The sequence below is a fragment of the Cydia pomonella genome, chromosome 1 (assembly GCF_033807575.1).
Source record: "Cydia pomonella isolate Wapato2018A chromosome 1, ilCydPomo1, whole genome shotgun sequence".
Taxonomy (NCBI): domain Eukaryota; kingdom Metazoa; phylum Arthropoda; class Insecta; order Lepidoptera; family Tortricidae; genus Cydia; species Cydia pomonella.
The window spans coordinates 43,827,000-44,115,357 of NC_084703.1; the positions used below are offsets into that span (position 1 = coordinate 43,827,000).

The following is a 288,358-nucleotide window of genomic DNA, read 5'->3' on the forward strand; positions in this document are numbered from 1 at the left end:
AAATAAAACAACACTCACGGGGGAATGCAATCCCTCACAGTGCGACCAGTAGTGACAGTCCCCTATCCGCTATCATTCGTAGGATGCTGTTAGACTTACCACGCAAGCAGCATCTTAAAAAATCGTTGAATAGATTGTGGTTTTGGTCCAAGTTAAGAGGCTGTCAATACCTAAAGCGCGCACACTGTCTATTTGTATCGGATTAAATGAGATAGCACTGTCGCATGTTACTGGGCCTGGGCAAGGGAATAATAAGAAAAATATTTAAATAAAAAAAAGTGGATTATTAGTGTAATATTTTACTCAACCACGGTTTAGATATAAATGTTTTGAAATTGTGATTTTAATTGCAGACCCATAAGTCAAAACAATAAAGACATAAAACCATTTAATTGTGATTTTAAGACCAATCATTGCAATTATTTTCTATCGAGCCGATTTCGTTCAATCGTGTATCGAGTACAACCACGGTCTTTGAAATATAATTAATATGAACATATATTTTTCTTACTTGACTAAAACAAATAGTCTTTCTTAAAAAACTGTTTAAGTAACATCAATTTCAAGGACATTGGGTGTTGACAGCCTCTTAATGCTATAATTTTTCTATAACTTAATCTGACAATTATTTGTACGCATTTCCTCAAAGTGACGATCACAATTTCGACGCCCGGTGTTCACAATGTAACCGTCACATTATGAAAATACATAGAATTATCAGATATATTAATAGCACAATTAGAGCATTCATTTGTACTAAAATGACCAAATCCATCTGATCAACATACGGCTAAAAGTGGTTAAGATAGACTCCACGGGGTAGCAAGATATTACTCGTATCTTAATTTGACGCGCTCGAGTAAATACAAAAATCCCCTCTTGGGCTCCCCAACCATAGTGTTTAAACTTCTTTGCTTCTTGCAAATATGATAACTGCTGTTCTTCTGATTTACAATAAAACACCAAGTTAGACCCAAACTTGTTTAATAAATAACTAGGCTTACAGTAATTCCTTCGGCTCGCACCCATGGTATCGAGACATATGTTACAAACATCAATTGATTTATCCTTTAATTAATATTTAGGTATCTAACATACACGGTGTAACATGAGGAAACCGAAAATTTTTAACAGTATTCCTGATCATATTTAGAGACTAAATAGTCATATAAACTTTTCTGGATTCCACCTAGTTTCAGAGTTACAATCAATTTAAAAAAAAACATCTTATTATTGTAACTTGGTAGAAAACGACTTTTTATGCCATGATTGGGAGTAGTCTAAATGCAAGTTATCTTTGCATAAACTAGGTTTTACTAAAAAAAAACGTATTCAGTGCCAGTTTTACCATAACATAACATTAACAAACATTAAAAAATTCGAAAAAATAAAACAAAAAAATATTTTCTTGGCGAAATTTACTTTAATTTTTTTTTTTCCTTCTTTCGACTTCAGAAGTGCGTGGTTAAAAATTTTCGGGCCCCTCGTGTTTTTTGATGGAAACTTAATACATAGAGATTTGGCTGCTTTTTCTACACTCCTTACTAATATGTTTCGAGAAATGGGCCCCAGGGCCAGACAGATATGTTATTTGAATTTTTATGTCTAATTCCATGTTACATCATAATGTCGTTTTAAAATGAGAGCGTAACCTCGATTGTATGGCGGGGGCTAGATTCGTGTGACTCTTAACCTTTTTTACGCCAATGACGCATATATCCGTACCGTAGGTACAACGCCGAAAACGGATTAATCCGTCACTGACCACAGAGCAACATAGACCTACGTGCATATGCATAAAGTTCAATTTCAGTTTTGACACTTCGGTGACGTGGCGTCCGAGTGACAGCTTTTGTGTTTGACCCGGCGTCGAAAAGATTAAGTAAAGATTATGGAAGGTAGAGGTAAGAATAGAACCTCCACCTACCAAAAAGTGTCCGTCAAAAAACTTTACATAGGTGGCGCTACAATACCTAGAATACTTGAAAAAAAAAACAAATCAAGACAGCGCTCTTCACTCCGTGAATAACGCCTACGTTCTTAGCTACTTTAGCGCTACTCTGGAGAGATTTGGAACTATTATTTATAGCTGACAGCTGGACACTTTTGCAACAGTTCTGCCTATGGAGATTGTATTCCTTACCTCTATCTTCCATAAAAGATAAACATAAACTCCCAACAGTCTGTGATAAGCAGCAATTTTATATTTTGTTACTACACAATCTAAGGCGCTGTACAAGGTTATCAAGTCTATTAAAACATTTTACAGTACATACGGCGCTACTTTACCACACTAGTGCGATAATTAGCACATTACGTAACCATGTCGAAAAAAAGGTATGCAGCCATATGTACTGTAATACATTGTACGATACATGTGCGAAAAGGCAACTCGTGTCGATTTAAAACACTCGCTGCGAACTTCCCATTTCTCGCACTTGTATCGTAAATTCGTAAAGTACTATTATTCGACTACGTACGTATCATTTTCTACTTTACATACTAATTCGTTAACTATCATACATACCCATATATTTAACATTTGACACCAGCTACCATCAACATTATTATATTAAAGTTACAACAGAAAGGACACATTCGTGTAAATATGGCATAGTAGCGGCAAAAAAACATATTTTTTTGTTTTTTTTTTGCGGCCCTAAAAAGGGCCATTCATTACAATTGCAAATAATAATAATAAATTTTAATATAATTCATTTAAATATCGATTTTATACATTAACCAAAATGGGCCAAATGGGCATAATAAGTATAATAACTATCGGGCTGCTCGAGTTGCTCTTTTAGTTCCGGAGTGCTTTCGCCCCATACAACAATGATTGCATTCCTAGGAAGCCAGGAAGGAGTAGTTTTGTGGTCATTCGTATTTCGTTCTGGCTTAACGGAGCCTTCGTTCCGCGAATTAGTTTTCCAGCTTCACAGGCAATTTTTTCTATAATAACATTGACAAAATAGTTCATAATTAAAATGCTTTTGCTTGAAATTCCGACGTTATTTCCTGTACGTGATTTTAATACTCTGATGAGGTATATTGAGAAACTATTGCAGTTCTTTCTTGACATCTTATTGCCGTCTTTCTTCTTTTTGCAGACCAGGCCACCTTCATTGGCTTGAATGCTTTCTTCATAAATTTGTAGGGAGGCATTTTTGATTTTATATTTGTATTTGTTTATAATTTACAATCTACGATTACGACTAGTGTATAATTTTGAGTATTAACGCGTAAGTACTATTTTGTCAAATACCGTTACATATTTTTATTATAGTAATTTCTGAAAAACGGCGTTAGCGATTTCGATAGAATTTAAAATATAGGGACGTTTTAAAATGACAATTCGATCAACCTAGGGTACACTTTTAAAATAGTTTGCCCGGTTAAGTTGTAAAGTAATGATTTCATTTAATTTTCAAACCAGAGGCCAACGATGGCGAAACATCGATCCTGGTCGTGATGATGATACAATCATTGTTTATATGATATAAAGTCTTAGATGTGTCTCATATCACGAATTTTCGAATGAATGCCTGCATAAAAATAGCAATGTGATATTTTTTTGCCGCTACTGTATATTATGCTCAGAAGATGTTATTATGTTCCTACAAAGAGAATTTGAAATAGAGGTGGATTGTCAAACAACATTTTGTAGCCACAGCAAATTTACTGCCATCTTTCGACACAAGCTATTAGAACGCCATTTGACTTTTATCCTTATTCTTTCACTGATTGACATGTGTTAAAGTAGTCAAATATCACAAAGTGGCGCCATCTAGTAGATCAAAGGCCAAAGGTATGGCGGCATCGATTAGAGCGATGGCGCCACAACCTTTAGCCTATGCCCGGAAGATAGCGCCACTTTTTGGTTATTAACAAATTTAACACATATCGTCAGTGAAAGAATAAGGATCAAAGTCAAATAGTGTTCTAAAAGTTTTAATCGTGTGTCGAAAGATGGTAGTAAATTTACTGTGGCTACCAATTTTCTTTGACAATACACCTCTATTTCAAATTCTCTTTGGTTCCTCCTAACTAATCTAATGGAATAAGAATAATGGAACTAAATATAATGAAATGAAGATATTATAATTATTTCATATTATGGCTTATTCTCGTTTCTTTTTAAAATCGTTTCAAATAGTAAAAGTTAGCACATGCAAAATCCTCGTATGATTCCAAAGTATGATTAAATGAAAGTTCCCTAGCGCAATATTCGTTGTGAAATATTACCGAAGCGGTACTATATAACATGAGCGATACAAACTATTTAAATTTTCACCTAATCCACCATAAGCTTAAAGATGACAATATCGACGCGAATTGCATTCATCTTCTGAACGCTAAGAACACCTAAAGGCGTCGTTACTAGTCGTGCCCGCAGCGCCAAGGACAACTATAGGTGTTATGGGGGACGCTGTCAAAGTAACCTTCACACTTTCAAGTAAAGTTTACATTAGCTCGCTTGCACCCGGGAGCTTGGCGTGGTACTAAATTTTTGTTTACGACGTATAGCGGTTAAAAGGTTAATTTGGCGCAAAATAAATGTATCTTTTATTGTTTTCTACGCTTTTAACAAAGCCGTTAATAATAATATGCACTTTTAAAAATATTTGGCCATTCTCATATGATTTATTACACAGCACTATTTTATTTATTTTAATATACGTCTTTAAAAACATCTGAATGCGTTATTTGATAACGTACAGGGTTGAAACTATGTAAGAGGCCCTGAGCGGTAATAAACTTATATCGCTTATTTTTATTTTTTTTATTTATCTTATTATTCCTAACAATAGTATTCAAGTTTAATTTTTGACGCTACCAAAGAGAATTAAAAAGACCAAGAGTGCTCACTTCATACAGCGGTTTTGTTACCAAAAATACTATTATTTTCGTAGTCTACATCTAGCGTCAAGTAGCGGAACTCTCAGTACTGCTACTACACAATACATTACGCGGCAAACAAAAAGCCTAATGCCTAACGATTATTATGACTATAATAACCGGTACTCGGAAATTTATAACTCCTACGCTTACTCTGGTTAGAATATTAGCTGAAAATCTTTGAGCTTTACACTTTTTGTTTGCCGCGACATCCATGGTCGAGAAGCAGTACTGAGAGTTCCGCTACCATCCACCAGACACCATCAACATTATTATATTAAAGTTACAACAGAAAGGACACATTCGTGTAAATATGGCATAGTAGCGGCAAAAAAACATATTTGTTAGTTTTTTTGCGGCCCTAAAAAGGGCTATTGATTACATTTGCAAATAAAAATAATAAATTTTAATATAATTAATTTAAATGGGCCAAATGGGTATAATAACTATCGGACTGCTCGAGTTGTTCTTGTAGTTCCGGAGCGCTTTCGCGCCATTCAACAATGATTGCATTCCTAGGAAGCCAGGAAAGAGTAGTTTTGTGGCCATTCGTATTTCGTTCTCACTTAACGGAGCCTTCGTTCCGCGTATTCGTTTTTCAGCTTCACAGGCGATTTTTTCTATAATAACATTGACAAAATAGTTCATTAAAATGTTTTTGCTTGAAATTCCGACGTTATTTCCTGTACGTGATTTTAATACTCTGATGAGGTATATTGAGAAACCGTTGTAGTTCTTTTTTGACATCTTGTTGCCGTCTTTCTTCTTTTTGCAGACCAGGCCGCCGCCGGGCTTCATTGACTTGAACGCTTTCTTCATAAATTTGTAGGGAGGCATTTTTGATTTTATATTTGTATTTGTGTATAATTTACAATCTACGATTACGACTAGTGTAGTATTCATAATAATTTCGATAATTAAACCGTACGATTTTGTCAAATACCGTTTCATATTTTTATTTTAGTAATTTCTCAAAAACGGCGTTAGCGATTTCGATGGAACTTAGAATATAGGGACGTTTGAAAATGACAATTCGATCAACCTAGGGTACACTTTTAAAATAGTTTGCCCGGTTGAGTTGTAAAGTAATGATTTCATTTAATTTTCAATCCAGAGGCTAACGATGGCGAAACATCGATCCTGGTCGTGATGATGATACAATCATTGTTTATATGATATAAAGTCTCAGTCTCAAGTCTATGATATAAAGTGTCAGATGTGTCTCATATCACGAATTTTCGAATGAATGCCTGCATAAAAATAGCAATGTGATATTTTTTTGCCGCTACTGTATATTATGCTCAGAAGATGTTATTATGTTCCTACAAAGAGAATTTGAAATAGAGGTGGATTGTCAAACAACATTTTGTAGCCACAGCAAATTTACTGCCATCTTTCGACACAAGCTATTAGAACGCCATTTGACTTTTATCCTTATTCTTTCACTGATTGACATGTGTTAAATTAGTCAAATATCACAAAGTGGCGCCATCTAGTAGATCAAAAGCCTAAGGTATGGCGGCATCGATTAGAGCGATGGCGCCACAACCTTTAGCCTATGCCCGGTAAGATAGCGCCACTTTTTGGTTATTAACAAATTTAACACATATTGTCAGTGAAAGAATAAGGATCAAAGTCAAATGGTGTTCTAAAAGTTTTATTCATGTGTCGAAAGATGGTAGTAAATTTACTGTGGCTACCAAATTTTCTTTGAAAATACACCTCTATTTCAAATTCTCTTTGGTTCCTACTAACTAAGCTAATGGATTAAGAATAATGGCACTAAATATAACCAAATTAAGATATTATAATTATTTCATATCATGGCTTATTTTCGTTTCTTTTTACAATCGTTTCAAATAGTAAAAGTTAGCACATGCAAAAACTTCGTTATTTTTTTTCTCCCTGAAAGTTCCCTAGCGCAATATTCGTTGTGAAATATTACCGAAGCGGTACTATAACATGAGCGATACAAACTATTTAAATTCCCACTAATCCACCATAAGCTTAATGAAGACAATATCGACGCGAATTGCATTAACCTTCTGAACGTCAAGAACACCTAACGGCGTCGTTACTAGTCGAGCCCGTAGCGCCAAGGACAACTATAGGTGTTATAGCGGACGCTGTCAAAGTAACCTTCACACTTTCAAGTAAAGTTTACATTAGCTCGCTTGCGCCCGGGAGCTTGGCGTGGTACTAAAGTTTTTGTTTATGACGTAAAGCGTTCAAAAGGTCAATTTGGCGCAAAATAAATGTATCTTTTATTGTTTTCTACACTTTTAACAAAGCTGTTAAAAATAATATGCACTTTTAAAAATATTTGGCCATTCTCATATGATTTATTACACAACACTATTTTATTTATTTTAATATACGTCTCAAAACATCTGAATGCGTTATCTGATAATGTACAGGGATGAAACTATTTGAGGCCCTGAGCGGTAATAATCTTATATCGTTTATTTTTCTTAAAGGCTATCATCTTATTATTCCTAACAATAGTATTCAAGTTTAATTTTTGACGCTACCAAAGAGAATTAAAAAGACCAAGAGTGCTCACTTCATACAACGGTTTTGTTACCAAAAATACTATTATTTTCATAGTCTACATCTAGCGTCAAGTAGCGGAACTCTCAGTACTGCTACTAGACAATACATTACGCGGCAAACAAAAAGTCTAATGCCCAACGATTATTACAACTAGAATAACCGGAACTCGGAAATTTATAACTCCTACGCTTACTCTGATTAGAATATTAGCTGAAAATCTTTGAGCATTACACTTTTTGTTTGCCGCTGCATCTATGGTCGAGTAGCAGTACTGAGAGTTCCGCTACCATCCACCAGTCACCAGCTACCATCAACATTATTATATTAAAATTAAAACAGAAAGGACACATTCGTGTAAATATAGCATAGTAGCGGCAAAAAATCATATTAGTTAGTTTTTTTTGCGGGCCTAAACAGGGCTATTCATTACAATTGCAAATAAAAATAATAAGTTTGAATACAATTAATTTAAATATCGATTTTATACATTAACCAAAATGGGCCAAATGGGCATAACTATCGGACTGCTCTAGTTGCTCTTGTAGTTCCGGAGCGCTTTCGCCCCATTCAACAATGATTGCATACCTAGGAAGCCAGGAAGGAGTAGTTTTGTGGCCATTCGTATTTCGATCTCGCTTAACGGAGCCTTCGTTCCGGGTATTCGTTTTCCAGCTTCACAGGCGATTTTTTCTATAATAACACTGACAAAATAGTTCATAATTAAATTGCTTTTGCTTGAAATTCCGACGTTATTTCCTGTACGTGATTTTAATACTCTGATGAGGTATATTGAGAAACTATTGCAGTTCTTTCTTGACATCTTATTGCCGTCTTTCTTCTTTTTGCAGACCAGGCCACCGCCGGGCTTCATTGACTTGAACGCTTTCTTCATAAATTTGTAGGGAGGCATTTTTGATTTAATATTTGTATTTGTGTATAATTTACAATCTACGATTACGACTAGTGTATAATTTTGAGTATTAAATCGTACTATTTTGTCAAATACCGTTTCATATTTTTATTTTAGTAAATTCACAAAAACGGCGTTAGCGATTTCGATGGAATTTAGAATATAGGGACGTTTTAAAATGACAATTCCTTGACAATACACCTCTATTTCAAATTCTCTTTGGTTCCTACTAAGCTAATGGAATAAGAATAATGGCACTAATTATAACGAAATGAAGATATTATAATTATTTCAAATTATGGCTTATTATCGTTTCTTTTTACTATCGTTTCAAATAGTAAAAGTTAGGATATTAGAGCACATGCAAAAACCTCGTTATTTTTTTATTCTCCTTTCAAAAGCAAAGTATGATTAAATGAAAGTTCCCTAGCGCAATATTCGTTGTGAAATATTACCGAAGCGGTACTATAACCTGAGCGATACAAACTATTTATATTTCCACTAATCCACCATAAGCTTAATGAAGACAATATCGACGCGAATTGCATTAACCTTCTGAACGCTAAGAACACCTAAAAGCCTTGTTACTAGTCGTGCCCGCAGCGCCAAGGACAACTATAGGTGTTATGGCGGACGCTGTCAAAGTAACCTTCACACTTTCAAGTAAAGTTTACATTAGCTCGCTTGCGCCCGGGAGCTTGGCGTGGTACTAAAGTTTTTGTTTATGACGTAAAGCGTTCAATTAAAAAAGGTTAATTTGGCGCAAAATAAATGTATCTTTTATTGTTTTCTACGCTTTTTACAAAGCCGATAGAAATAAATAATAAATTTTAATATAATTAATTTTAATATCGATTTTATATATTAACCAAAATGGGCCAAATGGGCAAAATGGGGCATAATAACTATCGGGCTGCTCGAGTTCCTCTTGTAGTTCCGGAGCGCTTTCGCCCCATTCAACAATGATTGCATTCCTAGGAAACCAGGAAGGAGTAGTTTTGTGGCCATTCGTATTTCGTTCTCGCTCAACGGAGCCTTCGTTCCGCGTATTAGTTTTCCAGCCTCACAGGCGATTTTTTCTATAATAACATTGACAAAATAGTTCATAATTAAAATGCTTTTGCTTGAAATTCCGACGTTATTTCCTGTACGTGATTTTAATACTCTGATGAGGTACATTGAGAAACTGTTGTAGTTCTTTCTTGACATCTTGTTGCAGTCTTTCTTCTTTTTGCAGACCAGGCCGCCGCCGGGCTTCATTGACTTGAACGCTTTCTTGATAAATTTGTAGGGAGGCAGTATTTTTGATTTTATATTTGTATTTGTGTATAATTTACAATCTACGATTACGACTAGTGTAATTCATAATAATTTCGAGTAATAAACCGTACTATTTTGTCAAATACCGTTTCATATTTTTATTTTACTAATTTCTCAAAAACGGCGTTAGCGATTTCGATGGAATTTAGAATATAGGGACGTTTGAAAATGACAATTTGACAGTTTGCCCGGTTAAGTTGTAAAGTAATGATTTCATTTAATTTTCGAACCAGAGGCCAACGATGGCAAAACATCGATCCTGGTCGTGATGATGATACAATAATTGTTTTTATGATATAAAGTCTCAGACGTGTCTCATATCACGAATTTTCGAATCAATGCCTGCATAAAAATAGCAATGTGATATTTTTTTGCCGCTACTATATATTATGCTCAGAAGGTGTTATTATGTTCCTACAAAGAGAATTTGAAATAGAGGTGGATTGTCAAACAACATTTTGTAGCCACAGCAAATTTACTGCCATCTTTCGACACAAGCTATTAGAACGCCATTTGACTTTTATCCTTATTCTTTCACTGATTGACATGTGTTAAAGTAGTCAAATATCACAAAGTGGCGCCATCTAGTAGATCAAAGGCCAAAGGTATGGCGGCATCGATTAGAGCGATGGCGCCACAACCTTTAGCCTATGCCCGGTAAGATAGCGCCACTTGTTGGTTATTAACAAATTTAACACATATTGTCAGTGAAAGAATAAGGATCAAAGTCAAATGGTGTTCTAAAAGTTTTAATCATGTGTCGAAAGATGGTAGTAAAAATAATAAATTTTAATATCGATTTTATACATTAACCAAAATGGACTAAATGGGCAAAATGGGGCATAATAACTATCTGACTGCTCGAGTTACTCTTTTAGTTCCGGAGCGCTTTCGCCCCATTCAACAATGATTGCATTCCTAGGAAACCAGGAAGGAGTAGTTTTATGGCCATTCGTATTTCGTTCTCGCTTAACGGAGCCTTCGTTCCGCGTATTAGTTTTCCAGCTTCACAGGCGATTGTTTCTATAATAACATTGACAAAATAGTTCATAATTAAAATGCTTTTGCTTGAAATTCCGACGTTATTTCCTGTACGTGATTTTAATACTCTGATGAGGTATATTGAGAAACTGTTGTAGTTCTTTCTTGACATCTTGTTGCCGTCTTTCTTCTTTTTGCAGACCAGGCCGCCGCCGGGCCTCATTGACTTGAACGCTTTCTTCATAAATTTGTAGGGAGGCAGCATTTTTGATTTTATATTTGTATTTGTGTATAATTTACAATCTACGATTACGACTAGTGTAGTATTCATAATGATTTCGAGTATTAAACCGTACTATTTTGTCAAATACCGTTTCATATTTTTATTTTACTAATTTCTCAAAAACGGCGTTAGCGATTTCGATGGAATTTAGAAACTAGGGACGTTTGAAAATGACGATTTGACAGTTTGCCCGGTTAAGTTGTAAAGTAATGATTTCATTTAATTTTCAAACCAGAGGCCAACGATGGCGAAACATCGATCCTGGTCGTGATGATGATACAATCATTGTTTATATGATTAAAGTATCAGACGTGTCTCATATCACGAATTTACGAATCAATGCCTGCATAAAAATAGCAATGTGATATTTTTTTGCCGCTACTGTATATTATGCTCAGAAGATGTTATTGTTCCTACAAAGAGAATTTGAAATAGAGGTGGATTGTCAAACAACATTTTGTAGCCACAGCAAATTTACTGCCATCTTTCGACACAAGCTATTAGAACGCCATTTGACTTTTATCCTTATTCTTTCACTGATTGACATGTGTTAAAGTAGTCAAATATCACAAAGTGGCGCCATCTAGTAGATCAAAGGCCAAAGGTATGGCGGCATCGATTAGAGCGATGGCGCCACAACCTTTAGCCTATGCCCGGTAAGATAGCGCCACTTGTTGGTTATTAACGAATTTAACACATATTGTCAGTTTTTATAATTCTATGGCGACTGACTGACTTTTTTCCTAATTTTTCAAATTCTCTAACTATTTATGCTAATGTCTTAATTTCAATTATATTATTTTTCAATGCTTAGATTTGACACATTATATTTGCACGCTTGCTTGCAAGCAAAATACACATTGTACCTGAATAGTCCTAACACCTTATGTTACTGTATTTTTGCAAATAAATAAATGATTGATTGATGATTGAAAGAATAAGGATCAAAGTCAAATGGTGTTCTAAAAGTTTTAATCATGTGTCGAAAGATGGTAGTCAAAATAATAAATTTTAATATCGGTTTTATACATTAACCAAAATGGACTAAATGGGCAAAATGGGGCATAATAACTATCTGACTGCTCGAGTTGCTCTTGTAGTTCCGGAGCGCTTTCGCCCCATTCAACAATGATTACATTCCTAGGAAACCAGGAAGGAGTAGTTTTGTGGCCATTCGTAATTCGTTCTCGCTTAACGGAGCCTTCGTTCCGCGTATTAGTTTTCCAGCTTCACAGGCGATTTTTTCTATAATAACATTGACAATATAGTTCATAATTAAAATGCTTTTGCTTGAAATTCCGACGTTATGTCCTGTACGTGATTTTAATACTCTGATGAGGTATATTGAGAAACTGTTGTAGTTCTTTCTTGACATCCTGTTGCCGTCTTTCTTCTTTTTGCAGACCGGGCCGCTGCCGGGCTTCATAGACTTGAGCGCTTTCTTCATAAATTTGTACGGAGGCATTTTTGATTTTATATTTGTATCTATGTATAATTTACAGACTGCGATTACGACTAGTGTAGTATTCATAATAATTTCGAGTATTAAACCGTACTATTTTGTCAAGTACCGTTTCAAATTTTTATTTTAGTAATTTCTCAAAAACGGCTTTAGCGAATAGAAAAATCTTTGAGCATTAGACTTTTTGTTTGCCGCGACATCTATGGTCGAGTAGCAGTATTTTTGGTAATAAAACCGTTGTATGGAGTGAGCACTCTTGTTCTTCTTAATTCTCTTTGGACGCTACCTAACATCAATGATACATTGATTGAGTAAGATGTGTGAAATCGAAGACAATTTTGTGCTTCGAATTTGACAGGTAAACGAGATGGCGCTGTACAGCTCCATACATTGTGCAGTAACTCTTGATTGTCAAAAGTTGACGTTTGACAATTCAGTGAGTGCAAAACACATGGCGCAAAACAGCGCCATCTGTTATGGATATCAAACTAACCCGTGAGTAGTCGGATTAAAAATGCGGTAAACTGGCGGCCCACCACTCACTGGTCGATACGAAAACCAGTAATCTGTCGGCCACCAGTGAGTGGTTAGTGAGGTGCTGCAGTATTTAGCGGTGAAATTGAACGGTTTTAAGTATAGTTACGCTCTTCTAGGGCCCAAAATCAGGGAGCAAGCTAGACAAGGATAACATACAGACGAAGAAAAACAACACTTGGTATAAAATTTGTCGGGGAGCGACCGCCTAGTCAGAGTTAAGTCTTGATTTTTATTAATCATTATTTTTGTCAAGGAAACCGGAAAACCGTCACTCTTCCGGAGTTAATTCAACTCTATAATCTATCTGCCGGTCATGGTATCGGTATCGGTATGGCCAAATGTATAAACATTGAAATCATTTGTTATATTTAAATAGCCTATGTACGCTGATTCCAACAATATATGATTTAATATATACTTTTATACGAAGATAAGCTGAAATCGTCAATATTGTAAAATCTTAATCCGCGCTGACCACCCATCGGGGCCCCGCCACTTGACCGCTTTTGCGCAAATCCGCGGCGCCACTTGACTGCTTATTGCGTTTTCGCTGGCACCACTTGAAGGGCTAAGGGACACTTTTTTCTTAAACTTTACCTCTCTATTACAATCTCTTTGCTAACATTAACAATAACAACAAGGACATAAATATGCAATAGGTATTGTGCTAGATGTTTCCTGATTACTAAACTAAACAGATTCTCTAAGGGATTTACACCATGACACCAACACTAAAAACTAACCTCCAAAAATAACAAAAACAAATGTATTTGTGGTTCGGAATATTATCCTTTTCAAAATACGTCATAAAAATGGGATTAAATTTTGACACATTTTTACTAAATATCTTTGGTTAAGTTTTCGGATTTTATACACAATGATTTAGCGGTGGCAGCATGGTTCCATTTTTATCACTTGTCACTATGCCCGTCACTTTCGCGCTTGCAAACTTGTTAGAACGTGACAGGCATGGTGACAAATGATAAAAAGCCGACCATCTTAGCCCTACAGTTCTACTTATATCAATCAACATTATTCCTCACAAATTGACTAAACAACCACTTGAGAGTGGGCCTTGCGGGCAATAAGAATCTGGCCCCATTCTTACTTACAGCGGTGTCACGCACACGAATTCGAGCCAATCGTGCAGTCTAACGCCACAACGCGATTGGTGGATGAGTTTGCATCACGCGTGCGATTGGTCGCAACTAATTGCGTTAGACTAACCGATTGGCTCGAATTCGTGAGTGACACTGAACTAGCAACATTCTTAGTGCCCGTAGGCTCGTCCTTAGATATATGTAAATGTACCAGTATCTACAAAAGGATTACATTAGAGACTTTACCTCATTACATTAGTTCTTTTTCGAAGTGGATTGCCCCGGTGCCTGCCGTTTCGGCCGACTCGGGCCGGCTTGAGTCTTCCGTTCCTGCCGCTGCCGGGACTCAGACTTCTCCTGCCACGGCTTAGGCCTCTCAGGCTTCCGGGTCTCTTTAGGCTTCTCTGGACGCTTAAGTTTGACGGGAGGAGGTGGTCGTATGTTCAAGTCTTGCGGGCGTTGTGCGGTTTGAGTGGGTGTTTGCGACTCCGTGATTGGATGAGTGTGAGGCCGCGAGGGTGTTTGGTCTCACAAGGGCCTCCTGGCCTTGACCATGTCCTCGGTGGCCTGCCACAGTTTGGTCTCGACCTCCTTGTCGAAGGGATATTTGGAGGTGTATTCGACGCAGTCGCGATAGAATTTGCCAGTTTTGCCCTCGATGCTGTAGTCAGTGGCACAGAATACGACCGTCTCTGAACCCTGGAGATGAATATTATTATTTATTTTGAAGTTAGGAGACAACAAATAATGGGTAAGGGGTAGTGACCCTGCTTATGATGCCGATAGCCCTGGGTTCGAATCCCGGTAAGGGCATTTATTTGTGTGATGAGCGCAGAATGTTCCTGAGTCATGGATGTTTTCTATGTATTTAAGTATTTGTATATTATATGTATTGTTGTCTGAGTACCAACAACACAAGCCTTCTTGGCTTACCGTGGGACATAGTCAATTTGTGTAAGAATGTCCCTATAATATTTATTAATTATTTTATTATTATAATAAAAAGGTCAAGTCTAATAAAATAACGTGCGCCTTAGTTTATGCCCACTGTTGATGTTTTGTGCTCACTAAAATTTCAGAAGTCAACTTGTGACAACCAAAGTACGAAATTTGATTTACCAGCGATACTAAACCTACGACCCGCCTGGCTGATTTAGGTGGCCCGCCATGTGATCCTGGTATAGGTAGGCAGACCAAGCTAAGTTGGCAGCGATTTTAATAGCACAGACTGTGCAGGTGTTATTTTAACGTCAAACTTCCATGAAATTATGAATAAACAAGGAAGAAACTCTTATGATAGCGATACGGCTATTTGTTTAAAAACTGGATCGACAAAAAAAATCTGTTTAATCATAGAATATGGCCACAAATTTCACGAGAATCGCGTTCGAAAACACTTCGGTCAATAGACTGTTACAGTTTGGCGATAATATTGTTTGTAAGCATGTATCTATTATAAGAATAAAAAACTTGCCTGCTGAGATGACCTCATGAACAGCAAAGCGATCGGCGCCATCAGAATGAAGTGATACCATCTCAAAAAATCTCTGGAACAAATGATATAAAATAAGTGTAGAAAACTTAATCAAATTAAACTTTATTTTAATTAATAATTAACTAGGTGTTAGATCAAGATATGTCCGCAACGATTTTGTTAGCTCTGTGCAACTGTTATTTATACGTCAGAATTTCATAAACGTTTGACGTTTAAAATAACACTGCTATAGAAACCGCTGCAGACTAGTCTTGGATTTGACTTTAGCATTCTTCTAGTACTCTTGAGCCCAGTTTTAGTTTTTAAGTTTGGGTGCCCTGAAAACCAGTGCCGCGTCTAAAAAACACGGCTTATGCTGAGCGGCATCCTATTTGGTGTACGTGTAGGTAATTATTTACTTTGTTTTTGTTTGATTTTATGCCAAATAAATATTTTCTATTCTATTCGATTCTTTTCAAACGGTCATTCGCGGATGGTCTAGAACAAAAAATAACTACTGTAATATTTTGTCTATATCGCTATTAGTCTACATCGCAAACGGTCTAGAACGCAAAACGACCACAACTTTTTATATAGGTAGGTTAGGTTCGTTAGGTATCTTAAAATGGCCGAAGGCCAAACAGTACAGAATAGGAGCCCAGAGGAAGCGGGGCTCCGTCGACATCGCTATAAAGTTAAGATAAAACGGAAAAAATTATGTAGGCATTTTGCGTTCTAGTCCGTAGACTATAACCGATGTAGGTAAAATATTACACTAGTCATTTTGCGTTCTAGACCGTCCGCGAATAACCCTTTTCCACACTGACTGCGTAAAGTCAAGCTTTTAAAAAAAATAATCGAAGACCTGATTTTCACAGATCCTGATGTTTTTGGATTCTTTCAACTCATAAGTACTCAATCGGAGATGCTAGAAAAGATGTCCCAAAAATTTGTAGTTTCCACTACGTCACACACATACAAGTGAAGAATTGCTTATCACTTATATGTGACGTAATGGAACGGACATTTTGGGACATCTTTCTTTAATATTCTGCTGCCGGTGTAGCTTTATTTGACGTTCACAGGCGCATTGTAATATGCCTACTTGAATAATAAGCTATCTTAACTTATCTTTATCTTTAATCGTAGGATGGAGAATGCTGTCGATTCTGAGTAGAATAAGCCCAATTATATTCAGATTTGTAAGAAACTCCCTAGCCTTCTTTTTACGAACAGTGCTTATTTTCCCCTGGCTGACGGGACAGAAAAACAACAAATAGTAGTTGAGCACGTGTCTTCGTGAATGACACGATCAAGTAGTGTTCAATTTATACGTAATTCACAGACTAGCGATAAAAAGGTCGTTTTTTATCAGTTGAACTTAGATACTGTGGCATTATGTTTTATCACAGTAACATAGTACTTATTTACTTATTAGTACATGATTTTTACAAATACTGGTTCTTGCAAAATGAACTAAAAGCAGTTTGAAAAATTAGTTTTAATTGTAGATTACATAGTCCAAAATAAAAGTAGCTTTGATTAATAATAGGTATATGTTATTAATTAATTATAACATAAATAGGGTTGCCATAATTAGTAGAACCCTGGACACACGGTGTGCACGTCCACTCCTGAGTCCTTAAGCTTGTCAGCCAAGGCGCCGCCAAAGTACGCGCTCATGAGCTTGGAGCAATAGCCGCGATTGCTCCAATCTTTGAGCTCACCCTGGAAGTCGGATACTCTAGTTACACCTCACCTGAACAGATTAGTATAGCAGAACCCTGGACACACGGTGTGCACGTCCACTCCTGATTCCTTAAGCTTGTCAGCCAAAGCGCGGCCAAAGTAAGCGCTCATGAGCTTGGAGCAATAGCCGTGATTGCTCTAATGTTTGAGCTCACCCTGGAAGTCGGATACTCTAGTTACACCTCACCTGCACAGATTAGTATAAGAGAACCCTGGACACACGGTGTGCACGTCAACTTCTGAATCCTTAAGCTTGTCAGCCAAGGCGCGGCCAAAGTACGCGTTCATGAGCTTGGAGCAATAGCCGCGATTGCTCCAATCTTTGATCTCGCCCTGGAAGTCGGATACTCAAGTTACACCTCACCTGAACAGATTAGTATAGCAGAACCCTGGACACACGGTGTGCACGTCCACTCCTGAATCATAAAGCTTGTCAGCCAAGGCGCGGCCAAAGTACGCGTTCATGAGCTTGGAGCAATAGCCGCGATTGCTCCAATCTTTGAGCTCACCCTGGAAGTCGGATACTCTAGTTACACCTCACCTGAACAGATTAGTATAGCAGAACCCTGGACACACAGTGTGCACGTCAACTCCTGAATCCTTAAGCTTGTCAGCTAAGGCGCGGCCAAAGTACGCGTTCATGAGCTTCGAATTGCAGTAACCAGGATTGTATCGGCCTTTCACCTTGCCCTGGAAGAGTAACGTACATAGAAAACGCACTAAGTCAGGAAAACGATACTCGCAAGGTATTTATCGTAAAGCTTGCTGTCCCATTTGTACCCATAACTTTCTTAGGCCGCGAAATACAAATCTGCTCGGTGTCTCGTGTCAAAGCGCTTAACGCCTTAACCTCATTTCTGCCATGGGTACCAAATAATGATTTGTTGTGCAAGTCAGTGAACGGATGTGTGTCGTATGTGCTTGAGGTACTGTGACGTGATGGATGGTAGTTGAATATTATTTATTATCTTGTGAAATTGTACAGTGCTTTAGTTTATAACTGTTATGCTGTATAACTATTGTAATCATAAATATACAAAGCCGTGAAGATTGTCCGATCCGATATCGGTTGTTAGGCTTAGAACGCATTGCAATTAATTTATTGCGGTTTCAGAACCGCAATAATTAAAACGTACTTTACGTACCCTCTTAGAGTATATAAAAACACTTCATTCTATAATCCAATTACAAGACTGTGCCGCCAATATAATGATTTAATAGCCGGCGATCATTGCGATAGAGGCATTGATATTTTTGATCCCACATTGCTAGGTTTTAGAAGTGCTCGGCTAACATCCTTTTCTCCTATCGCAATGACCGATGACATCTGCTTCAACTCTCTAAGTTTGTCTCATTTCTGAGCTTTAGTTTTTATAATGTAAAGTTACTCTCTTATATTATAATGTTGAGATAGTTATTTGTTTCTGATGTTTTTCACTGTAGCTATGATATGTTGTTTAATTGATTTGTTAAATTTGCGCTTACTGATAAAGCATGCTGTGTACACTTGTTTTGGATCTCGTGCTAGTTTTTAAGCCATAATGTGCAATAGTATGTTTCTCGACAATATCTGTTTAGTGTGCCTAATAAAGTGAAATAAATAAAAATAAGTACTGCATGCTTAATAAGTGCACGCACTTGCAAGACTGAATCCGCATGAAATTAATCACAGTGCATGCTAAGCCTAAAGTCCTACATCTGCGTAGTGGGGCCAAGGGGGCGCCGTCTTTAGCGATCATGCACAATACAACAAACATTATGGCTACACACTACACATACGCACACAAACAAATATTATCAATCCGACAGCTGACGGGGGGCTCCGACATACCTAGTTGAAATTATCGGAAGCGCCTTTACGTGGGATGTCGGAAGATGCTTATGAGAAAAACAGCTGCAGAGGAGTGCCATATGGCATCAAATTGTTAGCGTTATTTATCGTTTTTAATAATAAAGATTTATTAAAAGAAAAACAAACACAGAAAAACACATATTTAACTTCCATCCGATATCGGATCGGGCATGTGAAAACGCTGTACAGCGGGAAGGTATGAGAATGCGATGCAGTTGAGTATATAGATAAATAAAATCATTTAATTCGAGTAACTTGTATGCACTTATAGCTATGTTACAGATTTATCACTAAATAATTACTAAGGCAGCTATGTTTCTAGAAGTACCTAAATAGTGGTTAGACATAATAAGTACTTCTAGAAACATGCATATTATCACAATGCCTCAAATATGGGCAGTCAATCCTCTCGGCAATCGAACGCAGGATTAGGTTGGGGCTGCCCGCACCCGGCGCACCAGCGTACCGCGAAAACCGAAATTCGCATATTGCGGCGATCTTTCTCTTTTACTCTCATTAAGTCGTAATTAGAGTGACAGAGAAAAAGGTCCGCAATTGACAAACTTCGATTTTCGCAGTTTGCCCAGGGTTATAGAGGGGGCGCGGTGGGCAAACGGGTATTTTGCTTAATTCTACCTCGTGTTCGAACTACGCGGTTTACAATATGCTTACCTGGACTGCCAATTCAGACTCCTGCTTTAAATTTAAATCATTAAAGTTGATATTCCCTTTCTCGTGAAGCGTGGAAGACACGATCACGATTCTGAAATAAAATGTACATATAGATATCTTACGAAGCAAGTGAATTTAGCTAAATTAGACCTTAAACTGATGGAAATAAGAACTAGATTACGCTTCTGTTAATTGCAATAACTGTATTAATAAAAATATGCTTCACACATTACAAAAAGAGAAAGTAATTGTAACAATGTTAAAAATATCATATATAAGTTTTCTTCGCCTTGCATGCTAAATATGTGACGATTTTAAACGACAGGGTGACATTATAATGGAAGCACCATATAAAGTTTGGCTTGAAAACAGCACTTATTTGCAGTTAAGTTGATATACTATATATTATCTTCTATTATACTTAATTGCAATTGCAAGCATTGGCCATGACACGTCTAGACTGGCCGTTTTGTGCGTGAGGAAATTAAAAAAAAAATTATAATAATAATGGGCCAAGCAAACTACCGAGTGGACACCAAACATAGTGCGGCGTCACGGCAGACCTCGAAGGAGATGGCGGCACGATATTGACGTCTTTCAGAAAGATTGGCCTAATATTGCCATAGACCGAGACGCGTGGAAGAAAGAAAGGCCTTTGCCCAACAGTGGGACACAACAGGCTAACAAATTAAAAAAAATACAAATAGTTACTAGTATTTCAAGCTCGCATATATTGCCGTAAGCAGACCGTGCACGTCTTTTTAAGATTTGAAAAGTCCTGCATTGTCAATCATGCGTTTACTGGATAAAAAGCATCTGTTATAGCATATAAACAAGTAAACTAAGGTTAATATTTCACTGAGAAGGCTGAAATAAAGAAATGTGGAGGACTTTGGACATTATTATACTAATCGTAAATTTAACAGTAAACAAGGTAATTAAGTATCAATCAATACCGATGTCGCTTTTGGTTTTGTGCGAGTTCTTTGATGAAAAAATCTATTAAATACCGTCGCCGAACAGCTTAAACAAATATATTTAAGCTACTTATGGACTAGTTGGGAGATTTTAGATGGTTTCATGCTAGCAGATGAAACTAATTTATTTGGTGCAACGAAACACAAGTGGGTAAAAAAAGAACAATAACAAACTTAAATAAAAAAAATGCCCTTAGTTGTGATCACGTGGTAGCCCAGAAGCTGGCCGCATTTCCCCTCTGAATAGCAATGCTGATGTCGAACGAAATGGCCTTACCTCTGGGCTCCTACCGGGAAAATCGAAGTTCGTCAATTGCGGACATTTTTCTCTGTCACTCTAATTACGTCTTAGTAAGAGTAAAAGAGAAAGATCCCCGCAATTTGCGAATTTCGGTTTTCGCGGTAAGCCCCCTGGTCACCCAAAGCCGGTTTGCTAACTCCTTAAAGCTGGCCATACACACTAGGGTATGCCTGCGCAGTTTTGCCATCTGTACAGGTAAAACGGAGCATGTGTGGCATTAAACTGTGCAGTATCCGATACAGCTTTACCTGTGTAGTTGAACTGTAGTGAAGTGTGTATGGCAAGCTTTATAGTACAGTCACGTCTGAAAATATCGATACGAAAAATGTACCAAAAATATGTATACATATGGGCAATATAGTACACTACCTTAATATATGGGCAATAAAGTTGTGTAATATTTTTGGCACTTTTTTCGTATCAATATTTTCAGACGTGACTGTAGATTCGTTTCAATAACAAACGTACCTGCTTGGAGCTGCCCGTTTCAAATGATCCAACAGCAGATTAGTAAGATAGAAGTGGCCAATATGGTTAACACCGATGTTGATTTCGAAGCCCTCCTTGGTCTTCAGACCGAGGTCCAATGGAGTTGCGACACCTGCATTGTTGATCAGCACGTCAATCTTGTAGAAGCCGGCTTTCACTACTTGCACGAAGTTCTCAATGGATTCGAAGGATGCGAGATCCAACTGCATGGGAATCTGTTTAGAAATTATAATAAATGAAGTCTAATGTTTAGTGTCTCAGGTGAAAAATGGTGCTTAATTGTTTTTTGTTACTCAGAACATCTCTTCTTCATCCTCACATTGTCTTGGCATTTTGTCAAGACTCATGGGAGCCAGGGGTCGGCTTGGCAACTAATCCAAAAAGCGGCCAGCAAAACGTCCCCCTTTGTCGCTTGCCATAAGGACACCTTGTCAGGTTTAAAATAGTACATTACGATACAAGTGCGAAAAATAGGAAATTCGAAACGAGTGGCGATAAATTAAAACACGACCGAAGGGAGTGTTTTAAATCGACACGAGTTGCGAATTACATATTCGCACATGTATCGTACAACGTTTTACAGTACATATGGCCCTTTAAATGTTCGACACAGTAACGTAATATGCTACTTCTCGCACTAGTGCTATAAAGTAGCCCCATATGTACTGTAAAGATTATTATTATTGTATCTCCTTGGATTTCACGGGCCTATAAATCCCGGTCTTTTGATAGGCTTGCGTGGGGATATAGATCCAACACGTAGAGGCCCCTTGGAGAGTTTTAATGTGATGTAGAACGCAGAGATAGATTATTATTATATAATTATAGGAGAGCAGCTATTTAGCTGATGAACCTATGTCACACAGTGTCCTGTATTATACAGTTCAAAGTTTGTAAAGTCGTATCACATCACTAAGTAACATCAGTCTAACTTATTGTTTAAAAGCCATTTGTCCAATCTGTTTTTAAAAACATTGACCGATGGAGCAGTTACAACACTATCCGGTAAACGGTTCCAAGCCGCCACAACACGGTTGGACAAAGAATGATATGCAGCTTTTCTTAGGCTGTGACCTCGGGTCTCGTGGCTGATAGTTCTCTTGTTGATTATATCGTGAATGTCGGGGAGGTTGTAACAGTGGGTAACAATCTTAAAACACTCGATAAGGTCTCCTCTCGCTCTCCTGGCTTTGAGTGTGGGCAGCTTCAGTACCTTTAGCCTTTCTTCATAAGGTAGGCGTTTGAGCTTAAATGGAATCTTGGTGGCTCTTCGCTGCGCACTTTCTAAAAGGTCATCGCCAGCAATAATGAGTGTTGTTTTCTGACGCCAAACGCAGATTTTCAAGTAACTTGGAGTCCCGCGTCAGCTAGTCGGATTCATTGTCCGAGCGATACACACCAACTACAAGGAAGTGGTACGAGTCAAACCTAATATCCAAGTAGAGAGCTTCAGCCTCATCACACATGTAGTTCAGGTTTTTCCGAGCTATAATTGGAATGCCATTCAAAGAGTCTTTGACGTAGATAGCGACCCCACCACCTCGCGTTTTGCCGCCCAGCAACCTCGGGCGCCTTAGCCTATCCCGCCTATACAGACTATAATTAGGAATGGCAAAGGTGCAATTTCTATCTCCACCATGAAGCCAAGTCTCTGATACGATTATGATAGCTGGATTGTTCCTGTTTACTTGCAGCAGGAATAAATCAAATTTAGAAGGAAGAGAGGATAAGTTGGTATACATAAAGGTCAGGTCGTTGTATGGGTTGCGATTGGCTAGTTTTTTAAATTAATGATTTTGTGCACTCTGCTAACATACTTAATAGTAAGGTTAGCCTCACCTCGCTCTGTCCGTTCCTTAAGCTTTTGCCGCAGGTCCGCAAGCTCTGCCCGGTGCAGGGGTGTTTTGTCATCGTATATTCTCACCTGCGGTCTGGCCTTCGATTTGTTCTTGAGTACCTTGACCGCATCCTGACGAGACTTCAGGATGACTTTGATCGGACGATTCTTATTACTTTCACGACATCCTAGACGAACTGCCTTAACAAAAGCACCCTCACTGGTTGCCTCACTCAGAATCTCCCGCACAATAGAGTTGTCGCTTGATACCGCTATGTTGTTATCATCTGAATCCGACTCAGTGACGCCTACTATAATTACATTGCACGATCTGCGTTCCCGGTCCATCATTTCAGCAATTATGTCGTTTGTTCCTTGGTTCTGCCCTTCAGTGGCAGCAGCTGCACTCGGAGCTGAAGATAACTGCTTCCTGATATCGGACAACTCCTCACGCACCACTTCATACGACTTTATAAGCTGAGGTACTTGGAACAAAGCCTCCCGACATGGAACACACAGAAAAAGCAGGGTTCGCTTAGCCTTTAGACCCATCACTCTAGCCTCACTACTCGTCAGATTGCTGCATGCTGAGCAAACATTCCGTTTACACCCATCGCATTGTATCGCGCTATCATCATTGCTACAGTCCCCACTGCATTGAAAACACTTCATTTTAAATTGTAAGCTACAAGGAAACAAAGAAATAACTGCCCCAAGGCGATTATTTAAAGTCTCGAAAAACTCGCGACACTACACCAAACCCAGTGTTAATACATCAAAAGACGGCTTTTGGAAGGGTTTAAGTCACTGAAAATTGAGATTTAATCACTTTAACTATATTTAAACATTAAATATGATACGACGCATATTTCGACACTGTTCACTTATTTGAGGGTAGATGAGAAAAAGATACAAGCAAATACTTACTACACTACACTACACCAAACCCAGTGTTAATATATCAAAAGACGGCTTTTGGAAGGGTTTAAGTCACTGATAATTGAGATTTAATCACTTTAACTATATTTAAACATTAAATATGATATGACGCATATTTCGACACTGTTCACGTATTTGAGGGTAGATGAGAAAAAGATACAAGCAAATACTATTAGAATAGAAGTATTAGAACATCTTAAATTATTTTCAGAAAATATTTTAATTTGTTTTTATTTCAAGTAGAAACACTACTATATAAATTATAAACTGAAATAAATGTCATATACTAAGAAAAAGTGACCAAGGCCTCCAGTCCCCCAGGCTGGAATCGAACCAGCGTCCTCTGCTATCGCGGCAGGTGCCTGAGCCACTTGGCCACCAAATTCAATTCGACCAATGCTGCCGTGACCCCGAGGGCCGAGTGGCTCAGGCACCTGTCGCAATAGCAGAGGACGCTGGTTCGATTCCAGCCTGGGGCACTGGAGGCCTTGGTCACTTTTTCTTAGTATATGACATTTATTTCAGTTTATACAAGCAATTCTAGTAAAAAGCGACAATGTGGGATTGCCAGCCATGGTTAAAATTTTTCACATAAAAAATATAAAATGAAATACGAAATGTGTACTCCAAATACCATTTATCAACTGATTTAATGATGATGATTAAAAAAAATCAATAAAATAATGTTCCATTTATCTTCAAAGAAAGTAATTTACACAAATGTGTCTAAAATGCATTTTCACCATAATAGACTAAGCAGATTTATTTTTAATTTTTAACAAGCAGAAATGTCTGTGAAAAAAGTGCTATTAAGCTTATAATAAATTTAAAGGTGAAAAAAAAAAGCAGATAAATTACTGCCTTGGGTGAGACTTGATCTCATGGATGGACTATAATATAACTCACAGTTTAGGGGTCCAAACACATGTACTGCTCCAGGTTCGCGTTCACAGACTGTTTTTCATAGCTACCTCACTTTGTACACAAATGTCGAACCCTACCCTCATTGTCTATACTTAACAGACTAAATGGACTTTTGAACTTAGATTGTAAGCTTGAGAGATAAGTTTTCTTTCATGAAATACGTATGTTCATCGTGACATGTACACACAAATCAAACAAGTAAAAAACTTGTAAGCGTTGTGTAAAAAAAGTTACTTACCAGTTCGCCGCCGGTCGGCTGCGCCTTCCTGATTTGCGTGATCGCTTCCTTGGCCTTCGCGATGTCCCTGCACGCGAAGATCACCCTAGCCTTCCGCCTCACGAGCGCCTTTGCCGTCTCGAACCCTATTCCGCTGTTCGCACCCGTAATTAGAAACGTTTTGCCCCTCAAACAAGTATTACTTAAGCACTTCCCCCATTTTCTGGACCTCCATTTGCGTATCAGTCCTATAGCCAAAACCACACCCACGGGCACCGCTGCCACGTATGCCATTTGCTGCGAAACCATCGCGGGAATACTTAGTTCGTTTCTGTTTAAATACCTTCTTATTTCGGTTATCTCAAGCAGCGCAATGGAGATACAGCTCTTGAGAAAAATATAAATGTCAAAAGTGACATTCGGCCAAAGGTTAAAGACTTTTCGTTCGGGAAGCGCGGTAACGTCGGATGGGTTGGCGGTATTTTTAAACATTAATTAAATTTAAAGGCGCTATTCAGGCTTTTTCTATAGCTACATCTGTAAATAAGTTTGTAAATATAAGTAATAGTGTAAATAAATATTGAAGAATAAATATAAAGTGTAAATAAATATGGGGAAGAACTCTAAAAAACGAAAAAAGAAAAATGCTGAACATGGTGACATCGACGTAGCCTCAGGAGATGAAAGTACCTTCGAGCAACACTGGGAAGGGAGTCGCTATTTGCACTGTTTCCCCTCTGCCGAAGTACAAGATCAAAATGATTTAGCGCGGGTAATAAAACTAGTTGAGCGCGGATTTTTAACTAGACCGAGGCCAGTCGCGCGCGTGAACACCGCAGCAGAAAAAATGCTGTAGCTCGGTTTTCTGCTGTAAAAAGAGGTCGGTGACATCAAATTTACAAAAAGGTGGCGTAACATTTCACATGTCAATATTCATTTTACATATTATTAAGTTTAATTACATTGAAACACCAAATTATTATATTTTAGTCTCACGTAATTGCTGGATTTATCGATTTGCGCCCTCCAGCTAATCCAGTACAAATTTCAGATCGGTCGAGCAACAAATCCGACTTCCCATCGCGATAGTGATGTTACCTCTACAAAATAACGTGTGTCGATAAATTTGAATGTAGGTCGTCTACTTGTAATGATTCGGGTTAGACAAATGTCTATTATGGTTTTTATGTGAAATTATATATTTCATTAGTAAAACATCAAATAGATAAATTTTTACTCATTCTTCAGTTATAGGCGATGAAGGTGTTTAAACCTGTATGTTATTATAACGTATTTATAGTATATTTCGTTATAGAAGTGGTTACGAACCAAAGTTACGAACCCTCCACTGAGCCAAGGAGCTATGAGCTCCCATTGGGAGCCTACCAATTTGTTTTTGGACTGCTATTTTTCAATTTTCTTACACTTACAGACTGATGAAAACATTGTGATTTTCAAGATGTGGCTATTCCCACTTTTCCTCTTTACAGCTCTCCCAAAAATCCTAAATTAAACTTAACAATAATAAGTGAATCTGGGATCCCAAATGGACTAGCACAGTTTGTTCAATTCACTTCGAAACATCAGATTTTCAAAATAAATTTCGGTCGATGTATTCGTGAACAGCATTGGCGAAAGAGCGTCTCCTTGTTGTAGACCAGTGACTAGTTCAAAATCGGCTGTTGTTCTCCACGAGCTTTTGACACTCATATTGCTTACTTTAGTGGCGACAACTATTATTTTTTAGCAAGTTATATCGGATCTAAATTACTACCAGGTGGAATTGACGTACTGTCCTGCCCTTTTCAACTGGTGCTAATAATTCTCTTCGTTGTTTGTTATCCCTTGTATACATAGTTTTCCATCACATTCGTTTGCGATATGAAGGAAAGAGATCCAACACGAGTTGCGGTATCAGAGGTGTTGAAAGAGGCACAGCAGGACCGGTCAGTGGCTAAAATAACTGAACTAGAACGATTTCAATCTGTGCAACGTCTGTGCATTATTTTAAACAAGTTAGTTTATTAGAGTCAGTGTTTGATAGCACAGACAGAGTGCACTCTAGTACAGAATACATAATAGTTCTACTGCGGAGGGTAGAGGTAAGAACAATCTAATATGTGTACGAAAAGTGTCCATCAAAAAACCTTAAACAAACCACAAACGAACATACATCGCGAACAATTGACTTGCATAAAAAAAACACTGACAGACATCCATATCATGTCCTTGTGCTACCCTAGCGCCACCGGAGAGATTTTGAACGATGCCGAACTGTGCCGTCTCTCATAAGGATCGGGGCTATAACCGCGAAAATTGAAGTTGCGTCAATTGCGAACATTTTTGTCTGTCGCTCTAATTACCTCGTAGTGTGAGTAAAAGAGAAAGATCCCTGAAATTTGCGAATTACGGTTTTCGCGGTAGGCCCCCTGAGCTTGACTGCCGGTGTGCACAGCCCGTCGCTTTATATTGTAGGAAGGTAAAATGAAACACAAAATCTAGCTGGGGCCGTATAATTTAAGTACATATAAGGACAACTAGATAAAAAATCTTTATTCCAGATTACGAAAAACAATTTGATATGGCAACATTACGAATAAGTACAATACAATGACCTTTCCATATTATAATGATGCGTCCATGAGTATATTAATATCATTAAGAGAAAGATTACTTTAAAAATGACAAATTATATTAGATTACAATACAATGTTAGGAAATGTCAAGTACATTAAATTCAATAGATATATAATCGTCTCGTTTTGTGTTGTTGCGAGATAAATGACACTGACTGACGTTACGCAGGTATTGCAGTCCCTTTCTGAAGGGTTCTCTTGACAGCAACTGAGAAATTGTATTCAACAGACCATCTCTAGTAGTCTGTGTTGTATTCGTTTGAAAACAACTTTTGAGCTACTGTCAAGAGATCTGCATCTATTTCAGTAGGTGATGCTGGCGATCGATGGTGATAAAAAATTTCCTTCTGAAAGAGATGCAAAAACAAGTGTGTATTGCATCTATTTCAGTAGGTGATGAGTATCACTTGCTAAAAGAATTGCAATAACAAGTGTGTATTGCATCTATTTCAGTAGGTGATGCTGGCGATCGATGGTGATTAAAATTATCCTTCTGGAAGTGATGCAAAAACAAGTGTGTATTGCATCTATTTCAGTAGTTGATGAGAATCACTTGCTAAAAGAGATGCAAAAACAAGTGTGTATTTCATCTCTTTCAGTAGGTGATGCTCATGAAAGTAGATCAATGTTATGCGACGTCATATTTTGTGTTTCAACGAGACAAGACAAGGATAAATCCATTGGAAATAATATTCTTAGACAATATCAATGAGCGGACCCTTATATTTAATCACTTAGGTTCAGTTTCATGCACAAATAAGCATAAACTCGAGTTTCCGCCATCTTGAAAGGGACATATAGCGCCATCTTCCGCTAAGGCGCTTATTACATCAACACGAGCGACCGTGTATATAGATGTAAAGCCCGAACAGAAATATACGATCATTGTCAAGAGGGCGCTGTTATTTTCATGTATAGGGTGACAGTTCAGTTTAGTATGAAAAATACGGAAGGTGGAGGTAAGGAAATAAATCTCCATGTACCAAAAAGTGTCATCAAAAAACCTTAAATAGGTGGCGCTACAATACCTAGAATACTTGAACAAAAAAATCAAATCATAGACAGCGCACTTCACTCCGTCAATAGAGCCTAGGTTCTTAGCTACTCTAGCGCTACTCTGGAGAGATTTGGAACTATTATTTATAGCTGACAGCTGGACACTTTTGCAACAGTTCTACCATAAGAGATGTCACTCCTCTTAATTCCACACTCCATAATGAAAAATTTACTTCCAATGAAATTTCGCAATATGGCGCGTGACCATATATTACTGGTCAGGCTTTAATAAGCGCCGAAACTTAACTGCTACGATATTTTGCACCACATTACATGTTTTGGTGTTTCTTGTCTATAACTGCGAACGTAAGAAATGAAATAAAATATCTCCACAAAATTTGAAGTCCACAAGAAGCCCCAAATTAGTCATGGTCTTGTGAGTATAAATTGCAGCGCATCTACCGCGAAATTCGAAACTCAACATCGGCGTCTCCATAATAGCGCTTATTACATCTACACGGTCGTTGGGCACTTTTTATAGGAAAGCTGGTCGGCCTCCCTAAAAAAAGTGCCCGACGATCGTGTAGATGTAATAAGCGCTTATCGTTCTTATATATTCGAGCGGTCGAAAATTAAATTTAGATTTTCGATATTCGCAGTAGGCCCTAGGCCCTCAGGACAATGTCCACTATGTAATTGAGAATTTTTTTACAAGATAAATATTTTTTCCTTAAACTATACAAATATCTTGGATAAAAAAGCAGGGCACTTCAGTGTGTAAGACTAATCATATTATTAAACTATAGAACAGCAAGATAAAATATACTAGTAATAAAGCGCCATTTTTTGGTAAAGCGAATGCGTTACATGGCAACACCTTTTGTTCCTCGTACATGAGCCACATATATACAGGGGTTATTCATGTAGGTATCCCATTCAGGACATTATCTGCTGTAAAGGACCAAGATATCTCTCTCTCTCTCTCTCTGTGTGTGTTTATTAGCTGTATAATAGCAGAAAACTTCCTGTGAAATTATACATGTAATAACCCCTAGAAGTAGAACATGTATTTTGCCACTATTTGCGACAGTATTTCGGAAGTTTCAAACAGAATTACATAGAAAAATTTAATAAATAAAAAATTATTATTTTCTTTCTCTCGATTTACTAATTAAATAATGAACGTATTTATTTTATGGGTGATAAAATGGATTATTAGATTTATCCGGTCGCCGGATAATTTCTGGTGAGAGGCACAGAGAAAAGCGTCTAGAGTCAGACCAAGATAAGTTGGCAGCGATTTTGATAGACCAGACAGTGAGTGTTATTTTAAACGTCAAACAGCTATGAAATTATGACGTTTACTGAACACTTGCATAGGCTGGCCTATCAAAATCGCTGCTAACTTAGCTTGGTTTGACTATACACAGCATCTACAAATGGCAAGGCATTTTTTTGTAGGAAATTCGGTCTACCTTCGTCCAAAAAGGGCCCGACAACCATGTAGATGTAATAAGCGCTAAACCCTGTCGGTCTTAGCAGCATGATAATTGATATCATTCATTCATTCAAACGTCTTCGGCGATCGGATGGATCTAAAATCCCCTTAACAATTCCTTTTAACTGTTTTTTTTTAATATTTATTTTAACGCTTGGCACTATACACCGGGTATTCAAAAACGGTGTTAACATTTTGTGCTGTTTAAAAATTTGAATTGTACGACTTAAATATTACTTTAACGGGACACCTTATTTCTATAGAGTTTCGAAAATTATAACGCAGAACTTTAAATATTTAAAAAAAGGAACAGGTAGTTATATTAGGTAAGAAGAAGGCTGCAATTACATTATGATATAAATGATTTCTTTATCATGCCTAGGTATTTATAGTTATACGTTAAATAAAGAAATACTTTGGTTGATTGTATTTCTTATAATTTTTTTCTTGCGGAAATGCAAGTAAAAAAAATAATAAATATTATAGTCTGGCCAGCCATGATGTCATTAGAAAAGAACGAAAAATTTAGATAAATGTTATAATTATAAGCGCTTACATCTACTTACACGATCGCCGGCAGCGTTCGAAATTATCCAGATAATTATAGTCTTTGATAATTATCCCAGATATGGATGGTGCTATAATTATTTAACGCAACTATCAACTTTCCAATTCACGCGCGATTTGTTTTTAAACATACCGCATTTTATACATTTTAGGTTATTATCAAATCGATAAATATCAGGCATAAAAATAACGATAATTATCATTGATATTTATCCTTTCGAACCCTGATCGCCGGGCAGTTTTTCTAAGGAGGCTGACCGGCTTTCCTACAAGAAGTTCCCGGCGACCGTGTCAATGTAATAACTAATAAGCGCTACAGTATAAAACCCATTAACATATATCTAAGGACGGGCCTTAAGAATGGTGCTAGTTCAGTGGTGTCACCCACGAATTCAAACCAATCGTGCAGTCTATCGCAACTAGTTGCGACCAATCGCCCGCGTGATGCGAACTCATCAACCAATCGCGTTGTAGCGTTAGACTGCACGATTGGCTCGAATTCGTGTGCGTGACACCGATGTACTGACCCCATTCCTATTGCTCCTAAGGCCCGACCATAGATATATGTCAATGAAACCTCTAAGTTTATTTTTTTTTATTTCCCCTCTAATTCTAATAACGGTCATGACTGGTTCTCGTAATTGGCAATGGATCTACTAATCTGTAAGACACAGTACTGTGACATTACCTATACAAATGGTTTAACAATATTTTTATAATCTGGCCAGCCACCGTGTCACGTAAAAAGGCGATATATCAGAAAAAATAATAATGACGTTGGAGTTGAGATTTAACGCTTAAGCGCCAATTACATTATTTTATGTTTATTTCCTTTTGTCTGTTACCTTCCGTGATTATTTCGCACTCGATGGTCTCATCAGAAGATCAGCGCTGGAAGTCGCCAGCAACATGCTGAGATGAGGCCATTTCGTGACACTTTACTCTCACTAGATTCTCTTTTATGTGTTTGTTACTGTTTGTGTGTTTATGAATAAAACAAATTCTATTCTATTTTATTCTACATCAACACTTCCCGATATCAGGCCCGAAATCAGTCCCGATTCGGGGCCTGATACTCATATTCCGTTTCACGGAATATCGTCACATCGTTAACAATATTTGAAATGTAAAAAATATTTTGTAATTGCCAAAAATGTTCAATGTTTGATATTTTTGGATATGAACCATATTTTTTTCATTTAAAATATTGTAAACGATGTGCTGATATTTGGTGAAACGGATTAATACTATTTCTCGGGCCCGAAATGGGGTCTGATATCAGACCTGACAAAAAATGTAATTGGCTCTATATTACAGTTGCGAGTTCCCTTACAATAAGTGCCGAGCGACCGTGTTGAGACACTAAAAAAAACCTAACAGCAAATTTGTTTGTTTTTGCAATCTGTGATGAAATGGTTGGCCAGATTATAAATCTCCTGATGAATTTCAATAGAAAACATTCACATTATAGCTTGAATATTTCCGTGGAATCTAAGTACAAAGTTTATGTTAGGTTAGAAACATTTAGTTAGACTTTAGATTTAGATACTTAGTTAAAACAGTTTGTTTTGTTACTTATGTTTAACAACATTAAGTATATCTTTAAATCCGATTCCGCCTAAGGCAAGTTTAAGGCTCCTCTACACGATGGCCCATCGTCCGCCAGTCTAAGGGACGCAGCTATGCAGTGGAATGAGATAGCAATATAACTTGCTCCCTTTAACGCATAAATGCGTCCCTTGGACTGGCCTACGCTGGGCCATCGTGTAGAGGAGCCACAGACTTAGCAATCTGACTTTAGCGTTTATTACATCTACAAGGTCGCCGGGCGCTTTCTGTATTGCCGATCGGCTTTTCTACAAAAAGTGTCTGGCGACCGTGAAGATGTAATAAGCGCTTATAATGGTGGTGCCCCCACACTGTCACTTCCCAAGTCGATGCAGACCTGACGTAGTTGGATTTTATCAAGATCCGAATTCCATATTAAAAATAATTTATATCGTCTATCTAAAGATAGGGTGGAGAAATATTGAAACTTATTTTAGTCCCATTTCAGTTCACAAAAATTGAAATGCTATTTTTGTATTAATATTTAATAATAATATATGAAATAATGTTATGCGCACCTACATACCACCATGGGCAATGAAATAGTAATTTTAAAACTATTGTCACTTTTCTTATTATTAACATAAAATCCTAATAAACAGTATAACTTCACGTGTTTAGTAATTTAAAATGTACTTAACACACAATACAACATTGTATAATAATTCTCTAAAATTAAACTATCTATCAAGTAATTTTAGTGCATCATACATTTATATTTTACACAAAACGACGCAAAACAACTAAAGGTGGTTTAGAAATATGCCAAATAAATGCTTCAACCCTTTTCCTATGGAGGAAAAGAAGGGCCAAAGCATCAGCTTCGTAGATTATAAACCATTATAGCACGCTCTTTAACCCTTTGAACGCCATGAATAGTAACGACGCCTTAGGGGTTAAGGCGTCGTTACTAGTTGTCCTTGGCGCTGTGGGCACATAGGAGTCATGATCATGACGTACGCTGTCAAAGTAACCTTCACACCTTCACGTAAAGTTTACATTAGCTCGCTTGCGCCCGGGAGCTTTGAGTGATGTTTGTGTATATGACATGAAGCGTTCAAAAAGTTAAATAACTTCCACATGTTTTGAGACAATCTCATTTAGAATTTTCTCTTATTTTATTGGTGTTGTTTAAATTATTATTTGACGCAACATTGAATACAAGCATAAAAGTCACTCTGTTGTTGCCATTTTATAAGCTAGAGTCAGACCGAGACAAGTCTGCAACAATTTTGATAGCACACACAGTGCAAGTGTTATTTTAAACGCCTTCTATGAACTTCTATGAAATTATGATGAATAAATAACACTGGCACTGCGTGTACTGTCAAAATCGTTAAAGACTTGTCTTGGTTTGACCTTATTACATCTACACGGTCGCCGTGTACTTTTTGTATGGAGGCAAAAAGTTTTCTACAAAAAGTGCCCAGCGACCGTGTAGATGTAAGAAGCGCTATACATCTTACATGACTTGTACCTTGATAAAGTGAGCGTATGACATGACTCTTTTAATTAAGTCCATAATCCTGAAAGTCAAGTAACTTGTCATCTGTATTCACAAGCATTTTAATAACAAGTAATTACTTAAAGAAGACTTATTTCTTGTACAATCATATAAGGCGACATCGATAAATCGGTAATTTTTTCAAAACAAGGAAAACATTAATTGCCAAGTTTGCTTTTTCCACGTCTCAAAATAGCTGGTTATACCATTAAAGTAAATAATCGTTTATTTCAGGCATTTACAGCCCGTATGTGTGTTAGTAACATAAAAAGTAAAAAATAAAAGTTAATGTTAAGACTTACAGCTATTACTTAACACCACGACACATTGACATATATTTAAGGACGTGCCTTAATGGTGCTAGTTCAGTGGGCACTAACGAATTCGAGCCAATCGTGCAGTCTAACGCAACTAGCTGCGACCAATCGCGCGCGTGATGCGAACTCGTCAACCAATCGCGTTTTGGCGTTAGACAGCGCGATTGGCTCGAATTCGTGTGCGTGACACCGCTGTACTGGTCCCATTCTTATTGCCCGTAAAGCCCGTTCTCAGATATACGAGTATGTCAATGCCATAACATAACGTCAGCATCTATGCGTCGAGAGATTACACGGATCTTTAATTAAGAAATTAACCATAGCCATTCAAAATCTTAGTTCCCGTAAGGGATAGCTCACCGTAAACGCGACGAAATTCGAGACAGAAACGTGACGGAAATTAGTCAAACGAAATTCACACCTTTGTGCGCTTTCGGCGTGGTTGCGAGAAACGGTTATAACTGTGTTGCCGTCTCTGAAGATTATCTTGAAATTAGCTTGAACGTTGTATACTACAGCTGTTGTGTTTGAGTTACTTTTAAGAGAATCACCGCAGAGATGTAAAACGGGTGTGACGTCTTTAAAGGTATCTAGCGGCTCCACAGACTTAGGCTGTCAATTAAATTTGGCTTAAAGGCCAATTACATCCGCACCCGCTATGGCCCCGAGCAAGAGTATTTTTCGTTTCACCAAATCTCTTGTACAATATTTGACATTTAAAAAAATACTTTGTCTCTAATTGCCAAAAATGTTCAATATTTTTGCGTAAGAACCATTTTTTTACATTTCAAATATTGTAAAAAATTTGCTAGTATCCCGGGAAACGGTTATCAGGCCCGACATCGGGGCTGATTTCGGGCCTGATATCGGGAAGTGTGGATGTAATTGGCCCTTTATACGGGTCATCCATCTTAAGTTAAAGGTCCTCGTTACGGCTATAAGGGTCATACACATTTTATTGTAGGTATGTTTAACTCGTTCGCGTTTTTCGTGGTCAAACGCTTGCCTATCGTTATAAAAAAAAAAGACATCGCGCAAACTAAAGATAATAAAAATCTAGTTTTTGAACTGTACCCTTACAGACGGGATACTTTTCTTCAGTAAGTATTTGAGACTCATTTAAGAAAAACGTGACTATACGTGTATATGTATCCGGGTCGTTTACTTTTGATGTTTTATTTACAGAAGAGACCTTTTCTGAAATTTGTTTAACCCTATAAACGCTACTAAGTATTTTGAACAATATACATAATTATGTACCTTATTAATTATTATTGAAATTCAGACGCACTGTTCAGTTTCGGAAATCTCGTTATCTTTAGATAGAGATGGTTGTTGTGTATAACCGATGAATGGAAGAAAATATTGATTGCTGTATTTTTGGGCGTCTTGTGCGACCACATCACATACATTTTAGGTGGCATTTAAACCTTTGTCAAGCATACGAAATGACACAAACATTCTACATTTCTACGCCAGATGCCAATAGATATTCAAATTTCCTTATTCCTAAAGCCAAAAGGCGATAGAGTTCGTCTACCTACACTAAAAGCACTAACAGACGGGCGTACCGGGCCACGATCTTGGTACGGGTCCGAGGCCTGCGAGTGGAAGTTGGTTAACCGTACATCCGTTAAAGTACGCAACTATAATTGAAACTTAGAAGGAGATAAGGATATAGCTGACCGCACCAATGTCGCGGTCCGGTACGCCCGTTTGTTACCACTATAAGTTTGCACATCCTTGGCAGTAACAATGTATGACGTGTAAACAGTGTAGATGGACTCTAATTTCGCTCTGGCCTCTTTTTTACCAAGCTGACAATTGTCATCTGACACTCAAGCTGCCTACAATTGACTAAGCTGCTTGAAAAATACTAAAAATAAATGTGAATAAATCAGATGAGTACAAGGGGTCACGCTGGTCGCGATGCGAAGTAAGACAAACTTGTTAATAGAGGTATGTGAGCGTCGGATGGCTATTGACAAATTTGTAAATGATAAAATACATGAGTGATCGTTACTAATGTATTTTACATATAATACCACATGATATTAAAAGGCACGAGCGAAACCAAGTATCAATTTCGACACAGGCGTCGTTCTGCGGAATCGTTATATTTAATCCTAATACGATTTGAAAAATACACTTCTAATTTCCGACGAGTTCTTTCGAGTTTTGTGTTCCGGCTTAATAAATGCAACCTCTATCCAAGAGTAGGTAATAACATGGACTCTTTTTGAATGTATGTTTATGAACGTCTTACGTTAACAGTTTTCGAAAGCAATGGATCTGCACCAATCCACTTTCTGTATGGTAAATCCACCGATCGATCCGATATATTCACACCACATCTTATTCCATACCTAACTCAAGTCACAAATAAAACACATCTACATTCTGATTTTTTTCTAAACATCTTGTAATGTGTTTTATGTACTCATTAGCTGAATGGCTTTCTCTTGACACCGCAAGTGGCTTAGCAGCACTAGCTGAGGCACGTAGCAAATTCATGAAATTTCAAAAATAATGAGTTCGTGCCGTGCCCACGTCCTCGGACTGTGAGGTCCTCTGGGCCGCCGGCCGTGGGCGGTTCTGACATCACTTTCATCACTGATAAAGCTTCCATCACAGTTTATGAATAAAGGTTATGTTAAGGTCGCACAATCGCACGTTTAAATCAGGAATTGGGATATGTAAAGGTTTATTTAATTATTTTGGCAGCTAATCCTTAACTAATATGGATAGGAGCTAATGAGAAACCTTTGTGTATTAAAATTGGCCGAATGTCCACAACTTCCATCCATGTTCACAACTTGTGGACATCGCTTTACATAGGCGTTGAAAGCTGGTGCTTTGAACGGTCGATCCCGACGTCGACAGTTGTCACTTTCCCGTCGACCGGCGTAGTGGCTTCTACATCAGTGTCCGGCATGACTATGCACATAAACGTCTTCCCACTCGTAGCGTCTCTAGGGTAAAAAGTCATCGGTATGAACCGATCGCTCGTGCCGTCAACGTACGCCGCTAACCTCGAATACACTTCAGGGAAGTGCTTCTTCAAAGTCACTCCACGTTTTTCTAATTCTAGAAGAATATTATTGAAACAGATCTCTCGGAATTTGTGGGCGGTAGCCGCGTTCTTCTCCCCGGCAACTTCTAATTTCGACGTCAGGATGAGAGTCTCTCTGTCCTCCGGCGCGGTCTTGCTGTCCCTCCTGTACCGCCGGCGATTCTGTTCTTGGATAGAGGCGGTGACGGACTTGCTGAGACGGAGCTTCGCGCAACGCGACACCATCTGCCGTTCCCATTTGACGGCGCCTTTAGTAGGTACCTCGCTAATAATGCAAACGGCCACGTATAATATCACCCTGGTTTCGGGGTTGTACGCTTTGCATAACCTCCCTACTTCCGTGTATAGTTCGACGCCCATCTCGTTCGGCTGCAGTGACGACCATTTCACGAATTCCGGCTCGGTCAAGTATTGGTAGCCGTGGGTGACGAACTTCTCGGCGGCGTCGGTGCTCGTGAAGAACACTTTGACGACGCCGCGTCCCTGGGCTAGGTATCCTTTATGACCAGCATTGCTTATTTGGTTGCGGGAGTCCTCGTCCTCCTTCGCCGCTGATATGATCTGCCTGCACAGCGCACTCGCCCGCGAGTGTAGACACAGTTTTCTATGCTTCTCCCAATGCGCTCTCCGGCATTCTTTAGAGCAGTACATGGTAGAGCAGTTGTGACAAGTTTTGTAGTGTCGTTTCGCGTCTGCTAAAGGTGCTTTTGAGCCGCATTTGGGGTATTTGCACTTGACGACGGGTTCTTCCACGCTGTTCTCTGTGAGTATAGAGGCGAGCGAGGCGCGGGACTCGTGGTGCGTGGACTGCAGATCCACTGCTGCGGGCCGGAGAGCGTCGAGGCTGGTGCGGCGGTCGAGGGACGCGCTGGGGCACGCGAAGGGCTCACTCCTGCGGCGAGGCTCGCCCATCGCCGAACGCGAACGCACATGCATCGCTGCGGGGGTATCAACTGAATTCTTGCCTGAAATCACATGCCACACATAAGTCGACATTTACGTTTTGTTAAAAATTAAATCTCATGAGATGGTCGTGATCTTTGGACTCAGAACCATTTAAATAGTAACATGTACCGGACATCGGCATACTAAACGTTTCGTGCGGTGAATGCACAACCGTTTTTTCTGCGCTTTTCTTTATGCTCTCTTTCAAGTTACTGAGCTCTAAAAGCGGTTAAGCATTCCCCTCTGGCATAAAGTGAGGTCATACTTGTTTTGTACTATACCTGAGTAAAAACTGTCTGCCCAATCAGGTTTTAAAGAAAAAAAAAATGTCACGATACGGCACGAATACGAAGAACCGCTTCAAAGAACATGATTTAGACACCGCAATAAACTTTCGAGAGTACCTCAATTTACACCACGTCAGTACGCCAATAGAAACACAAACACTAACTACGGGGCATAGAAGCCAGGGTACAGTCACATGCGGCGGTCCAGGTAAATAAACTATAAATGAGTGTGGATGAAATAAGTAAGAATTGGAACGGCGGGACTTACATATCGTTCCTACCTGGTCGCTCGGGATCGGGGCTGGGGTCGGTGAAGGAGCTGGGCTCCTCGCTGGGGGTGCTGAGAAAGCGGGAGGCGGGGGAGGCACTGCTGTGCCCGCTGCTCGCTAGCTGCTCGTAACGGGGGCTCTGAAATGTTGGAACCGCCATGAAACCTTAAGACATTAATAGAAGAGTTAAGAAAAATTCGCCAAAGGCTCCTTTTGCAGGCTAATTCAAATTCACTCAATGTATTTGTAGACGTCATTAAAGCATAGCATTTGAGTACAGAGGCCTACTGATTACCAGTTCACCGGACGATATCGGCCTGTCAGTTATTCGCAAAAGCTGGCAATTGCGAATGACTGACAGGCCGATATCGTCCGGTGAACTGGTAATCAGAGGGCCCCTTTAGAAACGAATACCTTCAGTAGGAGGTAAATTATTTATTTCAGTTCGCGTATCAATTAATTACAATATTTTTCATAAATCGATACCCTAGTTCACACTCAAACTAATTACACAAAAAAATGTTGCTTTTTTTTACTTCGGCACTATGGTATTAACTACAACAAAAAAAAAATCCACTATTAGTACCTATGAGTGTGAAATAGGATACCGAAATTTAAGCTTCACCTCGGCCTTATCAGCAGTAAATCTGTACATAATATTTCTGTATCTCCAAAGGCTATTAGTATAAAAGCATATTATACCTTCCTTGCATTCTCAATGTAAGGCGAGTCTAAGCGAATCGAATGAGGGCTACCGTGTTTGTGTTCACCAGATGGCGCCACTGTAGATGGTAATCCAAAAAATACGTTATATTTGCAGTTTTTTAAACCTATTGAATTTTGCATTTATTTTAGTTGGCATATTTACAACCACTAATATTATTAAACTATATCTGTTTACCAAGAATAATCAAAAATAGAAAAAAAATACCACAGTTATGAATAAGAAGTGAAAATTTATGAGCTCTATTAGATTTCTATAATTATTCTAGTTCGTTGTGCAAATTGCAATATCTGGAAGACTACAGTCGCAGAAGAAATGCTAATTACATTACACTTTGATGTCACCTTCCTTGGATTCCCAATGTTACGCGAGTGCTCGCGAATCGAATTATTCGCCAGACTAGTGTAAGGTAATATCCAGGGCCCGTACATTTCATACCGTTGACGTAAAAATTACGTAATTTCACATACAGGCAGTTTTCTTATAACACTACAAATTTTGATAGCTCACATATTGACGCGTAAAGAAAATACTTGTTACACTATTAAAATCAAAAATATTTATTATTTAATAAACTAACAATCTATATCAGCTAACTAAAGAGGTTGGCAAATGATTAATTATTGCGAAAAGACTAATTGGAATCATTATCTATGTAGCGTGACGTCATTTTTCCGTTAGCGGCATGAAATGTACGGGCCCTGGTAATATCGAGACGACGGAACAATCAAATTGGCAATTTGATTAGAAATGAAATTGGCGTCAATCTCATCTAGCGTTTACACGTACAAAATTTTAGATTTATGGTGACGCTCGAAAAAAAAACGTAATTTTCTCTTAAATGCGTCATGATTGATGCCATTTCCGTAGTATTATAAATATGTATTGTGCCAGGCTTTAATAAGCGACTAGATTTGATCCATACTAGAAAGAAAAGCTCTGATGTGTACTGGCAGTTTATCGTGGAATTGGAGGGGATCTAACCTGGCTGGGGGGATTGTCGTTGAGTTGAGATTCAAGATGGCGAAGACGTTTATAGTTTTTTTTTGTGTTTTGCTTATTAGTGTTGTTTAAAGTGTAATACTGATAGCTTATTATGCAGTGAATTATTTTGGAAGTGTGCAGCTACTGAAAAACCAATCTTGAAACGCGTTTAACTATGTTTTAATCAACACCCGGCAATCCATCGTGGCTTTTAGTAAAGTCCAACCATCTCTTTACAACTACCAAAGAACGTCATGCTCTACGAGCACACTTAAAAGTTACCACTGAATAACGACACTTGACATTGGCAAAATCATCATAGATTTGATGGAGGCCATATTTTAAAAGAAGAAGAACCTGGCTGGGCACAATCTCTGAGGGACTATTTGTTGGGTTCTGTTTATTTATTCTGGGTCTGAGTGACTGGCGTACAGGTGTACTTGCGGAAGTTAGAAAAGTTCTTTCATGAAATAATCACAATAAATACAATGCAAATTTTGGAAATTGATCGTTTCATTTCCCACGGAAACTTATGAGAAATTTCCCAAATTATTCCGTAGTTCTGGAAACTTTTAGTAGACTGACGTCCTCAGTAGGCGAATGGAAGAACATCAAAGGCAGCTGTTTGCAACGTTACTTCACTTTTGTTTTAGTTTCTGCTCGAAGAAACTTTAATTAAGTGCTTTCTGAAGAACGCACACAGCGTACACTTTAAAACAGTAGGGAAACCCATAAACACACATGTACATGTACTCATGTGGCGCCTTACAGTGTACAAATTGAAAGACTTCCACTTGAAAAAATTTCGGAAACGTCTCAAATTTTTTATAGGAACAGAAATTTTTCAGAATTTACTGAGAACTTTTCCAACATTTTGCAAACTTTCCGCAACTTTCACATCTGTGAACACAAGTATACAGACTATGTGCGTGAATCGCGACGCGACTTCGCAGTGAACGTCGCGATATGTAATATGTTACGTTGACATATGACTCCAGTCTCGCAAAATTTAACGGCGTTTTCGCAAGTTCGCGCCAAGATTTTGATGTAAAACCTGAAAATATTGCCGTTTAATATAAGGAGTGTGCATAAACTGTAGGGTAAGTGGATAAGCGCGAGTTGTAAATGTGAAGTTTATGATTCCAATGTAGCCCACAAGATGGCAGAACAAATGAAGAATGTACAAGATACTGTAGGAAAACGGTAGATAGCAGCACTGGCTTTGGCGTGAAGAGTCAATGTAATGTGTATGTTTCCGATTCAGACCACAAGATGGCAGACTCTCCAACGCGCACGGTAAACCGGTAATGACGTCTCACCGGCAGACTAGATGGCGTTGATCGCCGCCCTTCGCAAAGCCGCGTTCAGTTTTATGCCGTGTCGTACAGCTGCGTTCGTGACCCACAAATGGTCTCGCCGGAAGATCAGCGCTGACTTTTGAGTTAACATTTATGCTGAGGCCATTTCGTGGTAAACTATTTATTTATTCTATGTTTCTTTATTTGTTATATTGTTATACTTTTGTATGCCATAGTTTATCACGAATAAATGCAATGATTTTTGATTTCCGAAAATTTTGGTTAAATTATTAATTGAAAGCACAGTGAACTGCAAAATTGCATAGAGAAATTATGAATGAATTCATAATTCAGTCGCCAAAAAAGCGCTGGTGGCCTAACGATAAGAGCGTGCGACTTGCAATCCGGAGGTCACGGGTTCAAATCCCGGCTCGTACCAATGAGTTTTTCGGAACTCATGTACGAAATATCATTTAATATTTACGAGTCGCTTTTCGGTGAAGGAAAGCATCGTGAGGAAACCGGACTAATCCCAACAAGGCCTAGTTTACCCTCTCGGTTGGAAGGTAAGACGGCAGTCGCTTTCGTAAAAACTAGTGCCTACGTCAAATCTTGGGATTATTTGTCAAGCCCCAGGCTCCCATGAGCCGTGGCAAAATGCCGGGACAACGCGAGGAAGAAGAGAAGACAAAGTCGCCATGCACTTTTGCGGCTGATGGTACACTTCAAGATATACTACTGATTTTTATACTTAGCCGTGTTTTTTTAATGCACATGTAAATACATCCTCCTCCTCCTCCTCCTCCCTCCTCCCTCCTCCTTCCTCCTATCCTCCTCCTATATTCCCCGTATTCGAAATGAAAAGTAGAGTGTTTAATTCGAATGAACAGGGCCGGATTTAGGGGAGGGCAACCGGGGCTACTGCCCCGGCCCTCCACAAAAGAGGGGCACCCACAATAGAGAATTCGGAAAATTTAGCATTTTATTTGGAAAACATTTGGGGCCAGGGGGCCTCCACTCCTTTATTGCCCGAGGCCTCCAGACCTCTAAATCCGGCATTGCGAATGAAAGGCACCATTTCAGTCTCATTGCGTTCATGCGCCATACTACCTCGACAGTAATGGGTATCTTTCATCCCTTGGTTGACAATCTACTATTTACTCAGTTGACCTGTTCGCTAAAAAGGCCTCCAATTCCATTGCATTTTGGAATCATTATATTAGAAAAACAGCATTGCATTTTTCTTGGCACGTTTTGATTCGTGGGCGGCTAGAGGTAGGGTTGCCATCCGTATTATAATATATATTTTAGTCAATTGTACTATATATTATACAAAAACAATACAGTACGAAAAATACTATATTTTCGGCACTAAAGAAAGGGTTATGCGACTTGGATTTTTAAGCGCCGCAATTCGCCTCAAATCGATTTCTAACATTTATTTGAATTTTCCCAGTAAATAGGTACATCCTTATTTTTTCAATATTTTGTCAAAAATCATTAATATATATTTAAATCATCATAATCATCTTCTAATCCCATTTATTTGGGGTTGGCCTTCGCTGTATTTTCCTCCATTCAGCACGGTTCTGTGCTAGATTTGCGTCTAGCTGTAGTTCTTGCAGGCTTTTATTCACCCTTGTCGACCAGGTGTCTGGTGGACTCCCGCGTCCCCGCGTCGTTGATGGGATCGCCAATGCTATTTTGACCATGTCATGTGAAGGTCGCCTTTGTACGTGTCCGAACCACCGCAGGCGTTTCTCGACCAGCTTGTCTGTGATCGGTGCGACTTTGAAACTGCCCTTGATGTACTGGTTCCTGATCTTGTCTAGAAGGGTTACGCCCGCTGAGCAGCGTAGCATGTGCATCTCTGTAGTGTATAGCTTGTTTAGATGACATTTATTTGTAGCCCAGCACTCAAAACCGTACAGGATTGCGGGTTTTATGGCGGTTTTATATCTTTTGCCTTTTACTTTTAGAGTTGTATTGATATAGGTATATTTAAATATATTCTTAGGACGGGCCTTACAGGCGATAAGTATGGGGCCAGTAGAACGGTGTCACGCACACGAATTCGAGCCAATCGTGCAGTCTAACGCGACAACGCGATTGGTTGATGAGTTCGCATTACTCGCGCGATTGGTCACAACTAGTTGCGTTAGACTGCACGATTGGCTCGAATTAGTGAGTGACACCACTGAACTAGCAGCATTAAGGCCCGTAAGGCCCGTCCTTAGATATATGTCAATGTCAAAAATACTATTTTTCTGTAGAAAAAAGGTGACAACCCTAGCTAGAGGTTATCTTCTCGTATATCGTCCCACGGTCCTAATAATAGTACAAATGACCTCGAATGAAATTGAAATCATTATTAAATACTTAGAACTGAGTTGCTTTTGTTATGTTTCATTGGATTTTAAAACGAAACAAATTCGTTTCTACTTTCTTAATGTGAGAGTCAGAATGGCGGGTGTACCTAAATAAAATCAAATGAAAAGCATAAGCATAGCATAGGTTTTCATTTAATTTTATTTAGGTACACCCGCCATTCTGACTCTCACTTCTTAATACTATTGATTCATTGACTGCTAATATTTCTTGTAATGTGGGCGGTTAAAGAAAAAACATCCTAATCGCTTGAGAAACAAGGGAATCCTAAGGCAAACAAATAAATAAATCATAGCAAAATAATAGGAAACTCACTGTCATCACTTAATTTAACCAAACAATATGAAAACTGACATATCAATGTCATGTCATTTAGTGTTTATCGGCGAATAATGCACTCACTTTCAATACACTTATTGTACCTTACTATCTATAGGTAGTACATATAAATAAATAAACACGTTGTCATTAGTTAGTTACGAATATTAACATAGATTTTAGGTTTTACCTTTAATAATACTTACTAACAAATATTTGGATCTTGTTGTTTGAATAAATAAACGTAATAATAATAAAGAATTATAAACATATTATTAACATGCAAGCTATCAATGCCATCATGTGGGTACTTATTATCTATTAAGTTTATGTTTTATATTTTTATCTAAGAGTATCCCTTCAATAAAAATACAAAACGTTTTGTGTGAACTATTGCATTGTAATAATATTAGGAGCTTTAAATACGACTTAAATTGTACGGTTAGTACAAGACAGTGAGCGGTGATTTTTTTAGCTCTTGTAAAGCGATAGCTGGTCTTTACAAGTAGCACGTGGACTACCGGCCGTTGACTCCAAAATGGTGGTTAAACTCGTTTCAAGATTAATTCTCCATTGCACACTACCACATTAGTTTACTGTATAATAAGCTATCGATATTACACTTTAAACAATATTAATGAGCTATATTGATGTTCGTGTGCCTATTTTTACATGTAATGCTCATAAATGACATGTTCTAGTTTTAATTATAGTTATTATAATTTGTTAATTACCTGCATGCTCATTCATATTTTATGTGTTATCTTGTATTTTCTCTATTTAAGTGAAATGTTAAATTTCTTTTGAGAAAATAAATTTCTTTAACCACAAAAACAAAGGAATTAATCACGAGGCGTGACTATCAAGATGGCGCTCGAACTCCAACAGTAAGAGTTCTTCAACTAGAAATGTCACTATTGACAGGTGACAGATCATATCCATAATCGTTGGGTAATAAGAAATTACTTCTCATTGACCTCAGTTGTAAGGTGTATTCGGAGAATTCCGAATTTTTCTGAAGATGGACTTCAAACCGATGGGAGTTATTGGTGATTTTCGGACTTACCCGACATTATGAAACATTCAAAATTACCCCAATACACCTTACACATTTCTTTTCCATCTTTGGGAAATATTTATGCTATTTCTGCTCAGAATTACGAACTCTTCCTATCCGAATAGGAGAATAACAGTCTAAACCATCAACGACAACGAAACCATAACGAAATGGAAATAACAATCTTAAGCCACTTAATTTTTCTTGTATCTTTTTACTGAGGTATGCCAATAAAGTGTATTCTGTCTATTCTTCTATAGGTATCATAGACTTTTGTACCTATATAACGGTAACAAAAAAAATATGGGAATTCTGGGACACTTTTTTTCCCATTAGTATCGAAAGTGCTCGAGATTCTGAATAGATTAAACATGAAAACATAAAAAAAGTGTAGTTTACTTTAACCTTTTGAATTTTGAACGCCACGCCTATCGTACGCGGCGCGTAATCATGAACCTTGTCGGTACGCATGAAGCTTGATATTGGGCTGTAGCCGCGCGCGTCATATGAAGTCTTTGGCGGTCAAAAGGTTAAGTAAAATGACCCATTTACGCCACTGACAGTAATTCTAATTACCACCATCGCACAGCACAATTCGCAAACAGCGCGTTCGACAAACAAGTATAATTAAAACCGCACGTATCAAAGGCACAGAATACCATCCCAACCTACTCGTATTAAATATCCCATACACAAACTAAATAAAACAACTCAAATAATGCAGTATCGTTATCTCGTGACATCAAAGGCTACTTTTATTGTTAGGAATTTCTATGAATTCGCAGAGCAAATTATAGTCTTGAAACTTCGCATTGCATTTTGTTGTGGAGCTGAAATAGATTTTCATTTTATGCGTTCTCTAAAAATGTCAGCAGTCTAATTTGCACAGCTTTATATAAAATATGAAGAGAAAGAGAATGCAAAATTTAAATTAATGATATAAGTACCTGTATCAGTATGGCTAAGATGGTCGGCTCTTTATCATTTGTCACCATGCCTGTCACGTTCTAACAAGTATATAAGAGCGAAAGTGACGGGCATAGTGACAGGTGATAAAAATGGAACCATGCTGCCACCGCAGGAGAAGGTATCTATAGGTATATTTAATTCAAAATTGCAACTACTCTTGCACGCATTTATATGGTGTCGAGGAAATGACATAGATGAAAACATATTTTTTTATAAATGGCTAATATAATCCACAAGACGCACAGAAAAATTATAATTTTTAAAAGAAAGAACAGTCGCTCAGCGTAGCCATAGCTTCTTAATATTAACTTATTTATTAGCTATATTTGCGGCACAACGCAAAATTCAAAACTATAATTACTTGGCCTCTTTTCATTTATAGCAAAGAGAAATGATTGTAATAGAAAGGTAAAGTCTTAGAAAAAAACGTGTGTCTCTAAGTTTGACATCCAAAATAGATGGCGGTGTACTGCGCCATATGTATCGGTCACTGAATTGCCAAACATCACCTTTTGAAAATCAGAGCTACCGCAAAATGTATGGAGCTGTACAGCGCCATCTCGTTTACCTGTCAAATTCGAAGCACGAAATTGTCTTACATTCTATGCATCTTACTCGATCAATGTATCTTTGCTTATAGATATGACATTAATCACCTAAAATGCAAATCGTCTACAATTGTAGGTAAAATGGTACAGCTAATATTGTCAGCATTACCATGTGATAATTGTCAAGACAAGAAAATATGTTTACGTTCATTAGAACGTCAACATATTTTCTTGGTATTGGTAATTATTATACCACGACGTCATATATAATGAGTCCAAAGTGTGGTAATAACACGCAATAGCAGACATATTCTCCAAGTCCAAAACTAGACAAAACATATGTGACTTCAAAGTTTTTAGTATTAGTTTAATAGATAGTGTCTCACAACAGTTCGGATACCAAGTTGTTTATGGCCCGATTGTCATTTTATTGTCGATTTTTTTTCGTTACCTACTTTAATTGTCAAAAGTTGACGTTTGACAATTCAGCGACCGTAAAACATATGGCGCAGCACAGCGCCATTTGTTTTGGATGTCAAACTAAAGAGCACGTTTTTTTCTCAGACTACTTATCTATTACAATAATTATTATGTATTGTACAGAATAGGGAATCGTATAATCTAACCATGAATTTATATCGAAAACTGACGATAAAAAACCGACAAAATATAAATCGGCCCCAGTACGTACACACTTACTACGGTGGCAAACTTCAATTGATGAGCCATTAAAGGTTTGTTAATACGGTTGTTCAATACCTACGCTATGGAAAATATACTTAAAACAAACTGTAAAAGGATCAAGAATTAAAGTCCACGCGAAACTATTTGTTGCTTACCTTTCCACCCATCAAGTAATACGGGCTATTGGCCTTCCTCGGACTCGGCTGCGGGGTGGGTATCCTCGTCGGCTGCGACGGCAAGCCCAGCAGGCTGTCGAGCACGTCCTCCAGCGTGGTCGACCCTGGCGAGGGCCGCCCGATGGCCACGAGGGACCTTTGCGAGTCCTGCCAGTCTGCAAGGCAGGCAAGGTGTTAAAGAAAAGGAGGGACAGGTGGAGATACCAGGATCTTTGGCCGAATCGGTTTGGCTTTATGATTTTTTATTTTGATTATTTTGATTGAAATTGCGAGTGGGATCGATAATTTTCTGGAATTTTTTGTTGTCTAATTTACAGGATATTGTTCGATATCAAAATGGCGGAGTTCGTGAGGTCTACAGTTGAGGTACTAGTTTTTAAATAAAGACAAATGACCAGACATATCGGATTACAAGGGGAAAAATTTACTGACAGGTAAGTTTAATTGAAAATTTCAACCGCACTTGCACACATTTATACAGTGTCGAGAGAATGACGTAAATGAAAACATATTTTTTTGTAAATAGCCAAAATAATGCAGAATATAATTTTTAAACAAAAGAGTAGTCGCTCACCGTAGCCGTAGCTTCTAATATTAACTTATTTTGTAAGCTATATTTGCGGCACAAGGCACAAATCAGAATTATAATTTATTTTATTGAAATATTCTGTAATGAAATGTCATCTGACATCGAGCATTATTGACCTTGGCCTCTTCATTAGTTTTACACGGAAACTTTATTTATTTGTTTAAATTACATTTAAAATATTGTATCATTTACAAATTATGATATGAAAGTCGCTAAAATAAGATAAAATAATTTTGATGGTAATATTTTATTATTCCATATATTATTTAAAACTTGGTTTGAAACCATTTTCCTATCTGGAATGGAGTTTAGCTGCCTGGACTCGCCTAGACCCAAATTCTTGAATTTGTGATAATTTGATAATGCTGAATTTGAATTTGAAACATTGGACTTGTACAGCGCCATCTAGTTTACCTATCATATTCGAAGCACGAAAATGTCTTAGATTTTATGCATCTTACTTAATCACTGTATCTTTGCTACAATCAAGAACATAAGACGAAAAGTAATTGCGTGAACAATATGTACCCGTTTTCAATACCCTTGAGTCTACATAAATGTCTATTTGCAACTAGGTACTAATGTTAACAATCTAATAAAAGCCAAAATTGTCTAAAATTTTGAAAAGATCTGGTATAAAGCGAAATGAAAGGAAGTTAGTAAGAGTTATAAGAAATTTAGAAATAGTAAGAAACAATTAAGTGGTCGCTGAAAGAAAAGCGTTCCATGTCATGTGGTCAATTTAATATGGAGATCGATTCTAATATTCTAATTTAATAATTTGTCATGGTCTTGAACTGGTTTTGACACTACCCTGACGATGGTTCTGATTAGCAGAAAGTGTCCCAAATTTCCCATCCATTTTTCGTTCGTTCCATTCCGTTACCGCCAAATAAAATGTCTATGAAAAATGGGAATGGAAATAAAAATCTTAGGACACTTTTTTCCCTATCAGTATCGAAAGCTCGTGTTCTGTGTAGAAATGACATAAATAATCCCAAATCTAAAAAAAGTGTAGCGTACAAGTTTAAACAATCCCCAGTTAGAAATCTTTAAGCAATGCCCAGTTAGGTAACCTGCTGTCCGCTCGAACCAATTTATATAAAGACATACATATATATATATATATATATATAAGGACAGGCCTTACGGGCACTAACAATGGTGCTACTTCAGCGGTGTCACTCACGAATTAGAGCCAATTGTGCAGTCTAACGGAACTAGTTGTGACCAATCGCGCGCGTGTTGCGAACTTAGATATATATGTCAATGCATAAAGATATTTCGCTGTCGGCGTTACCATGGGCTTACAGCCGTATCAATCCTAGTTACTAGCTAGAAATATGGCAATTCACACACATTTCAGCTTATACAAGCATACAATAACCAGCTTATATCTGCGCATGTCGACTGAAAGCGTTCAAAGGGACGGAATTTCCTGGGAGCACGGTTTACTCGATGCAAAGAAACTTTAAATCAATTTCTGTTCGCAGATAAAATACACTAGAACTTTCCATTCACGGCCTTTCTCAGAAAATATTTATGCGGATGCCTCTAATTGCCACAACCCTTTTTTTATACATTTTATATGAAGTCATGAATTCATGATACTTAGACCGTAGACATTTCTAATTGGTCGTACGGCGCCACTACGTCATTAGATACCACAGATATCTATATATTTAATTGTTTGATATAACCTATAATTTGCAAAGTATTTTTGTATTTCTACATTGGTGACCGCAACGCCATCTTTCAACGACCAATGTTAATCATAGTAGTTAAAAGATATTGTAAAAGTTAATAGCGATATGTAATGGACTTACCCAACAACTGCTACCACTCGACTCTTCAAGTTAATGAGTACAATGTGTTGTGCTAAACAACAAAAACAACTCAACAGAACAAAATAAATAAAACGAAAACAATAAAATAAAAACGAATATATTTATTGATAATTATAATTATAATATATCTTACTAACATTAGCTACTACGAATTCATATTGCGAATACACTATTATTAATCGTGATTCTAACAATTCTAACATATAAGGTACCGAGATTCTATAATAAAGGCATAGACAAATTACCTACAAATAAATGAACGAAGTAAATAATATATCGTTATTATATTTCAGCGTCTGGACTAGATGGCGCTGCATGACGCTTTTCATTTTAGTATTACCGCAAAAAGAAAGACGTCGTACAGCGACATCTAGTTCTCTGGTCAAAACTAATTCATGAAATATCGTTCAGCCGCGTACATCTACAATAGATCGTTAGTCAGAGATAAAAGTAGCCGGATCTACGTATTTTGGTCATATATATTAAGTTAAGACAACTATGTAACTATACTGAAGTTTAGAGAGCTATACACTGACACGAATACGAAACGGTTTAAATATCAATTCTTTTCAAATGTCATACATATGTTAAAGTTCGTTTATTCGATTGAGCGCGTCACGCGCTCTCGGCTCATATCGGGTGTAAAAAGGTTTTTCTCACACAATCAGAACCTGTGTAATTTACTCAGAGACTTATGCACAGTCTCAACATAAATTACGAGGTGATTTAAGTAGAAGAAACTTGAATGAGAGTCTTGACTAACCACCATCAAAATGGTTCTGAAAAACCGGTTTTGTAATCGGACATCAACATACAATATTTTGTGACCTTTCCAGAAATAATTTGAAGACAAACCAAAGTAAAAAATAGCACCTTAAACAAAATTATAGCAACATAATAATTATTTACAAAACTATTCGCTAGCAATTAACTAATAACTAAAATAATTATTTTGGGTTAAACAAATGAAAAAATAAATACTCTGTACAATTGGATGAGATACTTCTAAGAAAACTGGTTACCGTGATACTGAAATTACATTATGGCATTACTCTATAACAAAATGTATAATAACTATTGACTAAAACATAAGTGTGTATCAATGTTTAACCACTAATATGTTTCTGAAACCTTTCAACAAATTAACCTAGGGGCGGCTATAAGATAAGATTTTATAAAAAATGCTTCAAAATTGCATAAATGTAGATAACAATAAAATATAGTTAAAATATTATTTCATAAAACAAATAAACCATTACAGACGTACGCAGTTGAATAAGTGGCGGAGTGGTTTCGATAGAACCAGATGGCGCTCCCATTGCTCTGTATTTTATGGTAACCATATTATCAAGTCTGGCAAACCAGAGGGCCTACCGCGAACACAGAAGACCGCAAGTTTCGAGCACCTTTCTCTTTTACTCCAACTAAGCCGTACTTAGAGTGGCAGAGATAGTTGCTCGAAATGTGCGAAGTAAAATTTTTGCGGTTATAGCCCAGTCACTACGCTACATGCCGCTATGGAGCGCCATCTAGTGCCCATGTCAAAACAACTCTAAGATAGATATTTCATCTCGGTACGTCTATTATAGTTCATCTGTGATACAAGTATAACGTCACGTGTCGGCTTCGCACCGGAAACCGGATGCCATTCGTAAAGTTTGTACTGGCAACATCTCAAAATGGTGTCGAACGAACCGTTCGTTAAATAACTAACAGCAACAAAAAGGTGCGTAATAAGAAATTGGTCCGTAAGAATAACAAAAGAATAATGTTAATATATTAACGATTGTCAATTATCCCAAATATCCCGTAACTTTCATGTGTTTGAACCTAAATAAAAATCATAAGTTGGTCAGAGAAAAGTATACAGACAGTAAGGTTTCATTTGACAACCCTAGACGCATACAATGGAGCGGACGGTATGTCCCTATGCGGTATGCCTCTGCGACCCTGAGCGCGCTCGCCACTGCAGTGGCGCTGCTATACTTTGTTATCCTTACGGCCACAAAATAAGACTAAATACTACAAGCTCGTGTTCTTGAAATTCACAATACATAAGACACTCGTACAACACATACAGAAATATGATGCCAAAGTGCACTGTCACAACAAAAATAACACATAAAAATGGTCCTGAGTCACAGTCTAAAGCCGAAAATACAATTTATGTAGCCAGAGTGGCATGTCTAATATGAACGCACAGATGAAATTAAAACTAAAATAAAACTGCAGGTTTAGATTTGCGCGTAACATAAATGCATTGTTTGTCAATGTGCGTTCTACATGGCGGGTTCCCGTTCGGAATGTGTGTCGTGGTTTGTATCTAAGCCTGCAGTGGATAGTGTGTTGTGATCACGCTCGCTCACCAGGCGCGGCGCGGTGGTCGAGGCGGAGGGACGAGGGCGGGCGGGGGTGCGGCGGGGGCAGTGCTTCGGACACTACCAGCGGTGTCTGAGGGGAGTCCAGAGGCTTCGTACCTGAAGAAAAATAATTGAATTAGGTACTTCAAAATAGTCAATAGAAATATGTGGTTTAAAAAAAGGCAGCGCACTTCAAAGTTAAATAAATCAAAAATGTACACGCAGCTGATCCGTTCATAAAAAAAGAAAACCTGGAATTGGAATACATATATTCTAATTCAGTCACTTGGAACCGTTTCACTGCAGCGTCATCTCAGTTGAGCTTTGTTCGTGTAACCTCATTACATCTATTCTGCGAGTGAGTGGCGGATTCAGGATTTTTGTTTGGGAGGGGATTGAATCCCCTATTTTACTAACTTCTGGCCGAAGGGTGTGGTATTTCGGCGGTCGCGCGGGAATCTGCCAACTCTTACCGCAACAGGAGACTCCACAGAAAACTGCGTTAAGATTTTTATTATTGTATGTATGTTAGCTTGTGTCTATGATGATATATGTTTGTTTAATATTTTCATGGTACTCAGATACATGTTGTGGACGTCGAGGCCCTTAGCTCCCTCCTTAAATGCGCTACGTTGCGAGTGTGCCAGGCGCCTACTAAATTGCTTTACACTAAAACCTTCGTAGACTCTTTGATGAGTCAATCAGGCATTCCCGCTGAGAATTGATATCGTCTGGCCCTGAATAATCTATGCCCAAGGGAGATAATTGTATTATAAACACCATCTACTCTACTATACAATGTTTACTTTCTGCCCTTGTTCTAATTAACTATAGTAAAATAAGATATTTTCTAAATCATGGCTTTATCTGTATTATGTAGGCAAAACCCTTGAAGTGTTCTCAAATATCAACTATGATTTTCTTTTGAATTGTAAAACGTTAAGTGCTAATGACATTAAATTATTGTAAACAATCTTTGAGCATTTACGAGTAGAGATAAAATTTCCAAAAAGTCTTTAACGTTTAAGACATCGACAAACGCCAAAACGAAAAGTTTTTAGCTAAAATTTAATTTTTCGTACAAGCTTATATCGTTTACTGTACTTATTTTTCCACAGGCAACTAACACTCATCGACACAATTCTAAAAACCCCTAAAGATAGTTCCTACGGCCACCTCCTATCTCCACATCAGATCAGCTCGATGGTACCATAATATTACATTGTCACCCGACTTACATATGTATGCAAATTATTAGCTTCATTGGAAACCGGGAAGTGGGTAAATTTAACTTGCAAGATTTGACCCGTACGAACATACATAGTTACATAGCAAGTTAATATAGGACAGGATGACAGATGCTACAAGTCACGTGACTTATTTCGATACCACATGTATTTTTTTAATTTCGATTAGAGTTTTATATCAAGATTTTCATTTTGGCTGAGCAATTTAATTGAAAATGCGTCGCTCGTTCGCGGACGTAACATAAGATTGTGCAGTCTGCACAACCCGGAGGACAAAACGCAGCCCGGGGCCTAAGGGAATTGTTTATGTGTTGCACAATGGATCAGCCCGATTTGCCGTGTCTACAGTGAATCTAAACATATAAAACAGTTGCGTTATATATACATATAATGATCAAGTAAATTATGATTGTCACGAGCCATTTTGTTCACATATGGCATCCCAATACATTTTTTCTTTTAATTTGGCGTCTATCGATGTACGATTGTCATCTTGGGGAGTGATTCTGACAAATTATGTTTTTTGAAAAACTAATTATATTCAAAGTGAAACTAATGCAGTATGATACCTTTGGAAATGATGCTTTACGCACACTAGCGTCTCCTTCCCTCCCCCTGACGCAACCCCCACTTTTAGCATGGATTTTCAAGCTGGATATAATTTATTTGACTTCCCCATACATTAGAACATACTCGTAACTTAACCGAATCATAGGCCCCCTGGTACCTACTTACCTATTTAGTAAAACCTACCTTTTCTACAATACAAGACGTCTAATGTTCCACCAATATTGGTCTATCGCGTGTTTTTGTCAGCCACATTTCCAGCGGAGATAAATCCACATCATCCGCGTTCAAAGGAAATGGAACGGGGCCTTTGAGCGATTCTAAACAGCATTTGATTATTTATTCATCCAGAAAGTATCGTCACAATACCCCACAATTGAAAAGGTAGGTATTAATAATCATAAAATGCTTATCATCTATTCTCGTATATTATATTTCTCGTATTGATAATACCAACAAAGTAGTCCTCAAGCCAGAACAGCTTCTTGGCCGGCTCCAGGCCCGACACGTAGTGGACAATGGCCGAGGTCACCTCCTTGATGGACGACTGGTTCTCCTCCGAAGCCATGTTAGATAGTTACATATAGCAAAACTAGTACCGCAGACACTGCGTTGTAATAATTTAGTACTTACCAACAAAGGAGCTCTCAAGCCAGAACAGCTTCTGGCTGGATCGCGGGGACTTGTCCGCGTCGCCGTTGGCCGGCTCCAGGCCCGACACGTAGTGGACAATGGCCGAGGTCACCTCCTTGATGGATGTCTGGATCTCTTCCGAGGCCTTGGTGGCCGCGGCTTGCTGAAGGAGCGAGGACGCTAGCCTGGGGAAGAGTAAACAAGGTTAGACTTTTGTGGATCTTAACCGGAGCTATTTTATTTATTTATTATTTGGACAATTATTTGTTGTTAAAATTTGGTAGATTTGAAAAGCTCCTTACTCTCGTCGAAATAAACACGAAATCTCAATTTGGGACAAGAAAAAATTTAATTTTCGTATCTCAGTAGAAGATTTTGTAAGACAAACGTTCTAATTGTAGTTGTTGTTCGGAATAGGGAACTCTATCAATCCATCAAATTTTATACAAAATTGTCAAATATTTCTAAAGCAGGCACAGGCAGTTGTAATAACTGATAATGCATGTATCCAGAATCGTCTTAATAAAGTTTTCAGTGTTAAGTAGAATTTTTATTGCGCTTGCCTAATTTATTCTTAAATTCACTGACACTTCGGACCAGTACTATATCCTCAGGGAGTTTGTTCCAGGCTTTAATAAAGTAGCCATGTTGCATAAACCGTCTCAATAACAAACAGAATCACATTGTAATAAAAAAAATCGGGCAGCATCCTTTAAGGTAAGGTAGTTGACTATGTAACTAAATGATATGAAATGATAGGCTACCAAACAAGAAATTAAATGTAATGCGAAGTAAGTTTCCTAAGTATTGCTAGCGTTTCAAGACATGAGACGCAAAATCAATATACGGTGATATATAAATAAATATAAATGGTAACTTCAACACGAGCCACGAAAAGCTTTCTATTTTTTCATTCCGCCGTCAGCTTTGCCGTTGGTGGGCCGAAAACTTTTAATTATCAAACTTGCCAAGAAAAATGCAATTTTGATTTCAATATTTTTTTTAGCCTGATTTAGTCTCCCACTGCTGACAAAAAGGCCTCCCCTCGTTTACTCCACTCAACCCTGTCTTTTGTAGTTTCCCGCCATCCGAATAATATACGTCTAAGTCGTCCCATCATCTCCTTTGCCTGTCTGCACCCCGGCCAGCACCATCTATGATGTTCCGTGGGTCCCACTCGGTAACCATTTTGGCCCACCTTTCACGGTGCATACGGCAAACATGTCCAGCCCAGTCCCACTTAAGCTTAGCAGACTTGCCTCCTACATCTACAACTCTAGTTCTGGAGCACAGTTCCGTGTTTCTGATTCTAACAGTTCCGCGAACACCTGGTATACTGCGCTCCATCGCTCGCCTGCAAACCTTGAGTTTGGACTTTCATTTCAAAATAAACATTAAAATTACAGTAGAATCGAATACCGCTTTTTTTAGCGGTGGTAGGTGGAGTGGGGTGGGTGGCTGGAGGATCAGACTGGGAATTCGAAACCACGGCAACGGGCGAAGTTGAAAGCACTGATCTAGATCAAACACTCACACGAGACTTGACGTAATCTCCTTGGAATCATATACGTTGTATCGCTAGACTTCAATAGGATTCTAAGCCGGCGGTTCCCAGGGTAACCGACGGATTCTTGTTTTGTACGTTCCTACTGGCAAATAATGTAGGTATATTTCCTTTGTATGTTGAATATCTCAAAAACGTGTTCTATACATATAACTAGATCTCGGTATAGAATCTATAAGATTTACCACATATATTGCGCGACGGTGAAAATATTTCTAGGAGCGTTTCAGAGGTTATATAAGCATAATATGATATTTCATTTCATTTCATTTATTCATTGTGAAGTCATGTACATTTCAATTAAGATGTTATACATATGAACAAGTCAGAACATGACACCCCGTAGGGGCATACAATATTACTTAAAGCTAATAACAGTACCTACATAATTAACTAACAAAATAATTACAAGAACGAGAAACTTATACTGTAGGTCAATTATTACATGTCATATAATATCTTTTTTTATAGGCTATAAATTATTATCATTTAAAAAAATCTTTAACAGAGTAGTAACATTTGTCAATAAGGAATAAGGAATTTGTCAATATTGAATTAGCCGCTACATTAGATGTTACTTAACAAGAAGATATTAATTGTTATTGTGCTTATTATAGATTTATGATTATGAAATCATGATTAATTAAGTAATGAATTATCTAACACCTTTTGCTAGCGAAGATATGAATGTAATTGATTTACTTATAAGTGATTTTTTATTATTATTGACTTACAAACGAAAGGAAAAAGAACATATTGTAAAAACGATTTATTTATAAGTAACTAATTCACACGCAAACATTTGCCATCACAACTTGCATTTAAATTTTAACTGCACGTTTCTCATAAACAAAGAATAAAAAGACTAAAGCCGGGTCCAGACGGGTGTAACGTGTAATGTGATCCATCGTGTAATGTAACAAGAATTCAGCGTGTGGACGGCTCTACGAGCGATACTTTTAACGCTCGTGCCCGTTCCATCTGCTGTCGTTTTTTAGTGCAAACACAAAGGCGCTCGCAGTGCCGTCTACACATTGACGCTATATTAGACGTAATCTTACATAACACTTTACATTGGTCGGGCTTTAAAACAACGGCAAATATCTGCACTTATTGTTTAGAGCCATTTGCAACAAGCGAGCGCCGCAGGCTTATGCTAAAGCATGTAAAATAAACGATAGCCGGATCCACGGAGTTCTCGCTGCGCAATGAATTATAGAAAGACGTTGCCTGTAGAAACAACAAACCATAGAAGCGGAGGGTGAATCTCGCGACCAAAAGTTAGTGTTGGTTAAGACTCAAGTCCTTTGAGTCCTCTGCTTTGAAACTCGACTCAGTTTTTCACTCACATATTAAGTCTAAACTCGAGTTCTTTTCAACTTGTTAGAGATTCGAGTCTTTTGTAGGGACTTGAGTCCTTTTCAGAGAACTCTCAATTTTTTTTTTACAAAATTTCGAAATGCTTTGTCTTTAAGTCATAAGTTAGGCATAGCACACAAATAATACAATAACGTCAAATTTCTATACTTTTATTTAGGTTATACCTATTAAATTGTTGGAGTCTTTATTCGGAGGCACGAGTCCTTTTGAGCTCACCAAAAAAATACTCAATAAATGACTCGCCTCGGGACTTAAAAGACTCGTAAATTTTTTAAGCGCGAGCTCAGACTCAAAAGACTCGAGTTCCTAGGAACACTACCTAAACGCGTAAGCGCCACTAATTTTACGGCGCTTACGAATGTTTGGTCGCGTGGTACAGGTTGTGATTGCAATAATTTCATTGTTTGGTATAAGTTTTCTGTATTAATAACTCAATGATAAGTATAAGTTCAAATACAGGCGTTAACCAACAACATTAATGCTATTGGCGTATCCTTGATAAGTTGTGGCTGGTGTTGCCGGCTTAGACTTGTGAAACTTTATAAAATCGGGCGGACGATTTGAAAAACAGCAAGCCATGTAACGCGATAAGGAGTTTACACCCATCAAATATTAATTAAATCCGCCATTTCTTTGTAAATAAACATGATTAATTATAATAGTGGCTCTGTGAGCTATAGTATAGACCTCGCGTTAAGATTCATAAGCAAAAAAAATGTTAAAACAAGAAATACTTCTTTCAGTCATTATCACAGCGTACTCGCAATGGTCTTACTTAAGTGCCATAGACGCTAATGGCACTTAAGTCTTTTATGCCGATTATGACCATTTTGAACATTTCCTAAAAAAACTGAACCTGTTCACCAAATTTCACAAGAATCGGTTAAGAATTGCGACCTGTAGAGGAGAACATCTGGACACATGAAAGGAGTTTGCCCGAGTCAAAACGGACTACGCTGACGCGTCACTAATGATAGTAATGATGTGCTTACTATTTACTCATATACCAAACATTTCATCAAGTTCATGATGCGTTTTCGCTAACAAAGTGCAAGGAAATTATACTTATACTTGCATATGCACATGCGATACTACACAAAGACGGGTGGGTATTCATAAGTTCACATGATCTGCGGACTTACGTAGTATAAACGTATCACATTTTTTCCCGCCCGTTTAATTCGAGCGCAACATTTTATCGAATGGTTTAGAAATTCACTGGAAACTGGAAAATAAAGCTTGGATTTAAAACCGAGCATGTCCTGAGGGGAATCCAATGGAAAGCTGGGAGTATTTCAGGATTTGTCTTTGTTTTTCTGTGGAAATTCTACCAGTTTCAAATGAAACTGGCTAGATTAATTGTTTGTTCTACGATTACACTATTGATTGAATGTTTTTTTTTTTTTATTAGGCGTCGTTGTAGGCAAAGAAATTAAATAAAGTATCATAACAATTGTAGCTACAAGCTTCGCGTACTATTTGTAATTTATAGAAATCTTTATGAAATGTAATGAAAATACTTATCTCAGACACCAGGTATATATAAAAGCTTATATAGATAGAATTAGTACTTTGACGTCGGTGACCTTTTACCTATTTAATTAATTATGGACTATAGAGACTACACATCTCTGTTATATTGTAATAGTATAGTATATAGTAATAATTTAATTTTATGATTATTACAATGTAATGCTTGCCCAGTTATTGTCTGTTGTATTTATAAATGTTGCTATGTATTTTTCATGTCACTGTATGAGAATAATCTTCATGATTACTGTAAATGTATTAACTTGTAAAACACCCCTTGAGCCCTACTTGCAGAAACATTTTTTGAATGCTGAATTTTATTATTTCAGATTTTTGACGTGGACTTAGTTTCATATTCTAGTTTGGGAGTAATTCCTTTCCTAACACAACTTACGTAAGTCTTCTTTTAATTGTTAATCACTATCATGTACACGTTAGTCACAATACTGCGCGGGTGCGTTTGTTAGTCCAATGGTATCCCGTTGAGCTCATAAAGACCAAATGCAGTCATGAATCCGTTCACTGTACTAGAGCAGTGTTTGGTCTCCTTCTACCAAGGTATGGTTGGCGACCGTTGATATTCGCCGCCACCGGCGAATAATTACCTTAACCAATAGCGAAAGTATGCTATGCGACAGGGAAAACTGTCGATTTATTTAGTCCAAACGGCATCCCGTTGAACTCATAAAAACCCAACGCGGTCGTGAAAGAATGCCTACCTCTCGTGCGGGGTACGTGGGGTGTTCAGTCGCTCCTGGCTTCTCCAGCCAAGGTACGGTTGTCGCGCGCTGAACGATGAGCGAGTAGACGGCGAGCACAGCGGACTGGTGCCACGGATACTACTGCGGGTTGACGAACACGGAGACGTCTGGAGAAGAAACGGAACATTTTAAAAATAGATCAATAAACCTATTTATATTTAGCCAGAACTTTGTTGCATAGTAAATTGGATGAATTTCATGTTTGAGAAAACAATAGAAAAAAAGCTATTTTATTTTGTTTACGAAAGGTTGTAATCAAATACTCAAGGCCTTACTGGGCTATACGTTTGTAAATAAGAATATATGCATATAATAAATTAAGATGAAAATAAACGAGGCTTAGATCTCTTTAAGACTATTATACGGTGCCGAATGCGTTCATATTATTGAGAATTTTGTAATTTATAATTTGACTTTGCTCATGAACGCTCCTCTGTATTATTCTAAAATTGTGGATACTAAATAAAATAGTAGTACGTAGCGGTATAAAAATAAATGAAAAATGAATGTATTTCACTTTACTACCGCCTAATGATGGTTCAGTTCTTTGCGGAAATGACTTCAATGTAAAAGGGACTCTGCTATAAATACCCAGGGTTTATTTTGAAGTTTATCACAGAATTTAAACGATTCACCATTTGTTTACTCACTGCTGGTACTCGTAGCTTTTGTGACTTTTATTAATTTATAAAAGCCCGTGTATTTTGGACTTTCGTAATATTGAAATAAGGTAATAAAACTGCACCCTCGGCTGTACAGTGTAAACTAAAGAGGCTTAAATTGTTGATAGTTTATTTAACTGCTGGTCAGCAAAACCTTTGCCGCGTTATTTGCTGAAATTATGACGTCAAAACTATTGACTGATCAGTAAGTAGCATATTTACTTACATTTTGTGATGTGATATTTCAGTATGTGCACCTTTGTTCTAGAAGTATCAGTTCACTATTCTAATAACAAGCTTTTATGAACGTTTTAAGGCTACATTTTTTTATACTACGTCGGTGGCAAACAAGCATACGGCCTGCCTGATGGTAAGCAGTCTCCGTAGCCTATGTACGCCAGCAACTCCGGAGGAGTTACATGCGCGTTGCCGACCCTAACCCCACCCCCCTCGTTGAGCTCTGGCAACGGTACTCACCGGCAGGAACACAACATTATGAGTAGGGTCAAGTGTTATTTGGCTGCGGTTTTCTGTAAGGTGGAGGTACTTCCCCAGTTGGGCTCTGCTCTGGATCTGGAATGACATCCGCTGTGCTGTGCCCTACCACACAAGGCGAGATGACATTCACAATGCCCATACCTCTCTTTTGGACGTAGTTTAAGGACATACCCGAGTCCAAAAGGGTACATTTATTGTTCTCTTCTAAGAAAGTAGAAATTCAATTACTATTCCGTTTGAACATGATAAATGGCATGCGATGCACTTGAGACTACACATTTCAGATTCCGCATTACTCGCGGATACTGACACATATGGAGAAGGGGGCCCTGGTTAATTTAGGGGGGGCTCTAAATCTGGGCCTGATCGGCACTCCTTGCCTAGAGCCCTATAAAGGCATGCCTGATCTAGTGATACTCGTAAGTGATCTGTAACCCGTTTCGCAGCGGCTACAATCAACACTAACGAAGGATGAACTGCGAAACGCGTAGATTCAATTATGTCGTACGCGACAGCATTGGAATATTTTATGTCCCGCTATTTCGTTACATGCTCGTACGTCAATATTATGCATATCGCTGGTGCGAGCCTAACCAAGATGACAATCGGACCATCAGGTTCAAATTTGCATGGACAATTTATGAATGATTCCATTCATACCTTGTCAATTCAATTTTGATCCCTACTGTACATCGACAAACGCCAAACAAAAGAAAAATGTATCAGGATGACAGATGCTACGATAAGTCACGTGAATATTTCATCATCACGTGTATTAAGCCGCAGTGGAATAATTGCCACGAATTTTGCCATGAGTCGAGTACGTTAGTACTATCCGGACATACACTGTCAAATAACTATTGTAATACGTAATGTTGACCTTCTTGAACGCATGTAACATGCATGTTCTCTCTCTTGCCCTTTCTTGTGTTTAAAGTACTGCTCGGAGCAGTGACGGCATAAGCTGCGCACGTACAAAAATGTAGTGTTACCACTGATTTTGTACGCTACAGTGAGTGGAAATAGCGGCCCTTCTGTAGACCGGCCTTCGGCCTCAAACGAGAGCGCGCGGTGCGCACCTTCGGCTTTAACTGGATTAGGCGGCCTCTCTTGGTGTTATTGTTGCTTTTGCGCGCTACAATAGATATCTCGGCAATTCCGTAGTCTGGCCTTCGGCCTCAAACGGGAGCGCACTAGTGTTTTCGGAACCGGTATTCTTTTTGAGAACCGGGAATTTCGGTACTTTTGTATTACGGAACCGGGATTTCCCGGTTTTTTCGGTATTTTCGGTTCTTGCTAGTTTTTGTCATAGAAAACAAGGGTTATGCTTCAAAAGTAAACTAAAATTCCCCTTCGGCCGCGTACGCAACCAGAGCTTCGTAACCAGATGCGATCGAAAACTATTTCTGCCTTGTACGAAACCGTTTGCGATCAAAAACTAATTTCGTCTTACCCGTAACCAGTTACGATCGAACACTTCTCGTTCTTATACGAAACCAATATCTGGGCCATCTAGCTATAGGTTTTTTTCAAATATTTTGTCATGATACTCATGATAATTTCTTATCCTGAATGTCAGTGCTCCATGTCTCTTAAGCCAGTGTCTTTTAAGGAACGAGGTTACATTGTATTTGCCAACAAAATATTTGAATATTATCAACTGGTACAATTTTTGTGTTCTGATTTTTGACTAGATATATAACGTGTACAGTACTTATACTGTATAACAAGGTGTATAAATATAATCTTAGCTGACTTTATCAACGGTCGAAAGGTTTCGTACAACAAAGAAAAGTGTTCGATCGTAACTGATAACTAGTAAGACGGAATTAGTTTTTGATCGCAACCGGTTTCGTACAAGGCAGAAATAGTTTTCGATCGCATCTGGTTACGAAGCTCTGGTTGCGTACGCGGCCGAAGGGTAAAATTCTGTATTCAAGTAACTTTAATTCGAAATTTTTTCTTCTATTTTCTGTTCTCATACCTAGTAGTAGGTAATTATATATAAATCAGACTATAATTAATCATAGTGTTATGTTATTGTTAGGTACTAAAGTAAGTATTTACTGTCAATTAAAGGGTAAAAATAAGGCAGTCATCTTAGATTCCTTAACATTTAGAATTATCTTAAACATTTTTAAAGAAAACAAAATTAAACTATTTTCTATTGTCATACCTAGTAGTAAGTAATTATATATAAATCAGACTATTGTCAATCACAGTGTTATTCTTAGGATCTTAAGTATTTACTGTCAATAAAATTAAACTTTTTTACCAAAAAATATTTAAAAATAATATCTCTTTCCGAGTACCTACCTATTCATAAAATATGGCGTAACCAAAGTTTAGCTTTTTAAGAGCTTTTAGCTCTCTCTTCTCTATAATAGGACCTTAAAAACAACAGTGCATCTAGACTTTTGTCACTCAAACGAGATCTTATTTTGTTGCATAACAAACCTGCCGAAGAGAAAACTCTTTCTGGCTCAACACTGGTTGGCGGAATCGTTAATAGATGGTCATATGCCTGAGACAAGTAACGCCCACGATCTCCTCCATTCTCAAAGAGAGCCATTTCAATCCTAACATTCGTAAAGAGATCTTCATGAGCAGAAGATCTAACGCGTTTTTCACTAACAGCCTTTGCAAGCTCAGCATTTAACTCATCGCCTTTTGTCAAAGCAATGTTTTGAACTTCAAGCACATCAGAGTCAAATTCACGTTCATTCGCCTGTTCACCTTGTGAGGTTTGTAGGGGTTCAGCTTGAGATACCGGAGTTGTTGAGGATTTGGTGCGACTTAGCAATGACACTATTGCGTTGCACATTTCATCGCTGCTTGGCCGCGAAAAAACTAATGAATCTTCATCATTTTGTTGGAGGAAATAACTTTCTGGATTTTGCAAGTAATTCAGAGTCGCAGCTGCAACATTGAGACGCCGTAGCAACAGCGAGCGAGTGTAGGTAGTTATTGGTAATATCGAGCGCACCATTAATTTCGCGCGTTATTTATTTTAACGCTGAATTATTCACGTTAGTTTTGAATGTTTGAATAGTAGAAAGTGTGGAAAATTAAAGTAAGAGTAAATAAGTAAATAGTAGTGTGAATTGCTTAATAAAAATAAAATTCCCGAAAGTACCGAAAGAACCGGGAATCAAATTTGGTTTCCCGGTTCCATTTTACTGACAAAAGAACCGGGAATTCCCGGTACTTTCGAGACCGGGATTTCCCGGTTCTGAACCCTAGAGCGCACCGTCCACGGACGCTCCGGACTTCCGGCCTTACTTGCTTTAAGTGGCCTCTATAGTTACAGAGATTTTTCAAGTGATTCCTCACTGGCTGAAATACCTCTAACGTTAAATAAGTCTAAATTAAACAAATATTTATAATAAACACACCTTAAAAACCAATAAATGCCCTTACCATGACTCGAACCTGGGTACTCCTGCTCCGACTAGGACACCGTCAAAACACATTGAAATGACTGTGAATGAAATTTACCTCACACCTCAATCACGCACTACTTTTGCAAGGCATGTCTGTTTGTCGCATAAAAGTGGACATTAAAGAGCCTCGTTAGTTGAAGGGGCCATTAGAGCGGAAACGGGCGGCAGTAGTTGGCACGTTGAGGACTCACAACAACGCGCCGTGCCCGACATGAGTTCGGCACGTGGACACCATTGAATTATAATTACTGCGTATAGAACCGGCACAGAGAACCAGTATTTTGCGCCACGAGTTGTTGTTTTGACAACAAACCATCGAAGCGGAGCGTGAATCTCGCGACTTAAACGCGTAAGCGCCATGAATTTTACAGCGCTTATGAACGTTTGGCCGCGTGGTACAGGTTGCAATTACGACAATTTCATTATTTGATATGGGTTCTCTATAGTAATAATAACTCAATGGCAGACACCTGAGGGCCTACCGCGAACCACGTTCGACGTGTTGCCTCTTTGTCGCACTTGTAAATTCGTAAGTAAGTGTAACAGGGAGGCAACACGTCGAACGTGGTTCGCGGTAGGCCCTCTGTACTGGAAAAATACATTAAAAAAAAAAGGTTGTGCAACGGTAGAGGAAAGTTAATCTTTCTGCACGTACAAATATTGAGCCTCGAGCAAGAAAACGAGAGTTAGAGTTTTAAATTATTATTTTGTGCGTAGCGAGAAACTAAAAGACTCAACGTGAATATTAATTTTGGTTTTGTGTGGCATAACATTTTTTTCTTTCCAAGCAATTATAATATCTTATCCTATGTTACTTGTACAAAGGACACAAATTTAATGAGTTACCCCATACATCGTAATAAACCAGCAAGTGGGTTGTAGGAAGTGCCAAAGAATTAGACATTTTGCAAAATAAAAACAAAACAAGTAAACATAAATACACAGTTAAGTATAACGGGTTAGCACTATCTTACATCTTTTCGCGGATTAGCAAAGTAATATTTTGTGCTTTTAATTAAATATACAAAACCTCTATCAAAAGTAATAGCCATAGAAAAAGACTTATGAGCAATAAGCTGTCAATTTGTCATTGTTAAATTCCTGCCAATATGCCATGTTTGACGTACACCTACTTGCCTTCATCCAACTTCGACATTGGCAGAATCATCAACATCTTGATGGAGCCATAACACGAAAAATTTATTGAAGTAGGGTATCCACTCCATGTATCCAGTGGTTATTATTATTAATTTTCACTATATCAGTAACTGTACTTAATTATATGGTAAAATAAATTTCATGAGATCTCGCGTATTGAATTCTATTTAGGTTGGCAATTAATATTTTGAAGTGAAAACTTCTTTAGCGGCGCTGTGCACTTTTTGTGATGGGGAAAACATGTTAAACTCGCGACAGGTCACGTGACCGACAGATTCGTCAGATTGAAAATTCGTAAGACGGGCACGTGACCTGATCGAAAAACTGTTATAATATCATTGAAGCCAGCAGACCGCCGCGCGGTAGAAAGAGAGGGAGATACTTCCTCTCCTACGCTGCGCCGGGTACAACGGGTTGCATTTCGAGAGTGCCGATGCCGGCAGAATATTGTATTTGACCACATAAATGATAGTACTTTTATACTGATAATTAAAGCAATTCGTGCAAAATTATTCTATAACCATTCCAAAATATCAAAAATGCACAACGTTAATATTCAAGTTTTATCAAGTTTTAACTTTTACCGGTTCTCCCGGAGTGCAACTTGTTTTTTTTTTCAACTCCTGATCACCGATTAAATTTTGCCATGTATAAATACTTATATACATAGAATAAATGCTTATACCAAGATTCGAACCCGGAACCTTCTGCTTCGTAGACAGGGTCCGACTATCAGATACGGTTGAAAATTACCCTTATCCATTAATCTAGTAATCAATCTACATTAAGTTGCACTGACAGTTTGGACAGTTATACCAGTATAAACAATACATAAATGCAAAACAAAAGGCCATTCTGAATTGGATTTCATTGTGGTTTCCATCAACGGAAATATGATTCGGATTTCAAAGGATTTATTTGAAAGAGATTTACCACAAACATGTCAGTATGTTTACTATATTTTATTGTCTATTGTTGTGGAAAAATTGAGACATGAAATTCGTTCCTGTCTCAATTGTCAAACGGCAGTTTCATGTCAAGAATATTTTTCTTAAAAAACCTTTAACAAAATGACAATGGTTTCATGATATGCCTAGGAATTACCTGATCTGATGGATTTATAATAAAATTCCTAAACATAACGGGAAATGATCGGACCAAACTGTGTTATAGTTAACATACACATTCATAATAGTTTTCAATGCAGTCTCAGTCACCAAACAATGGTCTAGCCACCGTCTACATCTATGAGCATCGCTTATGACGGTATATGTCTCCGACGACAAGTCCAAAATATCTGTATCCGCTATAGTGCACTCCCACTCACTACAGAAATCCGACAACTCGGTAAAAAACAAACCGCTATGATCAGCCGAAGACACGGTGTCTCCTGAGCTTAAATTTAGTAACTTTATGAAAGACACCGGTATCGTAATCAAGTCCATTTCAGAGATAATCAATAAATTATTTTTATCTGATAAGGCCCTTACGAACGTGTACACTTGTCTTGGGCCTGTTGACCTCACCTGTGTAGTTCAAGAATCGAAGTATTAACATATAAACTCCTGAGGTATTCATATTTTGACGTCCTGTCTGGCCTAATGGGTAGACCCTGCCTATGAAACCGATGGTCCCGGGTTCAAATCCTGGTAAGGGCATTTATTCGTGTGATGAGCATGGATATTTGTTCCTGAGTCATGGGTGTTTTCTATGTATTTAAGTATTTATAAATATTTGTATATTATATATATCGTTGTCTAAGTACCCTCAATACAAGCCTTATTGAGCTTACTGTAGGACTTAGTAAATTTGTGTAATAATGTCCTATAATATTTATTTATTATTATTATTATTTATTGATTTATTTTTAAAAGGACAGTTTTCACAATTTGTGTCTTCAATTCGGTATAGAATTAGCTTAGACGAGAATTAGCTTTACAACCTTTTATTTAACTTGCAACGATTGTTTGTAATGTTTATTCGGGTCACATCTTGCATGCTTATTTAGACCCACTCTCCATTATTGGATAGAACTGAAACTTTACACGCATATGTAAATTGGGTAACAATCCAATATTATTGTACCATCGAGCTGATCTGAGGATGGAAACAGGAGGTGGCCATAGAAATTAATGATTAAACAACGCGAGAGAATGGTGTTTCGGTTTGTTAGAAAAAAAAACAGTCTGCGATAAAATCTCGTCTCAAATTTTTTTTTTTTGAGAAAATCTTATTTATTCTTTTTTTAAACTGTACATTTTTTATTTTTGGGATGAGTCCCAATACCAAATATCAATCGAAATAATATACATTTATTTAAATAACAATTAAAATACATCCAATCAATGACAGTTATTTTACGCAATGAAATCAAATACTGAAATTTAAATTCATTTTGCGAAATCGAAGGCGAATAATCCAATTTATGCCACAAATCAACATTTCTCTGAAATGGACATTGTAATACGAATAATGTGTTTCATTAAATTGCGTTTTGAGAGTGAAAAGTATGCGTAATCTGGGTTTGACAGATTATCGACTAATCGACGATGTAACAATTTTATTGTTATTTTGGTACAGGTAAAAGCGATTAATAACTTATTCGAATCCTGGTAAGGACATTTATTGGTGTGTTTATCGTAAATATATGTTCCATATTTATGGTTGTTTTCTATGTACATATACTATCTATCTACTCTCTGCCAATAGCTGGCATAGTTATACAGGTTCTTATTTATTTACGTTACAGATTGTTTTTTTATTCCCCTGCAAAATTTACGGGGTGTATACATAGGTAGGACATACTGAGTAACTTTTACTATGAGACCAACATCGATATCGTTATCCCGATTCCATTTTTAACCAAGGAACAAGGGCATAAAACTTACTTGGTTAGAGTTGAGTCTGCTAGTCGACCACCTGCCGAAGCTGGTGGTGTGCGGGGACAGCTGCGGGGGCGGAGGGGCGGAGGCCCCAAGACTGCCCAAAGAAGTGGTCTTCGAGCTGAGGCCGCTCCAGCGCGCGCTGGACGCGTCAGACAGCCGCTTGCGCAGCAGGAAGCCCTCGCGGGGCGCCGGGGCATTCTTGTACCTGGAAATAGTTTTGAGTTAAGATTTTCTTCAGGGCCGTAGGAGGGTCTTCTTCTGATGTATAGCCAGCTGCATAATTGCATAGACACATTATAAATTAACAGACACAACATATTTAACCATACAGACATCCAATTTTGCGACCGGGGCGACAGTTTTAGAGATTGAAAGAAACTACTTATTTTAATTAGGTTATGAAACTTATGAATTTTACGGACTAAGCTTTTTTTTTCAAAAATTCCATTTTTGATGCAAAATTTAGTTTTATTCTAAATTTTTTACTTTACTTCTATATTTGTAAGATTTTGTCTTCGATAAGTAGTAGTAGTAGTAGTAGAAAAACTTTTTTTTTGTACAAATAGAAACATAAACCAGGAAAGGACGCAAAGGCGAACTTATCCCTTTCAGGGATCTCTTCCAGTTAACCTTTGAGCAATTGAGGAAGAATTGGAGTAAGACTTTTAGTTACTTTGTTTTGTCTCAGTTCCAATGGCTTCCTTGGTCTTCATCAACTAAATATCACCACAATATTCTATTCAACCCGGTCTAACATAAGTGTGCCAAATTTCAATTCAATCAGATACCAAAAGTGGTCAAAAATAATAAGTGGTAATAATAATTAATGCAAGTCAATAGCTATGTCTAATTGAAGTCACATAGTGGCCGCGACGCAGCCAAAAAGGCGTTTTGCATTAAGTTATTATATAGAAAAGTTCATAAGAATTGGCAATATCTCTAAAACAATACCGATTTCAGAAAATTTAGTTGGTCATTTTAGTCTATAAATGCGGTCAATAATACTTTACGGGTCGGCTCACCAATTTGTCTGGTTCTACAAGCCCATGGTGTACAAGCTTGTGAAAAACTAACAAAAATTTAATTCTATCGCTCAAAATTGTTGTTAGCATTCTTATATGATTATAATTGCCTTCATTTCGCTACACAAAAAATATACTAGTTCACTTTTAAAGAGCTACGTTTAATTTGAAATAGTAAATTGTCCTGATACAGGTATTATTAGATTGCAACGCCCATTTCGATAATTCCACTAGACTAGACCGTAATGGATGGTTGCAGTTAGTTAGTAAAATACTCGATGCATCGGCGAAACAATGCATTTCTACAATAGACATGCAAAAAGGGCGATGACCCTTTTTAAAGGATTTCGCATTGCATGCAACCATCAGCGTAAGGCCTGAGTGGACGCTCGAAGCGGAGCGTTTGTCGAGGCGTGCAGCGTGGCGTCGGGCTCACAAGAGATTCGAGCAGCGTGCACTAAAGCCGCTCCTATACGTTTGCATTTGTTTAACATGCACGCCGCACGCCCGGCCCGCTGCACGCCCAACTAGAGCGTCCACTCAGGCCTTACACTTATTGTTGCGCTTATCGCGCGAGACATGATACAGCGTACGTCACTTTCAGACACCGCGGTTTAAGGTGTCGTAGCAGAGAGCGGAGTTTTTGAAAAATCGTACCGCTTTTTTAGATCCTTGACGATTTTCTCTAGGGACTTCAGCGATTCGGATCCTGATTATTTGAGTTTCACTCGATAGAAAAAAACACGAACATAGGTCTAAAACGCACTTTAAATATTTATACACAAAAGCTAAATATATGAAAATTGCTTCTAAATTTGCGCAATTTTATTTTTGAGGGATATAGTGATCGCTGCACTTTTTTCTTTTTTTTTTAAACTTATAATACTACAACAAATTAAAATTCAAAAAAATGTTATCCGCGATCCCGACCATCTTGCTCACGCTTACACTCAACGAGAGTGAGACAGATTATAGAGAGCTAACAATAACTCAGTGTATGTAGCTGTACATAATTCGGCATTAAAATAATTGTGTGATCTTTTTACGAAACTCGCTTTCATCTCGTTTTTAAGCCCACTCGTATTTTAATGCTTTTCATTATATATCAGTCACATAAACTGCTTGTCACATTTATTCTGGCCCGTTGAACATCGATTCTGTTAGCGAATAAAATGCCCAGGATAGTGTGAATGCACACCGCCTTTGTAATAGGATTAAGAGGTTCGCAATTATTGTTATCTATGTCCATTGTGTTGTACACGGTTATATATAGACGGTCAAACAATTTCGTCAGTAGAAAAAGGCGCGAAATTCAAATTTTTCAATCATTTACATTATTTTGCTTTCATAAGCAACAGTTATAAATTTACGAGTATATAAGCGTTTTTCAATAAAAAGATATGACAAGCTTTTTTACCTTTATTGGTTCCGAGTTAGTGCCGCTACAAGTAATTGAGTTATTATTACTATAGAGAAGCCATACCAAACAATGAAATTGTCGCAATCGTAAGCTGTACCACGCGACCAAAACACCGTAAGCGCCGTAAAATTCATGGCGCTTACGCGTTTAGGTCGCGAGATTCACGCTTCACGCGGAGCGTGCATCTCGCGACCTAAACGCGTAAGCGCCATGAATTTTCAACGTTTCGTTCATGAATTTTAACGTTTTGGTCGCATGGTATAGGTTGCTTTTGCGCTTGGTATGGCTTCTCTATAGTAATAATAACTGAATGTAAATGACCTAACTTAAGACCTAGACGACAAATTAAGAAGATAGGTAAGAAACTTGCAATTTGCATGCACCAATTACCTAAATATATATAACTTATATAAGGTAAAAACTTTGTAATAAAGGAAACCGGGTAAGAGGATATCGGAAATCTGCTCGAGGTAATATCGAGTTTTCATCTCTAGACTGAAAATCCCTAGCCTCGATCTAATTCAAGCCCTGCCGCGCAATATCCAGGGGTTTATTAATATCTAGATTCACTTGCATTGGGTGTAATTTGATATTTATTCGATTCTATAAATCTAGGTAAATGTACTGCGAGAAGGTATTAATTTGGGGGACTTTAGAAAACACTGTGATAGTTTTAAGGACATTTCGGTTATTACATATTTTTTTAGCATTATAAAGAACTTTACAGAAATAACTAACTATTGTGGCGCAGTGATCAAAAGAGGGTCTTGACCTCCAAAACGAGAGAACGCCACCTGTCCCGATCCTGTGCCACTTCCTGCCAGTTATCGGCTTTGAGTTGGCACAGATCCGCCTGTACACTGTCGCTCCAGCGGTATCTGGGCCGACCCACTGGACGGCGACCAGTCGGTCGTCCCAAATAAAGCTCTCTTAACACCCCGATCCTCACCCATCCTCAGTAAATACAGATATAAGCATTATTATTTTCATGGGGCACTTCATGAGGTATATTAATTAATAACAAAATATAACAGTCCGTTAGCAATAGAAAGAAGGCAAGCGATTATAACGCGTCTTTTTATTGATATGATAACCACTTTTGAAAAATAAGTCACGGCAAATATGTAACAATTATAAATCATATACGATCATTTACATTCGTTTGCTTTCATAAGTAATAGTTACTGATTTTTCAATAGCGTTTTTCAATAAAAAGACATGTAAAGATTGTTTACCCTAATGCTTAAAAAACGTACGGTACTCATTATTTATATAAGAAAAAAATTACCGCATAAGGTGCTTGCTATTAAATCTCATTCTCACTTCAGCATAGTTTTTTCTTATCCAAAAAAACATAGTTACGGCTATGAGCAGCTGGGTAGGTAAACATTATGCGTGTTTGCAGTTTAGTACGATTAACACTAATTAACGACCCTAACCTTAATTAACCTTAACCTATATTTTACCTACGTAAGGTTAAAGTATAAAATAAAATTATTAAAAAAAAAGGTAATAAAAGCAACATTATTAGTATTACTAGCTAGAAATATACCAATAAAAACATGCCGCGTTTACACTGTGATATGTATATATTTTCACAGGAAAAATAAAGAAACTTTAATTCTTGAAATGAAAAGTTTATAAAATGAGTTCGATGCAGTATTACCCAGAAAAAATAGACTGCAAGAATTTCTTACTAAGTAGAAATGTGGTAAGGTAAAAACCAAGAAAAGTCCTGAATAAGCTACTTGCCACTTATCTGACGAATAAAATCATCGTCGACGTTTCACAATCTTCAAATAAGCTTAACTGGTAGATAAGTAAATACTTTTACGACTTAAGTTATTTGTATTACTTTTATTTTATATAACGTCGGGTCTGGCCTAGTGGTTACTTGGCTAGTGACCCTGCCTACGGAGCCGATGGTCCTGAGTTCGAATCCCGGTAAGGGCACGTATTTGTGTGATGAGCACAGATATTTGTTCCTGAGTCATAGATGTTTTCTATGTATTTAAGTATTTATATATTATAAATACATATAGTTGTCTGAGTACCCAAAATACAAGCCTTCTTGAGACCGTGGGACTTAGTCAATTCGTGTAAAAATGTCCCTATATATTTTTTTTTATCTGGCAATTAATTTATTGGTTAATCAGCTATCCAATACTTTCCTCATACTTTGTGAAACAGGCACTAAATAAAAAATCTTCACTAGATCTAAATATAACAATAAATCTGGTCCTTCGACCCGGATACACATCTAATCCCATATCCATACCACAGGGCCGACCGTGAACCACGTTCGACATGCTGCTTCCGTCACACTTATGTACGAAATTACGAGTGTGACAAAGAGGCAACACGTCGAACGTGGTTCGTGGTAGGCCCTCAGCTTCTCACGACTCAATTGATATTAAGTGGAGTAATTGCATCGGCCAGCGATGCAACCTCACCAATTGACCTGCTGATACAACGTCGACCTTGTGTCAAAGACAGAAAGTATAGTTTAGAGCGGCCGTGGTCGCTTTGAACGGGCCACAATGTACATGAATGGGATAGGGGTTTGCAGACATATATCTTGGTAGTAATCGTAACGGTTGACCATCGGTGGACCTTAAGGATTCAGGAGCTGAGATTTAAATATTTCAGGTGAATATATCTGTTTCGCTAACGGAATCGGCTCCTCAAACTAGTGCGAAAAGGACAATGCCAGGTTAGGCAAACAATCCTGCATAAAAATCTCAAAAAACGATGTTTCATACTCGAGTGTTTCCTCCTCCAAAACTTAACCAAATGTAACGACATTTTGAGATCTAAATGGCAATGATCTGAGTCGGACTGTTTTGATTTTTATGACAGTTATGAATACCATGCTTCTCTGCGGCCTAGTAAATTAGGCCGTTATTACGAATATTTGAAGTGCACTAGCGCCTTAAGAACCAAATATATCAAAAAAGAAGGATAACAGTCCGACACAGATCTTAATAATAATAAACTGTGTTGAAAAAATCATTGATCTAGCTTCAAAAACTACGGGGGAAACAGTCGAGTACATGTGTATGGAGAAAAGACCACTCGTGTTGCCTCTTAATGTCACAGAAATAAGGATTAAGTACAAATTGTTTAGTTTAAGTGTGGACGAAGGTACTAACACTGTGAAATAACTGATAATGGTACAAACATTGAGTATGTATTAGCTATTGCTAGTCTTTTTATTTAAGGAATACGATTTTGGATTAATACTAATTACTCATTAAGCTTAATTATTAAAATGAGTTTTAAAGGCATGCAAGGTGAGTAATGGAAGAATGGTTCAGTGCAGGAAATAAGAGTATTTTTTATATACGGTGTTTTTTAAACTCCGTGAACTTCGGAGTATGGCTACGTACTTTTTATAAAAGTAAATGGCATAGATTTTTTTAATTTTTCGCAAAAAGTAATTTATGTACACAGTTACAATAGTGACATAATCAAGCTTTTCAATCTCGTATCTTACCTAGGCAACTCAGCAAGCTTCAACTCTTAGACACGGTACTCGACTGAAAAGACCCTGACTGACTGACCCTTTATTATATCACGATAGTATATTATTTTACTACTCGTCGACTGTAATGGTTGTATTAAGATTTCGTATACCAAACTATACTTACGTACTTTTGTATGTATGGGCTCCTAACTCAACTTTAAGATTCACTTCAATACGCTGTAGACAACTCTAAAAAAAAATACCAATCACGTGCCGCCGCGCTCCCATAGAAAAGACTAAACAGGTGCGGGGCGCCGGGCTCGGGGTCGTTTATGAATAAAATACCATCAGGAACTTGACCGTCCCTATGTAATGACACTAATAATGATGCGTGGACTACACAACGCATATATCTGTGGGCTGTGAAATATTTAAAGGATAATAGCAGGTTACCCATGCAGCCATTAGAGGGCGTTAGTGACGTGACGTTACTTTAAAACGCTAGTAGGTGTGAATTCATTTGATTGTTGTTGACACGCTTTTATCCCACTAATAAAGTTACATTAAGGGCCTGTTTCACAATGTCCAAGTAAAGCCCTGAATAAGCTAAATGCCACTTATCTGACGAATAAATTCATCGTTGGCTTTCACGATCTTCAAATAAGCTTAACTGGTAGATAAAGTGCTAAGTTTTATTTTATAGTTCATTTCTGTGGCCCTAGTGAAAAAGGGTACAAGTCTCTGGCAGTTTAGGTGTATAAGGGCATAAGTGTTACGTGGAACTTACACCCCTTTACACCTGCGCTGCCAGAGACTTGTACCCTTTTTCACTAGGGCCACAGATTTATTTCTTAACAAAGATGTGCTGAAGCGTCACATGCTGAGATGTGACATTGAACCATCGCACTGGGAAACTTCGGCACGAGATCGGCCGAAGTGGAGGCATACAGTGAGTACAAATTAAAAGTGCAAGCCTTTGAAGAGCAGAGGCGAGTGGAACTCGATGCGAAGCGTGACGAGTTAAAGGCCCGACCACCTGCGGTCATAAGCTACAATGAGGGGTGCTGACTTGCGGTGAGTGTGGCCGTACATTTACTGCGAAAATAGGCTACGTCAGCCACCTGAGAGCTCATGATCGTCGCTCTCACTAGCCAGTACAAAATCAGTCGCCGAATCCGAAACCGGCTAGGACGGATGATGATGATGATCCAATACTTTATTTGGATATTGTGAATCAGGCCGTTAAACAAATTTTTCTCAAACTTGCAATGGAATGTTGACATTAAACTTACTTCAAATTAGGTCCGGAAATGGGTTTAGGACGGAATGGGTTAGGTTTTTAGCTGTATAAACCTACGAATAAAACAAATTAACTACATCTATTATTTAATTGCAAGTATGAGAAAAGCACTATACAAATTTCGGCGAGAAACGGGGTTGCCGGCTGCGCATCCCTACCAGCCTCGCTAAGCTCGGCCGCCTATATCTACTTGGCCTGTAACCCTTGGTTTCCCGGCCTCTATAATATTGTACTATTACGCTTTAACTCACGTCATTTCGGAGAACCCAGGTCTCCATTTTCTAGCATTAAAAACCCACTGATTATTACATCAATATTCGTCCGCCGGATGGTATCGGCCCTTCGAGCAACACCGGCTTCCGACACGTCGGAAGGGAGGAGCCCAAGCGATATCTCACCGTATAAACCGTTCTGCCATTTTTTGCGGAGGGAAACGTGCACACAGTCTCACTTCTCACTCACTACATACAAAATCCAATATGTAATGACGACACAAATACATAGAAAATGACACACGTCAAAGACAAATCTTGCACACCTCGATGTCTTTTTGTATACGGGCGAGTCACAACATGCACCGCCATAGGTACAGTCGTACCTATACTTCGGCAGAGGGGAGGGGCGTTGCTCGAAGTATCGGCCAGTCAGCTAGAACAAAACTTGACAGTTCCGAACAACTGACAGGCCCATACCGTCCGGCAGTCCGCCGTACAATTAATCAGTTAATTTTACACACATGCTTCTGCACATGCTAAATTCGACGCAGAGTTAGTTTAGATGGACTTGAATAGCATAGCACAAAGCGGCGGCAAAAATAGCAAGTCGCATTGCATTTACATATATAGTATACAGTGTGTTTTTGATCGAATACAATAACTTCAAGAAAACGGAAATGTGGTCGCCCTAACTTGGCGCCGTTCCGTGGAGCAAGAGTTGGATGTTTGGGGATGGGGTGGGAGGAGGTTACCCAAGCTGCCCAGGACCGGAGTCAGTGGAAGAAAATGGTTCGAGCCCTACACCCCAGCAGGGGGTAACAGGATGGAAAGAAGAAGACAATAACTTCAGACTAATTTGTTTTTAAACTTGCCATTTTTTAAGATAAGGCGTCTTCCAAATTTTTGTCCTTTTAATATTAAAAGAAAATGTAGAAAAATTCATCATTGCCGGCAAGACTCGAACTTACGACCATTCGGAACACCAGTACGATCGCTAGTACCAACTGGCATCGTGGTACAGAATAAGTAATACTATTATCATACTCATGGTAACGATATAGGCGTCGGTGAAATATCAAAAATACTCATTTTTAGGGTTCCGTACCCAAAGGGTAAAACGGGACCCTATTACTAAGACTCCGCTGTCCGTCCGTCTGTCCATCTGGCATCAGGGCTGTCTCATGAACCGTGATAGCTAGACAGTTGAAATTTTCACAGTCATTTTCACATTGTATATCTGTTGCCACTATGACAACAAATACTAAAAAGTACGGTCGCAGTTGTCTGGTTTTTTTTCATTAATGTTTTATAATGGGCGCCGTTAATATAGGTTATAATAGTACAATAGCGTTGCATATAATGATATAACTGCACTGTTATGTGATACTCAACGCATCCTTGTGCGGTGAGCTCGGTGGCGACGTAATTCGATTATACACCGTGCGCCTGGGCGCCCGACACGTTTATGTATATTCCTGACTAGCTATATGCTAATGGAGTTATTCATAAACGCCTTTCAAGTCTAACAAGCACTTGATAATCGTTCATTTTGAAATTTGTGTGGGTTTTGGACCCGGGTACGTCCTTAAACTACGTCCAAAAGAGAGGTAAGGGTATTGTGAATATCATCTCGCTTTGTGTGGCAGGGCACAGCACAGTCAATGTCATTCCAGATCTAGAGCAAAACCCAACTGGGGAAGTACGTCCGCCTTACAGAAAACCGCAGCCAAATAACACTAGACCCTACTCATAGTGTTGTGTTCTTGCCGGTGAGTAAGGTTGCCAGAATTACCGACTGACGTAGTATCAAAAAAAAGTGTTAGAAAGGGACAAAATTTGAGAGATTTGCTTTTTTAGGGTTCCGTATCCAAAGGGTCCAACGGGACCCTATTACTGAGACTTCGCTGTCCGTCCGTCCGTCCGTCTGTCACCAGGCTGTATCTCAAGAACCGTGATAGCTAGACAGTTAAAATTTTCACAGATGATGTATTTCTGTTGCCGCTATAGGTACCAACAAATACTAAAAACGGAATAAAATAAATATTTAAGGGGACTCCAATACAACAAACATAATTTTTTTGCCTTTTTTATAAATAATGGTACGGAACCCTTCGTGCGCGAGCCCGACTCGCACTTGCCCGGTTTCATAAATAAAGGGGATAGTGTGTTGTGGGATGGATTCAAAAGCGACAATTATGTTAGTTTATGGCAAAAATTATCACTTTCTCGGGACATCATCATATTAAACATATCAATAGTGAAATTATCAATGTGTTCCATAGGGTACAATACCATAATCTATCACGTTTGTATTATTTTTAGGCCTTGTTTCAAAATGTCCAAGTAATGTCCTGAATAAGCTACTTGTCACTTATCTGACGAATAAAGTCATCGTTGGCGTTTCACAATCTTTAAATAAGCTTCACTGATAAATAAAGTGCTAAGTTTTGTAGAAAATTTATCTCTCAGTTAATTTATTTGTCAATTAGCGTTCCAATACTTTAAGAGAGAGGTTTCGAAACGATGCCGTGATACCTTTGGTCTTTGATCTATTAGATGGCGCCACTTTTTGATATTCAACAAATTCAACACATATCAGTGATAATAAGGATCAAAGTCAAATGGCGTTCTAAAAGTTTTAATCATGTGTCGAAAGATGGCAGTAAATTTACTGTGGCTACAAAGTTTCCTTTGACAATCCATCTCTATTTAAAATTCTCTGTCTGTACCGACAACTTCTAGACTCGGCTGAAGGAAGTTAAATTAGAGACGGGATATGGAAATCGCCGGATACCTAGGAACGCTACGAAGTGCAAACGGACAGCCTAGATCCTAAAGTGTTCAAGGATAACATCTGCAAAATCCGGGATGTGTAAATAACGGACATAGTTTAGCACAGGAATCGGGATCCATCCGGATCCTTAAAACTGTCGTTGGAACATGCAAGGTGGCCCATTTAGATCGGTCAATATGAGAAACTCTGAAACTATAGTAACATATCTACGATCTGTTCCTGGGAACCATGTCATCGATTTTAATAACAAGAAAAACTGCATTCGTACATTAAGAAAAAACCTGTACTGTAGCTCGGGAATCGAACCCGGACGTTTTGAAAACGAAAACTATTTCTATTTAGATATGGATTGTGTATGTCTTAAGCAGTAAATTTTACTATGAAACATATCTAAAACGAATAAAATGCATTGTTTTCATATTCTTTAGCTTTTGTGCATAAATTGTTACAATTTTTTAAAGTGCGTTTTAGTCCTTAGGGTTTTTTCTAGGAGCGAGTCAGAAAATCAGTATTCGATTCGATGAAGCCCCTAGAGAAAGGCTTAAGATGCTAACATTTTTGGCAACTGTATTGTGATGTGCAGCCGAAAAAGCGGTATGATTTTTCAAAAACATTACACCTTAAGAAGGAAGAATAGCTTTGCGATCCTAGCTATTCTATGAAATTCCATTTCGGGAGAAAATGTTTTCCACTGACTAAATCTTAACAAATCACTTTGATTTTGATGTCGATCGCTTCAGCATAATATATTTTAGGTTAAAAGGTTTCACTTTAAATATATATGTATATTATTGTTTTGCTAATTTGAAATAAAAAAAGGAAAACCTATAATATATTGAATTGAATTGTTAAACCTAGTTTTCCATTGTGTCAATAACATTAAAAAATCATGGAGAAAAGAAAATATTTAGAAATGGAAAAACTTTTCTCTTTTTGTAAGGACGAGGTATGTGAATTATCTTAATTCGCGTATTTTAGTCTCTTCTTACTTTCTATGCATATATGCATCTCTCTCGTACTCGCATATAAGTGCGAGCGAGATGTATAGAAAGTAAATTACGTTTTCGATAGCGTATATGTCAGTTTTGACACAGTAACTAATGGTACGAGTATATGTCAGTTTTGACACAGTGACTCATGGTACGAGTATATGTCAGTTTTGACACAGTGACTCATGGTACGAGTATATGTCAGTTTTGATACAGTGACTCATGGTACGAGTATATGTCAGTTTTGACACAGTGACTCATGGTACGAGTATATGTCAGTTTTGACACTGACTCATGGTACAAGTATATGTCAGTTTTGACAGAGTGACTCATGATACGAGTATATGTCAGTTTTGACACAGTGACAAATGGTACGAGTATATGTCAGTTTTGACACAGTTACTCGTGGTACGAGTATATGTCAGTTTTGACACAGTGACTCATGGTACGAGTATATGTCAGTTTTGACACAGTGACTCATGGTACGAGTATATGTCAGTTTTGACACAATGACTCATGGAACGAGTATAGGCCTCTATTGTCAAGCACAAACAGTGTATGAATAGGGGAATGGGGGGGAATGTTTTACAATGTCCAAGTAAAGTCCTGAATAAGCTACTTGCCACTTATCTGACGAATAAAGTCATCATTGACGTTTCACAATCTTCAAATACGCTTAACTGATAGATCAAGTGCTAAGTTTTATCTGACAGTTAATTTATTTGTTAAATAGCTATCCGATACGTTACTTGGACATTGTGAAACAGGTTTTTTATGAGAAAATTTTGTAGGATTAATTGTATTTTACTCCGTGAGAGTTCTTGGCGTTTAAAGCTATGCAATCACTGAATGAAATCCGATACATGTACATATAATTCGCTGAGGCATTATGATAGGAGTTCCACACCCGTGCGGCGTTCTGAGGATTTAAGGGGTCGTTATTATTTTAATAGTTATTTGTTTTACAAGGTAGCAAATTTGTTGTTTAACTGCTCGTGCTAATATTAATACCCGAGCGAGCGAAAGATCCCAAAATTGAACCACAAGCGTAGCGGAATCTTGAGCGTTGCGAGGGTTTCAAGGGTTAAACAAATTTTGCCCCCGAGTGAAACACAATTTTTTTCACCACACCAACCGACTTTTTAACAGTAAGATATCAAATAAAATCTCATTCAAATGAGAGTCATTAAACATTAAAAGTCAATACTACCAGTAAAGGAAACAACTCAAAATTTGCATCAGATTACTTTGTGAATAAAATGCAACTTACTCATCAGTTTTTGAACAATCAAAAGAGCCTTTACCAGCTGGTGTGGTGAGAAATATATTACAGTATTGCTTATTTTATATCGCAGCCACTAAAAGAAAACGGGTGCAAGATTTTTTTAAAATTAATGGCACAAAAGCAGGAACCCCTGTAAAATAAACGACAGCGTCAGATTTCCGATTTGAAAAAAAGAAATCTGATTACGGAATCATAGAGATTTGAAGTCGATATTCTGCCGCTGGACAATCTGAACAGTGCGTCTAAGACATATATCAAAGATATTATTAATGATAAAATTTGCTGAGTCATGTATAGTACTTTATTCATTGGAAACAAGAAGACAAATGCACAATAACAGAATGTAAAAAATAACATAAATACATAAATCAACAATAGAATTCAAAAATATAAAAAAGTATAAAATGTAAACAATTTCCAAAAAGGTGTGTCGCCCACAGATATATATAACTCCGTATAAGATATTTAAAAAAAAATATATGATTTTTTTTTCTAAATATGAACAAAAATTCATGTTCGAAAAGATAGCGATATACCTTTGGCCTATTCTCGAGTAGATGGCGACATCGTTTGATATTTAACAGATATCAGTGAAAGAACATGGGTCAAATAGCCATATCTTCTTCTTCCTCGCGTTGTCCCGGCATTTGCCACGGCTCATGGGAGCCTGGGGTCCGCGTGACAACTAATCCCAAGATTTGGCGTAGGCACTAGTTTTTGCGAAAGCGACTGCCATCTGACCTTCCAACCCAGAGGGTAAACTAGGCCTTGTTGGGATTAGTCCGGTTTCCTCACGATGTTTTCCTTCACCGAAAAGCGACTGGTAAATATCAAATGATATTTCGTACATAAGTTCCGAAAAACTCATCGGTACGAGCCGGGGTTTGAACCCGCGACCTCCGGATTGCAAGTCGCACGTTCTTACCGCTAGGCCACCAGCGCTTAGTCAAATAGCCAAGGGTCAAATACCCATATTATGTCATTATAAAAGTTTTAGTCCTGTGTCGAAAGATGCCAGTAAAAGTTAACTAGAAAATTTACTTTAACAATACGCCTCTATACTAATTTCTCATTATTTATATACTCACCATTCTGGCACATTGAGCTTCTGCAGCGACCTCTGGACTCGCAGTTCGTGCTCCGATAGAACGCGGTCCGAATTCTTCTGCAGTTCGTTCTCTGGGGGCTGCAACAAGGACGGAATATTTTAGATTATGTATCTGTACATCTCTTAATATCATTTATTTAATAGTAGTATTGTTATTTTAAATACAGCGTAAACAGTCAGCTATAATTTCTTAAGCGAAGAATTAAGAAAGAAGAATTTCGCACTTAAGGTGGTTCTATACAAAAAAACAATTGCGTTACATTAAGTCATTACGCATTTTTTTCGTGTCAAATTCGAACCACCTTAAGAAAATAATTTACAACTTTGCAAAGATATTTATTTTTTATTGTATGCTACATTTACTTTTGCTGTTTTTATTTTTATTTGGACATTTTAATATTATTTCTACACAGAATCAAGATCGACTTTTAAAAGGAGTAAAAAAAGTGTCGCTAGTATTTTATTTCCATTCCGTTACCATTTTTCATAGGTTTTGTATGACGGTAAAGGATTATAAAGATCCAAATATGTATGGAAATTTTGGGACAATTACGTATCGAAAGCTAGTGATTCTGACTAGGAATAATATAAATATTGCCAAAAAAAAAAAGTAATGTACACTAAATAAAATGTTCCAAAAATATATATCGTACGCTCTCGTAGCTCAACAAATATGGTTGTAGATATATTTGCGCACTCAGGTCCGTAAGATATTATTGTAGCTGACTGTAATTATATACACCGTGGGCCAGTTAAACCTGACATATTTTAACCACGCATTCCTGAGGTCATAAGGAGCAAAATAAGTTATATGAGTTTTGTCCAAATTCGCCTAATATTTTTTTTTGCTGAATAATAACAATAATTCAGCCTATATACGTCCCACTGCTGGGCACAGGTCTCCTCTCATGCGCGAGAGGGCTCGGGCTATAGCCCTCACGCTAGCTGAATAAAAGTTTTTTTTTGCGTTTTATGCACACGCCCGTTTTTATTTTTACTTCTTGGTGAAAAAAAAAACATTATAGCGTATAAGTACTTATTGTTTTCATTTACAGATAAAAGTTGCGAGTTTAGTTTAAATCTTTAATGTTTGTCAGTAGGTATGTCCAAACCAAGTCATATAGTGACAGCGTCACAGCTAAAAAGGTGTTTTACTCAGTCAAAACAGATACAAATTTAAAAAAAAATGACATTACCTTTAAAACAAAATCGATTTCAGGAAACTTTGTATGATATTTTAGTATCTAAATACAGTCAAGAATATACCTTTAAAATCTGTCGGGTTTAATTGGTCCACGGTGTATATAGGGTAACTTTTTAATGGTACACATTATGAGTATTTGCGATTCGATTAAATAATATATAATAACGAAAACCTCAAATCATAAGCCTATGACTATGGGACTGTAAATAACCTCCTCTTTAGTTAGGTTTTTTACCTAAGTATATACTTTTCAGGGCCACCATAATTACCTGTACACATTCATCTCACAAATTTACATTTGTTTAATACTCGTAGTGTTAGTAAAACGAATTAACAAAAAAGTATTTAAAACCGACACAATGGCGATATCAAAATACTACAAAATAAATAATTGTCCAATGCAATTCGTAAAAACGCCCGAGGGTTTTGCCAGTTTCGCCTATTGACATATTCCAAATTTTTTTTTTTATTTTCAGTCTGTGGCTCCAGGGAACACAAACATTTTCTGACGGCTGAATATTACCATTTTAATGGCGATCGCTTTCCATTTCTCTTTGTGGTTTTGAGTTGGTGCGGCTCGATTGAGTTCCATTTTTAGTCGTTCGATTTGAAGCTTTTTTGCAGGTAGTAGCACGTGCGGTTTGACTTTTAACAATAGACAAAGGATTAGCCTCTCGGGGCGAGCTACAAATCTAACGACCAATGTAAAAAAACTGAGTATCTTAACCGATTAATCATTTATTAACGATATAGATAAATCATATTTATTATTTATTTTTATCTAATCTTTATTGCACATTGGAAAACACTATGTACAAGGACTTAATGACATAAGGCATTCTCTACCAGTTAACCCTTAGGCAAAGCAGATAAGTTGTAGGCGGTGCGAAAATAAGGGGTATAGATGATACAATCAGGTACGTAGATCATAAGAAATATACAAACATACATATATATAAATAGTTTTTTTAATTTATTTAATTCTAAGAAGAATACAGAAGTAATCATAAGCACTTATTAGACAAACTAATTATATGGAATAACTCTGGTGAAAATTAGTTCATTATATTAAATATATCGTTATTATGTGTGTGCGCCTTAGCTTTTAGTTTTTACTAGTACAATATTGCATATCCTCGAGAAATTTCAACTGATGTCGCCGTACACCGGGAGGTTTAGTGGTGTGCAGTACCTCTAGTGTAAATTTAGTCGATAGAGAAACGTGACGTACGCGTTTGCGTTAAGTCTCATTTTGTATGGGTTTTTGAACAGCGCGCCAAGCGGGACGTTTTGGAAAGTCAAAAATCTCATACAAAATGACACTTAACGCAAACGCGTACGTCACGTTTCGCTGTCGAAAATATTTACACTAGGGGTACAGAAGACGCTGTTTTGATCCCAGCACTATTCGATCACTATTTTTCTTTTTATAGGACACCTATATCAGTTTATGATATGGATGAATACGTGCGGGAAACAAAAAAATAGCATTGGTTGTGATCCAGCGGAGCGGAGAAGAGACGTGGAGTGTGTTATTATTACTATATAGAAGCCATACCAAACAATGAAATTGTTGCAATCGCAACCTGTACCACGCGACCGAAACGTCGTAAGCGCCGTTAAATTCATGGCGCTTACGCGTTTAGGTCGCGAGATTCACGCTCCGCTTCTATGGTTCACAACCACTCATGGCGCAAAATACTGGTTCAATTTTGTAGTCAACAAAATGTACTGCCATCTTTCGACATAGGACTAAAACTCTTAGAATCGCCATCTTCTCAAGTATAGGCCAAAGGTATCGCCTTCTATTCGAGCATACATTTTTCTTGATTTGTCGAGGCACGTTTTTTTCTTAAACTATTATACGGAGCATTTTTGGTAGTAATAGTTCATTAATTATTTACAACCAATATTAAGTTGATTCCCGCACGTCTCTCATCTCCGCTTCAGTGTAAAGGCGGCCTAAGATTATCGGAAAACTGTTTTTGTGTCAACTGAAGTTGGGAAACTGTTACCGAAAAAGTTTAAAAAACTGCTGGATAGACGTAATATTGACGAGGGTGTATCTACGAAGTTTAACGAGGCGATTAACGTCAAAAATGTCAACAACGCTTTATAGAATAAAACACGTCAGACGATGTCTATAATGAATGACTATAGTACACGAGCCTTTATATTTATATTTTAGAATTCCCCACATTGACCCGTTTTTCTTCGCATTCTGTATGTGTTTACGGTGCGCCAAGACTTCTACTTTAAGACTTAAAAGGGGGGCGTAAAGGCTGGATATTAGAAGGAAACAAAAGATTTAGGGGCACCACGCGAATCTTACGACGGACGATATGGCCGTAGCGCGGGTTTTTATCTTTTAACTTACCTACCACAAACAAGACGTAGGTTTTGAAGCTATCTATGACACGATAATTCCCGAATATGAAAAAAGTATACAACTAAATAAAATTGCCGGTATTTGCTATGGATAAATCCCAAAGCGAAGAAACGATATCATTTTAAACCGGACGGTATTTTTGATAACTAGAACTTTCTATAAAACACTATAGTCAATAAAAGCTTCTAGATAACATTCTAAACATTGAAATAGGCAGTATATATAAATAAATTAACGCATTGTCCTAGCTGAAGCGACATCTATACGTGACGATGCAACTAGAGTTAGTAAGAACGAGTCTTTTAACCCCTTACCGCATATAATAAAAATATTTGTTGAAACTTTAATAGTTGTCAATAGAGTTGAATATTATATCCGCCATATTTGGCTTCGTATGCGATAAAAGGTGTCTAAATTTGAAGAATTCCAGTAGTTATTATGCGATTTTGCGCCTTTCTTGATTTTTTAAGTGCAACTTACAAGGAGTCGAATCTTCGAATAAAGACTTCGTCAAAAAGTTTTTAGGTTTTATCTACGTCACACAAAGGAAAATTGACATTTTCTAATGATTTCTGCGTAACCCATGAATCTAATGTGTAGACAATGTCTTTTAGAAAACTTTTGTACATAACTTGAGAGTTCTCTTTAAAGGGCTTTACAAAAAGACAAAAGACTTGATAAGTACTCAAGTTTTGACTTGATGACTAGAGTCTGAAAAACTGAGTAGAGTCTTAAAACAGACTCCAAGGACTTGAGTTAACTAACACTAAATGCAACTGCAACCAGCTTAGGTACGTCAGGGGTAAAATGCAACATGTGACATCGCTTCCTGGATTTCATCTTATGATATGACCATTAAACTTACTTAAAAATGAACATTTGCTGGACAACCCATTATATTCAATAAGTGAATATTTTGACCTAACTGTATAATGTATTTTTGCATTTTTGACATCGTTTTTGTTTCTTATTGGTTTTATTTTCATTTCTATTTTATTTTTGGAGTTCTATAAATTCTGGCTTGACGATACTTTTGAGAACCCCTAGTGTAAATTTATTCGATAGCGTGACGTGACGTAGGTACGCGTTTGCGTTAAGTCTCATTTTGTATGGGATTTAGAAACAGCGCGCCAATCGGGACGTATTGGAAATTCAAAATCTCATACATAATTAGACTGAAAGCAAACGCGATCGTCACGTCGCGCTATCGAATAAATTCACACTAGGGGTACAGGTGAAAATTATATTTTATGATTATTGCAATGAAGCTACCTGGATTATGATGTTATTTTTAGTCATATTTAGAATTTATTTTTAACGATCACAATAAAGATTCATATAAATTGATATGAATATAATTTGTAGTGCAATCTTAGTTATGAAATAAATAAATCTGAATCATACGGTCGTCATAACGCTTATATTTCTGGGGGCCAGTGGAAAAGGAAATATATATCGGGATGACAGGTACTACGAAATTCGCATTACTATTTCCATACATTATTTAAGAGGATAGGTAGTCCCCATTTTCCTCTCTGGATTGACATTGTGGAAAATGTTTTTACGTATTTCGATTTCATACATATTTGTTTAAATGCTTGTAAATTTTATAATAATGATAGATTAAAAAAAAACAAACAGAGGCTTAGCTATGATTGATATGCAACAAACAAATATTTTCAATACTTATAATGTTAACGTCCAGAGAGGATAATAAGATAAGGCTATTTCGCGCGGGTTCCACTTCCGACTTAAGCCTCAAAATTTCACGTGGTCGCGTCAGTCAGGACAATGGGTAGGATATTGCAATGAAAATAATCATTCAAAGAAAGCAGTGCTTTATTAACACCTAAAACAGGGAATCCTAGGCGAGGGAAGAACGTTGTACAATCACCATCAAACATATAACCGGCGAAGGTACTCAAAAATATCTGAACATGCATTTTAATGTATGCACTGTTCAGATATTTGCGAGCAGCTTGGGTGCTCCGATACATCTGATGGCCACTGTACGCGACGGTTGCGTGACGCTACGGTACGGAAATATCAAAAGGTTGGTTACCTATAAAGGGCGGCCTTCGCTTTAGGAACTTTCATTTGATATTCATTTGATGATAAGTACTTGAATGAGTAAGAAATAGGTAATTTTATTATGCAAGCTAACCCTTTTATGTTACAAGGCATGAATTACTTCGCATTTGTCGTCTTTAATAACTTTTTCATCACACTTACAATGGTCCTTATTCTATATAAGATTACAGGTATCGATTGTAATTAACATGTATATTATATGGGCTCCAAAATGTATTAATTTCCTAGCAAGCGTGATGAAAAACATCGTGTGTAACACGGGCGATATTAGTAAAATTTGAAATACGACTACAAGTTTAGTTTCATTCGCCATTCCTGCACTTCGTTTTTTTCAGCATTAGAAGGGTAAACATCTAGACGTGCCTCTTTATTGAAAAACACTTTTATAAAATAAGCCACAGGAAATGTGTAACAAATTATACACGGTGCTCACGAGGAACCCGAAAGATTTTGACAGTGTATTACTGATTACATTTAGAGACTAAAATGTCATATAAACTTTTCTGGATTTCGCCTAGTTTCAGAGTTAATACCAATGTAAAAAAAACTTAGTGCAAAAAGCCTTTTTGATCGCGATGATGCCGTTATGGGGCGTAGTCTAAATATCCTTATTGATAGATGTCAAAAAGTGACGAGTAACCTTTGCAAGAACTAGTTTTTACAAAAAAAAACGTAAAAAAATATTTTCAGTGCCAATTTTACCATAATATTAAATTTTATGTACAAATACGTTCAAAATTAAAAAAATATATATATAAAAATATTTTTTTTTGGCGAAATTTACTGAAACTCATATTACATTTTTTCCTTCTTTTGGCCTCAGAAGTACGTGGTTAAAATCTTTCGGGTTCCTCGTGAGCACCGTGTATAGCATATATGATCATTTAAATACTTTTGGTTTCATAAGTAACACTCACTATTTTTTAAAGCGTTTTTCAATTAAAGGACACATCAAAATTGTTTAGCCTTTTTCTAAAGCTAAAAACACGAAGTTATAGGACATATTCTAAGCCAAATTTACCGATTCATCTATAGCCGCTAGTCTGTAAACCGACTTATTAAACGACATCTCCACACAAGCGCTTTCTTCTACACTCAAATCTTTCATCGGCGATGAATCAGGCATTCCCTCGTCGATGTTCATCGTCTGGTGCATTTTATATATCACGAATTTCGTATAACCTAACTCTTCGTCTTCTTCCAAAGACACGTCGAATGGTTTATCCCCAGCGTGATGCGAGTAGCTCAGCAATTCTTCAGTAGAATACAAAGAGTCTTTGCTCCGACGTAAAGACGAGCTGATTCCACACGCGCTCACGAGCTCGGACCACGACAGGCGACTACAATCGCCTTCAGATTGATTCGTCCGATAGGATTCTTGCTTAACAGTCTCATTGTACGATCCGGACCTATTCATAAGCTGCGACACCCCGTATATAGTTTCATACCACGACTCGCAGTCCTCAAACTCGGTTTTAAATGAGTTCGTGTTGAAACTGACTCGGCGTTTTGGCCTTTTGAGAGTGGAGGTCGGCGCGCGGTGGTCGTCGCTTTGCATGACGTCGTTTTCGAAATCGGCGTAGTCGGGTATTTCTATGTCGGTGAAGTTATCTAATGTCGAGATGGAGTTGTAGATGGTGTTTCTGGTGGTTATTTCATCTTGTAAGGAAGGTGGCGGCACGCTTTGGAGTAATCGATCCAGAAAATTGCGGACACGGTCTTCGTTCTTAACAGTGCGATCTAGAGAGTAGGTCGAGGGCTTGCGATGTGTCAGCGAGGCTGACCGCCTCAGATTACATCTCGTATCCGATCGGGAACTAGTGTTCAACTGATCCAAGCTTTTCCGACGAGCGTTCAACTTTTTGATGCATATCTTCGATTTCCACTCATAATGTTTACTTTGAAATCCACTTATCGACAAAGAGTTCTCGTCGTCGGACTCACTCCGCGGTATTTCCGGGTATTTCGCGTAATAATAGTCCCTGGACAGCGGTTTCGCGAAAAGGTGTTCGGGTTTGACCTCCTCGAAAGGCTCCATCTCCTCGGTGACCCAGAGGGAGTCCAGGCAGTACCAGAAGCCATTTCTCTGCAGCACCTCTTCGGTGGTCAGTAGCACTATCGACACCATGCTCGGCGAGCCTCGCGCTCCTAGTCTGCGACGCGACTGTTCTCAAAACTGTCATTAGATGCTTGTTTACTAGTAAATTTACAAGCGGTTCCCGGAACGCACATTAGTTAATGTCACTATTGCCGTAATCGTTTTGTTTAATAAACAAGTGACCGGTCGCAAGTAGCTTTTTAAAAGGGATTTTGGATTCACGGTTCGACGGGTCGGAAACTCGCGGAAGTTGAAGGGAAGTTTGAAAGGGTTCGGGGCCTCGTGGTTAGTTCACTCACCCTTGCCTCAGAGGAAGCGAGGAGCGCGCACGGCCCGAGCAGCCCTACGCTCTCCCAGCAAGTCATGTCACTGCCGTTACACAACACGATCCGCGACTATCGCATAGCGATGCACTCGGCCGTTACGTAAGTTCTCATGACACAACAAAAAAGCGTCTACACATAAACCTAAGACGGACAGGAAAGAGCAAGCGAGAATTTGGAAGCGAAAGCGTTCGCCAATCAAATCAGCATTTGGTTATTGAACGACAAATCTAATTACGAGACTGAATCGCAGGAGGCGGGGGGCTTCGGTGCTTAGGGTGGCTCTGCGGGCCACGGGCTGGGCCGGGGCCTCCGGGTCCGGCATGCGGTGGACACACTTACGCTGCCACTGCGGCAACACGCATCGTGGGGCATGGAGCCTGGGACTGGCGGCCGCGACGGTGCTCCGCGGTTGACTGAGGCGCGGCGTGTGTCCTTGGGTGCCTTCTGGCCGCGCATGCGCCCCGGCCGTGCCCTTACTACAGTTTCTAGCGCACAATAAGGACACGTTATCTCTCTAGAACTCATTGATATGACATTAAAAAAGCGAGTAGGCATTTTATTCTATTCGATTTTGAGGACGGGACGCGGAATATGGGCACGCGAGGCTTAAGTGTCGGGGCAGGCTTGACCTAGAAATGTTACCCCTTCGCTTTGTAATACTAGCTAAGTAGGGCGTTCATCCTATTAATATTATAAGTGTAGGTTTAACTTCTACGTTTGTTACTCAAAACCGACAGCATCACTTTAAATAAAGTTACTCGAGTGGTGTAGTTTGTACGTGGACGAGGTATTTAACAAATATTAACCATATTTTTGAAAACACGTGTTCGTTTTAAGGTGGTTCGCTTTCCATACAAAAAACAATTGCGTTTTATGAAGTCATTGTCATTACACACTATTACTATATAAATATGTGCGCATCTATCTACTTTAGAAATTTAATATTCATTTGCGCTAAATTGATAGAAAAACTATGTTTCATACAGAAACCACGCAAAAAACGTTATTTTGGTGTTACTTTGATAGAAAAATATAACGTTTTTTGCGTGAATTATGTATGAAACATAGTTTTTCTATCAATTTTTTGCGAAACCTGATTTTTTGACTTTTGATAGCAAAAAACCACAAACATAGGTCTAAAACGCACTTATTTTTTAACACTTAATGCACTAAAGCAGTAATATAATATATATACGTAAATTGCTTAAAAAAATGCGTAATTTTATTTTTGAGGGTACGGTCACGTCTGAAAATATCTATACGGACAAAGTCACAAAAATATGTATACACTGCCTTAATATCCTTATTGCCCATGCAATAAGGTCGTGTGTACATATTTTTGGCACTATTTCCGTATCGATATTTTCAGACGTGACATGTACCCAGCGATAAAGTACTTTTTTCTTTTTATTTTATTACTTACAACTAATTAAAATTCAAAAACATATCCGCGGTCCAGGTCCCGCTCGTTAACCCTCGATGAGAAAGAGAGAAGCACACGAATCTACGGGGCCTTAAGACGAAAGGGGAAGACCGCCCCAAAACCGCCTTTCCATACAAACGTAGTCCCCATTTTGCTCTCTGGATATTAACATCATAGAAAATATTTTTACACAATTTGATGTATTTTAATCATAGCTATGTCCGACCGTATGATTTTTTCGTTCTTTTTTCATTAAGTATTACAAAACTTAGAAGCATTTAAAAACTTGAATGAAACCTGTTTTTCGCTCCCAATTTTTTTTATAATTAAAAAAAAACGCCTCGACCGTTACGTACCATAGCTACGACTAAAATACATAAAATTCTGTAAAAATATTTTCCATAATTTCAATATCCAGGGAGGAAAATGAGGACTTTTTTTTTTAATACTACGTCGGTGGCAAACAAGCATACGGCCCGCCTGATGGTAAGCAGTCTCCGTAGCCTATGTACGCCTGCAACTCCAGAGGAGTTACATTTGACTACATTTGTATGGAGATACGACCGTCCCCTTACCCCTTAAATATATTCTTTACTATTGGAATCCCGTACGATGTCAAGGCGCAATCAGTCTCCAGGGATTCATCTAATCAAATAAGATATCACATCACATACAAGGTGTCCCATAATCTAACCAAATAACTGATAGTGAAATCCGCTCGAACTTTTTTCTATTAAAGTTTGTAGTTGCGTGAGCCCCAAGGATATCTTTCTTATTGGTTATGTCTTGTTTTTTAGGGTTCCGTACCCAAAGGGTCAAACGGGACCCTATTACTGAGACTTCACTGTCCGTCCGTCCGTCTGTCACCAGGCTGTATCTCATGAACCGTGATAGTTAGCCCGTTGAAATTTCTACGGATTATGTATTTCTGTTGCCGCTATAACAACAAATACTAAAAACAGAATAAAATAAATATTTCTTTCCAATCTCGAGGTTCTCATCCAATCACCGAAGTTAAGCAACGTCGGGCGGGGTCAGTACTTGGATGGGTGACCGTTTTTGTAGATAATGGTACGGAACCCTTCCTGTGCGAGTCCGACTCGCATTTAGCCGATTTATATTTACTATGTAAATATCTGGCAGACTTGCTCGGAAACATAAAAATACAATAATACGCGTTTTCACAGAGATAACACCTAGCTAGATCGATTTTTCAGCCCCGAAGACCCCCATATACCAAATTTCATCGAAATACGTTAGAGCCGTTTCCGAGATTCCGTATACTGTTGCGTAACTGATAATCAGTGGGCCCCTTTAGGGTGCGGTTAAAACTAGCTTGAGATTCCCTTAAGTTTGCGATGTCTACAGGAAAGATGCGAACGAGTTATGTAAATTATATTCTATTTTTTGTGTAGGTAAATGTTAATTATCCCTTAATTAAGCATTCATTCATTAGTAAATTCTTCTGGATTATATTTTTCTATCAAAGTAACACCAAAATAACGTTTTTTGCGTGGATTCTGTATGAAACATAGTTTTTCTATCAATTTATCGCAAACTAATATTCGAAAGTAGATAGATGCGCACATATTTATATACTAATAGTGTGTAATGACTTCATAAAACTCAATCGTTTTTTGTACGGAAATTGAACCACCGTACCCAATTGCAGCAAATCGTAAGGGCCACGTAATGCAAGTGACAGCCGAGGTGCATTTCCCGCCGCGCTTTGAACTTGATGTATCGCATTCCGTACCTAACTTATCGGACGTAGTTTATAGTTTATAGTAGATTGACGCGACTAACGGGTAACTAACTAGGACTGCATTTTACCATTAAATCAATAATTTTATTGCAAGCACATAGTTAAAAATTACGCTCAGAGTGGCGTTTACGGACTAGGAGGGCGTTGTTGGCGTTTACCGACCCGAAGAGACATGGGAAAGAGGCTCAGAAGAAGAACATAATGAAATAAGATAAGGTGATATTATGACATTAAAATACGTTTTTGGCAAAAAAATAATTTTTGGTACAAGCTTTTGTCGCTGACTGTACTTTTTTTTCCACAGGCAACTAATACAATTCTAAAAACCCCGAACACAATTAGGTGGTTTTATCACAGAGTTCCTATGGCTACCTCCTGTCTCCATCATCAGATCAGCTTGATGGTACCATAATATTGCATTGTCACCCGACTTACAATATGTATGCAAATTTTCAGTTCATAGAAAACCGGGAAGTGGGTCAAATTTAACTTGCAAGATTTGTCCCATACGTACCAACTGGGCAAGATAAATAAAAGCTTGTAAAAACGTGTCTTATGTAGTAAAGGACAGTCGTGTCTTGTGTTAAGGACAATGTAAAGGTTTAAAAAATGGCTGTTTCATACATTTTGGCTAGCCTGACGTTGAGATTTTGTATGGGTGTGTCAATATTTTTTCCCGATTTCGGGGTTGTTCCCATAGTAAAAGTTGCTCAGTATGACCTTTATATTCACCCCGTAAATTATTGCGGGTGACTAAAAAAACACTGTATATTTTAAAGCTAATTCGTGACCAGTTTAAATGTTTGCCTCAACACAAACAAAAATAAAGTAAATAATTATTGAAAACACTAATTAGATGGTATTGATTTATTCACTTAATTAAAATGAGTGCTATTTTTTTAATTACCTTAAGATGGTGTGGGTCTTACAGCGAAAATAATACCTAATATAATTGCTAAGGCAATTAGTAACTATTATTAAGTGGATTAATAAAAAAAACATTAAAAAGTATTCTTTCGTTATTTTATATAAGTGGGTGTCATGATATTGTTAATTTTAATACAGTCTATAAACATTGGGATCCAACTGGAGATTTAAGGAGTTCTTGCAGGGCCCACTTATACAGGTGTTTATTTAGTCACCTGCAATAATTTACGGGCTGAATATATAGGTCATACTGAGCAACTTTTACTATGAGACCGACCCTGAAATTTCCGACCGACCGCGAATTCAGGGTTGATCCCATAGTAAAAGTTGCTCATTATGACCTATATATTCTACCCGTAAATATTGCAGGTGACTAAATAAATAACCAAATAATTACCAAATACAATCAAAGGAAGGAAGGATTTTGGACCCGGGTACTTCCTTAAACTACGTCGAAAAGAGAGGTATGGGCATTGTGAATGTCATCTCGCTTTGTGTGGTAGGGCACAGCCAGCAGATGTCATTCCAGATCTACAGCAGAGCCCAACTGGGGAAGTACCTCCACCTTACAGTGTCGTGTCCCTGCCGGTGAGTAAGGTTGCCAGAGCTCAACGAGGGGGGGGGGGGGGCTAGGGTCGACAACGCGCATGTTAGTTCTCTGGAGTTGCAGGCGTACATAGGCTACGGAGACCGCTTACCATCAGGCAGGCCGTATGCTTGTTTGCCACCGACGAAGTATAAAAAAAAAAGCATAGAGAAACAAGAAATAACTTAATAGTTCGCCTGAAGCCATAAAACGTGAATTAAATCGCTGTTAATAAACGTTGCAGTAATTAATTAGCTACAATAAGTTATTTAAGTTACATAACACGAGACTGATGACCCCGCAGTCAAACTCATTATATTTAAGAATACCGATGTATCTTAAAGTTATTATAGTACATTGTGCAACGAGGGAGTTTACATTATTTTCATCAAACTTGCGAAGAAAAAACTAAATTTTAAGCGATGTATAATTCTTAAATACGGTGACTATGGAAGGTGGAGGTAAGGAATGGAATCTCCATGTACCAAAAAGTATCATCAAAAAACCTTAAATAGGTCTTTTTCGAGCAAGTGTGATGAAAAATACATAATAAAATAAATGGCCGGTCGGACATTGCTGCCAGGAAGGAATACTTCCAGATTGACTCGTCTGGTTTCCGTCCAGTAATTTGTTGTTTAATTGGTACATAACATACTCGTATAAAAATTATTAGTACATGTCTAAGATTTTCCCATAATACATATTAACCGTACTTGTCCCATGATATAACCTTTACACACGCAATTTTGCATACACAGAGTACTTTTTGTATTTCAAATACGACGTTAAAAACTTCGCAGTCAGTGAACAGTTTAGAAAACTTATCATCTACTCAAGTTCCCAACTTTTCTTGACTGCGTCACAATTGTGATTTTAACCAAGAAAACTTGAGAAATACGTCTAAGTCTAAAATCGTATACTGGTAATTTTCTTTTCAACTAAAATGAGCTTGCTCGAGGCACCTTTTATGTTAGATAAACTTTTTACTCAACTTTTTAATTAAAGATTGTCGTCCTTTTCATAGCGGTGTCAGTTTCTTTTTGTTTCTGAAGTTTACTAATGGATAAGTACTCGCTCCATATTGTAGTTTATTTAATCGTATGTAAACAAGATTCGAGTCGCTTAAAATATTAAAAATAATAAATTAAAGCTAATTTTATGGGGCTCTTTGGCGCCAATGACCTTCGATCTGAATCCCTTAGTTTTGTAATGTTTTTTGTAGCTTACAATATTAACGGCAACTGTTTTAAGTAATAATGCATCCCATATTTACTTCATAAATCATTGTCTGAGAAATTTGGCATCCAAGTTTAGGCCAAAAATCTGGTTTTCTGGCCATAACTTTTTTGTTAATTTGTTTAAATTTAAAATCTCTAACCAGTTTTTAAAGTTATCACATCAAAGACGAACCCAAATATGTAGATTTCGTATCTGTAAGATCTTTTACAGCAATCGAGTAACGAAAAAGTGTTTTATTAGACAATGTTTAAAAATATCATAAAAAATTTCTTTCAAAATCCGGCAGACCAGGATGGAGATTAAACATTGAAGAACCGATAGATAGCGGTTTATCTTATAATTCTGTCTATTGTGCCAAAGTAGGAGTAACGATTCAAACAAAACTTGTCCAAAATCGATGGAAACCGCGGGGAGCCCCTTAAACATTAGTCTTGGCCCAAAGGGCTGCATCTTCACTAGACGCGAGCAGGTCTGGTTGCCATTAAACTTAGGACAGTCGTGTATTATGTGGTAGACACCCTGCTTTGGGGCTCCGCAGTCACACTCTGGCGAATATCGCCACCCACACGTGAACACATAGTCGGCACAAAAATGAAATGTTTTGCCAGAAACTTATTACTCCACCTTTTTCATACTCGATCCGCAGAATATTCTCAACAATTCAATTCAAGCAAACTATACATAACGTATCTAAAATATGACAAAGTTACATCATAAAGGGCTTGCTCTCGGTAATATTTAATATACCCTGCAATACGTTGAAATTTAAGCAAGTTTCCCGCGAAACTATTTTGACGCCGTCGCGTTCTGTAACCGAGAGTGGGGTTCTTGCAATCTCGAGGGACTTTATTGAGTTTGGCTGGTAAAATGAGCAAACGAGGTTTGCGGCATTTTTAGCGGGAGATTTAGAAATATTTTGCTGTTTACGTGCGTCCCGAATTTGCAATACGTCTGTACATACCACAGGTCAAGAATGTACAAGATTGTCGAAGATTGGAACGATGTCAAATGAAGTGAGGATGTTATATTTTTTCGCTTCAAACCTATGGTGTGGGGTGTTGTTGGATACGTCTTTCAAAACGAGGGGTCTTGATTTTGAACGAAGTTTTTTGATAAAGAGAATATTTTCAGAAATAATCAAACTTTTGATCCACTGGTCCAAAAATAGTGAAAATAGGGCTTCATAAAGACAATGAAAACTACAGCGGACATGATCCGTTAAGACGTTTGTGCGTAATTGCAAAAATCTTCCCTTCATAGTAAAAAGACGTACTGTGAAGGTAGTATGATGCTTACCATTACCAATAGCACCCATGTAAGGTCTATTATGAAGGAAGGCTAACTACAGTAACTACGGAGCCCTACACTGAGCATAGCCCGACAGGCTCTTGGTCAGCTTTTTACAGATTACGTCATAAAGCCACCATCTAAATGAACATCTTGTGACCAAAATTAACGGTAACATTATACTTAAAGTACCACTTTTTACGTAAATCGCCCGTTTCCATTTGAACACAAGTGCGGTAAAGTGCCCCGAAGGACCTTGTTTCCCTCAAACACTTGATTTTATAATTGAGTGTCAATTCAAGGCTCTTTGAGGTGTTAATTCTACCAGACACCGTTACATCAAGAGACTGAAATCTTCCAATTTGAGTTTTATACTGATATACATAAAGGTTATATTCGAGGTAAGCTGAGCAAGTGAAGTTTTCGATTCGATTTTGTATTCGCTATGTGCACGACTATCACGCAACCTAGCGTCCGCAAGTCTAGGGGAAAACGTCAATGCACTACATCTTATAAAACTACTCCAAAACTAAAAACTATTAAACGGATTTTCATGCGACTTTGATCTATCAATAGAGTGATTCTTGAGGAAAGTTTAGGTATATAACTTGTTAAGGTTTTGTGTAAATTGGTTAAATATAACAATGTTGTCGGAAAAAATCACGCTGGATAGGAGCTTTAATCGAAAACGCTGCCTAATCCGTTTGAGCTATAACAACACAATGTATCGTGGGGTTTTTTCTCTTTCATGGGTTTACAAAAAAGTCCGCGATGTTGAATGTCTATCTTTTAAGGATAACTTACTATACCCATCCTTAACTTCTAGAAAAAGATCACATAGTATGTGCCATTTGCAAAGCTCTTTACACGGACAGTATACATACAGTATTAATAATTATCAAATTAAATACGTTAGTTATATTAAGCATTTCATACAGATTACAATGGTCCCTTACACCATACAATTTAAATGAATATTTCAGGAGTAATCCTAAATTAAATTTTCATTTCAATCCATATAACTTGTACGAAATGTTAAAAACGCTAACCGCAGTTAGTTCTAATTTTTACCACCTTATGCGCTGGGATCGCTTTACTTACCTCCACCATGCACTTCGCACGGTCCCAATATTACTGCATATACTTACAATTAGAATACATTAGCCTTCGCTTTGACGTTTAATTGACGTACCTGAAAACAAAAGAAAAATAATATTAATATTTTACTTAATGGTATTATTGACTAACAAAACCGAAAGCCGATGGATCCGGCGCGAGCGTTACATGTAATTGTATTTCGTGTGTGTATTGTGTCAAACAAATAAACGTATTATCTATTTATTTATGAAAAACATTGTGTGTAACTCCGGGGGTAAGAATATTGCAAACTCGGGTCTTTAATTTTCGTTTCCAAACACAATGAAGGGGTAAGTGAAATTCATCTATTTCTACCGGCTTTTGCCGAATCTGCGTCGATACACTGAAATAAATGTTTGCATAACTGTAACAAAATTTTGGTTAACTGTTTACACAAAAATTGGGACTTGCGAACTATGTGTTATATGTTACAAAACCGTGTTTGGCTATCAGTGTTCAGGTACTGGGTATACACTACAAAATAAATTTGTAAATTTATGCAAAGTTTATTTTCTTATAACCGTAGTTTAGTTATTTAGTAAAGTTACAAAACCAGTTCGGCTATCTATTTTTTTCAGTGTATATGTAGGGAGACCCTTACATTACACGTTATACCCGTATGGACCAGCTGGGACTCCGAGCAGGGCTATAATCGTTCGTCAATTGCGGGCATTTTTCTCTGTCACTCTAATTACGTCTTAGTGAGAGTAAAAGAGAAAGATCCCCGCAATTTGCGAATTTCGTTTTCACAGTAGGCCAGAGCCCATTCCGCTCGTAGTGGAAGGTAGGCATTAGTACTGCTCATATGTCGCAATCATATGTTAAATGGAAGTAATTATAGTTCTCAGTTTCAGACAGCTATTAGCCTCCTTAGCACAGTTAGATAGATTCTCTACTAAGAAGTCTAATTCTGAGTTGCATCAACTATAGTGTAAACTACCCTGTCGACACCACCTAGAGGATGTCACCTTAATAAAAATAATCTCAATTGTATTTCTTCCTATTTAATGCATGATAATAGGTAATATTACGCGAACCTCTGCGTAGGGGGCGCCACTACTACAATCCTTCAAAATCGGGTCTACCGCGAAACAAGAAAATCAAAATTTCGTTATCTAGCCTCTCTATCACTCTCGCATATTCGAGCGATAAAAACGCAGATAACTAAATTTCGATTTTCGTGTTTCCCGGTAGGCCCTTTGTGAACAAACCGCCTTGATGTATCAATGTCATATTGAATGTCAACTTGTCAAAAACAGTATAAGGCACAGTATGTATAAGTTACTCTATGGTTTACTAAGGTGCTAGTGCTGCACTCTGGCGGCAGAACCCTGCAGTAATACTCCCTATTATAAGATGTAACGTTTTGAAAAGATGTATCCCGCCGAATTTCTTTGGCGGTCCATATTGGGATACCCTCCTACAGTTGAGGGGGGATTTAAATCTTCTCGGGTCAGAGGTGTAGGGTTAGAGCCGGTGTAGCTATATTTGACGTTCATAAGCGCATTGTAATATGCCTACTTGAATAATAAACTATATTTATCTTAAAACTTATTTTTTAGGCACTTTTTTTTGTATATAAACTGGGAGGAGGAAAGTGGAGGCTAGTGATTGGTATTTTTCAGAAATGTTAATGTTACTTAAGAGTTGTTACCTGACCTGTGTAGTTCAAGAATCGAAGTATTAACATATAAACTCCTGAGGTATTCATATTTTGACGACCTGTCTGGCCTAATGGGAGGACCCTGCCTATGAAACCGATGGTCCCGGGTTCAAATCCTGGTTAGGGCATTTATTTGTGTGATGAATATTTGTTCCCGAGACATGGGTGTTTTCTATGTATTTAAATATTTATATATCATATTTGTGGTTGTCTAAGTACCCACAACACAAGCCTTATTGGGCTTACTGTGGGACTTAGTCAATTTGTGTAATAATGTCACACGTTTTTCTTTTTTTAGCTGGTTTTACTGCACGAAATTTTCGCAGTTCTCTGATTTCGTAATTAAGTACAGTCGCCATCATATATCGGAGTGGCCAAAACGCTCACAAATATCTGAACACCCCTCTATCGTCAAGGTGAGTGCGAGTTCAGATGTTTTTTAACACATCGGCCGCTCCGAAATATCTGATGGCGACTGTACTTAATTACGCAATCAGAGATCTGCTAAAATTTCTCCGATACGCGAACAGCAACATTACTTAAGCACTCAAAGTATTATCGATGAAATAATGGCGATTTAACAATATGCTTTTAACCGAATTAAAGGACTCCATTAGCCTTACCACGAGTTTGACACTGACGTATTGGCTAACGTCTGCGTAACTTACTTTCTATACATCTCGCTCGCACATATGCCAGTACAATCACGTCTTAACATTTCGATGCGGTATGATGTAAAGGAATTTCATACAGCCTTACACACCTAGGCATGTAAGGCAACCTTCTTTTGTTTTTAAACGTCAAATTGTGACAACGCTTGGCATTCAACCATCAAAATAAACAGTACCTATTCGTAATTTGTTTTAAGCCAATTGACTGCATTTTTTATTTAATTGAAAGTTTGAGAAAACCCATAGCACTATACAAATCTCGGCGAGGAAAAGGATTGCCGGCCGTGTATCCTTATCTGTGCCTATATCTACTCGGCCTGCAACCCTTCGTTTACTGGCCTCTACAGTAATTAATGCACTATTACACAGCATTGAAAAAGCCGGTAATCAAACGAGTAGGTTCTAAAGCAAACATCAACAGTCAACAGAGAGAACCTACTGGTATTCATTAACTATTCTGTGATTTTAGTCCACTAGACTAGAGCAACGACACGGCGCGGCGAGCTGTGTACACATAAAGTACATAGACTATCATCAACAGATTCCGCATTATAATATTCTTCACATTGCTTTTTATTTACATTGCTTACGTACGGTGACAGTTGTCATATCCGAACAATTTATAACCTGCTTAAAAGGCAATCGTATTTAGATGACAGCTGTCACCGTACCAAGCTATGTGAAAATATTTTTCAACGCGTTTATAAAAAGAACGAGGTCATCGCACTATTTTCCGGTCGTCCTTACTTCTAGTTCTAGAAGCTATCGTTTCCATTTTGAATCCAGGACCTTTTAAACTCCTGACGCAGACAGAGAGGTGTTATATGTTTGACACTAATGTCTGTCTGTCTGTGGCATTGTAGCTCTCGGATGGACCGATTTCGAGGCTGTTTGATAAAAATCTAAGCTATGTTTGATAAAAATGCGATCCGGCAGTTTCAAGACTATGAGCTTTTTTCCAAAGTTATGTAAGGCAGTTTTGGCATTTAATTTGCTTTTTTTTTTTCAAAAGTTATATTAATCAATAGGTAAATGTGCTCCACAATTTTGCACAATAAATTGTATGGATATGATAGCTGTCGCAATACCCAAGCTAAGTGAGAAATATTATAGCTAGCACGCGTCCCTACCCAATTATTCTGCTAAAGATTCGAGCGCACGCCACTTAAATACCTAGGTTGTAAAAAAAACATGGGACTACATGTATAGGTACTTGCTGTAGCACTGTTGCGAGTCCCACTCCACAAGGCCGTGCAAGTGCGAAAGAGATGCCATGATTCCGATGATTTATTGCCTAGCGGCAAGTATGGCAGGTGAAGTGATCCGTGTGTACTGTACTAATAAAGCCATAAACGCAGGTTTTGCGAATATCATTAGTGGTATGCGGTTTTAAAATTAGAACGTACGTAACGTTAGTAAGGGCTGCAGTGTGTTAAATATTTGAAGAGTTGAGGGAAAATGTTTTCATGTTACAATATTCATCTTCCTCTCAGCCCTTATCGCCCACTGCTGAGGACAGGACAGGCCTCTATTCTAGTACGCTACTTGTCCAGGTCCTGAGCTAATCTCATACAGAACTTCCCGAAGTGATCAATCTTCTGAATGTCGTCCACCCCACGAGCCAACGGACGCCAGGGGATTATACTGTGCCAGTTGCTTGTTTCATCCGAAAGCGGCCACCATTCCGTTGATAGTTTAGTCCACCTGCCATCACTCCGCCTAGCATCATGTCCCGCCCAACTCCATTTTACTTTGGAAATGACGCAGCCCACGTCATGCACCTTGGTGCGGTGACGGATCTCGACTTTCCTTACTCGATATTGAAGCTTGATACAATATTATGAGTTAATTATTTTTTAGGGTTCCGTAGCCAAATGACAAAAAACGGAACCCTTATAGATTCGTCTGTCTGTCCGTTTATGTCACAGACACTTTTTTCCGAAACTATAAGAACTATACTGTTCAAACTTGGTAAGTAGATGTATTCTATGAACCGAATTAAGATTTTCACACAAAAATAGAAAAAAAAAACAATAAATTTTGGGGGTTCCCCATACTTAGAACTGAAACTCAATTTTTTTTTTCATCAAACCCATACGTGTGGAGTATCTATGGATAGGTCTTCAAAGCGAGAGACACTTCCAAAGTGATAAAATGTGTCCCCCCCCCCCTGTAACTTCTAAAATAACAGAATGATAAAACTAAAAAATATATATGATATACATTACCATGCAAACTTCCACCGAAAATTGGTTTGAACGAGATCTAATAAGTAGTTTTTTTTAATACGTCATAAATGGTACGGAACCCTTCATGGGCGATTCCGATTCGCACTTGGCCGCTTTTTTCCATTACAATTGCCATACTACGGCCTAGTGAGTGTTAAACCACGCATAATTATAATTAATAAATATTACAACTATTATAAGACATTATTACACAAATTGACTAAGTCCTACAGTAAGCTCAATAAAGCTTGTGTTGTAGGTACCTAGACAACGATAATAATATATAATTTTAATACTTAAATACATAGAAAACACCCATGACTCAGAAACAAATATCCGTGTTCATCACACAAATATATGCTCTTACCAGGATTTGAACCCGGGACCATCAGCTTCATAGGCAGGGTTACTACCCACTAGGCCAGACCGGTCGTCGAACAATGGAAGATGTACCTTCATACATACAATACAAAGCCATACAATCTAAAGGGCGTATCTTTACGACACTGAAGACGTCTCAATCGATCATATTCGAAATAATTTTCGTGGAATCTATTTATTAAGCTTTATTTGCGCGCCCAGTAGTAAGAGTCAAACACGATATGTTTAACTTATGGAGCTCATTTCTAAAGTATTCACTGAATCAAAAATCCTCTTAGCAATAATGGATGGATGTCCTTCGATACCTCCCTAGAGGGAGGTATGAGTGGCCGTATTTGGGTTACGGCGGCTGTTACCGGTCGCTCCCCACCGATGTGGTCAGCCTTCGTAATTTTGGTCAGTTTTCGTAATTAAAAACCAAGGTTTAGTTCCATTGAGTACTACTAATTTTTTAATTTCCTTTACTTTTCTGGTTCGAATTCATATCTATTTATATTACTTTATATTTACGTTATGTTTATATATGCCACAGACTTCGCTGGTTCGGCCATTTACTGAGGATGGGTGAGGATCGAGGTGTTAAGAGAGCTTATTTGGGACAACCGACTGGTAGCCGTCCAGTGGGTCGGCCCAGATACCGCTGGAGCGACAGTGTACAGGCGGATCTGTGCCAACTCAAAGCCGATAACTGGCAGGAAGTGGCACAGGATCGGGACAGGTGGCGTTCTCTCGTTTTGGAGGCCAAGACCCTCTTTGGATCACTGCGCCACAATAGTTAGTTTTTTAGTTTTTATATATGTATGCATTATTTTATGGTTATTTTTCTATATATGTATATTTGTACTCACTAGTACCAGATCTATTATCATCACTAAATATTACAACATTCTCCAGGAATATCCGACATTTTATTAGGCGGCGAGCCAGCCCCAAAAAATGATATATTAGTGTGACAGAGACAGTTGCGTTTCGTTCGCTACGGAGTATTAACGATTGGCATCTTGTTTACGCACTCCGGGCGCCCAGCCAAGATGAAAATCATTCGCAACGAAACGAAAAGCTGTCTCTATCGTACTAATATAGAAGAGTGATAGAGACAATAGCGTTTCATTTCGTTTTCTGCAAATGGTTGTCATTTTAATGGACTAAAATGATAGGCACTGGTTTTCTTTGAGAAACAAAATTTTATCTGACCAATAGTAAAAATAGACAAAAACAGCATAAAAACCATAGACAAAAATACGTAAAAAAAGGTAAAATTATATAAAAGGTTTAGTCTTGCAGGCCTCCAGCGCGCAGCTTGATAGGGGGTTAGATAATAAATATTTTAGGACATTCTTACACAAATAAGACCTGATATAGAACTAACTGGTCTATTACATAACATCAAACTTGTCTTAAAGGGCCTCTGCGCTATTGGCTCCCACGCACGCCTCCCAAAGGTCCGGAACCCCATAATCCCGTAATATGGAAAGATATACCATTAACTGGAGCTAGCTCTTAGTCTATATTCCACTTCGTATACAACAAAGGTCAATCCATCTAGCACTAAATTGGATTAAATTGGGCGATTGACCAATTCGAGTATTCCGAGCAGCTTAAGGATGAGTGACAGTACCAGGGCCTTAGCGCCTCTTCACAAGTTTCACCAGAGACCAGTGGATATAAAGACTGTTAGTTACATTGAATTTGTATGAAACTACATGAGCACTACCTTAATACATGGGCAATAAGCTCGAGAATACATGTTTTTGGTACTGTTTTCGTATAGTAATTTTCAGACGTGACTGTACCATACTTAAGAGGGTCACTTTTTTTTTTATATCGATTGACTCCCTTAATGTTTTGTTTGGAGCCTGTAAATATAATCTTGATTCCGTGTGACTTTTAAGGGTTCCGTACCTAAAGGGTAAAACGAAACGAAAAAAACTGTGTCTGTCTGTCCGTCAGTCACCAGGCTGTATCTCACATTTCACAGATGATGTACTTCTGTTGCCGCTATAACAACAAATACTAAGAAGTACGGAACCCTCGGAAGCGAGTCCGACTCGCACTAATCCGCTTTTTTTATGGCATTTGCCCTTAATTAAAACTTATAAAATTCAATATTAAAACTAAAATCTTAATACGTGTAAAGTCAAACCAAGTTTGCAGAAATTTTGACAGCCCAGACTGTGCACGGGTTATTTTAAACGACATACTTCTATGAAATTACGACGTTTACTTGACACTTGCACCGTCTGGGCTATCAAAATCGCTGCCAACTTATCTTGGTCCGACTCTATGATCTTTTCACAAATACAACATGTAGACCAAAATACAAGTGACGGTGTTTACTGTTTACATACTACATGTACAGTCACGTCTGAAGATATCGGTACGAAAAAAGTGCCAAAAATATGTATACACATAATATATGAGCAATAAAGTCGTGTATACATATTTTTGGCACTTTTTTGTATCGATATTTTACCTTACCTACTTAAGAGTCCCCGGAAAGCTCGGTCGAATTTCACCTTCCCATACAAACGGAGTTTCGTTCTCATTTTAAAACTACGTGTTGGATTGTAATGAAACTTTGCACATATAATTACATGAGGTATATATAGGGCTGAAATTAGTTTCTATAGCTCCAGCTTATAAAACAAACGAAATAGAGCAAAAACAAGTGTCGTATGAAAATCTTAATATTAAGGCTACTGTACCCCTAGTGTAAATAATTTCGATTTCGAAACGTGACGTACGCGTTTGCGTTTAGTCTCATTTTGTATAGGATTTCGAAAGAGCGCGCCAAGCGGGACGTTTAGGAAACTCAAAATCCTATACAAAATGAGACTTAACGCAAACGCGTTCGTCACTTTATGATGTCGCTCAAAGTTACACTAGGGGTACAGGTCAGTGTCAAACTCGTGGTAAAGGCTACTGATTAACTTAACCCTTCAAGTGGCGCCAGTGGACACGAGAAAAGTAGTCAAGTGGCGCCGCGGATTTACGTAAAAGCAGTCAAGTGGCGGGGACCCGATGGGTGGTCAGCGCGGACTAAGTCCTTTTGTAAGTACTTTACAAAACCGTCGATTTAAGCTTATCTTTGAATAAAAGTGTATATTAAATCATATGTAAGAATTAAATGATCCTAATGTTTATATGTAATTGAAATAGCGGTGGTAGCCGAGTGATTATGACGTCCGGCTTTCAATACGGAGGTAGCGGGTTCAAATCCTGTCTCGTACGAATGAGTTTTTCGGAACTTATGTACGAAATGTCATTTGATATTTACCACCAGCTTTTCGGTGAAGGAAAACATCGTGAGGAAACCTTCAAACCGAAAAAATTCAAAGGTGTATGTGAAGTCCCCAATCCGCATTGGGCTAGCGTGAAAACTATAGCCCCAGCCCTCTCACGCATGAGAGGAGGCCTGTGCCCAGCAGTGGGACGTGTATAGGCTGAATTATTATATTATAATATTATATTAATGTTTATACATTTGGCCAGACCTAATCCAACCAATCCAGTCAAAATGAATTGCCAATTTAGAATTTATATGAAATCTGCAATAGTAGTGTGAAATCTCTGTGACATAACTAATTTTAAATACAGGAAACATGCCTATTGTGATTTTTAAACAAGAATAAAATGTCTTCAATAAAGATTTAATAAAATCCTGCTCCTCAGTGTCCCTTCGCGAACTTTCCACTCGTCCTACTTCGGTCCTTCGCCACCATTCACTCTTTGAACGATGCACTTCCATTCACTCGTTCGCTTTCAGCCCACTGCATTCATGCGGCAGTCGGTGAGGCGGACGTAGATTTGCACACTCCATCGATTATCGCAATGGGACTACTTTAAGTCTGGTTTTTGAAGCGAAAACTTAACCCTTTTCCAGGCCACGCCAATGTACACGGTTTTCCAAAATAATCCAAATCTATTCCAATTAATCCAGCTTAGATACATACTTCCCGAAAGTGCGATTTAATTTGAACCTTAAATGAGAATGCTTAAGTCGATTTTCATTTGGCGCGAATCGTACTATTCTTGGAATAAATTCATTTAAAACTATTGGAATTAGTACCAATCTGAAAGAAGAAGCAGTCATTGCTTGAAATTCTTCTAACCATAAGCTTCCTGCACTAATGATTTAATTAAAATTTTGTATCCAATAAGATCTTGCAGTATCGGACATGTCTTTATCATTTATTTGTATGAACATTAAACTAAAACTAATTTCAAATCCGGTTGAATATCTCAATTAATCTCATGATACAATTCATAGTGGAATTATTAATTTAATTAATTTATTTATTTAAGAAACAAACAGTCTTTTATAGTTATATATAACACTGGAACTTTTCTTAAAACTAGACTTACAGTTTCCTTAATGAAAATATTTTAACATCATGCTTATTGGATTGGTAATAGTTTCTACATAGTAAAACAGAGCTAATTGTGCGTGCAAAAACAAATCAGAAAAAAAAGAAAAGAAAAATGATGGGAATAAAAATATAAGAGCATTATAACAACCTTATGGTATTGTTACTAATTATTTACAAACTGAATTCTCAGGATTTGTTATCTATTTATAAAGAAATTATAAAAAGCAGTAACATCTGATACTGAGATTATTTCTTTATAGCGCCAATCTAAACATTTGGGTTATTAATTATTACACTGCATAGATAGTGTTTTAAATCTATTAAGTTTCTCACAGAAAATATCAAGGCTCAGAAATTTTAAAAAAAAATATGTTTAATAAGTTTAAGGCTCCACTGAAAATCAGCAACACTGCACTATGTGTGCCGACACATGCAGAGTGATATGTTCTCATATTAAATATCTGTTAATTTTAAGATTCGTGTGTTGTTTCTAGGGAATGCAATAACCGGGCGTTTTTCATTACCGGTAATTTACCGACGCGAGGTCCCACTAACCGGTTAACCGGTAAATTACCGGTTATACGTTTATGAAATAAAAAACATTGATTTTGCATTATTATTGATTGTGTCCTTATTTTCGTCAGTAACCTTTAAAAGTAATCAACAGCACGTTATAGAAACATCGACAAAACAAAATAATGATAATAAACTATAACAAGATATATTTACTAATCATATTAAATATCATTTAAACAAGATATATTTACTAATCATATTAAATAAAAAATCAAACATGTATCATTTCAAAGCGAAATCACCTCCAAAATCCGCAGCTCTTACCATTTATATGCAGATGATTTGCAACTTTACGCCCATGCTTCTGTGGAAAAGGTAAATTCTGCTGTTTACCAAATCAATGACGATCTAGTTCACATAGCTGAATGGTCCAATAGCTTTGGCATCAGTGTCAATCCGGCAAAATGTCAGGCTATTATTCTGGGTAGCCATCATCAACAAGTAAAGCTTGGTGCGGTTTCTATCGCGCCGATTTTGTTTGATGGCACTGTTATTCCAGTAACTAAACAAGTGAAAGATCTCGGCCTTGTATTAGATTCTAGCCTTACCTGGAATGACCAAGTCTCTAAAATAAGTCGGAAAGTTTCAGGAACATTGCGTTATCTCTATAAATTTAAGAATTTTCTCCCAGTAGGTACTAAGAAATTACTTGTGCAGACTCTAATTTTGCCAGTTATTGACTATGCGGACGGGTGCACGACTAATATCTCTCAGGAGTACCTCAATAAGCTAGACCGTCTTATGAATAATGGCATACGTTTCATTTTCGGACTTCGCAAATACGACCATGTTTCTTTTTATCGCCGTCAGCTAAATTGGCTCTCCATCCGTCGTCGTAGGTCCCTTAGAATCCTGAGTATTTTATTCTCCATTTTGTTCGAGCCTTCCTCCCCTGGTTATCTTAAACGTAAATTCACTTTCATCACCCCCCGTCCAGGATGTGAACTCCGTTCCTCCCGTTCTCTCAAACTCTCGATTCCTTCTCACCGTACTGGTTTTATTTATTTATTTATTTTATTTATTTATACAAGGAATTCCAACAGCTTTAAAAAATACATTAAACTTTTTTGGTAGTAGTACAGAGCCAATTACAGGAACTCACAAATAGAAACTGTATATATAATTACAAAGTACACACTAGATACAAAAGCACATGTGACACAAGATATTACAATATGAAATATATCAAGGTTACAATGAATAAAAAGAGAGACCAAGAAATAGATATGAGCAATAAGTAAGAACACTTATAACTTATGAAATTACACTAAGATAAACAACTTATATTCGCATTTAGATGAACAACATGGACCGGGCTCAAATACATTAAAGTTACAGATCACACTCCATAGCATATCACTACCTGCAACATGTTATTTAGAAGCATTGATTGACTAGATTGCGCCTTACACTAGGGATTGAGCAATTAAAAACGTCAATATCTAGATCCTTCGACAAATTATTCAAGTTACGAGCTGCGCGACACAGGAAACTATTTTGCCTATAATTAGATAAAGTGCGTTTAACTGAAAGGGGGGGATAAAATCTTTTAGACCGAGTGGGCGTATTGAACGAAAGTTTAGAAAGAAGTTGTGGACAATCAATATTGCCAGTGGTGATATTAAGTATATAAGTTATATCAGCGATTTCGCGACGTTTTTGTAAAGGAATTAGATGGTGTTTTTTGCAAGTGCTTAGGTAGTTATTAGATTGATACGGACTTTTAAGCTTAAAACTTAAGTATTTCAGAAACTTTTTCTGAATGCGTTCAATCCTGTCAATGTACGTATTATAACAAGGATTCCAAATTTGGGAAGCATATTCAAGTTTACTTCTAACTAAAGCACAATATAAAACTTTAAGAGTCTTAGCTTGGGTGAAGTGAGCGGAGTTTCGCATTAAGAATCCTAGAGCTCTCAAAGCGTTGCTTACTATGCCATCAATATGTTTATCAAACAAAAGTTTGGAGTCATGAACCACACCCAAGTCTCTCACTGAACTAGCCGTGCTCAGGGGTTGTCCCTTAAGTGAATAAGTAAAGGGGACGATATTTCGTTGGCGCGAGAATGTAATTGAAATACATTTGGATGGGTTGAGATCTAATTTATTAGTGCGGCAGTATTCATCTAGACGCACGAGGTCTGATTGAATGAGTAATGAATCCTGAATCGATTTAACATTTTTGAAAATCTTCATATCATCTGCGAAGCAGAGAAGTTCAGAGTGAACGAAGCATTTACTGATATCGTTAATAAATATATTAAACAGCAATGGCCCGAGCAGCGACCCCTGGGGGACGCCACTGGAAACTTTAACCCACCCTGACATATAATTATTAACGACAACAGCCTGACACCTGTTATCTATGTAAGAGGAAAACCACCTGAGCAAGTCCCCATGAATACCTATTTCGTATAATTTTGATAGCAATGTGGCATGATTAATTCTGTCAAAACATTTACTGTAATCAGTATATATCACGTCTACTTGATGACCCTTGTCCATTGCGTCGGTGACATATTCATTTAAGAGAACCAGGTTGGACACTGTGGATCGGCGCTGAAGGAAGCCGTGCTGGTTCTGGCTAAAACAATTTTTTAGGGCTGCGTAAACTTGATTATAGACAACTTTTTCAAGAATTTTTGATAGAATGCATAATTTAGAAATAGGGCGGTAATTAACTATATCTGTTTTAGGTCCTTTTTTATGAACTGGAGTAATAAATGCAGATTTCCAAATAGACGGTACATAACACTCGGAGAAGGAGCGCTTGAATAATAACGTAATAGGGGTAATTAAACTTTCAGCGCAATTAATTAAAAATAATGCAGGCAGGTCATCGGGGCCGGCAGACTTGGATGGGTCGAGTTTAAGTAAGATATTAGTGAGCTCGGTAGGTTTTACTTCTATATTAGATAGGGTCGCACTTGGTGCTGATGGTGAGCTAGAACTTGTAGGTATTAAATTACTATTGTTTGGTGCTAAAAAGCTTGTCGAGAAGTAATCCGAGAAGGCGTTACATATATCCGTACCCGAGTTAAATAATTTACCGTTATATTTTAAACTACTAGGTAAACCGCGAGAATTAGACCGAGATTTAATAAATGACCAAAACTGCTTTGGGTTTTTGGCTATATTGATCTCTACACGATTTATGTAGGTATTATAACATTCACGCTCCATTCTCTTTACTCTGTCTCTTAGAATGTTAAACGAAACTAAGTCTGATTTATTATTGTATTTTTTATATTTATTTAGATATTTATGTTTTTCTTTGATAGCTTTAATTAGCGGTAGTGAAAACCAGGCAGGATATGAATTGGATTTAATTTCTTTACTCGGAACAAATTTATTTCTTAATTTTTTAAAATTTTTTTATGTCTAACTCTTTCGCCGTTGAGGCAATCCGTCTCTGGAATTCCCTCCCTCTCTTTATTCGACAAGCCCCAAGCAAACCCGTTTTCAAACGACTACTTCGCAAGCATCTTCTGTCAGAAGAACTTAAATAAGGTTCACCATCATGTATATGTACATAATTATATGTATTAGTCTATCTTTTATACATTATATAAGTAGTAGTATTTAACTATTTATATATTTTTAATATTATTTGACTTCACGTTTAATTTTTTCCTTATTATTTGTTATTATTTTTTCCTGCACCAACACACACAAATGTCTCTGTTTGACCCAATGGTTGACTGGTAGAGAATGCCTTTTGGCATTAAGTTCGCCATGTGTACATTTTTCTTTGTGTGCAATAAAGTTTAAATAAATAAATAAATAGATGGGCTAATTCAACAGGTTGTTACATTTTTATTTGCCTATACAACGTTCGGTAAATTCCCGGTTACGGCTGGAAATTACCGGTATTTTACCGACTGTAATATTGGTCAAATTACCGGGTAACCGGTTAACCGGTTAACCGGTTAGCATTCCCTAGTTGTTTCTAATAAATTATTGTCATTTCATTTTATTCATTTCATTAATGCACTAAAGGCGATTTAGGATACTTATGTAATTTTGCTAACCCTTATTGTTTTCATATCTGTTTTAACTATCATAAAATGCATTCTTGAAGATTGACATGCCTGCAATTTATAATGTAATCTGTATTATGAAATAAATAATAAATGGGTTTTGCTAATAACTGAATGAATAGTCCATATTAGTCTAATCAAGTAGGGAATGGCGTGCCGGTCTCTCGCACTACTGGGTTTAATAACGGCGAGCGTCATTATGGTGATTTCCTGCAGAATAGCAAAAGTTGAATCGAAACGTTACATACCCAGCGTGGCATCCACATCTATGCAGCATGATTACTTAAACAAAACTTCTTTTATTTTATAAAAAAAAGTCACAAGATTGAATTTGAATAGCTAAAGCAACCGAAGGTTTTTTTAGCCATGCGTTAAGTTGAAATGTATTTTAAGAATACCCCTAGTGTAAATTTATTCGATAGCGTGACGTGACGTACGCGTTTGCGTTAAGTCTCATATGGGATTTTGAGTTTCCAAAAGGTCCCGCTTGGCGCGCTGTTTCTAAATACTGTACAAAATGAGACTTAACGCAAACGCGTACGTCATCGATCGATAAATTTACACTACAGTTTAAATAAGGGCTAACTCGTTTAATTTCACCGCTAGGGGCGCTAGTGTAGACGGAGGTCTTTCAAAATGTCAATTGCATGGTATTTTTGGGTATGGAAGGTAGAGACAAGGAACAGAATCTCCTTAGGCAGAACTGTTGCAAATGTGTGCAGCTGTCAGCTATAAATAATAGTTCCAAATTTCTCCAGAGTAGCGCTAGAGTAGATAAGAACCTAGGCGTTATTGACGGAGTGAAGTACGCTGTCTATGATTAGATTTTTACTCAAGTATTCTAAGTATTGTAGCGCCACCTATTTATGTTTTTTGCCGGACACTGTTTGGTATATGGAGATTCTGTTCCTTGCCTCTACCTTCCATATTTTTGGGGGTTACGAGCTTTTTTATCGCGAATTTTCACTCCTTATTATAAATCTTTTTTCTATTTTTGATTATTCGTGGTAAACATTAGATATAGTTCACTAAATGTTAGTGGTTTAAAAAAAGTGCCAACTATATGCAACATAAATAGGTTTCAAAACGGCAAATTGAGACCTTTAAATACTTTTGTGTATATTAGAACGATTTTTTTTAACTATGCGTAGCAAAATTTTTAGATCTGTTTTCCTGGACCACAATCTACAGTGGCGCCAACTGGTGAACACAAAAACGGTCATTACTAAAGCCTATAAAAATACCTTCCACTCATGTGTATATTGAATCATTATTTTAACAAACCGAACTTGCATTTTACGTCATAGTTTCAATAAAAACAAGAAACCTACTAGTCAAAAATACAAGAAAAAGCTTGAACATAAGAAATAGGTAAATCATCCAATCAAAACACAACCTTGTATTCTTTGTATTAAGGTCTATTCTACAATGGCTGCATCCTGCACATCTCTAAGCAGTGTGCACCTGAGAAGAGTTTACAGGCAATTTACTCGTTCTCGCGTTGCCTATTTTTTTCTGCAGGCGCTGAGACTTAATTGAGAGTAAGGCCCAACGGGTTGTCTGTTAGTACAAAATTTGATACTCGAGCCATAGATAGCCACTTAGGTAGTGGGCAAGCTGTGTATGTCTGCGTTTTAGGGATGTGGACTTGTCGATTTTAATCATGTTATATATCGATAATCTCTACACAGCGGAACGGAATAGCGATTAATTGAAGCTTCGATATCATTACATTAACATCCTAGAAATGTTAATGGATAATGAATACTTTATGATATGTAGGTTTTGGCCAGTGTACCATGGATTTCCGCCGTTGTTTATTGTAATATGGAACTCACAAAATCATACACAGTAAAATTAAAATTGTTAAATATGCCGATAGTTTATCGACATGGCCCACAGCATTTGGTGGGTGTGTGTGTGTGTGTGTGTGTGTGTGTGTGTGTGTGTGTGTGTGTGTGTGTGTGCGTGTGCGTGCGTGCGTGCGTGCGTGCGTGCGTGCGTGCGTGCGTGCGTGCGTGCGTGCGTGTGTGTGTGTGTGTGTGTGTGTGTGTGTGTGTGTGTGTGTGTGTGAGTGACTATGGTGACAGCTGGCTTAGACTACATCTTTAGGATTATTATATCTATGACCGAGACAATAAAGAGATAAGATAGTGAAATTAGGGTTCAGAACCGGGAAATCCCGGTCTCGAAAGTACCGGGAATTCCCGGTTCTTTTGTCAGTAAAATGGAACCGGGAAACCAAATTTGATTCCCGGTTCTTTCGGTACTTTCGGGAATTTTATTTTTATTAAGCAATTCACACTACTATTTACTTATTTACTCTTACTTTAATTTTCCACACTTTCTACTATTCAAACATTCAAAACTAACGTGAATAATTCAGCGTTAAAATAAATAACGCGCGAAATTAATGGTGCGCTCGATATTACCAATAACTACCTACACTCGCTCGCTGTTGCTACGGCGTCTCAATGTTGCAGCTGCGACTCTGAATTACTTGCAAAATCCAGAAAGTTATTTCCTCCAACAAAATGATGAAGATTCATTAGTTTTTTCGCGGCCAAGCAGCGATGAAATGTGCAACGCAATAGTGTCATTGCTAAGTCGCACCAAATCCTCAACAACTCCGGTATCTCAAGCTGAACCCCTACAAACCTCACAAGGTGAACAGGCGAATGAACGTGAATTTGACTCTGATGTGCTTGAAGTTCAAAACATTGCTTTGACAAAAGGCGATGAGTTAAATGCTGAGCTTGCAAAGGCTGTTAGTGAAAAACGCGTTAGATCTTCTGCTCATGAAGATCTCTTTACGAATGTTAGGATTGAAATGGCTCTCTTTGAGAATGGAGGAGATCGTGGGCGTTACTTGTCTCAGGCATATGACCATCTATTAACGATTCCGCCAACCAGTGTTGAGCCAGAAAGAGTTTTCTCTTCGGCAGGTTTGTTATGCAACAAAATAAGATCTCGTTTGAGTGACAAAAGTCTAGATGCACTGTTGTTTTTAAGGTCCTATTATAGAGAAGAGAGAGCTAAAAGCTCTTAAAAAGCTAAACTTTGGTTACGCCATATTTTATGAATAGGTAGGTACTCGGAAAGAGATATTATTTTTAAATATTTTTTGGTAAAAAAGTTTAATTTTATTGACAGTAAATACTTAAGATCCTAAGAATAACACTGTGATTGACAATAGTCTGATTTATATATAATTACTTACTACTAGGTATGACAATAGAAAATAGTTTAATTTTGTTTTCTTTAAAAATGTTTAAGATAATTCTAAATGTTAAGGAATCTAAGATGACTGCCTTATTTTTACCCTTTAATTGACAGTAAATACTTACTTTAGTACCTAACAATAACATAACACTATGATTAATTATAGTCTGATTTATATATAATTACCTACTACTAGGTATGAGAACAGAAAATAGAAGAAAAAATTTCGAATTAAAGTTACTTGAATACAGAATTTTACCCTTCGGCCGCGTACGCAACCAGAGCTTCGTAACCAGATGCGATCGAAAACTATTTCTGCCTTGTACGAAACCGGTTGCGATCAAAAACTAATTCCGTCTTACTAGTTATCAGTTACGATCGAACACTTTTCTTTGTTGTACGAAACCTTTCGACCGTTGATAAAGTCAGCTAAGATTATATTTATACACCTTGTTATACAGTATAAGTACTGTACACGTTATATATCTAGTCAAAAATCAGAACACAAAAATTGTACCAGTTGATAATATTCAAATATTTTGTTGGCAAATACAATGTAACCTCGTTCCTTAAAAGACACTGGCTTAAGAGACATGGAGCACTGACATTCAGGATAAGAAATTATCATGAGTATCATGACAAAATATTTGAAAAAAACCTATAGCTAGATGGCCCAGATATTGGTTTCGTATAAGAACGAGAAGTGTTCGATCGTAACTGGTTACGGGTAAGACGAAATTAGTTTTTGATCGCAAACGGTTTCGTACAAGGCAGAAATAGTTTTCGATCGCATCTGGTTACGAAGCTCTGGTTGCGTACGCGGCCGAAGGGGAATTTTAGTTTACTTTTGAAGCATAACCCTTGTTTTCTATGACAAAAACTAGCAAGAACCGAAAATACCGAAAAAACCGGGAAATCCCGGTTCCGTAATACAAAAGTACCGAAATTCCCGGTTCTCAAAAAGAATACCGGTTCCGAAAACACTAAGTGAAATCATACCTGCTAGCATGAGTTGTGTTCTCGCGCGCCATACATCAAGCGGAACTTGAAGTATGGAGTCGCGCGCGGGAACGCAACTCATGCTAGCCGGTCATGTGATTATAATGTACATAAGAAGACAATATGGTTTAATATTATTACTAAAATAGCCGTTGGCATGTTAATTAAAAGGAAAACTTCGTGAATACTATAGTCGCACACGAACCTTCCGCGAAAAAGCCGCCCATACATATCTAATATCTATGGGCCACTTCTTCAGTTAGTCCTCAATCCTGAGGATCGTGACATCATGTCCTATTGAAGACCAGGGTCCCATTTCTCGAACGGTATTAGACTAATATTATTAATGCACGAACTGTCAACGGGTTACCATGGCAACACACTAATAATATTACACTAATACCGTTCGAGAAATGGACCCCAGGTTCCTCCTTAGGGTTCTGTTCCATAGGAACAGTAATTTGAGCACACCATCTATAACCATAAAAAACCAGTTCACCAAACAATCTTCTTCTTCCTCGCGTTGTCCCGGCATTTTGCCACGGCTCATGGGAGCCTGGGGTCCGCTTGACAACTAATCCCAAGATTTGGCGTAGGCACTAGTTTTTACGAAAGCGACTGCCATCTGACCTTCCAACCCAGAGGGGTAAACTAGGCCTTGTTGGGATTAGTTCCGGTTTCCTCGCGATGTTTTCCTTCACCGAAAACCGACTGGTAAATATCAAATGATATTTCGTACGTAAGTTCCGAAAAACTCATTGGTACGAGCCAGGGTTTGAACCCGCGACCTCCAGATTTCAAGTCGCACGCTCTTACCGCTAGGCCACGAGCGCTTTTTTTTTTCACCAAACAATACTTTCATGAATTTTGTAATTGTTGAGATAAATCGAGATACCAGACGCCAAAATTTACAATGCCTCGTCTTAAACAGGAAGTATGTTTACATTTCCTCTTAAAAAGCGATGAGTAGCAAATTCAAAGGATTGATGACAGCCGCAAATGAGCTGTATTAAGGTGGATTAGGTCATAGTCGTGCTCAGTTAAATTTTGCATGTCAGGCCGCCTACGTGAAAATTAGGGAGTCATTGTCCCGATGTAGGTACAGACAGCTTCAATAGTAGCGGATCCAAATAGGCATCAAAAGTATCTACTGTGGTATTCTAAATATTCTAATCATCAGAGCCCGTACTTTTCATGCCGTTGACAGAAAAATGACGTCACGCTACATAGAGTATGATTCCAATTAATATTTTCGTAATAATTAATCATTTATCAATCTCTTTACGTAAGTTATACATATACTTGACAATCAGTACAGAAACGTCTAACTGACTTTCATCTTATTGTCACTCAAATAAATAATAGATTATTAATTTATTATATAATACATATTTTTGATTTTTAACAGCGTAACAAGCTTTTATTCTCGTAACAGGTATTTATTTTGATACCCATCAATAAGTAAGTTATCTAAATTTGTAGTATTGTAAAACAACTCCCTGTATGTTAAATTACGTCATTTTTGCGTCAACGGCATGAAAAGTACGGGCCCTGCTAATCATGGTATCTAAAAAGAGATGTGTCTCTGTATGCTGAACAAATAAGACTGTAACAGACTCTTTTGAACGCGAACGGGAGCCCATTTCTCGTACCATGGGCCCATTTTTCGAACGGTATTAGACTAATAATATTAGTCCACGAACTGTCAAGTCGTATGGGTTACCATGGCAACACACTAATAATATTAGACTCTGGGGCTTATTTCTCGAACAGTGTTAGTCTTAATATTATTACTGTGTTGCCATGGTAACCCATACGACTTGAAAGATCGTGGACTAATAATAATAGACTAATACCGTTCGAAAAATGGGCCCTCGATTAGGCTAATATTATTAGTGTGTGGTCATGGAAACCCATACGATTAGACAGTTTATGGACTAATAATAATAAACTAATACCGTTCGAAAAATGGGCCCTCGATTAGTCTAATATTATTACTGTGTTGCCATGGTAACCCATACGACTTGACAGTCCGTGGACTAATAATAATAAACTAATACCGTTCGAAAAATGGGCCCTTGATTAGGCTAATATTATTAGTGTGTAATCATGGAAACCCATACGATTTGACAGTTTGTGGACTAATAATATTATTCTAATACCGTTCGAGAAACGGGCCCCTGTAGAGATATATACAATCACTATTTGGGAAAGTATTCGAGGGTGGCAGGTACTTGAGGCGGGTTGTTTTATAGTTCGTGTCATCCATGATGCCGCGCAAATTTGTCAAATCTAACCTATAATAACATGAAAATAAGATTCAAGGCACACGTCCTCGTGAATGACACGATCTATAACCGCTACTTTTGATGCTGACTGTAGTTATTACACAGATCACCTCACTATTTATTAGATGGAGCATACGATGCGAACGAATTTAATCGAACGTATCAAACGCCCCAATGTAACGCAAATCGAATGCAATTATGGTCATATGTATTGTAAAACGTTGTACGATACATGTGCGAATAGGTAATTTGCAACTCGTGTCGATTAAAAAAACTCCCTTCGGCCGTGTCTTAATTTATCGCCACTCGTTACGAAAGTTCTATTTTTCGTGCTTGTATCGTAAAAAACTATATTTAGCTTTCCAGTACTTTACTGACTTTACTCAGACTTTGTGAAACAGACCCTTAAACTGAATTCGAACATTTCGAACGGATAACAACACATTCACTTCAAGACGCTGTTTAACAAATATTTCATACATGGGCGCTTTCATACACATTTTATACAAACATACGCAATCGAATTGCAACCTAAACCCATGTATTTATGGTTCAAAATCATTCAGTCGCAATTCCATCGCCCTCAAAGTTTGAATTTCGCAGAAACCATAATTCTCGCAAATATCACTGCGTAAGAGAATTAGGACTCTAACCTTAAGACTTAAAGTGTAGATTTGTGTGTTATTCAAACGCCATATGGTGTGCTTAATAATGACAGAATTTGCAATGCTGTCGTAGGCTGAACGGGTCCGAGCCATAGACGTGCAAATAATAGATGATGCAAGTGCTCAAACTTGATTTATGTAAGACTAGTGCCCCGCCCCGGCTTCGCAAGGGTTACAAAAAACCTTAACAAGTTAAACACCTCAACCTTCCTCAAGAATCACTCTATTGATAGATGAAAACCGCATGAAAATCCGTTAAGTAGTTTTGAGTTTATCGCGAACATACAAACAGATAAACTACGTCCAAAAGAGAGGTATGGGCATTGTGAATGTCATCTCGCTTAGTGTGGTAGGGCACAGCGCAGCGGATGTCATTCCAGATCTAGAGCGGAGCCCAACTGGGGAAGTACCTCCACCTTACAGAAAACCGCAGCCAAATAACACTAGACCCTACTCATAGTGTTGTGGTCCTGCCGGTGAGTAAAAGGTTGCCAGAGCTCAACGAGAGGGGGAATGCTAGGGTCGGCAACGTGCATGTGACTCCTCTGGAGTTGCAGGCGTACATAGGCTACGGAGACTGCTTACCATCAGGCGGACCGTATGCTTGTTTGCCACCGACGTAGTATAAAAAAAAAGATATACGCGCGTGGGACTTTGTTTAATAAAGAGTAGTGATGTTTTTGCGCCCAATAAGTTCATCATTAATATTAGGTGAACCAGTAATTTGCATGTAGAAATATTATACTAAGAGCCTGTTTCACAATGTCCAAGTAAAGTCCTGAATAAGCTACTTGCCACTTATCTGACGAATAATGTCATCGTTGGCGTTTCACAATCTTCAAATAAGCTTCACTGATAGATCAAGTGCTAAGTTTTGTAGGCAGTTTTATCTGGCAGTTCATTTATTTGTTAATTAACTATACAATACTTTACTCAGACATACTAATGATAACCTGCTAATAATTATACATACAATGGATAATTAAAACGTAGGTACTTAATTTTAATAACAAAACTTCCGTGAGACACAGATATTATATTTACTATTAGGTATTATGTTTGCTAATTTATTGTTAGTAACTACAAGCTGTATTTTAATATAACCGACATAAGGGCCTACGCTAGCTGACGCGGACGCCCGCCGCGTGCGCACGCACGCGGGTGCTATTTGTAGGTGAAATCCGCCGCACGCGTCCGCTTCAGTTAGCGTCGCTCATACTATTTTTCGTTAACCCGCTCGTCCGCTCCGTGCACCCGCGCCAGCTAGCGGAGGCCCTAAGTCTTTAAAATTAAACGATTAGCAATTTTTGTTGAGATTAAATAAAATCGAAGACTAAATAACAATATCATATTCCATCCACATCCAACGACGCTCCAGAATAATTACTTATGAAACACCGTGCTAAATACTAAAATATAATTCCTATTCTCAGTGTGCAGTAAATGTGTCTCGAAATTTAAATTCAGTTAGCATGTAGTAAATTTTGGCGACCGGAACATTGTTCCAAATTCCTGCAAATGAAACTGTAATGTACTTGTATTTCGCAAGTCCCGAAAATACAGACAATGCCACTGAACTCGTGTTGTCTACAGGAATTATTTTTAACAACCAATTATTTAGAACAACCGCTGCCACATTTGCCAAATGCATGCCACATTTGAGAGGAAATAGAGGATCGGAATGTAATAGTATAGACACATATCAACAATAATAAAATAAATTTTCGTAACTGAACCTGTTGAATTTTCATAGGAACTTAGTCTTTAGTGGACAGAATTGATCAAACTTCGAAGTAAATTAAATAATAGGTCTGTGAACCTAAAACAAGACGGACACTATCTAAACAGAGATGGGCAAAACGCTTCACTGAGTTGAAATATCTTTCGTTCGCGGAGACATATATCACTCAATAGATCTGTATACTATATTGGTCACGAGTGAGTAGAGTCAGATGTAGAGTAGATGTCAGTCAATCATACGATGCGATGAGATACGATCCCGCCATGTTTTCCGGACACCTTCCAAATTCGTCCGAACCGCTCCAAAATCGTCGTTTCGCATATTTGCATCCTCTTACTTGTCTGGCTCGGCCGGCATGATCAAATCATGAGTGGGAAAGAGCGAGCAAGTAACACTGAAATAGATGAGTTAGTGCGCGAGTTAAATCTTCAGTGAGTTGAAGAGTGACTGATTTCAATCAAAATATATCGTTCATTTAAATCACTCACTCGTGAACGACACATGTCTATAGCTAAGTTTTTTACCTGTTATTGTAATTCAGAAAGTATTCAGTTTATTGAAGCGAGAATATGTAAAATTCCTTAGTTTTCTGTCTTTTTTTACAATTTATGAGGCAAATAAGCAGATGTATCGCATTAAGGTAAGCAATTAAATTGGGCTACGTTCCATGGGCTCCTGCAGCACGAGAGGATATGCAAGTATGTCGCCGGCATTTTGAAATGGGAATACGCTCTTTTATTGAAAGTCCCGTAGTCGGATCGGTCCGGAACTACCGCGGGCAGTTCGTTCCACAGTTTGTGGCTTCTATTCGGTGCGAGTCTGTGGCCAACCATTCAGCTTAGGGCTATCACTCGTAGGTACTTGTACACGTACAGAGTTGCGGTGATAGTTCGGGTAGAATGTCGGAACATTCTCCTTTTTGTTGTACATAACATACACTTTTTCGTAAAATGCATATTGTAGAATATTTGACCATTACTTTCATTCTCTGTTTTGTGATGGTGTAAGAAGCTTAATTAGGCTATCAATCCCGATAGCTTTGTTCAATAAATAGCTACTGTAAATATCCTTAATCACAGTAACTCAGTGGTCCTTGATTGTCTCCTGATTTCACACTAGAAAATAAGGCATTTACCACTGCGTTACCACCTTTTTCCATCAATCAGTATTAATGTAACATCAATCACTTAAAATGAACAAACTGTAGCAGTTGCAATTAATATAATTATTACTTACACAAATGTAATTCGCTAGCTGCCCTCTTGGATAAAAAATGTACGTACCTGTAAACAAAAAAGTGTAACATTAGTTGAAGACCGGTTTGGCCTAGTGGGTAGTGACCCTGCCTACGAAGCTGATGGTCCCGGGTTCAAATCCTGGTAAGGGCATTTATTCGTGTGATGAGCATGGATATTTGTTCCTGAGTCATGGGTGTTTTCTATGTATTTAAGTATTTATAAATATTTATATATTATATATATCGTTGTCTAAGTACCCTCAACACAAGCCTTATTGAGCTTACTGTGGGACTTAGTCAATTTGTGTAATAATGTCCTATAATATTTATTTATTTAATTATTGTTGTAGGAAAAGCTTTCACAGTATATCAGGAATCAAGTTACGTGATAGTATGATGATTGATAGGCAGTGCAATTTATGCATGTGTCTGTCACAGCCATTTAGTTAAATTAGTCAGCTAATTAGACGTTAAGGCCGCTCATTAATCGCTGGCATAAAATTTGTTGCCTAGGCCTAAAGTTCAACTATAATCACTTACCGTTTAACAAATTGGCGTATTAATAGTCAGCCCTTAAAAATTACTGAATCACCCAGCCTAGTCATTCAAATTTGAATCTAAAAAAAATTATATAACGTTCAGCCATGTAGTTAAACGTTGCGCTCAATGACTTGGCTGGTTGTTATTCAGTTAGTTATTAGATGGTGGCGTTTAATGAATGATCTAGGCGACTAATAAACGTTTAACCAATTGGCTTCGATATATCCATACATACACCAACAGGAAGACATTGCACAAGTGCATCACCATCACAAAATTGCTTTCGCCGTAATGTCTAATCCTTTTGTCATCTGACACCGTCTGGCCGTCTATGAGTGCGCGGGATAAATGTATACTGTCCTATGTGTGAGCAGGACGCAAAGCGCATACCACAAAACTGATGCGCAAGAGCATATGTAGGTTCGAGGTTTCGTAGATTACGTACAATAGACTGTGCATTATCTTTGTTTTATAATAAAATAGAATAATTATTTATTTCTACTTACATAATTGTACGCGTACATGAAGATAAATCAGAAATAAACAGGGTTTTCTAAAACTAAACAAGTAAATAACAGACAGTATGAAGGTACAGTGTAGATTAGCAGCCACAGCGCAGGTTTTCAGGGTGCGTAGACGAGATGCCAATCGTTCACGCTCCGTAGCGTACGGTAGCTATCTCTATCTAACACTCTTCCATATTAGTGCCACAGAGACAGTTGCATTTAGCTCGCTACGGAGTGTTAACGATTACCATTTTGTCTACGCACCCTGTTCACCGCCAACGGCTATTGGAGATCGACTAATCAGATAAGCGACTGTTCAAATTACAATTAACTTAGTATGGTTAGGGTATTAAACATGAAGAAAATAATATATTAGAAGAAAAAACACTACTAGCTGGGGCAAGATATGAAAATCACTTACTCAATTACTTAGGAAAAAGCTATGGCCTATTTGAGGTATGTATATTCAATTTGGTTTAGTACCAAAATAATTTTAAGAATATTACCGAGGTCGAAGAACTGGATTTTGCTTCTTCTGGACCCAGGAATGTCGTATGGTGTGAGTATTAAGTTCGTATCATACACGATGACGCGCAGTTTTGTCAAATCTAACCTTTAATAACATGGCAATACGAGTCAAGGCAGTACTTCGAGTTCGATATTTTTGCTCTCTGTATTTTTTATGATAATCTTGATCTTTTATGACATAGAAGGCAAACCAGCAGACGAATCGCTTGACTGTAACCAAATACCATCGCCCATGGACACCTGCTTTAAAACGGGATTACGCTCTTTTCTTGAAGGTTTGAAAGTCGTATCGGTCCGGATATACCGCGGGTGACTGTTCATTCCACAGTTTAGCTATGTGAGAAGTTTATTGAGAAACAAAAGTTTGAGAGTGCCTTTCGAACAGAGATGTGCTATACTTGCTATGCTATGTTTTCATACATTTCAAACGCAGCTCCAGCTACAACTACGTTTCAAATGTATGAAAACATAGCATAGCACATCTCTGGTGGAAAGGCACCCTGAGGCCCGCCAAGCATAACCTCTATGCATAACTTAGTAAGTCTTCACACGCTCCATCTATGAATAAGTGATCTGCTATTATTTCACGCACTACACAAAGGCGACAATGTACCTTATTATTATATTGGCAAAGTTGAGTTTCGGTAACTTTCATGGTATGTCGGATGTTTTAAAACTAAAGCTATGGATTGTGCAAGTTTATCTAATCTGCCAGGACCCCCCACAACGTTATCGAGGTTATCAGATAATCCTTATATTAATAATTTGTAGTTAGATCTACCGTTTAACTAATTGTAAGCCGGTTGGCAAGAACTTATGCTCAGCGACAGACTGATCTGAGTCACCCCGCACTAGTGTTTTGAGCGTCGGTGTCTAGTCAGCGCTATGGAAAATGGCGTCGCTGCGCTGTTGCGCCAACGTTGCGTTGAGCAGCAGCCACACAGTTGACTAGACGCCGACGCTCGGGAGACGCTAGTATGGGGTGGTACTAAGGGCCACCACACACTAGCGCCCATTGAGCGTCGGTGTCTAGTCAGCGCTATGGAAAATGGCGTCGCTGCGCAGTTGCGCCAACGTTGCGTCGAGCAGCAGCCATACAGTTGACTAAACGCGGACGCTCGAAAACATGTCTAATTTTCATTTATTTTATGTTGTACATCTTACAATAGACAAATAATTACTTTCCTTACTTAATAATAATAAGTTGCATGGGAGTTACGGTAAAACGTATTACATTACATGTTAATAAGTTTAAAACTCGCTTAAAACTGAATACTTATTAAGCTCAAATCTTATTCCAATATGTTATCACAAAGCGCCCTTATTATTTATTATAGATTGATTTTATTTATGTATGGATTGAATACTCTAAGCTAACTTATTTCTCGATCAACATACGTAGTAAGTAGTTTTCTTTTTCTCTGTCCCCAGAGAGTAGCCGGCGACCGGATAGATGTAATAACCCCTTAACTCATGCATTGTAGAACATGTGAGACGTGGTTTCGACATAGTGAATGAGTTCGTGTATCGTACTATATTTAGCCAATCACCGACCACCGCATTCCACAGGAGGTTGCATGTGGCATATTACATTATTGCTATGGGATTGATATCGTGAGCATTCTACTTATAAAATGCTATGCCGACTACAGATCGTGTCATTCAAGAAGACGCGTGTCTTGACTCATATTGTCATGTTATTAAAGGTTAGATTTGACTATTCTGCGCGTCATCGTGGATGACACGAAGTATCACAACTTTTAGCTACACAATTTTTAGTGAGTAAAAAGGAGGTTATCAATTCGACTGGGTTTTTATAGTAGAACAATCCATGTTCAACCCTTGTTTTTATCGTATACTGCAGTGTAGTCACCTGCGATAATATGTTACACAACGAAGGCCGCAAAAATATCTGATACGATCTTATTCGTAGAGCCATAAGAGCGTGTCACATATTTTTGCGGCCTTCGAAGAGTAACATATTATTGCAGATAACTATACAGGTCATAAATGTAGACAACTGAAATACAGAGGCAGACCAAGATAACTTGGCAGCGATTTTGATAGCCTAGTCTGTGCAAGTGTTAAGTAAACGTCATTCATTTCATAGAAGTTTGACGTTTAAAATAACACGTGCACCGTCTGGGCTGTCAAAATAGCTGCCAACGTATCTTGGTCTGGCTTCTAGCAGCGCGTGAGTGACCACACGATCTCATACTAAATTGTTGTTACTATTTTAGTCTGTGCAAATAAACAAAAATTAATGCCCTTGCCAGGATTGGAACGAGAGACCTCCTGCTTCGCAGGCAGGGTCAGTACATACTAGGAGATGTGAGTTCGAACGTGAAAGTAAAATTCTTATTTTATCGTAGTTTATGTGTCTGCTACATAAATCATAATAAGGCATTATTAAAATAAGAGTGTGGGTTTAAGAAACGAACGAAGTGAGTTTCTTAAAGGGATCACACGAGTGTTTTAATGCTTAATTATGTACAGTTGCATACACTATTCTATCTACACATATTATATTATAAACTTTTTATAATATATTCACTAACTCAAATTACAGCCAACGTTGGGGCATCGCTGCTCACTTGGCGGAACTCGCGGATATGTGGTGGCGTCACCGATATATTTATATAGCTCATTTTACACGAAACTTTTGCGATAGTTGCTTTAAAAACTACAAAATATATTAATTTTATACTTAAAACTAATTAAAAGATAAACTGTACGTCAAATGGCGGTAAATGTAAACTTTTTTCGCGCATGTCACGCATTCGTAGTTTTTTTTTAATTCAGAGACAAACTAGAGTCTGGGGCCTATTTCCGTATCATTCGATACAAACTAACATGCGAGATATGTCAAAAATGTATGTAATTGACATTTCATTACGAACAAAAAGGCATCTCGAAAGTCAAAGTCTCGAGGTCAAATCGAATTGCTTTTTTTTTCAGAGATGTTCCAAATATGAATGTCATAAGCAAATCGATTTTGATGTAGTTATGAAGCAATTACAACATCATCACAGATAAGAAATTTATTCAAACAAAACAGTTTATCGTAATGTTGGCCATTATTTACGGATTTTGAAGGCATAATCATAGAGGGTTTATGATATGTGTGTAGATAAAATACTTAACGCAAAGCTCAAGTTAATTATGTAACGCCGAATGTGAAAGTAAAATTCTATACTAACTAAAACCTATTCACACAAATAAGCGTTTTAAAGCAGATTTTAAAGTGATAGTAATATGACCGTAAAATGGATGAAAAACGTGACAGTTAATACTTTAGAAGAAATAATGGTAATGGAATAAAATGATAAAATTGGCATATTACATATTTATGGCAACTTTCATTGCAGTTAGCAGTATTTTATCGAGAGTACAAAAAGTGTTAATGGAATCGAACGGGCTTATAGACTCAGGGAGCCTACCGCGAACCACGTTCGACGTGTTGCCTCCCTTTCACGCTTACGTACGAATTTACTAGTGCGACAGAAAGGCAACACGTCGAACGTGGTTCGCGGTAGGCCCTCAGGGCCGATTTTTTAATCCCCAGTAGCAGATAGGTTTTATTCTATAGACAGCTATAGAATAAAACCTATCTGATACTGGGGATTCAAAAATCGGCCCGCAGTCTATAAGCCCGTTCGATTCCATATGTACCTATGTAACATACGTCACGTAAACGTTGACCCCTAAGAGGAAACATTTGTTGCCTTTTTTTCCATACAAACGTTCTCGAGATTTTCCTGTCTGGATGTTGACCCTAGATAGCGTTCTAAAAGTTTAAATCATGTATCGAAAGATGGCAGTAAATTTAGTGTGGCTACAAATACTTTGACAATCCACCTCTATTTCAAATTCTCTTTGGAAATAGTAACCACATCAGTCACATCACAGGTACGGAGCGCTTCGAACATAAAACCCAAAACACATTAAGTGTGCTCGGAATAATAACTCGTTAAGGTTATTTCGAAAAGATTGCTCCAGCCGGAAGCCGCGGATCAGTGCTATAAATACGGACAGACAGACGCACAGTGTGTACGTGTGCGGCACGTGCTACCAGACTGTGGCAAAGTTAAAAGGGTTATGTTGTATGTGCAGTGGTATGTGGTATATGCTGAAAAAAAGCAGAAAATATTTGTCCTCAAAAAATGCAAAAAAAAAAATCGGTTCGGTCGATGGTGACCGAAAGGGAAGTGAAACTAGAGGATCGCATCTCGTTTTGATTTTTGTTTCTATGGCTGACGAATTTCTAACAGTTTCGTGAAAAAGGGACATAAAATAAATTATCACTCGCATTATTCTTGTCGTAACCAAAAGACGTTCTCATTCAAAACATCTCCCAGGAGCTTTATTATCATGACCCCAATTGTGAACCCTCTCACGCGAACGCACTCTTAATAAATTCGTCGGATAAGCTAATCGCATCCATTTAACTTTATTAAAAAAATACTCTTTCGAGCGTTTCGAGCCACGGTGCAGAGGCCCTAACGCGAAAAACGAGATTGTGTTTCTTTATCGCTCCAATATGCAAGAGTGACAGAGAGGCAGATACTTAACGTTTTTCGATGTCACGATGTTAACGGTAGGCCTTCTGTATAGATTCCGAAGTGAGAACTGAGACTATGGAAGGTGGATGTAAGGAATAGAATCTCCATGTACCAAAACGTGTGATCAAAAAACCTTAAATAGGTGGCGCTACAATAACTAGAATACTTGAAAAAAAAAATTATAGACAGCGCACTTCTCTCCGTTAATAACGCCTAGGTTCTTAACTACTCTAGCGCTACTTGGAGGGATTTGGAACTATTATTTATAGCTGACAGCTGGACACTTTTGCGACAGTTCTACCATAAGAAATTTCACTCCTTTTAATTCCACACTCCATAACTGAGACCTTCGGCGAAAGTGTCCTCCGTGACTGTGTGACAGAAAGAGAAGTTAAACTAGAGGGTTGCATTTCGTTTTGACTTAAGGGAGAAATGGCGTCATTATTATGCCGAAATAACGATAATTCAATATGTCAATTTATGGCAGTATTATACGTCTCGCGTCGAATGATAGTGAGAAGTATAGTGCGAGTGAGACACAATCCTCTGGGTTGATTCTCTCTTTCGGACGGTTATCTTGAATCTCATTTGATCAACTATCTGGCTCGGTGATAAGGGTGAAATTTGTGTAGCATAAAAAATGACGGTATTATTCGCCTCTATGTTCAACAGTGCTCCAATTTCGACCCCACTTCAAAACACAAGGGGAGAAATATATCCATCCTTTTCTAACTCACGGTGTTTACACTTACGTGATCGTTGTAATATTTGAAGTCATTAAGTAATCAAGCTGCACCCGTATTGTCATGATTGAGTCATCGAGATGACGCTAAAGTTATATAAGAACAAGTACGAATAACAAATGCGTTGTTTGTATGGAAATCACGATTTAATATGAGGATATAGCTAGTTTTAGTTGTGTATCTTGATCGTGTTTAGTTTTTACTATGGTACAACTATTGATCAAATCTAATACAGTGATCTAATGTGCAATGATTGTATATAACTTACATTTTATAACATTTATTTAACCTCCCGATAACACCATTATGTATCCAGTTATTCTGTCTCCAAATGCATTTATTCTATAAACTATAAATAATATCTGAGTTTTTTTTTATTGGAATGTATGAAATTTCCAAACGTTTATATCCAAAAAAGCTCGTTTCTAACCATACAACCAATTTCCTTGCAACTGCATAAAGAAAACATTCAAAAATAGAATACCGAGTTAAAAAAATAAACCGTAACTGCAGCCACGCCATTTCGAAAATATAAACATTCCTGCACTCATAACTCAGTATTCCGATGCCAAAACAAATCTATAACTGATTCGAATCAATATTCAAATTGCTCGCCGAGCCTTTACCTCAATATAACTAGTATAACCTTGAGCTCTGGATATCTAGGTCTAAGCGTAATATTTATACTGGTCGATGGAAACTGCACGGTGAGTGCGTGATGTTGGAATAGTGCGTTCGATTTTCAAATCGAATCGAACGGAATTAGAAGCACACTCACGATCAAGGTGGCCATTTCTGGATGAAGGCCGGAGCTTTATAGCCAGCACGTTCGATATTTGAAATATTAGGCAATGATTTCAATTAGGAGAAAGCATTTAAGTCTGCAAATAAGTGTCAACAAAAAAAAATGTATGCATGTATTTGTGCTCGAACGATCGCTTTTCCTGGCAGCAATGCTTGGTCAGATTATTCTTTAGAACAAAAACAAAGAAAAAGAAATCCTGCTTTGTGAAAGAAACTTGAAGACCTCAGTCTCATCCTTTACTGAGAGCAAAATTAGAAAGCTATTTGTGCGTACCCCGAGATGTAGTTATTAATTTATTAGCCTGTTGTGTTTTGTTTCACTGCTGGGCATTAAGCAAAGGTCCTCCTCTCTTTCTTCCACGAATATATGTCATAAGGTAATAGTACATTACGATACAAGTGCGAAAAATAGGAAATTCGAAACGAGTGGCGATAAATTAAAACACGACCGAAGGGAGTGTTTTAAATCGACACGAGTTGCGAATTACCTATTCGCACATGTATCGTACAACGTTTTACAGTACATATGGCCCTTTAAATGTTCGACACAGTAACGTAATATGCTACTTCTCGCACTAGTGCTATAAAGTAGCCCCATATGTACTGTAAAAGTTTTTTTTAAACATAATCTCTTGTTGCCCAGAGTCTTATTAGTAGGAGATACAATTTAGGGAATATCTTGTCTCATCTTTTATTTGTAATAAGAGATTAATTATAGATAATATTCACATTGACACATTGCAAATAGGTTGCCTAGTTAAATTTCGTACGGACAGGAATTTTTTGTTTTGTTTTTTAATCGTATATTATCTGGTAAGGTTGCCTGGAAGAGATCGCTCTTTAGCGATAAGACCGCCTGTTGTCTGTCTCTATCACTAATCAATTGTTTTTCTTTAAGCTGTATCTTTTACTGAGGTGTGCCAATAAAGAGTATTCTATTCTATACCAAATAAAAGCTTATTTTATATACCTCTAATTATAATCTGTTTGCCTTGTTAAAAAGTTGGCCCAGTCTATGGGTGCCTAGATTAACCGATTTTAACTGAACAGATGGGGGCAGATATTCCTTATAACGTATCATAGACCTTATAAAAAGGTCTCCCGTTCCATTTTATTAACCCTGCACGCCAAAGAGTGATGTTATATGTTTGACAATAATGTCTATCTGTCTGTGGCATCGTAGCTCTCAAAAGGATGGACCGATTACAGTAGGCCCTCTGGGGGCCTACCGCACAAATTGCGGGGATCTTTCTCTTTTACTCTCACAACACGTAATTAGAGTGATAGAAAAAAATATCCGCAATTGACGAACTTCGCATCCGCCTGGCACTTTTGGGGGCCTACCGCGAACCACGTTCAAGGTGTTGCCTATCTGTCGCACTTGTGAATTCGTCGAACGGGAGGCAACACGTCGAACGTGGTTCGCGGTAGGCCCTCAGTTTCTGTGCGATCGCTGGCAGCCGCACCCAAACAATGTTGCATCCGCATTTAGAACGCTAAAACGCGTTCTGTGAATGTAAGCTGCGTGAAATTTAAATCATGCTAAATTTAGGCACAATGTAAAATGAGAGGGGATTAAAAAAACATGTAAAACAATACCGTGGGGCGACACTCCTCCTTTCGGGCATTCTCGGCTCAGCATTGCTCCGAGCAATTATTAGGGTTGGCACAACTTAACGTCCCTATGCACGACCACAGATAAGATATAATAATAATAATTCAGCCTATATACGTCCCACTGCTGGGCACAGGCCTCCTCTCATGCGCGAGAGGGCTCGGGCTATAGTCCCCACGCTAGCCCAATGCGGATTGGGGACTTCGCAGATGTATGCAGGTTTCCTCACGATGTTTTCCTTCACCGAAAAGCTAGTGGTAAATATCAAATGATATTTCGTACATAAGTTCCGAAAAACTCATTGGTAAATCCTGGTTGGATTTGAACCCACGACCTCCGGATTGAAAGTCGGACGTCATATCCACTCGGCCAACACCGTTTACAGATAAGATAACGACTTGAATTTTGACAACCCTAAATAGCCGAAAGAGATTAGAACCCAGGGCCATCGGCATCGGTAATTAGGGTCCGTGCAATTAAGGTCCGTGTAGCCGTTTGTCCGGATCCACGAACATAAATTACACACGGGTCCGGCCCGTTCTCGACGTAGTGACGATACTCACTACAGTACCCCTAGTGTAAATAAATTCGATTTCGAAACGTGACGTACGCGTTTGCGTTTAGTCTCATTTTGTATGTGATTTAGAAAGAGCGCGCCAAGCGGGACGTTTTGGAAACTCAAAATCCTATACAAAATGACACTTAACGCAAACGCGTTCGTCACGTTATGATGTCGATAAAACTTACACTAGGGGTACTTGGCCAGACTGGACGGTCGTTTTTTTTTTATACTACGTGGTGTCAAACAAGCATACGGCTCGCCTGATGGTAAGCAGTCTCCTTAGCCTATGTACGCCTGCAACTCCAGAGGATTTACATGCCCGTTGCCGACCCTAACACTCCGCACCCTCGTTGAGCTCTGGCAACCTTACTCACCGGCAGGAACACAGCACTATGAGTAGGGTCTAGTGTTATTTGGCTGCGGTTTTCTGTAAGGTGGAGGCACTACCCCAGTTGGGGTTTGCTCTAAATCTGGAATGACATCCACTGGCTGTGCCCTACCACACAAAGCGAGATGACATTCACAGTGCCTATACTTCTCTTTTGGACGTAGTTTAAGGACATACCCGAGTCCGGGTCGGTGTCATTTGAGCTTGAACACTGCATTATTTCATTTTGTATCCGTTCTCTAAATGGCTGTATCTTGTACCATCGCCCACAACTATTCATCGGTGGACCTTATTACAACAGGCATAAGGTCCACCGATGGACAGTGAAGAGTGTTTATATATCGCGGCTTCGGAGAAAGCTCGCGCATGCGTAAAGCCTTTGAAGTCGGCGCGCGAACGCTGCGCCTTTGATAATGGATATATCCGATTCGATGTGGCTTTGGCATATTTTGCCTTAGTAGGTGTTGAGATATTGAGGACATTTCTTGTTTGAATCTTTCTAAAAATGTGTTTATTTTATATTTTATTTTATTATGGCAACAAACAGTCATTACATCAAAAGATACAATAAATGGACTACGGAGAAGACAAAGTGTGCCGAAACATTTTTCAAGTTATATTGTGGAAACATTATAGGAGTTGATACTGAGTGGTAAATAGATTCATCGTGCAACACAACAGACAGGTTTACAGCATTTAAACTGATCTATTACTTTGTATACACATATATGTATAATGTTTATGTTTGTAAGGGTTATAAGTGCTTACAAAAGGCTTATAAGCAGATATAGAAGTTTTTGTGGCAATAACGAGTGCTTGAGAAAATGAAACATCGACAGATATGTTATCGATAAGTCAGTCATACATTAATAATTAAACGATGTAACTTCTACTTGCTGTAAATTACCAAGAAATTTCAGGAATGCAAATCAATTCCAAATCGGACCGTAATTTCTTGATTACATATATTTAGTACTTACTATATGATATATGGATAAAAACGTTAACTGTAGAATACAGTGTCAAAAAATAAGAAAACTACCAGTGGATGTATCAAAGAAGATATGGAACGTGTTGTGTATTTCGCGGTAGCTATCTTTTTATACTATGTTAAAAATATATATAACCATAAGGTAACATCGATAGTAGGCATGTCGATATTTGATTTTGTCAATCACTTTATTTTGCAACAAAAACTTCTATGTCTGCTTATAAGCGAAAGTAGGCCATTTATCTGAGGGTTTTGAGTGAGAAAGTCTATAATAGGTCAGGGGCCCATTTCTCTAACGATATTACGCTCATACAAGATGTTTATTTAGTCACCTGCAATAATAAGTCTAAAATGAAAATGGTTAATGTCTTAAGAGCAATTCCTAGCTGAGCAACTTTTCAAATCTCGAATTTTTGAAGCTATGTTTCTGTCGCGCTGCGGTGGGCGGGAGCGGGAGCTATCTAAGTGTGAGTGCGCGCACACAGACGCAAGACGCGAGTGCTCGCTCATTGCGCGCCGCCGTTCCGTCGACATCGCCCGCGAGCCGAACGGAATTTATCCTGCACTGCCGACAGTGCCGACGCAAGTTGTTTTTGTTGTTATCACATAATATTATTTTTCATTTTTATATTATACTGTATCTATTAATTACCATATAGGTAAAAAATGATGTCCCTGCTTCGGTCGTCGTCGTACAGTCAAGTGCAAAAATATGTATCGAAAGAATCGTCTCATAAATATGGTACTACGCTCTTATTACACTGGAATAAGATGCTATGGGACATATTTTCGAGTAAGATGTGTACACCCATATTTTTACACTTGACTGTACCTATCGGTTTTTGTAGGTAGGTATAAATACATATATGGTTAAACTACAATCTATTTAACTTGTAGTATGATGGGGCTAAATTTGGGACGCCTTATTGAAGAACGTATCGCAATGACAATCTGGGTAAAGTATGTTGGGGTAATGCCGGACAATTTTGGGACCAATTGAGAGAACTCGTGAGAAAATGTTTTTTCGAGATCTCAGCACGTGACAGATTCTTGAAGTACGGAGCGAATCGTTAAATAATAACCGTAGATTCGGCCTGAATTTTGGTTATCTTCAATATAGAACGGTTTCAGTTTTGTACCTGTGTAAAGATAAGACATACATTTTTTTAGAGTAACGAATGTTTTACCATCAAGGGAGAACATCGGATGGTGAAAAAAAGTTGCTTCTAATGAAAAGAGAATAAGGTATCACAAAGAAATAGGTCCGGTGTCTACCCTTCTCCAATGTATATAAATTACATTACAGCCACCAATAATTACAAACTTAAAAGTTGTCAACGAAAGTTTTTTTTTCGTATTTTTGTATCCGATCTTAGCCCTGATACAAAAATTGGTAAAATTGTGGCTCTCAAACTTTGATACCTATGTCATAAGTCAATTTGATAAGTAAACAATGTGCTAAGAAACCTCTTATTGTAAGGTTTACCCGAAGTAATAAAGTAAGAAAAATCACTAAAATAATAGATAGCTTTCGAAGTTTTGACAATTTAAGATCTCGTGAACTGTACAGGTTTAGTGAAAGTGTAAATGTATTGTTTATTGAAAGGAATGTACTGGAGGATATTAAGTACTTAAGTAGGAGGGACAAAAATCAAAATAAAAAATAATCGTACCCAGTCATTTTTAATGAAGGTCGCCAAAAAAATAGGAATAAAACTTAGAAATCAAAAAGATTAAGTAGTTCTTTAAAAAGGTCAAGGTTTTTTTTTTATACTACGTCGGTGGCAAACAAGCATAGGGCCCGCCTGATGGTAAGCAGTATCCATAGCCTATGTACGCCTGCAACTCCAGAGGAGTTACATGCGCGTTGCCGACCCTAACCCTCTGAGAGCTCACTGAGAGCCCATCTTGAAGTATGGAAAATAAGTAAAATTGCGATTTTGTTGGTATAATGTTGCAATTATGTATCTTTTTTTATAAAATGTAAGGATCGTATGTAAAGAGTAAAGTAAATATATAGGAAAAGAGAGCCCTCTTGAAGCATTTTAAGGAAACTAATTTCGAAGCCCTATCTCTATTTTGTATCCTAAACTAGCTATGTATGTATGCGAGCACATCTACATATGCATCCGTATGTGTAGGTACTTTATTGCGAAAAATTGCTCATTTGCTATCTATTTTACTCGATTTTGTAATACAATTCAACATGTATCATCATCCCTATACAATATAAATACTCTTTATTGCACACCTCAATAAAAGAAAACAATACAAAAGAAAACAGAAACATAAGCACAGGTAAACAACATGCGGTCTTATCGCTAAAAAGCGATCTCTTCCAGGCAACCTTTGGGTTGCGGAAATTAAAAAAATTACATTGTCAGTAAGTAGGTGTACATACACATACAATATACAAACATACAAAATAGACTCTCTCCAAAATCTCTTCCTTTTGATTGATCGTCGCGCGTGAGTACCACTACCAGGTACTGGATAAAAATAATGGTACGAAAGTGTGATCAAGAAAACAATAAATGTGATAATTAAGTAGGTCAGTAGGTAAATTGAAGAAAATTTAAAGTTTGACAATCACTGCTGTTTTTGAAATAGGTAAAGATCGGATTGTTTCTTCCGATCTTTACCTGGAAAGCAGTGCTAGGTCTGTTAACACAATTACAAAAACAAACACAGTTTCATCACAATACGCAAAATAAATTACAGGTCGAAGATCGGATAGAAGAAAGAATTCGCGAAATTTACCTTGCTCTCTGTGATTGCGTATAGCACAAGCCCGACTCCCTGAGCGACGCGGGAACACTGGCAGTCGAGGCGCAATGAAATGGCGTCTCACACAATGTTGCCAACATTAAAAAGAAATGAATGTCCTACGTTCTTCACCCGCATCCGGTATTTACCCAACATACCTTAATCGTTGAACCGCCGCATTTCAAAATGGCCCTTATTTTGATATCGGCTAGCCGTAATGTAATACGGCGGATTATATAATACGACTGCGATACTTATATGTATATAAATCCCCTTGGCAAACATCAATATAGTTATCTTTTACTTGTGACGCACAAGTGTGAGCAATGTAAAATACTATATTTCTAAAAAAAATTGACTTGTTTATTGTGACTATACGTAGTAAAAGAAAATGTTATTATTAAATTATAATACGAAAGGTGGTCAAATCGCAAAACGCTGTCGTTTTATTTAAAATAATGAAATAATTAGACCAGTTCCGAAAGTACCGGGAAATCCCGGTTCTTTAAAACAGTACCGGTTCTGCAATCCCTAATAAAGATGTTATGCCCATCACTAATCCTTCTGTGTACGTATATTTAGAAACTGTCTCCGCCTCCAATTCGTGCGATAAGGACAACTGCAGCTCGGACCGAAATTCACACGCAAAAAACTCAAAAATCGAGGTTTCGCTCTCGACTGTTTCCTCCTCCAAAACGCAACCAATCATTATGAAATTTTAGAAATTGCAAGACGAAGAAATAATCTATGCCGCTATGTTTTGATTTTTTGGATATTTGTTGTCATATTTGTATACTGCGCCTTTTTTTTATAGCCAATTCAATTGAGCCGTTTTTGCGATTTTCGAGGCGCTGTAATTTTCTTCAAAATAAAATAATCCAAAAAAGCAAAACATAGCGGCACAGATATTGATGATATTGATCTTATTTGAAAAAATCATTGCTCTAGGTTAAAAATCCAGGGAGGAAACAGTCGAGAGCGTTTGTATGGAAAAATTACAACTAGGAATTCCTCTTAAGACGCCATGATTCCTGATTTTAATCAGTAAAATATAGGTTCCTTAAACTTAAACCTTGTCTAATCAGAGGGCTTACCGCGAACACCGAAGTTCGCAAATTGCGGGCATCTTTCTCTGGCACTCTAATTACGGTGGTAAAGAGAAAGATGTCCCCAATTTACGAACTTCAGTATTCACGGTAGTCCCCTCAGTAATGGTGAAAGGCCACGCCACGTTTAAACTTCGAACGGCCGATGATTCCGCCAAACGCACGCCCGAAACACGGAAACATCCAGAAATAGTGGCTCGTGCCGCATTCCTGGCGTATTCTCATAGCGCACCGAGCGCAGAATTTAACTCTCAACCGAACCAGTGGGGAGAACCGTTACAACTAACGCGATGTTCAGTGTAAAAAATCCCCATACGAGTGTTCCGTACGGCGTTATAGAAGGATCATGAGTATGCATGTCAGATAAGTGTTTACTGAAGTTAAAAAATTTACTAAGTGGTTCGTCTATATATATATATATATATATATATATATATATATATATATATATATATATATATATATATACTGTGAGTAATTTATTTATTTTATAAGTTATAACATTTGCATGTCGGGCACAATAAAAATAAACTAACTTATCTATTAAATAAAACTAAATTAAAACTAAAAACTAATACTAAATAAAATTAAAATGTCTAAAAAATTTGGCCCCTTTGGCATGGTGCCGAGGATGCTGGCAGCATTTCCCCGCTGTATAGCGATGCTAATACGTTGTGCGAGAAAGCTGCCAGCTCTTCGGTCACCTGTGAAGTCGACAATATATATATATATGTACATAAATTCCATCGATATATCATGTCGGATCGTATCGCACGCGATAATGTTACAATTTACTATGAATAAATATTCCGTCGCTCAGCAGCCATCGGTACTGAGATTCAATACAACGTAGCGTGATACAATAACACCAATATATTAACACCAAACCATTGTACACTCTATTCGCTTGCAATAAGGCCAGCAAACTGTGTAGAGATTCCATTGTGGGACCAGACGATGTTAATTGACAAACACCCTGTATCCGGTCCAGTCTGTATCAATCGGCTTTCTAGAAGGACTGGGGTTTATTTACAACGTTAACTGACGTCGGTATGACCAAAGACAATTTGAAATGGAGGTGTATTTTACAAGAAAACTTTGTAGCAACGTAAATTTACTGTCATGTGCGTATGTAAAACAAAACTAAAATAAATTAGAATTATTATTGGAAATTGTAAAAAATAACGTCACAGAGAGTATAACGTAGACGTCTAATTTGTTAGTGAGGAGACAACGTTAAATTGCTTCACAATAGGTCATATGCTTGGCCAAGGGAAAACTTAATGAAATGCAGATTGACCTGTTAAGCTAGCCCCACACAAGTGTTGTGGTACGGAAAACGGAGAGTATTTAAAAAAACGTATATAAAATAGACCTTTCTTGGAAATTGTGAAAAATAACGTCACACCGAGTATAACGTAGAAGTGCATTATGTTAGTGAACGATTAATTACTTCACAATAGCCCGTGGCGAACCCAATACAAATGCAGATTGACTCGTAACGGAATACGGAGCGTAAGTAAAAAAAACTTATATAAATAAGAACTTTTCTTGGAAAATGTGAAAAATAACGTCACACCAAGTATAACGTAGAAATGCATTATAGTGAACGATTAATTACTTCACAATAGCCCGTGGCGAACCCAATACAAATGCAGATTAACACGTAACGGAAAACGGAGCGTATGTAAAAAAACTTATGAAGCGCTGGTGGCCTAGCGGTAAGAGCGTGCGACTTGCAATCCGGAGGTCGCGGGTTCAAACCCCGGCTCGTACCAATGAGTTTTTCGGAACTTATGTACGAAATATCATTTGATATTTACCAGTTGCTTTTCGGTGAAGGAAAAACATCGTGAGGAAACCGGACTAATCCCAACAAGGCCTAGTTTACCCTCTGGGTTGGAAGGTCAGATGGCAGTCGCTTCCGTAAAAATTAGTGCCTACGCCAAATCTTGGGATTAGTTGTCAAGCGGACCCCAGGCTCCCATGAGCCGTGGCAAAATGCCGGGACAACGCGAGGAAGAAGAAGGAGGAGATGTAAAAAAACTTATATAAATAAGAACTTTTCTTGGAAGATGTGAAAAATAATGTCACACCAAGTATAACGTAGAAGTGCATTATGTTAGTGAACGATTAATTATTTCACAATAGCCCGTAGCGAACCCAATACAAATGCAGATTGACTCGTAATGGAAAACGGAGCGTATGTAAAAAAACTTATATAAATAAGAACTTTTCTTGGAAAATGTGAAAAATAACGTCACACAGAGTATAACGTCGAAGTTTATTATGTTAGTGAACGTAAAATTGCTTCACAATAGGGCATGCTTGGCCGTGACAAACTTAATAAAAATGCAGATTGACTTGAAAAGCGGAAAACGGAGCGTGTGTAAAAGAAAACTTATATAAATTAGAACTTTTCTTGGAACTTTTCGTAGAAATAAACTTCTACGTCACACAGAGTATAACTAAGAAGTTTATTTATGACATAAATTGCTTCACAATGGCCGTGGTGAACTTAATAAAAATGCAGATTGACTTGTAACGCTAGCTCCACACTAGAGTGAACTACAGCGCAGAGTACATTTTTTTTAGAGGTTTACAAGAAAATTAACATCATTTTTTATATAGGAGGGCAAACGAGCAGACTAATTGTCTGATGGTAAGCAATTACCATTGCACATGGACATCTACAACAAGAGAAGAGTTGGAAGTCCGTTTCCGGTATGTAAGATGGGAGTAGGTACGCTCTTTACTTGAAAGTTTGAAGGTCGTATCGGTCTGAAAATACGCACAGACTCATGAGACTTCTTATAAAAACTAGTGGCTCTGTGAGCTATATACTTCGCGTTAAGCTCAGAAAATGTAAATGTGATAAATACTTAGTTCGTTGAGTCGTAATAGAGTGAACTCACTATGGCCTTCCATAGATGCTATTGGCGCTTAAGCCTTTATGCCTATTTCCGCATTGTAAAATTTTCTAAAAACTGACTCGACAAAAAAACAATTAGAATCTGATTACAAAATTTCACGAGAATCGGTTAAGAATTGCGACCTGTAAATTTATTCGACAGTGAAACGTGACGTACGCGTTTGCGTTAAGTCTCATTTTGTATGGGATTTTCAGTTTCCGAAACATCCCGCTTGGCGCGCTGTTTCTAAATCCCATACAAAAATGAGACTTAACGCAAACGCGTACGTCACGTTACGCTGTCGAATAAATGTACACTAGTGGTACAGTACAGGAGAATATCCGGACATACGAAATCAAAATGCCCGAGTTAAAACGGAGCGCTTCGGTCTATAAAAAATAATTCAGACAAGCTTCACTGCCTGCTAAAACGGTTGGAGAAGCGTAAATTTAAGCACGAAAAGCGCTGGTGTGGCCATGCCTTAACGCATATAAGCTGTTCTACTCTCTAGTAATTCGCTTAGCTTCGCTAATGCACCTTTCAAAGGAAGACTCTGCCTTTACGGGGTATATTAGAAATATACATTAAATTTAATACGCTTACTCGATTTGCTCGCTATTACTTTATGCCGAGGAATATGGGAAATTCGCTTACTTTCACGATAGATTTAACCTACACCTTGATCAGAATAATCTACTTATCCGACGGGACGTTAGATACTGGCTGGGTCATATCAAAGATAAATATATATATATAACTTCGTATAAGATAAAAAAAAATCTAAGAAAAAAAAGCGGCCATGGGCGAGTCCGACTCCTACTTCAATCGGACTCGCCCATGAAGGGTTCCGTACCATTTATGACGTATTGAAAAATAAAAAAACTACTTACTAGATCTTGTTCAAACCAATTACCGGTGGAAGTTTGCATGGTAATCATATATTTTTTTGTTTTATCATTCTCTTATTTTAGAAGTTACAGGGGGGGAAACAAACATTTTACCACTTTGGAAGTGTCTCTCGCGCAAACTATTCAACCTCATCATAACCTCAATATCATTTTTGAAGACCTATCCATAGATACCCCACACGTATTGGGTTTGATGAAAAAAAAAAATATTTTGAGTTTCAGTTGTAAGTATGGGGAACCCCCCAAATTTGTTGTTTTTTTTTTTCTATTTTTGTGTGAAAATCTTAATGCGGTTCACAGAATACATCTACTTACCAAGTTTCAACAGCATAGTTCTTATAGTTTCGGAAAAAAGTGGCTGTGACATACGGACGGACAGACAGACAGACATGACGAATCCATAAGGAATCCGTTTTTTGCCATTTGGCTACGGAACAAACGGAAAAATTCATACTCGTATAAATGGCGATATAACTTTGGCCTATACTCGAGTAGATGGCGACACCGTTTGATATTTAACACATATCAGTGAAATAACATGGGTCAAATAGTTATATGTCAATCTAAGAGTTTTAGCCGTTAACTATTGTCCAAAGTATCCTTCCATTTTAATATAATATCTCTGTACGACGTACGACCCAAATACAAAAGTTTTAATACGCTTTTCACTAATTTGATATGTTCTAAACAAAACGACGGATATATGTCAAATTAGGTTACCGAAAAATAAATTCAACAATAACTCTTTTATTAAAATTAAATCTTACGATTTAGACAATAAGATCGTTATTTCAACGCGCACCGTACACCTCAATTTGCAGAAATTCGGTGCATTAATTGTGTTTAAGTTAATTGGTCATTTATGTGTCTAAAATTGTGAGACATACGTCTTATTGCTTCTAGGTAAATACCATACGGCATAGTCAGTTTAATTGATACGAATTGTATGGGCTCCATTCTCGCACTGCCAAAATATAATTAAAATACATAGATAATAATTTTATTGGAAACGCTTTCGACACCCGTTCACATTTAAACAACTTTTTCAAAGAAATCGTCGGCTGGGAATAGGTTTGTGCCCTAACCATTATTGAGCAAAATAGTTTATTAAACATTCCTAAAATAAAATTGATATAATTTGACAGTAATCGGTTTAAATATATATATATATATATATATATACTACCCCTTCGGGAAATAGGCGTGATTATATGTATGTATGTATGTGTATAATATATATATATATTTCTGAAATGCGCCATATCCGCATTTTACTATAGGATAATACACTCTGTTAACAGAAATTTATTATGTGTCATATCATACATTGTACGTTTTACATAATCTGAAACCTAACGCTATAATTTCCATACATTATTTACATCTGTCTTAGGGCCCCACACACTAGCGTCTCTTGAGCGTCAGCGTCTAGTCAGCGCTATGGTAAAACGGCGTCGCTGCGCAAATGCACCAACGTTGCGTCGAGCAGCAGCCATAGTTGACTAGACGCCGACGCTCAGACGCTAGTGTGCGGTGGCTCTTAGCGTTTCGTTTTAGCTACGCCCCTGGTCTAAAAAATAAATTGAATGTGAATTGAATTATTTTACGCACAACAGAGGCCCTCGTTATACGCTTTAATATGGAGAACTCTCCCCTTGAACGATAATTTAAATATAATTATGGAAACGCTAATGTCGCTAGCTTCGCGACATTTAGATAGCATATTAATGTGGAAATTCACGTTACTCTTGTTACTTATAAGTAATAGGAAAGGTGTACGGTACGGTGTATTTTTTACGTCTGAAAATATCGATACGTAAAAAGTGCCAAAAATATGTATACAGCACTTTATTGCCCATATATTAAGGTAGTGTATACATATATTATACTCAAATAATAATTAAGGAACATAGTTTTAAGAATAGTATAAGTGTAAGGCCTGAGTGGACGCTCGAAGCGGAGCGTTCGGCGAGGCGTGCAGCGTGGCGTCGGGCTCACAAGGGATTTGTGAAGCGTGCACTAAGGCCGCTCCTATACACTTGCATTTGTTTAACATGCACGCCGCACGCCCCGCCCCGCTGCACGCCCAACTTGAGCGTCTACTCAGGCCTTACACTAATACAGACTGTACTTAGCTATGGAAGAGCGGTGCCTCCTAGCACAGGTTATTTTGTAAATAACTTACAAGGAGACACCAGCCATTGTAATATTTGTCATGGTTTTTTGAAATAAACAAAAACAAAACAAGAATATTCTGTACGAAGCGATCGACATCAAAATTAAAGTGATTTGTTAAGATTTAGTTAGTGAAAAACGTTTTCTCCCGAAATGGATTTTCATAGAAAAGATACCGCTATTTCGCTAGGAACGCAAAGCTATTCTTCCCTCTTAACATACTTGCCTACACGACAATTTCTAATATCTTCCCACACAAATTGTATCATACAAAATCTACTATTAATTTCAATCGAATTATAGAATTTGTGGGGCTCTTATTCACCCCAGCCGTTCCTATTCACCCCAGCTGTTCCTATTCACCTCGTTTGACGGTACCTACAGTTTAAACTAGGTAGCAAAGTTATTATTATTATGGATGTGTATGTTAAAACATAGAATTCTGAGCATAGTGAGGGATTTGAAGTGTATTGCGCCCAAGATGGAAATAATTTCGCTATCATGTAACACATACAGCTTTCCACATCACATCACCTATGAGGAAATTGTGAGGTTTAAAAATAATACTTAAGGAAAAAAATATAAAAAATTCTGTTTTATTCTAGAACAGAAAGTGTTACTTTGATCCGTTTCAGCAGTCAAGAAAAAGCCCTTTTTCGAATAGGTGATGTGAAAACCATCCTCCTAACATATTGTCATCAAATTTTGTCCACCGAAAAAGGAATCATGTTTGAATTTTTATTACCAATCACCGGTCGCGTTCCGAATTCAAATTAAACAACCATCCGGTTAACGCTGCAGGCCTTCCATTCCTTGAGGCGGTGGTACAGTAGCCATCAGATATATCGGGGCGGCCAAGGCGCTCACAAATATCTGAACACGCCTCTATTGTCAAGGCGTTAGTGTGCGTGTTTAGATATTTTTGAGTACCTCGGCCGCTCCGATATATCTGATAGCGACTGTAATAAATGTGAAATTTGGGTACGTTGCTAACTTCTTGCAAGCCATTCTCTAACTTAAGGTAACGGTAATAAGAGTGATAGGTGCGCGCCGGCTTCCGCGGTCGGATATGGTGTCCAAACTTCCCGTTACAAGAATGAGGAAGCGTTAATCGTCCACGTGCCGTTCTAGAATACGCATTTTTAAATTAGTCCTTTGTTTACTAGGTTCAAAACGATTACAACACAACAAAGTAGATTGTTAACCAAGAGATGAAAGGCACTCATATCTGTAGTTAGTTTGGCATTCGAATGCAGTGAGTGCCAATAGTCCGAGGCGGCATGAAATGCCTTTCATTCGAGTTAAAAACTCTACTTTTCATTTCGAATACGAGGAAAGTAAAATACATGTGTTTTTTTAAAAACATGAGTAAGTATAATGTTTCATATCATTCCCTGAGGGTACTTTCAATTAACCACATAGGTAGGTAAAAGTATCGTTATTTATGGAATAGGGAGTTAAATATCAGAATGGAAATTGTGTAACAAATTCATTTAAAACCAAATCTCAATTGCTTATCGTAAGAAAAGGAAAACAAAAATGTACTTGAAAAGTAAAATGCTCTAGTGCAGAAACTTATCACTTTCTGCACACTTTTCATAACAACAATTACCCTCTTTCAGAACATGAGAAATGAAAACAAATGGGTGTAATCCGCGAAAGTGCGTCCGCTACAGCGTTTTCCTTTATAATTCGAATTATAGTTCGTGTCACCCACGATGACGCGTAGATTTGTCAAATCTAACCCTTAGTAACATGGCAATACGAGTTAAGGCATGCGTCGTGAATGACACGATCTATAAGTACCTAGGTACGGTCATACTTTCAGTACCATTTAGTACCTTGTCACAGTGATATTAGTATGAGGTCCATAGGGACTTTCATATTGATTGTCATTGTGACAAGGTCCCAAATGGTACGGAAATTGAATTATTTGACTGTACAGGTACCTGTACCTATTTTTTCATTTAAACATGTGTGCTATGCGTTTACGTAGGTTGATGTGACGGTTCATACAAATTGGTCACAGAATTGACAACAAACATAAAGACTTTACTTTTCTTTTATGGGGTTATTAAAAAGGGGTGAGTAGGGACAAAACTGATATTCAAACCTCGATAAAACTTTATTTTTACATTTGGCAAACTGATTTTTATACATAATAAATGTTCCGGTCGTTTGAATTTTAGTTTTTTTTTTATGACGTTGTGTAGTACCATTTCATTATTTTAAAGATAAATGCGAAATAGTACAAAATGCCAACTCACCCCGTGAGGAGAGATTTCCTACTAAGGTGAGTTTTGAAAATTGTTGGATCGACACTTTGGGATTATGAACATTATTATAGCTTGATTTGTTCTTAGAATATGTAATTTACGTAGCAGTAGCCTGTAAAAACCAACTCACCCCTCTGTCATCCCTCCTCACCCCATTCATAACCCAACTGCCCTCGTAGACCCTACTCCTACCTACCTACCTACTAGTTTCTTGGGCTTTCTCTGAATTTTAATAAGTTTTATTACTACTTCACAAATTTAGTGTCTCAGCCATTATAATGAAACATACTATAGTATTTATTTAGAAATTTTATTTCGCTCAAAAGTTACGGTTTTTTTTGTTTAATTCTCACTGCACCCACCTTGAAGTTTTTCTGTTTTGCCTTATGGTTGGCTGGTAGAGAATGCCTATTGGCATTAAGTCCGTCTGTTGTACCATTTTAATGTGCAATAAAGTTTAAATAAATAAATAAATTATACCGTCACGGCGGCTGGCAACGAGGCGTCGCTTGACGAGTCGATGTGCGACATCCGGCATCCGGCGATCGATTATCGATGCAGCCGAACGCGGTGAGAATGTTTGAACAGTGCATCTGTACCCCTAGTGTACATTTTATCGACATCATAACGTGACGAACGCGTTTGCGTTAAATCTCATTTTGTATAGGATTTTGAGTTTCCAAAACGTCCCGCTTGGCGCGCTCTTTCTAAATCCAATACAAAATGAGACTAAACGCAAACGCGTACGTCACGTTTCAAAATCGAATTTATTTACACTAGGGGTACTGTACCCCTAGTGTAAATTTAGTCGATAGCGAAACGTGACGCGCGTTTGCGTTAAGTCTCATTTTGTATGGGTTTTTGAACAGCGCGCCAAGCGGGACGTTTTGGAAAGTCAAAAATCTCATACAAAATGACACTTAACGCAAACGCGTACGTCACGTTTCGCTGTCGAAAATAAAATATTTACACTAGGGGTACAGATTGTTATTGCATGTCTAAGCAATAGGTTAAAAACTGTTTAACTAGTAAATCTGTATTACCCATACTTGTAGTCATAATATAATATATATATGTTCTACTTGTAAATCTAGGGAAGAGCGGTGCGGTGCGGATAGTTCATGTGTTCGCCGTGTGGTAAAAGTTTCATGGATTTTGTAATTTATAATAGTTTGAGTCCTTGAGAAGTACATATGATAGTTTTTCTCAACATTCTTATTGAGTTTACCGTGTGACTAATAGGTCGATTTATGTAGATATGTCCTTATTCTACGCAGACAAGATCACGGGCAGCTAGTAGTACAGTAAAACCAGCTTTATTTATCACGTTTAATACGATTTTCCACCTAAAACGCCAAATTACACTAGTCCTTGTTTCATGGTTTATACGATTTCCTACTCATAATGCGTAGTACCTACAAACTCGTCTTAAAAGGGTATTGCTGTATTAATAAACGACTCGCCCGTTGTGCAGGCGACCACAGCCTATTTTCTCGCTCAACTGAATGTTTTTTCGTTCGAGCGATGATCGGCCGTCCCAAGCCCGATATAGATGGCCCGGTTAAGAAAAAAATAGGTCCTGAGGACCGAAGGAAACAAGAAAAACGATATACTTGATTGTGTATGGGTTTTTTTTCGTAAAAAAACAATTTTTTAAAGTTGTATATCTTACTACTAGCTTTTCGGTGAGAGAAAACATCGTAAGGAAAGCTGCATGCAGCCATTCGCGAATAAATAACAGTTTTTGGCAAAAAAATCATTTTTAGTACAAGCTTTTGTCACTGACTGTACTTTTCTTACCACGTGCAACTAATACTCATCGAGACAATTCTAAAAACCCCAAACACAATTATGTTGCGTTGTTTTATCACAGAGCTGTCACCATCATCAGATCAGCTCGATGGTGCCATAATATTGCATTGTCATCCGAACTGACATATGTATGCAAATTTTCAGCTCAATCGGAAATCGGGAAGTAGGTCAAATTTAGCTTTCAAGATTTGACCTACGCTAACAAACTTAGTGCTAACAGGGAAAGTTAAAAAATTGAAAAAAATACATAAAGGTGTATGCGAAGTCCGCAACCCGCAATGGGCCAGCGTGGGGACTATAGCCTAAGCCAGCGGTAGTCAACCTTTTTTATGAGGGCCACAAAGACGGTTTTTCCTTGTCGGGCCGCAAAATTAATTTTGCAAAGTTATAGCTATGTTACCAGGATGACCTGTGCCCAGCATGCCATATACATTTTAACCACCGTTCATACTCTACGTATTGACTTTAAAGGTCATACTGAACAACTATAGTATCGGGCCAATGTCGAAATCGCGAAACAAAATTCGCGCTGTTTCATACATTCTGGCTGATGTGATACCGAATCGCTAAAGAAATTTTTTTTTTCGATTCGATTTCGGCATTGGCCATAACAATACTTGTTCAGTATGAGTGACCTTTAAAGTCACTACGTAGAGTATGAACGTTGGTTAAAATTTCACATATGTAGGATAAATTATTATGAATTATAACGAGTAATTAATTTAATTAGTTGCCCGCACGGATATTGGAAAGTTTCGATACTCGTATGTAACTTACACCTTGTATGAGCTTAGAGTTACCTAAGTGGCTCTAAACTTCTATAGCGCTTGGTGTAATGTTAAACGGACAAACTATCAAACAAGGATATATATAAGGTGTTTCCTGTAATACGAGCAAATAATTAAACCATATATTGTACTCTTAAAACGATATAACTTTTGATTAACAACTTTTAAAAATTATGAAATCTTTAGTTTTTAACTTTTTCATACAAATTTAATATTATTTTCAATGTACGCTGACATCAGTATGTGTCACGCTTTAAACATAACAAAATTCGCAATCCCTTGCGTCTTAGAATAAACTTCAATGTGTAATAAAAATCAAAACATAAGTTATTTTTCAAAGTTGCTGAACAAATGTTCAGCCTACAGTTTAATTTATTGCTCCTGTTACAGAAATGATATTTTGATGTTCGGGAAATTCGGAATATCATTGACCTGGTTCCGAGGGCTCTTCGGTAAATGATACGAATCAGGGTGCTTAGCCAACATGCCGTTAACGCTCCGTGGCGTAGCGTAGTCACATATCTCTCTATCAACCCAAGCGTAAACCATTGGCATGTTGGCTACGCAAACTGAGCGGAAAAAGCATTGTTGCCATTCCATTCTGCACGTTTACTTATATAGATAGTTTATTTCAAGTACCGACAGATGTGGGAGATGCGGAGTTTCCAAATAAAATGGAAAAGTTTTTGGAAAATTTTCATCTTATAAATGGGAAGTTTCGATTCCCATGCAAATATATGAGAAGCTTCCTAAATTTTTCGGTGAGTTTCCGACAGTACATCAGTGATATCAGACAATGAGCCCGTTAATATGCTAAAGTCAGACCAAGCTAAGTTGTTTGATTTTAATATACCTTATCCGTTTCATACCAAAATCGTGTCTAAATATAAAAAACAAGCGCCCGTTGTATCCCACCGCAATCCAATTTAAAATTAACCCTTTCAACGCTAACCATCTGCGGCGCGGTGATATCGTTATCGGCATTAACCGGGCATGACCGCGGTAATACCCATTATCGGGACAGGCAATACACGGTTACACGTAATTGTACGGATACGAAACTTTAAAATATATCGATATATTAGCAAGCTGATTTTTTTTTAATAGTCAATTTTGTGTCCCACTGCTGGGTAAAGGCCTCCCCTTTCTTCCGCCACTCATCACGGTTTGGAGCATGTTCCCGCCAGTCGCTGCAAAAAGGGTCGAGGTCATCCCGCCATCTCTTTTTTGGTCTGCCTCTGCCCCGGCTAATCTGCGTCCATTCGGTAACCAATTTGGCCCACCGATCCTGGTGCATACGGCAGACGTGACCCGCCCAACCCCACTTAAGCTTAGCGGCCTTAACACCCACATCTGCTATACCAGTTCTGGAGCTCAGTTCGGTGTTCCTAACCCGATCGGATCTCCGAATTTTTTTTTTTTTTTTTACCTTCGCTAACAGGTCTCGTTTTGACTCTGGCAAATTGGTTTCGTATGTCTGGATATAGGCATCTACGGGTCGCAATTCTCAACCGATTCTCGTGAAATTTTGTCTGCAGGTTCATTAGTTAGATAGATTTTTTTGTCGTTTCATTTTTTGGAAAATGTACAAAATGGTAGAAATTGGCAAGGACTTAAGTTCCATCTATGACTTTTAAAACCATTGTGAGTACGCTGTGAGATTGACTTAACGAAGTATTTTTTGTTTTTACAGTTTTTAGCTTATAAATTTTCTCGCGAGGTTTACAGCTTAGAGTCACAAGTCTTAATCGACCGAGCTTTAGCGAAGCTGTCCGTTTTAGCTTTAGCAAAAATGCTTTCGCATGTCCGGATGTTCTGCTCTGCAGTTTTGAACGGGTTCGGTGTTTTTATTTTTGTCGATTCACTTTTTGGAGATTTTCGAAATGGCAGAACCTTATTATTTATTGAGCCACTAGTATAACAATTTTAAGCAACAAAAACGGGTACTAAAATGCATATATGGCACAGAAATGTTCATACCAAGTACAAAGCAAGTCGTTTTAAAATGAGATCATAAAAGCATCTTGGCAGCGGGTCCGCCCAAAAACCCTGATAATTTGTATATAGTTCTCCGATCCGAGTAGACACAACACAACAGGCCTATCGGTATCGATCCACGTCAGTAGGGAACAGCGGACAGGCTTAAGGCGAGGTGAACCCAGGCGCAAATATTCGAAATTCACCCAGACCTAGTCAAAATGACATTCGTACACCGAAAACGTCGAAAAAACATATACATGTATCCGGATGACAGATGCTATGAAAAGTCAAGTGACAATTTCCATAATTATCACTATTATCAGTGATCGGCAAGGACGGCGCCACACCGCGGGATTCCGAGTAGAAATCTTTCAAGTAGAGTTCTACTCGGAATCCCGCGGTCTTGCACCGCCCGCGCCGATCAGTGATAATTATAAATATGTATATTGCGGCATAAATTCACCCTTCAGCTTGGAAGGTCAGTTGGCAGTCGCTAATGTAAAAACTAGTTGCGAATGGTGGCATAAAAACCGTGACAACGTGGGAAATAAGAGTCTTCTGAGACTTATATACACAGCTTTCGGAAACGCTATGGCCGGCCGCTCAGCGCTTCTCGTTCGCCATCGTTAATACGTAAACACGGGGCCCGAAAGGCCATTACCTATAGTCAGCGCCTTATAGCGGAACCCAATTTTCTGACGCCCAAAACAGGCGTCCCTAAGGCTCAGAGCTGTAATACCCCCGCTAGTCTCAGGCGAAAAACTAAACTACAGTACTACTAGGTATATGTAGACCAAGTTCCACTTGCAAGATTTATCTTGTTCTTAGTACAAAACATAAATTATTAATTCGTAAACTCGAGGGCTTCAAGGCCATTGCCCATAGACAGCGCCTTACAGCAAGACCCAATTTCCCGACGCCCGAAACAGGCGTCCCTAAGGCCCAGAGCTCCCCCCCCCCCCCCCCCCGGCCGCTAAGCTCAGGCGGCGGGAAACTAAACAGTGCTACCGTCTACTAGCTGTATCTATAGAACTTTAAGCGGACCGATTTCAGGGGGCAAATTTTAATGACAGCTAGGGAAGGTCTGTATTGGTAAACTCTTTTATCGATGCTTTTCCCATTTACCAAAACGAATTAATTTCTTAAAAAATCGATTTCGTAACAAATGGAAAATGATGACTTAACAACATCCTTATCATACTCTGACAAGAGGTAAAATCATGAAACAAATGAAATTTTGTCCATTTGGACGCGTGGTTAAAGTTAGTAGGGTATTTTGGGCCCCGAGGGCCTACTGCAAACTTCGTTATGCAAAAGCGATGGCGAGACAAATAACTAACGGCCCGATCCGAAGAATGAGATACGATAACGATAAGTTCTGGTATAGATAAGTTCTCATTTAGATATCGTTTGTATGTCGTATAATTGACAGAAGCAGCTTGATTCGGGCAACCAATGTCACTTTGACGTTAGAAATATCCAAGATCTTAAACGTGTCTTAATCATTTTGCGAATCGGGCCGTACATTTCAATTTGCGGTAAGCCCTCTGTATGCGCTAAGTGTACACCTATTGATTTAAACGCGTGAAACGGAACGCAATGTGTAACCGTAACTCGTGTTCCAAATCCAAATACCGAACGGCTCATGATTGATTCACGCCAGGTCTGCTTTGCAAGCTGTTTCAATTATTGCAATACACCTGAGGCTTAGGCCCGATGCATAACAGCCGTAATAACTATTCGGTCAACTCAATCCAATTCCCAACATACATTACTATTTCCTATAGATATGCGCACTAAAATTAAATTAAATTATCCATTTTATGTTTATTTCGTGTATTTTAACTATGGATATCAGACAGTTTTTTAAGGACTTTATATTCTTATGCGTACATATTGTGAAGCTACTGTGAGAATATCTATTTCCTTCAATCGTTCTCTCAGTGAGTCACGAGATGCCATGTTGTAAATTGATCTGATTTCTCCCTTCTGAAGAACGAAGATGGTTTCTATGTCAGCTGCTTTGCTCCACGCCAGTATGCCATAAGACATAATACTGTGGAAGTAACTGAAGTAAACTAGGCGAGCTGTCTTCACGTTAGAGAACTGCCTGATTCTTCTTACTGCATACGCGACAGCTCGAGAGAGTAGCTCGTGAGATGGCAATCAAGGCGTTCAGCCAACGTCCTTAGGAGGCTGTTGCTACTGCCGCGCACGCGTGTCAGCCGAGACGGTATTCTTTTGCGCCTAATGGCATAAAAGTCATCCGTTCGCGCCTCCGCGAACTTTCCGGATGCCTGTGTTGAGCAAAAAGTAGTTGGATTACAGATTCACGATTATGATTACAAAATGTAGTTGTAACTACAAATTACAATTGCTAGAGTGAGTCCCATGGAAAACCCTGTTCAGTATGACATCGGGCTCACGACCCTATAATCACAGTATATTAGGTACTTATGGTTGCTAGGTATGTATCATACCATAGTTTAATATAGGAAGACTGAAATACTTTAAAACATTGACATATATCTAAGGACGGGCCTTACGGGCACTAAGACTGTTGCTAGTTTAGTGTCACTCACGAATTCGAGCTAATCGTGCAGTTTAACGCAACTAGTTGCGGCCAATCGCGCGCGTGATGCGAACTCCAAATCGCGTTGTGGCGTTAGACTGCACGATTGGCTTGAATTCGTGCGCGTGACACTGCTGTACTGGCCCCATTCTTATTGCCTTTAAGGCCCGTCGTCAGGTATGTGCTTTACAACTGATGAATACCAGAGCAATGCCGCGTTTTCAGAAGTTAAACAAAACTGGCCGGTACTAGCTTTGATACGTACAAACAAACTCGCTTTAAAAAAAAATACGTCGTAATTTCGGCGTTCTCGACCCCTCGTTTTTAATTAACAGGAAATCGACCGAAAGGGGAACGCTTCAGGGTGTAAAAACGTACATATTTACGTACAATACATGGCTTTATTAAATTCACGGATAGAAGAACACAGCGTTCATGTTAAATATATTGTTTTTACCTGAAAAACGGAGGCTTAAAATAGGTTTTTTATTCGCATGGCTTTGCTATACATTGAAAATGAAAGCAACTTCGCCTGGCAGCATAAACATATATTAAACATAACAATGATCATAATAGCTGGAAAAAATGTTTTGGCAAAAAATCATTTTTGGTACAAGCTGTTATTACTGTACTTTTCTTACCACAGGCAACTAATACTCATCGAGACATTCCTAACAACTTCAAACAGTTCAAACACAGTTAGTTTGTGTTGTTTTATCAGACAGCTTCCATGGCTACCTTCTGTCCCCATCATCAGATCAGCTCCATGTCATCATAATATTGCATTGTCATCCGGTTTACATATGTATGCAAAATTTCAGCTCAATCGGAAATCGGAAAGTGGATCAAATTTAGCTTCCAAGATTTGACCCACTGTAACAAAATAACATACATACTAACAAGGCAAGTAAAATAAAAGCTTGTTAAAAATACCTATAAAATATGGTATACTAAACATTGAAGGACGCTAAAAATGTTAGTAATAATATCACAATTAGTATAACTCGTAATAAACCATACTTTGCATGAGGTCATTCGACTCCCTAGTGTTCATTTCATATTGATATATTCAACAGATTAAAAACAAACATGAAAAATTATAATACGTCTCTGTATTAAAAAATTGAATGTTTGCAACAGATTATGGAAAATATTCTAAGTATTGTTATTGATACATAATTATAAAATTTATAAATGAAATAAAACCCGTATAAAACTCAGCGTATTATATTGCAAAAACCACAAATTAATCAGATGATTCCTATCGTAAGATTTGCGTTGTTTTTGGCGTAAGTCCTAACAAGAAATTAGACTCGCGTTTCGAGTCGAGAACTTTTTTTTAAATTTTCGTCAGTGTAGGAAACTAGTGATGCCGGGACGGACTTGGCACCTTCCCTCTAACTGGCGGGCTACTCCCATACGTGGATGGATCGCCACGTCAGGATTTCTCGGGACATGTCAGGATTTTCGTTCCCTTTGTCAGGATTGCGGGGGGACTTGGTAAGTATCAGGGTTTTAGAAGCCACTACAAGTTATCTAAAGTTTGGAGTTGCTACCACACATGGTAGCGAGTTAAGGGGCTAGCTAGAAGCCCACTGGGTCATTTTTGGAGATATAACCGTACAGGAAATGTCAAGATTTTTAGGGTGATTCGTACTTTTATCAGGATATTCCATTTTTTCATATAACAACCCTAAGTGGGAAACTGGACTGGATATGGATACGTGGAAGAGTAAGGGAGACTTTCGTCCAGCAATGGGACATCATGAGTAAATAAATAAACAAAAATAAAACTGGTGACCTTGTCTCCGTCATTAGTCCGCATGCGCACATTGTGCAGAGATTACGAATCTAATGATAATTACAACATGGCCGGTGCCGGCAAAATGGCGTGTGAATCGGGATGACAGACGCGGTGATTAAACGTAGACGGAAGGCTCACAATAGACGGACTAACGAATCAAGCGGTTGGAAGTAGGGAGTGCTCCCGGTACTGGGGGGGCCTCTTCGAAAACCGAACTTCGCAAATTGCGGGGATCTTTCTCTTTTACTCTCACTAAGACGTAATTAGAGTGACAGAAAATTGCCCAAAATTTACAAACTTCGATTTTCGTGGTTATAGCCCTGGTTTCCTATACGAGGTACGAGCAAAATTCTGCATCAAATTTCTATAAGAAAGTACCTACTGTATGTACTCGTCTTCTTTTAACCGTATCTATTAGAAAGGGAAGGTTAGTTAATACTTGTCTTTGTATTCGTGCTAAGCCTACTACCGTGCTAAGAGTTCAGTAGGCGACTACTGTCGGCAAATAAAGTACAAAGTTAGGATTGTGTGCACTAGCCTACGCATACGTGAACTGTGTCAAGTGTATGCAAAACGCAAGGCCGGTTTAGACCGACTGGTTGGAATGGTCGGATGAGTAATGTTTAGTTGGGTGAGTAGGGTGCCCACATTGAAACTTGACGCAGTGGTTACCCGATTAAAAAATCGTATTTAATATATTTATTTATGCAACTATGCAGTTGTTCTTCCGAAAACATGATGTAGGTAATCTTGTAAAAAAAATTAACTTGCAAGATTCTGAATATAGCTGACTTTTATAGTAAACATTACGATACGGTATATGTACGGTAAAGTTGATAATAACATTAATAACTACATAGTAAACTGGTAGTTTTATGTAAGGTAAGGTGGGGTAACACGGACATTTATTTTGCTACGGACAAGACTTGTTAGTCTTGTCCGAAGCAAAATTAGTATGAGGATTCCCTAAAAGTGCATGTCTTTCCCTAAAAGCAATACAATACAAATTCTCATTATTGCAGACCCATTGACATATATCTAAGGACGGGCCTTACGGGCCAGTACAGTGGTGTCACGCACACGAATTCGAGCCAATCGTGCAGTCTAACGCCACTACGCGATTGGTTGATGAGTTCGCAACGCCAGCTAAGCTACCGGTCGCCTTCACTGCGGCCCCGAAACCTGGCCCCGCTCAAACGGTATCACCAAGCTAACAGAAACACAAGCATAGGTAAACACCAGGCGGTCTATTACTAGGCGGTTATTTAGTTAGTTCTTCTGGGTATTTTCCGCAAATCTCAACCATTGTGCCTATTTTGTGTGAAACGAGGTAGCGCTACTCTAACCACCCCATTAGACTAGCGCTACCTCGTTTTAAGCAATAAAGAGTATTTGTATTGTATTGTAAATAACTAAATGTTAGTCTTACCCCGGTAACAGTCTTATCCCACCTGTTTTCTATAAGATGATCATTACCCAATTATAATAACCGTTAAAATATCAAGTATTCAATTTATTTCCACGTTTTATTATAATGTTTAAGTCAATATCTACTCGATAGCTTCCCTAAGTGCAACTAACGGTCAAAGTGGTACTTATTGCTTTGTACAGTTCGGTTTTACGAGTTCTAGACTAGACACACTAGGTAATACAGGATAGGACACTGAAACCTGTACTTAGTACAGTCAGCGTCAAATACTTTGTAGCAACCAAAGTAGCCAAATAGTTCGGTACACCATATATTTAGTATGGTGTACCGAACTATTTGGCCACTTTGACTGCTACCAAGTATTTGACGCTGACTGTACAATATACGCAGCTATAGTGCAGTAGCCATCTGATATATCGGAGCGGCCACGTGCTCACTAATATCTGAACACGTGTCTTTTGTCAAGGCACTAGACGTGCGTGTTCAGTTATTTTTGAGCACCTCGGCTGCTCCGATATATCTGATGGGGATTGTACAGTGGGAGCTAGTTAATCCGTCTGCTCGTTTGCCTCCTCTACCATAAAAAAAAATCCGGACGGAACAAAAACCAGATGTCAACGTATTAACGAGGTATTCCGATTTTCCGCAAATATCTCATGGAATAATAATGGCTAAATTAACAAAAAGTTCAAAATTTCATGTATGTATTTACATAGTACAGTCTGTCAAACAACGTTGTCAGTAGAAAAAGACGTGAAATTCAATTATCTCCTACATTTTTTTGTTATTTGCCGTTTCTTCATATTGACGGAAATGGCTTGACAGACTACATAATTCTAGCAGTACAGACTATATAATACTAAATAAATTACTAGCACTATTATACAAAAAAAAAGGAAAAATTTACTTTTCTGTGTTACATTTTCGCACTTTATTTCGAAGAAACTATAAGTCTGAGCAAAAATTTCAAACATATTTTACTGCATAATTAGCTATCAATGACTTTAATAAACATTAATGACCAAAAAAAGACTCCTCGGGACTTAAAAGACTCAGAAGCGTTTAAGCGCCGAGTCTCGTAAAAACGAGTCGAGTTAATTCAGACTCAATAGACTCGAGTTCCTAAGAGCAGCAATGAGTCGTGACCGAGCGCGCCATCCACGGTGTTACTCACATACACATATATATCTAAGAACGGGCCCGTAAGGCACTAAGAACGGTGCTAGTTCAGCGGTGTCACTCATGCACGAATTCGAGCCGCCTAACGCAACTAGTTGTGACCAATCGCGCGCGTAGTGCGAACTCATCAACCAATCGCGTTGTGGTATTGGACTGCACGATTGGCTCGAATTCGTGTGCGTGACACCGCTGTACTGGCCCCATTCTTATTGTCCGTAAGGCCCGTCCTTAGATATATATGTCAATATTCCCATACAAAATAAGTAAATAGCAAGTTGCACAACGATATCGAGAGGCCAATCATTATGGTCAAGGGCGGGTTGGGAAATCTGGCGACTTGGAACTAATGAACCGATATAGTTATTGTTAGCTGCAAAATTATTTCTCTCAAACTTGCAATGAAATGTTGACATGACGTACTTCAAATTAGGTCCGGAAATACTACGTATCCGGTGCGATGAGTGAAGATGATATGTAAAGGAATTTCATACAGCCTCACACAGCTGGGCCTGTAAAGTTCTTTTGTTTTTTTAAACGTCAAATTGTGACAACGTCTCGCCATTCGGCCATCGAATAGTAGTAGATTCATATTTTGTTTTTAGCTGTGTTAATCTACGAATAAAACATATTGACTACATTTTTTTAAATTAAATTGCAATTTTGAGAATAGCAATATCCATCTCGGCCTGGATTGCCGGCCACTACGTTCGGCCGTTTATATCTACTTGGCCTGCAACCCATACTTCCCGGCCTCGTAGTAATGTAATAAATTAATCAAAAATTTAATGGATCAAAATCCCAGAAGAACAAATGATTTTCTTCGTATTATTTCGTACCACATACATAGTACTTATTTAGTTTCATTTCAATAAATATTTACAAGGATCGTTTACTATTTTTACAGTACATATTGCGATACTTTACCGCACTAATGCAATAATTATCACATTACGTAAGTATGTCGAAAATTCAAAGGGCCATGCAAATTTCCTATTTTTCGCAATTGTATCGTAATGTACTAATTACGAAATCAAAGAGCTTAAAGATAATGAAACCTTTTTCGAGAACTAATAAAGTAATATGAGATCGATAGTGTGTATGTACTTAATTACTTATAGGGTTTCTAATTCGATCAATAGAATAGTACTCTTACTTTTTTAAACTAAATTACCTAATTCGAAATACATTTCATGTGTGATTTCATATCCCTTTCAAACAAGAAAATAAAATATAAAAATGTTCTTCATCTTTAACATTTAAATTTTCTGGACCAGTGGTTCCCAAAGTTGAATGAGTTCCGGCCCACCTAACAAAAACTGCCAAATACGGCACCCACCCGTCCACCACCCATCATAAAAAGTTGACAAAAATATTATGGATAACGCTCAGATTCCCTAGTTATAGTAGCGAGGAACCTAAGTCTCAGATCACATGTAATTGTAGGACGAGGCGAAGCAGAGGGGGTACAAACATGTGATCTGGAATTCCTTATTTACTGCCCTAGATTTGTATGCTATTTTTCTGTAAATATCTATACAGGACTCATGGCATTTAAGCAACGCAATGGCAAGGAATGAGAGTAAAAGTCTGACGCACGCACTCGACGATTGAAACACCTCTAAAATGGGAAAAAAAATCCCAGTAGTTACCACCAACTTAGCTTGGTGGGATTTTTTTTTCCCAATAGTTACCAGTGGTAAAAGGTGGGAAAAAAATTCCCAGTAGTTACCAAATGGTAACAACTTGGTGATAACTCGTGGGAATAACCCACAAAATTATATTGTAATATGACGTCACATTACATTACTCTGTCCTAAATGTAAGATCAAGAAAATTGCTATTTTGACCCTGAAATATTGCGTTTAGGTATATAGTTGTCACACGATTTATTGTGTAATAAAATAAGGAATCAAATAGTGCCATTTTCCTTTTAAAAATAAATAAAAAATATATTGTTAAAAACTCAATGTCTTTTGTGAATTTACCACTTTTTTATAATGTATGGCTCATTTTCTATCCATTTAGCTAAATTTTGTTATGATATTCAACATGTGTGAAGTACACAATAGATACTCGTATGTGTGTATGGCGGTGGCTAGGTTCTAGTGACTCAGTGAGACAAGGTTACATAAGCGCCCGAGGTTGATTACATCGTCAATTGACATCACAATCACACCGTGGGAACGCTAATAGGACTAAACTTCGTCCAACGAGACGGTATACAAGACGAAACTTTCTGTACATTTTTGACTTCGGGAGACTCCAATTCCGTGGAAGGAAAGGTTGCTTGACGAGGCGATACTTTACTCCGGGGCAGACTGCTGCTATATAAATCGCAAGTCAGACCCCTCATGGAGTATTGATGTCACCTTTGGGGAGGAGCACCTGCATGCCAGCTTGGACCATTCGACTCAGTCCAAAGTCGTTGTACGAATCATCGACGATCCCAAACTCACAAGCGGTATTGAACCTTTAAGTCTAAGGAGAGACTTTGCCTCCTTGTGTGTGTTCTACTGCTTGTACAATGGGCTGTGCTCTGAAGAATTGTTCGATATGATGCCAACGGCCGCTCTATCACCGCATCGCTCGCAGTCGGCAGGGTGTTCATCCTCACACCCTAGAACCCAAATGGTCGCGTACTGTGCGGTTGAAGAAGAATTTCCACCCGCGGACGCTTCGGCTGTGGAATGAGCTTCCTGCCGAGGTTTTCCCGAGGTGCTACAGTACGGGGTTCTTCAAAAAAGGTGTGTACAAGTTTTGAAAGGGTCGGGAACGCGCATGTAATATCTCTGGTGTTGCAGGCGTCCATAGGCTACGGTGACTGCTTACCATCAGGCGGGCCGTATGCATATATGCCACCAACGTGGTATAAAAAAAAGATCCTAGTTAGTAAGTCTACTAGTTAGTCAGTGCTTCTGGGCATTTTCCGCGCTACTCTAACCATTTTGAGATAAACAAATTGTGATTGGTCAATAAAAGTAATGATTGACTAAAATAATTTAAACAGAAGGATATTTTCAGAGTAGTTGAGTTAAAAGGTAAAAACCCGCGCGACGGCCATATCTTCCGTCGAAAGCTTCGCGCGGCGCGTCATATCTTTTGTCCCCCCTAATTTCCTGGCCCCCTCTTAATTAATAGAAGTGTTAACACTATCAGTCCAAAGAAAACGATGTTAACTGTTTCTAATTCGATGTACTGACTAAAATACTTCAAAACGTCACCCACAATTATCATCAACTTGTCATCCTAATCTCAACTTTGCGACATATGGTTTAGAGTCGATATTCATTCACATCAAATTATTACGAATAGTCATACTCAACACAAGAGGTTTTAAGTCATAGCGCCGTTTTCCTCGAGCGACGTGAATTTATGACAAACAAGTTTATGTATTTACCTATTGTTGAGATATTAATGTTAATTATGTGCATACGTAAATTATAGTTTACAGTACCTACATAGGGTGCTACTTTTCCGCCCTAGTGCGGTAATTAGCACCATACATGTCTATGTCGATAATTTAAAGGGCCATATGTACTGTAAAACATATGATACACGTGCGAATAGGTAATTCGCAACTCGTGTCGATTTAAAACATTCCCTTCGGTGTGTTAATATTGTACTTTTCGTACTTAAGTACATCGTAATATTATTGGGTCAAAAACCTTTTCTTTGCCTTGTTTCTGTCTTGTATTGGTGGCTTCTATCAAATAAATATAACTAGCTCTCTTTCAAACCAATTTTCGGTGGAAGTTTGCAAACATCACATATTTTTTTTAGTTTTATCATTCTCTTATTTTAGGAGTTAAAGGGGGGGGGGGGGGGACACATTTTGGGTTTAAAGATTTTTTATTACTCATATAGAACAAAAGTTCGCTTACAATCAGGTTAAAATATGTATAAACAATTTCATACGTGGTTTACAATCACATCCAGCTAGTCGATGATACTTAATATACATTATCACTGATATATTTCTTCAACTTGCTTTCAAAAATTTTTAATGATTTGCAATTTGGAAGTGTCTCTCGCGCTAACTATTCAGTTTAGATTTTTTTTATTAGAAACCTCAATAACATTACATTCATTACTCAAGACCTATCCATAGATACACCACACGTATGGGTTTGATTAAAAACAATTTTGAGTTTCAGTAATACTTAGAAGTATGGGGAACCCCCAAAATGTATTGTAGTTTCGGAAAAAAGTGGCTGTGACATACGGATGGACAGACAGACAGACATGACGAATCCATAAGGGTTCCGTTTTTTGTCATTTAGCTACGGCCTAAAAAGTCGAGTGCTATTGCATGTCTTTATAGCTGTAGATTATATTTTACTTGAGAAAAATAACAAACTAAATATCACTATACAAAAAGGTACACTCCGTCACATTTTTGTGGGCAAAAAAAAACAAGAAAAATAATTTTGACCCTATTACATACCTGTAAATTGTTCACATGTGAAATTGCCATTTGCCGAATTAAAAAGAAAACAATATTTCACTTCAATCACTACCCAAACATTTTAAATTTGAATACAATTGAATTCTTCAAATTACAAATCATGCAAAATTAAACTTTATAACATTCACTTCAAGATTGAAATTGCCATGCCAACGAAAAGAGTTTCACTTACGAATTCCCACATAATACCGTATTTTCTCTAACACAAACATGACCCAAGCAAAGACATTTCTGTACTAATCACCGATTACTAAACAATACCCTAATAAACGATTTCTATATCACCATTCCAATTCAAAAAAGTCATATTATCCTACAAATTTCAAAAGGTAAAAGCCGTTTTTGCCATACGTCACACAACCTACGCTTCCATTGTCCTGGTTCCAGCGCCGAAGCCAAATATATGTTTACAAAATTGATTCTTACTGCACAGTGATAGGGCGATATGTGTATAGATATTTTTGAAGCTGATAGCTAGATAGTACGGTCATTCGTTAGTTAATAGGTTTTTGATTAGATATGTCGGGTATGCGGGCCACGGGGCCCGATGTTAGGCGATATGGGTAATTACTAGACTAGACTGGGCTCGTGACTTTATCCGTGGAGATCAGACGATCCTAGTGCCGCCATACAATCGAAGTTACGCGCACCGCAAACATGTGTGAATTATTTGAAATACTTGTATTTAAAATGCAAATACAAAATACCTATTTTGTATTTAAATACCTATTGAAGAAAATTATTTTGTATTTTATTTGAAATAGTTTTTGGGACCTATTTTCTGTTTACAAAATACTTTCTAGTAGGTAAGTAAGTAGGAGATACAATCCCGTCTGACGTTACAATACTTGCAACTCTCTTATTCTTTTAACGTGGAACTGGTGAATATGTTTAGTAACGCCGCACATGACCACAAGCGTAGCGAGTGGTTAAAAATGTAGTATTTTGAGTATTGCGAGGGTTTCAAGGCATGAGAGGTGAACACACTTTTCGCCCTGGTAAAACACAAACGAGACGTTTTGCACTCTAGAGGTCTGATTGGCACACTGTTTTTAAAGAATAAAGAAAGCCTTTCCAACTTTGAATTTCCGAGTAAATATTTTTTAATTCAGACTAGGTATTCACAATATTTGAAAAAATTCTGTATTTTACATTTGAAATAATATATCAAGGAAGTATTTGTATTTTACATTTAAACACTATTTGTAAACTATTTTTCACATCTCTGATATTCCGATGGTATCCTGCAGAAAACCGTACCCGCAAAAAACGGGAAGATCAGTGAGAAAGAGCTTCATTTTTCGTCAAACCACTCTGTGCAACCGCGCCAGCTGGCGGACGCCCTTAAGCGATATTTTAAAGTCCTATTTATGGAGTGAATAGTGAATTTAATCCCATTACAAACGTGCGACGCGAGTTATCAGAAACACCCAGAAATGCGGGGATCCTTGCTGAGCCCGTCATTGTTTCAGGATGAGTCAGCCCATGCCGGGTGCACTAATAACGGTTAACTATATTATTTATACGACACCTCACAGACTAAACAGACACCGCGTTATGAAGCGCTTACGAAGAACGCGAGTATGGAAAGTGGAGGCAAGGAATGCAATCTCCATGTACCAAAAAGTGTCCGTCAAAAACATTAATCCTTTTCCAGGCCGCACCAATCTACAAGGTTTTCCCAAAAAATATAAATATATTCCAATTAATCCAGCTTTGATGATTCATTTCAAGACAAGTTCCTGAAAGTGTAATCTAATTTGAACCTTAAATCGGAATGCTAAAGTTGAAATTCTAATGGCGCGTATGTGGTCGATAAATCGTACTATGCCTGGAAAAGGGAGGTACCAATACGCAATGTCAAAAAAATCCATTTAATACAAAAAAAACCGTAATTCATTTTTTGGAAAATAGCTGATACTCTTCAAACTGCTGAATCGATTTTTATCAAACATATCTAAGAACCACCGCAAGGAAAGCCGCTTTCACGTAAACAAAACTCGATTGAAATCGCTCCATCTGTTTGAGAGCTGCGTTGCCCACAGTCAGGCACACAGACGGACATTGGCGTCAAACATATAACACCTCTCTTTTTTGCGTCAGGGGTTAAAAACTTTTGTGGCATGATATAAACATCTCGGAAGCCAATCCAACGAAAGCGTGAAGCCAGACAAAAAAACAGTGGGAACAATAGGCGGCATTCAGTCCGTTATCATTTATCAGGTTATCACGTTTGTAAAGAATACCAGGAATTTCTCATCTCTGCGGTTCCCAAAATATTTCATTCCGCCCGTGGGCTATTGATAACTTTACAAACAGTCATTGTTTGTAGTTAAGGTCACCGGGTAAGTGTGGCAGGCCTTCAAATTTGTTTATATAGTACACATTGATAAGTGTTGATTCAGAGTTCATGCCGTATGCTTCTTTGCCATCGACGTGGTATAAAAAAATGCATTTGACACTAAACGTAAGTAGCAAGCTTCGAGCAACGCCGGGAAGGGAGAGGGCATTCGTACTATTTCCCCTCTGCCGAAGCGAAGCATAGGTACGGTCGCGTCTGAAAATATTGATACGAAAAAAGTGACAAAAATATGTATACACTGTATACACGACTTTATTGCCCACATATTAAGGTAGTGTATACAAGTTTTTGGCACATTTTTCGTATCGATATTTTCAGACGTGACTGTGCCTGTATGTAGGTGCATGTTGTGACTCGCTCGTACACAAAAAGTGATCGAGGTGTGTAAGATTTGTCTTTGACGTGTGTCATTTTCTATGTATTTGTGTCGTCATTACAGATTGGATTTTGTATGTGAGAAGTGCGACTGTATGCACATTTCCCCCGCAAAAAATGGCAGAATGATTTGGACGGTAAGATATTGCTTACATTGCCGGATTTAGAGGTCTGGAGGCCTAGGGCAATAAAGGAGTGGAGGCCCCCTGGCCCCAAATTATTTTCCAAATAAAATGGTAAATTTTCCGAAGTCGCTATTGTGGGGGCTCCTCTTTTGTGGAGGCCCCGGGGCTGTAGCCCCGGTTGCCCTCCCCTAAATCCGGCCCTGATTGCTTAGGCTCCTCCCTTCCGATGTGTCGGAAGCCGGTGTTGCTCGAAGGTAGCAAGTATTACCCGTAATGACCTCTAGCCTATATTTTGTTAGTAAGACTAGGTATGCAGAGCATTGATACAACACATCCCATCTTATTTAGTTTCTCAAACATTTCGAATTTTCGACCGTGTGACATGCGTTGCTAAGTATGAACGTTATAAAATATTACGGTTATATTTCGCATAGTTACGAGTATGTGACTGTTTCTGATTATAATTCAATATTATAGCAGCAGTAGTAAACACTTTATTGCACAAAACAAGTACATAAAACAAAAAGAATACAGTAAATGTGTACAAAGGCGATCTTATCCCCTTAAGGGATCTATTCCAGCTAACCTTAAAGCAACTGAGAGAGGTCATACGAAATGGCAGTCTAGTAATATTTTACCCGGCCATCACGAAACATTAAAGTAGAGAGCATTAAGTACGAATACCAACGTTGTTTTCGGGTTTGTCATGATTTCTCTCATTTATGAAAATATTTTTCCTCGGACTGAATAGTCAAAAAAAAAAATTACATTAATTACACACTAACATCAGTTTTGGACCATAGTAGGGTGATTTTGGATAATAGATAGTTTTAAGGTAATGAAAAAAGCAAAAAGATGGTGCAAGGTTGTCCAATATTTCGGACGTTGACGGATGAAGGGTTGTCCTTACACTCCTTATATACCTGAAGGCACCTGAGATTATTCCATAATAGCACATTATTTACGCGCTAACCTTTCGCAATTGGGTAAGTTCATCGACCCGCAATCAATCGACCTATATAGTCGGTGGGCGGCACAGATATAAATATATACCTTACGAGTACCTATACCATGTCCACAGTCCAGAGGCAAAATACGCTGACATTTTATATTTATTTATTAATTTTATTATCCTCTTTATTTAATTTCCTTCTTATTTTAGGTTTAAAAAACATGAATATATGTAAAAGTAAAATACTAAAACACATACCAAAACAATACAAAAACATATAAACACATTATAAAAAACCGGGCAAGTGCGAGTCGGACTCGCGCACCAAGGGTTCCGTACCATTATTTATAAAAAAGGCAAAAAAAATATGTTTGTTGTATGGGAGCCCCCTTAAATTTTTTTTTTTTTTTTTTAATTTATTTGAATCAAAAGAAGATTACAAAAACACACATACATACATCATCTGCAACAGAAATACATCATCTGTGAAAATTTCAACTGTCTAGCGATCACGGTTCTTGAGATACAGCCTGGTGACAAACGGACGGACGGACAGACGTACAGCGAAATCTCAGTAATAGGGTCCCGTTTGACCCTTTGGGTACGGAACCCTAAAAACCTAACCTAGGGTGCCGCCGGCAGTGGGGCACGGCCCAAGCTGCCGGTGGTCAGGGCCGCAGACAGAGGAACCGCCGGACTATCCGCACCGTGTCCAAGATCACCGCCTTCTGCATCTGACCCTTGATCCAACCACCTAGCGAGAGTCTCTCAAGGTGTTGGTCGAGACTCTTCGCTATGAGACCGTTCGCTGAAACGACTATCGGGACAATGATCGTCGAATCAACATCCCACATGGCGGTTATCTCGTGAGCCAAGTCTAGGTACTTGCTGGACTTGTCCTTTTCGGCTTTCACGATTATATTATTATAATAAACATAGAAATTTGACATTCATGAAGACATTACCACACTTGGCCATGTCTATAGTAGTTTATATTAACACGAATTACAGTTACAGTAGATGGCGGTGTATGGTATATGGCGCTATATAACATTTTGTGATATCAGCAGTGGCAGCATGGTTCCATTTATATCGTCTGTCACTATGCCCGTCACTTTCGCACTTACATACTTGTTAGAACGTGACAGGCATGGTGAGAAATGATAAAAAGCCGACCATCTTAGCCCTACTGAACTGCCATACGCTTAGCGCACGAGACCCTAGTTATAACAAAATGGAGCCATACACTAACTTTGGTACTTTTTCTATTATAGAAAACTATTAGAATCGTGTAGTGAGCATTAAGACAACAGAGGGCCTACCGCGAACCACGTTCGACGTGTTACCTCCCTATCACGCTTACGTACGAATTTACAAGGGCGACAGAGAGGCAACACGTCGAACGTGGTTCGCGGTAGGCCTCCTGTAACTATAAAAGTTTAATATCATTACGTACACGAGAGTAACAATCATTTTTAATAGTTTCGCGTAAAATAAAACCGTAAATATTATTGCGTAAATTTAAAATATACCTTTTCGTACAAACTTAGTCCTCATTTTCCCGTCTGGATACTAACATTATTATAAATATTTTGACACAATTTGTTGTTCTTTTTTCGAATTTTTGATTATTATAAGAGTTAGGAGCATTCGCTCCTAATTGAGAAAAAAGTCAAACGTAGGGCCATATATTGCTATTGTTAATACATCAAATTATGTAAAAATATTTTCCATAATGTCAATATCTAGAGAGGAAAATGGGGACTACGTTTGTATAGAGAAGCGACCGTCCCCTTTCCCCTTAATTTTATTTTTGGAAGAAATTAAGAGACCCGAAAAACTACGCCGAAACTAGGTGACCGTTTAACAATTAACAAATACTCGGGCAACATTCATTGAAGAATTAAACGGGACACATGTTGTGGTCCCTCGTGTGACAGGGTAGATGTACTTTTTACATGTCCCGCGGTACGCATTCAGACTACCCTTCGCAAATGGACCCTTTTGTGTAGGGGGTGTAGGGGAATGCGGGGCGTATTATTTTTCTGAATTCTGAACACGTTGCGGTTGTGGTTAATTTAGACTGACGGTATCTTGTTAATATTATTCTGACGACCGGTCTGGCCTAGTCGGTAGTGACCCTGCCTACGAAGGCGATGGTCCCGGGTTCAAATCCTGGTAAGGGCATTTATTCGTGTGATGAGCATGGATATTTGTTCCCGAGTCATGGGTGTTTTCTATGTATTTAAGTATTTATAAATATTTATATATTATATATATCGTTGTCTAAGTACCCTCAACACAAGCCTTATTGAGCTTACTGTGGGACTTTTTTTTTTTTTATACTACGTCGGTGGCAAACAAGCATACGGCCCGCCTGATGGTAAGCAGTCTCCGTAGCCTATGTACGCCTGCAACTCCAGTTACATGCGCGTTGCCGACCCTAAACCCCCCCCGTTGAGCTCTGGCAACCTTACTTACCGGCAGGAACACAACACTATGAGTAGGGTCTAGTGTTATTTGGCTGCGGTTTTCTGTAAGGTGGAGGTACTTCCCCAGTTGGGCTCTGCTCTAGATCTGGAATGACATCCACAGGCTGTGCCCTACCACACAAAGCGAGATGAAATTCACAATGCCCATACCTCTCTTTTGGACGTAATTTAAGGACGTACCCGGGTCCAAAGTAGTCAATTTGTGTAAAAATGTCCTATAATATTTATTTATTTTGTATGAAGCACTGGTGGCCCAGCGGTAAGAGCGTGCGACTTGCAATCCGAAGGTCGCGGGTTCAAACCCCGGTTCGTACCAATGAGTTTTCAGGAACTTGTCTACGAAATATCATTCGATATTTACCAGTCGATTTTCGGTGAAGGAAAACATCGTGAGGAAACCGGACTAATCCCAATAAGGCCTAGTTTACCTTCTGGAATGGAAGTTCAGATGGCAATCGCTTTTGTGAAAACTAGTGCCTACGCCAAATTTTGGGATTAGTTGTCAAGCGGACCCGAGGCTCCCATGAGTCGTGGCTAAATGCCGGGACAACGCGAGGAGGAAGAGGTGTTTTGTAATTATTATTTTTTTAATGACACGTCGAATACTACTTATTTTTTGCACACTACTTATTTTTTATTGTGGTAATAGCATCATGGTCCCGGGTTCAAATCCTGGTAAGGGCATTTATTCGTGTGATGAGCATGGATATTTGTTCCTGAGTCATGGGTGTTTTCTATGTATTTAAGAATTTCTATTTTTTATATTTATATTATATATATCGTTGTCTAAGTACCCTCAATACAAGCCTTATTGAGTTTACTGTGGGACTTGGTCAATTTGTGTAATAATGTCCTATCCTATAATATTTATTTATTTAATTATAAGTAGATACATTAGGGAAGACTAAAAGTCTGGTATCGATAATTTATTATAAATTGTAGAATAGTGTTATACTAACTAACCTAATGATGTTGAAAGGAAAACTATTACAAATAAACTTAATGACGAACGTGACAGACTGACAGTGCGTAGGTATAAATAAATACTCATATCTACCTAGAGAATAGCCTTACATAACTATGACGAGATTGACGAGGGTCGTACCTGTCAATAACTAACAAAATAAGTAATAAGAGTAGGTATTTTTACAGTGTATTTTATTGTAATAGCGATTGCTAAATGCTTTGTTTAATGGCTCGACATGACTGCTGGTGTTTAAGAATGATGCGGTAACTGTGTGGTGTTCGATCAGTTTATAACTGGTTTATGTTTGTAAAACACCTCGTTATGCATTAAACGTGTATTTATTATAATTTGTATCTAAGTAGGTACAGTAGTTAGTAGGTATTTAGGTCCTAGGAACATCGTTATCTGGGGAGTCTGGTTCTGTGTTCTACATTCATGTGATTAGGCAAAATGCAGATGTATATGTATGTACATATTTAGATAAGGTTATTTAAACACAGATTGACTAAAATTTTACGCTAAATTGGATACTGGGTAAATAGAAATAGAAAGTTTTCGGCAGTCGTGCCGAAATTGATCAGTGCTAGCCGTGAACCGCGTTTCGACGTGACACCGCGCGTGTATGCGCTTTCCCCGGCCTTATTGAAAATTGCGCGAAACAACGGCGCGGGGAGCGGCAATCGATCGCGCTGTTTGTAAACATTGCGGCACCGGCCTTAACAGACAGGTTAGAATTACTTAACATTATTGGATAGTTCGTTTAGCTCACCTGTATGGTTTGTGCGCTCTCCTTGTCGAGGAGGAATTCCATGGACTTGTGTGGGCGCGGCGCGCGCTGGTCGGGCGGGGCCAGCGCCAGCAGCGAGCGCGCGTGCAGCACCGTGCGCTGCGTGTCCACGTCCGTCTCCAGCACTCCTGGAGCGGGCGGCGGGCGCGCCCGCGGAGGCTTGTGCGCCACGCCGCCCGCCGGGGGTCCCGCCGCGCGCGACACCTCCTCCTTCAACGGGATACGGACATATTGCGGCCCGGCCGCCGCGCGCGGTCCCTGCCCCGCGTCTGCCGGGCTCGGAGCACCCCGCCCGTTCGCGCCTGCGCGAGTCTTCTTCTCCTTGCGTCCCGAGAAACGGAAGTTCGCGAAGCGGGATAAGAAGCCCGCTATGCGGCTGCGCGGAGCGCGCGCGCCCGCGTCCGTCATCGCAGCGCAACGGTCTGAGTGCGGCGCGCGCGGCGCCTCGACCCCCACCACTATTACCTCCGCGTCCGCCGCGTCGTCGCTCGCGCTCGTGGATGATACGCTCTCGCTCGTGGATGAGGCGCTCGCCTCGCGCCAGCTGACTTCGGCGACCACCGGCGAAAACGTTACGCCTTTGGAACCGGCGGAAATGGAACGCGCGGGCGGCCCGGCCGGCGCTGGCGCCACTAACTGCAGCGACGCGCGCAACTCTTCAGGCGTCTCTCGCGGTGCTTCGCGCGCGCGCAACTCAGGTGTTGAGCGCACCCGTGCGTCACCGGAGCGCAGCGGCGTCGACGAGAACGCTGGCGCGCGCGGCGACGGCGACCGCGGCGGTGACGGCTCCATCCGCCGCCGCAATTCGTCCAAAACGTCGTCCCACGCGCCCCACGAGTCCCGCAGCCTCTTCGCCGTCAGCACGGACAGCTCCCGATCGTAGTTGCCCGTATCTTCCAGCGCGCGTTTCGCGGCCTCGTCGAGTCTCCGTGCGGTGGCTTCCATCTCGCGCGCGAACGCGATCTCGGATTCCGTGGTATCATCGCTGGCAGCGCTGGGTTCTCGCACGGGAGGAGAGGGTTGTCGAGCTATGTAGACAGGGGGAGGTGGTGGAGGATGTACGCGCGGCGGCGGCGGCGGGGGCAGACGCGGACGGCGCGGGCCGCCGCGGTAGTCTAGCGCGGTGAGGTCTGCCACGCTGACGGTGAAGCTCTCGGTGACCTCGAAGGTTTGTCGAAAGCGCGCGCGGTGCGCGGTGGCGTGCCGGCGCGGCTCGGCGCACACGTCGAGCTCGGCTGGGAGGGAGAGGGCGCGCGCAGCGCGGGCTGGACGCCGCTCTGCACTGGGCGAGGCGAGGTTGGGCGCAGAGCCGGCAGCGCCCGGCGCTATTTCGGGCTGCCGACGCAGCGGGGGCGGGCGCCGAGCGCGCTCGCTGTACCCACTGTCCTCACTTAAGTTCTCAGCGGAGAGATGCGGTCGCGGCGCGGGTGGCAGGTGGGCAGGTGGCGGTGAAGCGACGGGAGACTCTAGGGAGTCCGGAGACAGGCTAGGCGACGCCGGCGCCGCGCATGAGCGTTCGAGGGACTCGAACTGAGCGAGGCTGGAGGAGCGGGACAGCGAGCCTGTGCTGGTGGGTGAGGAGGCCCGCTCGCGCCGCCGCCGCTTCGCCGGACAGGCCCACTCGCGCTCTGATTCGCTGTCGCACTCTGATCCTACAACAAAGCACCATTTACACTATACCGCAACTGATCGCGCGCAGTGGGTACGCAGGAGAGTTTCACAGTCCGTGCTAAAGTGCTAAGCTAAGTGCTTTGCTACTATCCAGGATAATTTCTAAACAACACTTCACAAACTTCACGGAGTAAGTTGACTGTACAACAGTTTTCTAACACGTCGCCACGGCCAGAGACCGGCAATGACAATGACGCGAACGCGTCTATGAGATTTTGGAAACAATCCAACTAATGCAGAATTGGGAAACACATGACAGTTGCCAAATAGTTATAGCAACGTCTCATACTTTGTCTCCCCAATACCGTTTTATTACTGTCATGATTTCCTGCACATGAGTGAGCTTGCAAACGCGTGGTTATTTTTGAATCCAGTGAAGTCAAAATATTGCATCTGTCATTTCAACGTGCATATAGTAGCGCCATCTTGTTGTCTTTAGTAGAACTAAAAGGTAGTGTCGTTAATATGCTTCTAAAAGGTGCAGCTATCGCCCGCGAGATGGCGTTAAAAACAAAAACTTACCAGCATTTCCCCGCACGTGTATGACTGAGTCCGCGTCCGAATCAGAAAGCCATGTCGCTGCAGATGACCGCTCGGAACGGAGGTCATCGCTCGTCTCTTCTACTATTGTTTCGAGGTACAGTGCGTGGTTGCTGCCATTGTCGCCTGTGAACAATTTAGTCATTAGTACTGCTACTCGCCGTTAGATGGCGCTAATATACACAAACTAAATAAATTATATTTGAAATGATTACGAAATTATACTACTATGCGTAATTTAATTCGCTTGCAATAAAATTCGCTACGTAGAACAAAATACACACAATAGAGGCTACATAGGTAGTTTAGTGAGATATGTACAATAGTTCATGCATAATACTCGCAGCGCTGAACAATGAGGTTCATTTTCATATGAAATGGCGAGCGCGCCGTGGCGCACAATGGTGCTTTCTCTTATTATTTCATTAGATGACGCAACGATGCACCGCCGAGTCGTGAACGAAAAATGTGAGAGGTCTCATAACAGTCATAACCAGCTTCATTGGTGTCTTAGCTTTTGCAACTTTTTATTCATATTATGATGTTTTATGTTGCTATAATGATAACGTTTTCGATTTAACTAAGTTATAAAGCCTATAAACCACAGAGAATGTGAGTGAAACTTTTTGTATTATGCATTGGAAAGGTACTTAGGTACAGTCAGCTGCAGAACTAAGGCACTTATAAACATCGACAAAACTCAAGGTCAAGATAGTATTTAATTGAAGTTAAGATAAATGTGAGCTGTTGGCAAGCTGCAAAGTAAGTGGAGGGATAAGTGGCGCTGATTGTCACAAACACACGTAATGCCAGCGGCAGCCGTTGGAACTAATTTTACTCCATACGATTCTAAGCCGGTATTGTTTACGCATATATGCCTAACAAATAAAACGAAAGCCAAAACGTCAGATAATCTACAAAAGTAACATCTATGGTTCATGTTACATCTTAGAACAACGTTTAACTTTAATTTGTAAGATATTTGTACAGCTGTAACGTGACCTTGAATGAGTCATAGAACTAGAGATAACGGTGTTGCGTTATTACTGTTATCAGTGAAGGTAATGTCAAGGGAAAGGAAAATGTACGGAGATTTAGCTACGCCATTGAGTAAGTTAATACGGTGCTGAAATGGTGCAAAAAAAGTTTTGATAGCTGAGCTAAGGATAGATGGCGCTGCTCGGCACTATAGGTTTTGTTGTCAAGTATAGAGGGAAGCTTAGAATAGCTTTGTGATCCTAACGAAATAACGGTACTTTTTGTATGAAATTCCATTTCGGGAGAAAACGGTTTCCAATAACTTAATCTTAACAAATCACTTTGATTTAGATGTAGATCGCTTCACCATAATTTATTCTAGGTTAATAGATTAAAAAAAAATTGTTGTATATTGCAAATTTTGAAGAAAGGTAAATTAATAAACTTCTTCATTGTGTCATTAACTCATTAACATACTAAAAACTCATGGAGTATGGAAACTATTTAGAAGTGAAAAAACATTTTCTCTTTTTTTATGGGCGAGTACCTACGTGTTATACTTCCCTCTCAATGTGATAGTTGACTGGTTAGTCAAATCAGTTTCTTTTTTGGAACTGTCAAGTTACCTACTCTTTATAGTTCTCAAAGAACTATTTATTAAATATAAATTGTGTCTGAACATAACTGCGGTCTAGATCTTTCTAATAGTTTGTGGTGCTTTATTTCGTGTATGGTGTGAAATAATTTATTTTAAATACAGGAAACACCCCTATTCGGACAATCTATAGCCGATCAAACAACTTTGTCAGTAGAAAAAGGCGAAAAATTCAAATTGTCTATTGGACGATAACCCTTCGCGCCTACAATTAGCCGCTCTTTTCTACTTACGGAAATATCTTGACAGACTACATAGTTAACTAATGATGTAAAATATTAGGTTAAAATAGTTTAAACTTTAGACAAGAAAAAGTTGATTCGCCTAACTATAACGATGTTTCGATGTGATCGTGTGATCGATTTACCAAGACGCATGCTTTGAGTCGTATTGTCATGTTGTTAGAGGTTAGATTTGACAAATCCGCGCGTCATCGTGGATGACACGAACTACAGACTGATTTATGTTATGTTCAATCTGACATGTCAATTTGTAAACAATTTTTGGATTAAAACGATTTGTATTTCTAGTGACGTCCACACGCAGAATTCCTGTTACATTACACGTATACTCTGGACCCAGCTTTACCTAGTCAAAATACTAGAAATTATTCTCTGAATGCACGTTTAGACGGCCTTAGCGATTCGTGCACATGCCGGCATTGAACCCGGCGGGCCCGTCACTACCGCGACCACTTTAATGGTCGTATCTGCACGCTAAGGCAATTAGGTATCCGGTTTATATGGCATTAGGAAATAGATAGTTGATTTGATCTTTGTGTATCCTAAATTGGATATCGTTCTTACAGATTTAAAACAGCACGGCATGTTTTAAGTGCGCTCCTAAATAAATAAATAAATAAAAGATTTTTAATTTGGCCGTGAAGTGATACAATTATCTTTGAAGCTTTTTCATTCATGTAATCAGAGCATAAATTCGATTGTATAAACTACAAACTGTAAATTTAATATTTCAAACTGAATGGTGATTTGATATGATCTACCTACAGTCGTTACACACACGCACACACACAGTTACAGTCGGTACAGTCGTAGTGTTCGTCTAACGACCTTCTCATAAGAGGAATTTTGGACGAAGGGTGTAAAGTTTCGGCGATTCCGCGGCCGGCTCCCTGACACAGCCGGGTTGCGAAATGCATCGCAGCCATGTGTATTATTTATGTTGTTGCCTGAAAATAAAACTTTTTCATTTCATTTCGTATCCATACAAGGATAACCTTTTTTTTGTTGGTGTGGGAATGCTGGTACGCATCGTCCCCCTGGTCTGAGGTGGGCCAATTTTTGGGGGGGAGGGGGATCTGGGACTCTCAGATACCGACTCTTTCCATTGAGAAAGAGGGGGAGGAGCCTACTAAACCCAGAGCGGCGTTTTCCACAAACCTTTAAATAAGTCATGAATTAATGCATAAAGCTTTATTTTAACCCATACAGATTAAATTTAACAAAACTATGTCAATTTAAAATATAATACATATTCATGAATTATGTATTTCAATATATAATTCATATTAATAGACCCCGAAGTATGAAGTGGCAGTTCATGGCCTTCACTAAATTAAAAAGCTACTTTGTCTCACTCCCTGGAATGACGAAAGTAGGCTTGTTCGAGCTGCTGAGATGAAAATTATTTTCCTTCGTCCGTTTGGTTGGAAGTCGGCACTAATTCATATTTATATTTTAGATATATTTTATTATTTAATACCTTCTTGTATTGTGTAACAAAGAGCCTATTAAGTGTCCCACTGCTGGGCAAAGGTCTCTTCTCTAGACTTCCAATCTTCCCAATGGACTGCAGCATCCGTCCAGTTGATGAGAAATGCGTCCAGATCGTCCCGCCATCTCCTTTTAGGCCGACATGCCGTTTACGTTGTGGCACCCACTCCGTAATTATAATTATAAGTAAAAAAAAAATATTACTGCCAGTATTAGGTACATTTTGGGTCATAAATAGACACACTTGAATTATAAAGGAATAAAAAATATCACCATCATGCCATAATATCATTATTCTATGTTTTTTTAATCCGTATGGATTCCCCCCTACCCCCTTCGGATAAAATCCTCCTCTAAAATATTCCAGGTTTCTCTATCCTTCACTATGTCTAAAGAGCAAATAGAAAGTATAAAGAAAAGCCAGTAAATAGGTAGGTATGTTTATCTTAGAGATTAAAGATTGCCTCGGACTCGGATCGATTCGTTTCGATTAGCTATCGCCTTTCGAGACTTTCTAGGCTTAGAAGCTTATAAACTCTTATAAGTTTACAAGTCATTTAACGTAAAACGACATTATATTAATAAATATGATGTTATAAACTGGAATAGATGAATATATGTTATTGCGAACGCAACTTTTAATTTGTATAGAATCTAAATATATTCCCAACATTCCCAATGCAGTAGCGAAACGCAGCCGTCGGGCTCGGCTAGTATTCGGATGCTTTCTCAAAAGCACGAATAATACGAGTAGCGCTCTTGACTACATATAAATAACCCTACATTCTGTATTAATGGCACCAATCATGGAACATCTAAGAGAAAATTTGGAGTGTTTTTGATATTTCACCGACACCTGTAAAATTTCCACCGCTTTACTTTAAAAGCTTAAAGTTGAATGTCCAATTCGTCCTTTATGATTTCTATGTATTGTATTGAATGAAAGCTACTGCAATTGGTTTCAATATTATTAACCAATTAAAACTGTGTTTTTTTTGCTCCAGCCATTCATTTTCAAAATAACAAATATCAATGAAAAATTAAACTTAAGCAGCTCTTTGGCTCTTGTTTATGGTAAAATGTTGCCAGCGATTAAAAACTGATGATAAATACTTGTTTTACAGGATTTGTGCATACGAGTACCATCCCATTACTGATGCCTGTTCCATTATAGGGGTGTATACTATATAACGATAAAAAATGTTCGGTCCGTTGAGATTCGTTGTAGAGGTTTTTCCACAGTATTTTGCACTGTATTTGCAAGGGCAGACTCTAAAGGGTAATGTTGGCTCGATAGAAAAACTCGAAAACATGTCTAATGTCTCATTTGTCAAATCTAACCTTTAATAACATGACATTACCAATCAAGGCACCCGTCTTCCTGAATGACACGATCTAAAATATCGTAGCAGTTTAATTTTAGAATAAAATTGCTTAAGAAATAGTCGAGGAACCAAACCAACAAAATTTTAAACGCAAGTTAAGGTAAAACCTCGCGCGATAATTTCTTCCCTCGCAAGTTTCACGTAGCACGCTATATCTTTTGTCCCCTTCCGATTTCGTGGCTTTTCGGGCCTGTTGTGATGTCAACTGGTCGAGCGGGCTTTCAACATTGCGTGCAACGACAATTAGCAATTTCGTCAAACCGCAAGTACCGTTTTTGTTTACGCGTGTCGCTATCCGTGACGTTAACCAGTATTTGTTGAGCCCTCGTATGAAACGTTACGTGGGAGTTGAGAGCTCAAGTTACACAAGATTGATTGAGGCCAGTGGCTCCAATGGTTTCAATTTAGAAACACTAATGAATGTCTGTCGACACTGATTTGTTTGGAACGTGAATATAAAAAAGTTTAAAAGGGAAGCATAGCTTTGCGATCCTAGAGAAGTAAGGGTACTTTTTCTATGTTATTCCATTTCGGGAAAAATGTTTTTAGCATTAACTAAATCTCAACAAATCACTTTAATTTGGGTGTCGATCGCTTCAGCATAATATATTCTAGGTTTAGCTTTGAAAAAAAAGTGAAAAAAAAGGAAAACCTATAAACCTAGTTTTTCATTGTGTCAGTAACATACAAAAAAATCATGGACAAAAGAAAATATTTAGAAGTAGAAAAAAGTTTTCTCCTTTTGTATGGAATAGTACACTTCCCTCTTAACAACCTCAAAAAAAAATTATGACTTGGTCTCGGAAATAAGAAAATAGTAAAAACTGCGAATTTTACTATCATTTGTACAGATATTATTACATTATAGGCTGAATACCCAGACAGTCCCATGTGCAGAGCATGCATGGAAGAAGAAGAAACAACAAAAGATATTCTCCTACACTGCAAACAGGTGGAAGTATACAGGAACAAATACCTAGGGGCTCCGTGCACACTAAGAGGGGCAGTTAGCAACCTGAAGACACTTCTAGGCTTCGTGGAGGAGCAGAGGTGGTTAGAGTAGCGCTATCTCGTTTCACGCAAAATAGGGAGAAAATGGCACAATGGTTGTCGACTTCTAACTATGCGGAATACCGAATAGTTGCCGAATATTCGTGGCATCTCGAATAATTATCGAATCTGTTGGCCAAGTTTCACGAGAAAAATGCGACCTGTAGAGGCAGTGGGGAGACTCTAGAGCGTACTGGCGTATTTGGCTCAACATTGCTCCGAGCAATTATTAGGATTGGCACAAATTGACGTCCCTTTGCGTGTACCACCACAGATAAGATAATGACTTGAATTTTGACAACCCGAAATAGCTGAAAGGGAGAGTGTCATACGGTAGTAAGGGACAGCATGATTTGTCACTGAATCGCTGTCAAACTTCGGTTTTGTACGATTTGTCATTTCTGTATAGGTTAATATACGGACATACAAAAGTATTTTTGCCCAAGCTGAAACTGAGACCTTCGCTTTCGCTCGGTCAACTGTCAGAATTAAGCAACGGTTATTAAAGAACTAATATTGCCCTGACCAATAACTAAACGCCGCTATTAAAGCAATTTAAAAGTTTTTACAGTCTTTATAGCACTCTTAAACGCGTGGTTATTAATTATTATATTACTCTCAAGGGCGTATATGATCTTATAATTTACAGTAGGCATCGCTTTGTAAATGCCGCGCGAGAAATAAACGCCAGTAATAGCTTTTTCACCACACCAACTGGTAAAGGCCCTCTTGATTGTTCAAAAACTAATGAGAAAGTTGCATTTTATCTACATGTGGGGCAAAGTAATCAGATCCAAATTTTGAGTTATTTCCTTATGTTACCTGGTGGAATTAACGGTGAGTAAGGTTGCCAGAGCTCAACGAGGGGGGTGGGGTTAGGGTCGGCAACGCGCATGTAACTCCTCTGGAGTTGCAGGTGTACATAGGCTACGGAGACTGCTTACCATCAGGCAGGCCGTATGCTTGTTTGCCACCGACGTAGTATATAAAAAAAAAGATAAATTTTATATTACGTTAATTTGGATTTGATGATTTTTTTTTGTATTTCATTACTTAGTATTTTCCTCGCGTTGATGTGGTGAAAAATTATGACTTTTTTAACCCAGTGCCTTAAAACCCTCGCAACACGTAAGATTCCACTTCTCGAACCACTCTACGCTCTTGGTTCAATTTTGGAATCTTTCGCTTGCTCGGGTATCAAACATTAGCACAACAACTTTGCCCCCTTGGAAGAACTTGACGTTCCTTTGCGTGCACAACCACTGATAAGATAATCAATCGAATTTTGACAACCCTAAATAGCCGAAACGGATGTGCCATACATTAGAAAGAGACAACATGATTCCTCTATGAACCGCTGTCAAAGTTCGGTTTTGTAGGAAGTTTCCTTTAACGGTAGTACAGTCGCAGTCGCCTGCAGATTTATCGGAGCGGCCAAGGCGCTCACAAATATCTTAACACGCCTCTATGGTCCAGACGTTAGAGTGCGTGTTCAAATATTTTTGAGCACCTCGGCCACTCCGATATATTTGATGGCGACTGAACTATTATTTATTTTGTGGCGAGTTGTAACATTAGTCGTTTATAAAGTATTGTTGGTAACAACGGGTTTTGCCCGCGCGGGCCAATGCACGTTTAATTTCATTATTGATTGAATTATATGAATTTAAATGTTGTTTGGGTCCCAGGTTGCTGCATTTGCATGCAATGTTGAACTGAATAATTTCTAGACCCAGCCTTACAGACGAAAAATCCAAAAACAACCACAGAAATTTGAACCTATTGTGTAAGAAATAGAGTTTATTACGCGTTGTTTGAACCAGATCTAAACAATGCAAAAACGACTCTGTTTCAATTGAATATGATTTAAATTTCAACGAATTGACGAAGTACTATAGCTAGGATCTTGGGCTTTACTTAGACTTACTAATAACTACTTCTGTCCAGTACCTAATGAGCGGGCAGTCGAGGTGCTGGACTAGCACCTAGTGTTAAGCCTTACATAGTGTTATGCCTAACATAATGTTAAGCCTTACATAGTGTTAAGCCTTACATAGTGTTAAATCTAAAATGTTACTAACAAAATGTGAATCGCTTTTTTGATCTGAAATTACGTTTATTTTTGTCTAACGCCCTGTTAGTACTCCCGCGCACACGTCGTAGCAATAAGGTCACTCTTTTATGTATAATGGCATAAAATCCGTCCGTTCGCGCCTCGGCGAACATGCCTGATTCACCACAGTACCTCGTTAGCCTTAACAGCATCCTAAGGATATTATTGTACTGGACACGTGTTGGTCTGTGTATAACATGCCCACAGACGCACTTGTAAAATATCTGTGTTCACACAAATAATTGGGTTGTTTCCATCTACAAATCCTAGGGCAGTATCCCAATAAATTCTTTTGGATTATAAGAACATGTTAAACTACTTTTAGGGGACCTGTAATGACCATATTATTGTAAATATTGAATTTAAAATATCTTTTGGCACACGTCACGTGACCAAACTCGAAACGTCATTGAGGATTCTGATGACGTCACAACTCTCGGATTGACCCTGTTGACAGTTAGGCGATAAACAACAAATGACAAATGTCAGTTGACAGTTCGTATCTTCTACGTGAGTATGTAGTTATGTGTCAAACCGTAAACTGTGACGTCACACAATTTTCAAACAGCGTTTTGGGCGCGAAAGCATCTGTGTAAATATATTTTGTTAATTTAACATATTTAAAGCCGTTTTTAGTATAAAAAGTTGAATTATAGGGCAACTTTTAGTTAATATAGAACGTAATAAAAGCGTTTCAAAAAATTGGAAACAACCATATTGCCCTTACCGGAATTACAATCCAGGACCATCGGCTTCCTAAGCAGGGTCACTATCCACTAAGCCAGATCGGTCGTCAAATTGGCCGAAAACAGTTTAAGGTAAGTGCCCCCAAAACGGAACCTTAAGTAGTTGCCAGAGCGTGAAGGGTAACGGTAGCGGCGCTTGGCGGGGTAGCCAAGCATACAGCCTCCGTAAGGTACGATACGGTTGTCGCGTAGGGAGTGCTTCTCAGTCCAATACTACAATTTTTGCCATCAGATATATTGAAGCGGCCAATGTGCTCAAAAATATCTGAACATGCACCTTAAATGAAAAACTAGGTTTATATGTTTCACTTTTTTTTCAAAAACTGCAACCCTTTTAAAAAAAAACATTTTTTTTAAAAGCGAAACCTATATACCTAGAAGATATTATGCTGCAGCGATCGACATCAAAACCAAGGTGATTTGTTATGATTTAGTTAATGGATTTTTTTTCTCGCGAAATGGAATTAAAAAAAAGTACCGTTAGTTCGCTAGGATCGCAAAGCCCTTTCTTTATTCTTCCCTCTTTACGTAAATACTTATGAGTGACATTTAAGTTGCTCATCATTAACACAGTAAAATAATTTTCTATAAGCCACATTTTTGAGTTTGTTTATTTTTAAAACGATCTGCAGGGATGGACGGTTGTTTATCATTTGTCACCAAGCCTGTCACGCTCTAACAAATACGTAAGTGCTAAAGTGATGCATGATATGACATGTGACAGAAATACGACCATGATACCGCTGCATGTAACTTGTTATATAAATTGTGATATCATATAATATAGACATTTTCGCTGCCACAAGTTCAACACTTAGTTAAGTCGCTAGGGCCTCGCTAAGGCTCAAATATGGTGGAAGCGATGCCGCCATAACTTTGATATTTGATCTATTAGATGGCGCTACTTTTTGGTATTTAACACATATCAGTGAAATAATAAGGATTAAAGTGAAATGGCGTTCTAAAAGTTCTGATCTTGTGCCGAGAAATGGCAGTAAATTTACTGTGGCTACAAAGTTTCCTTCCTCAATTTCAAATATTCTTTGGTATCATATCATTTTCCACACCTAAATAAGTTACATTAAAAAGGGTTTCGAGTTGTCAGCCACAGACATATGAATAGACAGTCTAAATCAGCCAATCAAGCGTCAACAATTGCTCTCAGATGGCTTCAAGGTGAATTCCATTCATTTTCACGTGACACGCCACACAAGTCATGAACCAAGTGGAAGAATGGAACTGGAAGAACTAGTCTATGTGAGCTTTTACACATAGTCACTTACTATGTGATACTGCATTTTTAATATAACCGCCAAATGATTGATTATAATGTAAAATTAGACAACTATTCCTAGTGTAGAGTATTTAGATGAAGAGTATTCAGAAGAAAGGTGTCTTTCTAAACCCAGTAGTCCAACTTCGAACATTTTTTATTCTTGTTCGAAATTCAAAATCTCAGACGCAGGGCTGTGCCAAAGCATTACTTGTATTTTCAAATTCCTTGATTATTTTAATTCCAGTACAAACATAAAATGGTAAGTATTCAAGTATTTTCCTTTTGTTGTGGTACATCGTTTGTATTGCATTGTTGATATGTTTATACGACTGTCTGGTTTCTAAATAAATAAAAATAAATAAAATGTAGACGTATACTGGGCAACATGGTCACTATACAAGTTGTTGATATATTTAAGAGAATAATTGGTATTATATTTAGTAAAAATAAATATTTTAGCGTACTAAAGGTCGACTCTAAATCGAACTCTCCGTATAGTTTTATTAACAAATCGTTTTTGCTCGCCGGCGACGGTCCATCCGGGCGCAACCCTTAGCAAACATCCTTAAACATGCTTAAATCTGTCGTGTCGTCACTTGTTTTTATTTTACCCGAGATCTGTACATTTTTTTGTTCGAAGTCGGTGTACCTAAGAACACTGGCGTAAGTGCCACGTTTAGAATAAAAAAAAAGTTATGATGATGCATTACGTGCTGGATGATTTTGCAGTCTCTGAAAGAGAAGAGTCGTGAAATGTATGGGATCCAATACATTCTACGGCTCTTCTCTCAGCAGAGACTTTTAAGAGAAAAGACAAGACGTTTTTTTAACGAAACATGTGTGTTAATTCTTTAGAGCCTACACTAACTACCCGTATAATACAACATTTTCAGCAATAAAAGGACACAAGTTTGCGTAGCGTGTGTAGCGTAATGTTTTAAAATTAGTGGTTGATATGACCGGTAGTGACACTTTATTTGACTATATATGATATAAGTATGTAGGTAGCGACACTATCTCAGACAGTGGGGGAAACTGCAGCGTTCGGGTGTTCTCGTCTCCGTTCGGCATTGCTACGAGCAATTAGGTTTGGCAGAACTTAACGTTTCTTTGCGTACACAACCACAGATAAAATCATCACTTGAATTTTGACAACCCTAAATAGCCGGGATAGTGCCATACATTAGAAAGAGACAACACGATTCGTCCGAATCACTCTCAAACTTCGGTTTTGTAGGAAGTTTCCTTTCTGTACGGTAGTACTATTATTTATTCTGTCTCATCAATGAAGTAGGCGAGTGCGTAACATTTTTGAATATGTCTAAACTGCGTGCAAAAGGTTAATGTCAACGTCAAGGCCATTGTCACGATTCGGTGACCACACCGTATTAGTTAGAACCAAAGGCCACGTTTTACTAGACGAAGCCACAGTCTAGTCGAACAGGTTTGTGAATTAGTTTGCTCCAGATACAGCTCTGAGCGTAATATCCGGTCGAACATAGAATAGTTTACACTTAAAATATTACTACTACTTATTATTAAATTGTTAAAAAACGTTTTTTTATTGGTATTAACTCTGAAACTAGGCGAATAAATTTTTTTTTATATGACATTATAGTTTCTAAATACGATCCGGAATATCTGTTAAAATATTTCCGTTTCCTCGCGGGCACCGTGTATAAGTATAAGGAGATATTAAGATATTGATGCTGTTTAAATCATATCTCTTCCGAATTTGAGTACAAATTATAATGCCGGTCTGGCTGGTTGACGACCGGTCTGGCCTAGTGGGTAGTGACTGCCTATCAAGCCGATGGTCCTGGGTTCGAATCCCGGTAAGGGCATTTATTTGTATGCTGAGCACAGATATTTGTTCCCAAGTCATGGATGTCTTCTATGCATTTAAGTATATACTATGTATCGTTGTCTGAGTACCCACAACACAAGCCTTCTTGAGCTTACTGGGTAAAAATGTCCCTATAATATTGATTATTATTAATATTATTTATTACTGCCCCAAAAGCACGCATAATAGCCGTATTCGCTCCGTGCACGACAATGGCGCCGCCCTAGTGGGTGTGAGACAAGTTTGTTTGACAGTTGGCAGCTGCCAAATAGTATGAAAATCTCGTCCCGCGAAAGTTTATATTTTCACCGCGTCGTTTGTATTTCTCTCACCACCAACTTCGCACATAGCCAATATCATCGATACCAGAATTGAGGTCTCATACACAAAAATATACCACGTAATGTAATGGAAATCCCGTGGGAAAGTATTTTAACCCTGGTTTCAAAAGATTTTAATAGATTAAAATCATATACATAATACCACGCATGAGCTGTGGGGCGACACTCCTACTTTCGGGCATTCTCGGCTCCGTTCGGCTCAGCATTGCTCCGAGCAATTATTAGGGTTGGCACAACTTGACGTCCCTATGGGTGCACGACCACAGATAAGATAATGACTTGAATTTTGGCAACCCTAAATAGCGGAAAGGGATAGTGCCATACATTAGAAAGGGACAGCCTGAATCGCGGTCAAACTTCGGCTTTGTAAGAAGTGTCAATTCTGTACGGTAGCACTATTATTTATTCTGTGGCATGAATAAATTCTCGATTATACTCGCGATACATTCATAAATGTAGGTACATTAATTCGATTTTACACTGTCGTGTATCAAAAACATGTGAGTTAAGCCGCTAAATTTGTTTAATGTGTACACATAAATACTTAGTCCATTATTTACTCAATGTTAATGTTGTTCTTTCAAATTGCCGTTGATAGATGGCGTTAATAGATCAACTGAAACTGACATTTATAAGTCAAATTCAAACTTTCATTCAAATTTAATGTTAAACTAAAATCAACCTTATAACTTACAGTATAATAGTCAAATTTAGATACAAAATTCAAATGTCTGAATAAATTAGAGCTGCGACAGATTAGAAACGCATTGACGATTCTAATTTGCTCAAAGGAAAATATTGTTTTGCTTAGATATACTTTTAATGCATGATTGAAAATCATTTTAACATTTCCAAACAAAATACTTATTTAAATATTTTAAACTAGTGTTTCTGTGAGCTGTAGGCCTCGCGATGTGTTCAGAAACCGCGATGTTACGACCGGAATGCTAGAATGTCGTTTTTAAATGAGATAGGTTCATGTGTCTTTTGTGTAAAGTTTAGCTTGGATGTGTATGAATAGAGCACGAGCCAGGAGCAGGTTTCTAGGTTAACGGTTATGTGTGATGAACCCTCGTGGACGTCAGCTGCCGCTCCGTTGGTGGGTTGAGGGATGGCAGCCACCGAAACACGTAAAAAAAATTGTCATCGCCTCCCGTTTGATACTTTGTCGGATTTAGATGCCCACTTAAAAAAATCGTCACCCGGTAGCATCGCGGTGGAAACAGCGTTAGCTGATCGCATGAACACGTAAAAAAGAAGCGCTTTACCTTTTTATTATAGTTATAAAAAAATCATGAAACTTTGTATGTAGCCTCCCATCAGGCGTTTTTAATAAACGAATTACGCATTACGCATACTTTGAGGACATAAGTGGTAAGGTGCGTATTTCTTACATGTTCATATGACCAGCTGACGGTCTTTCCATCGCGATACAACCGGCTGACTATTTTTTTAATTCATGATAGTACAATGTATCAGCCGGGAGGCGATGATCGACGATATGCGTTATGCACCTGGTCCGAGGTTTAGGACTAAATGTAAGTCTGATATTTAGATTATACTCTGTATCTTTAGGTATTTAAATAAAAGTAAACAAACAATTTGTAACTTTTCGGGTAGTTATAACATTGATTGGTTAACCAACCAAATACAAAACCGCCTGGATCTATCGTCGAACGACCTGACTTGAACCTACATTATTTGATCGTGTAATGTTTTCACCTACCCTCAACTGGCTTAAGGAGCCATTTGAAGGTATATTTTGTTTACTTTTTTTTAAATACCTAATGATACAGAGTATAGCTAGCAGTAACATTAGGTACTCTGTCATCGCATGGGTAAATAATTCACCGATTTCTCGATAAGATTCTTGCTGCAACCGTCACCCTTCATCGCGCACGCGCTATTATGTGACGCAATTTTTTCACTTATAATAGTCGCTGTGATCTTAAACTTAATTATTCATTATCTACGTAATATCATATAATAAAATATAGTTCACTGGTAGATAATTCCGTCAGGCATTAACCCCGTTATTTGCATGTAAGTATATTGTGCAATAGAAACAAAACTAAATACCTAATATGCATAACAATAAATCAATGTTATGTGCAATCGGTATTGCAGCGATTACCATCTAAGTATGGCCATAAAATATAGCATATAAATGGACTTTTTTTATTTTATGCTTCACTAGTCAGCTTTCACAAATATCTTCTACGCTAGTCAATGTCGATAGTATATGTCTATTACATAAATGGTTATAATTAGTGCACAGCAAGCCTATTATGGATGCTGCTTTTATTCACGTGATAAAATAAGTTTCACTTTATAAGATAATGCGTATGGAGAATAAAGAGAACAATCTATGTGCATAAAAAAATATTTAATAGGTGGCGCCACAATACATCGCGAACAAAGTTTACACTTTGATAAAAAATTCAAGTTACTGACAGCACACTTCACTTCGTCAATAACGTCTAAGTTCATGTCATGTCCTTGTGCTACCCTAGCGCCACCGGAGAGGTTTCGAACTATTATTTAGAGCTGCCAGCTGGACACTTTAGCAACATTTCTTCCATAAGAGATTGTTACAATCTCTTATGTTCTGTTGGAGGAGATGAGAAGGTAAACCTCTCCCCTCCATAATAATGCGATTGAAAGAAACTGTCAATACTATACCTCGCGCGTTAACTTGCTATGTAAATATGTATGTTTGTATGGATCAAATGTTGCAAGTCAGATTTGACCCACTTCCCGGTTTCATATAAAGCTGAAAATTTGCATATATATGTAAGTCGGGGTGACAATGCAATATGCCATCGAGCTGATCTGATGATGGAGACAGGAGGTGGTTTTTAGCTACGTTTAATAGAAATTGATCCAGCAGATTAAAGAGTATAGAGCTGTTTTCCAAAATGATTTAAGGCATTATTAGCATAAAACATTTTTTTTCGGCATAATGCATAGAGGCTTTTACTTTTTAAGAATTGAATAGTTATTTATTAATTATTATTTGCGGTGGCCTAGTGGATATGACGTTCGACTATCAATCCGGAGGTCGCGGGTTCAAGTCCTGGCTCGTACAATGAGTTTATCGGAACTTATGTACGGAATTCATGGCAGGAAACCGCGCTGGATCGGGACAGGTGGCGTTCTCTCGTTTCGGAGGCCAAGATTCTTTTTGGGTCGCTGAGCCAAAGCAGTTAGTTAGTTTATGTACGGAATATCATTTGACATTCACCAATAGCTATTCGGTGAAGGAAAACGTCGCGAGGAAACCTGCATACATCCGCGAAGAAATTCAAAGGTTGTCAAGTCCTCAACCCGCATTGAGCCAGCGTGGGGACCATAGCCCAAGCCCTCTCGTACGTGAGAGGATGCCTGTGCCCAGCAGTGGGACGTATATAGGCTGAATTCTTATATATATATTTTAATGATTAATAGTTATTTGTTAATTATTTGATTGAATGACTACCCATTGGAGTGAACCGTCTGATATCACCTTTACACTACCATTAAAATTGCAACGGTGCCTGAGTAAACAGAGCCGAGCTTCGACGAAACTTATTTAATAAAATAAACATAAAAGACTGGCCTTAAAGGCTGCAGTAACCACAATATAACCAGTACGATGATAGTTAGGGTTGCCATAATTATTCGGAACGGATACGGGACAATGTGGTAGTAATGGGGGGAGGGGAGCAAATACATATTCCCATAGCTTTAACTGACATAGGTGTATATGTGGTTAAACAAAGACGATTGTATACGTATTCTACAGCGGTATTGATATACGGGAGAAAAACGGGCCGCGATACTTAAATACGGTGACAGATACGGGGACGTATGGCAACCCTAACGATAGTGGACGACCGCTTCTCGATATTGCCGTTAAACTCGTTGCGTGTGGGCTAGTGATATCATATCAATTTGGCATACAAATGTATAGGTTCTAGCATGAATCTAGTATTTAGTATGGATTGGGCAAGAGTGGTGGGGGAACTGACAGAACGGAATAGTCTTATGTATCTTTCCGCAGGAGCAGCAGAGAAAGCGCTATTATTTTCCGCTACGCGCGTGAGCGTTATTATTGTTTGTCCTTGTCATTGTCTCACTTGCCCTTACTGCCTTCTAAAAAGTCCTAAGTGACGGAGACGTTTTTTGTTGCCTAGCGTATCAATGAACCCGACCAAACTATGTTTTAGGTTGTTTTTGGTATGTTGTCAGGAATGTTAAAACGTGTTTTAATTTTGTCGTATTGCGCATGTTCTGTCCTTCACGAGCGTATGCGGTATAGCACATCTATACGATCCTACCATCTATGGCTTATAGGTACTCGCAGGCTTAGTTTCCGCAACTCGACGTAATAAAATTGCGCCTATTTCGCGTGATGGGTTGCCGGCAGAACCCAACTTTACCAGGAAGCCTAGCATACCCTTGATGTTGCTGACGACTTCTAAGAAAGACACATGCGAACCGAGGTGTGCTCGGGACATAAAAATGATAGTTTAAATTAGCTTCCATGTCGTTTTAAGACGAGAACGTAATTTCTATTGTATAGGGCGATTTTTTGGCAGCGGGTCTTGTGACTCTTAGGGCAGCATTTCTCAAACTATGGGTCGCGGCCCATTGGTGGGTCGCAAACGAAATTTGATTGAGCTCTGAAACATTAGATGAAATGCCGACTGATCGGGTCAACAGCCGGTACTATTAATATTTCATGCTCCCTACTTAAGATGGCTAAGAGGTGGGTCCAGAATATGGCAGTTATTGTTAGGTGTGTCGGAGCCCAGTCAACAGCAGTGCAAAATGAGTTGCCGGTTTTGCGTCGTAGTGTGAACGAAAAAAGAGTTTTGTATGAAAAGGAATGTCGCATAAATTACGACACCGGAATTACTTACCTCACTTTAAAAGTTACGCCCGCCTGACTACGCCCTGAATTTAAGAATACTGTTTGAAACGTGCCGACTGCGTAAGGATGTGGAACCGGTCCCAGCAATGCCAATTGATCCGTGATACGGCATGCGCGGAATGCAGCCGCGCACACACACCGACGAACACAAAAACGATGCACACACACAAAAACGCTCGACAAAGTCTAGTCACTAGTCTATGAGCCATTCTCTCCTACCAATGACCTAGCGCAAGACTGTAGTTTGGAAATTGAATTTTTACACGTTAATTAAGGAAAAATGCCATAAAAAATCACACGGAAACTAAGTAGACTATTATTGGTAAAGGGTGCAAAGGCATACTCTAACAAAAACCTTAACCGTTTGAACGCTTTATGTCATAAACACAAACATCACTCAAACGCCAAGCTCCCGGGCTCGAGCGAGCTAATGATATCTATAGGTGTCCCTGGCGCTGTGGGCACGACTAGTAACGTCTTTAGGGGTTCTTGGCGTTGAAAGGGTTAAAAGGTTAAAGTTGTCCGATAGATAATTATATATAAATCACGAAAACATGTCTCTTCATGTGCCATACGACAACCGGTCGGGAGCCCACGGTCTACTACTCCAAGGGCAAATTTTCATCAGTCTTCAGTTATATATAAAGTTTAGCAAGCCATTTTCGTCAATAGAAGGCGGCTACTTAAAAAAATATAGGCACAAAGGTTGTCCTCCCATAGAAAATTTGAATTTCGCGCTTTTTCTACTGACAAAGTGGTTTTGTGTAGTTACCCTGCACACCATAGCAGTATGATTTTAGTATAAAATAGCTAAAGTGATATAGCTGATATGATGATGATGATAGCTAAGGGATCTGACGAGTAAAATTTTAAACAGTTTGTATAGTTTTTGAGAAAAAAAGGTAAAGTCGTGCTATGGCTATATGTTTTGCCCCCTTCTAAATTCCTGGCTTTACCCATGTAAAGGTTGCTATTTAAAATATACTAATAAATAAATATACTTCAGTTTCTTCATATGAATGTCCTTTTGTTTCGGTAATCTCTATAATCTTAAATGACTGAATTAAACTGACGCATTTTAAATAATCAACGCGCCATCCTAATTAAAGAGGGTTCCGCACAATTTTTAACTTAATTTATAGTTTTCAGATTTTTCCCTGTACTTGTAGTATGAGACTATATTACTTGCCAAATGTCACAGTTCTAGGTCAAAGGGAAGTAGCATATAAATTTTGATTTCCTTGAGAGTGTCGAAATATACGTTTTTTGCGACATAAACGGCCGTATCATTTTTTTTTACATTAACTTAGAAGTTGGATGCGTTTCAGCGGGACTGGCGGGACCTTGCTCAGCACAGGGAGGATTGGAAAGCTAGTGGGGAGGCCTTTGCCCAGCAGCGGGACACACAAATAGGCTAATAATTTTTTTTTTTTTTTAAACTTAGAAGTTTGATTTTTTCATATCTTCAAGGGACTGTAGATTCATATCTTATTTCTTTATCTGTCCTTTGGGTATACTCAGGTATATTATTTAAACTGGATACCTTCACGCGTTCCCGATATAAAGGGTCTTGACAGACACGGACGGACAGTGATCCTATAATATGGATTTCGTTTTTCTTTTAGGGCTCCTCTATACGATGTCCCAGCGTAGGCCAGTCTAAGGGACACAGCTATGCGGTGAAATGAGATAGCAATATCACTTGCTCCCTGTAACGCATAAATGCGTCCCTAGGACTGGCCTACGCTGGGCCATCGTGTAGAGGAGCCATTAAGGTACGGAACCTTAAAAATAAATATGAAAGGTAATCTTACGACATACCGGACATACGAAGATATTTTTGGCTGGAAATGGAACTCACATATTTATTCTAATTAGTTCCGTTTGATCTGTTAACTTTTACTATTTATTTTGTTCGACGATATTATTTTGATATTTATCCACGTTTGTTGATAGTTTGATTGGATTGAATCCCAAGCTAATATAATAACCCAAACTTGTAATAACCGACCGGCGATGAAACTCAACCCGGCATTATTCGTTATCCTAACTTACCGACTTCGATTTGGATCAACCAGTTTATCATATAAACTTTGATTCTGTTGTTTTATAACTCATCATCATCATTATTTTAGCCTTTTATCGGTCACTCTTGTCACCCGGGCGTAAACGGTAATGTAGGCATTAGCGTCTCGAGAACGAGAAGCGGCGCGGTGCGGAAGAATCATAGCTTTGATGAACTACCTACGTGGGCAATAATCTCGTCCAGAAGTGACCCGCACCGTAATCTTACGAATGTCATCCACTGATGCGAATCAGCATGCTGTTCCAGTGAGTGAATCTTCTCTGATCTTCTTGGCTTTTCACTCACTAATTCAAATCAGTCAAGTGTCCACCCACAACAAAATAAAATGCACAAGGCCCGCAGTCGGAAGGGATTGATATTTCGACTTTAAAATTAAATGCAGGCACGTTGCATCGGCCATGATAGGTTTTTTTCAAGTGGTATTCTGTCAATATGGAATACGTCTGAATGCAGTTTTGAAGGGTGGAATATCCGGTGTACAGTACGTAAATTTGCCGTATAATGTAGCGAGATGAAATAATTTGAAGACCGTCTTAGGCTGGCTCCAGATCCAGAGGCCTTATGATCTCGAGGTTATATTACACTGGTGGCTTGCCCAAGACTGCGCCAGCGCAAGCAATAAGAACGCGCTGTCTAAAATAGCGGCGTAAACAACCTGCATGCGGCTATTTCCGGGAGCGTTTGAAGGGTTAACTCACCGACTCGATATTATTGGCATAGTACAGTCGCGGACATTAATCGTTGAGCCATTTAGGGTTTGCTGAAGGTGCTTGCCGGGAGGTGGGACTCATCGATGATGCGTAAATGGATCGGTCTGCACTGCAACTTCGTAAATTATGAGTGTTAGTTATAAGATAAATACCTATTTATAAAACAACTCTAAAAGACTTTATGGTTCATTTTAACAACTGTTTAAGTAAGCGTTTTTTCTATAAGTCTAATCTATTAATTAGTGTTCACATGGCGTGCTCTGGGTATTGAATGGCAGTCGTTACCTCATGGAATGTCTGTCCGTCTACCTATCTGCATACTAATCTAACGAATGCGAGTTACTATGGACGAAGACATAAGTGTTTTATGGTTCATTTTATAAAATCAAATAGATTTGGATATTCAACTGTAATGCATCTGCACGCTTAGACCTCTGAATCGATTTAATTTGGCACGTAGATAATTTGAATCTCGGGGAAAGATATAATAGTTTCTATCACGGAAATAATGACTTTATGGAGACAAATTTTATTATTAAAACAAGTAATATTACTTTGCTGACTTGACATAAGTTGTCAGTTGTCGGGTGTCAGACCGTCAACATCTCCAGCATCTCCTGAGGATGCCTCGTAGAGAGGCGAAACACGTGTCGAGTTTTGTACTTTTGGTGGTGGGTTGTTATATTTATTTGCGTATTTATTTTTGCAGTGGGAGGGTGGGAACATTAATTGCATGTAAAAATACGCAATTAAGTATAACGGGTTAGCACTGATTGACTAACACGTTATTTTCTCGCGGATTAGCAAAGTAATATTACTTGTTTTAATTAGCATGGATTTCCGCAAAGTAACGCCTGATTCTATTAATTAAATTTTATTATGTTTTTATTTATATTATTTATTGATATTTCTGAATATACAATTTATATTATTAATAATATAAGTATTTATACATTTTTAAATTGTAAGGCGTCACGGTAAATCTCATCGGAGATGGCGAGACGACCCTGACGCCTTTAACAGAGACTTGTAGGAGACTTCCGATGATAGGGATACGTGAAAGAATAGAATAGGCCTTTGCCCAGCAGTAGGACAATATATGCTCATAATAGTAAATTTTTTTTACATAGTATAGCTGGCATCCCCATAGTCGCGACAGAGGCGGTGGAAGAGATGGCGGGACGATGGATGCATTTCAGCGGGAGGACGGGATTGCTCAGCACATGGAGGATTGGAAAGGGAGAGGGGAGGCATCTGTCCAGCAGTGGGACACACAAAAGGCCAATAACAGTTCGCGGGCAGAAGTAAGTGGTAGAATACTTGCCTATTCGTAGTATTGGAAAGGGAGAGGGGAGGCTTATGTCCAGCAGCGGGACACACGAAATGCCAATAACAGTTCGCGGGCAGAAGTTAGTAAGTGGTAAAATACTTGCCTATTCGTGCCTTCCGCGACATTTAACATCACTGTCACATAATAATAACAATAATTTTGAGAAACTTTCGCGGTCACTTTCCTTCACCAATATTCACGCATAAGTTGTACCTCTGTTATAATTCGCAGATATTAAAATGACGGGTTGAAATGTCAAACGAAATTAACAAGCAACTATCAAATCAAATTATTTTATGAAATGTTTTTATGATTTCTGTTTTTTAAGTAGTCACACTAATAATACCTACTTACTATACGAAGATTATAAATTGAAATAGATATAATACACTAAAGTAAAAGAGACTAAGTCAACCGGTGGCCGAAGCGGGAATGGAACCCGTATTTCGGTTTATAAGAAAAATGGCCAACTTTAGTCCGAGTTGAACAGAACAAAGTGCGAAAAAGTCATTATGAGCGGTATATTTTCTAAAAAAGATGACATTAATGATGACATCGGCACAATCGAACACTTATCTTGCGGTCTGTCAAAACTGACGTTGCTGGATGAAAAAATGTTGCTTTTGACACTTACAGATCATGCTCGCGTGCATGACAAATCCAGATCAAATTCAAAACCAGTTATTACAATCAGATCTCAGACAGACTCAAGGATTCTTAACTTCGCGCTCCTACTTGCAGAGCAGGCAGGAGGATAGTGGCATCTCACTCTAACAGATAAATGAAGCGTAACATTATTAATTAAAGCAAAAAAAAAGCAACAATATATGGGTGCGGCGAGATGGGCGAGGAGCTGGCAGGCCCAGGCGAAGATGGCGGGATGACCTGGACGCATATCTCCAGGGCCCGTACTTTTCATGCCGTTGACGCAAAAATGAGGTAATTTCACATACAGAGAGTTTTTTTTTACAACACCACAAATTTAGATAGCTTAACTATTGACGCGTTGAAAAATAAATACTTATTTCGTAAAATACACTGTGTTAAAAATCAAAAATATGTATTATTTAATAAACTAATATCTATTATTTAGTTGAGTGACATTAAATGAATGTCAGCTAGACGTTTCTCTACCGATTGTCTAGTATCAAAAAAGGTTGACAAATAATTAATTATTACGCAAATACTAATTAGAATCACGTTAGCGTGACGTCATTTTTCAACGGCATGAAATGTACGGGCCCTGCATATCTCAATGGCTGGCCGGAGATTGCTCAAAACCGAGGCGAATGGCCTTTGCCCAACCACCATATAATAATTATATGGGAATATAGTACCTAGTGGGACACCATATAATAATGACTATATGGTATCCCACTGCTGTGTGACATTTTGGAGTAATATAAGATATATGTACGCGAATGTATTTACGCATTGCTATGAACAACTTTTAGTATACCAGTTACTTTGTAATCACAAAAATGAAATCGTGGTCTCCATATTATTCTCTCTTACTGTGGGGCTTAGTGTAATAAAATTGTCGACTTGGATTTCACAGTATGGAACTCCTGAGCTTTTTATGCGAATTCAGAGATGCCCTTATAAAAAAAAATCACAGGATTCAGTAGGCACAGTCGCGTACCTACATATAAATATAATGTATATAAAAAATTTCTACAGTCAAGTTATTAAATATCGATACGAACGAAGCGCCAAAAAAATATGTACACACTACCTTAATGTATGGGGCAATGAGGGCGTGTATACATGTTTTTGGCACTTTGTCCGTGTCGATATTTAATACCTTCACTGTACAACGGTTACTTAACACGTTTTACGATACACCACAACACGAAACAAGAGCAAATACCGTCATTGTAATACCAGAGAATCATAAACAAAGTCGCGCGGTAATTTGTAATACCATTGTAATACCAGAGAATCATAAACAAAGTCGCGCGTGTAAGTTACCATACTTGTCATAACCGTATGACAAGATGAGAAGCGTTCGTCCGGGCTCGCAACGCGCGGCTCACTAGTTACTAGCAAGTTTTATGAATCACTTGGGGCTATTATTATGCGTGGCGACTGACCGGGTGTCAAGAGCAAGGCGAGGGGTTATTGGGTAGCGGTAGACATTTATGGGCGACATATCTTCACTGGCCGGGTTGCAGGCAGGCCGAAAAGGAGATGGCGGGACGACTTGGACGTATTTTATCCGGATTTGCGGGAAACTACAAGTGACGGGTGGAGAAAGCTAACAAAAAAAATCTTCACTGTTGTGACATGCTTTGGCTAGGGAATGCTCCAAGTTTCGTTTAACGCTGATGTCGGCAGCGACAAGCGCCGCAGGGCGCCTAGCTAAGATGACAAGCGTTGATAGAAAACGTCAATGGAAACTTAATGTATGGAAAAATGGTCACGTGACTTTTCGTAGTATCTGTCACTCCGTTACATTTTCTCTTTTCGTTTGGGGTTTGTCGATGTACAATTGTCATCTTAGAGGCTCCAATGATTGTATCATGGTCGCATTTTTATCACCTGTCACTATGCCCGTCACTTTCGCACTTACATGACAGGCATGGTGACAAATGACAAAGAGCCGACCATCTTAGCTAGGCGTCAAACAAATTCATTTCTTAAGCAAGTTTTTCGTGGCCTTGGCAGAGAGGTACCTACAGACGAGAGACATTCAAACAAAGTATAGTAGATTTGAAGCTTACTTCGTTTTTTGGGAGCTTGTTTGGATTATATTATTATAACACCTTTTTTTTTTGAGTTATTTTTATTTACCATGTTGAGGCATCGTCTTTCTTGTGACTGGAAGGAGATAAAGTAGACTAATAAACTTACAGCAGTTTCCTCGGTTTTTTTTTAATAATTATATACGCCTGAATTTAATTTTAAAACGAATTAAATTATATTCGCCACATTTATCACGGCACTTCTAATAGGTAGTACGTAAGTACTATTGACTACCTAGGTTTCCTAGCAGAGTGTATTGAACGACGTTATCAACATTATCATTTATGTACAGTACTTTAACCTTCATACTATAAGTGGATTTTAATTCTAAACATCATGTGTTTGAGTATCGAGATAAACTAAGTACTAAATAGGCTTAAGAGAAAAAAGAAGGTTGCTTTTAAAATTCAATCTTTCCATTTTATTATCGATAAAAAAAGTATTCAAAATTAAAAATACAAAAACAGTCGCCCTTTGCTAGCACTCTCTTTTCGTATCGCAACTAATATTTTCACATGTAATTTTTTTATTAAAAAAATAATTTTTAACTTAGCGCATATACTTGCTTTAAGACATTAAATTCTCTATTCGTCAACTGGGTCAGAATTATTCGTTGTCTTGTTTCAAAAATGTGACGGAGTGTAAATTTTCTACAGCTAGAAAGACATGCAATTGCAGTCGACTTTTTTAATTTATTTGATAGTAGACACAAATACAACCGTAACTGAGTGGTTAGAAACAAGACAACGAAAGGTATTTTGACCCAACTATCGGATAAACGCTTTTAAATATGAAATATTTATAGAAAGGCTTACCCGCCACTTATTTTTTAAATTAATTTCTTTTACTTTAATTTCTATATTTATTTTGTTTAAAGTATGTGTGGAAGAAATAAAGCTCTTTATTATTATTATATTATACTGGATTACACAATGCGCGTTTAATCCCGACCTAAAAATAAAAAAGTCGTCATTTTTTCTACAGCTTGGAGAATAGCCGCCATCTTAGCGACGGCCATAGAACACTAATTATTTGTTATGTAGATACCCAAGCTAGGAATGTGTTGGAATTTGTTGTGTTGCGCTGTTTGTGCAGTAAATATTACAGCATACTCATTGTTTATAATGCCAAGAGTGTGTGTTTAAAAATAGTGAAATTGGTGTGTAAAGGTAGGAACAAAGTTTAACCTTTTATACAAAAGTGCTGTCAAATTTTATCTATTCAAAACATGAACTTGTTGTTGACTTGCTGAAATCGACAAGGATACACTGATCGGTGCTTAGATAAGCATACTAAAGGTGGTGTTCAGGGTTCCGAACCCAAAGGGTAAAACGGGACCCTGTTACTAAGACTCCGCTGTCCGTCCGTCAGTCTGTCTGTTATATTTAGACAGTTGAAATTTTCACAGATGATGTATTTCTGTTGCCGCTATAACAAACAATAAAAAGTACGGAACCCTCGGTGGGCGAGTACGACGTGGTTTTTTTTTGGCTAGACTGTATTTAGTCGTAGTTGCATATGCAAAGATACACATTTATAGATCCGCTCTATGCTGCCTTGACCGATTGCATTTTAGATAAGCTAGCATAAAACTATTTGTGGTATGGTTGAATAAGTAATTACAGAATACATAATCAATAAACGTATTCATAAACTTACTCTGTAAAACCCGTTGTGTACTTACATTTCTCGAGTTTAAGTTTACCTATTATTATTTTCGAAATCGGGACTTAATCGCGTATTACTGTTTTAAAATTACGGTATAGTCCCCGTGGTCTCGAAGAGCTGAACAGAACTGGCTAAATTTGACTTGACATGAACATCTTGATATTCACTGTCTTGAACTCAGCTCCCTCGTACAAATGTCTATAATATGAAAGAAAGAAAGAAAATACATTTATTTAACGCCACAACACATTAAATTTGGGAAAAGAAGAACATACAGAGAAAAAAACATTGGCCGCTAAAATAGGTTCCCCACTCAGCATAACGCCGCGGCAATCCGTGGCGCTGATTTTCAGTGGGGACCTGAAGCGGTATCATGGTCGCATTTTTATCACTTACCACTATGCCCGTCACTTTTGCGCTAACATACTTGTTAGAACGTGACAGGCATGGTGACAAATGATCAAGACCCGACCATCTTAGCCCTACTGACTTAAAACTATGATAGTGGCGGCACTTAAGCCAACGAAGCCGAAAAACAGACATAAAATAAAGGAATATATTATCTATCTATAAGTAACGGTAAAAGGTTCGTTTAAATAAAGCATATGTGAAAGGAAGTCTGCATGTTATATTTTTAATGATGTCATGCCCCCATAAAGAGATGAGCCAGTGCTTTGCGTAGGCGCAACTGGTCAGATATGAAGCATCAGCCGCATGTCAATGATGTCTAAATGTTAAATATCATACGGAATATTATTGCCCTGTGCTAAAGAAAGACAACGCGCAAACACCTCAGCGAATTTAAATAAATAAATTTTATAGGGACATTCTTACACAAATTGGCTAACTCCCACGGTAAGCCAAGAAGGCTTGTGGTGGGGGTACTCAGACAACGATATATATAATATACAAATACTTAAATACATAGAAAACGTCCATGACTCTGAAACAATGACCGTACCCTATGGACGCTTGCAAGTGGTGTTACATGCGCGTTGCCGACCCTAGACGGAAATTATTTGGCAGATAACATTCCTATCCTAGATGTCAAAAAGTATAAAAATTAAGGATGTATTTGTTAAACTGAGATGTCCATCGATTTGGCAAAACCTGAAACATGGTAGTAGGTTTATTTTGTCTCGTTTAAAATAAAAAATGGCGGCTGTAGAGTCTAAAATGGTCATAGTATAGATATAGAAAATATTTGCGAGTACTTGTGATACCTATCCAAAAATAGACGAAACGTTTTAAATCAATACTTCTTATATTAATATTATTGGTCGTTATGCGTATAGAGGATAATATTAGGATCCATAATGCACGGTGTATACGAGTATCATAATTTTTAAGAAAAAAAAAATCGACTTCATTGAAGGAGACCGGTGAAAGAACGATTATTGTTGATTTTAGATTTCATTTAATGAAATTAAAAAGGCAGCGTCCTACGCCTAATTATTTAGAAAAGGAGGTAACATGTTTTTTTTGCCACTGCACCCACCTTGACCATATCAGATTTGCCCTATGGTTGACTGGTAAGATACCCGCAATATTTGACTGTATTTAAGATAAATTATTTCACACCATGCATGAAATAAAGCACCAGATAATTATTAAAAATACTAAATAGGATAGAAATATAAAAATGTGCCTTGAAAACCTAACTGCTTGGCAAAGAGAACAAATTGCCAAACGTGGACTATGCATCATTGAAGAGTCCCGTTCTGTTCATCATCAGCAGTTCCACTAAGTACATCAAATGTCACTTCTACAAATGTAAAAACATGATTTGTTAATGAAAATATTAAGATCACTATATATATGCCTTTAACATTTGAGGAGTTCCCTCGAGTCCTCATGGACCCCATCGTCAGAACTAGAACTTGACAAAAATTTGTCTTGAAAATCTAATTTCCTTAACAAACACAGCGAAGAGGACAAATCGCCAAAAACGTGTACTATGCGTCGTTGAAGAGTACCATTCTGATCATCATCAGCAGTTCCACTTCAGCAAATGTCACTTTTTTAAATGTAAATGCTTGATTTGTTACAGAAAATACAAAAATCACTATATGTATGCCTTTCACATTTGAAGAGTTCCCTCGATTCCTCATGGATCCCATCATCAGAACTGACATCAACCGAATTAATAACCTCCTCTTTTGAAATCTTGAAGTCGGTTAAAAATACCTAATAACTTAAGTGTTCGGACATGTAACCAGATTCGTTCATTCGAATCACTCAACACTATTGCACCGATATTTAGCACCTGCAAACATTCATGTTACACAACTCTGTTAAAACGGCTCAAATGCCATTCTTGCTCATACTTTCTTAAGCCCATTTGCCACCGAATATAAAAAGTAGTCCGTCATGCGATAACGCGGAAATATGTACACGCAAGCACCTATATTTGAAATTTTATATGAAATGATTTGGAGCTATTCTTCACCTATCGATCTCACACAAAGCAAAGAATTATTGATTCTTATAGAGGTAGTTTAAGATAAAAAGTGCCCCCCTAGTTTGACGGCAAACAAATGGCCCTGTACTGCACCATACGTTTTGTGGCCATGCAGCGCCATTTAGTTTAGATGTCAAATGCGAAGCACGAGATTGTCTTATATTTAACACGTCTAAAGGGACCCACTGATTACCTGTTCGCCGGACGATATCGGCCTGTCAGTTCGTAAACGCTGACAATCGCGAATAACTGACAGGCCGATATCGTCCGGCGAACTGGTAATCAGTGGACGCCTTTAGACAATCAAGAGATCTTTGCCCAAGCAATATACCCAATAATAGCTAGTCGAAGATTCTTTTATTAACCCATTTCCAAGTTATAGTGCCATAGGATCCGAAAAAAAAATCGGAATTCGGAAAACCTTGAAGTCCTTGACTACACTCACTCGCGCCTCGCGCTCACCACAATCACGAATGGCAAGGTCGCCATGTGATGTGGGAGATGAGTAACGGAAACACACGTTGTTGTCTGTGAGATATTACAGGGTGGACAAATAAGAATGATACACTTTGTTTTTAAATTTTAATTACATTAAGTGGAAATTTTATTAAATATTTTTTTCATAAATATATTATTCAGGGTTGGCAATTGTATACGGAAGACAATTTCTGCCAAATATCTACCACTAGCAGCAAGCAATTTTATCTCAAATGTTTCTGTTGTTTAAAACACGTTGTTTGCTCGATTAATTTTGAAAAAAAGTGACAGTGATTGGCACCCAAATTCCCCAAATCTTGCAGCTCTTGACTTATTTCTGTGGGGCTATCTAAAATTACGTGTCTATGTTAACGAGCTGATGAAATTTAAACAGTTAAAACCGACTATTCGACACAAATGTACTAAGATAATGCCAAAAATGTGCGAATAGATGCTGAACATTGGGATGATAAGGGCTTACATTTGCCTGCTGTTAGAGGTGGACATATGTCAGACATTATGTTTCGCATGAATTTGCCAACCCTGAAGAATATATTTTTAAAACAATACTTAATAATTTTTGAACTTAATACAGTTAAAATTTAAAAACAAAATGTATACTTCTTATTTGGCCACCCTGTATAACACTAATTAATTAAGTCGGTTACATGCTTATATAGTAAGTAACTTGAAAGGGGAACATACTCCACACTACAATACTAATTTGACAAATTCTGTTGGGCGTATTTATATTACTTCACGGATGCAATTCTGTACAATTTTGACGAATCGCGTGTTCTGGAATAAGTGTAGTGTTTATCAAAATTTTCATTTTAACATGATCTTCTTACAAAAAATCCCAAAGGTAATACTTGCCACGTGGTCTCCGCCGAGGTTGGCTGAAGTACAAAAACGTGCAGAACATCTCTTGACGCTGGCTTTGAATTTCTTGAAGTTTTCGTGCGACTATCGTCAGCGATTCGGTTATACCGTCACAATAAATGACACAAGCTGTAGCCAAGAAGACAACCGTTTATCAGCAAACGCCAATCGAAAAGTAAAAATGTACCAAGATGACTGTCATCTTACTGCTCACTGATTAAGTTCAACAGACGATATCGGCCTGTCAGTTATTGGCATTGTCAGCTTTTGCGAATAACTAACAGGCCGATATCGTCCGGCGAACTGGTAATCAGTGGTAGGGTGTTACCACACCAATTGATCGATGCGATAGATCGATTGGTGTGGTAACACTTTTATTCGTCATAGGAGTGCGAGAAAGGTCACGTGATCATTTTCATACATTTAAGTTTCGAGTGGCGTTCTATACAGGGTGAAATTGTTATTTTTGACCATACGCTGCGTGGTGAATATGTGAACCAATTTTACTATGGGGCCAAACCCGAAATCGCGAAAAAAAATCAGCTGTTCCATAGAAAACATTGACATGCAATTCACCAAAATGTATGAGACGGCAGATTTGTGTTCCGTGATTTCGGGTTTGATCCCATGATAAAGGTTGTTCAATATGACCTAGATTTCCACCCCACAGCGTAACAATTTCACGCTGTATACGGGATTTTTTTCAACGATTGTCTGTCAGCTAGGCTCCCTGATGTGCGCACCCGCCGTTGAATCAATCACAAACATAGACAGAGAAAATAATAAGTAGCGTAAAGCATTTTAGACGTTTGCGCATCAACAAGATGGCGCCGTACGTAAAAGATTTGCTGAGAAGCGGGAAGTCAAACATCGACACTAGATAATCTAGCCAACGCAATATGTAAAGGTCACATTCGGATGTCAACTGTAGCTCGACTACTGTAGCGACGTTGATGATATTCCAATTATGACGCGATTATGACGCTCAATCCGTGATAGCTCCTCTACACTATGGGCCATCATACTGGCCCACTAAGATGGTAGTGTGTCCGATGGCGTATGGCGCGGCAGGATGGCGATGCGATGGCCACGGTGTCGGTTTTTCGTCCGCACATCAAAGGTGGGCCAGCGATGATGCGTGCGCATCTACATATGCCCCGTTCCATAGAGGAGCCATAACCATCGCATGGCCATCTCGCTGGTCCAGCGCTGGGCCGTCATGTAGAGGAGCTATCACACCTTTTATCAAGGATAAGCGTCTGCGTCAAGCAGTCATGTCGCTGCAGTTTCAATCCGAACTTCACCTTAAAATAGCGTGCAGCATCGTCTAGTTCAAGTTCAAATATTGCTTGACACTGCGCCTTATAGGTACTTTATTTGTTTATGATAGAAAATGATTTTAATCCCACAAACAAGTTTAATTTTCCAAGCGATAACAATAACATTTACCCAAAATACATGTAAAAATATAGATATATATATATATATATAATGTGTCATATAAACTAGTAAATACTGTAGCTGTACCTAGGTATCAAAAATATCAACTAACAGTTTTGAATGATTCACGGTTAGTTTCACTAACTAGATTAAATCGACTGGTATATGGACAGTGATTACCAGCGAGTTACCCGTGAACAAGATGCATGTAACTGCATATCGGGAGCTTAAAAACAATATGAAAGGTAATTACGGACCATGTCCCGGTCGATTTAAGTCTAAAAAAACTAATTGTTGCGCATACTAACATTGGTGTTGGTGCAGATTACGCCTAAAACAGTAGGTAAAGTGTAAACGGTATTCTGTCCAAATTAATTAATTTGCTTCCTTTTAATTAACGCATTCACTGCCACCGACGCATATATGCGTTCACCGTCATACAAGTTTGTTCCTAGGCCACGCCCCCTGGCAGTGAATGCGTTAAAAGGAACTTGAGTGCTAATGCTAATAGCACTACAGGGTCTATTCTATATGAAAACGCTTTATTTTTTTTCACTTTGGCCCCTAATAACCAGTTCGTTCTGTATTTAAATCGGAACACTTAGCATTGAAAATGTTAATTTGAGAACTTCACTATTCCATTCGGTAATTTTTTGAGTTAAGCCCGTCACAGACGGAGCGATAATACGTATATATATTAAAATGTCGTAAGATACCGACAGAATCTTATAGTATAGCTAAGCACCACACACACCAATGATACCAAAATATATATCGCTGTGTGTCTAGCAGCTATATTGCGAAAGAGACGAAATATACCAAAATATATCGTAACATACCGAGCTATATATCGCAAGGAATCTTAAGATGCCTTGCTATAAGATATCGTAACGTAAGATACCAAAATATATACAGGGTGACCTTAGCCATTGGGCAAACCCTGAAATCCCACGTAGGGCTACTTCTCAGGAATGCTCTGACGTTAATATTTTTTAGATTAGGATAAAATATTTAAAAAAAAATCGAACAAAAATTATTTGCAATAATCGACAACAAAAAGAAACACACTGTGTTAATCTTTGGCAGTGTTTTTGACAATTTGTTCGAAATATTTGATAATGATGACATTTTTCAAAAGTCAGAAGCTTATTAGTGTCATAAATAAAAAAGATAATCAAAAATGTCCAAGAAGGTCCCATACTATTCTTTGAGGATATTACCTTAGGAGTTACTAACACATACAGGCTGCTCCAAAGTAAAAAATGGTAATTTGTTAATTTCTTCGAAGCTACACCGGTTGTTATGATACTTTGTATTTGTACACTGGTTCTAAATACCCTAATGCATATGTACATTTCGGCTTTGTCCAATGGCTAGGGACACACTGTATAATAGCTTCGTGTGTGCACTCTGTCAAATGGTACGTCAAATATATCGTAAGATGCCTTGCTATAACTACATAAGGTATATATATTTTGACGTACCTAAATAGTCCGTTATATACATAACGATTTGATAAGATAGGCATCAGTTACCCTAATTTTCGGGAAATTACCCTATTGAACTTACTGATCACACTTCTTTTTTGATAATGTAGTAACAATGAAATATCGTGATTTTACGTATCATAACGTAATAATTGATTAACTTAACTTATGGTTGTTATAATCGGATATTAAAAATATAAATAACCGAACGGAATAATTTTTAACAATATTTAACTACGTATGCCTGCATGCCTATTTAATTGTTTTCTTCCAACAATTGACTCCAATGACGTCTCGATCCGACTGACGGCAGATTGATGGATGAGGGCATAGATATAGCTTTTAATGTGGGTGTGTCGCGCGTAAAGTATTATGAAATCGGTGGATGATGGAATCCTAGTTGTGTATTATCAAAACTACGTCCGTAGTATTATTAGTCCAAGTTCATAATCTCATAATTTCGCATGTTGTGTTTGTCTGTATTTGGTTGTGTATTTATAAGTCATCTACTCCAAATTTCATAATGTAACAACTGTTGACATGCCTAATAAATATAAAAAAATACTATATATAGCGTCATATAATGTTTACAAGATTTTATTTAACTTTCCCTGTTAGTTAGTTTGTACTATGTTAGTTTGGGTTATTTTGGGAGCTAAATTAGAAATAATTCCAGACATATATTTCGATAGAGCTCAATTTTGGAGTATTTATAAAAGAAAGCTTACAATATAATATTGATGACGAGTTGATTTGGACTCTGTCCCAACATGTAACCAATTAGGCTGCATTTAAATAAATATTATAGGACATTATTACATAAATTGACTAAGTCCCACGGTAAGCTCAATTAGGCTTGTGTTGAGGGTACTTAGACAACGATATATATAAATACAATATATAAATATTTATAAATACTTAAATACATAGAAAACATCCATGACTCAGGAACATATCCGTGCTCATCACACGAATAAATGCCCTTACAGCATTATATTCGAATCACTGTTTCGTTATGTGCATGAAACTTTTTAACAAGTTACCAAAATCTATAAGAGAACTGCCTGTACATAGATTTAGAAACAAATTAATGAAGCTATTATCTGATAAAAGCTATTACAGTGTAAAAGATTTCCTCTCTGAAGATATACAGCCAGATTTGTAGTAGTTTAAGATTTTTGCATGCTAGTACCACCTGTTTAGTACAAATAGCAGAATAAGCAACCAATTGTCATTTACCACCTAAGACACTTTTGTACCTACTTATTCTTTGCAAATAAATAAATACAATACAGGATTTAAACCCGGGACCATCGGCTTCATAGGCGGGGTCTCTAACCACTTGGCCAGACTGGTCGTCAAAATTATTTAGGTGCATTTAGGTTGTAAAACGTTTAACAGTACATATGGCCCTTTAAATTTTCGACATACGCACGTATAGTGCTAGTTACCGCACTAGGGCGGTAAAGTAGCACCGTATATGTATTGTAAAACACAATTAATGTTCTTGTTGAAAAAACTGGTGAACTAGAATACCTGATCTGTTTCGGCGAAGGCCGGCCTTTGCTTAAATTCTAGATTGTTATTAACAAACGAAAATCACTCACGATAACGATCGACTAAAAGTAACTATTGTTCCTATCCGTTCGTTGCAAAACATTGACTATTGAGTAACCATACAAGATAGAAGGTATAATAAAAATCTATACAGAATATTTTATTCATTACCGGTAATATTTTGCGAGAAAAATATGTCGCAGACCGTCTCTTAGACGGCTGCGTTTGATGGAATGACAAGTATTGAAACTGTGTTGCCTGGTGTGTGGAAGAGAATTATCGTATTTAGGTGTCCTAATTATCGTACCGTTGAAAAAAATATCGTACGTTTACCAAAAAGACAAAATAAGCCGCCGCCCGAGCCGAATACCCAAAAGGTCCTAGGGCTGAAATTGTCGTACTTTTACGTATAATAATGCTCTTTGAAGCGTACATCGTACTGGAGCCCAAATTATCGTACGTGTACGATAACTATCGTACGCCTGGCAACACTGTATTGAAATATTCTATGCTTGAGTATGTTTGACTGTGAGACAGTGACTTTTATTTGAATGACCCGAGCAGCTGCTTTAATGGATTGGTTCCTGGCTGATTCTGATGACAGCTCGAAAAGGGCTGGCATCCTGAGAGGAACTGTCAGTCAGATTGGAATTGGAAAGTGTCGCAGTCAACCTCAATACATTCCTTCGACTAACATAAATATAAGTCATACTGAACAACTTCTACCATTGGACCAATCCTGAAATCGCAAAAAGAAATTGTGCCACAGAGGTAAGTACAAGAATTACGAATGAAGCCTTCGGCTTCGGGCACCAATTCGCACACGTTCGTAAATTCTTGTTTGCCGCCCTTAATACACATTGTAATAACCATCACCATTTTATTCTAGTATGTGTGAATGGAAGTACCTAATACTATTCACATGTAGTGTTAAATAACTAGACTCGCTTTTACAAGACTATAACTATCTATAGCATGACTATATATCGAGGGCTTCATGCTAAAGGGGCGTATAAGCAAGAACCCTACTTTTCAGGAGAGACAAAAAACTGAATAACTTTTGTTACAATGTACCGATTGTTCTACAATTTTGCATAGAGTATTTAAATTACTGTCTGTTTCATGTGTCATGCCTAGTTTCGTTCTACGTATTCTAAAAAGCAGTAATTATGTAGTTACGCCTCTTTATCACGACAGTAATTTCCGACATATAGGTTGAAATTTTTTGAAAAATACTTGAGATTTATGGTCGTATAATTCACTTTTTTTTATATTCGATAATTTAATCATGAAAGGTGGAAATACTGTTAATAATGCGAAATACTTTAATTTTACAGTAATTTAGTCATCATTGTGTAGTTTCTTCTATTTTTTCTGATTTTTATACGCCCGTCTGGGCTGACGAATCTATCGTGTAAGTATCCTTTATTTGTGGCCGCATAATAGGGCGCCAAATTATATTTTGACTTAATATTCATAAGTTCATCTAGATTTTACCATTAAAATGATTCCTGATGGTTTTGATAGTGTCACAACTGTCCACGAGATTAAGCAATGTCGACTCGAGCTGGTTACCGATTGGGTAAGTAACTGTTTTGAATTGCCACTTTGAGCATATCAGTGTTTCAATAGCCTCCGTGGTCTAATGGTTAGAGCGGTTGTCTCTCGATTCGGAGGTTCCGGGTTCGAATCCCAGTGGGGACACTGTCAAGCAAAAGTCGCTTTGTGACTTTGTGAGACTATTCCCGGTTTGGCTAGGACATTGCAGACTGAATCACCTGATTGTCCGAAAAGTAAGATGATTCTGTGCTTCGGAAGGCACGGTGTAAAGTCGTTGGTCCCGGCTGCTATCTATCCGGTGGTGCTCGTCATGAGAGCCATGTCAGAGGCCTTTGGCGACTCAATAACTCTAACACCAGGGTTTTTAAGGTACATTAATCTTACAACCCACACGATAAGAAGAAGTGTTTCAAAAGACAATCACGCCGCTTATTCTGATTTTTGCCTATAATAGCAGTCGTTTAGCACTTCGCTGGGAGCTAGAGTTAAGACGTGTGGGCTTACTTAAGAAAACTGACTTAACTGAATTCCAATAAGATCATTTTTACTATTTGTGACAGTAGGTAAATGGTAGTCGCTCAAAAGTCGAGTAGTACAAAACGATTTTATAGAAAAGAATAAAATTGAAATTGGTAGTAAAGGATGCATAGAAATTGCTAAGACAACACAATGCCAGCTTTACTAAAAAAGCAGTCGAGAAACAATCAAACGATTAAATTTAGAGTGCATTAACTAAAACAAAAGGTTAAAGTTAAAACGTATCAAAAATTGTATTCAGACAATAAACATTACTCCCTCTTTAATGGTACCACTGGTAACAAAATTATAACTATCTTAAACAATAAAATATTAATCAAAACTTCTAAACAAATAAATACGACATCATTTATCGTCATTTCATTAAAAGAAACAATATTAAATCTTCTGAACTAATAAACCTAAAAGTAGTTTAGCTAACAACTTAACTCCTTTACGTCTCCATCAAATTATAACAGAGGAATGTTACACTTAAGAATTACTACCACCCCGACGGAGGACGAGTGGCTACAGACATATGGGGTAATCAGCCCGCAGCACACGCAGTGGACCTTAAACAGCTTTGACTCCTTCAAATCTCCAGGAATGGATGGGATCTTCCCTGCGCTTCTTAAATGGGGCGGGAAGCATCTCACTCTGAAGCTGACCATCGTTCTGCGCGCCTGTATGGCTCACCGGTACGTGCCGAAGCAATGGAGGGAGGTCAAGGTTATCTTCATACCGAAACCAGGTAAAAACGACTACTCGGACCCCAAATCCTTCAGGCCCATCAGCCTGACCTCTTTCATGTTGAAAACATTAGAGAGGTTGTGTGACAGGTACCTTAGAGAGAGGGTGCAAATTCATGTGCCGTTGCATCCAAACCAATATGCCTACAGACCTGGCAAATCTACATAATCGGCACTTCACGCAGTAGTAAGTAAAATTGAGGTGGCGGTCAAAAACAGATCCATGTGCTTAGGAACCTTCATAGATATAGAAAGGGCTTTCGACAGGACCAGGTTCAGTAGCATTACAGCAGCACTGGTAAGACATGGCGCGAATGCAGTTATGACAGAATGGATAAACAACATGTTGAGCCAACGAACCATCAAACTCGGGACGGGCGAAACACAGCAGGCATTAATGGCAAAAGGCAAGGAGGAGTCCTATCGCCACTACTATGAAACCTTGTGGTGAATGACCTGATCACCACACTAAACAATAATCACTATTACACAATCGGCTATGCTGACGACATAGTGATACTGACGAGCGGCAATCATGCAGGTACGGTATGCGATGTTACCCGCTCTGCACTAGCCATCGTGGAACGCTGGTGTTTTAACAGCGAACTCTCAGACAATCCCAACAAAACTGAGCTGGTTATGTTCACCAACAAACACTTCCGCCTGTTCGACACTGAACTCCAACTATCTGCGGAAGTAAAGTATTTAGGGGTAATACTTGACAGCAAATTGAATTAGAGCAATCACCTAAACGGCAAAATTTACAAAGCCACAGTCGTAATCTGGCAATGTCGTAGGATAGTGGGTAGAACCTGGGGGCTAACTCCAAAGATAACTCTATGGCTTTACCAGGCAGCCATGCGACCAATAATAAGCTACAGTGCGATAGTTTGGTGGCCACGCACCACACTATCCGTAGTTGAAGCTGAACTACAACGAATCCAGAGGTTGGCCTGTATGGCGACCATGGGCTGCATGAGGACAATACCAACCGCGGCCCTGGAAGCCTTACTGAGCCTGCCGCTGCTACACCTCTTTATACAACAGGAAGCGCTAGCTACGGCGGTACGTCCCAAAAATCTAATCTCTGGAGACCACCTAGGGCACCTAGGGTACCACACACCGAGATCCTCTACGAGGCGATAGGTAAGGAACCGCTAATAGAAGCGGTGACTGACAGGATACCCAGACAATTCGACTTCGACAAGAAATTAAGATACAGTTACACGAAGAACCTCGTGAAGGACTCAACCCATGAGAGCTGAATCTTCACGGATGGATCAAAGACAAGGTCAGGCACTGGCGCTGGAGTATTCTCAGAGGACCTAAACATACATATCTCAACACCACTAGGACTTGACTAGGTGCCCACAACACAGTCTTCCAGGCAGAATTGGCATCATAATGGCAGCACACGCAGTCGCCTCAAGGAACGTATTGGAGTACTCCATCCGCATACTCTCTGATAGTTGGCCAGTACTACAAGCTCTGCAAAGTTATACTTTGACCTCAGGGCTAATCTACAAATGCCACAAAGCTCTGTCAGATGTAAGCACCACCACCAGCTTAACTCTGCAGTGGATCAAGGGACACAGCAACTCGCGAGGGAACGATGCGGCCGACATATTGGCGAGAGGATGTTCGGAACTGAGGGTGGCAGGACCGGAGCCAATTATACCTCTGCCTTATGCCTGGCTCCGGAACATTCTGCGACACAACACCAAGGTAAAACACCAACCGTACTGGTCTAACCTAGGCAAGTGCAGGCAGGCGAAGGAAGCCCTCCCGACAATCGACCCCGGTTTGTCGAGGAGGCTGAGACAGCTGAAGAGGCCACAGGTCCGGCTTGTGACTGGGGCCATAACCGGCCACGCCCCACTAAACAAACACCTACTAACCCTACGTGTTACAGATAGCCCCCTCTGCAGAGAGTACTTGGAGACAGGATGGCCGCCCACGTCATTCTTGAATGCCCAGGGCAGAGCCATCAGCATCAGAGCGCTCCACTTTATTGTTATTATTCGCACGAGATGCACAGCATACTGTAACGCACTAGACACTGACTGAGAGACAGTCGGCCCTAGTGCGCTTACCGGCTTGACAGAAAGGGATAGCAATATGCGGCAATCAAGGACGCTGTCTCCGCGCCCCTTTGGCCCGGCATTATTTGAAGGCCAACGTAATTTTTGTACGGTCGTATGTTCATACGCCTCTTTGCCGCGACGCATTTTGAGGATAGTTGGTAAAAGTTTATGGTCGTATGTATGTACGCCTATATAGCGTGACACTATTTGGTGGTTCGCACTGTCACGTGAGAGAAGTATGTACGTACGCCTTTATACTCCGATGAATATCGGGGACTGAACGAAAATATCACTTATACGCCTTCAGTACGGCTTTTTGGAACGACATAAAATTATGACAGTCTGTTATACGCCAAATGATTTTTTAATTATTTAATTAACTAATTGTTATGATAAAATTATGAAAAAAATTGTGCTTACGTATTGTTACAAGACGAATACGATGCCGTTAAAAACGAAAAATGGCATTTTTGCGTATACGCCCCTTTGGCCTGAAGCCCTCGATATATATGTTACTTTAGCTTATTACGTATACGTTCAATCAAATTGGCCTGTACCAGTACCATGAGTCCCTGACAGTGTCAAAACTGACATATACGCTATCGAAAACGTTATTTACTTTCTATACATCTCGATGCATATAAAGTAAAGTACATTCTCGATAGAGTTTATGGTGAGAGTCAGAATCGCGGGTGTACCTAAACAAAAATAAATGAAAAACATACCATATTTTTGTACCTAATTTGTACTATTTAGTACCTCCGTTAGGAAGATTTATTTGAACTGGCGCCTAGCCTTTTTTAAGACATGATTTTCTGAGTTATTTGAACTTAACAGATTAAACATTAAAGGTACTAAATCCTGGTTTAATAAAAATAATTGTACCTTAGCGCTTTTTCTTAAAAATGAGATCGATAACTTGAAAAATTATAACGCCTGCAAAAGTGTAATAGCAAGCAAAATATAAATAAGTAAAACTTGGAAACCACAAATAAAATGGCTCATATTATAATTGAATATGAAGGTACAAAAAAGTTACAAAAATTTGGCTTTTATAGAATTTACCAATAACCACGGGAATATAGCGTAATAAAGTACACCCGCCATTCTGACTGTCAGGATGGCGGGTGTACTGTTTTTTGGTGATAACTTTAAGTACCGTGAGGTACAATTTTTTTTAAAGGAGGTACTAAATAGTACAAACTAGGTACAAAAATATGGTATGGTTTTCATTTAATTTTATTTAGGTACACCCGCCATTCTGACTCTCACAGTTTATGTCAGTGCCGAACTGGTGGTAGCCACATTGTTAGCCAACACAACACTGTTCACACGCTCACGTGTTGCTGAATCGCCATCTTTTAATAATTCTATACAATAAATGAATCATCAAGTTGGTCAACTTAATTTTCAATCATGCATTTCGTCATGCAACACAATCGCATGTTGAATGGATAAAATACGATCGTGGATTATTATTGGATTTTTGCTAAGTGTCAACGTCGTGTACAATATACTTTATGTCATGACATTTAATCAAGGGGTCCATTTTAGATAAGGATACATTTTATAAGACAATTGCCTCATGACTCAAGAGTCATGCCTTAATGTACATTTTGTTTAATGGGCGTTTTTTTTGCCACTTTTATGTTATTTATAGTCAGGGTCGCGAGCCCTTTTCATCCTTATAGGAGAGAAAGAGTGTCCCGACATTTCCATACATTTTTCAAACTTCCCTTTTTGTTACCGGCATACAAAATATATGGGGAAATGGTAACACAATAGGAGAAAAACTCTGGGAACTTTTTTGATTCCATTAGGATCGAAAGAGCTAGCGATTCTGAGTAGAAATAACATTAACTTTATGAATAAAAAAAAAACAAAATTAATGATATGGCTTTATAAAAAAACGCTCTAAAAACAACAATTTTTTTTGTAAAAACCTCATTTTTGATAGCCTAAATCCTGGAATGTATTGGTTTGGTTCCCATTCCCATATATTCTACGACTCTTCTCTTTCCGCACAGACACTACAAGCTTTTGTTCCCACTTACACTGTAATCGGTCACCGTAGCCTATGGACGCCTGTAACTGCAGAAGTGTTACATGCGCTTTGATGACTCTTTAAAAACCTGTACATTCTTCATTGATGAACCCCATAAGACCGATTTGAACTTATTCTACCTGTACACTCTACATTGATGAAGCCCCAGAGACCGATCCGGTATCCCCTTCGAGGGTTTTTTAAGGAATATTTCGTAAGGCTTTACTTACCAAAGCCGTTGCTAACTAAAACTCTTTCATTTGGCTTTTTAAGCGCTTCATAATACGGGTAAGCTGATACCCGTTCCTAAGCGCTAACCCCTTGAAGAGGTATCGATTATAAATTATAACGCTTAAGCCATTTTCAACTTTCTCTTGGTAAAAATAGAATCAAATATTGCTTATTTATGTTTAAAGAGAAGGATTGGGTGTCTAGCGCGTCGACAGTACAGGCCTCCTCATATATTTTTTAATTAGGAAGGGGATACCCTTTCATTTAGCGGTATCTCTGAAAGGGAAACCCTTTCCTAGAGCTAAGTCAAATGAACGGGTAAGCTATTCAAAGGCAAAGCCAATCGTTCGGGCTATTCGATGAACGGCTAAGCCATTTGTAGGCTTTTTTCTAGGAAGCCCAAACTGACCCCATGGACCGATTTGCATTTAAGCCTCTTTTATATACAACTAACGCAATTCAATAAACTCGTCTCTGTCAGCAATCTTTGTTTGTCTTTTTTTGACAATCGAGAACAGTCACACGGCAGTTCAAGCCAGACAATTGGTCAAATTTAACGACTTCCGTATTTCTGACTTTGAGAAATGGATTCAATTCGCAAGGCGGTTTGGGTAATGACAGAACTGTGACCCCGACGTCATTACGTATACACGGTGTAACATAAGGAAACCGAAAGATATTAACAGTGTATTTATTCCTGATCACATTTAGAGACTAAAATTTCATATAAACTTTTCTGGATTTAATACCAATAAAAAAACAAAATTAAGATGATGAATTAAATTAAGATGAACATCTTAATGTTGTTGATGAGCATCTTAATGTTTTTTAATTGGTATTAACTCTGAAACTAGGTGTTAACAGTAAGTTGTAAACGCCTTTTTGATGACGATGATTCCATTATGGGGCGTAGTCTAAATATCCTTATTGATAGATGTCAAAAAGTGACAAGTAACCTTTTCAAAAACTAGGCTTTACAAAAAAAATCGTAAAAAATAATTTTCAGTGCCAGTTTCACCATAACCTTAACTTTTTATGTACAAATACATTTCAAAAGTTTGGAAAATAAACAAACAATTTTTTTTTTGGCGAAATTTATTTAAACCGATATTTAAAAAAATCCTTATTTTTGCCTCAGAAATGCGTGGTTAAAATCTTTCGGGTTCATCGTGTTACACCGTGTATATATGTATTGTATATGCTCTTAATTTCTAGGTCGTAGCCTACACCTTTTTCTTCTATGTACCATGCAATACCTATAATTAGCGCTACACCTTACCGCCTAACATTGCCGTCCTAGTTAGGGCAAGATCTTAAGTTAAACGGCTTAACTTAAAATATGCAGTTTTAAGAGGAAAGAAACGGCCGCTTTTCATACAAACGTACTCCCCAATTTACTCTCTGAATAATACATAATGAAAAATATTTTTACATAATTTGATGTATATTACCAATAACTATGCCCCTATGTTTGACTTTTTCCTATTTTTTGATTATTGTAAAAATTAGGAGCGAAAAACAGTTTTCGTGCAAATTTTTGGCTGCGCTGTGGTCTACAACAAATTGTGTCAAGATATTTTCAATAATGTTAATATCCAGAAAGGAAAAGCTCCTCCACTTTCATCTAAAATAAAAGTAAAAGACACGTTGGACCCGGGTACGTCCTTAAACTACGTCCAAAAGAGAAGAATGGGTATTGTGAATGTCATCTCGCTTTGTGTGGTAGGGCACAGCACAGCGGGTGTCATTACAGATCTAGAGCAGAGCCCAACTGGGAAAGTACCTCCACCTTACAGAACACAGCAGCCAAATAACCTAGACCCTACTCATAGTGTTGTGTTCCTGCCGGTGAGTAAGGTTGCCAGAGCTCAACGAGGGAGGGTTTAGGGTCGGCAACACGCATGTAACTCCTCTAGAGTTCCTCTAGGCTACGGAGGCTGCTTACTATCAGGCCGTATGCTTGATTGCCACCGACGTAGTATAAAAAAAAACGTTATCGTCGATTATAGAATTCGCCGTTAATGACAACCGTAAATGTGGTACTTCTTGGCAGAAATCGTTACAAATTTTGTGTTGTCTCTTTAGATTTATGCTACGTGCGTCGACCTTTAGTAAAGTGCGTACATAAATTACTTAGCTTTGTCGGTCTGTAGGTCATGCTCGTTATGAGACAATTGTGACAATGCTGGAGCAGAGTGCTCATTGATTATAGAAACGGCTCATGGACAAATTCTTGGTTTAAAAATAAGTTTCCGTCGAAGGCAATAGTTGTTTTTCAATTCACACTCAAGACATTTGAAGGTTTGTTACTTTTTTTTCTTTTTATTATTACACAAATTGACTAAGTCCCACAGTAAGCTCAATAAGGCTTGAGTTGTGGGTACTGAGACAACGATATACATATATAATATATAAAAATTTATAAATACTTAAATACATGTAAAACCCGTGACTCAGGAACAAATATCCATGCTCATCACACAAATAAATGTCCTTACCAGGATTTGAACCCGGGACCATCGGCTTCATAAGCAGGGTCACTAGTCACTACCCACTAGTGGGTAGATTTTCAATTCTATGTAATGGCATTCAGGGTCATAAGTGACAAAAGTTCTTATTCCGGGACTGTACAGTCGCCATCAGATATATCGGAGCGGCCGAGATGATCAAAAATATCTGGACACGCATTCTAGTGCCTTGACAATAGAGGCGTATTCAGATATTCGTGAGCGCCTTGGGCGACTGTACAATAAATCTACCTATTATTAAACTACGTAGCCACCTAACCTTGGTAACTTAAATATGTTGTGAGCTGTCAAATGAAATGCGAAACAAACTGCGAAACTAGGATTTTAAAATGCTCATACATTACAAGTTACATAAAGTTAATGTTTTAAAAGTATATGAAGGTTATACAATAATTTAAGAATTGCCGGGTTCCGTACCCAAAGGGTAAAACGGGACCCTATTACTAAGACTCCGCTGTCCGTCCGTCTGTCACCAGGCTGTATATCGAGTAAATAAATAAAGTAATCATATGTCGAAAGATGGCAGTCAATTTACTCTTCTTCCTCGCGTTGTCCCGGAATTTTGCCACGGCTCATGGAAGCCTGGAGTCCGCTTGACAACTAATCCCAATATTTGGCATAGGCGCTAGTTTTTACGAAAACGACTGCCATCTGATCTTCCAACCCAGAGGGTAAACTAGGCCTTGTTGGGATTACTCCGGTATCCTCGCGATATTTTCCTTCACCGAAAAGCGACTTTTAAATATTTAATGATATTTCGTACATAAGTTCCGAAAAACTCAATGGTACGAGCCGGAGTTTGAACCCGCGACCTCCGGATTGCAAGTCGCACGCTCTTACCGCTGGGCCACCAGCGTTTTTATGGCAGTAAATTCACTGTTCTCAAATTGTAAATTCAAATTCTCTTTGATTTCAGGAACCTTGCCTCAAAATAATCACACGCAAACTCTATGCGATTACTGATAGCTTATCTTGGAAATTAAACAGTAATAAAACACTTCATTAAGTGCTTAATTATGCTTAGTATGTATTGTACAAACTAATTATAGCAGTGAGTTATGATTATGACATAACAGAACGGAGGAATTGGGTTCTTGCGAAAGGTCAAAAACGTCACATCGCATTTCGTGAGAAATATTGCGGTAAGTATCAATCATGCTCTAACGCAGCGGCTTACGAGAGCGAATAACTCGCGAACGCGAAGCGGCGCGGCGCGGGTGATTCAATCCTTTGATACCTATGGAAGTGTCCTACGTGGGCGATCTCGGGCCGCCGCGCCGCATTCGCGAGTTATTCGCTCACGTAAGCAGCTGCGTTACCTGTAAATAGTGCCCGTCATTGTGTGTACATAGTTGTGCACAGATTTGATATGAAATATTTTGAAACAACTACTTTATCAGGTAGGTACTTACAAAACGATTACTCAGAAATAGGTAGTAAAACATTTTTATACTATAATTTGTGGAATGCCCCAAAATCAAATACTAATCAATACTTTTTAGGGTTTTTACCCAAAAGATCAAACGGGACCCTATTACTGAGAGTTCGCTGTCCGTCCGTCCGTCCGTCTGTCCGTCTGTCCGTCTGTCCGTCAGTCCGTCAGTCCGTCAGTCCGTCCGTCTGTCCGTCTGTCACCGGGCTGTATCTCATGAACCGTGATAGCCAGTTGAAATTTCTACAGATTATGTATTTCTGTTGCCGCTAAAACAACAAATACTAAAAACAGAATAAAATAAATATTTAAGGGGTCTCCCATACAAGAAACACATTTTTTTGCAGTTTTTATAAATAATGGTACAGAACCCTTCGTGTGCGAGTCCGACTCGCACTTGCCCGGTTTTCATTTTATGTCATTTCATTGCGCGTGTGTCTGCGGAGGAGCAAAGTGAAGCTAACCTAACTGGTTTAAAAACCGGACTCGCCCACCGAGGGTTCCGTACTTTTTAGTATTTGTTGTTATAGCGGCAAAAATACATCATCTGTGAAAAATTCAACTAGCTATCAAGGTTCATGAGATACAGCCTGGTGACAGATGAACAGACGGACAGACGGGCGAACAGCGGAGTCTTAGTAATAGGGTCCCATTTTACCCTTTGGGTACGGAACTCTAAAAAACGAAGAATCTTATAGCTATGAAATACCAAATTGAAAAACAAAACTATTTCTAAACATATATATACTCTGGCAAGCCAACTTTGTCAGAGAAAAAGGCGCGGATTTCAAAATTTGTATGGGAGTTCCTTTGCCCTACATTATTCAAAGTCGCCTTTTTCAGCTGACGAATCTTGCTTGCCAAAGTATAGTTTAGTCTGCGTTTTGAAACCTTTTTTTCCAACCCTGTGGCATAATTTATTTTAGCCATAATTATTCACTATAACTTATAAAACAAAGTCCCCCGCCGCGTCCGTCTGTTTGTTTGTGTGTTCGCGATAAACTCAAAAACTACTAAACGGATTTTCATGCGGTTTTCAGCTCTCAATATAGAGTAATTCTTGAGGAAGGTTTTTGTGGTCCGTGCGAAGCCGGGGCGGCTTGAATTGAGCAAGTTAGTTATTGCGGGCAGTACTGTAAATGTAAGGTCTGAGTGGACGCTCGAGTCGGATCGTTAGGCGGGGCGCAAGAGATGTGAGCAGCGTGCACTGCGGCAGCTCCTATACGCTTGCATTTGTTTAAATTGTACGCCGCACGCCCCGCCCCGCTGCTTGCCCAACTCGAGCGCCCACTCAGGCCTTACACAAGTAGGTAGGTACCTAAAGTGGGTAGTCACTATTCGACTGAATGTAGCACATCAGACAGGTATTTATACTGCAATAACTGATAATTGCCCATTATTATGTGTGGCTGTTATGACCAGGCGCCCTACTTTTGAAGCTGATATTGATTTTATGATCTTTGACGCAAATTTTATTTAAACAGGCGTTGTTATGTTGTTGCTTATGTTCATGGGCGATGAGGACCGCTTCCCGTCAGGCGGCTCGTCTAATCGTTAACTGACACATAAAAAATTGAAAAAACTAATCGAGAGACATTTGTCAGAGAACTGTCAAACTTTTTATAGACATAAAAGTAAATTAGAGTTCGCCTAATATAAGCTACTAATTTAAGGGAGTGTCATTGAGTTTTATTTTCATAGAAATTTGACATTAATAGTAACGTTTTAACACTTTGTCATTGCAAATGCAGAGTCAGCTTGGTCAGATTCTATGCCATTATGATTAAGATGGAAGTATAGGTACTACTTATTCGTCCATACAAAAAGAGAAAATGTTTTTCCACTTCTAAATATTTTCCTTTTTAGTATATTATTGACACAATGAAAAACTAGGTTTATAGGTTTACCTTTTTTTAAATTTGCAATACATTTTTTTTTTAGCTAAACCTATAAACCTGCGTAAAACCTCGGACCCGGGTACGTTCTTAAACTACGTTCACAAGAGAGGTATGGGCATTGTGAATGTCATCTCGCTTTGTGTGGTAGGGCACACCGGATGTCATTCCAGATCTAGAGATGAGCCCAACTGGGGAAGTACCTCCACCTTACAGAAAACCGCAGCTAAATAACACTACACCCTACTCATAGTGTTGGGGAGGGGAGACATGTCACTCTTCTGGAGTTATAGGCGTATATAGGCACGGTGACTGCTTACCATCAGGCGGGCCGTATACTTGTTTGCCACCTACGTAGTATATGTATAAAAAAAAGAAACCTAGAATACCTATTTATTTTGAAGCGATCGACATCATAATCAAAGTGATTTATTAAGATTTAGTTAGTGGAAAACGTTTTCTCCAAAAATGGAACGTGTGATCCTTGTACAAGATAATTTATTAATGCTTTGTATATTTTGTCCATGCGAGTGTCAACTGCCAATATCAGTACTGTTTCAAGATAAACTGCATTGGGATGACAGTCGAAAACAAACATATCGCTAGGTGATAAGCGATAACATTATCATTTATCTGTAATATCGCACAATTCGCAGCTATTTTAAGAATACACATATACAATGAACACGATGCAAATTAAAGATAATCATTAATTAGAAAATGTAGCATTCATGGCATTAACGCATATTCACGTCACGTGTACATTACCTAACCAAACGTAAAGTCGTGACACTCGCAACTCTTTTCTTAATTGGGGAGTACTTTCGAAATTGGTCGGTACATCTGTCTTTAAACCTCTTTATCTTAAAAACGGCGTAAAAGGATTACGTATTTTCTAGAGTTAGGTCGTTTTTGAATGGGAATTGCAGTATCTGGCTGAGACGGTTTATCTCAAATGTCAGGCGGACGTTTCAAGGACTACATTCATCTTGGCAAGAATAAAGTATAGGTACGAGTAAGCGTGAGTTTGTCGCAACAGAATAGTCAATTTGTAAACTACAATCGCAGTTATATATCGTGTCATTCACAACGACGCACGCCTTAACTCGTATGGTCATGTTAATAAAGGTTAGATTTGACATATCTGCGCGTCATCGTGGATGACATGAACTATACCCAGGGATCGGAAACCGGTATTTTTTGTATGGAAACGAAAACGGTATTTTTTCGTTCTTTGTTAATTATTTCCTTTCTAATTGGGCAATCTAATAATACGAAGTCGTTATCTAAAAACACTACCGAGTCCTATATTTGGAGTATAAAATAAACCGAAATATATGTTTATTTCAAAGTTTTTCCAAAAAACCGGTTCCGATCCCTGACTATACCAGATAAATGTCTTCAGATGAAGTTTGTAGTACGTAAAATTGCGCGTTGTACAGTGGGGATACAATAAACTACATATAATCAGAAAAAAAAAAAACGTTTTTGATGGCAAGGGCGGCGTCTTAAAAACGTAAACGGGCACATATCCCCCTTTCTTCCCTCGTAAAGGTTTTACGAGACGTACAGATGTAGTGAATAATCCTTTCCCATCGTATTTTACGGAAACATACGAACGTGTTATGCTATTTCAGTCAGACCCAGTACAAAAGGTACTGAGGTTGACTGAAGTAGCATGACAAATACGAACGATCCCGAGAAAATACGATGGGAAAGGATTATTCACTACATCTGTATATCCGCGCCGGACAACTAAATTCCAACTTCAGAAACTGATTTATCGCCAATTTTTTTTCGTTACCTTTATTTCCGACGTTTCGACGCAGATTTCACTGGTCGTGGTGGCGGATAAGATATACCCGAAACCCGATAGACTCGGTTTTAAATATGTCTGAAAATGTGTTCAAAACGCGAAAGTTTTAAACGTTGTAGGTAACTAATTTCCAAATTTCTGCACGGATAAATTTCGAAACTTTTCATATTTTTGTTCCAGAATCGAAACCTTTCCAAAATTAAAGTTTTCTATTATTTTTCAAGAACTTTTTCTGCTTTTTGGAAACCTTCCGCAACCTGACAACAATAGAAAGAAAATACTCGTCTTACAAATTTCCAATAGCATTTCATTGAGTACAAACCTCACCAACTGACCTTAACTGAACCTTAATACCTTGCAATAAGAATTATAATTGGTCAGTCAACAACGTGTGTACCCGATGCGTGCACTCGCGCGTGGTCAAGCGCGATCTATGATTTATGATCGCATGATCGCTTAGATCGTTCAGGAATTCCTAAATCCATATGCAGCGTCAAGTCAAGTAGTTTGTTGACAGATCGCATTTGTCACTTTCATACACGTCGTTGGAGAAGAGAAACATAATTTGCAGAAGAATAGATGTTGACAAACGTTGAATTTTGTTATAATAAGAAAATTAGACTTTAAGATTGCGTGAGGCAACTACTCAATCGATATATGTATTTACATGAATATTTTTGATGGTGTAATGAGTGATATTATGTATTTAGCGATTACTCCGTCACGCTTTTTTGTGTCTTCGATCAAACATATAAGTACACGACTATAATATTTGATACATGTTAAAATATAAATATGTACTTAGAACTCTACCTCATACAAAAAACTCCAGTAAGTTACATTTTTGGAGGAAAAACGTCAAACAATGAAAAAAATTGCCCAATTCAATATTTTTTATTTAATAATTAAAATTTTAACACAAGTGTTGAGATATAGACTTGAATGCACGCAGTTAGAACTGTTTGTAACCAACGGAGTTATACTACGTGTTGGATTGTAATGAAACTTTGCACATACAATGACATGAGGTATATCTAGTCCTGTAATTAGTTTATATAGCTCCAGTTTATAAAACAAATGAAATAGAGCAAAAACAAGTTTTGTACGAATTAATTAAATTAGCTGTATTTTTTTAACTATGGTATCTAAAGCTACATAAACTAATTTCAGGACTAGATATACCTTATCCTATTGTAAGTACAAAGTTTCAGAGCAATCTAGCTAGTTGTTCTAAAATGAGAGCGTATCTACGTGAGCTTTCTGGGGAGCCTTAACATGATCATCCTTCCCTTGTCTGGCCTTTTAAATGTTCTTTACCACAGTTCTTTACACGACAAGCCAACACTCTCTATTATTTCACAAGCGTGGGTAACCTTTACGAACGCCCAAATCTAAAACGTCACAACATAATGAAACTCGCGTGTCGTTACGACATTTTGCTAATGAAACTTGATAGACTGCTCTTAAAAAGGTCATATGTGATGTTGTAAATCGTGGAGACATACGACGTTATGGAGTTGGTGACACCCAACTGGTTCCCGTAAAGTAAGATCGGCCGCGCGGTTACATGTAATGTTTTCTTATAAGCAACGTCTATAACATCATCACCGTCGTCTTTCACTACCTATTACTTTTAAGGGGGAAGAATCACTCTGCGATCCTAATGGAATAATCTTTTCACCTCAGCAGCTCAAACAAGCCTACTTTCGTCACTCCAGGGAATGAGGAAAGTGCGACTTTCGCCACTCCAGGGAGTAAGGAAAGTGCGACTTTCGTCATTCCAGGGAGTGAGACAAAGTAGCTTTTTAATGTAGGGTATGAATACAGGAATATTTCTAGAAGCTTTCGTCATAATGATGATGACTTACTCATTATGTAAATAGATGTGATTAACTTTAATTGATGTTGAATTTTTTTAACCTTTTTCTAAAATTCCCCGAAAGTTTCACAGTAAACAAGTTACACATTTCGCAATTTAGTTTACTTTCCTACGGAACACCAGTATTCATGGGAAGCTCTTCATACTATTTTGACAACCGCTAAATTGTCGTTGCCACAATGCATAGAGCGAATAGGGTCGGATGAAAGTCTTTGTCCAACAGTAGGCTAAGGCAGATGTCGCATTAGCGATTGCTTTCTTTGCAGGTGAATGTTTTCTCTTAGAAAAAATCTCGTCTTCATCGACGGAGCGGTGAGAACGCTTAGTGATACAATTAGATTCATTCAGTATATTCACACGAGATCTACATTAACACGAACGTGGTGTCACGTAAATGAAGTTAATTCCCGCCTCTGCGAGCGCTTATTTCACACGAATCCGCCGCTACCATACAACCGAATTTACGCTTTCAGTTTAAAAGTATATGAAACGTGACATAATATCTATAGTTCGTGTACTATGACGCGCAGATTTGTTTGCAATGTAACCTTTAATAACATGGCAATACGAGTCAAGGCACGCGTCTTCGTGAATGACACGATCTATAATATATGTCTTGTACTAGTTTTGGGTTGCTTAAAATTGTTATACAAAGAAAAAAGAGCGTCTAAAAGTTTTATATGTAAAACTTTACTTTCACAATGACACGCCGCGCACGATCAACATGGCGTGCAAAGGGCCACCCCACACTAGCATTGAGCGTCGGCGTGTAGTCAGCGCTATGGGAAATGGCGTCGCTGCGCAGTTACGTCAACGCTGCGTCGAGCAGCAGCCATAGAGACTAGACACCGACGCTCGGAAGTCGGAAGACGGTATTGTAGGTTGGCTCAATGGGTTAAGGGCCACACTAGCGAGCGTGAAAAAGCGTAATTGTGAACCTTGTCGTAATGCACGAAGGTTTATATTGGGCTATAGCCCTGTGGATCAGTTGACGTCTTTGGCGGTCAAAGGGGTAAACTCAATATCTAGGCTATATTTACCGCAAAACTAACTGGCGACTAAGATCATAATAATATCTCCTTTACTCTTGTTAAGACCAACCAAGAGTGAAAAAGATGACATTATAAACTGACTCGCCATTTATTTTTGCGGCAGGTATAGGCATACTACAGCCTGCTAATATTCTGCAAGAGTTAGTGCATCTTTTCAAGCTACACGCGCGAGTAATAATTACCTAAAATGTTACGCTTTTTTCGTCTAATTTGTAGTATACAATTAAAATAAGTACCATAATAGCCGAACAACATCGACAACGCTTTGTATCTGCCGAGCTTAATTTAAAGCCCGTTTGCAGAATCCAACAAAGTACTTAAAGAATTTGAGCGCTTAAAAGATCTTAGGTACATCATCGCAAGAGAAACACAATAGAAACACCATGAACATAACGGCATCACCGAGAAGGGTAGGTATAGCTTTCAAAAATGTTAAAGCCTAAGGGCCATCTCATACTAGCGTCTCCCAAACGTAGGCGTCTAGCCAACTCTATGGCTGGTTCTCAACGCAACGTTGGCGCAACTGCGCAGCGACGCCATTTTGCATAGCGGCGACTAAACGCCGACGCTCAAAACACGCTAGTGTTTGGTGGCCCGAATTCGACTTATTTCCCAATATGATAGTGTTTTATTTTTTAAGATATCGATACAAAAAAGTGCCAAAAATATGTATACACGACTTTATTGCCTATATATTAAGGTAGTGTAACATATCTGCGCAGGCCATCCTAATCGTATAACTGCATCATACTACATGAGAAGATTATATTTGCGCACGAGTGTATGTACACGGTTTTTTATTTTAATTTTACTGTTCAACCTTGAGTGCGCCATATCACGAGTGGATTCTTGAACTTGGCGATATGTTCGTAATTAGTGACGTGACGTCACAGCACGCTTTCCAGCCGCCTTAATAATACCGCTGGGCCTTGCAGTCTTGCCATCAAGGTGGATAACCTTACTTTGTACACTCGATCAGATCAGATGTATCGGAGCGGTCAAGGTGCTCACAAATATCTGAACACGCCTAATAGAGGCTGAAGGCGCTAGAGTGCGTGTTCTGATATTTATGAGCACCTTGGCCGCTCCGATATATCTGATGGCGACTTTACACTCACCTGCTATACGTATAATTATAAACATGAGAATTATTGTCTTTGTTATAGATCAACCGCTAATTTTGATTTGGCCTGTAAAAAGGTGAAGTCTGCCTACCTAGGAATAGGCAAAGACTACTTTATAGGTATCTCAATCGCTCTTGGAAATGAGACAGATTGGACTAGGTAAAGCCGAGGACACAGGTAGTAAATACCAAAACGTTATGGGACTCCTTAGACAAGTTGCCTTAACTTAGCGGAGCTCGGCCTGCGGCCTCACTTTTCTCCTCTGTGCTTTGGTCCACTGTCTCGTTTTTTAACATTCTTGGCCATTGGTTCGTGTCAGAATCCTCTTTAACCTTACGCGAAAGCTAGACTCACTGCGAAGCAATAATATTTAGAAGACTTTGAATTTCGGAACAAACAAGAATTAATGTTTAAACCCTATGAAAATAGTTTCATATCGATTTATATTGGAAAATGCATTTGAAATAGGTATAGTACCTAGTTTATTTAAAAGGGTAGCCATTTTACGCGGAAACTACTAATATTAAATTTCGAGTTATATTTTGTGATTTGTCTGGCATTTGCGTAGCTTTGCCCAATTTTTATAAATACAGATTAAAACTCTTAATACGAAATATTTCTTACTGTGTGGTGGTCAAAAATCGTGGGTGGATCACAAAAGCAAAAATAACACCTATCTACGTCTGTGACGGGCTTAACACAGATAATATTTGTTAAACGGACCTAATATCATCCAGAAGAGACCTAGGTTACACTATTCCGAATAGGTATATTTTACCCATCGAGAGGATGGATAATGGACGACTTTCTTACACGAGTAAACGATTTCATGTTTATCATAATCATCTCCACGGACAAACAGACATAATTATAACGTTCAATGGCTCAAACGTAATAACACACTTTCACCATTCCTACCGCGGTTTCGTCCGGAATTGTCTATTATTAAAAACGATGATGGACGCCATTTTGATAAAAAGTCCGGAAGCGAGAGTTATTTATAGCTCAATTTTATAATTAATTTCTAGATTAAGGTTTTTTACTGAGGAGAAATGCTAAGGAATTCATATTTTCTTTCGATTAGCGTGAAAAAAATTAGTAACAGCAGTGTATAGCAATTTTTATAGAATTAATACGAGAAATACGTTCGTTTTTTTTACGGCAATTCTACAGATTATCCATTTTTTATTTACGTGTTATTAAAATAAGTAAGTGTGGTTGTCCACTTTGGCTGTTGTGTGAAACTCAAAAAATTAAATGTCAGATTGTGCAAAAACGCCTTTAAAGTATAATCGCCTCCTGCGTGTGGCAACACTGATCAATCCTCTTCCTTTCTGGGGGCCTACTTCGAAAACCGAAATTCGAAAATCGTGGGGATCTTTCTCTTTTACTCTCAGCAATTGACGAACTACGATTTTTGCGAGAGCAGGGCTGTCTCGCAGCGTTCACATTGTCATAATGGAAGAACTGTAAGAATGACTTGTTTTATTTAATAAACAAATGTCGTAAAAGTGCAGTATCTAGTTTGATTCAAGTATCGCCATTATATAGCAGTACCGGCCTTTGTGTGTTTTTGTATGAACGTGTATAGAGTAAACAATATAGGTTAGTTTGTAGATTATTTTACTAGTCATTTTATACAAATATATAACGAATAGTGCAATGAAATACTGTAAATTACAATAGGAGACTCAGCATATTACTAAAAGAGCTCTAATAAAAAAATAAGTTAACATACATTAAAACAATAAAACTCTGAAAAAACAATAGTTGAGACCAATATTTCTCATCGCTCCCACAAAGGACTACTACTAGACTGCCTGAAGTAGTGAGGTGGAATGGAAGTAACAAATATAAGAAAAAAGTTATACTCAAAAACATGGAGGTGTTATAGTTATTGGCCGGTACTGTAGGTACATATATCTGTCTTTTACATTAATGTTCCCCAACCATACGAGAACGCTAGGGGTGCGTTACTTTATTAAATTGTATGCAACAGGTGTACAGTCAGCTGCATGCATTGCGTTAATATTAATCAAGTGCTATCCAAGCGCGTTCACCGTGAACACCAATGTAGATAACCTCAAAATGTTCGAGCTTAAGGGTTAGTTTACGCTGGTTTATCGCTAGCGACATGGTGGGTAAGCGATAAGAATGGAGTTTTGGAGAGATCGCGGCGCGGCGAGCGCGCACTGTGCACAACCCCTTTGTTTACACAAGATAAAGTTTTTTTTTTTACATTTATGGCCACAAGATACAGACACAGTACAGTGACACAGTACAGCGATGACAGTAACCTATCGCCGAACATTTGGAAATTCATGTTCGAAGTTCAAACCTCTTTTTCGCATCACAACCTTTTTCTTAGACCTTTTTGCGCGACAGCTAACCGCGTGTGTATTTACATATTTGAAATTAGACTAGTACTCTATGATGCCACATTTGCTAAGTCTAATTCTTTCAAATTACTTCGAGCCTATGAAACTAGTAATAGCCAAATTTTGCTTGTAAAATAGAATTGTATTTAAAGTATCATAATTAAACGCAATAAATTAGGTAAATATGAACTGCTTTATTTAAATAGTATTCTATACAAACGTGATCGCGATATACCTACCTAATAGAGAACTTTTCAATTGATTACCGTGTTTTTGTGTAAATTTTAAGAACCCTTATTATTGTACCTGTTGCACAAAATACTATCATCATCATTGGTACAAATCAAAGCTCGGAGCTTTTACTAGTCCAGGGGTTCCCAAAGTGTGCGCCGCGGCGCCCTGGTGCGCCGTAGAAAGTAAAGAGGGGCGCCGTGAGTTCTATCATTATCCGAAACCACAAATATTCGCGGGTACCTATTTGAGCGCTCGCATCGGTAAATGATATAGCGTCGTGTCACTCTTTTTCGACCGTGATTTTAAATTTACAAGGGCGCCGTTGCAAAATACTAAACTTGTAACTGCGCCGCATGTTGAAAAAGATTGGGAACCCCTGTACTAGTCTATGGGAAAAACATCGATAATTTTATTGAGTTTATCGAACGATATATATAGGTCATTAAATTTTACCACCTAAAATCCGTTGTCTGGTTCTAGGTAAGTCAAACTTATTTTTTATATATAAAGCAAACCAGCAAACCTCCCTACCTTGTGAGATGAATGAATATGAATACTATGAATAGACTTTACTCATACGTAGCCTAAGTAATATCTATTGTTTGTAAACATGTTTTCTTTCAGATTAGGTACTTACACTTAATTTTTGGTTACATGTTATTGAGTAATGTTTATGTATGTACAGTCAGTACAGCTCTCTGCATCTGACTGTACCTATTATTTAGTCATAGTGGGTATTTTTCATGATTAATATTAATACGACCTTTGCCCAGCAGCGGGATACTCAAATCGGCAAGAAAAAAATAGTTTAAATTGACGTTATCTCTACAATAATCCCAGTATTTATAAACTTTTTATTTAGGTTAGGTTATTTACGTATTTAAATATGCAAATTGAGATCTCAAATGTGTATCGTGTCTGAAATCATTAAGGCGAACCTCTTTAACGTGGTTTAACCAAATTCAAACGCCGTAGCATTTTACAGTTAGCATCAACACATCGCATCACGAACGAATTCGTTACCAATCCACGAACAGAGAAAATCAGAATCTCCCTAACGGGACAACGGCATAACTTTCGCAAGATCTCGGCTCGTACACAGACGAATTTGAAGCTTATTCGCAAAGGGCAAAGTTGAAATTTAGTTTTTGAGAATAATTACGAGCCTGCGAAAGTTATGGTAAATTAAAAAATCGCAAAGGCATCGCTTAGCTCTTACACAAGTAGCACTGCAGCAGAACCACACTCGGGCCAGGTTATCGACCTTTCACACCGTAAAACACGAAACGTTACTCTGTTAAGGTAATTCTTCATAAAAACCGCCACTAACACACGCTTTTTACTCAACTTTCATGTGAAATAGCTTTAGGAAATTCACTCAAGCGCGTAAAAGTTACACTTATTTCATGCAAGCGTTGGAACGTCGAACCGAACCCGAGTGCGCCTGCAGTCAAACACATCACAAATTGCAACACCATGCATCGGTATCGAAACGTTAGACACTATACGGAATTAGAACACAAAAGCACAGACAAAGCCCCGATTCCAACTCTAATGGTAACTCACCATTGGAGCCGAAATAGTCGTCTTTGTCAATCTCATGCTGGAAACCGTAAGCCGGGAGCCATGCATTTGCGCCGGGCGGCTCGGGCCAGTCGGCCACTCGCACCTCCTCCATAACACTTCACTGGGTTAGCACAAACATGCGAGTACCTCGTTCCATGAGGACACAACACGTACGCACGCTAAGGCGAGCGGCGGCGAACTAAACTAAAAACTAGTCGGGCGGCGCGCGCGCCGCGCCGCGATCTCTCCAAAACTCCATTCTTATCGCTTATCCACCGTGTTGCTAGCGATAAACCAGCGTAAACTGACCCTTAAGCTCGAACCGTTTGAGGTTATATACATTGGTGTTCACGGTGGACGCGCTTGGATAGCGCTAGAGTAATATTAACGCAAGTTTCCATATCTATTGCAGTAAAAAAACGGCGTCGACTCAGCTGGGACGGAAACGTAGCGACTTGATGTTTTTGTAGCGTTTTAAAAACAGCAGTTTTTGGCTGCAATAATGCAAAGAAAATACGAACGCTCCATATAACACACCTTACATAAATTATGAGCTGTGAAAAACATAATGCATGTAAGCGTGGAGAAAAAATGGACAGTAATCGTTGAAAGAGCAATAGCTTCCAGGCAAGTTTGGTAAAAAAAGACTTACCATTTTGTGAGTTGACATTTGGAGTCACTTACGGGTACTTATGGCTCTTAGTTTTAGCAATGCAGTAAGAAATATAAACAATCACTCACTAATCAATTACTTATCACACAACACATACGAAATTAAATAAATATTTACTCCCTCAGAAACACTAATCTGTCATGACTGTCAAACTTGTCTAATATTTCAACATCCACCTTCCGTATTTCAACAGTCCTAGTTGCTGGAGGTTGCATGGTTATTTGTTTTCAGTATAAGCAGAGTTTAGAGTTAGATCAAGAAACAGACCACGCTAACTCTGCATTCTGCACATATCAATTCAATGTCATCATTAATGTGAAACTATGAAAATATTATGTTTATAACGACACTTTGTTCTGTTCAAGTCGTTGCAAAGTTAGTTTAAACGAACTCTATTATATTGTATGTTATGCTGGTAGAGTTCCGACTCTACCTCCGGTTCGCGGGTTCAAACTCCGGCTCGTACCAATGAGTTTTTTCGGAACTTATGTAAAGCTAGGTTTAGACGAAGCCAGCGATGGCTACCAGCACTGGCGCGAATAGAGAGCTTGTCTATTCCCGCCAGTGCTGGCTTGCCAGCGTATGATATTTCAGTAGATGGAGAAGACATGTCATTTACCTGGATCAAATAGTCTCTCCCTCTCCAGGCACGACAGAACAAAGAGATCGCAAGACGAACCTGAAGTGCCTGGAAGAGTGATTGGTCTATGAAAGAGCAAATGAAGGGAGATTTCCATTTATCTCTAAACCGACAGCTCAAGGACATGTGTATTCTTCTCATCCTGGCCTAGAGAGCACAGACTTGGTCCTTGACAAGCTAACAAAAGTTCAGAAATCCATCCAAGGTTTGCCAACGCGCCATGGAGCATAGTATTCTCGGCGTGAAGTTGACCGATTGCATCAAAAATTTACGCTCCTTCCCAAATAGCTGACGTGGCTGAAACAGCCGCCAAGCTAAAAGTGGGACTGGGCGGGACACATGTGCCGTATGCCAGATGACTTTAAATCGATCCCGAGGTCGCGGCGTTGGCGAGATGATCTTGACGCCTTCGACAGGATCTGGTGGGAGACAGGTTAAAACCGGAATAGGTGGAATGGGAGGAGGAAGGCCTTCGTACGCACTCATATAAATAAATAAATACAGCCATGTGGGTGTTGTGGACTCGATAGAGCGCCTGCCTCATAGGCTCTTTGGCGATGACCCATCTATCAAGTCAAAGTTAGAGCCTTGAGCATCGCCATCGACTCGCTAGCCTATCGGTGTTCTATCGGATACATTCCGAGGAGTGCGCACAGGAACTGCACGACCGGATCCCACCTTTCCTTTTTCATCATCGGACATCCAGGCGCGGGAAATGCACCCGTTCGTGATAAACGTTCCATTTGTTCGCACGAAACGGTTTGCCTCCTCTTTTGTGGTACGGACGGCTAAAGAATGGAACGCGTTCCCGCCATTTGTATTCCCTGATAAATATGACCTCGGTCTCTTTAAAGCAAGAGTGAATAGGCTACAACTGAACCGACGAGCTCCATCTTAGGCCCTGTCTTCACTTTCCATCAGGTGTGACTAGGGCCAATCGCCGATCAGTTCATAGAACCATAAGGTTCATAGTCAGGTAAAGTGTGAAGTCACCATTACATACATCGTGTATACAGTTTCGGGTGACAGTGTCATTGCTCTAACTTCCGTTGTCAGCTACCTGACACCGCTTGCACAATATGTTGCATGCACGTTTGGGTAATTCTACCCAAATAAAAATTAAAAACATAACTCAGTAAGTAAGACCATATACCGGTGGTTATTTAGTCACCTGGCCCCGTAGCACGGTCGCATTTTTAGTCTGTCACCATGCCTGTCACGTTCTTACAAGTATGTAAGTGCGAAAGTGACGGGCATAATGATAGGTGATAAAAATGGAACCAGGCTACGACCGCTGCAATAATTCACAACATTTCATTTCATTTCATATTGGTTCTCTACATTTTAATTGAAACGAGAAATATGCTAAAAGTTTATTTTTTACTGGGATTTGTATTTAATTTATTATAAAATTTTTGAATGTGTACTTATTCTAAAATGGCGTAACTCCAGCTCTACGCTAGAAGCTAGGTCTCATCTCGATAAAAAAAAACATGACTAATCAATCCAGTGTTGCCAGGCGTACGATAATTGTCGTACACATACGATAATTTGGGCTCCGGTACGTTGTACGTTCCAAAGAGCATTATCGTACTCAAAAGTACGATAATTTCAGCCCTTAGACAATGCCACCAAAAAAGTCTAATTTTTGATACAAACTATGACACTTTCCTTGCGAAATAGGCTAAAATTAGTACCATTTGGGTGTTCGGCTCCTTGGTTTACGTCAAAAATATCGAAATTTCCTGTAAACCGTTTGGATCTATCACAACAATACACAAATATAAAACTATTTTTTTTGCGCAATTTAGACGAAAATTGCGTTTTTGTTTGATTATACATTGAACATGTAAGCTTATTTTGCCAGAAATTTTGGGAGTAGTGCCTTTTTGATAGGCGTACGAAAATTTTTTCATCGGTACGATAATTTTGACGCTCAAATACGATACTTCTCTTCCGCTCACCTGGCAACACTGAATCAATCTGACGTTGTCTGTCATTGTCAATGTTTTAAACTGGTCCGTTGTTGTTTTAACATAATTTCGATAAAATATCAGATTTCTACAACGATCAGATCATAACGGATACTGATGAATGTATACCACAAGACACCATCAGCCTCTCATACGGATACACCGGACGGACGGATAAACACTAACGAATGTAATTTATTTAAATGTTTGTCCGAAGTCTTCGACGTATCATTTTTCCAGTAGGTAAGCAACTAAACAGTATTTGGTATACTTTGGAGGAGTATTATATACCTCATCCACGGATCTATACGGCTTTGTACATTTTAAAATAGATTAGTAGATAGTAACTTAAAGGTGCGACCAGACCGCAGCTTAAAAAACGGTCACGATACGGAATCGCAGTGACGCCTCGTATGCGTACCGTTTTTGACGCATGCTCCCCACACCGTTGCTTAAAATACGCTGACGCACCGTGAATTGATCTGCGTAAAAATCGCATAAAATATTACACGGAGATCTTATCATGAAATCGCGAAAAAATTTACTCTCCCATAGAAAATGTCAAGCTCGGACAGCCAAAATGTATGAAACAAACAATTTTTTTTTCGAGATTTCGGGTTTGGTTGGTAAAACTTGCTCAGTATGACCTATGGTTTGGCAAGCCATCCCATCAGTGGGTCATTCTCGCATTTCGTGCAAATCGGTGTTTTAGGTAATTTACCAAAAATGTGTTGTTGTTTTCGAATATCTGTAAAAGCAAGGTTGTAACATACGGCCTAAAGTATATGTCTCTTCAACGAACAATTCTAAAAAGGTAATAGTTTTCTTTATATTTACAATTAACACCCAATTTTTTCATTCCTCTCTACATGTAACGCATGAAGGTATAACTTTGACCTACATTTGAACCTTCAGATACTAAAAATAGAAAACTCGTTGTTTGCTCACTTAATGACTAATTTAGTTATGTTTTAAATCGTTTAATATTAGAAGCTAGATATTAACAGTTAAAATTATACAGCCTTATAAGTGTATGGTTCAAGTAATTTCTTCATTACCGACGCGAGAAATGGATTAGCTATATTTTGCTACATAGCAAGGGTATATAGCGTCTACCGCCGATGCTACGCATTGTTCGTCAGTCAGTTGGCCGCGTGATCTCGTAGCGGACGCGCGTATGCCGCTGTTAGCGAACATACCTACATTCTCGCGTGTTGAAAAGGAGTGTGGTTCAAAACAATCATCATCGCCATCCAGTGATTTACACAGTAAGTTCCAAGTGTACATTATTATAATTATACGTAATGAAGTGTTTTAGTGTTGCCTTCCAGATGGTTTATTCTGCAAAATTAAGGTCTGATGCCAACCGACGTAGGCGACAAAAACTTCCAAAACTTCATTCATATCTGTTTCATTCACTTCTTTACCTTCCAGTTTTACTGGGGAAGGTAATGAATGCATTAAGAAGGTAATGATAATATATTCGAGGCAGTACATTTAATGGAAAGAGGCTCAGTTATTATAAAGATTACGTTGTTATAAACATTTAAAACTGTAGATATGTAATAATAGGGGAGCCCAACAGGGGATTTTTCGGGTTTACTCGAGCGCAGTAGATTAACATAAACCTGCCGCTCTGTTACCTTTACTTGTGATGACACTCAAAACATGAGTGTTCAGTACTTCTGTGATACATACGTTTTGAATGTGGGGGTGCGTCTGATAAATATTAATCTTAAGAAATAGTATATCATAAAAATCTGTTTATTCTACTTCTGGTTTTAGTTCATAAACCTGGTTCGTCGTGCATAGCAGCTCCGGACGAAGATACGGAGCCAACTGCACCACCTTAGCATCGTCGCCGCTCGCGAATTCGTTGCACCGCACTTCGTAATGAAATGCGGTGACAGTGTGAGATAATCGCCTTTTTTTGGTGAAGCAGGGGTAAATGCATTTACGCATCTCACCCCCGGGCCAGGTCAGCCCATGCTCTCTCTGCTACACAAAGGGAGGGGAGGAGAATACCCACTAACATCCCCTGTGGCGTCACCCGCTCTGCCGTTACTGGGAGCGCCGAGGGATTGCAGCCATTCTACCACGACGCTCCCCAGCATAGACGCTGGGAGCACCCGCGCTAAGGAAGGAGAGGACTAGGGACGCTATGGCCCTCCCCCTAGACGTGTGGGGCCGTATGGTGGGTACCCAGCCCACCAGCCCTATTGGAAGATCAGACTAAGGCTGCTGCATAGCGCCTTCGCCTTCTCCTCTGCCGTCTGCGCCTGAGAGGATGCGCGTCCACATTTTCCTCGCGTATTCGCTCAGCGGCCTCCTTTTGTGTCATAACGGTTTCACAGAAGGTGGCAACCGCATTCCATGATCTCTCGCTGCATAACATGGCCGAGACAACACTATGCAGCGAGAGATTACGCCCAATAACGCCCGTTAGGGCACCTCTCTCGGTATCCCACCGGTTACACACCTCCAAGGTGTGTTGGGCTGTGTCGTCCGAGTCACCACATTCATGACAGACCGGACTCGGCTCCCGTTGAATTTTGTGCAGGTAGTGACCGAAGCACCACCTGGGTCAGCCGGTATGATAGCACACCTCTTTTCCGCTTTATCCATTCCCGGAACAATGAAAAGAGTGCCCCAATGGTGCGGGTGCCATAGGGCGAGTCCTCCAGGTTTTCCTTCCATCGTTCCAGGAGCCTCTCTTCTGCCTGACGTAGCACTCGCTCCGACTCTTCGGGGTCTACGCGTTCTCCCCGCGCCCTCGCCTCCGCCCTTATTCGGTACCTCTCCGCCAGTACCTGAGCATCAAGCTCCCACGGAGGGGTATTAGCTAGGAGGCACGCTGCGGCATGGGACACCGTTGAATATGCCCTGATGGTGCGTTGTGCTGCTACTCGCTGAGGCCGCCTGAGTAGGGCGCTGTTGCGCTCCGAGAGCCTGTCCACCCATATTGGCGCCCCATTCAGCGCCATGCTCCTTAGTACTCCCGCATACAGTCACTGACACGGAGCATTCGGACCGCCTACATTTGGGAGCAGTCGGCACAGGGCTGAGACATTCAAGTTCCCGGATTTGCGAGCCTCCTCTAGCACATTGTTGGTTTCCGTGCAGACTTCGTCAATTATGTCCCCCTCATAGATTTTCGAGACCGGGGAGGAGCTCTTTACAACTTCTGATCTGATGGCAGGAGTTGCCCTGGTATACTCATAGATGTCCTTCCCTCGTGCACGTATCCTCATCAACGTCAGAGATCATTTCATACTCATCCGAATCTATATTCCGCAGTTGTGCTTTAGTATTTTCAGGCATGGCAATGCCTGAAAATTTACCTCCAGCTTTTCCTCTACGCGCAGTGTTTATTTTTGGGGCAACATCCGGCTGCAGATTCCCAGCATCGTCTTCGTGTGCACGTTTCCCATTTTTATAGGGCTTACCTTAGTCAAATGTTCTTTAAGGACTGCTTTGTTATCACTTTGTTTTAGTATTAAAATGGCCAGGCCAGAGAAAGAAACGACCAAAGAAGACTAACTAGCAAAAGATAGGCAGCGTAAAAAAGAAAAATATTAGATTATAAAAAATAATCCCGAATTATATGCGATACAAAGAGAAAAAGAAAGAAATAGATACTTGTTAAGAAAGGAACAAAAAAGATTTGTAGCATAAAGGAAATGACACCTCGTGCTTAAAGAAAACAGAAAGAAATGGCGGTCAAAAAGTAAAAAAAAAAATTATTTGTAAAAATTTGCAAAACACGCCATTAAAATAATCGAAATTGCGTAGGTACTGAGTCAATTAATGATAATGTAACAATTTAAAATAATAGACTAATCAAAGACCGATTGAAATTTAGTTTAGTTGTTTGAATAAAACAATAATTATGTTGGGGACTCAAACTATTAAATAACAAACAAGGATCGGCTGTAACAAAATTCTTCTTATTCAGAAGCATACATATATATATTTCTTTGGGAGACTTTTTATGACACCTTTTCACTATTTCATAGTTTTATGCAGGTATATTGTGTATATGCTAAATGCCAGACATTAATCGACACGTTTTTAATATTGTTGATTTTATTAATGTTGTTAATTTTCTTTAAATAAAGATTTTTATGTCAGATTTCATAAGTTTGTTTCATTACAGTCCAGTGAAAAAATTACCGTCCGATGCCAATTTCATTCCTTTCCTTTATCATTCATTACCATCTCAGGCCATTTCATTACCAGCGCGTAGTTCATTACCAGTAGCCCTATTAAATAAAAAGTAATAAGGTTACGAAGGTGCCTTTAGCATAAAAGTGTTAATAAACGAATCCACACATTGACGAAATCCAAAATTTTGTCAATTAAAAGAAAAATTACAAATCGAGAGAATATCACCGATTTGCACGAAATGAGAGAATGACCCCAGTAAAAAAGGCAGCTAATTTGAATTTCACGACTTTTTCTAGTGATAAAGTGGATTTGCTATCTAGAGTATAATATTGTTTAAATCGAGTAACAATCCTACATCAAAACTACAATTTTTCGCTAACCCTCTTAAGAGGAAAGTGGACGGGCGCTTCTCCATACAAACGTAGTCCCCATTTTCCTCTCTGAATATTGTCATTCTGGAAAATATTTGTACATGATGTATATTAACCATAGCTTTGGCCCTTCGTATAATTTTTTTTACTTTTTTTGATTAGGTATTGTAAAAATTATGAGCAGAAAACAGATTTTATACAAAATTTTAAATGCTTCTTACTCTAATAATAATTAAAATTTCGAACAAAAACAAAATTATACATATACGTGGTTGATGTCCAACAAAATGTGACAAAACATTTTCAATTAAGTATGTTAAAATCCAGAGAGGAGAATGAGGACTACCGTCTGTCTGTCTGTCAAGACCCTTTTTTTCAGGAACGCGTGGAGGTATCAAGCTGGAATTTATATCAAATACTCAGGTCTACTGTCCCTTGGATCTGTCAAAAAATCAAACTTCTAAGCCGACGAAATCAAAAGACACAGCCGTTTATGCCGCTTTCTGCAAATTTTCGACACTCGCAAGGAAATCAAAACCTACAGGGTACTTCCCTTGTACTCAGAATCTTGATGGTACGAAGCAACGTCTTATAGCACAGATAAAGGAAAAATTGCGAAAACCGTAAATATACGAAACCGTCGGTGCGCGAGTCTGACTCGCACTTGGCCGGTTTTTTTTAATAAATTGAAATTGAATTGAATTAGCCAACCAATATAGATCGCCTCCATATTTCCACAGCAAAGCGTCGCAAATCCTACTTTTTTCATACGATCATTCCTTACTACTATGGGTATATGCTTAGAATGGTTTATTTAAATATACTCTCTTGCCGGATCTGTAGTACCATCAAGCAACTGACATCTCATAAACCTTATAGCAACGACTTAAGGTCCACCCACGGTCAGTTAAGGGGGCTGTACATGCTCCAAAACAAAGTTCAAGGTCACAGACTTTCTAATCGAAAACATTACGTTACGGCCTCTGCGCGGTCTGGATTGCCTTTGCTCGCAACGCCTCAAGCTTTCCCGAAGAGATTAGAGTTAAAGTCAACATCAAAATTTGATTTCAGACTGCCAAAAGTACCAATGTATATTCCTGTAAACGGAAATGTGTAAAAATAAAAACATTAATAATTTTCTGATTATCACACGTGCTCGTAAAAGATCTTATTTCATGTAGGTGTAGGTACTAAAGGACAAAGGCCTATATTATATTGTTTATGCAAGAGTTAAATTGTGAAAAAAAAGCTTAACTCCCTAAGTGCATTTTTAGTTCTATCCTATCTGTCCGTGATTGTTTTCTATAGAGCGAAAGTCATTAAATCAGATTTTGAATCGATGAAGTCATTAGAGAATATCTTCAAGATTGTTAATAACATTTTTGGAAACCACCTTGTTTTCTAAAAAAGCGGTACGATTAATCAAAACCTCCGTCCTCTGAACTTACGGCACATAAGATGGAAGAATTGCTTTGCGATCCTAACGAAATAACGGTACTTTTTCTATGAAATTCCATTTCGGGAAAAAACGTTTTCCATTAACTAAATCTTAAAAGCCCGGTGACAATTTTAGAGCAAAAAATAATAAGATATTACGTAATAAAAGGTGTACAATTTCAACAACTAAATCTATCAATTAGACATTTTAACAAACCACTTTGATTCTGATGTCGATTGCTTCAGCATAATATATTCTAGGTCTAAAGGTCTCATTTAAAAAAAAAAATTATGGAAAATTTAGAAGAAAAGGAAAACCTAATAATCCTAGTTTTTCATTGTGTCAATAACAAACTAAAAAAATATGAGAAATGGAAAATATTTAGAAGTGGAAAAACGTTTTCTCTTTTTGTATGACCATCAGGTATACTTACTTCCCTCTCCACGTTTATGTGAGAGGTACTCTAAAGGTCATTGCGCGCATTATATTGACATTAACTTTTACTTTAAACATTATTTTGTTCTCTTGTTTCAGTTGTGTAATTAGAAACGTAACGAAACGGTTAACTGTGTCTATAAAAACACGTAACTAGTGCCCCTCGTCTATGTAATAACATATTTTTTATAATACTAAAAAAATTAAGTTAAAAGTGTTGGTCTGAATTATTTTTATGTAATAGACAGCAATCGAGCATATGCCACCTGTTGGGAAGCAATCATCGTCGCCCATGGACATAAGCAACATCGGAGAAACCCTTATGCGTTGCCCTCCTTGAAGAACCCCATTTTTTTGTGCAGAATAATAATGAAATTTATGGCTCCTCTACACGATGGCCCAGCGCAAGCCAGTTCAAGGGACGCATGTATGCGTTAGAGGGAGTAAGTGATAATGCTATCTCATTCCACCGCATAGTTGCGTCCCTTAGACTGGCCTACGCTGGGTCATCGTGTAGAGGAGCCCTTACATACGTTACCTTTACTACCGTTTTTTTATGGCTTTCATCATATTTAAAATGATTTCGCCAATTACACGAATGCCTATCAAAACTAATTTTTCATACTTAAGCTGCACACTTCCACGTTAAAGATCACTGCAGCATAATAAGCAATAAACAAAAAAATATTCTCGAGACTGCTACGCCATTTTGATTATTTTATACTACTCAATATCCATCCATCCGTCCATGGGGTCCCAGCGCGCACAAGTTTTTTGCAGAAATCGCGAAGCGTCTGGTTGATGTAACCGGTGACCGAAGAGCTGGCGGCTTCCACGCACAACGTATCAGTACTGCGACAACAAGGAAATGCCGCCAACATTCTTGGTACAATGCCTCAAGAACCTATAGTAATTGCTTAGTACCCATAGATAGGGCTAGATGCTAGATTGACCTGTGTAATATCCCCAGATATAGCTCCCCCCTCCCCCAGGTCTAAGTACCCTCAACACAAGCCTTATTGAGCTTACTGTGGGACATAGTCAATTTGTGTAATAATGTCCTATAAAATGTATTTATTTATTTATATTTATTTATTTTATGTACCTGTCTATATCACCTTACGAATTGCCCCATAATATCATTATTATGATAGTAAATATTTCAGAGTTGGCCTCTTGCCAACTGCTAACGTCGGTCGTTCTGTTCTAACTTCTTAAGAACGGTTTCGTAATAAACATCAGCACACAAAGTGGGCCTGTAGCACGGGCAAAATATCAAACTAAATTCAATTATGAAGCAAAGTAGCAGTTATTATCAAGTGATTTTTGGCATAATATGTATGTAGATATGCCACGCTGCACTTAACGACATAATCCGTCGGTCACTTGCCACCTTCAATGTTCCGGCTATACTGGAGCCTGCCGGTATAGCCAGAGACGATGGCAAGAGGCCAGACGGGATGTCTTTGATTCCGTGGAGGATGGGACGTGTGCTCGTGTGGGACGCAACTTGGGTAGACACGCTAGCACCTTCCCACCTACACGGTACTGCACACAAAGCCGGCGCGGCGGCGGAGACGGCCGAGGCCCTCAAAAAGCGCAAATACGGGAGTCTCGACACCAACTACAACTTTGTTGCATTCGGTGTCGAGACTCTTGATCCGTGGGGCCCCGCAGCGCAGGGCCTATACCGGCAATTGGCGAAGAGGCTGGTGGATGGGACCGGGAATAAGAGAGCTGGCAGTTTCCTCGCCCAACGCTTGAGCATAGCGATCCAGCGAGGAAATGCTGCCAGCATCCTCGGCACCATGCCACAGGGGCCCATTTTAGATTTAGATTTTTAGTTTTATAGTAGTTTAAGTTTAGTTAATTATAGTTGATTTGTTTAAATTTAATTATAAGTACAGTAAAATGAGATATATATATTTAATGTATTTGTTAAACATGAAATGAATAAACGGCTTAAATATGTAGATAAAATAGTGTATGTAAATCTACATACTTAGACGTTAAAACACTCTCACTTCGTCCATTGTTTAAATCCACACTCGTATTTGAATGCCTTCCATTATGTAGTAGTCACATAAACTACTATTATTTCAATAGAGAAGTATTAAAAATGTTTGCTTTAATTTTTGCCAAAAATATTGATGTAATTTTATGCACTTTTTTGTTGGCTAATTTTGAGTGTTTATTTTTGTTATTTGGTTAATTTTTACTTCATCGGAATACTATAAAATAAAGGTAAGATGGAAGAATAACTTTACGATCCTAACGAAACAACGGTACTTTTTGTATGAAATTTCCATTTCGAGAGAAAACTTTGTTTTCATTTAACAAATGCCTTTGGTTTAGGTTGTCGATCGCTTCAGCATAATATAGTCTAGATTAAATAGGTTGCGATTTAGAGAAAAAATTAAATATTTTTTTGTATTTCATATGTATTTTGAAAAAAAAAGGGGAAACCGATAAACCTAGTTTACCATTGTGTCAATAACAAAAAAAAACATGGAGAATGGGAAATATTTAGAAATGGAAAAAGATTTAACTTTTTGTACGAGTACCTAGTACCTACGTGGTATAATTAATTCCCTCTTAAGAAATGTGTACAGTCACGTCTGAAAACATTGACACGATCGCAGTGCCGAAAATATGTATACATGACCTTATGGCCCATATATTAGGGTAATACTTATGTATATTTTTGGCCGTTGTCCGTATCAATATTTCCAGACATGACCGTACATGGCAAAAAAATTATTTTAACTTTTCGCTAAACCCCTTGTCCATATCCGCTTACGATTTGTCCCATTCGTTGATTCATCTTTTTTATAGGACTCACCTTCGCATCGTCCGCTAAAATCTAACCTCATCCGCGAATTGCCAATTGACTTAGCGTTATGAAACTTTCTTACCGGCCCCTTACTATAACAAAATAAAAGCCTCCGTATAAAGGCAACCAAATCGTCATTATTTTTGTCCACAGAAAAGACGCCTGTTTCCCGGAACGTAATTGACCCATTTTCCTTTTATTACTCACCCGGTATAGAAAGGCGCTTCCTAGAGAAATAACTTATAGATCGTGTCATTCACGAAGACATGTGCCTTGACTCCTATTGTCATGTGTTAAAGGTTAGATTTGACAAATCTGCGCGTCATCTTGGATGACACGAACTGTTTTCTCTTATTAGTTATATTATCAAACCAATTTAACTTGACCTGTCCCACCATACTATAGGTAAGGCGTCTAAAGCCGATATACACTGGTTTGTAGTGCTTTTAACTACCATAAGATGATCTCTCGTCATACAGCTAGCACAATCGCCATCGGAAATATCGGAGCGGTCAAGGTGTTCATAAATATCTGAACAAATCCTCTATTTGCAAGACGTTAAAGTGCATGTTCTAATATTTTCGAGCTCCTTGATCGCTCTGATATATCTGAAGACTATAAAGAGTGAGTTTGATTCTGGTCAACGGTTTTTAAGACTGTGAACGATGGTCGTTAAATCTCTTTAATGTGGGAAATGCGTTGTCTATGTTTAGTCTCGTTGGTCAATAAGGAAGTCTATCCGTGTTTATGGTATTATTTTTGTAAGTTTGTTTGATATGTTATACCCGTAAAAGTTGACATACATAGAGTCCAAGATTGTGTGATTATACACTTTCACGGTGTTCTCGGTCATGTGGATCAAATGAATGAAGATTGAAGGCAAACGGTGAAATAAAGAAATTTCTACGGAATGTATCATATTCGTCATAGCCTCTATCCTATATCCTAGCCCAGGGGTTACCAATTAGTTTCTTCAGGGGTCCGGTTTTTAAGATAAAATAAACCTCGCGGTCCGTTTCTACTTCAGTTTGTTTAATAAGTAAAAAAATAATATAGCTCGGCGGTCTGCGGTGACCCCTTTGACGGCCAACACAGAATAAATAATAGTACAAATACAGAAAGGAAACTTCCTACAAAACCGAAGTTTGACAGCTATTCAGGGCCTTTTTGTAATGTATGGAACTATCCCTTTCGGCTATTTAGGGTTGTCAACATTCATGTAATTATGCCCCAAGCCGTGTGGCGTGGCAATGGCAATAACCCGGGACAAAGGTTAGGTAGAAGATATTTCTCCGCTTCCTAAAGGTTGTCTGGAAGAGATCGCTCTTTAGCGATAAGACAGCCTGTTGTTACCTCTGTTTTTATGTATTATGTGTGCTGGTTTCTAAATATTATTTTGAGGTTGTGCAATAAAGAAGATTTGTATTGTATCGGACGCTCTAGGTATCCCTCACTGGATGGCGGATCGGCACGAACTTCGAGTCAACAATTGGCGATAGGTCGCACAGGACCGAGAAAAGTGGCGCTGTCTAGTGTCGGAGTCCAAGTCTCATTTTGGGTCGCTGAGCCAACGGAGTAAGTCAGTGTATTATATTATATTTGACGCTGACTGTACCTACAGTTGAAACACTCGAGGCAGAGGGTCATTTTTGACCTCAAGTCTATATTTATTCCAGTTCGTTGTTTCACTTTTGGACCTATAACTTTCACGCATGATATACTCTCCTCTCCATACGTAGTTAACCTTTTTACACAGGAAGATAACTATCATGGCGGCCATCGGACCGCGTCGCCCTATGAGGACGGAGTAGTACGGAACGGATCACCAATCAAAGGGTCATTCCCGTATGAGCCAGATCATTACTTTAGGGCTTGTGCTCAAATCATGCGAGGTTCGATAGGGGGGTAGGGGTTCAGGAAAGGGGTAGCCAAGAACCTCACCTAATATCACCAAGGGGAGGAGTTATTACATTCTGTTATTTAAGAAGTTACAGGGGGGGGGGGGACACATTTTACCACTTTGGAAGTGTCTCTCGCGCAAACTATTCAGTTTAGAAAAAAATTATATTAGAAAGCTCAATATCTAATAATATATGAAAACGTAAATGTGTCGAGCTTAAATCGTCGAACGCTGCAACTAGTGAGTGTAATCTGTGGTTGGTTCACTGATCGGGAACGAGAGTTCGCGTGCGAACTTATACAATGTAGGTATATATTAAATTTTATTAACTAGTCTTAGTTTGGATAGCAAAGCTTTCACTTTGAAAGCATTTTTAATCCAGGTTCGAGACAAACAAGTATACGGCCCACCTTTAGGTTATTGTAGCCTATGGTGCCTGCAGCTCTATAGGTGTTACATACGCATTGCCGACCCCATGGACCTAGAATACTAAGGACGTAGTTTCGCTAAAACACAAATAGGATTCCATCATTCACCAATTTTCTAGTATTTACGCGTGACACACTCACATTGACAGTTATCGCTATGGCCTCATCCACCAATCTGCCGTCAGTCGAATTGAAACGTCAGTGTATTAATTGTTCGAAGAAAAAAATTAATACGCATGCATGGTTGAATGTAGCAAAAATTATCCCGATCGAAAGAAAAAAAAAGCGACCAAGTGCGAGTCGGACTCGCCCATGAAGGGTTCCGTACCATTTATGACGTATTAAAAAAAACTACTTACTAGATCTCGTTCAAACCAATTTTCGGTGGAAGTTTGCATGGTAATGTATATCATATAATTTTTTTAGATTTTTCATTCTGTTATTTTAGAAGTTACGGTGGGGGGGGGGGGGGGGGGGGGCACACATTTTACCACTTTGGAAGTATCTCTCGCGCAAACTATTCAGTTTATAAAAAAATGATATTAGAAACCTCAATATCATTTTTAAAGACCTATCCATAGATACCCCACACGTATGGGTTTGATGAAAAAAGTTTTTTTGAGTATCGAAAGTCTTAGAAAAATATACCCAACTCGTTGACTTATTTGTAACTAAAGACGCCGTTTTACCGACTGTATTTGACACAAGGTTTGAGATAGCTACATCTGTATCCTACCATGAGATTGACAGTGTCATATTTGCTAACTGCGTAAACTAACTCACAATTCTCAATGCATCTCCCTCGTACTGCGGTTAGTGGTGCAAGTCTTGATGCAGTCGCTTTTAAACTCATGGTGAGGGTAAGATTTTGATCCGACACCCCTTCCGATGAGTTTTTAAAACGTTTCACTCACGTTTCACAAAAAACCATCTAGGTATAACCAGTCTCTGTAATGTACCTATAACTTTTACTTATTGGGTATTGCGATTATTCAACCGCGTTACTGCGTACACATATCGTCTATATCCAGATTTGCAGCATTCATACGAGAGTTACTCTGGCGGTGTTATTCCGACATGGAATATAGTTATGTTGTAATAGTACTAATTTTATTTTTTTCTCAATTTTTAGGGTCCCGTACTCTCTCCGCTTTCCGTCCGTGCGTCCGTTTGTCACCAGGCGGTATCTCATGAACCGTGATAGTTAGTCAGTTGAAATTTCTACAGATTATGTATTTCTGTTGCCGCTATAACAACAAATACTAAAAACAAAAGACCAAATTCGAGACCCTTGGTCCGTGGGGTCCGAGCGCCTTTAACCGTTTTAAGGAAGTTTCTAAAAGGATTAGAGAGGTCACTGGTGACCGCAGAGCTGGCAGCTTCCTCGCTCAAAGAATTAGTCTTGCGATACAGCGAGGAAATGCTGCTAGCATCTACGGCACCATGCCGCAGGGGGATAGTTTTATTTTATTTTAAGTCTAGTTTTATTTATTTTTAGATCTAGGTTTTTAAGTTTTGTAGTTTAGTTTTTAGTATATTTACCATAAAACAAAACAAAATAAATATTTAAGGGGGCTCCCATACAAAAAAGTGATTTTTGATAATGGTACGGAACCCTTCGTGCGAAAGTCCGACTCGCACTTGGCCGGTTTTTTATTTTGCGCTAGATTTTAGTAACATTTGGTAAGTATGAAAAAATCCTTATTCTGAGCGGAATAAACACGAAATCCATTTGGAACAAAAAACATGTCGTAATTTTCGGTTGAGATAAGAGTCACATACGTTTTCGTAACTCGAAGGAAGATAATATTTTAGGACATACAGTGAAATTGTGCTTATATTGTAAAGAATTGGGAACTCCACGTATAAACAAAATTTTATCGAAATAGGACGAAAAAAATAGGCAGCTAAATAAATATTGGCTCTATAATGTTAATATTTGTACTTAATATCTACATGATAATTTTGTTAATTAGCCATTCAATACTGTACATCGACATAGTGAAACAGTGTTCCCTAAGACTTGTAATTTTTAATGAATATGGGAGTTAATCTGTAAAGTTTTTCTAATGGTTTGCGACTTCATATCTTTAAACTTACCCACAGTGCGTCTAAGCTAACTTTGAAGTACATATGGTCCGTCTAAACTAACTTTGGAGTACCTATAGTCAGTCTAAGCTAACTTTGAAGTACATATAGTCCGTCTAAAATAACTTTGGAGTATCTATAGTCAGTCTAAGCTAACTTTGGAGTGCCTATAGTCAGTCTAAGCTAACTTTGAAGTATCTATAGTCCATCTAAGCTAACTTCGAAGTACCAATAGTTCGTCTAAGCTAACTTTGAAGTACTTTTAGACCGTCTAAGCTAACTTTGCACTTACTTGAACAGAACAAGAGAATACTTTAAGAGAAAAGGCGACGGCCGCTTCTCCATACAAACGTAGTCCCCATTTTCCTCTCCGTATGCACTTGATCATTGAAACTATATTTTTTTTATTTTTTTTTTTGATAGACATAAATGGCACATTAACACAATGCAGGCAAACAACATTTTAAAATATTCCATACATAAGTATCTTATACACCACCCATACCACGATTACAATTGTACACAACACAACCACGGAACAACTAAGCTAAGTACTCATTTTCACTATATTTATATATATATGCACATATAAACCGTTTAAGATAAACCTAATAACTGACTCAGAATAAGTCGCCAGTCGTGCTAACAGCAATCGAGTTTTCATACCAGTACGTATAAAAATGCGAGAAACTCCAAGGAAAATGAGGAAGCCACTTTCTCATAAGTATTACTTGCCAGCTCCTTGTAAGGTGATACGTAAGGAAGTCATTAAAATACTTTAAATCGAAAATGTTACGATATATACCTATTATAACTTAACAAGCAGTTGCAACATTGGCGGGAAATGGAAAAAAATGGCGGGTTGTTGAAAAACGGGAGGGGAAAATCATGTACTTGAGACATGTTGAATATTATAACAAAATTTAGCAAAATGGATACTATAAAAAAGTAGATTATAAAAAAGTGGAATTTAAAAAGACATTGAGATTATAAATAATCGGACAGACAGACGGACATGACGAATCTATAAGGGTTCCGTTTTATGCTATAGTGAGGAAGAAGACGGAATCTGTGGTGAGGCGGATGAGGGGGACGTGTTAGTCAATCAGTGCTAACCCGTTATACTTACTTGCGTATTTTTACATGCAATTAATGTTCCCACCCTCCCACCACAAAAATAAATACGCAAATAAATATAACAACCCACCATCAAAAGTACAAAACTCGACACGTGTTTCGCCTCTCTACGAGGCATCCTCAGGAGATGCTGGAGATGTTGACGGTCTGACACCTGACAACTGACATCTGACAGTGACTAACACGTTATTTTCTCGCGGATTAGCAAAGTAATATTTCTTGCTTTAATTAGCATGGATTTCCGCAAAGTAACGCCTGATTCAATTAATTATTAGTCAATTTGTGTAATAATGTCCTATAATATTTATTTATTTATTTAATATATATTTATCTACACATCATGACACTCCATATTTTTAGAAAACAAGAAGTATGGAAGGTGGAGGTAAGGAAATAAATCTCCATGTACCAAAAAGTGTCATCAAAAAACCTTAAATAGGTGGCGCTACAATACCTAGAATACTTGAACAAAAAAATCAAATCATAGACAGCACACTTCACTCCGTCAATAGCGCCTAGGTTCTTAGCTACTCTAGCGCTACTCTGGAGAGATTTGGAACTTTTATTTATAGCTGACAGCTGGACACTTTTGCAACACAACAGTTCTACCATAAGAGATGTCACTCCTCTTAATTTCACACTCCATAACAAGAAGGATCGTTACACGGCAATATAATAAATGGCGTCGTCAATTCCCCCGTTTATCTCATGACATGTTTACAAACATAGGTACTCCACATCTAAGAAACGAATGGGCATAAACAGGTATTAAATATCTCACTGTATTCGCAATGTTGGCTTCAAGCCAATGCCTGTGCAATTTTAAAAGTATATGATGGCTCACGTTAGAACGGGCTGGGTCCAGGGCTATAACAGCGAAAATCGAAGTTCGTCAATTGCGGGCATTTTTCTCTGTCACTCTAATTACGCCTTAGTGAGAGTAAAAGAGAAAGATCGCATTTTTCGAATTTCGGTTTTCGCGGTAGGCCCCCAGGCGCCCGACACCTCGTTTTCTTATTACTAAGGGCGCCCGTGTTTGGCGCCATAAAACCAACTTTTCACCATACCAACTGGTAAAGCTCGTAGTACAACTTTGGAATCTTTCGCTTGCTCGGGTATCTGGGGTCACGGCCGTGCCCCCGCCAAGACGATACAAAGGGCAAAAGGCAGTCGTATTTTCGGACCCTCATAGTTTCAGTTTAAATAATGCTAGAGAGCTGAAATTTTTAAGGTACTATGTAGTCAGTAGACTTATCAAAAATACCAAGTTTTATTAGGCTACCTATTATACTTTAGATTTTATAGATACCCTAATTTTCACTGTCCGAGCCATATGAAATCCGCGTCATAGAAAAGATAGACTACTTCCTGAAGTCTTAGAAGGCTGAAATTTGGCATGTAGAGACGGATCTGTATTCTAACACATATGGTCGAACAATGTGTGCATTTCAGCAACAAAAAAAGGGTGCCGACTCAGCTATACGCTTCCCTCTTTCGAGCAAAGCACTGGTATTCTGTCGGAACCCAGATCACGTGGTGAGTGTGATTTAAAAGTGTGGATGAAGTTGTAATAAAATACTAAATATGATCAGATTTTAAAATTGATAATTGTTTCTAAATAAAATAAATAAATGAAATAGTACCGAGAAATAATATATATATAAGTGTATGACTTGGTATTTCTTTTGCGCTACGACATGAGATTCTTCAAGAAGGGGCTCCTATGATGATGCTGCTTATGTCCATGAGCGACGATGACCGCTTCCCATCAGGCGGCTCGTCTGCTCTTTTGCTGACTAAACTGTAACATAAATCAGCGTAAATATATCTTAATATCACCTTTAATATTTGGTTCAATCTGCCGTCGCAAGGATATATTTCCATTCGGGCGGAGTCATAGAATAAAATAATTGTACAGTCAGCATCAAAAGTAGCGTATCAAACAAGGTTTCAAAAGTATCTACCATTCTGTAACAGCTTAATGAAATGTGGTGGTTCTCTATGTAGAACAATTAAGAGGTGAAAAGATATCTTCTGAACGTAAATTTTAGAGATTTTTTTAATATTTGGAAAAGTTATCCGGAATATCAGATACTTTTGGCGCGTTGTTTCATCCACTACTATTGATGCTGACCCAACTACGTACGTACCTGTTTAGGTATACCGAATGTGCCCAGATGTTGGCGATTGGACATATAATGTGTTTTTGCAACCATCTGCGATGCAGTGTTTACTTGCTCTGCTTTACACATATTCTATGCGACACCAGATCTGGTGCAGAGCAGACCGCGCGGCGTGGAGTGACATACGCCTGGCTCCTGGCTGTGTGGAGTGTAGGCATACATGCTGTATGAAATACTATTGAAACTGGATATGGGGATGATGATGAAGTTCAGAACACTTCTGTAGTAACTTTTATTAAAATGTAATTTGCTATATTTGTTGGACACCAATAAAATATGGATCTAAAGGAATATTCGTTTTAATTAAAAATATAAATGAATAGTGATCGTAATTATTAACAATTGCGTGTAAATATGCTACAGATATAATGCATAATTGTTTTCCATCTTATTTCGGAACCGTTTGTATTTGTCATGCTAGTTAATTCAATGTCAGTACTTTTTTTACCGACTCTGACTGAAATAGCAAGACACGTTCGTAAGTTTCCGTGAAATTACGATGGAAAATAATTATAAATCATACGTTTTACAATCTTTCAATAATCTCCTCACGCAGACAATTATACGATTATGCGACACGTATGCGTGAAATGAAATGTCACATGTCTGCAACCACTTACGTGAATGACTGCCAATTATTTTTTTATTGGTAAACCGCCTTACCGATTGTCTAAGTTACATTTATCAGTAAAGGCGATATTCGCATGACAGCTGCTGCAGAATTACTGCTGGGGCGTTGCTGCATGGCTATGGTTAACATACATCAAATTATGTTAAAATATTTAGTGCTACTTACCCGCACGCGAATGAGCACTTTCCGCGGGTACATATGTCGAAACTTTAAAGCGCCCCCTTCGGTCGTGTTTTAATTTACCACCACTCGTTCCGAATTTCCTACTTTCTGCACTTGTATCTTCAATAACTATTCCATAATGTCAATATGCAATGAAAAAAATGGGGATTACGTTAGTATGGAGAGAGATGCTAATGCAGTCGTCACCCGAATGTAACTAATAGGATTGAGTTATAGATCGTGTCTTTCACGACAACGCACGCCTTGACTCGTATTGGCGTCTTATTAAAGGTGACAAATCTGCGCGTTATCGTGGATGACACAAACTATAGCGATCAATTCAGTGGTCGTCTCATGAGGGACGAATATATTACATACCCTAATAAATAGAATATTGGTATTGACTGACAACCGCAAGAAACGTCAGAAACATAGTCAACAAAAACCAAATACATTTGTAGATAAAAGTAATTAATTTAAGGATGTACCAGGTACCAGCAGTGGCAGCATGGTTCCATTTTTATCGCCTTTCACTATCCCCGTCACTTTCGCACTTACATACTTGTTAGAACGTGACAGGCATGGTGACAAATGATATAGAGCCGACCATCTTAGCCCCACAGGTGTACCTACTAGACTAGGAAAGCTAGCCGTAATAGCCGGTGAAATGGTAGGGGCACAATGCCCATTGTTAGCTCGCTGTGGTTCTACTCGCCTAAGAGTTGAGAGTGCAACTGAATCCGACTTGCATGTACAAGCTATTCAGATAATTCAACACTAGTTAAATCATGCATAATGGGTAAATAAAAGCTGTAAACGCGGTTGCAGGTGAATGAATGTGCACTGTCGAGGCATCGCTCATATTTATAGTCACGCAAACTAAGCCGCCTCCATACAATGGAAGTTACACACTCATTTTAAAACTACATTCTGAAATAACTAGAAATTGGACAGGAACATCATATATCTGGTAGGTACTATGTTTAGTTGCTAAAAGATAATTTTACAAAGAAAATAGAGCGAGTAGAAAGAAACTTCTACTCGCTAGAGCGAGAGAAGTTTTGTGTCTAAAACTTCCACTCGCTAGAGAGAGAGAAGTTTTTTGTGTAAAACTTCCGCTCGCTAGAGCGAGAGAAGTTTTGTGTCTAAAATTTCTACTCGCTAGAGCGAGATAAGTTTTGTGTTTAAAACTTCTACTCGTTAGAGCGAGAAAAGTTTGGTGCGTAAAACTTCTACTCGCTGGAGCGAGATAAGTTTTGTGTGTAAAACTTCTATTCGCTAGAGCGGAAGAAGTATTGTGTATAAAACTTCCGTTCGCTAGAGCGAGAGAAGTTGGTGTCTAAAATTTCTACTCGCTAGAGCGATATAAGTTTTGTGTTTAAAACTTCTACTCGTTAGAGCGAGAAAAGTTTGGTGCGTAAAACTTCTACTCGCTAGAGCGACACAAGTTTTGTGTGTAAAACTTCTACTCGTGTGTAAAATTTTCATGCAAAAAGTTTCATGTAAACGATTATAAACTTTAACCAAACGTCATAACGACTTTGACGACGTACTACATTCGTACGTCAGTGGTTTGGCCTAAGCATATTGTTTTAGAATAAGGGCATAACCTCGATTGTATGGCAGCGCGTTTATGGTGGCGGGTTCCTGTGACTCTTAACGGATGAAAGCTCTGCGGAAATGAAGATTGCAGATTAACAACTATCATATCATGTATACAGCATGGAAAAAAAAAACGCTGATTCTTGTTACTTACACTGGTTTGCTCTATGCGTTATCGATGGGGTTGGGAACACGACGGACAGGAAGACCACCTCTATTGTCTGAGCTCCAGGTACCTCAATGCTCTATGCGCTCAATAACAGCGTGTGTTGTGTGACTTGTGTGTTCGTAATGGGTGTTTTGGGAAAACATACAGAATGGTCACCTTCCGGCACCTCAAACGCGGCGGCAGATTGATTTCATGTTGACTGAATCTCTGTTCGATTAGCAACGGAATGACGTATAGTATTATATAAGCTTTTCAGTCGATTACCGTGTTTAGGCAACGAAGTATGCTTAGATGCCTAAGTAAGGTACGAGATTGAAAAGCTTGATTATATCACTATTGTATACAATACTTTCTACGAGTCATCATAAGTAATATTTTTTTATTATAAAACCTAGCGCGTTGAGTTAAGGAACAGCCTTTTAAGAGGTCGCGAAACCCATGTAAGGTCCTGGTTTCAAGACTTTGCCCGAAAACGGGCATTAAAACAGACGTGCGATGAGGGTCGCGTCGGTGCGGACCCTCAGTTTATTTGCTATAGATGTGGGCGATTATGCCGTTCAAGAATCGGTTTGTATAGCCACGAGCGGCGCTGTCGCTAGATTATAGATGCTGCTTAAATCACCTGTAAAGATGTACAAGGCCTGTGACATAAAACCTAAATAAGTAATGAAAATTGGCAAGTATCTAAGTAGACAAAAGAAATAAATGCCCGTCCTCCGTTCTATGGAAGCGGCGTCACGTGATTGGTATTTTTTTTAATTACTAGATTACAGTGTATCGGAAGAAAAAAATATATAAATTATAATTAGAAATTAATGTAAATTTTTAGAATTTTCCCTGTACTTGAAGTACCTATAAGATGATATTACTTGCCAAATTTCATAGTGCTAAGTTTATTCCCTTTAAAATTAGAGTTTTTAAACAGCCGTATTTTTTTTACGTACACTCAGAAGTTAGATTTTTTCACAGCTTCAAGTAACTTTAATGCTTTATTAGACTTGAGAATATGGTTTTAATTTCATCTCGATACCTCCACGCGTTCCCGATATAAGGGGTCTTGACACTCTTGACAGACAGACAGACAACAAAGTAATCCTATAAGGGTTCCGTTTTTTCCTTTTGATGTACGGAACCCTAAAAAAATATACATGTGCTTATCAATTTCAGTAAATAATTTATTTTACTTGTACAATTTTGCGATACGCAATTCGACATAGCAACTCAAATGGGTGTGATATATGGATTCAACTGTAGATAATATGTTAACGGCACCAATCATGGGACATTTAAGAGAACTATTGGAGTATTTTTATTATTTCAACGACACCAATAAAATACACCAGTAAATTGTTCATTTTCAAACAAATAAAAATCAATGAAAAATTCAACTTGAGCAGCTCGTTGGCTCTTGTTTATGGTAAAATGTTACCAGCGATTAAAAACTGATGGTAAATACTTTGTTTTACACTATAGTACTGACTATCATTATGCCAGTAATGTGTTATTACATACGATGCAACTCAATCAGGAAACAGCACTTCGCTATAACCGTTGGCCAACCGGGTCATTTCCCAGCAATAGTGCACTTTCGTGACCCAATGGGCCGCATTGTGCACGCCAGCTGACCCGTGACGCCGATCACTTCCGGCCAGCGTCAGTGGCACTGATCACTTTCATATTTTTTTATTTCGTCCTGCTTGATGGTGAGCGGTCACCGTACCCTATGGAACTCTGCAACTCCAAGGGTGTATTTTGAAGAACTAGGGTGGTAGTCGCTCTCTCCACTATTTGCACCCAGCACATACTTCGATTCTTCGGACACGTGGCTAGACGCGAAGATAGTCTATGTATTGTTAATGATCGGTCACGTAGAAGTAGAGTAAGAGCGCCTACTTGGTGGATAAATATAGTAGAAGCATATGCATGACCCAAGGCCCATCAGGCTTGCCTGCAAATGGCGCAGGATAGGAGTGCCTGGAAGAAAGTGGTGCTAAGCGTCTGTGGTAATCACGACCCTCAGCAATGAGGATACGACTGGAAAGAAGACTAAAGACCTCGAGAAAACCTCGACAGGGATAGTGTATTCCCTGGGAATAAACCGTGACGCTCGCCAAGTTCACTCGCAATCCCGACAAAGAACCAAATATCCTGGCATGTTAGGGGAAATCCAGATATATGACAACTGTATTAAACAGACGGGTAAATACGAAAACCTAACTTAAAATAACGTGAATAGCTGCGAAACTGTTCATACGAATGCAGCTGCTTACGAACAAATAGTATTAGATGTATCTTACTATGTTCAATAAAAATCTTTTATCTTTAAATCTTTAGTATTAACTATGCCAACCGGTCTGGCCTAGTCTTCCCGATGCCGCCGAGAAGCCAATGGTCCGGGGTTCGAATCCAGGTAAGGGCAAATATTTGTGTGATGGACACAGATATTTCTTCGTGAGTCATGGGTATCTATATACGTATGCATATCGTCGCCTAGTACCCATAGTACAAGCTTTGCTTAGTTTGGAGCTAGGTCGATTTTGTGTAAGATGGTCCTCAAATAAAATAAAAAAAAACATTACTCCTTATTTGCACTTTGACTATAGTTACGGCACCAGTCACGAGACATTTAAGAAAAAAAATGTGGTATTGTTGATATTTCACTGCTTTATAGTTCGTGTCATCCACGATGACGCGCAGATTTGTCAAATCTAACCTTTAATAACATGGCAATACGAGTCAAGGTAGGCGTCTTCGAGAATGACACATATTTAACATAATTAACTAATCAAAACCGTTTTTTTTTCAGTCATGGGCAATTAATGAAACGTCAAACTTAAGCAGCTCTTTGGCTCTTGTTTATGGCAAAATGTTGCCAGTGTTTAAAAACTGATGATAAATACTTATTTTGCAGGATTAATGGTATACATGCAAATCCCATTGCCGGTGCCGCGTCCATTATAGGTGCGTTTAGTATCCAAATGTCAGATTAAACCGACATCATATGTCAATAATTGTTAAAAAATAAAAAACATCATGTGTAATTTAGTTATATCGGAGCGGCCAAGATGCTCACAAATATCTGAACACGCCTCTATTGTCAAGGCGTTAGAGGGCGTGTTCATATATATTTAAACACCTCGGCCGCTCCGATATATCTAATGGCGACTGTACATATGTTAGGTGCAGGTAAAGTTTTGTTTCAAAGAGAACGCATGCGTTGCGCGTCGGCTAAAGTCGCGAAACTGGTAACTCCATTTCAAGGACTTAAAAATTTTCAACTTTATGGCAATATATCTAAAGTTACAAACCTCTTGACTCCTTAGCAGGAGATGAGAGGTTTGTGAATTTAGACAATATGGTATTTGTACTTAAATAGTTATTTCTAAGAAAAACTCATACGAGTATATACATCTCGCAATTTGAGAAGAGGTGAATGGAACTATGAATAGTTTTAAGCTCAAAGTAAGAACTTCGCTGAGTGATGTTTTTATTTAATACGATAAGGAAGTACCTATATAAAGTCTGTGCCGTAAAATCATAGAGAAATAAGTGTATTTTTTTTGTGTTTGCTTTATTGTGTAACTAAGAAAGAAGTACATAGAAGTGAAAACATTATTTTGGACGCGAAAAACATATTTCATCACACTTGCTCGAAAAATATTTTATTTCATGCAGGTGTACTGATGGAGCAAGTGGCCCTTAGTGTTTTTTTTAGCATTGTATTATAAATTAAATTAATCAGAAAACAACAGCGGTCGCATTTTGCCACAGATGCATAACAGAGCATTATCAATCACTATCAGATTATAATGTTTTGTGGACTGTTATCAGTCGACAGCCGTCAGCGGATTGAGATAGCAAATACGATTACCTATTTGGACTATTCCTTTCTCTTTCAGGGTGCCAGTGTTAGCGGAATACTAACAGCATCTAGTAAACCGTGCTCCCAGTCTAGTAAACCGTTTAACCTTTTGTTTGAGAAAACAATGAAACAAAAAAAATGCCATGAATTATGAAGTTCTAATAATATCCGCAACGCAACAATAAAAAAAAATGATTTAGTTAATAACACAAGTTTTTACAAAAATCAGGTGGGTGCCTCTTTTTAAGTATAAAAATACCTGTGTCAAGAGACACCGCTCCTCCATTGAGAGTTACAACATCGCAACACTATGGTATGTTTATTATAACTTTAATTACTTAAGTACTAGAGTAGAGAACATTATTCACTAGGAGTAGATGCTATAACAATAATATTTATTTGTATTAATTAATATATTTAAGCGATTCAATGTACGAGGAAGTTTTCTGTTTCAGTGTAGGTTTTTGTTTTGATCTAGTCTAGAATTTTCTTTTTGACTGGATCAAAACAAAAACCTCAATTCTAATTACCTACATTGAAACGGAGTGTATATACACTGTAATAAAAATTTGGCCTTACGAGGTTATCAATCTATTTACGGCTGATTTACGAAATAGTAGTAGGATAGCAAAAGAGGGGATTTTTTTAGTCAGTCGGGAATGACAGATGACCTTAACCACTTTTAGCCGTCTTTGTTGGTGGGTTGGTTGATGGAGGGTTGATGGGCAGTTAAAAAAAAACATTAAGCAGATTGTAGCTTCGGTTAGTTTGGTAGGTACACGTTGATGCTATAATTGTACAAATACTTAATTTGACACTTATTTGTACGCATTGTCTTAATCTGACGGTTACAAGTTCAAAACCCGATTTTCACATTGTACAGTCGCCATCAGATATATCAGTGCGGCTATGGCGCTCAGAAACATCCGAACACGCCTCTATTGCCAAGGTTATAGTGCATGTTAGATATTTTTGAATATCTTGGCCGCTCAGATATATCTGAATGCGACTGTAGATGAATATGAACAAATAAATGGCTTTCGGTGCTGCCACTGCTTCTACCGAAAAGCAAAATCACTCGGAAAAGTTCTTCCATCTTATAGTTGTTACTAACATATTTAATTATAATTTTAATTTTAATTTTTATCTTAATTTATATTGTATTTTAATGTATGGAATTTATTTTCTGAATTAAAATTATTGAATTGAATTGAATAGTATCGCTCGCAGTGACACCCCACCAACCAAAGTGAAACAGCAAGTGTCGAATCGATGGTAAACGACAAAATTAATCGAATTGTCGACCAACTAGAAAGCGACCTTTCGATGATCGATGGTTTGATGACGTATCGATGGTATCTCGACTTGGTACTATCGCACTGTTTTGGCTGATAACGACTTCTCAATCTCAATTTGTCTGAAGAGACGAGTAAAAATTTAGACTACTCGTACATTCGGATATTTTCTATACGGGCTTTTTTTAACCTAATATATTAGTACGAAAGAACCAACTGTATCGAAATATAGCGTTTACCTAAGCATATAAGTAATAAAATAAAAATCTTTAAGGTTTTATGTAGTAAATACAAAATAGTCCGGCGTTTCCTCTCTCTCTACAGCGGCAGCTTGGGCCCTGGCCCGCTAGCTGGCACCCTAGGTTAGATTTTGTATAATGTATCTATATGTATTTTGTATTGTTTTGTAACTGTTTTTATATTTTGCTTTTATATTCATATTATAAATAGAACCAAGATTTTAAATGAATGAAGGTACTAATAACCGATAGTAAATAACTACGCGCACGTCAATTCTCTTTGGCACACTGACAAAAACTGCTGCACTTTCGTGGTTTTCCTTCGTTACCCTCACAATGAAATCTGCCATCTAGCATAACATGGCTGATGAATGCAACTGCATTGATTTTTGCAACTGATTTTTTCTTATCCGGCCCGATTCGAAGAATGATTAAGACACGTTTAAATCCTGGAAAGATCTTTAAAAGATCGACATGTCAAAATTGACGTTTATTTCGATTCCGCTGTAACAAGTGGCATTGGTTGCCCGAATAGAGCTGCTTTTGTCAATTATACGACATACAAACGTTGACTAAATGAGAACTTATCTAACCCAGAACTTAAATATCCGAATAAATGCCCTATCGAGGAATTGAACCCGGGACCATCGGCTTCATAGGCAGGGTCACTACTAGGGTTGCCACCTTTTTGCGCCCCAAATAAAGTATTTCTCGTCTGACGGTACAAAAATAAAAAGTACACGGCATAAAAATAAAGTATTTTATTGTATTTTTTTAAATACATATTTTTTGTTTGATTTCGCACTGGCTAACAGTTTCTTATCAGCTTGAAATATGTTTATAGCTTGTAAGCATGGCATGCACAAATTTAAATAAACTAGTAGTTCATTTCTGATAAGCTTAATGGAAGCATTGTTTCTTAAGGTTGCGTTCAGGAACATTGTCAAATGTATTTTCCTGGTGAATATAGATATGAAATATCCAAAATTTGCATGTTTCGCTTAAAAAAATATAATTAATGAATAAAGGTCGTAAATAAAGTATTTTGGCGTACTTTTAGTGCTTCGTAAAATATAAAGTACACAAAGCTAAAATAGAGTACAATACTTTTTATAAAAGTACGGGTGGCAACCCTAGTCACTACCCACTAGGCCAGGCAGGTCGACAAAATAATGACATAAAATTTAAAACAACGCCGTTTCTTTCCAGCCCGTCGCCTATCTCACCACGCCAACGTAAGACACCTGACACTGTCAATTGTCTGTACAGTCAGGTCTGAAAATATCGATACGAAAAATATGCCAAAATATGTATACACTACCTTCATATATGGGCAATAAAGTCGTGTATACATATTTTTGGCACTTTTTTCGAATCGATATTTTCAGACGTACATTTCCGGTTCAATAAGTATAGATCGTGTCATTCACGAAGAAGCTTGCATTGACTTGTATTGTCGTGTCATTAAAGGTTAGATTTGACACATCTGCGCGTCATCATGGATGACACGAACCATAAGGACTGTACGTAGCATCAATGCATAGAGTCCATCTAAGCTAACTTTGTACTTACTTGGGCAGAACAGTACCCCTAGTGTAAATATTTTCGACAGCGAAACGTGACGTACGCGTTTGCGTTAAGTGTCATTTTGTATGAGATTTTTAACTTTCCAAAACGTCCCGCTTGGCGCACTGTTTAAAAACCCATACAAAATGAGACTTAACGCAAACGCGTACGTCACGTTTCGCTATCGACTAAATTTACACTAGGGGTACTGAACAGAGTATGAGAGTGTCATAAACGTAATATTTTCATAGAAATTTGACATTAAGACTTTGTCATACTATGTCATTGTAAAAGCCACGCAGAGACAGCTTCAGCAGTACTTATTGGTACAGCAATATGCGGCGAACTGTCATTGTCGGGTGAAAATTGACACAGTGTTGAAACAGGGGCCTGTTAGGCTGCGTTTCGACCAGAGATGTGCGAGGATGCGTAGCGAGGAATGTGTTTGTTAAGAACCAATTGAACCACAGTGCAGTGTTTTCTATTGGTTAGCTTTGCGATCCTAACGAAATAAGGGAACTTTTTCTATCAAATTCAGAAAACGGTTTCCACTAACCAAATTCTAACAAATCACTTTGATTTTGATGTCGATCGCTTGATATCCAGGTTTATGTTTCCACACGAAAAAAAATTACCTAGTTTTTCATTGTGTCAATAACATACTAAAAATTATGGAGAATGGAAAACATTTAGATGTGGAAAAACATTTTTTCTTTTTATATATGGGCGAGTAAATGCTATCCATGCACATCTCTGGTGGAAACGCAGCCTTAATTACGAATTTTCTGTAACTCAATGATAACATCAAGTCATGATCACAGTAACAATACAGTAAGTAGACTTCGTTTCCGGTCTATTTATTTGTCAATGCGTCATGAGATAACACGAAATCAGATAAAAGACTATTATTTATGCAATTGCGTATCGGCCATTTTAAAAAAAAAAATTCTGCTTCGCTTATTTAAAATCAGTCAACGTATTTTATACTACTTTGAAAATAATTATAATAAAGTAATAAATCATCTAAATACTGAGTTCTGTTTCTAAACGATTTTCTCGAGATGTCAATTCAAAAGTAAACATACTAAAGTGAACTTAATGCACAAAGACTTAAAGTTGAAAAACGGAAAAAAAATTGGAAGAAGAACCAACCATCTTACACGTGCTGACGGTAACAAGACGCTAAACGAAAATTGCAAAATTGCATTTTTTTACATATTTACCAAAGGACTTAAACACCAGGTAGGACACTACTAAATAGAACCCTGTTAAAATAATGATAAGGTAGAAATTAGATACGAAGGTTATGGCGTTTATGTTTATTTGAATACGTTATTGTTTTTAAAAGCGTGAATTGATACTTGCATGTCAACTAGGGTCATTGTTCTACAGTTATTCGGACGCAATTCAGGTGAATCCATATAAACTGAACTTCAATTGTTTTGTACATATTTTGCATATATGTGTAAGCACTTACCTTGAAAGAGGATTAGGATTTAGTCGTAATGGGTCGAATTTTTTTCTACTCCTGCTTTCTTATTTGTTGATTAAGTGTAAGACCGAGTGGACGCTCGAGTTGGGCGTGCAGCGGGGCGGGGCGTGCGGCGTGCATGTTGAACAAATGCAAACGTATAGGAGCGGCCTTAGTGCACGCTGATCACATCTCTTGTGAGCCCGACGCCACGCTGCGCGCCCCGCCGAACGCTCCGCTTGTAGCGTCCACTCAGGCCTTACACTAAGAGTACTAAGATTGCCAGTGAGATCGAAATTGACTTCATAAGAAGCGCGGCGAATGGGACCTCCGCGGCCCTGTTAATAGAATACTAAAAGCAGTAGATCTTATTAATATTCATATAATATTATGCAACTGTTGTTTTTTTATCAATTCTGACTTCAAGGCAAAGATCTCCAAATCAATATTTACTTTGATTTTATTTATAATTTTATGTTTTTGCTGCTGTATTAGAAAAAATATTGGGTACAACGGTTCGTAATTAGGTCTTAAAATTCTCGGACCTGAATTTTAAGAACCCTTATTATGTAACTGTTGCACAAAATACTATTGTATGGGTTATCGTTATGCATGACATTATAAATAAATGCACTTTCAAGGTTCAATTTATAAATGTTATAATGTCCACAGGATAGAAGCACAACGGGCCTTCCGGGCAATAAGAATGGGGCCAGTACAGCGGTGTCACGCACACGATTTCGAGCCAATCGTGGAGTCTAACGCCACAACGCGATCGGTTGATGAGTTCGCATTACGCGCGCGATTGGTCCCAAAGTCCCAACTAGGTAGTTGCGTTAGACTGCACGATAGGCTCGAATTCGTGTGCGTGACACCGCTGTACTGGGCCATTCTTATTGCCCGTAAGGCCCGTCCTATAAGTCAATGCTAAAGAAATACTTTTGACCAAAAAGTATTTCTAAAAGTATAAAGACGACAGGCCACACATTTTAAAATTTGACAGTTCAGAAAGTCGCCTTTCATGTTCAGGATTCAGCCGGGCAATACGTTTGATAATTTGAAACTCCCGCTACAATCCTAATCCATGAGTCAGTTATCTGTACCCCTAGTGTAAATTTTATCGACATCATAACGTGACGAACGCGTTTGCGTTAAGTCTCATTTTGTATAGGATTTTGAGTTTCCAAAACGTCCCGCTTGGCGCGCTCTTTCTAAATCCAATACAAAATGAGACTAAACGCAAACGCGTACGTCACGTTTCAAAATCGAATTTATTTACACTAGGGGTACTGTTATCTGTTACTACTTTTATTATTATTCGTGTGTGTGTAGTTTTACTAGTGTTTAGTTCGTAAATATAATTGGCAGTAAATACCGGCCCGGGCCATCACGCTAATAAACTCTGCATATGCAGGTCCAGGATGCCGACATTTTTGCTGACCAGTTGGGAAACTTCCTAAATGCGGTTACGCCTGTTCTCAATTCCATGTAATTTTTTTACTAATTTTTATCGATTTTTTTATTGACTCGGTTACTGAGTTTTGTTGATACTGATGTTCATTTTAATCTGTATAATAATTGACGTAATTTGATTACGTTATAATACTGATTTATAATATTGATTTATGTTGACTTTTTTTTAAATAACTTACCTTCTTTCTATTCAATTCATATGTCTATTTTATATCTGTGCAATTGTTTGTTTTAAGTGTTTAATACATTGAGTGCCGAGAACCCGCTCGGCGGACGCTCTGTTCACAGTCGCTTTCCTCTACAAAGCGGGAAAACGCTAGAATCGGCTACGCGTGTAGCGCTACGAAAACATTGGCAGTGAATGCGTTTTATTGTATACCGTTTTGGTGTAAGACTGTGAGCTTATATTTGTGGAAATAACTGAAATGACATGAACTTTTGACGGATAATTTACACACTTTGTTCATGTGACCCATATTGAGTATAAGTAGGTACTGGCTTCTAATTTCTAGCAAACATTACAGTTCACATTACCTCTGCGTAATTGAAATATGAATACATTACTAGCATTGTTCGTTTGAAATGAGAATGGGAATCGAAAGTACCGTTAGCACACATTAAATACCTATGTACAGTCACGTCTGAAAACATCGACACGATCGAATTGCCAAAACTATGTATACACATCATGGCCCATATATTAGGGTTACTTTGTCCGTATCGATATTTTCAGACGTGACCATACTACCTATCAGTAATCAGGCAACTACTTTAAGCTTGCGTTCAAAAATCAACTCCCTATTTCTTAAAAGGAATGATCAATGTTTCTCCGCGATTCTAAGATTACGGTACTGTGAAGGTTTGAAGCCGTCACAGTGTTTTGGTAGGTAACTGGCAACGATTATGTATTTGAATTCAGAATACCATGGCGCCGTCCCATATTCCATGCACCAAAGTTGGCGCTGGTGCGCCTGCATCCTCGGCCGAAAGCCTCAAACGTCGCAAGTATGTCACACCAGGTAGTAGCTATTGGAATGGAACTACATTTTTCATACTAAACTGAACTGTCATCCTATACATGTGAATAAGAGCGCCCTCTTGACAATATTATAGGACATTATTACACAAATTGACTAAGTCCTACAGTAAGCTCAATAAGGCTTGTGTTGAGGGTACTTAGACAACGATATATATAATATATAAATATTTATAAATACTTAAATACATAGAAAACACCCATGACTCAGGAACAAATATCCATGCTCATCACACGAATAAAATGCCCTTACCAGGATTTGAAACCGGGACCATCGGCTTCGTAGGCGGGGTCACTACCCACTAGGCCAAACTGGTCGTCAAAATCATACTGGTCATCAATGATCATATACTTCTGGTCAGGCTTTAAATATTTGCGGCGTTTGGAGTAGAAACCGTAGGCCGTGGGGACCTAACGCGCGTCGCCTCTATGAGGAGCTGTCAAAGCGCCTAATATTTTGCTGGCTAATATTTTTCCCAGCGGATCAGCATTGCCATCCAGCGGAGCAATGCGGCTTCTGGGCACCGTACCGAGAGACTTTGACTTAGGATTATGTTTTTCTTGTTTTTTGTTGTACCCATTCAGAACTATCGCCTTGCTTAACGATTAAATATCTGCAGGCGGGCTTTCTGAAGGTGGCAACCATTAACAGTAGTCGATATTTGTGTAAGGTTGCCAGAGCTCAACGAGGGAGGGGGGGGGGGACGGATATAGGGTCGGCAACGCGCATGTAACTCCTCCGGAGTTGCAGGCGTACATAGGCTACGGAGACTGCTTACCATCAGGCGGGCCGTATTCTTGTTTGCCACCGACGTAGTATAAAAAAAACATGCTGACTGATGAAAAAAAAAATAGAATCAGAAATCTACGTCTGCGTTTATTCTCCATCACAATCTACGCGACATCCCTTTTACAGTACCTATTACCCAGTGTAGTGAAAGACTTAGTACTTGTAGGTACTGTGAGTTACTTGCCCAGCGAGTAGTAGCCTAGGTTTCCGCTAGTACAACAAAGAGAGCATAACCGGAGGTAATCGCAACTATTATAGTCGCGGTAAAGAAACGTGCCTCTACCGGGGATTTGTGTTCGTTAAATAATACATTTGAGTTGAAAGACTTAAGTTATATGTACTGTGGGTGCATTAGTTGTCAAGCGAGTAAGAGCCCAGGTTTTCGCTAGTAACACAAAGAGAGCATAACCGGAGGTGATGGTAACTATTATAGTCGCGATGAAGAAACGTGCCTCTATCGGGGATTTGTGTTCTTTAAATAATACATTTGAGTTGAAAGACTTAACTTGTAGGTACTGTGAGTGCATTACTTGCCAAGCGAGTAAGAGCCCAGGTTTCCGCTACTAACACAAAGAGAGCATATCCGGAGATAATCGCAACTATTATAGGCGCAGTGAAGAAACGTGCCTCTACCGAGGGTTTGTGTTCGTTAAATATTACATTTGAGTTAAAAGACATAACTTGCAGGTACCGTGAGTTACTTGCCAAGCGAGTAGGAGCCTAGGTTTCCATTAGTAACACAAAGAGAGCACAACCGGAGGTAATCGCAAGTATTATAGGGAGCGTGCATGAACTGTAGGGGGCAGCACAGGAGCCGTGAGATTTTTGGCGCGAGGCGTAAATGTGATGTTTTTTGTTCCGATGTAGCCCACAAGATGGCAGAACCTACTATGCACAAGAAAACACGTGACGTGTAAATGTGCATGTTTATGGTTTCGATTCAGGCCACAAGATGGCAGACCCTCCAACGCGCACGGTACCTATAGGAACCGTGATAAAATCTTTACCAGGGATTTGTGTTCGTTAAATAGATTTGAGTGGAAAGACTTCTGTAGGACCTAAACCGCTGAACCGATTTAGATAAACTTTGGTATTGAGATAGTTTGAGTTCCGGGAAAGGAAGTAGGAAAGTTTTTACCCAGCAAATCATCTCTTAAGGAGATTCACCTCCTTCTCTTGGGGGAAAAGATTTAATACGCAAGTAGGATATGGTCGACATGGAAGTACTTATTCTACTCAGACAAAATCTCGGATAGATACTAGTTATTTAATTTTGATTGGCATTTTCTATCCCCCGGGTGCTAAACCAAGATGACAATTGCTTGCGCTTCAATAACGAAACGCTTTGCGTCTCTCTATCACTCTTCCATATTAGTAGGTAATAAGTGATAGTTGCGTTTCGTTCGCTACGGAGCGCGATTGGCATGATGGCTACGCACCCGGACCAGTAAAAAAAAAAGGACTTCGCAACTTTTCTCCACACCAAGTGCCTAAAAACAAAAACCCGTGCTAGCGGCACACGGTACCCACGCATTGTTCATCGACATTAATAATGCACGAGAAAGATTCCACCCATACATTCCACAACACAGAACCAAAACGACGTATGTGAGTACCAGTTTCATACAATTTTAGCTTTTCTGCTTTCGCTCCGCGGCGATCTACGCGATATGGCTCAAAACCAAAACGGTCTATCTACGACTGCTTTCATACAATCTTTGATCTTTTAATTTCGGCCCATGGCTATCTAACTACGCGAGTAAAAGATCCAAAACCTAAACGACGTATGTCCGCACAATTTTCATACAGTTTTAACTTTATTGCATTTTGCGATCCTCGTGAGTAGAAAGTAACGTCAAATACCAATTGTTGATTACGATTGCGTTTTTATTAATATAGTTCGTGTCATCCACGATGACGCGCAGATTTGTAAAAATGACAATACGTTAAGTAAATAAGTTAAGTCACGCGTCTTCGTGAATGACACGATCTATACACATTGACAATGATGTCTTTTTTACCAGATTACAGCAAAATGAGGGTTATGATTTGAGCTGTTTTTTAATGTAAGTATATATATAATTGTACTGTTTGTATAAAGCCTGACCAGTAATATATGATCACGCGCCATATTGCGGAATTTCATTGGAACTAAATTTTTCATACTAAACTGAACTGTCACCCCATACATGAGAATAACAGCGCCCTCTTGACAATGATCATATATTTCTGGTCGGCCTTTACTTATAACCGACTTCAAAGAGGGAGAAGGATATCAATTCAACAGTTTTGACGCTGAATATGTCGTCACTATTGCTGTTTTCTATGCATGAAGTTTTTTTTTCGACAGCTGCTCAAACGCGGAGGGGTGCTTTGATGCTTGTGAACAGTGAGCAAAGTTCGACTTTGATGCGAACATGAGAAAAAATTACCTTGAGTGTAATTTTCGTTTTCAACTTTGTCTTTTGTGTCAATTACATCCATCCACTTTATCAGACCTGATATTTTTCCGTTTCACCAAATATCAGGCACATCGTTTACAATATTTGAAATGTAAAAAAATGGTTCATATGCAAAAACGTCAAACATTGAACATTTTTGGCAATTAGTGACAAAGTATTTTTCATATTTCAAATATAATTAACGATGTGCTGATATTCCGTGAAACAGAAAACGATTATCAGGCTCGAAATCGGGACTGATTACGAGTCCGAAAACGGGAAGGGTGGATATAATTAGCGCTTTTGATTTCTCTATTATTTCTGGCACATACTAATTTAAATTCCCTTTTTAAATTCAAATTCTTCTTGGAATCCCTTTCGCTGGTTTTAATTAAAACGTAGTGATTATATGCTCTTTGGTTTTAATTGTCAGTCTGATCCAAAACGTCAATCGATTAACATCATTACATTTCAACGTACTGTTCTCCGTACATAAGGTAATAAGCTGCTTATCTCACGTCTACAGTGTAATTGTAATCAAAACATTTATTTAAATAATATAAATTAGTGCTGTGAAGTGTATAACGCACACATCCGCCCAGACTTCCATACTACCTACACCGTAAAGGCACATTGTAAGCTATAATAATTCTAAAGCAATCTACGAAAGTGTTCATATTACTTCATATATGTTCTTCTGCACAGGAATCGGAACCGGTTTTTTGCAAAAACAACGAAATAACCATATATTTCGGTTTATTTTATACTCAAAATGTAGGACTCGGTTGTGTTTTTAGATAACGACTTCGTATTATTAGATTGCCCGATTAGGAATGAAATAATTAACAAAGAACGAAAAAATACCGTTTTCGTTTCCATACAAAAAATACCGGTTTCCGATCCCTGCTTCTGCATCGGAGGGCTAACCTCGTGCCTGTATTGTTACAGGGGGCCTACCAAAATTCGCAATAATACGGGGATCTTTCTCTTTTACTCTCACTAAGACGTAATTAGAGTGACAGAGAAAAATGCCCGCAATTGACGAACTTCGATTTTCGCGGTTATAGCAGGTGCCTTTTATTTCCGATAAATTAATAATGTCCTGGAACCTGAGTTTCTTTTGCAACACCGTTGAGTGTGGCTCCATCCATCTGCCCCCTCAGAGTAAATGTATATTTTGGCAGTGGGGCGACACTCCACCTTTCGGGTATTCTCGGCTCCGTCCGGCATTGCTCCAAGCAATTATTAGACTTGGGACAACTTGACGTCCCTATGCATGCAAGACCACAGACAAGACTGGAATTTTTTTCCCGTCTCGACGAAGGGCAAATTTCTCGAGATTTCTCGCCTCGAGAATTCTCGAGCAGAAACCCTAACCCTGAACCGCTCTCAAACTTCGGTTGTAGGAAGTGTCATTTCTGTCTCATTGTGTGTGTCTCAGTGTCATTTTGGTATGCGGATAGTATAACAGAATGGTTTGCATTCTCGTCTTTGGCGCGGCGGTGAGAGGCGAGGAATGCTCCGTTGTGTAATTGACCCATTACGGCGCTCCGTGATATAAGATAATGAATTATAACTTAATGCTTACAACTTATGACTGTGGCGAAGAGAAAGAGACAATAAAACATGTACCTATGTTACCTAACGCAATCTCTTAAATTTTGTGTCTGACTGATGTATTAACAGACTGGAGGTGGCCATGGGAACTCTGCGATAAACAACGCAAAGTAGGTAACTGTCTTTGGGGAGTTTGTTCTTGTTAGAATTGCCTCGGTATTAGTTGCATGTGCAACTGGGGAAGTACCTACACCTTACAGAAAACCGCAGCCAAATAACACTAAGACCCTACTCATAGTGTTGTGTTCCTGCCGGTGAGTAAAGTTGCCAGAGCTCAACAAGGGTGTGTAGTGTTAGGGTCAGCAACGGTACATAGGCTACGGGGACTGCTTAGCATCAGGCGGGCCGTATGCTTGTTTGCCGCCGACGTAGTATTAAAAAAAATGTGGAACGAAAAGGACAGTTAGCGACAAACGCTTGTACCAAAAATGATTTTGTTGCCAAAAACTTATTTCAATAAACCGTCGGATTTTCAGAAGGGTCACAAATCTAACCTAACCTAACGTATACAGGATGCCGTTATTTAAAGTTTATATAAATGAATGTTTTTTGAATAAAAGCCATTCGGTCAAAAGAAACACGGACAAACAGTTTCTGAAGTTGACGCAAACGAACAACAAAATGTAATATTTCTATACTTTGAGGCCCAAATTGACCATAGGTACTCGTAGTTTTTGAATATCGAAAACATGACGATACTATAAGTAGGGTCTTTTTTGTAAACTACGACGGTGGCAAACAAGCATAATACGGTCCGCCTGATGGTAAACGGTTACCGTAGCCTATGGACGCCTGCAACTCCAGAGGTGTTGCATGAACGTTGCCGACCCCAACACCCCGCACCCTCGTTGAGCTCTGGCAACCTTACTCACCGGCAGGAACACAACACATAATTATTACAGGGTTGCCATAATTGTTTGGAACTGATACGGGACAATGGGGTAGTAATGGCGTTACGGGAGGGGGGGGGGGGGGGGTCCAAATACAGCTTTGGTGTTATGTCTCTTTGTGTAGTTACTTAGGGAAAAAAGATGATGATAGTGAAAACCACCATTTACCTAGTTCTCTACAGCGGGACAAATACGGGACGCGATCCTTCAATACGGGGACAGTCCCGTATGTACGGGACGTATGGCAACCCTAACGGAACCCTGTAAGGGTTCCGGTTTTGCCATTTGGCCACGGAGCCCAAAAAAATGCGTTCTGCCTTGAATCGTTAAAATCAAACTTATGGCTTTTCAAATAAGACCCTGTCAGATATGTATCTTGCGCGCTTCATTTTGCAATATTATTGGAGATGTACCTTATGATTGTCCAAAGCACTGTTAATGAACTTTCAACCTTACTCCTCCGAAATACGATCTATAATCAAATATATTTCAGCTCGCACTTTAAAACCGTGTCGTATCGAAATGGGTACCGCAAGAATACCAGCAAAATTAGCTTGACCGTAAGCTTTGACCAAGTTTCTGCTGCTGTACTAATTCGCCGTATGGGTATTGTGAATCTAGTTCGAATATGCACTTTATTACATAGTGATAGGTTGTATAATTGTGTTTTTAAATGTAAATATTGTGGTTTTGCTCATCGCAGCAGCAGATATCACAATTGCTTGGAGAGGGCTGGGAGTTAAATCGCTAAATGCGGTTTTCGACACTTTATATCCCGTCCCGTGTACAAATAGAAAAGTGCTCCAAATATTTGATAGTAAATTGGGTTAGAATATATGTATGTAAATAAACTAAGCTGTATGTATACTATTATTGCTACGGTTTTCGAGTAAAGTTACGCTGGTCTAGCTGAGATTTCAACTCGCTATTGCAATGAGAATACAAGGCACGTTTGAACTTCCCTTTCGCTCACATCAAAATATTTCGTGGCAAGCGCGAGCGGGACGGAAGACGTAAATCGAGCGGGTTTTCGTTGCATTCCGTGGCGTATTGCGTGCATACTTATTTGATATGGAATGCGGTGGATCGGCGAGGTCTTACCTTGGGATAAATTTTACGCTGAACGTCGATGATTACCTATTTTTAATCCACAGACCGCCTTAACTATTAGACCTGTTGATTTCACGAAGCCTTATATTATATTCGGGGGTCGGTTAAACATTTCCTGTCTATCCTACCATCCTGACTGCAAACCCTACACTCCAGTCCTATCTACTGGGTGCACCGGCGTCTCGGCTCGAGCAGGCTGCAGCTAGTGCCTGCGGCGAAGTGGCAGAGATGTTTGCTTGAAGGGCAGGTTGCCGTGGGTACTCTGTTGATTTAGCATCTGAGGCTTAACCAGTGTAAAGAAGAATAGAATATAATAATTTTTATTCGTAAACAAAAAAGAGATAAATTACAAAATATACTACTATTTACTAGCTTTTCGGTGAAGGAAAACATCGTGAGGAAACCTGCATACATCTGCGAAGAAATTCAAAGGTGCATTGTATGTGAAGTCCCCAATCCGCATTGGGCTAGCGTGGGGACTATAGCCCGAGCCCTCTCGCACATGAGAGGAGGCCTGTGCCCAGCAGTGGGACGTATATAGGCTGAATTATTATTATTACAAAATATAACAAAAACATAGAAAGTATATAGTCCCACGAAATGGCCTCATCTCAGCATGTACCTGGTGGCTTCTAGCGCTGATCTTACGATGAGAACATCAAGTGAGAAGAATCACGGAAGGTAACAAGTAAGTAGACAAGAAGATAGACATTTATAAATAAATATTATAAGGTACATTCTTACACAAATTGACTAAGTCCCACGGTAAGCTCAAGAAGGCTTGTGTTGTGGGTACTCAGACTACGATATACATAATGTACAAATAAATACATATAAAATATCTATGACGCAGGAACACAGACGACTCAGGAGGTGATGCTTATAAAGGTACTACACCGACTCGCTGCCGCTTAGGCTGGATCAGCTGAGTTATTAGAGCTTACAGTGCTACTCGTATTATTCTTCTTCTGTTCTCTCCTAGCCTTCTAGTTCTTGCTGCAGGAAATGCAGGCTGGATCTACCACAAATATCAGTATTAGTAAATCGCCTCAATACTACACGGAGCATATAAGACAATCGGGCTCGCCACACATAAGCGTCTTTTTCTACTCGTCGACTGTAATAGTTGAATTGAGATTTCGTATACCAAACCATAATTGCCTACTATGTTCCAACTCAATTTAACTATAATATTCATTTCAATACGCTGTAGTTAAGACTAAGCTAGTTAAAACATTTAAGCAAGGTATCTCCCTAAAAGTTACCCTTTACAATCTGTTGCCTCTACACATAACTAATTTAACATGCATACAATTTAAAAATAAACTTAAACGTTTCTTCCAATTAAATCCATTTTACTCAATCAATGAATTTACAGATAAAATGAAAAATTATGATTTTATTATGTAAAATAATTCTAAGCGTAGGTGCTTTTATACTGTATTATATTGATGTATTTGATCATTTACCATTTAATATATTTTGATTTATATAATTTTGTCTACCTATATACCTAATAAGACATTCCATGATTAGTTTTAGCAATGACCTGTATTTTGACATGCTAGATGTAACGTTCTGTTGTTACTTGGCCAAATAAAGAAACTTGAAACTTGAACTAGTCAAAGCGCAGCCGCGCTTCTAAAGACAAGGGGCAATTATATATCATGAGCAATATGAGCATATTCATTCAACGCGCGTTTATGTCTATTGTACTATATTTTTGTCTACTGAGATACTTACCAATTTTCATTAATTATTTTACAGTTTTATAGTAAAAAAAGTATTATTTTAGATTACTTGTAGAAAAAGTACTTATTGTATACAATAGTGATATAATCAAGCTTTTCAATCTCATTCTTTACTTCGGCAACTCAGCAAGCTTCGTTGCCTAAACAAAGTACTCGACTGAAAAGCTCTCTATTATATCACGATTGTATAAAATAATATACTACTCGTAATTTAGTATGAGAGCAAGACCGCTTATTTCAGTTGCGATAAAAAATATATATGTGCAAAGCTTTTAGAATCATACAAATACAAACCTAGCCGCCGCCATTTAATCGATGTTACGCTATCTCTCCTCAGACTGCAATAAAGAAAGTGTGGGAGTGTCACCAACCTTGTCGCCTCAAAGTGCAGAGTTAGCTTATGGCTCCTCTACTCGATGGCCCAGCGCTGGACCAGCGAAATGGCTATGAGATGGTTGAGAACACGCACTATGGAATGGGCTACGTGTAGATGCGTACGCGCCATCGCTGGCCTTTGATGTGCGTACGAAAGACCGACACCATGGCCATCCCATCGCCATCCAGCCGCGCCATAAGCCATTCGACACCACTACCCTCTCCACACGCTGGCCCATCTTAGTGGGCCAGTATGATGGCCCATCGTGTAAAGAAGCTATTAGACAGACTTCATAACTTTATTATTGTGTGCCATATACGAGATTGTGTAAGTTACCTGCGCACGGGCATGTGTCGTGGCAGGTGCGCGCGCAGATGTGCGCCGTGTGAACGGACGTGACGCAAAAAACGGGGAATTCTGAGCGCGAAGTTTTTGCGCCCTCTATTATACGGACGAGGACGTAAGGCGCACTTCGTGTGCAATATAATAACGCATTTAGAACATTGCTGGGCTTCATCGGAGGTGCAGCGCTTCGGGCATGTTTACGGAGGCGGGGGTTGATGGTTTTCATGCGATCACGAGGAAGCGCTGCACCGCATTGTGGGAAAGGATGCGGGGGAGCCCTGGTAGTCTTCTGAAGGTGTTTGCCGACAGGTGGGACTCATCCATGTTAAAAAGATGGATCAGCCTTCACACTACTTTTGTAAATTTTGATTGGTGAGATGTTTTTATTATTATTATTATTTCACATTATTTTTATTTTTATTCATTGGTATTCATTGTGTTTCATTATTTGACGAAATTTAATTTTAATTCTATAATTTTCAAAATTTAATTCAATGCTTTTAATTAAAATTAAAATTGTAGTTGTAATTATTATGTTATATTGTTTAATGGACAATTTAAATTACACCAGAGATAAATTATTGACATTTTATTATTTTTATGCGCATCCGGTTATGTCTGTGTTTGTGAGCTCTGTATGTACTAACAGTCTTGTAAGTAAGTTATGTTGTGTAATACTAACACTTTTATGGGTTTTTGCCTGAAATAAATGATTTAATAAATAATAATAATAAGGGTTTTTCCTGTGCAATTGCGGACGAAGTTATCATGACGAATAACTACCGGAGATATATCCTGAAGGACGGTACGGTCGACATTTGTCGGGCATGCCGCCGTCCCGGAGAGTCACTCAGGCTTATCATCTCCGGTTGTTCTCATCTTGCTAACGGCGAGTACTTGCACAGACATAATAATCTCGTAGCCAGAATTATTCACCAGCAGCTTGCTCTCCTATACAGCCTTGTGGACCACGAAGTGCCGTACTACAAGTACTTACCTGTGCCAGTTCTCGAAAATGGCCGTGCCACGCTCTATTGAGATCGATCTATCATCACTGACAGGACTATTGTTGCCAATAAGCCTGACATCGTGCTGATAGACCGATCGCAGCTCCGGGCCGTGCTCGTCGACGTCACCATCCCCCATGATGAGAATCTCGTGAAAGCCGAGAAGGACAAATCCAGCAAGTACCTAGACTTGGCTCACGAGATTACTGCCATGTGGGATGTTGACTCGACGATCATTGTTCCGATAGTCGTATCAGCGAACGGTCTCATAGCGAAGAGTCTCGACCAACACCTAGAGAGACTCTCGCTAGGTGGCTGGATCAAGGGTCAGATGCAGAAGGCAGTAATTTGGACACGGCGCGTATAGTACGTCCGTTCCTCTCTCTGCGGCCCTGACCACCGGCAGCTTGGGCCCTGCCCCGCTCAGGGCCGGATTTAGGGGAGGGCAACCGGGGCTACTGCCCCGGGCCTCCACAAAAGAGGGGCCCCCACAATAGAGAATTCAGAAAAGTTACCATTTTATTTGGAAAAAATTTGGGGCCAGGGGGCCTCCACTCCTTTATTGCCCGAGGCCTCCAGACCTATAAATCCGGCATTGGCCCCGCTGCTGGCGGCACCCTAGGTTAGGTTTTTTATAATGTGTTTATATGTATTTTGTATTGTTTTGTAAGTGTTTTTATATTTTACTTTTATATTCATATTATAAAAAAAACCTAATCTAAGATGTGCAATGAATAAAGAGATATAATAATAATAAGCCCCCAGGGCAGCTTGTGGCGAGCTGAATGGGAAGTGACGTCCCTTGGGTCCCATACCCCCGAGAGTCGGACAGGCCCCTCTCTCCGGCTTGCCTTGATTGGCCGGCTGGAGTGAACACTTTGCAGGGGCCGCAGGACTCACCTCTGGCTTGCTTTTACCGGCCGTCTGGAGGGGGTTGTCAGAGCTATACGCTCGCAGGGTGGAAGTGAAATATGCATAAGACGCGAGTTGGCACAGTGCCTGCTGACAGCCACTGGATAGAAAGCGGCGCACACCTCTCCACACCCTGAGCCGCTCACGCAAGGTTGTCCCCTTGTCGCTCTGTACGAGCGGCCGTTTTCGGGGACCCATATTGTGAGTTGGCGAGTCACCACCTCACCACCTGTCAATTTTTTCATGTTTTTTAACATATGATCAGGGCAGGTGCCATAGTCACCTCCACAGTCCCTGTTACCAGTCCACTAGCAACTCAACCCAATAGCCCGGTTTCTTTTTGTACCTTTTTCTTACAATAGTCCTACACTAACCGGGGCTTGTCCTTGGGTGCACTGCTATAGTGTGAACAGGGATAATCGTCGGTTGGTGTCACATTACTTTTAGAGTAAATTGTCTTATTACAAGGGGCCTCCACGTGTTGGCTTTGGCCCCACGCACGCCTTCAAAATGCCCGGGACCCCATGGTCCCGAGAATTTGTAAGAGACATACAAATAATAATAATATACTCCATACATCTAGACTCTTCCCACAGAATTGCCTATTTAACAGAGTAAAGCAATTTTCCTATAGGTGGGTAGAATCAGATCAAGCTTAGTTGGCAACGATTTTGATAGAGGACTACTTACGCCATCTAGTTGGCTTCGTGCGAACTAAACATTACTTATTGATGTATTTGGAAAAGTTCTCGTTACAAATTCAAAATTTTAAAATTCTCTTTCGAAATTTTTACTTTTACTCTGAATATTAAATTGTTGTAATGTAAAATTTAATTTTATCAATAAAATATTGAATTGAATTGAATTGAATATTCATGGTCGAGGGCTTCATGTTAACGCCTACTACACAGATTGAAGAAATTTGTACAGCGTAATAATAATACCACACCGCCCAGACAGCGCACACGCATTCTACTAACGACACCCAATAGCGAGTAGCGAACGTACAATAGTATTAATAGTAACTAAATATCCCGGAAGATGTCGCTGAAGGTTCCGTACACCACCTGTACATTGCGGTGTTAAGATTTTTCCTGATTTGGTTAGGTCCGCCAACTGATTATTACGTGCTACTTCCATAGGATTATCATTGAATTATTTTTGAAATCGCTCCTACAAATGTCAGTAGGAGCGTAATAAGGCATGACATACATTATTTATTATCTAATAGGGTATTTAACAATATTAAAGTTATATGACGACTTGTTGTCACCCTGGAAGATAATAAAGTATACTTTACTAAATTTGAATGTAATATATGATTTCACCACACCAACTGGTTGTTTCCTTGTTAGCTAGTAGAATTAACTTTTAAATGATGATTTTGAATGATTATTTTTTTATTACCTTCATTTGAATTTTTTGGTATTTCATAGTTAGTAGTTTCCTGGTGTTGGTGTGGTGAAAAATTTTGTTTCACTCGGAGGCAAGTTTGTTTAACCGCTCGTGCTAATATTGATACCCGAGCAAGCGAAAGATTCCAAAATTGAACCACGAGCGTAGCGAGTGCTTCGAGAAGTGGAATCTTGAGCATTGCGAGGGTTAAATTAACTTTACCCCCTTGTTAAAAAAATAACTATTATTTTTTGGAAAACAAAGGAAAGAAAATTAATATTTTTGAAATTTCATCTGGGACGCGAACGCTCTGTGATTGGTCAACGCTCCGATGACGTCACACGCATGTAAACAGTTTCCTCGCTCCTTGACTGCCTTGAGTGTGTTAAACTGTTTTATTCGTATTTAGATTTTTTTCCGCAGTTTTTCTGATATTTCCCGATTTATCCAAATAATCTAGTGGCGTAATATTCACAAGAATCTAACAATTGAGCCGAAATATGTGAAAGCTGATAGCAAGCAAGCAACCTACCAGACATAGACGCATTAATGGTTGCACTTTTCTTCAAAGAAACCCGGATTACTATGCTGCGGAACTTAGCAATGTAAAAACAGCCGTGTAAGTACACGTAGGAATTATTTATTTACCAACACGCGTGAGTCGCCGATTTCGATGATACGTGAAATAACAATTTAGGTTAAGTTATGTGCCTATAATAGTCTTCATAGTTTTTGCTTTGTTTCACAGGTCTGCAAGGGAGTCCCACGGAGATGATGCCATATTGGCTATGTACAACTTCAACTTCATCGTGGTGTTTATACTATTAAATGTAAAGTGTGTCCAGAAACTAAAGTGAAGTCTAAAGGTTACAATGTGACAATGGTTATAAACGAAAATGAGAGCTAAGTACATTTATAAGCTGTCAATGCCACGATTGTACTGCTTCAGCAGGTGGATGCAAGCATGCAGTAGCTTTTTTAATGTGGGCCCATCGTCACTCTGAAGAACCAGCATGCACTTCCATCGAGTGTTATTAGCTGTGGGGACCTGGCTATTGGAAGAAACCTCCTTTATCTAGAGTCGTCCTTTATCTGGCTAAAAAGGAGGTACCACATAGACCTAGTTCATCGGAACTTTATACTGAATTTATAGTGAAAGCTATAAAGCGAAAAATCGAAAATTGTAAATTGCTGAAATATCAACATGCCTTTTTATAGACCTACCTCCACAAATGAAAGAGGATGTTGACAAACTGATTGAAGATTTGAAGTATACATTCACTGAAGCTGCAATTAAAACCATCGAGGAAGCCACAAGGAGCCAGAACAAGGACAGCATGTGGTACGAATCAGAATCAGAATCAGAATCAGAACTTTATTCATAAAAATTAAGTATTTTACATGTCATTTTACAATATGTACAATAAACAACACAAATTATTCATTTTATAGGTACATTTTACAAATAGGTAGGTACTTGGTTGTTTTGTGTGGTTGGGTTAGCCACTCCTATTGACAAAGTCATCTATATTATAACACGCCAGTTCGATCAAGAGTGTTTTTAGTCTTTTATTGAAGATTGTATCGCTTGACTCAATCATTTCTGCAGGAAGCGAGTTGTACAGTTTTGCCCCAATAACACCGAGCGACTTTCTAGATTTTGCGAGTTTACATTGTGGAACAACTAGACGGGGTCTCCGTCGGGAGCTCCTATCTCTTGTAGCAGAGGAAATATAGTTGTGTAAATTAGCCCTTATGTACTTGCACGCAGTGAGGACATAGACACTTGGAAGCGTAAGTATTTTTAACTCTCTGAATAGTTCTTTCGCAGGATGGTCGTGACACTTTCCTGTTATAATCCTCACGGCGCGCTTTTGCATTTTAAGGGCTCTGTCACGATCAGCCGCCAGGCCCCACAGGTCTACACCTTGCGTTAGTATTGAATGGAAATATCCATAGTACGCCTTAATTAAGTTTACGCGCGACAGGCTAGGTGCCAGTCTGGATAAGGCGTAGCACGCTGATGCTAGTCTGTCACACATAGACTCAATGTGAGGGGACCACGTGAGGCCGGCGTCCAACGTGCAGCCCAAATACAGAACTTGGTCCACCTGTGGTACTTGAACGTTATCAATTGATATGTTAAGCTTTTTATCATTTTTTCTTAGTTGAAAATGTATTATATTTGTTTTTTCAATGTTTAGCATCATCCCGTTTGCCCGGAACCAACAATGTATTTGGTGCATTGCGTTTTTTAACTTACTGTTTAATTGTTCAAAACTTTCAGCATCCACCAGCACACACGTATCGTCGGCAAAGGTTACAAGCTCAAGCCCGGAACACGCAGAGGAGATGTCATTTACTAAAATTAAAAATAAGTTATTTCCCGTTACGGAACCTTGGGGAACGGCGCAGTTCCCAATGGGCTCTAAATCCGATTTCGAATCAAGAACGAATGTTCGTTGTTTTCTGTTGGTAAGAAAGGATCGAATCGTTTCAAGGAACTGTCCCTCACTTCCGTAACGTGACAGCTTTTCTAGTAGCAGGGCATGGTCGACCATTTCGAAGGCGCGCGACAAATCACAGAATATCGCGGCGACCTGACGGCCGCCCTCGAGGTGCGTCAACACCCGCGCAACGACGTCGCGCGTCGCGTCCGCCACCGATAGGCGCGGCTGGTATGCAAACTGTTGTTTACTAAGTAGGTTATTAGTAGAAAAGTACTCCATGAGTTTTGAGCTGATGAGGGACTCGAATACCTTAGAAATAATGGGTATCAGTGATATTGGACGATAGTATTTTTCTAAATCTGTGTCTCCTTTACCCTTGTAGATGGGCTGTACCTTAATTTGCTTTAACGAATCGGGGTATACTCCGTTTGCGACACATTCGTTAAATATTACAAGAAGCAGCGATACAACAATAGGTGGTAAAAGGTCGAGTATACGCGTCGACATATCGTTAATGTCTTTAGAGTCCTTTCGCTTTATTTTTTTCAAGGCTATTATAATATCCGCAAGGGTAAAAGGTTTGAACTGGAATTTCGGTATTGATAAGGGTAGGTACTTAGACAAATAGTTAAGCGCAGATTGAACATCCGGTTGTTTATTATTCGTATTAGCGTTAATGTAATACCGGTTTAGCCGGGATGCAGCGGACGCGGCGCACCGATCAGCTGATTTCAAGACAAACAAGTTGATAGCACTATTTTTCTTGTTTTGGTTTTTACATGTTTCTGATGCTATTACGCGCCAAATGTTACGGCACATATTTTCGTTGGATTTTGATATTTGACTGTTTATGTAATCGCTTCTTACACTTTTTAAGGTGGTCCAATACAATGTTTCAGTATTTTGTAAATGGGAATATAACTCGGTGTCATTAGGGCTTAATTTTATTTTAAACTTAAGTTTCCGTATTAGGTAGCGTAATTGCCTAATAGCGTCGTCAACCCAACCACTTACATGTGATCTTACTAATTGTTTTCTGAGCGGAAAACAAATGTTAAAATAGTGTTTGATTACATTTAGTACTAAGTCCATTTTTTCGCCTGGGCAAATACATTTTTGTTGAATACTATTCCAATCATAAAGGTTAAGGTTAACAATAAAATTGTCGATATTTGTTCTTGAAAAAGTTCGTTTAAGTGTGTGATTACTACACGAGTTGTAAGATTGAGTTCTAATGTTGACATTTGTACATAAATGGTCAGATAGGTTGAGCTCAATACAAGATACATTTTTTATATTCGTTTTAGGCATATTAGTGAACACATGATCTATACAAGTGCTTGAAGACTGAGTAATTCTCGTAGGCACGTTAACTAATTGGCGAAAACCGAATAACTTAACTGTGTCCCTTAAAGTTTTAGAAATCGTACAATTATTAAATAAATTTATATTAATGTCACCCATGATTATTATATTATAGTTTTTCATTATATCTAGATTAAGTAATTCAGTCAATTTAGAGAAATATAACTGTACGTCACCTCTCGGGGGTCTATAGATGCACACAACGATGACATCAGTGCCGACGACTTCGATCCCACAGGCCTCAAAGTGCATTTCCATCGCCAGCTCAGCAATTTCCTTTCGTTCTATTGTTGTTATGTCTGGTCTGACGTAGATACACGCTCCTCCACCTCGCCGCGAGCATCTGGAGAACTGAGTACGGAGAGTGAAATTGAGGATATTGACCGAGCGAAGCTGGTAGGTCTGGAGCCAGTGTTCTGTCAGGCACAAGATGTCCACGCAGGGATTGAATAGCTGGAGTTCACATTCAAGTTTAAGCGTTTTGTGTTCGAGCCGGTTTATATTCTGATGCACAATATTTATTTCACTGGTTTTGTTTGGATTATTATGAGGTGTTTTTTTCTGAGGGCACCTTGTTTTCCCTGGGTCGGAGAAAGGGCTGCCATTTTGAGATGCTTGTATTCACTGGCCATACTGCTGCATCCATGAATTTATCGAATACTGCTGCAGGAATACCTATTTTAAATGAGGTATAGGTGTCTCGTTTTGACGGAATGGAATCCACGGTGTATTGATATCCCTGACAGGTATTTTCTAGGTGCTTTACTAGGTCTTGAGCAGTCGTGTCCTTTTTGAAAAAGCAGCCATGCAGGTATTTTATCGTTTCCACTCCGCCTATGGTCGTGTTGGTCGCGGATCCTTTTATAACATCAGCCGACCTCGGATTGCGACGCTGCCGATGGCGTTGATTGTTATTATTCACCGTTTTCGAGATATCATGATCAGCCGGTAATCCAACGCTCGTATCTTGTGTGATGTCGTTTTCAGAATCAATACTTGCTTGGTTTTTGTCAACATTGTGTGTGGATTGCGGTATTAGACTTGTATTGTTGTCAATTTGTCTATTTGTGCAGTTATTTATAGATTCTTTTGTTCGTGCAGTCGTGGCGGTGGTGACGGTTTTTTTCGAAGAGGGGTGTTTTTTTGCATGTTGATCGGGTCGTTTCGCATTCGTTCTCCACGTTTGCTTCTCTCTCGCACGTACGGTGGTGGCACGCAAAACGCGCGCCGGCGCATCTGCGGGAGCGAGATGACTAGTCGGTGTTGATGCGGCACTCGATGCGCCACTGATTGGTGTTGAGTTGGCGCATTTGTTTGTACAGGTATCGACCACTTTCATTGGATACTCCGGTTTTTGCATAGAAATAACTGTTTTTATTTGGTTTAATTCAACGATTATCTGGTCTAATTTCACAAATATGTCACTAACTTTGTGTTCAATAGGATTCAGTAATTTGTTTAAGAGAACTTGTACACTTTCACTATCTTTTTTTGCCATTTTACACACAATTTCGGAATTTTAGTACAGAGTGACCGTCAGATATCATTGGCTGACCGCGCGCGACTACGAAATGAGTTATGGCCGTATCACAGCCTCCAAGGCACATGAGGTTAGTGTGTGCCAAACACCAGATGGCTCTTTAGTAGCTGCTATAATGTGTGCAAAAATACTTGATACACCTGCAATGAAAAGGGGAAGAAAATTGGAACAGTCAGTTCAAAAGACAGCAAGTAATACCTACATTGAAAAGAAAAATTACTTCTTATGGGTTCTATGTGTGCCAAGAATATCCAATGATTGGTGCATCTCCGGATGGTGTAATGAAAGATGCCATTATTGAAATCAAATGCCCAACCAAGGCAAAGTTGAAGGAAAAAATATTTTAAAAATGGCCTGTTAACAGAAAAATGCAAGGCACAGGTGCACCTTCAAATGTATGCAACTAGTATTAAAAAAAAATTGTGTGGCAGATAGCAATTTTAAAACAACGAAGAATCTTGAGATAATTTAAGTGACATATGATAGTGACTATGTTAATAATTTAATACAGAAACTAGTTATTTTCTGGAAATCAAATATATATCCTATTTTGTATCGAAGCAGCAATTTATAAATATGAAATAAAAAACCATTCTGAATATTTTGTTTTTATTTACAAGTTAACATTATCTTATAAGTGAATCCTGCAAATTAATAAGACCACATGCAATAATAACGGCATGATCTAGTAGCCGAAGAGTATTAGTGTTTATCACTGAATGTTGCTTAAGCATATGAAATTCTCTTAATTGCCTTATTACCCTTTCAATGTGAATTCGCAAGCTAGCAATTATTTTAGTTAGGCGGACTTCAGCTTTTGATAGCTTTGCGCCACGACTTACACTGGGTGATGGTCTTAAACTAATACCCTTTTCATTCAATATCTGTTTTAAAAATGAAGTCTGAGCTACTCCACGCGTCGATACCGCGGCAGTCTGCAGTGTGTTGATCTTCTCTGCCACAGGATTCTGCGAATTAGGAACAAACATAAGCGGTCGTCCAATAAGGAAGTGGGCTGGTGTGAGAGCGGTCAGATCGGAAGGATCACTGGACATGGGTGTCAAAGGTCTAGAGTTAAGGACAGCTTTAATATCCGATAAACACGTGCTCATATCTTCGAAGGTTAAATGCGTTAAATTTTAAAGGCGTCGCAAATTGTGCTTTACAGAACGCACGCATCGTTCCCATCCACCCATCCCATCCATCGCACAACCACCCATCGTCAGTTCGCGTCGTGGTTTTATTAAAATGTTCCTCGCTCTTCAGGGGTGAAATTATAAATTGGCGAAACACTAACGAGCTCCCAGAAGCGCGTGAGCTGCTTATCAATATCAGTGTCAAGTAATTCTGAAGCATGACAGAGAATATGATCAGTTTGATTATTATTAAGGACCGAACCGGAAATTAACCAGCCTAACTTTAAATCATACAGCTTGGGTTGACGTTTCCCTAAATTGATTTGATTGTTACCTAGCACTTCCCAGAATACTTCCGCGCATACCAACATGTCTATAGCTGACGGAATGTTGAAAGTAGAATCGCAAAGTTGAATATGAGACGGTATTTTTGGGTTGTTTTATCTACACACATATCATAAATCCTCTATGATGCCTTCAAAATCCGTAAACAATGGCCAACATTACGATAAACTGTTTTGTTACAACCAATTTCTTATCTGTGATGATGTTGTAATTGCTTCATAACTACATCAAAATCGATTTGGTTATAACTTCAAATTTGGAACATCTCTGAAAAAATAAGCAATTCCATTTGACCTCTATTCTAATATCAGTCGAGATGCCTTTTTGTTCGAAATGAAATGTCAATTGCATACAATTTTGACATATCTCGCATGTTAGTTTGTGTCGAATGATACGGAAATAGGCCCCCGACTCTAGGTTGTCTCTGAATTAAAAAAACTACGAATGCGTGACATGCGTCAAAAGAGTTTTCATTTGCCGCTATTTGACGTACAGTTTATCTCGTAATCAGTTTTAAGTATAAAATGAATATGTTTTGTTGTTTTTAAAGTAACTATAGCAAAAGTTTCATGTAAAAAGAACGATAAAAATATTTCGGTGACGCCATCACATATCCGCGAGTACCGCCAAGAGAGCAACGATGCCCTGTAATTTGGGTTAGTGAATATATCATAGAAAGTTTATAATATGTGTGTAGATAAAATTGTGTAATTGTACATAATTAGGCATTAAAACACTCGTGTTGCCCTATTAAGAAGCTCACTTCGTTCGTTTCTTAAACCCACACTCGTAGCAGTCACATAAACTACGACATTGGCAACAAATCTTTAATGTGAGGAAGCACACGACAGCTAAGCTCCAACTCATAGTTTCCCGCCGTTGATTTTATGGTTAGGTTGCAAGACTGATTTTACTTTTAGATAATAAGGTATTGTTAATACCTGTCACTGTGGAGCCCTTATAGGAAACCGGTAGCTGCAGCTTACTGCGCAGCCTCTCGCTGATGAAGTTGGTCGAGCTGCAGTTGTCCAGTATCCGGACGACGTGCAGAGTGCCCTTGGCATCGCTGACTCTCACCAAAGCTGTGGAAAGCAGTGCAGAGGATTGTTAAGTCAAAGTAATTTTTTCAGTGGTCTGAGCAGCTACCTCTACTGCGTCGTTATTAATTTCGGCATGAAGCAATGTATTATGCCGCTCACTACTATATTTACAAGTAGACAGACGACATTTAGACAACTGATGACCTGGCCTTAAGCACAGCTGGCATATGCCCAGCTCATTGACTTTCTTTTGACGAAAGTCAACTGACAATTTACGAAATGAATCGCATGAAAACATAAAATGATTCTGCGCACACATGGGACAACTGTACTTTGCTTTATTCGCTTTATTATAATTCTCAGCTACAACAAAATAATTATTTACGATACAAGTGCGAAAAATAGGAAATTCGTAACGAGTGGCGATAAATTTTAAATCGACACGAGTTGTGAATTACCTATTCGCACGTGTATCGTGCAACGTTTTTCAGTACATATGGCTCTTTAAAGTTTCGACATAGTTACATGTGCTAGTTTACGCACTAGTGCGGAAAAATAGCACAATATGTACTGAAAAAAATCTTTTGTTTATCAGAGTGGCGATTAACCTTAACTGAACTCGATTTTGACTCCTCGAGTCACCTCGAGCGTCTCCATGTCTAAATTCTTCCCACGTGCGGCTGGTTACCGAATCTAATCTTGATGACATCATGAAAATAATCGTATCCCACTCCGAGGTTGGTTGACCTAGTGTTAAGCGCCCTAAGGTTTTTATTTGTAATGTCCAAAAGATGACGTAACGCCCTGTGAGATTTTTTATGAATTTGCTCGACACTAAACAAAGCTTTCACGTGATAATAACCTCTAATTGTCATACCTAGCTAACAATAGCTCCCAAGCAGTGTTATAGTTCTCGGCTTTAAAATCCAGACTTTTAATCACTAATGCAGCACTTCCCTATAGGAAGGAACGCAAGTAATGGAACTTGTTAATATCGTCTATAGAATCATTAGTGTGGATCAATGACAAAAATGTATCTCTGAATTCCAAAAAATATTCATAGTTGCCGTTAATGTGAGGTAGATCGATTTAAGGTAGCCTTACCAGATTATTTATATGCTGGCACGAACCGGAACCCGCCTCAGACATAACCTTACTTTCCGCATCCACTTTGCCACGCTTGCAAAGTAATTCCCGAGCGCTGGCCAGAATGGCGAAGTAATGATTGTCGAAATCCATACGCTCATTGCTCTTGGGGATCTTCGATTCTACTTCAAACCGCTCCTGTAAATCATCAAACACCGTGTACATTTCCTTAATCTTACTAAGACGGCACTCGATTTCACTAGCCTGCATGTCAGTTAACGTTGTTATAGATAAGTATGGCGTGCGTAAGGAATGTTTTAAAGTTGGTTAATTTACATTTTAATGTTCCCCGCTGTTTAACTAACTGCGTCAACGACATTATTTGCACAAAATTAACAAGGGATATGTTTTAAGCATTCAAATTCACTATAAGATAATTACCGTAGACATAATAAATAAGATGCAAAGTTATAACCGGGCGATATTCACGCGCACAATAGGATTGCTCTGATCGATTACCGATAAGGAAAACATGCGATGCGCTTGGCGACTACGAGGATACTGAATGCACTGTTTCCTTGACCTCTGAAAATGCAATCGATCAGCTGATATGCGCTCGGTGATATATTCGCACTAATGATTATTTTAAGTGAAGATGAACTATATAAATTTAAGGATATATTTAAATTTAATTTTGGCCGTTAGGATTCATAACTGTTAAGATTTGAATTTTCGTTTGAAAAAAAGAGCAATATTTAGTTTGAAATATTGAAGCTGCGTGATAATTAACCACGGGAAAGAAAGAAAAATTACTTCTTTTAGGGATAAAAGGATATTGAAACGACCTTACTGGTGTTGAACCGTAATTCGACCCGTTCTCGCTGCTATACCGTTGCACGTTTCTCGTTGGAACTTGAAGCAGGAGGATGACGCTGCGCACGGCGAAGCTGCAAATCGGGATCTTCGACGTCGTCGTCGGATTAACGGACGTAGAATAAACTTTAGTGACTAGATTCGCCGACAGATGGCTCTGCATGTTATATAGATCTCGCTATCAATGTGTTGACGTAATATGTACAATTGTTGATCATTGTTAATTTTGTTCACTCATGAAGATTCTTTTTGTTGTGGAACTGAAATATTTTTGATTCGCTCTCATAAATCCCAGTGAGAGCGATATAAGGCATGACATTATTTCTAAATTCAGTGGAAGAAGGAGATTGGGTGCTTTAGCGACATTCGATATATATTGTCTGCGGTGGCAGCATAGTTAAATTTTTATCACCTGTCGCTATGCCCGTCTCTTTCACACTTACATACTTGTTAGAACGTGATAAGATAAAGAACGAACATTTTTATAAATCCTGAAATTTTATATATGATTTGGAAGTATTTGGCTTCCTGAACATTATTAGTATTATTACAATTTTATCAATTCTACGGCATAATAGGTGAAATGCCATTGCCATTTATCACGAAAAAAAATTAGCTGTCATAATATTGGATATGACATGTCAATTAAATACGAAGTATTAATTTAAATTCAACAGAAAGAGAAATTTATTTAAGTACATAATTATGTTACTATCTTATACTCGATTTTAAAATGCACAAAGCCGTCTGGATCGATGAGGTACATACCTAGACCTAGCTTCTAGTGTAGAACTGGAGTTAGGCCATTTTAGAATAAGTACACATTAAAAAAAAGATTAAATACAAAGCCGAGTGAAAAAACTAAAGTATTAGCGTATTCCTCGTTTCAATTAAAATATAGAGAACAAATAAAATAATAGTGTCAGAAATATGATATGTTATCAATTATACTGTCAAAATATCTGTAAGTAAAAACAGTTTTGAACTAAACCCGTATACGCGACTTTTGAAGTAAACCTGTAAAAAATTCACACAAATCCTCCATTTTTGGAATTGGGTAAAAAATCCATTTACGGTAAGGCAGTTCAATTATAAAACATGTCAAATAAACATACCGTTTTAAATTTACACGCTAAGAGAAAACGGTCGTCACTTAAGTACATACATACATATAATCACGCCTATTTCCCGGAGGGGTAGGCAGAGACCACGGATTCCCAGTTGCTACGATCCTGACATACCTCTTTCGCTTCCTTCACTTTCATGACATTCCTCATAGATACACGCTCGTCGATTTAGGGTGCTCTTGACCTGGCCTTTCTTCAGGATTTCCCCGATTTGATCAGAGAAAGTCCGTACTTAAGTACAGACGGCGAAAAAGATATCACAAATTATGAACGTTAAGGAATGTGTGAATTTTTGAGTTTTTCCTTAAGATGTTTTCCTTCACCGAAAAGCGACTGGTAAATATCAAATGATACTACACAATGATTATGATGTTACTTATTTCACATTTATTTTGACGGTCGCAAACGTAATTGCCCGCCAGATTGTAAGCGGTCACCGCAGCTTATGGCGTCACAAGCGTTACGTTATCTTATGTGCAGCGATTTTTATATCACAGACGTACAAGTGTCATTTTAACATCAAACTTCTATATAAATAAGACTTGCATTTCTGTGCTATATGTATAAATCGCTGCAAAGTTATCTTGGTCTTACTCTACAAGGATTTTTATTAAGACACGTTTCGTTTGAATTAAATATTCGATTTCCTTTCGCCTATTTCTAAAATCGCCACGCTCATCCCTTAAGAGGAAAGAATAGCTTTTCGAATCTAATGAAATAATGGTAATTGGTCTATGATGT

General features: G+C 38.5%; 2 protein-coding genes and 2 long non-coding RNA genes across 4 annotated transcripts; 1 reads left to right on the top strand and 3 right to left on the bottom strand.

Annotated features, from left to right (window-relative positions):
* Positions 1-967: 967 nt before the first annotated feature.
* Positions 968-26,272, bottom strand: LOC133524572 (retinol dehydrogenase 14-like). The gene is made up of 6 exons (XM_061860659.1): positions 25,498-26,272; positions 21,539-21,774; positions 19,793-19,883; positions 17,810-17,958; positions 15,520-15,592; positions 968-14,744 (listed from the first exon to the last, which is right to left on the bottom strand). The coding sequence occupies exons 1-6, from the start codon at positions 25,966-25,968 to the stop codon at positions 14,574-14,576; spliced, it is 1,191 nt and encodes a 396-aa protein (XP_061716643.1). The 5' UTR covers positions 25,969-26,272; the 3' UTR covers positions 968-14,573.
* A 1,701-nt stretch (positions 26,273-27,973) lies between these two features.
* LOC133524556 (serine/arginine repetitive matrix protein 2) lies at positions 27,974-230,390 on the bottom strand. The gene is made up of 11 exons (XM_061860642.1): positions 230,250-230,390; positions 173,263-173,406; positions 171,052-172,721; positions 83,026-83,123; positions 69,450-69,651; positions 60,759-60,907; positions 55,566-55,750; positions 53,125-53,235; positions 48,302-48,477; positions 39,189-39,315; positions 27,974-38,640 (listed from the first exon to the last, which is right to left on the bottom strand). Exons 1-11 carry the CDS (start codon positions 230,359-230,361, stop codon positions 37,433-37,435), a joined length of 4,182 nt encoding a protein of 1,393 aa, XP_061716626.1. The 5' UTR covers positions 230,362-230,390; the 3' UTR covers positions 27,974-37,432.
* On the top strand, positions 48,458-48,882 carry LOC133524582 (uncharacterized). Its single transcript, XR_009800402.1, has 2 exons — positions 48,458-48,546; positions 48,640-48,882. It is a non-coding gene; the product is annotated as an uncharacterized LOC133524582 (long non-coding RNA).
* Positions 230,391-282,602: 52,212 nt separating the features above from the next.
* LOC133524467 (uncharacterized) lies at positions 282,603-286,451 on the bottom strand. Its single transcript, XR_009800382.1, has 4 exons — positions 286,059-286,451; positions 285,636-285,815; positions 284,433-284,573; positions 282,603-282,978 (listed from the first exon to the last, which is right to left on the bottom strand). It is a non-coding gene; the product is annotated as an uncharacterized LOC133524467 (long non-coding RNA).
* Positions 286,452-288,358: the final 1,907 nt, after the last annotated feature.

Bases quoted from the DNA above. Each gene is read 5' to 3' on its own strand.
- LOC133524556 (XM_061860642.1), bottom strand. From the start codon at position 230,361: ATGGAGGAGGTGCGAGTGGCCGACTGGCCCGAGCCGCCCGGCGCAAAT. The intron at 83,124-171,051 runs GTGAGCTAAACG...TCCTTGTTGCAG, and splicing joins AGAGCGCACAAACCATACAG to CCCCCAGAGAACGAACTGCA. The intron at 48,478-53,124 runs GTGAGCGAGCGT...CCTGCCTTGCAG, and splicing joins CGACCACCGCGCCGCGCCTG to ACTGGCAGGACTCGCAAAGG.
- LOC133524572 (XM_061860659.1), bottom strand. From the start codon at position 25,968: ATGTTTAAAAATACCGCCAACCCATCCGACGTTACCGCGCTTCCCGAA. The intron at 19,884-21,538 runs GTACGTTTGTTA...ATTTTATTTCAG, and splicing joins AAACGGGCAGCTCCAAGCAG to AATCGTGATCGTGTCTTCCA. The intron at 17,959-19,792 runs GTAAGCATATTG...TTACTCTTCCAG, and splicing joins AGTCTGAATTGGCAGTCCAG to GGCAAGGTGAAAGGCCGATA.